Source organism: Cloeon dipterum, chromosome X (assembly GCF_949628265.1).
Source record: "Cloeon dipterum chromosome X, ieCloDipt1.1, whole genome shotgun sequence".
In the NCBI taxonomy this organism is placed as follows: Eukaryota; Metazoa; Arthropoda; class Insecta; order Ephemeroptera; family Baetidae; genus Cloeon; species Cloeon dipterum.
Genome location: NC_088790.1, coordinates 6,666,635 through 6,876,080, shown reverse-complemented (window position 1 = coordinate 6,876,080; position 209,446 = coordinate 6,666,635). Strand labels below are relative to the sequence as shown.

The following is a 209,446-nucleotide window of genomic DNA, read 5'->3' as shown; positions in this document are numbered from 1 at the left end:
GTTTGCAATCAATTTTTTAAAAGCTGTCTCCACCAGTGAAAATCTATTAAGTAACTCTTCAACGGAAAAGTCGATTTCTGCTTATTTGAACGTCGGCCTGGACAATGTACACACGGAGAGTACTCATTTTATAAATCTTGATTTTTAGGATTTTAGGTTGTGAATAACTTTAACTAATAAAAATTGCCAAATTACCTCTATTCCGCTCAGCTGTTATGGTTAGATAAAAAAGCTTTAAATCTCTTCTCTGGATAATCTAGTGATAATTTAGTTTCCATGCCCTCACTCAATGTATTTTGAAAAAAATCCGAAGGGTTGAAATGTGACACCTTCTATTTCATTGATTTTGGTTTGATACTTCAATTTTTGATGTTCAAAAATTGTATTAGTTACGTAATTTTTTTCAATCTAGAATTTTAAAAAATTATTTAATTTTTTGAATGGAATTACTCATATGTGTAGTGGATAAAATCTAGTCTACAGCTGCATGTCTTTAGTGCTATCCCTAGGAGGTGCTATCACAATTTTTAGACAGACGAGTTTTTTTAACCACAGATCAGCCCTTCCTTTGGACTATGAGCTCACCGGATCCCAGGTCCCAATAACACCGCTGAGCGGACAACATGGAATAAGTGGGTGGGTGTCCGCAGAGGAGCTTGAGTCCAATGTGGCCATCTTTGCGCCTCCCCGAAACGATGTATTTTAATTGAAATGCCAGACATTTTGCCATAGAGCCGTTGGAAAGGTGCAAAAAGCTGCAAGGGGCGAGTCGGCGCCGGTGCGCCTCCCAGCCTGTTGAACTATTTGAGCATTTAGACGAGTACTTAATACCATTTGCCATCTCTGGCATTGGGCAGCCAGTATTAGATTCCTGAACAGCTCAAAAAATATCTCCCATTGCTTTGACACTCCTGAGAATGCCTTAACAATGCGAGCCAACGGGCAGGTCATTAGCAAAAATATTGTATCAATACAAGTCAAATATTAATTAATAAATTCAGATCGTTGGCACTCGCGGGTTGCAATTTTTAGCGATTGGAATGAAATTCAGACCTCTTCTCAATTGTATTTTTCGGTGTGCATCAGATGCTTTTAAAACGGACATTAATTTGCAACAAACTTTAATTAACGCAATGATAATATACTAAACATTTATATACTTAAATTATTTTTAAAGGATCAAAAAGACCCCACAGAAAAGATTTGAGATGGCTGAACTTTAATTAAATTCGACATTCTTTTAAAATAATTTTTATAAATTTCGACTTGTTAGTCACGTGAACAAAACTGGATAAAATATTCATACCTTGAGCATATAACATGCAAATAGCTGGTTTTTATACTACGCATGCAAAAGGTTGATTGATTTTTCCATTTGGGAAATTAAATCGAAACATCTAAACTCTGGAGCGATTGATAAACCAGTTCGATAATATTCATGTTTTGACCGTTATGTCATATATTAGAGGATTCTAGACTCCTCGAAAAGTTTGGCACTGACCCATTAAATGCGCCTTTCTAAACCAGTCACGCTCCCCAAAAGAACCAGTTGTTTGACACCTTAGACTGGGTCAGACGGTTAATCAGCGTGAGTTGGGCACTTACTTGCTTTCTTTTACCATTTTGGGACAATGACCCACATCAACGTCCACGCGGCGCATCGGGTTGACCGATTCACTTGTCTGGCCAAACAATTGGTTGGTTCGAGCTCGTCTCGATTGCTATTTTTAATTTTAAAGCAAATGGTAAACACTTCCCCAGTGCGCAAATCTGCCTGACATACTTTCAGCTCCAGTCAGACGATTCTGATAATTTTTTGCCACTTTTTTAAATTGCAAATATACTCAACTTCGCAATACTGAAGCATGCGGACGTCGAGGAAAGATTTTCTGGAAATATCCGCAACCATATAGTTGACCCGATTTTTCGCAGTTTGGGACATTGACCCGGCTGTTTGCGTTACTTTTTACGCAGATAAATGCAGATTACAAGACGAAAAAGTGAAAGCGCACTTCATCAGTCGACTTAATTAATCTTGAAGACATGCGTTTGCAAGTCGAATTTTATTGGTTGGTAGGGCAGACATTTCTACCACTCGTGTCAGCTTTCGCGACATTTAAAGTTTATAATATAAACTTTCTAAATTGTTTTGTTGACGTCAGCATACATACATATTTCACCCGGTGAAGGTAGACGTAGACTTAATAAGCTTGCAAATTTCCCCCTTGTGAGATGTTTGCGACGAACTGGACATTTTATATACGGCGAATCAATTGCACGGTGAAGGATATATAAAAGACTTATGCTGAATGTAGAAAAATTGAAATTTCTTTCATCACATGTCATTCAACGACAGTATTATACTCTTCACGCATGTTATGTAACGTGGAATACTCTAATTGCGCTCCTATAACACTAAGTAACGCTATTATTCTGCTTGGTAGCAGCACGAATAGGAATTATTCACGACATTAAGCGAAGACCCAGCTCCATTTCAGCCAGAAGTAGAACTAGACTGCAATTCAATCAGCATTTCTCCTCGTAACCCCATTCCAACTTGATACCCATGATTGATCTTTGTCTATCAGCGAAATATCTGGAAAATTGCATCTGCGGTTTTGCAGACACGATTATTTGTAAATTTAGTACGCGCATAAAATATCATAATATTACCCTTGCATAACCGGAAATTTTGTTTCTCTTCGATAAATATTAACGCTCATTGCAAATACGGCCGACCTCAGCTTGATACAAGGTCGAGATCAAGTACTTCAAAATTTGCACGTCTCTTCAAGCTCGCACGTTGGTTGTTGTATAAGCTAACTTCCAACGTTAAAAGCGAAAAAGAGCACTTGGTAGGCATAATATTCAAAACATGGTTTGTTTTCTTAAAGCAAAAAAAGCTGTGTTGTTGCATAAATCAAACTGGCATTAAGCAGCCCTCGGTGTATCCGAAATGAAGAGAGGAATTTCTAACCATCGGAATACATTACAAAAAGCGACGGAGTTGTTGATTAAAGATTCAAAGGAGAGGCAACCGGCGCGGATAACTTGCGGAGAACTAAGAATTGTTTGCCAATTATAATTTGAAATTTTAACTCATCTCGAGTTGGTCCATCAAGCGAAATGAAAGTGACTTGCCCAATTCATTTCTGCAACAGCCTTCTGACTGGAAATCACAATTTACAAAAATCTAAATTATGTTTCGTTTCGCAAGGAATATTGGGCCTGTCGGTAAGCCCCGCGGCAGCAATTTTGTTGCCACGTGGAAAAGGTCTCGTGAACGCTGGCCCGAAGTTTCGCTAAATACACGTGATTGATTTGGAAAATTGCAAAACAATGTACCATTCTTGCTGATTAAAAAACAAATTGTAAACAGCAAATCGCACAGTTGCTGGACTCGGTTTTGTATGACACGCGTTTTTTCTCACGAGTTAGCCGCCGCGGCGGTGAGATGGTTATGTAAAAGGTAAATAGATACAGAGAACCTAGATTAATGCTAATATTTAATTATTATTTATTTTCAGAATCAGCTCAGCAACTGTACAGTTTACAGTTTTCCAAAAACAAGTGTCACACGGTCCAAAAGGGAGCAGAGGATTTTTTTCGTAACAAAAAATTCAGTAAGAGTGCTATTAATTCTGAAATCCCTTACGAAAGAGCATAAATAGCTGCTTCTCCTTTAGCAGCCTTAAATGTGTTAGACACTATAAAAAATAAAGGAATTGTTGATTTAATATTTAGGTTAATTCCTTGCATTAAGGCGTGTTCCCAATTCGAGATATGCAACCGTTGCGTTTTGAGAGTGAAACGGAACAGTATCACATAGGAGCATGGTTAAGAGTACACGTGGAAGAGAGGCTAAATGACAAGAAACGCCAGTAAGTAGCTCAAAGATAACACACGGAAATGCGGAAGACATTAATGCAGATTGCATACAAACGGTATAATAGACTACTTATCGAACATGTTTATTCTTATTCACATAATGAATTAGATTTGCAATTACAATAAGAACGTAAATGATGTTGAGCCATATTAACGGTGTGCTTACGCTCTTTACGTACGTATATCTCTTGACACATACGTTGTTTGCACGACCAAGACGTACATAAAGCTTAACGATGAAATCGCGATTTTTGCATATCTGAAAAATTGCAACGTGCACTTTATTTTCAATAACGTGACAATCATGTATTTCTTCACATGACTCAATAACCAATGGTTAGCTTTTGAAGAACATCTAGAATAAGATTTTAATAAATATTCTAATACTCTATGAAACTCAAACAGAGAAAATCCAGGTGTCGGTTCCATGATGCATGTTCATTCCACGGAGTATTCATAAATTTTTGAACTTGAAGGTGAAATCGACCTTGCTGGATTTCGAAGTCACGTGCTTCCCAAACGGATGCACTCCCAGCTGTCGCGAAAGCGCTTTAATTTGTATTGGCAGAAAGTTGAATGCGAAAGTGACACATCAGCTAGTCGATATTGCCTGCATTTAGCGCGGTAAATCAAGCCTGCGAGGTGCGCGAAAATACAGCTCACGTTTCCGAGTCGCGACAAACGTGATCGTGAATGCATCAAGGTGCACTGACGTCAAAAATTGGCATAGGCGATGCACGTTGCGCGCACCCTGCAAGTGGAAGTGGCTGTCGGCTTCCTGCATCTGCACCGGGAACGTGACAATTCGCGTCTTAATAACTAAAAATGCTTAGGCAAGTCTCAATATCACGCGAGACACGCTGAAGGTCAAGAAAACACAGCCGTCTGCATTGTTATTTTTCGCAGACGTTCGAAGCCAAAATTACCATATTGGAGTACTCTTGAATCAAGACTGTTATGTGAGACATAATTTTCATTTCGCATTTTATCCACGTCATGATGATAGAACGAGTAATTTTATTTGTAATTGGTTCAAAATTTGCTTGTAATTCGTCAGCACAAATTAAATGCTATGTCGATGTGTAGCGAGCTGTCTATTTTTCTGTTTAACTAAAGAAATGTCCAGGTCAGCAACTAGTTTCAGCTGCTGGTTGAGTAGGACTTATCTTTAGAAATTCGGAAAAATAAACAGCTCGCTACATACCGAGAAATTTGCATTTAATTTCTATTGACAATATTATATGACAACCTCATCTATTATACATCAACGGTGCACAACAGAGCGAAATTTTATGCAGAAAGCTTTAGTAATAAATTTTGTTTATATATAAAAAAAATGAAATCAACGCAGACCTTGTGGAGATATTCATCCAGACAGTTTTTGAAAATTCCGACACGAGCAGACTAAAAATATATCTTGTAGTCTTGTTACGCAAGTCGTCGCTGCCATGCAGCCACAAATATCCAGCGAGGAAGGACAAATAAGTCAAGAGCACCGCTGATGCACCTTCAAAAGAAAATTTAAATTGAAACGATTTATATTCAATGTATTTAAGTTACGCCATAGTGATGTGTATTTTCTTAAAGGTCAAATTTTATATCAATTTGATGGTTACCATAGCAAATTTATTCACTTCGTTAAAAACGGCTGAGCATGTGTACGCTGGAGCAGAAAAGATATAAAAATTCCTGAAAATGTCAATATTCATGAATGGTCAAAAAATACTGTCTCTAAATTGCCTAATCAAATCAAAAGTAATGAACAAGCTGCTCCAGCGCCGGCAAAGCTATTCGTCTTTCCTCTTTAATTTTCGTAAGCCAATCGATTTCGGTCATGATTGAGTACACGGACATGTTTAAGTAGCTCTTAAGTTTGCACCAAATTGGCTTTGTTATCTTAGCAATGAAAGCGGCGAACTTGCAGTATTAATCACTTGCATTATTTATCATACCAGAGTAATAACATCGACGAGACGCGAACATTCATTCACAGCGATTCGCGTTGCATTATTGAGCCGCTACTCAGCAAGCAGGTTTGCTGCCGGAAAGTCGCTTGTGCGTCAGAAGAGATTACGGAACACCGATTCCGACTTTCAAATCGTTAGCTAGGCGAAAATTTGACACTGAAAAGGTCGCATTATTTGGTCTTGGGATATTAATACATATACCATTATCCGGTTTTGTGTATTTTAGAGTGACAAGGTCATGATGAAGGCTTCAATATTCTTCAACATGTAACATGCTAAGTACATCAGCATAAAACAACAATGTGTCGGTCTTATTTGTTGACAAAAACGAGGACGTGACTACTATTTGCAATATGTTGAAAGAACAAAAAGATTTTAAACAACGTTGATTTAAATTCTCCCGACGGATATTAGCATTTGAGTTAGCGGGCTTCACGTGAGCAAAAACATGAAAGGCACCTTGATTTATTTGTCCTTTTCTCCACACGCATTTGAAATCGAAATTCATTCGAAGAGCCTCAACTCTCACTCACTGCATCAGAAATTGTAAGTTTAATGCTTTTCTGCTACATGTCCAATCAAAATGGCACTTTTGGTCTAACTGATAGCACTCATCAATTAAAGCACATCCGATTTGATGAATAAAGATAGTAAATGCAAATTTTGCTTTTTCTTGACGCGCACTCCACACAGACGGCAATGAAATGAAAATGCATGAAATGCTGATACGTCACGTTTCTGAGAACGAAAATTCAATGTCAGCGAAGAGCGGAGTGTGCGGTGTGGCCACTCTCTTCAACCTTCTTCTTGATGCGTGTGCCTGTAATATAATTCAGAATATATTTTTAAATTAAACTTTTTAGCCCCCAAGGCAAGATGCATTAATAAAAAAGAACAATTTATGGTGTGTAACGAAACACGGCTAGAACCTTAAGAAAAATACTTTTAGCAAAATGATGCCCACAAATCGGAAATTACGGAGTTTGATTTTCTTTAAAATACGTAAGTTTAGCTATGAGTTTGAAAACTTAATTTATATGACTCCACTCCCTGGTTTATAGAAACCATCTGATGAAAAGTAGTAAATTTTTCATGATATATAATATTCTCATAGTCAGAGGACAAACTATTGACGAAGTAGTTTAATACCCTCTCCAACATTTACAAAATATGCTATGCTTGAAAAGAAAATACTGAAGATATTCATCTATTCTTGAGAGGAACAGTCGTATCTGTACGTGATTTCGTAAACGACACACATATATATATCAAGCTCTGGTATGCAGCTCGTCATGTAGTCCCCACACTCATAGAGAATTACCTTAATCCTTTGACGCACTTCGCTACAATTGTTCCATATATATGTGGTTGTTTATTCTCATAATTTGTCAGTACATTCATGTTATCACAGGTCATCGAAACGAGAAAAGCTTTGTTACCATCTCTCGCTGGTCCAAGGTCACGGGAAGGAATTAAAATATGATGAGGTCAAAAAACCAGATATCCGAGGGCGAAAAATTATCATTATTTAAATAGTATCACTTTTTCACCACTTAATTTCAATATGATGACGCGTGGCAAACTAGTGATTTTTGACCAAAAAGCATTGCACGTGTCAAATCATCAAGAAGCCATTAAGTTATGTTCGTTTTCATCACATTACCTTGCAATATCCTGTCTTTATGAATATAATAACTTCCAATTTATTTATTTATCCAGCACTCTTTGAAACAATCGTTTACAGAGTCCGGTTTTGAATTATTCAAAATTTTGCTTGCCCAGCAGCAGCATGGTCCAACCGCATCGCCAAAATGAATTTATACATTTCCGAGTTGACAATTGACAATGCAAATCACATTCATGGAAATTCTGCAATTCACAATTCATAGCGTTTTTATTCCCATTTTAAAGAAGTCTGTATTTTCCCGTTTTTGACCATGTGCCTTATTCGAAATTCGGACGTCATCTGTTCAACTGATAAAATTCCATCTATACACATGAGATTCCCGTTAGTACATTTTTATATATTATAAATTTATTTCGATAGCTTTGGTTCAATTGAATTGATAAACTCCATTCTGCAGTGAATATACAATATATATCTTTATTGCCTTTTGGCGAGGTCATACCTCAGATATAATAGCACCTTCTATTAAACCTACAAATAATAATTTAAAATATGCCTGCACGCACAGTGATCTAGTAAAATGGAAAGCGGTCAATCCATGAAGGCTTGATGATAAAACTGTATTAATTCAATAAAAATTTCAACAGGGCATATTATTATTATTTAGTCTCACAGTTTGTCAATATGTTGATCTAAAAATTGGTAATATTTTCGTACCCGGTTTGTAGCGCTTCCATAGAAACAGTGGCCGCAAGCACAACTATCTGGAGCAAGCCAGCCTCCGTGCTGTTCATCTCGGTGTGCAAGAACCGCTTGCCACCTACTGGTGCCAGTTGAAAACGAAGCATTCGTCATCGCAGGAGGTGGGAATTCTCTTATTCCAAGCAGCTAACGCTAGCCGCTAAATTTCTGGGCTGTGAGTAAGGGCGAATTCAAATCTCACACAGCGTAAATCGGCTTAATTGGCCTTGATAAGCCAGCTGATGCTGATTGTGCCGGCCGAAGGAAATGTGAAACAGCACCCGTGCGTGGGTGTGTGCCAACCCTCGTTTCGCCCCGAGAAGTGCTAAAATACGCTTGCCTAACTTGCACCCCATTGCGGTAATGGGATGCAAATGCGGAATCCAATTATTTCAAATGACATTTCAATCTGAATTTCCGAGCTGAGGCGCGCTGGGTGCCGAGAGCAAGATTATTTTGCCTCTGCGGTTGTTGTCCAACACGCTTTGCCCTCTGCGTGTTGTGCGCTATGAATGAATGCTGTGGTGAACATGAGTGGGCTGCAACAATTTTATGATCGATTTGCTTTCATAATATATGCTCCAACGCATAATTAATGCAATTATACACATCTTGTCATAATGGATTGCAGTGCTAATAGGTCGTGAAAATCGTGAAATAATTGTTCTATAAAAGATTGAAGATGATGCAGAATCCGCAGGAAACGGCGTGGGTGGTTTTTGCTTCTGGATTATCGTTGATGAAGTTTTAACTCGACTGTTTTGACGCATTTTCCATGCAATATCCCATTCTCACAGTTCGCCAACCAGAACCTATTATGAACGGCTGGAGCAACTTTGCGAGATGGCTGTGGACAAAAGAAAGTTGTGCCTGCTTGCTCGCTGGCATCGCCGAAATTGTGTGCAAATTTCCAGTTCAGCCCAGTTCCGTTTGCAATTCATAATTCATCCAGGGAAACTTTTATCCGCGGCCTGTTATTATGCATTTCTAATTATCAATTGTGAAATTTCCCCAGCAGCACTAGCATATTGTCTTCCGCAATCAGCGGAGCACATATATAACTTGGCAGCCGACAGAGGATCAAATGGAACGTGTTTTAACGCCGCGGCGCCGGTTGCTCCATCGCAGCTTTTATTAGAATTTGCACGCGCGCGCGGCTCTCGCTTGTATCATTTCCTGTGCGAATATATTTCACTTCTCCCTTTTTATCTTTGTTCTCCCTTCTGCCGAGGAGAGGCACACGGATCGAAAAACTTGGACTTTTACTTTATTGCTGTTTTATACAAAAAGTTGGACCGGCAGCCTCCGCTCCTTTTGTGGGTGGAAACAGACGGAAGAAGATGAAATTGATATCTGCTGAGCACGCATACGTAGTAAACATTGCACTTATTTTTGCTGCCACAAAGCCCGTGCGAAATGTGCGACGCACTGCGGAGCCAGACATATCAAAACGCAATGACGCGCTAACTTTTCTCCCCGAGGAATACGATCCCGTTATAAAACAAACGCTGAAAAGTATAAAAATATTTTTTTGTTCATAATAATGCATAAACACGTCTTCTCTGTGGACTGTAAAATGGATTTGTTTCATCAAACTTTCCACACATTTACGCACCTCAACACCAAGAGTATATTAATGTTATTAAAAGCTTTTAAAAATGCTCAAATGGTGTGAAGAGGCAAGCGAAGCTGGTGAGTGCGGCCTACATGGAATTTTTGCAACAGAATTCAACGAGAACACTTATCTGACGAGAGAAACTCTCCGATTTCCTCACATATATTATATTCGAGGCAGTGCATACTGATTTTCTCTTCAAGGCAATAAAAAACTTACTGATGTGAGCTTAAATGATAACCTAAAAAATTAGAAATGATGATACTTAACTCCTTGTGTCTCGAGTCAGATTGGTAGTGGAAATTTTAAAATATTAAATATCGCACATCCTTGTATTGAGTTAAAGCTATTTAGACAAAATACAGCGACAGAACAGGATTTTCCTAACTAACCCTAGAAAACGATTGTCTGCCTTCAGTTGCTGAGCCCAAACCAAAAAGAGAACGAGTGATGAATTCTGAAAATGTTCCATACTCACCCTCCGCATGACTTTCTTAAAATAATTCAAGTCCAAGTTTACGCCCATAATAAGTTATAATTTCAAATATAAGTAGATGTAAACCAGAATTAATTAAATTCAGCTCTTTAAGAAATTCAACAAAGGCTGCAAGCGGCAGCTCATTCAAAGAGCCATTTTTGCATGTATGGTTTATGAACCCACATGTTTTTTTAATTACAACTTTACTATAACATCATCATAGTTAGTCTTATTACATATAAAATAGTCTACTCATAAAAGTATTTTTTTCTAAAAGAAGGTGTTAATGGGAATAGATAAAAGGCATCTTTGTAAAATGACTAAATATTATTATTTGCAGGAGCCTGCAAGTTGGCTAAGATAAACACGAACATTCTACGGGCAAAGGAGCAAGTAACAATTATTTACAAAGCAGTTGTTTTTGTAAGTAGCTAAATACAAACGTTCGTTAACTCCAAGCGTGAATCTTCTAATTAGACAATTCTTGCACTGTGTTTCGCGAATTCGGTTATCCTACTTGGTAAGGAATATTTTCGCGCGTTCTAATTTAGCAAACATGCCGGCGGTGCTGGTGTATGTGCAAGTACTACAATAATGTACATGCATTATGGCGGTGGGCATACAAGTATTTAGTCTGGCAATTCAGGCCGGCGTACAAAGAGCCTGTTTTGTGTAAACGCACCGCTTTTATTACAATCCAGCCAAATTGCGCGCGCGACTATAGGAAGCAGTCCGCAGAGCACGCGGCGGGAAAGAAAACCGGGGCACGAGAGAGCACGCCGGGCTGCTTTTAGGGATGGGTAAACTCCACAGCTCACCCTCGGGTGCTTTGCGTACGCAAGGTATGCGCTCAGGAGGAAATTCAGCACGCTGCCGACGACGACTCATGTGAGGATAAGGAAGTAGAACAAATGCAAATTTGCAAGGAGGCATAATGCTTGATTTCGGCTTTCACCGACGCAAAATTGATTTTGGCTTTTCGGATTTACCTCTGCCGAGTGTGGAAAAAGCGATGAAATATACGGACTATGCACGCGGTTGGCGTTGCACCGCGTACAATCAGCCGGTTCCCGCTTAGTCCATGCCTTGCATGAATAATGGAATTAATCTAGAACTCATATATAATTCACTTGGCTGACAAATCTTGCACAAAATAAAATTTTAAAATGCAAAATGCACCAGGGAAAATTGTATGTGACCTGAATGTTTCTAAACTTGAATCCTATTGTAACTATGTATTAAAGATATTCATTTATTTGTTTCTTCCTGATGCAAAAGCAGTTTTTTAGGTCTGAGGCATTGACAGTAAGAGGGCCTCACATAAATTTTCTATGAACAAATTTCGGAAGGGCTAAGCCACACATTAATGTGACTATGCCATGGACCTCCAACTGTGTCACGGAAGGAAACTCATTGAACAATTTTTCCTCCAATCAATTTATTCATGTTTATTGATTTGATTTTTAAAGTTTTTCCGCTCTAAGAGCTGGCTTTGAATAACTTTCAATGTAAATTTAGAAAAGTTTGTTTGAATTTAAAATAGTTAACAATTAACAAAACAAATACACAGCAATAATTAGAAAATAGATGAAATGAACTGATAACTGAATAACTCTACTAAAATTCATAAGCTTTCTTTTTAAGTCACGTTTTGATGTTGAGCGTGAATAACATGCTTGTAGGAATTAATAATTCATCCAGCCGACAAATCTTGAAGAGCATTAAACTTTTAGGGAACTAGAAAAATCCTCAGAGAAAGTTTCCAAAACATTTGCAAATGGTATACAAAATTAATATCACGGAAATAGCTTCAAAAATTATTGGCTGGTTTTCACGCGGATTAATATATCAACGACGATCGTGGTTGTAGGAAAATAAATTTTAGTTTGCCGAGTAGTGGCCTTTCTATAAAAGGTTACTAAATCACGTGTGAAGAGAGGACTTCAGTGGCAAGCTAAAAGCGCACTGTTTACCCTTATCCTCGGGTTTCTGATGTCAGCGAGAAAGATCTGACCTGCCGATCCCAGCGTGATTTATCCACTTTTATTTTTGGTGCGTCGAGCACTGAATTGGCCGCGGGCTGCACAAGTTTTGATAAGATAACGCTGATCACTTAACCCCTGCGCGCGATGGGCGCAAGTGTGTGTGTGTGTGCTCCGTCGGCAGCATTGTTTATCGATTGTGCTGAACCGGCAATTTATCAGGCCCCGCATCAATGGCGGAAAGATGAGAATGGGTAATAACGGCGCGATGAACGCACTCGTGGGACTCGCTCGCACCCCTGCAATTGATTCCATTACTTTGGGTCGCTCCGTCTGCCCCTCGGCTAACTAAATAAGCGACCGTCTGGTTGAATTGAATTTGCTAATTGCGTCGGTCAGCGCAACTTTTCAGCACGACTTATTGCGCAAAGTGTGTCCGTTTTTTGTAAACTTCTGCGTCAACCAGAGTCGGCTTTGTGGGTGGGCATGGCCAAACTTGTTCGTGCCCGAGCAGATTGAAACGTGCGCCCTAATGAGTGTGTTTGCGGCGCGCTTTTTTTGCGACCAAGGGGACGCAAGTGCTGATGACGATAAAACGCAAAATGAATTAATTCGCCAGCGTTTGCATGGAAAAGCAATAAAATTCAGTGCATGAGGCTCGCGCGTGCCCAACGCACAGCTGGATTCGGATTACCCCAAAGCGAGCAAACACAATGCTGAAATCAAAATTCGCTGCCGTCCAGCGAACAAGCTCGTTCCATTTACCCAATCGATGCAAGTGCGATTTTACTATAGAACAGACTGACTGAACGAGTGCTGGCCTGTAAATAAATTTGTACAGAGATCCAAAAGGCACGGTACGCACGCTTCGAATTTAATTTACTTTGCCGAAACATCAATGTATTCGATGGAAAATGCAAACTTTATTCAACGGCCGAGGTTCAGCAAACTCAATGCGTGATCAATAGCTTGCATTCCCTCAGATAGCGGAGCTGGGAAGTTGGTTTCGCCACACACCAGCAGCTACCGGTTGATGCGCTGCACTTGCGTAAGCATGACTAACAGAAATCACTTTGGTTCTACTCTATTTGAAATCAAATCAGCGGCTACCCCTATGAGTTTTTTTATATAGGCAGTATGTTATGGTTGTTCAACGTTTATTATTCAAAACCTGATACCAACATTAATTACAGTTGTTTGATGAATAGACAATTAAGGTTTTGAATGCAAATCATGCATGCTGATAAACGCAAATATAATTTATTGCAATCCAGAGGTAATGAGAAATTCAATACTCCATCGCCGTTTCCTCCCTCTGTTTGCACGGTGAGCTTGATTTCATTTTTCCAATCCTGCAATAATAATTATCTGGGTCGTGTTTCACAAGATTTGCATTCCCTCTTCACGGTTGAAGGCATTCACCCTAAGGAAAATTGCCGAGTCGGGTGAAATAAAGAATTCTGTGTGATATTCCGAGAACCAATCTACCTTTAATAATTATTTCAAACTACCTTCCATGCCATGCGAACTCCCTGAAGAAAAAAACACCTGGCATGTCCGTTACTTTCAGCGTCCTGAGGGAACAAACAGCGCCTGGTTCATGCTGGTAATGGAAAATGTAGTTTGCCAGGCAGCAATAGAAACGTCTGCAGCAGCAAACAACGACACTCTTCACTCGCGAGTTGCCGCATAACAAGCTGGCTTGAAAAGTGGCGTGTACGTACCCGTGGAGCGCGAAAGAATGACGTGTGTGGCCGGAATACGAAGGAAAGTCGTCGGCTCACCCGGTTAGTACGTACTTCCGCATTAACAACAACGTGGAAAGCCGTTCTCTCCACGGCCTCATTTTTATGTTAGCCGAGCGAGCGCCTATTCACTCGTCTATTATTGTGCGAGCGTCGGAGGGCACGACGCATATAATTGCGTGCCAGGCGCGGAGAGGAGAACCTGTTAAACGTACAGTCAAAGAAACCTGCTCGCCGCGAGTAAGTGCCCTTAATCCGACAGCATTATCTGCAGCGAAGAGAGGATAATAAAACGCACTTGATCCGGCCTCGTCCACCTTAATAAATTTTTAACCCTCCAGCTGCCATAACTCGGCACACGCGCACACACGCGAGAGAGCGAATTTCACGCTGAATAATTGAGACTTGCTATCGTCTGCTCGAGAGAAACTTTAATCTGGCCGGATTACATTGCATGTAGTTGAAATAAATTTATTTGGCCCGTTCGTTTGAGATATTATTACTTTTTATTTGCCTCCGCCTCCGCTCCCGCCTGACTAATCTGATTAGGGAGCTGAGTGATGATGCTATTTTTCGCCGCTAACACTCCTGCCGCGCCTCATTTGCATTTTACGCTGGACGCGCTAAATTAGCATGCGAGCTTTTTGCACACGTCGGTGTGAATAACATCGTGGTCGCAGGAGCGAGGAAATTTATTCATTTGCGGCGATTTCCACCTCGCGCCTGCTATATTTTTGGGCGGTAAAAGTTTTTTAATTTCAGCAATTGCCAGATTTTACACCGCGACACGTTTTTTTCACGCTGCTCTCGTTGAGTAAAGTTTTGAATTTTTATGCTGAATTCAGTTGGTGCGTCGTGGATGGGACGAATCAAATTTTACTGTTTTCTCAAACGCAACATAAAAATTCACATATTTTATCGGCTGAACTGAAAACAGTCATTAAGACGGTTTTATGTTCCGAGTGTTAGAAATTTTAAGTGTAAGCTCGGCTTGTGAAAGTTTTTTTTACAACAAACACAATGCTACTGTAAAATTTCCTTTCAAAAGAAAAGCATAAAAGAGCCAGTTCTATATTATAATATTTTGACAAAAGCACGATGAGCTGGAAACAGAGAAAAACTATTGGCATAGCGACGTGCATACACACCCTTGTAAATTCATGAAGTTGACTTTCCTCTTATTCCAGTTTGCCGGAGATAATATTTTATCACCTTCCCATCTGGCTGACGCTGATGAAATAGCCTGTGGGCACGCCGAGGGCCTCCGAAGAGTCAGCTACTAGACGGTTTGCGTATTTGCACAGCAATGCGATGAGGGTTATCTTGCCCCCACCCGCCCCCGCTCGCGACCTTTTCCATCTCCGTAGTGGATTCTGAGGCTTCGGTCCGCCTACGATGGAGGCCAATCTAATTACATGCGAGCCTAACAATGCTCCCGAGCGCAGCTCCGCTCATCTAGATGTGCGAGGGAATAATACACAACGGTATCGGCGCCTGAGGATTGTTTTCAAAACGCGTGCCTCTGCAGGTCCTTTGACGAAGAGGTTCGTCGAGTCGCAAAACGGTGTTTCAACGTTTAATTGAACCCGGACTAATTGTCTTCGCGCCTTGTAGAGAGAAAGTCGCACTCGAGAGAACTTGTCGATTTGGGCGAACATATTCATTTGCGAAGTTTGCTGCGTTCATTCTTACACAATAACAATCGACGCTTCGCAAAGAAGCCGCAAAATCTCCTTGGCGTGGAACGGTGAAGCTAATTTGGCGCTCAAAACGCCTGCTGTTTCAAAAAGCAGGCAACCAGCTCAACACGTAAACCGTTGGCGTTGCATAACATATTTGTAAGTGTTTTTTCGCATGTTTATGTTAAATATGTTAAACACGTATTGGCTTAGGAAAACAGTTTAAATCATGTTTATTTTATAAGCTGTAAACTATAAAAATAGTTTGCAGGAGGGCTGTGAAATTTAGGCGATTGATTGTGTTTTTTTTTCTTAGCTTTCGATCGTTGTGAATACATTCAAGTAGAGCATTTACCGTACAATTTCAAGCCATTGATAATATAATAATTACTCAAAGATGAAGTCCTCGTCATCAAACGCAAATTGACCGTGACGTTTTCTTAAATCTGACACCTGCTTAAAAACGGAAAAGTTGGATTTTTCGGTAAAAAAAATCTTTGTATATAACATTTAATCTGTGAAAATGAGGCCACAAGCAATTTAACAAAGTCAAGGTCAATTTATTTCCTCCAAAAACAGTTTTTGAACAAAACATCCGCTGTTTAGAACGTGTAATTACATTTTTTATTCTTAGAATTTTCCGAATTTTTACTAATAGCTAATCATCCTGAATCAATTTTCCGCGTAGAGTAGAGTCGTTCTCACTGTCAGTTAATTTAAAGATTAACCTGTGTGTGCATTTCATTAATTTTCTTTCGTATAATACTTCCTTAATATTTTCAGTAAAAATATTGAACGTGTACGACGGCAATTAAATTAAAAAAATTAGCAGAACAGTTTTATTAGAACTTAACTTAATTAAACTAAAACATGTGTCTCCATGGAGCTGGCGGATGGCATTACTCATGGAGAGCAATTACTTTTTCTCATAGCTTGGAAACACATTTCACAAAGTATGTATTATGCGACGGTCGCAGCGCATCGCCGCTTTGCAATTTGCGCGTGCCTCTGCACTCTGCTGCAGCGGCAGGCAGCTCCGAGCCAGGCGTGTTAATCCATCAATTTAGACGCGAATGAACTTTCAGTCGACGCGACAGCAGGAGCTGCGGAGGGAAAATGGATCCGTTGAGAGTGACACGGGCTCGTTGTGTTTTTGCCTGCTTTTATGTCTGCGAGTGCGTATGAGCGTACACAATGATGTGTGTGTGTGTGTGCACAGCAGGATGCTCTCCATATTTCACTCACTCACTCACTCACTGCATGCGCGCTCGCTCGCTTAGCTCGCGCGCTACAATGTTATTTTAGAGTATTGCATGCCATAGCCGTGCATGCTAGAGATGTTTGCATCCCCGACCGGGGCTCCGCTCGCCACTTGATGACGCCAAAACGCTCTTCAGACCCCTGATTTAACGCAAACAAACAAACGCGCCGCGCGCCCTTTTTATTGCAAGCTGTCTCTGCCAATCCATAAACTACTATAAATGTCTATAAACACGCTCCGTGCTCCCAGGCAAAGTGCTTCTGCAACTTTCCGCCAGCAAAACATTCTGAATAGCTTTCGTGATGTGCTGGAATTTCATAACCTACGTTGTACAGGCATTCCCATTTTTTACGCAAAAATATTTTTAATATCAGGAACATGCTTGTTGCGCTGAAAGTGGTCCACTACAATAAACGTCAATCGCGCCAAAAATGCATGATTCGCACGTAGACGTCCTTCTATCCATCTATTTCAAGCTCCCGTGCCCGCGCGTTTGTGCAATAGGGTTGGGTGTGTGCGCGTGTGTGTGTCAACAGCTACTTGATCATTCACGCCGCCACTCCTTCCCCATCAACTCCTGCTTTCCTCAATTTGCATCGGCCTGCTGGCAGCCCCTGTAAGCCGCGCGTTAATTCCCAGACGAGATTGTGGCTAACGAAAAAACGTACCCTTGCTGACAAGCTTGGAAATAGAGTCAGGAGAGGGTTTGAAATTCACCTCAATTTAATCCTAGGACAAAAAAAGCGTTAGTAAAACACGAAGAAAAAGTTATTCTGCTTTTTTTTATTCGATCATATTTCAGCTAAAATTGGGTGTTTTTTTTTAAAGCAGAGCTGGGAAATTGCAGCTTTTCCCCAGATATTTGAAAGCCACACAAACGCCAAAGCAAAGCATTAATTTTTAACGCCACTGTGTATGGGGCAAAACCCCCAGAAAAGTGCTCGAGAGGAGACAAATAAAAACATAAGGACGATTCCCGACGGAGGAGTGCCTGTATTGCATAAAATATCTCTTTCTCGCCGTGCACACTGAAACATGGGACAAAACAAGCAGCAGTTTCCCAGGAAAAAGGAGTGCTCTCTCGCCTCACTCCCACAAATTATTTGGCATCGCGCAACATTTCGGGGAACCATAAGAATTTATTAAAGGAGCGCGCGCGGCTGGCAACAATGGCGCTGAAAATTATATAGTGGGCTCATAATTAAAAATAACTCTCGACAGTGGCCCGGTGGCGGTGCAGTGCTCCACGAGCAGTCATCAGACTGAATAAAGTAGAATAAAGGGATTGCTATTTCCGCTTTAATGTAAATAAACAACAGCGGGGAGAGTCCCTGTGAAGCATTATTATTGCTTTGGCCTTTGTTTCCGAGAGATTTATCCTGCTTGCTCCTCAGAGCGCTTTTTTGACCCTCTTTTCGGCAGCCGTATCCAAGGTAAGGGTGAATGCAAAGAGCCCTTTCTCTTTTTTGCACTTTTAACATTCCTCCGACACAGTGTAATTTGCGTGCGCAAATATATTTACACGCAAGTCCATTACGCAAAAAGATTCACGAGCAAGCCAAATTTGATAAGCCTGCCGAAACAAAGAGAGGCCTTTATGGTTAAATTCCCAGCGACATGTATTGTTTTCTACGGGAGCTGCGGGAAGCAAGCTCGAAATTAATTATCTTGCTCGAGCGTGTGCCCTTCTGTTTTACGTCTATCCAAAACCAAGTGCGTCAACAGTTACGAGATGCTGATTTCCGCTCCCTTGGCATTGCCGCTGGAATGAAATCTCTCAAGTCAACAACCCGGTAAGCTTCAAAGTCGCCGAAATTAATTATAAATTCCATCAGTCGGTGACAACAACGTGACAGAGAAAGAACAGGCGGCTGTAGAGTGGCTCTTGGAGTTAAATATTTGCCAGCCCGTCAGGTGCCGCACATTGTTCCTTTGCCCTTTGGTGCGAGTACAGGGCTGTTGATCATTCAAGTGCGACACAACAGCTTACAAGCATTGCGAACGTGGCAATCCGTGTCGAACACCGACATTCTTATTAATATTCATAGTGTTCATGAAGATGTTTCTTAGCAAATTTAAGCAAAAAGATTTGTTACGTGGATATTTGATTAACTAATTTTATGCACATTAAAATTACTAAACTCCCGTTATAAAGAGAATCATATTTATTTTACTTTTATTTGCTGCCAGTTTGATTTGTTCGATTTGTTTGTCGTTGGAATTTCAAACATTTCATTTTTGACACAGTTTTTTAACAGTTTTACAAATTAAAAGGATTAAAAATGCCATAATTTTCCAGCTAATTGTTTGTTGCCGCATAATAACTTTTGCTATAAAATCAAAGTTAGAGTCGCGAATTTTGCGTAATTTCTTCACTCAATTAATCTTATTAATTTACTTAATGGCTTGTTTCCAAGAGCCAAAATGCACCGTTAAGCAATTTCCCGTGCTTCTAAAGCAGCATTTTTGGCATGAATTTTGAAAGTGTGTATGCCGTCAAATGTCATTAGGGATTTTCATCACTGCGATGGCTACAGTCTAATTTTATCGTTTTATGTATTATGTGTGTATATATTTTTCGAACAAAGAACAGTAAAAACATTTAATGTATCTTATTAAATCTGGGTTAAAATTTCTTCACTAAGATCATTCATCAAGATGCCAATCCGAAGCGTTGCATTTTTTTAGTCTGAGATGGACTTAATTTTCAGAGGCTTAATTTATTCTAAAAAATGCAAAATAGAGTGTGCTTCCCACCCCCCACCCCCCAAATTCAGCCTATTTAACTCTGAGAAGAAATGATAGAAAAAAATACTGACTCAGCACTCTACAACTCAATGTCACATTACATCTGAGACTAGCAGGAGGAAGGAGAAGACATCAAAGCGGGCATATCTATGCAGCCTGTCGGGCAGCCGCGAATGGCAAAAAGCCTAGCTAACTTCCGCCGCTGGGCCTTGCAAGCCACACGTGATCTTTTTAGTCCATCTTGCCTCGACGCTGGAGCCAACCACCCACCCACCTGCCTACCTGCCCGCCTGCTGCTCACGTTCGCGCTAATAACAAAAAGTTGTCGCCGCAGCTCCCCGGGAAGCGGAGCCGGCTTAACGGGGTGGAGCTTTTATCAGTTTAGGGAAATTAGGGCAGCTCTCTTCTCGTGCATTCATAAAATATTTAGCGTAAAAAGTATGTTTCGTTATCATCATCATTATTATGGGCGCAGCAGGCTGGCAAGCGGGCTAGGGGGACGGGGAGAAAACTCCATAAACCGGCGGGCCGTTCTAAAAAGCGTGCGCGTCAAAATCGTTCTCAAAGGTTAGCTGCCGGCGGTTTTAAATGCTCGCCGGTAATTTGGAATCACGGCCATAAAAAAGCGACCCCAGCGAAAAAAAGGCAAAAACGGTGCGCGCGCGTGTGTAACTTTTGCCCCCCAAATGCCGCGAACGGATCCGACAGACCGCAACAAACTGCTTTTTTCATTGGCCTCGGGTCTTAGAGCCCGAGTTGGCTTAGTGTCAGTCGAAAAATCGTTGCTCGCCTTCAACGTGCACCGCCCCGGCGCAGATCACAAAATAAACCAATTAAAGCACTGCCGCCCATGCCAGACAAAGTTTGCTCACTGGCTTTTAACAAAAGAGTTTATGTACACGTACATGATATGTATGTATAGGCGCATGCGAGCGGCTCAAAGCTTTTCTTGTTCTCAATGTGTAACTTTCCGTCAGTGCGGTTGCTTTCATCAATTAGTTTGGCATCAAACTTCAAGCCGCTACTTATCGAACGTCAACGAACGTTTGATCTTGTAATATACTAACGCGAAATTGGATTTTTGCACGATAATTAAGAGCCAGGATAAACTAACAGCTTGTATCAAGACTGATCGATCAAAGTTTCTTTGTTGATTATGTTTGAAGTTGCTAAAACCGACGACGACAGCGAAAAGATTTTTGCCTCTAAGTTGAGTAATTATCAAGAAAATTCATTACATGACCAAATTTGCTCAGCCCCAGACACTATAAGATGAGTTGAAAAGGAAATATTTCGTCACAAATGGATGCATTTCATAGCAGCATCATGTTGTGTTGCCAGCCGTGTGAAAATCGATTGCCTGCGTGTTTAGTTATTGTGTATGTTGAGTATAGTGTTAATTTCAGTTTATTCAATATCAGTATTTTATTTTGGCCATGTTTCGTATCTTTTATTGTTGGATCTCTTGGTAAACGATGTTTGCGTCAGAAACTAATTTAAATTTGCACCTTTCGTGAGTCTTTACGGCCCAAGGTGGCTCTTTATTACGCACATACATAGACTTCGCACTAAAAGGGCCAATGAATATGGGTTGCGCACTCGCAAAACCAGCAGCAATTAAGGTGAATTCTCGTAAATCAACCAAATTACGTGTGCAGGGGAGATAAAATTTTTCGCTCATGTGCCCCGCACGGACTATGAAGGTGCGTTCCGCTCGGGTACGCGTGTACTTTGCTGGCTCTATTGGGAGCAAGCATGCTGATATAGAGAGACCGGCAGCACACTATAATTGTTTGTATAATGAGGGATCGTAAAATAAAAGACCTCGTTCTCTTGTGTTAGAGCGCAGCCAACTATACAATAATGGCCAATCGCGTTTCAGTTTTCTTGCATGCGCTTTCAGCACTGTCAAGCCGTCGAATTTTCATCCTATTATTTGGCAGTGCCTGTGAGTGGAATTAGAAACTACATTACTTGCCTTTGAAACTAGAGGGTTTGAGTCGAAAATAATGGCTCAACTGTTCTCTTACCAAAAATTCCAAAAGCTCAAAAAGAAGTCTGCAAAGCTTTTATTTTTGAAAATAGAGAAATATTGTTCATTTCATTCAATTTATTGCTTAATTTACAATTGAATTTCATTTTCTCCAAAAAATGGTCGAATCTCAAAATACATAGTTTGATAGCGAATTTTATCTCATGCTAATTAATGACTCTTTCTAAGAGGAAATTACATATATATATATATATTTAAATTAAATAACTCTTCTGAGTTGAGCGTTCGTTCAGAGAACATGATTATCTTTACATTAAAAGACATGAAAACTTAATAAGAGGAAATTTACCTTTTGATGTTCGTAATGAATTAATCTAATGAGTGAGCTTCTATAGAATTTCAGCTCAAAATAGCATTTATCTAAACACGTCTTTTAGGAGTGCCTTCATTAGCGCTAACGAACTGCAGTAACGTGATAATTTGTATCCTATTTACTGCGCAGAGTTCGTTGAGAAGGAGTAAAGTTGCATTTGCAGCGCCAGTTGTACACGTCTGATAAGTAAGAAGCGTGCACATTACACAGATCTGTATTTGTTGGTATACACAGCAATTAACCGGCGGCAAAGGAGCTCACTTCAGCAGCGGCATGAACGAGATAGCGGATGTCGCAGTTTCGTCGTACTCACTATTAACTGGCCGCTCTCTTGTAAAGAAGAATGAACCTAGCCAGGGAATGCTAGTTGAAAAAACGAGCAGCGCTCGCCCTTTTCTGCTGCCGCGTTTGCGGCGGATGTGTCACTTGGCTAAGCCTTCTCTGCCTTTTGCTGCCGCCACCACCGCCGCTCGCCGGGTCAACACTTGGGCCTTCCCAGGATAATTTAGAACCAGGCAAAAAGAAGGAGGAAAAAGGCGCCCTAACTGCATTATGTCTTTGGAAAAGTTGAGCTGATGGGATAATTCAGTCTGCTCGCTCAGGGAAAATAAGAATTCTAAAACCGTATCTCACGCATAACACTTAAATTAAATCACCCCTGTTTTAGTTTCAAAGGCAAAGTTGAATTTTAACTCTCTAGCCACGATCAAGCCACTCTCATGCAAAAACCTTGAATCATTTAAGGGAAATGCGGTAGCTTAGTCAATAAGTTCCGCAGAAAATTAAACAGGCTACAAATATTTTTTGTTACTTGAACAATGGATGAAACCTGACTCGCGTTCATTTAATAAGACTGAGAAAGTCGCCTCTTCTGCTATCTTATTTTTTGGCTTTCGGCAATACCCCAATTAATTAAACCAGCAAAACTGTCCGTTATGCATCTTCATTCGAAAATATTTGGTATTTCTATATATTGCTCCATTTTCGTGTATTAGGGATTCTGTTAAGAGCAAAATAATATAAACTTTACAAAATTCCGAGGAAAAAAATAGAAGTTTTATTTCAACGCGAATTAGCGTTCCCCTCAATTAATTTTAAAGTTCGCAGCTGACAATCGTAAATATTGGGGCATGAATTTCGCTCTTATATTGTTCTTCATGATATGAGTTAACAGAATTTAAAATTAATTTGAATGCTTGATTGGTGCTCAAACAGCGCAAACCCGTTTTAAGTGATTAAATACTACACTCCTCAATTATTTTGAATCACGTTTAATTAATACCGTCAGAATTCGCGCGCTAATCTTGATTTTCCTGTTTCCTGATCAACATACCACCGATTCCCGTTTGTATCTGTTGATGTTTCAGTGTCAGGTGCGACTACCATGCCATGAATCAAATTAGCCGGCGTTTCTATCAAAAGGGCACGAAAGCGGCAGCGAATCAGTGGCAGCGAGCTAGCTAATTTTGCCGCGAATTAATTAATCAACCGGCAGCGGCATATTAATTCTGCTTGTCGTCGCGAGAGCGAAGGCGGCGCGGTTCGCCTGCCAATTTGCCCTGCAAAATATGCAAACGCGCGCGATTCATTATGAATCGGTGGCGCCTGAAATGGCGTTCTTGTTTGTTCATGAATTATTCCTGACTGCGTCGAAATAATTCGCACACTTAAACGGTGAGTTCCCGTTAGAGACGTTTGTTCTCGTTTGCTCGCAGCAGTGTTTCCGTGTGTGTGTGTGCGCGAGCGGAAAGTCGGAAAGTCGCTCGCACCTCGCGCTTCCCCCGCGTGCGGCCGGCACCATCCATCTCTGCTCATTAGCCCCGACTTACCCCCCGCAGTCCCAACATCCGGCTGCTGGCGCTAACATTGATACGCCCGCCGGGCTTAATGTACTTTTCGCTAATTTCAGCGAAACCAGATTGCGGTCGTGCCGCGTAAATCAATGCTGCGAAAGGAGGCGTCAAGCGGGGAAATTCTCCCCATTATTTTAAGAGCCAAATCTGGAGCAACTTGCTCAAGTCATTTCAAGTATGTTGATTTTGTCTGAGTTCGTGCTGAAATTAATTAAATTGCCATCAAACCAGCGTGTTTGCGAGATTCGATTAAAATTTAATTCCAATCATCTTCAGGATTTCTGAAGATAATGCAGTGCTTTTGCTTGCTCCTCTTGTACTGCTGCGACAAGTTAGATTGTGGCTTCGGGAGTGCATGAGAATGAGAAGCGACGTATGTAGGTGAGCTTTGATTCGTGAAACTTTTGTGTGCCGCGGATATCGATTGTAGAAGCACAACTTTCTGACTAACTTTAAATAGATTCACACCTTATATCGAAATCTAACAACCTATATTTCTCACTTAAAGCTCAGAGAAAATGGAGTTTTTATACTTTAAGTTAGATGCATATTGCAAATAAGTGTATTCTCAGATATTCAGATTCAGATTTACAATTTATATACTTTTATTTTACGAAGGCAAATTATTTACAAGGGCATACCATTAAAGGAAGTCAAAGATCGATATAGGAAAGCCATATAATTCCAAGAAATAATCAACTGATTCTTACGAAATGCACGGAGCAGCCCCTCCTTCAATTTTATGCAATTTGCAGTAGGGTGAAAACGTATTACAAAGTTTACAGGACGAAAGTCAGTTTTTGTTAATCAAATAAATTTTTGAATGTTTGGGTTTCAACATATATTCATTCGTTTTCTGGCCTTGTTATTTTATAATCAAGAAGTACATTTGTAAAGCAGAGCCCATGCTTGGAAATGAAAACAACTCGAAAAAACATTTAATCACCCCTAAAGCGTGCAACAAGTGATCATATTTTTCAGAACAGCTTCTTCGATTTTCATTTCATATTAAAGTTTACAAGTTCATTATTTCAACGAACCCCAATAACAATTGTTAATTTTACTAACAACGTTTATTTTTAGTCACACGAGCTGAACTGCAAATTATGCGCGTTGGGATTAGCTTTGAAGTATTATGACAGTTTGTTAATTCATTTGCTCTCCATTCTCTATTTCATGAAATTAACAGGTGTCTACAAAAATATGCATGAAATACGCGGCTGTTACATGGCAATAGTAATTAGTTCCCTCCTCAATATGCACGGGGGTGCTAAATGGTATAGTCTCCGGATTAGCAGATCATGGGTAAGCGGAACCAAGGCATTTCGAGTGCAGGAGTGCGGTGCTGCTGTTGGTGCTTCCCTCTGCGATAATAATTACTGTTTGTTTGCGTCCGGCCTTTGATGATTGTTGAGCGCAGAACAAATTGGCCCATCGCTCGCACACAAACTGTGCAACGCATTACGGGTAAATCGGAAAATAACCATCTGAAATTTGGCCTCGGGCTGTAATTAGCCTAAAACGCCGAGTGCCTGCTTCCGGCCACGTGAGCATCAGAGATTTGGCGCTGCATTTTCCAGCTTTGATGTTTTGTTGCGGCGGAAATTGTATCTTTCCGCAGTGTGCACTGCTGCAAACGAAATTTGGCTGAGCGGCCCTTGAAGCTCCCCCGTCTTTGCCACGAAAATATGGAGCTGATGCTCTTAAATAAAGTTGCCCGAAAAGCTGATCCATCAAAAGCACGCGCTCTGCTCCTCGCGCTGCGTGACTCTCGTTGACCTTGCACCTCATCTTCATTAATAGCGCATTACTGCCAAATTCACCCCGCTCCCCCGTCGAGCTCATCAAAATGCAATATGCACTCGGCAGTTCATCTTGATTATCAGCCGCCACTTTCGCGCCTGCCCGTGAAACCCCCAGCGCGCAAGAGAGAACATCATCGCGCGCCTTTTATCTGTCGTTTTTTTACAGCCTTCGCAACGGAGCTGTCACAAGTTGGAAATGGCTTCAGCTCTCGCTTACACTTTGTTGAGCGAAGAAAGAGGCCACTTTGGATCTAGTCTCTCCGTTATCAGCCGTTTCATACGAGAAAAGTGCGCACTTGGATTTCGGGTGCACAAAGAACAACAGTAGTAGCAAATAATTGTGTATGTGTGTTCTTTTGACAGATTTTTCAAACCTTGAGATTTATTCAATCGATAATTGTGAAGACAATTTATGGCAATCAGCCACAAAATCCTCTTTGACTGGGTACATGAAATAATTACTTCCATAAATGATGCCATATGTAAGAAGAATTATAAAATTAGAACTATTTCCTTTTACGCTATATTTTTTGCTCACTATAAAGAGTTACAGTTTTCTCTAATTCAAGCTACGTCTCATAAAGGATGGAATTTTGGGCGAACTCTTTTCAAAGAAAGGGTTGTTCCGCAGAGGTGATTTAAATTTCGTTTCTCGTTCTCTTTTTTATTTGTGTTCAGCAGCTGTGTGCGGTGCGGAGTAAGTCGTTTCCACGGCAGGTGAGGCACAATCCTCTGAAATAACTTGCAGTCTTAATTTTTTGCAGAATAACACAGCTGCTGTCTAGGAAGAGAACGCACGAGAGTATTTCTTTCTTAAAATTTTTTTAGTTTAAAAACAAAAGGAACAGAATTTTACACTTGATTTGGCCTTTTGCTTGAAATTTGGTGACGCCGGGCTCTTTTCTCGCCGAATTTACCGGTTACACGCACCCTCTCTGCGGAGCATTTATGATAATTTACACACCTCCGCGCGCGTACACAAAATTCGCTGACGCCGGCGTGCAGCGCGTGTCAGCAAATGGCCTCCATTCACACAGGCAATTGAACTCGGAGCATGATTTCGTGCTCAGCCAGCCGTTCGGTCCAGAGAGCCGCCGCACGAATTCTGATCCCCAGCCGGAGCTATAATTTAAATTATTACACCCTTGTCATTTTGCGAAATGAATATGTAGCACGCGTTGGATTTTGCGCTGTCAAGAGGTGGGTGCGCAGCGGCCCCGCGTGTGGTGCTGCATAAATGAATGATTGCGTATGATCACCAAGGACAAATTAACTTATATTAATTGGATTTTACCTATTAGCGTACTCACGTTGCAGATAATCTTTTATCACTTTGATGCACAATTTTATAGCGGCTCTGATTTAATTGAAAATCAACACATAGGTTGTTTAAATTCTCTTATGAAATCAATCAAGTATCCCACAGTTAAATTATTCTCGCCTATCTCAGTCTTGTTAATAATCGTTAATAATGAATATGTGAAGAGTATGAGAAGTATGGTTAAATTTTTAATTCATACGCTAGATTTTATGAACGTGAAAATCAAACAAACAGGGCACATATAGATCTAAAATTTCCGTAAATATTGACCGTAGAAGCGCTGACAAAGAGCTTTGTTGTTCTTACTCATATGCACCCGCATGTTTTGATCGCTCACGAATTTTATGGAAAGCGGAGCGTGCTTGAATAATGGAGGCTGGTATTATTCGACAAAACCAAGCAATTAGCGAGCTCTAGCACACGCTCTCCGCCAGGCACAAGCAGTCTGGATCATGTTTACAGAGCAGACGCGTTTACGCAATATGTGTGCAGAGAATAGTAATGCACCAAAGTTCCGATTGAATTACGCCAATTCATTTTGTCCTCCATTGTTTTATCCTTAGCGAGCGAGCGAGGAGCGAGATGATGCGTTTACGGGAATTTGATCGCAGTTGCCACGTGTGTGCGTGAAATCATCACGTTCTATGCTGCTGCCTTATTATTCGCAGCGTGTTCGTCTCATCTCGAGCACTCCATATATTAAAACATCAAACGGTGATAATTAATGCGCAGTCTGCGGAAACTAATAGCGACGCGTGTGCTCGATTTCAAGCTCGCCACTCGCTTTCCTCACTGCTCGCCTTTTTGCAACTATATGAGGGCAAGTCGCACCCTATGTTAACAACGCCTTGTCAGCTCCGAGCTCATCTTCTAGTCCAATTAGCTTTGCCAAATTATCCTGCTTCAGCGACTCCACTGCATCTAATCGTAATAAGCACACGCTGTCGTTATTGTTTATTTTAATGGAAGTCTGCTAACGATTTTATGCGCCTAAAACAAGAGTTTCGTTGAAGATACGACGCCTGCTACACCAACATGAACCGCACCAGATGTGAGATCAATGTTCCAGCCCACCTGTGTGGCATTAACGCCGGGCAGACAGGAATGTGTATGCCCTCACTTAACATAATATCGTAATAACAACAAAACACTCGTAATTTTAGCATAAACGGCGCTGTTTCATTCGCATCCTTGCCCTACGAAACTCCAAATTATTTAATTAGTGGAAACGATGAACCACAACCATATTTTACAAATTAAATTCAGTACCTTTTTTGAAGAAATAAATGACGAGTATTACAACGATGTGGATGCTGGGGTTCTCGTCGATGTTTCCTTCACTGAAAACGTGTTATATTGTTGTATACCTTGCCAGTGACATTCATATTTATCATGTTTTTAGGTGTGTAGAAGAGGAAAAATATTTTTGTAAGGCATGTATTGATCACACCAAATAAAACTATACTAAACCATTTTCGGCGTGTTTGAAAAGAAATTGATTCATATATACAAAAGGAGGTTCATTACTTTTTGCAACTGTTTATAAAAGCGAGAAATAAAGTTAAACCGTGCCACACATCATGTCTTTAATTTAGTTTAAGGGCAATGCAGATTTGGCTTTGGACAAAAAAGTCTCCGCCAATGTCAAACAAGTTTTGCTTTCAGTTTCTCGCCGCAAAAGGCCAGGCAAGCCATCCGCATTTTTTTGTAGATTACTCAGAATGGCTTAAGCTGGGTGTTAGAAAAAGCCGCCTGATGGATCAGTTTCCTCGCCATTGTCGTCTCGGAAAGTTTGTTGCAAACATTTTCAAGGCAGAATGTTGTGTGTTTGACTTTTTCTCGACTGGAGTTCATTTTGTCTGCTTGTGCTGCGGAGGGTTGATCATTTGGCACTCGGGAGGACCCTCACGTTGCGATGCTCCACAAAAAGTGAGATTCAGGGAGAATGAGTCAATTACCACAGAACAAATTACACCTAACGCGATGTCGTTAGATGTACATCACCGATTTGAAAGCTATCATGTTTGGAATCATGTTTAATGTGAATGCGGAGCAACATTTAGGACAGTTTCATATTCCAAAAGTAATAAAAGTGTCTTGGAAATTCTCTTTGAGTGTACTAATTGGTAAATACAAATTAATGTATGTCCAATTTAATTCAATCGTTTATGAAATGTTGTTTAAAGTTTTGTTTACAGAACTAGTATCAAAACGCAAAACTTGTGTCCATTAATACGGTAATATTAATTATCATCATTAGCTCAGTGCTCAGACCAACATTACGTTGTCATGTGGAATTAAACAACTCTGTTTTGAATGATTGGTTTTAGTTATAATTTACTCATTATCAGAAGTGCTGGTTTAGCATTGCAGAACATTTGTAAAGTTTGGCCAAGAGTCTTTCAGATCCTACAAAACTTGAGAGAAAAATAATTAAATATTTAGGCGGGATGCATTTTGCACATACACATACCCAGAAGAAAAGGTTTTATTCCACCCTGGAGCCCCAACACGCAAGAGGACTCATACGCAAAAGAGTTGGGAAAACGTGTAAAATTTTGCCCGAGGCAAAAATAAAAACGAAAAGTCGGCCACCGCCAGTGCAGCTTTGTTCGCGAGTGCGAGATTCACAACTCACTCGTGCAAAAGCCTGCGAGAATCAACTTTTGGTATGTAAACAGACAAGTCAAATTATTTTTCAGCCTGTCTTTTGATGTTGCGTGGGCCGCATTACATGCTCGCGCCGTCGAGTTTGCAAAGTCTCATCCCTTCTCGCTTACTCGACCGCCCGCCCGCGCAGCCTTTGCAGCATGCAAGCCTTTGGGCACTCGGCTCGCAGCCAGCCAAGGGACACTCAGCTGGCTTCCGAGTTGAGCCCGAGCTGCGAAACTTTCTTGCTGCATGTGCTCGACGTGAAACAATATTCACCGAGATAAGTGGTTCTCGAGCCACGAGACGTGACCAGCCGTGCGAGCGCTATTATGGATTAATGATCATATTTCGGACCAGCCTTGCTTTTGGCTAAACGCGAGGGCATTGCTTCAGCGTGGCAGGGGCCACGAGCACTCTCAAAGCTTCGAAAGAGTGATCAGAGTGGCGGAAATACTGGCATGACTGAATATCCTGCTCGACGGCGCTCGAACGATGAGTCGGAAAATTGGGCTTCTCCAACCACTTTTAACAGCCTCCACGCGCCATCTGCTTCAAATTTGCATGATAATGAGGCTCTTATCGCGAGGAATAAATCACCGCTTAGCAATATGTCGGTAGGTAAATAATTGCGTAACAGGTGAAAATTTCACCCCGCCGTTTTGGTTTCAGGTTTTACACCACTTACTTGTTAGTGTCAGTGCGATATAAACATTTACGAACCAATAGTAATCGATTTTTAACGTCGCATACTATTCAGATGTGTCTCGAGTGCAAAAAATAAATAAATGAATTGTGGGATTGTGCTTTGTAGATTGAGTGCTCAAAGACACAAACTTGAGCTTCATTATTTATCTGTTAAAAAATTTAATCTGTGCACTTAAAAATTATCATATCTCATATTTATCTGATATGTTTTTTGGTATGTAGGACATTTTAATATCCTCTTGTACCTTTATAATTTTTAAATATTATTTAGAGGTTAGAATAAACAAGATATAGTCGAGTTCAGTGTCGAAAAGGGTTAACACCAGTCTCTTTTTGTGCCCACCATTTTTTGCCTTGTCCCTAACAAAGCCTCGATAATAGTTGCGCTAATTGCAGCCTCGAACTGATCCTCCGCCAAAGGAAAAACAGTCTAAGCTGTCAGTCCCCTTGGGACACATCATCATCCCGCAGAATCACGTTCCGGGCGTTTATTGCGGCCGTTCCAAATCTGCCAGTGGAGCGGTAATGGATGGCGATCTTTTCATCACGCGCGAGTCAGCCCTGCAGAGCACACAGAATTAGGCTGCGACACGCCACTTCATCAAAAGCAAGTGCAGCTTCGGGAGCATGACACATTCGCCAAATCATCTCGCGGGACCGGTCCATTTGGCGCGCGCTCAAGACACGCAATTAAATAATTAATTATCCTGTTTGATCTCGGGCGCGATCAATTTTCGGCTGCCACCGCACACGAGCGCGGGCGGGCAGGCAGGCGAGTGAGTGAGAGGAGGGTGTCGGGGGTGTCGGTCGGTTGGTCCATTGCCGCCTGTCCATCTATCGGCCGGCGGAACGATCCATCAATTTAACGCGATAATCAGCGACAAATTCATGTGAAACGGCGGCAAGTGCGCCCAAGTTACGCAGCAGCGGCGTCGGCAATGGCCGTAATTTGAGCATCCATTATTCATTTCGAGTGCCCACGAGGATCGTTCGTCGTGTCGACAATGGAAGACCCTTTTCTTTTATCATTATTTTATCCTGGGTGCACAGCGGCTCAAATTTGCTCTGCAGTCTGGAATAAATTGAGCCGCCTTTGTTAGCTTTGCAAAACGCCGCGCGCGCGACCTGCTTTCTTTCGCTCTCTTGCGAAGATGAAAATCCCCAAATAATTGCTCTTGAAGCAGAGGAGTATAGTAAGTAACGTTGCGCACAGTATCTTCTTTCTCGCTTTCGTCGCGGGGACAACACGCGAAATAAGGCGATTTCGCGGCAACTGAGAGAACAGCACTGAACGAAAGAAGAAAGAAAGTTTTCGCCTCCGAATGTTTTGCAATTAAAACTTGCCGAGCAAACAAAATGTGCAGTTGACTGCTTTTGAAATTTAGCAGGACGCCCTTGGCAACTCTGCTGACGAAAGCTGAAGTGCTCTCAACTAAAAATCTTTCAGAAGTCGATTCTTCAGCCCAGCGTATAATATAATTAGAAAAGTTTTAAATTTGCGAAACTTTTTTTCTTTTTAGGTGTCTGCTAAAACCCAATAACCGGGACCGCTGATTTATTGCAATTATTTATCTTCATTTAAACGCCTTCAGGCAAGAAGAGGGGTTAGTAAAACCCTGCTGGAACGACCTGCCACCGACTTTGAAAGACTGTCGCATCAATATTCCCTGGCGGGCAGTTTGTGTGATGTAATGTTTAGTTTTGAAGTGCGTGTGATTGACAAATTTATTTCTGCGTGGCACGCATGACGGTAATTTTGTATTGCTCGTTTATGCAGCTCCCACATGTCAATTTTTCAAATAATGTGGTGGCCTTTCTGTTATTAATTCACGCATGAATATTAAACAGTAACAGCCTTCGCTAAAAATGGCATAGCATGGGGACCGGAGCACGGCACAGAAGATAATACACAAAACAATGCATGTTCTTGTTTGTATAACCTTTTTGTGCTAGGCTGCGGCGAATGTGTTGTGCAGAAAAAATTGACCGCGGATGATTTGGGCCGTGCGCATTTCCCCAGCAGAACTACCACACTTCATTGGCCTCGCCCTGCCTATTGGCAATTCGGTCCCGTCCGCCACACGCAAACAACAGCGAGTGGGAGGGTGATATGGGTGTCCTGTGTGATGTGATGAAAAATTCCTCCACGGCAGCTCCGTCACCGCGCCCGCACACACAACTCTGCACTCTGTGGAACAAGGGTGCGAGCGAGTGTGTGAAAGAAAAGTGCCGATTTTCGCCCAACCGAATTTCATCTCGAGAGACGATGCCATTTTGGAGTCGTTTTTATTTATCACGCACCGCTGCACACCGTAATCGTCTCCGCTTCCCAATTCGTTCCGTCTCCGTCGATATTGCATCGTTACCGCCGGAATTAGGTGCACATGTGGTGTCTCCAAGAATTTTGTACCGCTGGTTTTACACTTTGGGAGGTGAAACTGCGGATGAAGTAGTATGCCTGTTTGATCGATGGAGTTTGGCGAGGGATGGGAAGGATAGTGTTTCCAACTTTCCGAATAGGTTGTACATTGGTTAAAATAGTATTAAATTTTTGTCATTATTTTTATCATAAAGTATCGAGTTGATGGGATTATGTAATAAAAATATGAGATCAATTGTTTTGGATAGATTTAGAAATAGATTTATACAACATGGTTTTGTATCAACTGATGGGTAACAAATGCAATATGGCTATGATGGGATTGGGAGATAGCTGCCGACAAAAATATAAATTTTTCTTTTTAATGCCTGCCCATAAAGATGAAGTTTTTTATTAATATTTTTTTAAAGTAGTGTTGCACGGAAATTGAGAAGCAGGGATTTCGTCGTTTTTTTAAGCCATTCAAACGTTTTAAACGGGCGTGGTGCATTAAAATTCTCTGTGGTATGTTTTATTTGCACGTCAAGTGCTGCTGGTCAAGCCTGGGGAGTTGAAACAGCTACTGTCCAGAACTGAAACGTGCGAGAAAATATTATCACTCAAAATATTATTTTCTCTTTTGAAGCTCATTCTGATTTAAAAACACAACATAAAGTATAAAGCCATTTGTAATTGTAGTTTACTCTTCAAGCTATTCAGCAGTATGCTGATTTCCCAATTGGCCCTTTCATTTTAATTTCCAATTTGTATGAAACTTCCCTGCGGACGACCTAGCTGAATGTTTATGAACCAAAATGAATTTCTTCCCCGGTTTGTACGTGTGCGCAGTGCGATTAAAATTCAAGCCAACTTCGGTTTCAGCCTAGGGGTGCTAAGTAATCTAAAGTTACCTCAGGTGTGTAGTCGACACGCATGTAGGCTTGCGTTAGTGTCTTTAAAAACTTTCTGGGGTGTGCGTATGCTAATTCTTGCGTACTACGAGAGGCAGATAGATGCGAAATTTGACCGCCGCTCTTTCGCCTCAACTTAATTTATCACGACGGTGCCAAGAAAGGCGGTGCGCGCGCGGTGCCGCTTATTAAACATCGCCGCTGCCGAGCAAGTCGCTGGCACAGCCTGCCTTAATAAACATGCAAAGTGCAGTATATTCGAGCATTTAAAATATTCAAGCAGCCTCGGCGAGCACCTCGTATTATGAACTTTGTCGCTGAGCGAAATAGCGCCTTCGGGCTCTCGGCGCTGCATCGCCCACACGCCGGCCCCAGCTATGTACAGAATATAATGCGAATGTGCGAGCTTGTGCTGCTGCCGCCGAGTCGAGGCCGCCCCGAGCCAAATTTATGGACGGGGTGTGTATCATAGGCCCTTATTGGGATGTTGTATATGTGTGGGTGAAAAACGAGGCGGCAAAAACTGGGATGCAGTAAAGGGCAATCATGCACGGCGAAGATTGAGCCGGAATTTAGACATTGCCTTTATTCATGAGAAAATATATTGAGCTCCTTTAAAACTGCTAAAAAGAGCATATCATCCTTTGATTTGCTCCCTCGGCTTGTGCCTTTATAGCACAAAGGCTTCTTCTGTTGATTATTTGTTACTTATAATCGGTATTCTTCGTTGTCTGAACTGAATCTCAAATACGTGCTTAAATCAACTTCGACTCAAATTGAGTTCAAATGATAAAATCTAGTTGTTCTGGTATAATGTTGTTCCAGATGCCCTAGTTAATATTTTTGCACCGTAATCGATAGTTTGATTATTTAATAGCGGCATATGGGTATATCATAAGCTTTTATTATCATTATTAATTTAAACGAAACTAGGTGTTCTTGCACATTTATAATTTATTAAAATATTTCAAATTGATTATTCATGACTCGTGGTTTTGCATAATATAATATTGGAGTGAAACACACATGCTCATTTATTTTACAATATTAATGAATTCGTTTGTACAGCAGAGGTAGAGATGTTGGACGGATTGATTGGTACTGGTATTCTCAATCAAAATTTGAAACCTCACAAGTTCCTGACGATTACAGGTGGTCTTGCCAAGTCAGGAGAAACGGTTCCCACGTTCAAGTTGTTTGGCAAACGGTTGCGATCAGGCTGCAAATGAGGAAGCGTATATCAAATTTCATGATCACAAAATCAGAAGTACATTAAATTTATCTTCATCATGTAAAATATTGAAATCGACTCTCTTATATATAATATCAGTTAGCACCATTCTTTATCAACTTTGAATAATGTAAAAGGAAAATCTTCTAATGAAACTCACTTTTCTGACACGCTTCTGACAGCTGCACCTGCATCCGGCCTTTTTACTTCTGCGCTTGGGTGCCGAGTACGGAGAAAATATCAGATTCTCCAAGCTGGTTCCGAGCGACTCGTCATTCTCTTCGACGTCAGGCTGCTCCACGATGGTGCTGTTGACGCAGTACGAGATGATGGTGCGCCAGCTGCACGGCCTGGAGCAGCACTTGTCCACGACTCCCTCACTCGTCCGGCCCCTGAAGCCGACGCCGACGGTATCAGGCCCCTGGAGTCCTCCTCGGTCCCTGCACGCCAGTTCCAGGATGTCGGCCAGGTTGCGGCCGCACGAGTGGACGACGGAGTCGAGCCGGGCGGCGGGCAGGCCGGTGACGACGCAGCAGCAGCCCAACAGCAGCACCAGATTTGAATGCATCATGCGCGAGGGAGTAGGTGATAAGCGGTTCTGCCCCGAGACTGGCCCCCTCAGTGCTTTTTATGCACTCGGATCGGCCCCGCAGTCCAGCACGTAGTCAGGCGTGGCAGGTGCAGCGAGCGAGGTTTTGTTCGGGGTGACAAAAGGGAGAAAACTATTAGCGCCACTAAGTGGCTATCAATAGAGGGAAAATTAATAATTTTCGCGACAGTACCACACGGTTCAAGTGACAGGTGTCAAATGTCTCCTGCGCTCGAACGCTATCAATTATTCCCCTTTCGTTACACGGCAGGTGCTCACTTTCTGTCCTTTGTATTTGAAATGGGCGCAGCCGCTTCAAGTGACTATAGATTTGCTCGTCATTACGCATTTAGCGGATGCGCACAGTCGATTAATGAACTCTGCCGGTCGTTGGCCGTTGCGTAATATTTCGAGATAATACTTTCCGAGTGCGGTTGGATATAAGAATCGAGATTATCCAGCATCAGCACAATATGTCAATGCCGATGCGTGAAATGTTGGCTGCAGCAGCTTCTACTGCGAGCGCAATGAGGCCGCGACCCGCTTTGTAGACGTGCTGACCTCGCAGATCTGCTACTACACTATATACGTGATGTGTTTACACGCGCTTTTTTGCCTGGTTCCAGCAACTGACCTCAGACAACTTTGATACGACATTTCCATTTCAATTAGAATCCACTATACTCCAACTAATAGTGCAAAGAAAGGCATGATAGTCACGTCGAGTTGCATGACTTAACTTATCAGCTTTGAAAATAGTTATGTGATTATTATATACTCTTAGAAACAGTCACTCCCTTTTAAATTTTAACTTCGAATTGAAAATTAATCGGATTATTCGCACAAATTAATACAAGCCTCAAGAAGTGTAGGTAAGACATATATTTTACCAGAACGGCGGGAATCGGCCTCTTTCCCAAAAACACTTGCTTCCACACGACATGACGGGCCGACAGCGAGTTTTAACTTTTAGTTAGCCGTGAATTCACCGTGTTAAGACTATTAAATTTTAAACCAAGTAAGAAAAGAACAAAATGGAAAATAAGGACATATACTTGCATTTTTCTTCTTTTTTTTCCTCTGAAATTTATAAGGAATAAATCTCCAAAGATCCATGTTTAAAGTATAAAATCATTCAAAAATCAACCTCGAGAGTCAACAATTGAACGGAGCAGTTATTATACGTATTTCCAATTTTCTAAATGATCTTTGGTGTTTTATGGGATCAGGTCGAAGGTTAGCGCCACCAGGTGATAGCAACTACACATGTTTAACACCTTGCGCGTTTTCAATTTTAAAATGTTTATTAAAAAAACTGAGCAAGTTTCGTGTGAATTAACATATTAATGACGTTGCAAAGTCTGGTTGAAGAGAATTGTGAGCAAGTAAAAGAAAATGAACCTATATGAATTCAATGCGCTGGCTTTATTCAAATCACGCAGCTAGCTGGGTGAACTACATGACACAAAAGATTATATTCTCTCATGCACAGTGCATTAGCATGCGAAAAGAAAAGGCCATACATTACGCGAACATCCGCTTATTCTGTCTGGCCGAGAGTGATAAATCAAAGTTTGAAAGGGTCGTATAAAACGCCGCGCGGAGAAGGATGTTAAGTGCGAATTTATTGACACTTACACAAAAGGGAGACAATAATAAGTAAATCACGGCCGTGTTCTCCGTGTGTCAGCATCATTTTTCGTCCTTCGCAAGCAGATCTGGCCGAGGCGGCTGCGGCTGCTGCGCATACTCACCCTCTCGAATGCCCGGGCTACTTATACGCCGCTGTTTTACTCCTCTGGCCCTGCATTTTCACGCCCCGCGCGCGCTTAAAATGCACACGCGAGCCTGCAATAAATGCCCACTTTCGCAGTCGGCGAGAGGAAATCTTGACTTGACCCACATCCAACGTTTCCCTCGCAGCGTGAATTCAAGAGCTGCTGCTTTTTCAGCATGTGTGCATTTTCATTTTTCAATTCACCACCCTCCACCCTACTGCGTGCTGCTTCGCTGCGTCTCTTCCCTCAACTTGTTGATTTTAAGAAGAAACCACTTTACGACTCACCAAATGCTCTTTCATTTTAAGCAAAAATGCGCACTCAATTTCCTGGAAATTTTAAAAGGCATTGAACAAAGCATCTGCAAGCTCCATTTTTACATCTAGTTATAAATCTTTATTCCAAGAAATTTTAGACAATACCAAAGATTTAATTATGGACCTTAACATGAAGATTTCCACGTTACACTTTTTGGCAAAAAGTTTTTTTAATAAATGAAGTTAAGATTATTAACTTTGTCAGAAGTGCACAGAGGAAACCTAATATCTCGACAAAGACGAGTTTGCCGTCTCATCACCTTTGTCTTTGTGCCCAGAACTTGCTTGATGCGTGAAACGCATGAAACTTTGAATTCAAAAATCTCCGCTGGTCTTTTTGCCACGGGCAAGAGAATTTTTTGGAGAACATAATTTTTATGGCGCTTGCTTGTTATCCGTTATCCGCGTGATGACAGGCTGAACGTCACGAAAAATATCGAGAATGACAAAATGCGTGCGTCACCTGTGCGGGAGGGTAATAAAATTTGGCCTTTAAAGCTTCCCTTGCGGCATTATAAGCGTTGAAGGCTGACGTTTTCGCAGATTTCGAAGTCAGCTTTTACAGCCACAAACCTTGATTAAAATTTCAATGTCAGTGGAAGGACAAGATGGAGCAGGATATTACTGTCCTCCAACGAGGAAAATCGTACTAACGGCTTAGCGTAGCACCAACACAAAGGAAAATGAAAGATTTATTTCCAGAGAAACGGCTTTCGCGTAATATGAATTTATATATTTATTTTGAGCACACAAAGAGAACGAAGAAAGAGATTGCAATAGCTGCGTCTATGTGCGGTGATTTTATAGGAAATGATGTGTTGTTGTTGCTGCTGCTCGGGCGGAATATTCTTTTGAGGCACTCAATAAGGTGGAAACAGGCCGATAAGTAGAAGAAACGCGCGAAACAATCGATTGCCGAACGAATTTCTGGGGCGACGAGAGTCTGGTCGGAGCAATGGTCGATCAAAGCAAATCCAATTCACAATTCACGAGCCGCACTATATATTGGCTCTGAGCGAAACTTTGCAGACGCATAGCCACGTCGGCCAAAATGAATAAAATACTCACTTTCGCTCAAATGGCTGTCCAAATGGTGAACTCGTCTGGATGGAATTGGCCGAAATTGAAAATATTGCCAGCATGTCGAAAGATTAGAGCGGATTACCTCCCATGTCGCAAAAAATCCGGCTCAAACAAAATGAAACTCCCTGGCAGTGATGGGCTTAGAGCTTCAAAGCGTGCACGTCGATGTTTTACTGGTTAAAAATGAAAAAAAAATGTCAGAGTAGAAATCTGGATTCATTAACCAAATGACGCAGGGGAATATTCGGCTGAAAAAAAATCAATTCATATTGTGCGATGTAAGAAAGGTAAGCGAATATTTTACAAAGCTATTGTTTGTCGAGAATATTAAGAGGAAATATAAAACTCGTCGTAAATCTTTTTATTTAAATTGACATGTCTACTCTCATTCACAAAGTGGCAAAAAACTTAAGCATATATAATTTAGAAAAACTTCCCTGCCAGTTTTTCATGCACAAATCGATGGAAAACCTTTCAGAAACGAAAGAAAATTATTTCTTTTTTACACAGGGTGTCTGTTTATTTATGATTGGTGTAAACTTGGATTCCGCTTACGCCATTTCTGACAAACACTAAAATTTCCATAAATATGCAATTAATGTGGCGATTAACTCGTTCGTTAATTATTCCCAATTGACGAGGAAAGTTGTTGGCCTTGTGGTTAATGAAGAGTAATTTCCCACAACGGCAAATTCTACTTGATTTATATTGCTCACGCTTGCTGCGTTGTTGGCGAATTTATTTCCAACTTGGTTTGCCGCCGCCAGGCGCATTTGCCAACTTGGGATTGGGACCATAAAAAGAGGCGCTAGGCAGCATATCAACTTCGCGACTTCAGCATGGCAACTTTTTATTAACATAATATAAGAAAGAGATGCGGCAAGTTTGGCAAAACAAATTCTAGATGGTTTGGGCCGACGCCGCACGCAATTGAAGCGAAAAACTTTTTTCGCTGACAACAGCCGACTGGGTAGGTGATGCTGATGCGTCGTGTCTTCGCGCGACAACGCCCGCCAGCCCATATTTTGGGATCAAATTTTAAAGCGGCTTTTTCGCACCACGTCACCCGGAATCTGCGAATTTGCGTAAAAATGGGGATACTTTCGGCAGGGGGAGGCTCGCCATTTTTTGCTGGCCTCAGCGGGCAATATTTCAACTTTTGAACGAGAATCTCTGCAGCGCCACTGATTCCAGCGATTTATCTTTACTGCCATGCACTCCTTTGAGTAGGGTGGATAGGACTCGGCATCACCAACTCGGGTAAATCAAATTTTGGTCGTAAAAATCGCCAGGACTATCACATATATTTTTGTATGTTGGGTAGATTGCAATGAAGGATAACTTACTCTAGTAGAATTTAATGAATCTTTGGGGGGTAGGAGGTGGAAATTAAACCTTGCGGGATTTTCAACAAATTCTTCTGTTTATAAACGTCAGTCACTTGGCGACTTAGTCTAACAGTTTACAAGGACCTTTAAACAAAATTGATAAACGACTTTAGAATTGACAATTTTAAGAGATTCGTCTTGAAGAACAATTTAAAATTAGAAAAGAATTTACCCGATTGAGCCGGGTCCTTCACAATTAAACGCTCGGAACTCTTAAGATGCGACTTGTTGGCTCGTGTGTCCGGCGAAAACTAATTTAAATTAAAAATCTCTCTCTCTGTTGCATTAACGAATTTCTAACAATCATGAATAACAATACCCTAGGCTAAAAATGAAAAAGGAATGGGAGCTCGGCTCCGCAACCACTACAAATCTATGCCTCCGGTGCATTAACAGGAAATTTCGGTACCTTCAAATGTACATTGAATTAGGTTTATGTTGATATTCAGTGTAATGTTAATGAGATCTTCAATACAGATTGAGACAACCATTACATCACTCTAAATATCAAGGTAGCAGCATTCAAGTCTCCCTCCAAAAACATCTTTATATATATACATATCATTCGAAGGTATCAGCTGATAGTTTTCGATACGGTGGCTGGCCGCACCTGAAAAGGCAAATTTCGACCCTTCTGGCTGGCTATTTTCCTGTTGGCTGGCGCAGCTGGTTAGTTTTTAAAAACAAAGATCCGCAATGTTTAACAAAGGCGAAATCGATGTCCATTTCCAATTTTTACAACATTTTTAGCAATGACTGCCGTGGATGGCGAAAATGAGATAAAATTTCAGTATTTTATTCGTAAAGATCAAATTAGCAATGTTATGCACTGCTTTTTTAAAGATGTAAATTTTTAGTGTCTATATCTTGAGCAATAAAGTGGCATATACTGTATTAATTTTTTTAATGTTTAAATGTTTATCAAATAATAATATTGAGGATAAATCACGTCAGAGAAGGCTGCATGCGAGTCGAAAAAGAGCTTAACGATAAGAAGCCTTTGGTTCATAATACGATAACATTTAAAAATCCTCTGTTCACTAAAAACTTTATATCTCTAATGTGATTCAGCAACTCTTTGAATGCTTATTAATTCCGCCGACCACAACGCGCAATTTCTCTTTCAACTGAAAAATTGCCGATACAAAATCCGATAAAAATCATCGTTTGGCTTTATTTGGTTATCGATACAACAGCGGTGAATGATGATGCGCAACGCAGCGTTTATCTCACACATGAACCACCGATAATAGCCACATATATTTTTAATTTCCCATTCATTGCTGTATCTGTACATGGAACAAGAGGTCTTTATGGTTTTCATTGCATCACGATATATTACCCAAACAGTTGAAAAAACTTATTTAAATTAATTAATCGCTGAAATTAATTACTAAGCCTCAGACGTCGGATCATCAATAAGTGCACCTGTGAAACTCCGACGAAGCCAAACTATGCCGCGATCAAAAACAAACTTGCTGATAAAGGCACGCACTCTTGCCGGCCGGAACCACTCAAACGAGATTTATTTATTTCCGGCACCGTATTTTTAATGTGTTGCAGAATTGCGAGTGTCGCTCTCCGGGAGAAGCCGGGATGCGAAATATCGAGCAGCAGAAGGTCGGTTTCGTTTAAGCGAGGCAGAGCAGACGAAAGAGTGGTGGCTCGCGCGCGGCTCGGCGCAGGCCCCTCCGAGCGCCTGGCAGCTGCACCGCCAGCTCAACAGCAGTATCGGGCGCGTTGCCTAACAGTTTTCTAGTGTGGCCCGGTGCGACACGAGTGCGAGTGCTGCTGGTGCTGCTGGCAATGAAGGGGTCCTCGGCGGCGGAACACGTCAAAGCGTCATCATAGCGCGGCCGACCCAGCATGGTGGTGCGTCTTTTTCGCCTCTTCTTTTCCCAATCACCCGCTTTCCCGTTCGCGTGTATTTTGCGAGAACGGCTTTCTTGTTTGGTTTAATTAAAAACTCGGATGCTGCTGCAGGGGATCGTTGGTTTTGTGTTTCCTCGCGCGCTCGTGTATTATTAATAACTCCGACGAAATGCGACGAGCGAAGAGAACTTCTCTCACTCGCGTGCGTTCCGACTTTGGACAACAACACGAGAATGAACAAAAAACGGATGTGGTTTTTTATTAGAAAAGAAACAAGAAAGCAGCCAGATCGATCTAGAAAATCAATCGAAAATACAGTAAATTTCCCTGATTGGTGAAAAATAGAAAAACCTCCTGGGAATCGCAATCTCTAAAACCTTATAATTGGCACGCGTTGCGTCATCGTGAACTGAGTAAAAAATCTCTTGGCAAATCTTTCTTTAGAACTGATGCAATGAATGAATGGAGGGATGAGGAGTTATGTTCATTAATCCTGAATGAGGCTAAAGAAACGAACGTCTCTCAGCAAATATCGTGGGTTCGGCGATAAAATTCCGGGCTGGTAGCTTGAACTCATTGATTAAATGACAAAAAGAACGGTTCCCGACTGTCTCTTTCTCGCTCTCTTTCTCTCTCCGACGAGTTATATTACGCGGGCCACCCGCCTGTTGGCATGCGCTCACGCTGAACTCGATATTTTAATGAATTATGGCCTTTTTCAACGTGCGCTCCGGCGAACTTCATTCAAATTGCGCAAATTCAGCCTTTCGCCAAAGTTGGCGCACACAACTCGGTAAATAATTTGAAAGCGGGGCTGAAAAACTCAAATCAAACCCTTTGGAACGCTTGGCGTGCAATCAACATAAATCTTCAGCCCGCTGCGTGAGAACATTTTCATCTATGACAAGCGGAGCGATTGTAATTCGTCATTCCTCCGCCCGACTTTGGCTCTTGTCGCCGAACAAGGAGCGCTCAATATATTTGCCTATGCCGACATATCGCTTCAATGGGCTGCGTCTTGTTGACACTCGCAAATTTTCATTCAATAGACGCTCTTGCTCACCAAAAGTAACGGGAGCCGTTTGCAGAACAATAATAGATCCTGCATCCGGGACTGTGTGCACGGAAGCCAAGCGAACAGTCCGCCGAGCTTTGTGCACCAAAGGAAGCTCAATTGCCTCGCTACGCGAGGTGCATAATGTTGAAAGACGAGCGCAAACACACAAAAAGCCGGGTGCTCTGATTCTTGACATCAAAAAATGAATAAAAAATGTTTGTGATCATCCCATTCCCTATTTTTATGATATTTGAGCCGTGCGACGAGTGTGAAAAGTGTGTGCAATATGTGGAGTTTGAGCCGCACCTGATCTCTCATTTTTGTGTTTTAAATAAACTATAAGGCAAAAAAACTAATTGGCAAAAATTAAAAATTACTCAGCAGGAAAAGTAGAGTTGAACTCGTCGCGCGGCGCGATATCATAAAAAATAGAGGGACAAGGAATGGGATGGATAATCACAAATATAATTACTTCAAAATACCGTTATATATTGATAAATTTTACTCCTAGGCAATTGTATAGATTCAATAAAGCATAATCAATTTTGAAATCTTTTCGGTTTGTAGAGATAATACCAATAAAACGTTTTAATTTTAATAATTTTCAAGCCCAATGATTTTTCTACAGAATAGTCCACATTTTTAAACAAAGGATTTCATTTCAAAAAGAATAATTACTTTTGAAACATTTATTATTCTTTGTGAGAGGCGTTTTTCCTCATCGTTGAATTTAAGTGCCCTTAATAAGCTGCGAGATTAGAAGATATGGCGCAATGCACGTTTAATTAACCCGCGTGGCCTCAACGGTCCTCGTGGAAAAGAAGGTCCAGGAGGGACGATCTTTCTCTTTTCCTCCCGCGGTCGAGAGGGCGCAACAAACAAAAGTGGTCGTGGGGCTGCATGCTAAAAAGCAAGCCAGAGAGCGAAAACAACTCTCGACCCTTTCTTTATTCTGCTCTTTCCTTTTTCCATCCTTTTATTTGGTGCGCGCGGCTGGGCGAATGCAATTAAAATCCACGCGCTGGAATGCAGCAGAAGCTCGGGCAGAATTAGCATTTAGATCTCTTTAATTATACACACGTCACGCATTCCAAATTATAAATTCCTTTCTTTCTCGCCAGCGGTCCCTTGGTGATGAAATTAATTTACAATTGCCGGCTGGCACGACCAGAGTGCGAATCCCTACGCAGGCTCTTGACGCAAATCTGCCTAGTTTTCAACAACACCGGTAACGGCCGGCAGATAATTATTATTTATGCGGCCTTGTTCTCGCACTTCCATTTCCACTCCGTGTTGAGCAGATTTAATTTGAATAATGTGCACTATATTTCACGTCCCTCGGCACCAAAAAACATTTGATTTGTGTGTTTTCGCAGTTTTCTAAGCAAACTAGAAACGTTATAGAGCCTCTAATTTCCTGAAGAACCTTGCCCTGTCTTGAGGATATCTAATTTAGTGAAAAAATGTGCTAGAAGATGACAAATTTTGACATTAAAATTACTTCAGAATCAAAATTTGATCAGGCCTTTGAACAATTTGCTTTTTATTTACCACTCAGCGACTTAGTAAAAACTCAAATGGAAAGCAAACAAAATTCAACTAGCAACTGTGCTCTTGGCAGCTTCAAGCACTTTTCACCCAACCCAAATGCAATTTGCGGTGTAAATTTTCCTTCCTACGTGCATTTAAAAGCCACTGGAAGCTATGATGCATTTAATTTGGCTCAGCCAGCCGTTCATAAACCGATGCTAAAACCACCAGCCGTCAGCTAGCGCCGCATGTGAAAGAAACGGGTCATGGAGCTCTTTGAAAGCCTAATCGAATTCCTATAGCTAGCCGCAAGGCAAATTTACCCAGCCGACTTTGAGCAGCAGCGAGCAACAGCGACCTGGTACAAAAAATTGGTTGGCTAAAATATTTGGGAGTTTTTTGCCCGACGCAAAAACCCACCGGTGTAATTAATTTACCATCAAAGTTCAACCTAAACAAGAATGCTGCTAATTTATCTTGGTTCTCCAGTTTGCACGTGTTTTGCGAGAGCAGAGTGCAAATATTTACGGGCGAATGCGACACTACTTTCGAGGCAGAATTACATCATTGGTCGCCAGCACAAACAGGGTCTTGATATTAAATTTCAAAGCAAAAGCAAGCATGCGAACAAGAGAACGATGGAGGATGCTCTCTTCCAATCTGCGCGCTGCAACTGGGATTTTCTCTGCTAGCGTGAAGTGGCCGCGGTTTGGCTGTTGCTCTGCGGATTTAAGAACGCGTATTTCGCAGCGCATGAGCTGCACAACAAACACAAATTTAATAGTGGCTTCTTGCGACAACGTGAAGCTTTGATTAAAACAATTCGCTTTGTTCCATTGCCATTCGCATGTTTTGATTTGGCTGCACTATTCTAAGCAACTACAAAATGATATTGCATTAGACAAAAGCAAATCAGTTGAAAGTATGTTCATTGAATTAATATTTTATCAATTCCCACGAAGCTGACTACATCTTAAAAATTGAAAAATTAAATCAACATGCAGATAGGATATTCTAAAAAAATCATTTATGTCATTGTGTTCAATTTCTAATGGTTATCATCCACAGCCAAAAATGTAGATGATATATATTCCTATTGCATGGAAATCCAGTACGCATTTTTTGCAAACAAAAAGTGGTTATTTCAATTTTGCTATGGAAAACGCTGGAAAACAAAAGCAGTAGCAAATCATAACTGCCACTGTTTTGTTTTCATGCTGATTCATCGCGGAAATATTTTTACAAATTAAAATCACACCCACTCATATTGATCGCCACTTTCCTACACGCTGTTGGTTTGGTGCTTGATGCGCCATCCACTCTTTTCACCATCATTTGCCACATTTCCACAGCAAAACATTTGTTTTCGCAGCGTGTGCCACAATAATAAGCCCTTGGCAGTGAAGTTCGGAATCGAGCCGGTTGATTGAAATATTGTGCACAAGACAAAAGTTTTGCCTCGCTCCATCATGGTGTTAACATTGAAATTCAAATGTCTGTCCGCGGCACGAGCGCCGCCATCCATTGTGAGTTTGCATTTGTGCCTAATCCGCATACATAGCGCATTGCACACAAAACCAGAAAGCAGTCAGCGGCACAAATGCTGGGCATTTTTCTGTGAATGCATTGCACGCCAGGCGAAGAATCAGCTGAGCTTCTCATTACACTTTCAAATCGACAATGCGCGGATAATGTCGGCATTGCGACTGCCGCTGCAGCCAGCCGCGCTTTCTCAGCAAATGAGCCGTGCTTCCACGTGCATGCAGTTCAGGAGACGTCCTTCCAGCGCATTTGTGTCCACGTATTGGTCTGAAAAGACTGCAACTTCTTTTCTCCAATTGTTCACAAGTCCACTTAGCAAAGCAGCGTTGGGAGAATTTGTATCGACAGATTATATATTTCACATCCAGCAAAATTTTAGATCATGGCTTGGGAAACGATTTTTTATGCTCTGTTGACATGTATCGAAAAATTCCGACAAATTATTAATTCTGAACCTTTTGAATGGTTTTAATCGAGGTGTTTGAACGGAAATGAATAATACTTGAGAGGTATTGTTGAAATTGCCTCTTAAAATATTTATTTAAAGTGGGGCATTTAAGTGAAAAAAGATGATTGCGTAGAAAGAAGAGTACGTGGGTTTTACGGCTGTTGAAGTGAAATCCTCTGCTGATTTCAGTAGTGTTGATTTTTAATTTAACTGGCGAGGCCTTAGGGGTTGAAACATCTGCTGTCCAGTATGAAACGTGCACCAGACAATTTACGCTATATCCTGCTACTCTTATTCAAAATCCATAGGGCGAAGTTATTTTTACTCTTTAATTTTTTAATAAAAAGAGCGATCCCAACAAAAAGGTATCGCGGACATTTCTAATACAAAAATGGCCCTTAAATCATCAAGAGTGAAAAAAATTGCAGTAGACTTGGAATATTTTAATTGAGAACTACGCTCTTTATATTTATCTAACCCACGATATGATCGACACAGAAGTTTTGAATGGAATATAAGTCTGTCAAAAGAAATTTGGTGAATGATAGAAATGGAAATGAAAGCAGCTTTTCCTCTTCCTCTGTGAACTTTTATACCTCCCTGATCTTTTGCCCTCATCAATTTCGTTAACTGTAAACATAAAAGCAAAGATGTTCTCATAACAAAGATACGCATCGTGCAACACGCCTCCATTTTCTCGCATCAGATGCAAAAATTAAAGGTTATTGCCTGCAATCAAAAGCGAGAGCTGCGTGCTTGGAAATCCCTCGCTCGTCGTAAGCACTCACCCAGAATATGCGCCCATGTTGGCGCAATTCTTGTTTATCCGTCAAGATATTTCATTGATCGTAAATTGAAACACTCTTGCGGCGGCGGCGTCAGCCCGCGATTCTCGTTTCCAAGTACGCGCGGGCGGATTTGCATGCAGCTCAGCTGTGAAAGTAGCTCAAATCAAGAGCCGTTTGCTTTGATCGCGAAAGCATTGCTCGCTGCGCCTGATCAAAAGGTCTGATTATGAATTGGCTTTCATTCAAGACGAACAAACGCAATTTCTTCTACGCGCGGCAATCAGCAATACTGCGCGTATGTAAATGTGCGTATCCGACGCGAGTGAGCACGCACACACACGCGTGTTCGCTTGATTGGATTCGAGCTTTTCGTCTCAAAAAAAATCCCTGCTGACGCACGCAGTATTACGATTCGCAATCAGAATCGCTTCATTTCCAGCTGCCCCTTAAGTGATTACTTTCCGGCGGCAGAAAAGCTCCGGCTACATACAATGTAAGAGCCGAGTTTGTATTGGCACGCGCGTGTCTCGTCAAGGGATGTGTTGCCGGCGACGAGAAGTGCACCAGTGGATTTGAATCGCACGGCGCATATCGGAATTATGCATTCCGCCGGGAGCTTTGTCTGTCAAGATGCCAAAAAAGCAGGCTTTTTGAGTGAGAGAGGCAACTCTCTAGCTACTTCCCTCTTCACCATCCGCCGCGTTTGGAGCGCTGGTTAATATATATTCCATTTTCTATCTGCCGGTCCATTTTTCACTCGTTTTGCTCCTTTTTTGCTCGCGACCAAAGAGCGAGTGCAAAAAAAAGAGTAGAAAAATGCTCTCGTCACTTTGATTGGTGGCGAGCAGACTTGTTTGTAAGCGCGAGTGTGTCAACCGCAACCCGCTGCGTTGCACCGATTCCAAAAATGTGACAAATAAATCAATTGGGCGCGTGCAAAATGACCCGAGGCAGCGAAGCACGCCCTCGGTGTGTGTGCCACTCGGCGTGCTCCATAATTCATTTTGGGCCCGCCGGCTGCCCTGCTTCCCGCCCTGGGCGAGCCAAAATTTCGGGCTCGAACTGTGCGGTCTGTGGCTAGCGGAAACGGCCCCCCAGCCTCCACATCTAGCAAATAATACAGTTTCGCGCGCCTACAGGCCCGCAAAACGGCATCTTTCCCTCAGCTAACTGAGCAAGGTGCTCGGCCACAGCAACGGCACACATTCAATACAAACAAGCTGTAACACACTTTGTGTGTTTTAGAAGTTAGTTCACCTTAGTTAGCCACTTCAGTGCAAATTGAGAGATAGGGAATTTAACTAGGCTAGCTGTGTATAGTAAAAATGTTTTATGCTTTGTTTTCAGTCAACTTTGTACAAGTTAAATTTTTTCTCTTTTCGATTCAACAAATTACAGCGTTAAATATTACTTTTCGGACTTACATGATTGTATAGAATTAGTGTTCAACTTGAAATATTCGCACTTTTAATATTTGTTTTTGCACAAAAAAAGGAGTGTTAATAAGCATTTTCCGTTTGTTTTACGTATATAAAATCTAACACTTTTTTGTTTACTTAGTTATCAAAGTTTAACAAGTGGAAAAAGCCTCCCTGACTTACCAAAAGGAACATAAATATTAAAATTTTAATTGGCATTCAAAAATTACATTGAATGCCTCTGGTTAGTAAAAAAATTCTAAGCGTTTAGCCATTTATATTAAATATCAATCTCAGGAGAGACAAAAAATACATCTTGAAAGCTTTAAACCTAAAAAAATCAATTCAAATATTCTCAATAAAACACAGGTTTAGATTTTGTTCGTATTTACACTTATGAAACTTAATAATAGGCTGATTGACCTAAATTGGCCCTTAACATATATTAACCCACTTAGAAGTTCCTCCGTCCCATGCGTTTACAAAGTTGCTGTCAAAGAGGCTGTTAATTGTGAAACGTGCAAAGCATTCTGGCCGATGTTGAATATGGAGCATTTAGCTTCAACAAGAGCCGCTGATTTATGCTATTAATCTGATTATAAGTTCTTAACATCACCATTCTTTAGCTCCTTGGCGAAAATTGAGTAAATCCTGATAGTTCTCATGTTGGCCAATAAACTCTCGGAAGGAAATTTCCTCTCTGCCTTCGCGAGTCAAGTCTCTCTGAAAAATCGTTGTGTAGCAAAAACGAGCAAATTAACCTAGGAGAAGAGAATCCAGCCGTGCTGCGGCGTAAATTGCTTCCCACTCTCCAGTAAAAATCGGGAATTCAAGCAGCGCGAGTGCAAATTGAACCGTCAGACTAGGAGTGGGAACGAATGGAAGCCGGTCCGATTTAAATCACGGCCATCAATCCTATTCCGCTTCGAGCAGATCCAATCCTGCCCATTAATTTGCGATCGATCAAATCGAAAAATGGATGGGGCGTCCTCTCTTCGCCCTCTTTCCCTTTTCTTTGTTTTAATCAAGCGGAAGCACTGCAGGGTCGGCGGCTGGGCATCTCTTTTTTAATTTCTCCTCTGAGATTGAGAAGATCGCCTTTGAATCTATTCCCGCTCCGTGCAAAATTCATTCCATTAATATTGCCAAGAAACCCCGGGAGGTATGCGCTCCCTTTCCTTTCTTCCGAGCCCACTGAATAAATTGTCCAGCCTTCGAGGCAGTGGCAATCTCGCTTTTTTACGGCCATCCGCGTACGCAAAAACGGCTTTCTTTCTTTATTCTGTCTTTGTATCAGCATGTTGCAACTTTTTCGGGAATGAAAAGGCCGACAGGCCGTGCGCCCCCATGTTCGCAGCGAATGCGCTGCGTGGAATCTGACTCAAAAGCAACGACGAATTGCGTGTCAACCATTGTTGTCGGCTGGCAAGAAATGCGAGTCGCGGAAATTGTTGCTTTTCGACCACTGCGGGGCGGCAGTTTTACGCTCGGCGGAACAATTTTGAGTAGCATCGCGCGCTTTTTGGCGGTAAATTACGATAACGAGCCCGCGCGTCGGCGGCGGTGGCGGCGACGAGGACGCGAATTCATTATCCCCCTTTTTCTCCAAAACTCAACCGCTGCGTGGAATTTTATTTTCCCCTAAATGGGAACATCAGAGCCGAAAAGAGGGAAGGGCGTTCTCCTTCGCAAACTTTTTGCTCTAACACTGTTTGGCTTTCAATTAAACGAGGGGGCCATACGGAGCGTTCCGCACTAAGTAAGTTCTCCACAAGGCCGTCACTCTGTGCCAATTTTTCGGTACATAGTGGTGGATACTTGAATTTTTCACGGACCATTTCCTTTGAGTGGCAATAAACGTGAAAGTTGTGTCAATAACCGTTGGCAAATCGTGCCAATAACTGCATTCTCTGCAAGGCAAAAGTAAAGAGATTTAAAAGGTTTTTGAAGTATATGCTGAATACGCTCTTGAGAAACGCTTTCCTAGCTTGCAAGAAAATCTAGAACGTTCAGGTTATAAATTTATGATTCCATTGTAAATGAGAATCAGCAATATCGTACACACTGCAGCAAATAATATCTTGTGCATTGCTATCATGGTCACCCAGTGTTACGTTTGTTGCCAATATAATGTGCAATAGAAGCACACTGCCCAGTTCACTACTTGCAATTAGCACTGTGCAATACTGGTTCAACAATTTTCAATTTGCAAATGCATTTTAATCCCCCCCACCCCATATTAATTCAGATTCCTCTGCTGAAGTGAAAACGCTGTGAAAATGCCCGCAGTGTTAACTTAATAAATCAGACATATAATAGATTTTTACGAGCCTAATTTAGAGAGGCGCAGCCATATCTTGACCCTTCGAGGCTTCTTTTTACACAGCATCGCCTCGAGTGGCTTTTTAATTGGGGAGTGCCGGGCATCTGATCTTTACCCTTCATTGGGCCAGCGCTGCTGTTTTGCTTATTAAGCGCCATTCCGAGGCGAACCTCATTACACGCAATCTTTGCTGCAAATCAAATTAACTGCTCTCTTCTAAATTCACCCCATCCAGTGAAGTGTTGCTAAAAATTCTACAAGCATGAGGACAAATAAACCGCACGCGCATGAAAATTGTTCGCTCGCACCGTTGCGCATACAAACGCGTCACATTCAATAAAACTAAAGAGCGTAGAAAGGGTGTTTATATGGAACTCATTCGCTCCGTCAAAACTTGATGCAATTCATATTTGACTGGCTGGTGGAAAAGCTCTTTGGCTCAACTAGAAAGTTTGTAGCCTCTCCACACGAAGCAAGCATACCCACTTGGCTGAGCAATAATAACCACTCCATGAAACGACGTGAAAAGCTAGCGAGCAAGTGCATCGTCCTTTCATTCTCATCGGTCTTTCAAGGCAACTCAAAGTGCAGTTTGCTTATATCTTTTCACGGTAGACGGAACAAGTCAAAGCAAGCCGTATCCTAATCTGGCGCTTTTCCCGTCGGCCCATGAATTATCCTGCAAATAACTTTGTGCGGATCGGCTTTTGTTCTGATACAGTCAGCGAGCGAAATACGTCAGCCCCCCCCCCCCCAACCCCATTTGAGCAGCAGCAGTTTTCTTCCCGATTTTGTGCCCCTATTCGCCTGTTAACAGAGGCGATCCTCCGTGCCCTTAAATCCCCGTTATAGTTGTTTTATGCTAAACAGGACGCGCCACTGTGGAGGTGGTGTTAAACAAATATATTACCACCCGTCCTAGAACGGCGATCGCGCGCACTCTCGACGTTCTGCGAAGAGTCAATTTCGTCCCAACTGCATAATTCCAAAGGTTATTTTGCCTCCGAAGTGTATCTCTCTGCATTCGAATCCGCCTTTCGGCATTCTCTGCTCTTCTTGCAAGATTGAAATCTGGCGAGGAACACGTGTATGCCATTTTCCGCGCAATTTGGCAGCGCAGGGCAAAAGATATGGCGAAAAGGGCAAATTTTGGAGGCTAACAAAGATTTCCCAGGGCCATCCAGCAGCTCCTATACTATTAAGTTTGCTCAGCCGGCTAGTCGAGGCAAAACAAAACCTCAAGCTGTGTGCATTGGCTCGACAATTAGGCACTTTCTTCCGTCCGGCTTCTTTTTGAGTGAGCTCCCGGCAGCGTCACAAAGAGAAAAACGAGTGGCCCATTTGTTTCCAAAGAGAAAGAGAAAAATTGCTGCAACCACAGTAAAGGGATTAAAAAGGCTTCCTTTAAGGAGCGTAATCAGGTCGGCTGAAAAATTGCATGCACACGCTAGGAAAGAGCAGAAACCCAAAACATGTACTGCCAGCGTACGTCTTTTCCACATATTTCCTTGGCGGTATAAATCTCTAGAGAAATTACGGCACTCGCTAGACATTCATTTCGCTGCTCATTGCAGCTAGTGGTACAGATTGCACAGAATAGTCAGTCGGCTCTCTCTTTCGCGCGCTCGGCGGCAGACAATAAGCCGGCAATTTCTGCACGTGGCTGGCTGGCGGTGCTGCTTCAACTTCTGCGCGCGGTGATTACATTTGAGAGCAATTGTTAGTTTTAGCCAGGCGGGTCGAGGGTCCTTGTGAGCTGCTGAGAAATGGCTGGCGTGTTGTTGTGAGGCATGCACGCTGTGAGTCGTGACGCTTTCGAGAGTCAACGCCTGCCAGCCTGCCTGCCTGACTCTCCACCCTCACAAGAAGCTACCCGCCAATCTCTATCTCAGACGGCGTTGATTTATTCGCTCCTGCTCAGGGCGAAATTGCTTTCTTTTCCCACCGAGTGTTTATCAGAAAATGAGGCGCCGTGCTGTTATCTCTCGCCCTTTGTCGAGAGGCTGATGCAAAATCGTTAGTAGTTATTAAGCTGGGCGAGGCTACGTGCTTTGAAAGGCATTAAACATATACTGCGCCGCGTTCCTCGAAGAAGGTCCTCAGTTCGGCGAATGAGACTAGCTCAGGGATTCTGTTTTATGACAGCTTCGCTTTTCGCCTGTCCAAGTGCGGTCGAGTGGAAACGAGTAGTTTTGGAACTAGAGTAAACAAACTGACGTTTTGATCAAAGGCATAGCCGTCACGGGAATAAAGCCTAAAACACGCAGCGCAAACATCATTATTCGCTGAGTAGAATAGAAGTTTGTCAAGATTTATTATGGTGAAGCCCACGGAAGAAGTTTTTCTTCTTTAACTTTAAACTTTTTTCCACATTTTTCAGAAGTTTCTACGACATTTTCATACTAATACATGCACGAGCGTAAATTTCGTTGATCTTTCAAAGAACAACTGTTGGCGTTTAGCTGATAACTTTTCATGGTATTAAATATTAATTTGATAACAGCTATTAAAAGTTACTTGGTCGTTATGTGTCCCAGCTCCATCTCAATGGCTCTTAAATAATGGATTTTACAACCGGAATAAAAAGGGCTCGCTTTTTATCATCTTCAGGAACTTCCAGCATTCATCAGACGCTACAAACGACAAAATTGTGACAAAAAAGAGGACTCAAATCGAGTTTCAACAAATGAAACTTCGTTTGTGGAATGTAAAAAAATCATTAAATATGATCATTGCGAATAAGCAAGCCAATAAACCCACCAACTAATAATACTCTCAATGTGATGCAAAAATTGAATTTACGACCTTTTACTTCCATTTAAAATTGATAAAGATAAATGTTTATTGACTGCGTAGAGAGAAATAAGGGATAGATTCGTGGAAAATTGGCCATTAAAATTCACCCGTATTTTACGACTGTTGAAGATAAAGAATTCGGCATCGTAGCACAAATTATCAGTTTCTTTCCACATATAATCACTGTGAATTTACAGTGCGTGCAGCGAGAACGTCTTGAAAGCAATAATGATCTTCCTTCCAGGTAGATGATTTGTGGCAATGAGTGACAGTGTGGTTAAAACTCATTGCCAATTACTTCTAAGCGACACACAACACAAAACAAGTAATCCCTGCGAAGCTTGAGTGCTGCTCTGCGCGATGGTGGCGGCGGCGCCGGAATTGAAGCCGACACAAGTCGTTGCATTCGTCGCAATTAGCCAAAATGATGCGCTCGTTGCGGAGAGACCCGTCGAGAGAGAGAGAGAGAGAGAGAGAGAGAGAGCGTGCGTGCGTGCGTCGACTTAAATACTTTGCACTGTCGTGCGTGTACATATATTAATAGCAGTTGCCGACTGTGACAATGGGCACGATGGCGTAAAAGCTTCTCGAGAATTAATTCCGCCGCCGTCTTGGCCGCCGAATCGCACACAAATGGCGCGACCGCATAACTGGCACCGACCGTAAAAGCAACAATAATCACGAGACCACGTATCATTAACACATTCCCCAGTGCGCGCCGACCGACAAAATCTGCCGCCTTTCTGTTTGCGTGCCGGCTTTTATTCTAATTAAGGAGCAGCGGCACTCTGTGAGCAACGCTGAAATAAATACAAATTCTCCCCTGACGCTGCCATTTCAGTAATTGCGTACGCTGCGTTAGGGATGAAATCTCTGAACTAACTTCCCTCCGACCAGCGAGTTTCTACAATGATTTCAAAATTATGCTTCCAGTGTTTTTCCACTAAGTTACTTTTAAATTCACTCCCAAGCATGTTTACACAATACTTCTAGAAAAAGTTGTATTTATGATAGTTACTAACTGTTTTCATTTCGCCCTAGTAGCAGTTAATTAATTTCCCTTGTTTTTCATCTGTAATAGAGAGATCTCACTCTTGGTTTTCTTGCTGAGTAGCCTGAGTAGAAACTGTTTTAGCCGTCCCAGTCTGGATAAAGTTGATGTCACAACTGAACTAGAGGAAAAATTAAAGAATTTTCCGATTTTCTCCAAAACTTCCCTCGTCCTCTTTGTTTGGGAAATTGAGGTAGCCAAGGAAAACATCAAAGCTTTGTTAAAGGAAAACATACTCGAATTTGAGAAATCTGCGATACACCTACGACATAAATCTCGCAGAACGACAGATTTGTTTGCATGGCGCACTGGATGACGCAAAAAGCGCACCGAGTCTCCAGAGCATTTCTTTTTTTATTGTTTGCAAAAAGCGAAACTGGCAAGTTATGTTGTGCAAAGCGTCGGCGTTTATTGAGATAAGAGCGGAACGAATGCCGTACATACTGTCGCGCACACAAAACAATTCATTTCACGATTCGTTCAAACGGGCGTTTGCCCCGTGCACACAGCTATATGTCGCGTTTCAAAGAGCGAACATTACCTGTGGGCGGTCTGGTTGCGATGGATGGAATCGGTATGTACGTATACTTTCGGGCGCATTTTACATCAGCCACCACCGACAGGTGCGAGAGACTAATTTCGCCGACGAATATGCGCGCTCGTTCGCTTTCCTGAAGCGCGTTCATGAGGTGAACCGCGCTCGCTCGATTCGCTGCTGCGGTCAATAGTGCGAAAATGTGCACTCTAATTAAAGCGTGCGTCTCTCGTTTTTTCTCTCCCGCAGCGATTATTCATCATCCATACGTGACGATGATGGAGCCGCACGTCGTTTGCATGCGAGCCGTAAAAATGGTCAATTATTCAGGACATAAGTGAAACCACCATTCCGCTGGAAATGTCAAAAGCTAAAATACCCACTTTCGCGGGAAAATAAAGGTGAAATATTGAACCATTTATTCAACAGAGCTTGTGTCAGCCGATATTACTTCCACGTCGTGGGAAACACACTTCTGGTATTGCGCTAGAAGGAGAGGTTGATTTTTGTGTGAATGCATAAGATAAGCCCGAAATTCAATAACGGTCCCGTATATTGCAAATATATAAGCTTTCCCACTGACAAGCTGGAGCCGGGTCTGTTTACGAAAGCAGTTTTGTTTGATTCTTTTTTCCCCCTGGTGCTCCCAACAGCGAATTTGTTTCACAAAGGATCGCACTGGCCTTTCTATCAAAGCTGGATTTTATCGGCACCTCTTCCTGCAAACAAAGGCCCAATTGATACGAGTAGAAAGAGGGCTGGAAATGAAAATGTCCTCTCGCCATCTGGTGCCTGATGGCGTGTTTGCACTCGCAAACTGTGGCGATTGCTTTGTCTTGCACGCCCGCCAGCCGCCACAGCGTGTCAGCAGTCGGCCGTGGTGGCCGGCGAGCCAGACGTGGCAATTCCCTCGTGTGTGTATCTGGTCCAGCAGGCAAATGCAAATATCATGAGCCTACCTAGCTTGTTTCCAAGCCGCCATGTTGCTCCCCGTCCCCCTGCACGCGTCCATTGTCCACTTTAATGCAGCCAACTTTCCGCCTAGCTCTTCATTTGCCCCAATGTAAACATTTCTGAACCGGGGATGAAAAATGAAGAATTAATAAGCGTCGCCGACCGGTCGACCCTCGATTTTTTGCCGGAGCAGAAGGCTGATATTATACCAAATTCTGTCTCGCCCCAATATGCAGACGAGCAGCCTTTCTGATGCTGTACCCAGCACCTTGAGCATTTTTATCTACGACTTTCTTGCCGAACTTTACGCTGGCAGCAGGAAATTTAGTGCAGACTTCGCCACACAGCGAGTTCAGTACCTGCTTCGGAACGGCAAAATTTTGCGGCAGCCGCGTAGATCGAAAACTTTATCGGTTAGTTGCCAATCGCCTAGCTTTTCAGCAGCACACGCTTTCCTCAATTCTGTATTGTGCCTGTTTCGAATGGCTTCTCAAATTAGTTTCAATTAATTCGGGGTGCGTAAGATGAGGGTAGTACTTTCGGTTGACAGTTTACGCCCAGCTGGAGTGACGCGAGTTGGAATGTGTCTAGACCGACACAATAAGAGCCCCTGCAATTCTGAAGAACACTTTTTGCCGCATAGGCAGGACATGCGGGCAGCCCTAATTCTCAACGGCTCATTTCAATTCCAAGGCTCGCGTTGCTCGACTGACTTTCGATTGTGTCTGCCTCCAGCCAGCCATAATTTTGGTCCAACCAGCACGTGAACTGTAAATATACGAACATTAATTGCTGTTCCGCTGAGAGCGTATCGATCTGCCCCGTTGAAATAATAAAGAGAAACTTGCAATATCGCAGCGCCTGCAAAACGCTTTCCGCTTACAGTAGAATTATTTAGCTAGCGTAATTTAATTAAGCAGAGAAACGAAGCGTTGCTTTTGGGCCGAAAACCAAACCCGCCTTAAATGTTTAAACTATAATTCTAACGGGTACGCAGCATAATCTGGCAGTGATAATATTTAACCTCTGCATTCGCCCACGCTTAATTACGGCATTAAAGATTCAGAGTAAGTCGGAATGTTTCAATACCAGCAGGGGAGATTTGGTTGACCTGGAAAGCTCACTAATTACGCATACCTGGCGTGGGCCCAACTTGGTCCCACGTCTGCTTCACTGAGAGTTCGAAAGCACCAAACTTCACGCGCTGGCTGCATGTTTCGTGGTTGAAATTAATGTGTTCGGGTCAGAATTCCCACGCGGGGGGCCGTGGAGAACGCTGAAATGTTACACCGAGGGAAGGCATAGTGATGCTCGCAGGGTTCGCCTTGATACATATTCCACAACAACAAAGTGGTGTTTGTTTGCAAACGCCGGTATGCTATATTTTAGGCGTGCGTGCACATAGCTTGCACCACGCAAGCCGCAAAGCGCGCAAGTGAGATTATATTTACGAGTCACGGGTGTCGTAGCAAGGGGAGTATTACTCGCACTCAGCCTCCAAGATGTTTCCATTTGGCTCCTCTCAGGCGCATAATTTGACAACATTTCCAGGAAGGCGATGAAAACCCGATCGCTTCGGTTGAGAGCAGAAATGGAGGCACTTTCAATCCAGTTTCTGGAGAATTGTTTGTTCAAATAGCGCTAATGCAACGCACAAAGAGAGATCCAATATATTTCTGACGAGGAGTGGCTTCGATCAATCGTTAAGGGTCGCCTACTGGCTTTCTCTTGCAATAAAAGAGAAATAAAAAGAGTATATTAGTTTGGCTAATATTGTTAGTCTTGCGTTGAAATAAAATTGTGTAAGAGTATGTATTTAAGTTGAAGGTTTTTTGGTTAGGATGTTGTATCTTTCATACTTGTTGTTGACAAAATGTTATTGGTCGGAAGATAAAATAGGCATGGGGTCAACCAAATTCAACGAAATTTACACCAGAAATCAGTCTTTATTTAAACACGTACCCCCATGAACCCTTGAGCAGGTCAGAGGAGGAGAAGACGTGTCTAACGGTGGGTAGTTTTTGTAATTCTGATGGTTAGAACCCGAGATTTGAAGTTTAGAATATTTTTAAAACTCTAATAAGACGAAAAATTCGTTGTATTTCGAGTTTTAAAAGGTATTTCTCGTAAATAAAAAATAATGCCACAATGAAATTTTCACATATATGTTATAACAACAAATCAAGCACAAATTTGTTCAAAATTATCCCGTAAAACCCGTAAAATTAAATATACTGTCGAAAACTTTTATGACGGAATCTTCCAGTACATTCTGATTTCTGGTGTAAAATTGTTGAGTTTACTTGACCCTATAACAATTTTGTCCTCCGACCCGTGATATTTTGTCTGTTTATCATTCCCATTTTCCTTTCTATAAATAAAAAAAGAGAAAATTCATTTTATTTGACAACGAGGACATTTTTATAGTGATATGAGTACTGCAGCATTATTAGATTGTCAGAAAAAATCTCATTCATAATAAAAAAATATTCTCATTGGATGCTTATTGTAAACTTCACCATTGATTATCAGTCCCATTTCGATTGGTAGCTAATTTTGGTCGTTAAAATGTTTTGTGGAGCCGAGAGGAATTATTTAGAAGCGGTGTGAATATGGCAATACATGAATATGTATCAGTCATGAAATATTCACCTGCTCACAAACGAACATCATCAGCGTGCATGTACATATTATATGGATATGATGGGGTGAAGCAGCTGGCATGTAATGAAAATCGATATTAGGACATGAAAATACCACGCCTGTCTTATTGCTGGATGCAAATCTCGTCTGCTCAGCGTCGACCCACCAAAGGAACCCCTTTTTGAATGTTCGACTCGACGAGCCCTTTTTTACTATTACCAACAATCACAAGAGGTGGCGCGGATAAGAAAGTTCCGCAGAGCGACAGCCCTGCTCTGCGTGAGAAATGGGTTTGTTTTGTGCAGTCGAACGAGAAAGTCCAATAAATTTGGTCAGCCGAGAGAATTCGGTCTGGAAAGACTCTAACAAGCAAATAGGAGCAAAGCTCTTGGGGCTGATTTAAAGATTTTGTGATTCGCGCTCTGAGCAAGTTGGAGACGAGAAAAAGCAGGAAAGTTTTATGTTGGCCGATTCAAAGTGTGTATGTACGCTTATTGAAAGCAGCTGGCCTGTGCGCCTTTCCCGTATTTGCAGCTTCATCTGCAAAATGGAAATCCCTCTCCGTTTTGTGCTTTTCTCCGCACTGACACTTTCCGAGCAGCTCTTGGTATGGCAGGAAAAGCTCCATCTTATTCTGCTGTGCGTGCAACTGGGTTTTATTTCAAGTGAAAAGTGTCAAAAGGTACGAGGAATGAGGAAATTGCATTTCTCGCTCGAGGAGACCTCTCTTGTCGCATTAAAATTTCTATGAGTTACGTTTGGTTAACTCTCATCTAAATCAAGGTCATTGTCTCTCTCCTCACACCAGCTTATGGCGTTAGACAATGATAAATTTCTGTGGCACTTATTATCTAAATATGAATAATTTGTGGGGATGCTGAAAAATACACCAATGGAGCGTGGTAAAATATTATCGATCGCTTCCCCACAGAGTTTATCATTCGTGCGAAAGCGTCCTGGTTAGAATACAGTCGAATGAAATTGCGTTTATGAGCTTGACAGATTATAAAATGAAACAATACAGAATATCCGGCTTCTCGGCACCAGCACGTAAAACATGAACTGACGTTTTGTACTATGTGTAGAACATCTGCTAGAATATCTAGGTCCCGTTTATTTAATGCTTTATTATTTCGAAAGTAATATCCTTTAAATGCAACCTCCCGATTTGTCAAGAGTAATGTAACACCTGTGATACGCGACAATATTTTTTCTGGCTTTGTTACAGGTGGCTGCAGGTCGCTGATAAGATGCGGCCAACTTTGGCTCAAGAAGCGTACAGTCTGTTCTCACTCAGGGTTGGTCTTTTGCTCGCATTGCTGGACAGTACGAGCGGCGTGTCCACGTCATCATCATCATTCGCCGACTTCACCATTCCGCCGCAGAGCAACCAGACGGACGGCTCTGGACCCTACCTGGCACATCAGCAGCAAGAGAAGGAGCCAGAATGTGAGACTCGGTTTATTGATTTCCACGTTATTTCATTCATGGGCACAGAGAAACAAACATCGCACTGAGCTTGCTTATTTTCCGGCAAACACACACACCATGCACCCCATTGAAACTCGAGTCTGCGCCTTTCACGCAGAAACAAATTCGTTCCCTTAAATGAATTTTTCGCGGTAAGCTAGCAGCCAGTCTTTTTACATCACCAGCTCGTTTTTCACTTCTGAAAGAGGGTGACTCTGTTTTGATTAAAAGGTCCCTCTTGAGAGTTGTGGTATAAACAACCGCTCTCGACATTTTCGTCGTCATCTGTTTGCACACTTCAAATTCATCCGACGTGTGTTTACTAAAAACTTCATTTTGCGGTGGCTTGAATACAAGTGACAAAATGTTCTAACACTAAGCCAACAAGACCGCGCTGTCCAACATGAGAGACTACATTTTTAAATTTCATTTGTCAAAAAGTGACGCCGTCAGTCTGAAAGTATAACTCCGCTAAAGGAGATTCGGGAGCCACGTCCAATCCTATTCATATATGCGGTCCTGGCTGGAATTAAATTTTCCTTTTTCTCTGACATTCTCAGAGCGAGTTTTTTATTTAGCGAATTTCTCGCGGGGCTTTTAAATCGCGTTTTACTCTTCGCGTCGTGAATTTTTTAGAACGCCAGCAGCCCCGGAAAATGGGATAAACGAGAGTGAACTCCCTGTAGCCAACGGAGGAAAGCACGGGACTGCTTTATCTTTTAAAGCCACATGCAAAGACGCACCGCAACACAATGCTGTCGGCTAATGATGCAGATTGGCTGATAAATTTGCATTCAAACTGTCGGCTCAAAGCGCATTCTGCCTCAGTGCACGCCTCTGCGTTCTCTGATTCACGTTTGTGCAATTAGCATACAAATATATATGTTCGCCAGGCCTCGCACGACAACTGTTGGATTCGCCCTGAAGAGCTTCGACTGGCTGCAAAAACCAACCGTCAAACAGAATGCAAAATTGGTCCGCAAACGGTAATCCTGCCATTTCGAAATTGGCAGCGCGCGTACATGGTGCATTAAATTTTCAACAGAAAATCAATCGCCCTGATCAAATTGGTTGGGCGTGAAATAATGAAAAAGGTCGCTGCAGCCGGGCTGCTAGTTTAATCGCGAATGGCAGCGGATAAAAATTGCGCAATAATCTGCCTTTCGTGTTTCGCGTACACAATGGGGTTAATTTGTTGGACAACATAGTAACTAGCCAATCGCACAAAGGCAGGCTCGTTTTGAAAGTGGAGCGCACACAGTCGGCAATTGCTGCGCAAGTGAATGAGGGAGTTTTTTTTATATAGCTTCGTTGTTTTAATGAAAACGGCGAAGAGTAGATAAATGTACGGCTCCCCCTTTTGCACTTTTCCTAAATGCATGTGAAAAAAGCCATGGAAAAGTTTCTCTCGTTTCAACTCATTCAGCTAGTGTGTCAATAAAAAGTAATTAATTAATAAAGCCACTTGTTCCGATTAAAATTATTTTCTTTGTTGCATATAATTAACCTTAATGAGCTAATGCAAATTTTCCTCCATGATTAATATTCACTGCGATTCCAACACTCGAAAGTTGGCTGTAAACTTTTAAAAAATTCAAAGTGGTGAAATTTTGTTTTTGCAAGCAAATAAATGTTTGCTGTGGGAAAATATTCGTTTGGTATGTAATTCTGTTTAGATAAAATTTTAATGTCACTACGCTGAACTGTAAAGTGTTGTTGTGTGTTAAAATTTCCGCTTTAATCACCGACTGGTGTAATTGTTTTCCAAAGTTAATTAATTCCAAACCACAGTGATTGTAACACTGGATAGTTCGTAAATTTTTGTTTTGGGCCACACGAGCCGCTCGTTCTTTAAACCAGAGCTCTCGCATTAGCATGTGTGTCGGTATACGCTTGCCCACAAAACGTACGTCTTGACGATGTGCACTTGAGCATTAGCCTTTCAAAGCAAGCGGCAACCCCTGCTTACGCCCCAAACTCGGAGCAGGTGAGCCGCACAGCCAAGCAGCGGCAACGGCGTCGCACGCGTCTGCGTCTCATGTCGCATCCTTTCAAAGGCTCTCCTCTTTCCGCTCGCTACAATGGGTCACTGGGGTAAACTTGTGGAGCACGCCCGCCCTCTAGCTCACCACGTTTCCAGTCTGCTTGCGCGTCTCCCTTCCTTTCTAACTTTGATTAAGGGAAACTCAATAATGTAATTGCTACCTTTATCCTAATCGCTGCGTCCTCCCTGCTTTATAAATATTCAATGCGGGTCACGACTGGTGGCAGAAATTGATTAATTGCGCTGATGAAAGAGACAATAGCGTTATCCTTTGTGTCAATCGTTCTGCTCTCGCTGAAATGAAAATTTAACAATAAAATATCCAGACTCTCTCTAAAAATAAAAAAAGTCCTCGGTTATCTATTTGACAATTTATTTTTAAGCTTTCTTGATTATATAAGATCCTGTAAATTCATCTTCTTTGTTGGATGCGTGTTTCTTGGTAACTTACTCCAAAAGCCACTTTTAATTACCACTCGCTGCTATTCTGAGTGCTCGTTCTGTGGCAACACTTATTTACTCTTGACTGCCTTCTGAACGACTTATCAGGCATGCACACAGAACGCGTTTAATTCCGCGGCGCATGCACACGATTAGAAACATCCCACCCTCAAAGGAAGCAAACAAGATGCCTCTTGGCTCCTACTGTCGGCAAATATTGTAGATAGAGATTTCGGGATAAATCCCGGCTTTGAGCTTCCAAAAACTTTTACAAACTCAACACAAACAATGACAAAGAAATAATTGATTTCGATAATTTGATGAATCAGGGCTGTGAAATTGAGACAGTTGAAAAAATATCTGAACATCCATTCATCCTTACTAGGATTATTTTGCTTCAGTTGTGCCATGTCTATTGATAAACATTTTATTTTTAATTTTTAGCCCAACCTTTTTGTCTATTATAATCTCTGAAAGTTAGGGGCTAATGCTTAAAAGTAGAGCTAACCCTCCCCACCCCCCAAAGTCACGAAATTAGTAGTTTTAATTGTGCCTCTATAGTTCAATATTATTCAAGATTTGTTTATAAATATGGAGGAAATTGAGCTGCATAAAAATGGGCAAAATCAGATGATGTTTTCAAAAATAAAAATTCACGTCGCAAACTGTCTGGATATTGAGAAAGAAGTCGTCTTAAACCGTCGTTGTTCTAAAAAGAGTTAAAAACATCTAAATTTCGCAGCCTTAAAAGTTAACTACTAATATAGAGTTTCAAAAGGATGAGCTTTTGATTATTTTTGATGTGTAAGATAAGCTGCTTAGTTCGCATGCAAATATTTGAAAAGCTTGTGTTATTTTACTGCTCAAGATGAGTGGTGATAAATTCCACGAAATTTGGATGGTAGAGCTCATTCATTGTTTGTTTCTCTCTGTTTTTCCATGCCATTTGAGCTGACATCCCACGAGTGTTTGTCATGAGCCCCTCGAGGTGTAAAAAATCCAGTGCTCCAAATTTGGGTCAAACAAGCGCCGGGGCAAAGTTTCGGTGGCATGGCATAAAAATTAGCGCGGTCGCATTAATCCGAGCTTGCTGACCTGCACTCGGCCGGCTGACCCCGAATCCGCCGCGGTTCGCACTCTCAAAATACACAGCCGAGCGCACAAAGCACTTTTTCTCTTTCAAGTGCATGCCCACACAAGTTAATTACAACTAATGCCAACGCGCGTGCGAGTGGCCCTCGGGCAAAAAGCGGAGCGCATTCTCGTAAATTAAGCCGCACATTACGCCGACGGGGTTGCAACGCGCGCGCGAGAGCAGTGAATCACGCGCCGAGAAATGATCTATCTGTTTTCTTCTGTTGCAGCTGTTACCTGCTACACGTGTGTCAATGTGTCGGACAACTTGATATGTAATCGATTCGCGATTGATCGTCCATGTCCCTCGGGTATGTTTTACACAACCCCGCAGCCTCCCCGAAACTTTCCACTCTCATTTTAGCCGCGCGCGAGAGGAGAAAAAAGCGAAACAAACTTTGACGCCTACTTTGCCGCTCGAGCGCAAAAGCACCAGCAGATTAGCCTTGGTGCCTTGCTGCCTACGTGCACGCCGCACCTGAGGATTATTTGCAACTTCCTTCCCTGCCACGATAATTTTTTTTGATAAACGACTTTGTTTCGCCAGACTGGCTCAAGCTGAACAGGCTTCCGCTGAGGCTTTGCCAACTTATAGCTGCTAAAGCGAACTCGTCTTCCATGTTTTACCTTCACTGAGACAAGTCTGTTTAAGACGTAACTCGTTTCACAGCGCTTTTCTCAATCTAAAAAATTCATTTTGTTCCGAGTTCATTTGTCAGGGCTTAGACCTGGCCCGTTTTAAAATGCGATAAGGAATTATTAATATTCCGAGCACGATTTTTTGTTTGAATGGCATTTAAAAATTTGCATACTACTTGAAAAACAACAAGAAGTTCACCCGGAAATAATTACAACTCGTCCCCTGGTGCAGCGGCAAAGTAATCCAATTTTAGCAAGTCGGGGAAGAACAGGTCGCATTAGTTGGCAAGGGATGAAATTAGCACACCGGTCGCAGGCTGAGTGGGAGATTAGCCCGACGAATAAATGGCGAAGTAAGTATATCGGCTCTCAAAGTTGGCCACTACAGCAGGAAGACGGCGAGAGAGAGAGAGAGAGAGAGAGAGAGAGAGAGAGAGAGAGAGAGAGAGAGAGAGAGAGAGAGAGAGAGAGAGAGAGAGAGAGAGAGAGAGAGAGAGAGAGAGAGAGAGAGAGAGAGAGAGGTAAGTTTGCTTTCTTCAAGGCGAGCTGGCTGCCGCTTGTCGATAGGGCTTGCTGAGTTAACTTTATGATTCTGAGTCGGTGACAAGAGAGAGGCCATTTTCGGCACTACGCAGGATCAAGAAAAGGTCAGCCGATGTATGGCACTCGCAGTTTGTTTTCCGGCAAGGGGTGCGAACTTGGAGAGGGCCCCCGCACTTTTAATTAGAAACTCCTCTTAACATTGCCATCCCTCCTGCCGAAGGAAAAAAGTTGAGAAGCTGCAGCCAACGGAATGGCATCTGCCCTCCTGCTCGCTCACTTGTTAAGTAGTTTGCGGTGCACGCGCAGCTTCTGCATATAATCAAGCTCGCCTGGCTGTTATAAACTTTGCTGCTCACGTTGATAAACGCCACGTTTACGATTGTGCTCGCGCAGACTTGGCGCACATTCGAAGTTGCTAATTGGAAGAGAAGTTGCAAAACTCCAGGTGTTGGATCTCGAGAATGGAATCTTGATATTACATAATTGAAATTATTAAACCACACTGTCCCTCCGTAAAGAAGCCGAAAGTTTGGAAAGTTTCGTCATGAAGTCGACGTCTGAACATTCATGCCTAATGTGCTTTTTTCAGGTGAAGTGTTCTGCCATACCTTGCACATAATGGACTCCCACGGCGGCAGCGTAATAGTGCATAAAAAGTGCGCTGGACCCAAAGAATGCTCGCCTGCGACGGTCGGTTGCCTCGATATTGACTCGCAAAGAGTAAGTGTCCCTCCTGAGATTTCTCCTTCAGTTCACATTTTTTCCTGCTGTATGAAAAATGACCAACCAGCAGCAACAGCTTTGTTCCTATTCCCAAGAGTTGTGCGAATATAGTAACAACCGCGTATCTTAGAAATTTATTATTACCCCAGTGTCTGTATGTTGCATTATTTGCCATGCCGTTCGTGAGCAGGGTTTTTTACAGACGTGTGCAATTAGGGCAGAATCCAATATTTCGCTCTCACTTCGAGCTGCAAGGCTCTGCATAAAATTTTTGCCAGCGGAAAATGTATGGGACGGAGGTGGAAAGATTTAGCTCGCTGCGACAAGGGTTTTACTTTTCCCATTTAACTCGGTCCGCTCGTATATTTTTGCTAATTTGGCTCATTAACTGCTTGAGCTCGCTTGCAAATCTGTTAAGCAAACATTAAAATTCTGAGCCCAGTCGTGTGTTCTTTCGGCTTTCACATTAAACTCTTGAACACGCTCGGGCTGCCCTTTAAAATCTTTGAGAACAAATTATATTAATGATCGAATCGATAAAATGGGGCGTCTGCGTTTTACAGGAGAGATAATTAAAATAATAATGGCACCGGCGGCGGCAGTGGCTTCGTAGCGAGAAATATAATTCCGTTCATAAATTCATTGTCCGCTAAGCGTTTCCCAGCGGTGAGATAATTTCTGCCGCTGATTTATTCTGGAATGGCTTTTTATTATCGGGATGCTGCTAGTGCTCAGCGGCGGCGAATTAAAAAGGGCCATTTGCAGGAGCGCCACCGGCGTTATTATCAGTTAAACATCGGGTGGTGTAAGCGATCGCTTCTGCGAACAGGCTGGGAATTGGACGCAGATTACATTCTCCGAGCCAGATAAGGAGGAATAATAGCAATGGCGAACGCCGCATGAATAAAAATCGGCGAGTGACACGACAAAAGGAAGGGGCATTAAATAATCCGAATTCAATTTATTTTAATGGCGAATGATGCAGCTGAAACAGTAGTTTCGGCCTTTTTCTTTTTCGATTCGAGCCCACGGGCCAATTGTCGCAGCCAGAGATTTTGCGGGTGCTTAATCTTCCTTAAACTTTGAGCAAATTTATAACGTTTCAACGCAGCGGTCTTTCGTCGCATAAATCCCTTTTTATACTCTTGTGTGGGCGGAAACGCCGGCGGCGGGCGCACGACGGAATTCTCAAGCTAGCTTCTGCGTGGTTCCGTACCAGAGGCGTGCAATTTATTTTTCTGTTTTTGCATTCCTCGTCATTCCTCATTACTTTTGCCCGAATACCTATGAGGATGGATATGCGCTCACAAAAAGTTTCCCCCGAAACTATGACTCGTGTGTCACAACCGTTTCGTAAGTTTTGTTTTTCGATTGAAACTTTGCTCCAGATCAGTATTCATTTAGCTCCAATAAGTGTCTATTTTTCGGAAATTGTTATGGAAGTTCATAATACGGTTATACCCCTGACAGAGTCACAAAGTTCATCGCAAGTTGGTTAAATTACACTCATAGTTATGACTACTCCAGTGAAAGAATCTGAAGCTGCGATGAAAGCACACAGCATGCTCACCAGCAGTAAAAAATCGATTTGAGGGCAAAACTATCGCCCTTAACTTGTCAATTTCGTCAAGAACGTCAATACAAGACGGTGCAATTTGATCTGCCATTTCTCTGCCGTGCACTTTATCGGTCACCTTATATTGGCTGCTCGAAATTTCATCTCACGTCACGTAAAAGCCCTTATTTTTAGAGCAAAACGAGCGGTCTGTTATTTTTTTACCCGTTTCGGCCCCGTCGGCGATTGGACTTTTTGACTGCTAACAAGTGCTGCGTGCGTTTTCCAGCAGTCGGACCCATTCAGCTCCGCACTCACTCTCTCTGCCTCTCCGGATGATGGGTGTTGCTCACTCAGTATTGACAACACGCACCGACCGAGGGGTCAACGCGAACGACGTATGGCGAAAGCCACCGTTTTTTGATGGAGTCGTTTTGCGATTGCTCTCTGATTTGCGACTGACAACACCGGAAATTTGATTTCTCTCTTGTCCGCCCAAACCGGGAGTGCTCGCTCTTTGAAGCTGAGTAATAGTTTGCCGGACAAAAGGACCACCTGGTCTGTCACATTTCAAGAGCCGGCTCTGTTGATTGGCCCTTTTGAAAATTTTCTACTCTTTTGCTAGACTCAATCAGGTCATCCAAACAACACGCACAGCACGCTCCTCTTTCACCACAATGATTGGATTTATTAGGTTTGTTTGACCAAAAGGGATAAAATTGCATCAACAGCATGTGAACTGTTTTATTCATTAGGCTTTCCAATACTATACAGTTTCCATTTTACTAAAATCAATGCATTCATGCAGTTCACAATGTGTAGATTTTGCTTATTTTAATTAGGTTGCCTCACTATATCCTGCACTGTTATCCACCGAAGTAGCTCAAATTTCCAACAATAGAAATAATAAAAAGCGTATTGTTTTCTGGCCAGAGAACAATAGCTATGCACCTCTAGCTGCTATGAATTTGAGCTTCAGCGTACAGAGACAAGAGAAATATTGAAAATTTTGACAATTGGCAAACGTTTGATTTTCAATTAATTAATTACAGTGCCACAGCAAAATGGTGTCCGGCAATTCAAAATTGTGCATATAAAACAACATGAATTTTATATAGGTCAAGCGTTTGGGCCACTCCGCCTGTGCTGGAGCCGGAGCAGCGTCTGTTGTGTCAACATATACAAAAGCAATCGAGACAATGGAAACAAATTAAACCTGGAGCCGTCGGAAATTCAATTTGGCTCATCAAAATGCGCAGTAGCATCCAGCGTACACATTTCAACCGAGCGATCACTGGCGCCAGTGAAAAACTGCGTGGGCGAAAGGTGAATTTAATTTGGGGCGCGTGCGAACTGCGCTGTTTAATAATTCACGAGCAAATAACATCATTTGCCGAGTTCACTTGGCGTCCGTCGAATAATTGGTGCGAATAAAGAGAGCGAGCCAAGCAGGAGCGCGACTAATAACAACGCACAGAGAGCGCTTCGCCATAAATTTCCGCGAATTATTTTTGCGCTCAAACAAGTGGTTCGCCGCAGTGCGCGAGCCAAAATTCGTGGCGTGCCTATCAGCGTGCGAGAGAGGGCGGACCGACCCCTCGGCTTTATATTATCGGCCGACGGGTTGCTGCTTAATTAATAGCAAACTTGCATGCACTCGCTCGGGCCGAACGAACTGATCGAAGAGCGCGCGTGGCCGCCAGGCCCGATGCATCAGCCGGAACGCCGAGCGTGGCGCACACATAGGCAACTTGCCCTACAAAACAGTCGTGCGGGCAGTCTATGCACGATTCTGCAAGGGGATCGCTCGCTCTCTCGCTCGCTCGCACTCGGCCGCCTGGCCTGGCGAATCCGGGCGGCGATAATAAAGCTGTTGCTGCAGCTGCCGCTATGGTCTCGTATTACATAATTCATGCTTTGTGCACGAAACGTGACCAGAGAAGCTGATGTAATTTTTCATCCTTTCGTCTAGATGGCGGCTCCCAGAAAGCAAGAAGCAGTCTAGCTGCTCTTTACAAATCAATAATTCTATTTGAAGCTGCGTGTTGGGTTAAAATTCGTTGGAGCTTTTGGCTTGAGAGAGAGAGAGAGAGAGAGAGAGAGAGAGAGAGAGAGAGAGAGAGAGGCAGGAGTAGTTGTTCTTTTCAGCTTGTAAGCGCATTAGCTTTGGAAAGTATAAAAACTTTTGCGTTTCTTGTGTTTGCTCACATACGAGTCTCTAATATGGCTGTTGCAAGCTTTTCCTCGCCAGCCACAAAGTCTTGTGTAAACAAGACGTAATTCATTTGCTGATACGAAAAAGTTGTTAGGTATCTGCTTGCGGTCGCTACTTTTACGCCTGAAACTCCATAATAAAGTTTTTAAAACGCTACGTTAAACTCCTATTCTCTTTAAAAGTTATAAAAGCATTTTTTGTTACATTAAGAATTTAAAAGAGCTGAGCTACGGCCTACATTTGCCTTAATTGAACTGGCTCGTTCCGAAATAACCCAGAATCAAACGAATCGGCAAACATGCAAGCACAACCCTTCTCCAACCGGAGCATGTGGTTTACCACAGGCCTGAATTATTCAAATCCTTGCACGAAACTGCACTCCGCGAGAGCACAATATTGTGATACCCATTAAACATACATGTCGCAACATAAACCTTCCGCATCCACCTACGTGGCCCAAAATAAATCAAGCCGCAACAGGCATGATGCCGCTTTCCAAATCCGCTCATGTGTGTACATGCGGCGGATTTACCTAGAAACAAAGCCGACTTTTAATTTCCCCTCCGGCAACAACTGCACGGCAGACCCGCTAATTAATTGGCGGGTGAATCTACCCTTCTAAAAGAAAGGCGTCTGCTTATTTTAACAGCTTTTGCTTGGAACTGGAAATTAAAATATTTTTAATTCCAAGCATGGTGGATTTTTTGTACAGTATAGTTAGAGAAATCGAAAATTATTTCTGAATGTCATGCATACATTTAAATTTCTTAATGGGGTGGTTCTTCAGTAAATTTTCGTTTGTGGGGATGTTTAAAAATATTATTTCTGGTCGATGAATAACAACTCAAAATTAGTCCTGTAATTTTAGTTGACTAGTTTAAATTTCTGTGTTTATATTCTTCAATGTTTTTTAACTGTGCCTAAACAAAGTCTTAACAATATAGATACGCAATCAAAGCAAAAGGGTGAGGGATTAAAACAGGAAACTCTTATATTTAACGGTGAATTTATTATGTTTGTTTATAAGAAAACTTGAATATATGAGACCCTAAACCCCAATCATAATAATTAAAATAAATACCCCTAATTAAAGCGGTATTTTTCTCTTACAGCAAAATCCCCCTGCAAGATTTGAATGAAACGTTTGAATGAAAATCAAAATCCGATCTTGTATGGTGTGCAAGTGAAATAAACACGGAACTGATTGTCTCACCGCAAGTTTAGTTAGCTCCCGAAAATTTGCCCTCTATTCATCGCCGCCCCTATAGGCTCATGACTTTGTTCGGTGTGTTTGCAGATTTGCGTGTCGTGCTGTGACTCGATGTACTGCAACGAGGCCGTGCCGACGAACCACACAAACGCCGTGTACGCCGCCTCCGCCACCCCCCAGCCCCCATACCATACCAGCCCCAGCTCAGCGGCAACGGCGATCGCGTCGTCCGTGCACAATGGCGGTGCCACCCTCAGGACACTCGGTTGTTGTTTTGGACATGTTGGTTATCGTTCCTTTCGCGTTCTCTTGCTCGCCGTCTGCGTTTCCTTCAGAGTGGTGCTCTAAAATATGCTGGTAAAAAGTGTTCAGAACTCGGTCGACTGTGCGAGAGAGTCGGGTGCTTGCATTTTTATAGTTCCACACGCAAAAGCCGCGGTTTCTTCGCAAAACAACGCAAAAATCTATCGTGTAGTTGAGATTTTGAATGGTATTTTTGAGAAGAATAAATTAATTCGAAATGTGGTCACATCAGATGTTGTGCAAATATTCACTTGCAGAAAGGTTTCATTGCAGGAGAGCTTGACCGAATTGTTGAATACACAATTTTTGATGACATGTTCTTTTTACGTTCGGGACACTGCGAATTAATAAAAATGAATGACTAAGCGTTTTAGTAAGCAATAAATGGCTCCCGATCTACAGACTTTCAAGTTACAAGCACGTGAATATTTTAATGCACAACCAGCGTTATTTTGTAGAGAAATATGAGAGCCGATATTTAGCAAATTATACGATCACAGCAAAAATGCATCAGCACCCCCAAAAAATGTGTGAAGGATTGACCCATTTTAACCCCCATTTTATAACTGACTGTTGCAATTGATATAGTAAAAAAGTTAAGGGAAGTATCAAAAATCGAGTTACCTTTATGAAGAGAATAATAAAATATATTATTGTTTGCCAGAAAAATCCTAATGTCAATATGGTCTTCAACGCTACATGTCTATTTTTGAAGAGGTTTCGTTAACACGTAAAAATTGGTCCTCTACATTTGTATTCATAGTTTAAATTGAAAAGCTGCGAGAAGTCATTTACTGTGATTCAGGTTATGTGCAGTCGATGCTCAGCAATGAATCAAACAGTCAGCACTCTCAATTTTTTCATTCTCCAGCTTGCACTCATTGTACATAAATAAAAATGAACCATTCTATATCATATTATACGCTATAGGTCGTGTAATAAAAATTCAATGCTCATGACGCTGCTTGAAAAAAATACACTGATGACAGAATAAGCAACGTGCAGTTTTTTTGCTACGCTAATCACCACTAGCACGGCAGAGGTAACAGCGCAACGAGAGTTGCTCTTCATCACGCGTGGCAGTAATCCATCATAATTCAAGCCACAGAACAAAACATTTTGCTAAAATGCGGGGAAAAAGAGGAATCTCTGATTCAATTCATCTTATTTCCGCGTGCACGATGACGCAAAAAAAGAGAGACAGACGCGGATGTGCCATCAACGTAGCACGCAGGGCGCGGTGCAAAAATTGATTTCGCGCCGCGAGAGCATGGGTGGAGCACGGCGCCATAAAAGTCGCTTAGCTATGCATTGAATGTTCCTTTCGGGTAATAAAAAGGGCCGTTGAAATAAATTCGGGCAATTCATAAACAACCTTTCTGGTCTTTTCTGCGGGGGAAAAAATTGTTGCCCCCGTCTTGCTGTGTGTGCTCGTTCGAAAGTGGCTTCTCTGGAGAACGCGAACAGTCGGTTGTTGGGAATTATTGCGGCAAATATTGCTAGTGTTAATCGCGCAAAGTGCATCCACTACAGCAGAGCGAGTACCTGTCCTGTCTGTGTATGTATTCCCATCGTAAGCAAGTGAAGAGCCACGGCGAGAGCGGAGTAGTTTGAATATCGTTATGTTTTCCGCTTCCCGAGCGAATGTATGCCGACATGACAACTTTCTGTTATTTATTTAAGAGAGCGTCATGCTTGCACGTCGTGTTGGTTTATCATATGTTTTCTGCTGCAAACTTTTCTAATCAAAAGCATTCATACATGAAATCAAACAAACTTAAATTTGAGTGTACGCAAATAAAAGTATATAATTACTATGATTATCTGATGTTTAAGTTGAAGATTTTTAGCCAATAAATCAAAGCTTTCAATGCTTATCTTTCCAACATATATTTTCGAATTAGCAGTCAGCATACTCATGTCATTACGCCTTGAAGAGACTTGAGTACGACTCGTATCAACACTGCCGAGCATCTGGAGTGCCATCGCAGCTTTTTATGGAACTTCCGTGCCCTCAAATGAATAATGTTACGCGCTATCAATTTAACGACGGAGGCCTTTTTGCATCGTGTATTGATGTTCAATAGTGCGCATCAATATATTCCATTTTATGCTTTGTGCGTGTCATATTCTCAATATTTCATCATCCCTTACTCGTCACAACTCCCAGATACTTGACCCTCGGCAGCTGAAGACACCTTCCCTGTTAAGGGAAGAGCACGTGTAATCACTTCGAGCGGTCAAGTAATAGACTCTGATATTGACATGCGTGATAGCTATTTTTTGCACCTAGTCATGGCGATAAATCATCTCGTATGTCTCTTACAACAGAAAAATGGAAAATTATTTCGGACAAAAAGCCCGCATGGACACAAATTGCACCATTCATCATCACCGATCGAAACGAGCTCGCTGGTACAGTGCCTCGATCTCTTCTAAGTGATAAAGGAAAAAAATTCATGTGAGTCAAATGGGGGAAACGCGCCGTGTTTTTCTTTCTCGCCACACGCCGTTGGGGCTGCTATTATTTTCTCATTTTCTTCGTGTAGAGATAAAAAACGACGAGTTCGGCGGGCCAATGAGATAAACGGTTAGTGCGGACCATTTCCATTGCCACCAAAGCTTCTGAGAGCGTCTAATGGCACAAAAGGGAGTATTAAATTTTAATTATTCGTTTCAGATGTTTCCTTGTCTTTCGTCAGTATCGAGGCTCTGACGAAATATCAAGGTTCAATTATTTCAAATATCTGGTAGGATGAGCCTCAATAACAGAATAACCATTTTTAGCTCGGACGTCAGAACAACGCAAATTTTTCAGACGCACAGCGGAAAATCATCTAAAAGAGTGCGTCTTTTGCAAATATTCGCAAATAAAAAGCGGCACTGTAAAAAATAAAAAAATGAGAGGACCAAATTGGCCTTTGCAGAAAACGTTGTCGAGTGAATTTCTTTCCAGAGTGCGTCTAGCAGTGGCATACTTTTGGCTCGTCTTCTCTTCCACTCCCTCTCATTTGGGTGAATTTTGAAATAATTTCAGGCGAAAAACGCCGTCGTCTCTTGCCCAGAGCACTTTCCTCTTTTTCCACTCTCCATAGCGGAACACTTTTTTGCTTTTAAAAAAAGCCGCAGAAGGTTCTTTAACGCTTTTAATCGCAAATTGATTTCCAGCCGTGGCGTCTTCCCTCGTCTCGTCCTGCTGCCAGATTTCTACCCGTGCACAATCTGCGCTGCCTCAAATTAAAATTTGGGCGTGCAACACTCGCCAGGCCACCGCACCTTCCACTTTGCAAACCCTCGTCCCCGCCGCAGCACCAAATTTATTTAGATCCAATCTACCCCTAAAAAGCGTGTGAGCTCTTCCATAACGCCCTGCGCAAACACCGAACAGTTTTGCTCCACCGCCTGATTTTATGAGCCGGACGGAGAATAAAACTCACTCAGTGCAGAAAGTGCGCGTTCTGTTGGTCAATAAAAAAATACTAGAAGGGGCTTCAAAGCGGCAAGAAACGTTTTTGATAAGCGGATTCCGCAGTCAAGGGAGCGCATTCACTTTTCGTATCGTGCTTCATTCAAGTATGCAACCTGTGCGTCATTGATGTATCGCGGCACACCGCTTTTGCTCAAATAAAGCTACTTGTAATGTTGTTCAATTGTCGATGAACGCCGATTGCGAGCAACTTTGCTGCGACTCCTACGTTGCTTTCCCTTCCAGTAGCTTGCTTTTTCTTCTGATATTCAAATATAGAGCGCCCCTTATTCTAAACCTAACCTTTTTGCCTACAACCAGCAAAATGAAATGACGGCGGAGGAGATTGATTGTCGAGACGCTCAGAGCCTCGAAAAAAATAATTATCATTTGTTACCCCGTTTTCTGTGTGAAGTAAAAAATAGAAAGACTAAAGCTCTTCAGATTGTGTGTGTCTGCTCGGCTCTGCATTGAATTTGCTCTCTGAGGAAAAGGCGGGTGCGTGGAGTGGAAGGAAAAAGAGAGGCTGGTGAAAAATTCGATGCACATGTGCATGAGAGACGCCGCTTTTCCCACGGCACAAAAACAGCCTCAACAACAGCAGTTTTCCTGCTCGATACACAAAACTCGCTTTTTCAGCGCCGCAACTGGTGATCGGCTTTATTTTAAATGCGACTCGCACCTCTCTTGCGCCTTAGGAAAATCGATATGTTTACACAAGTAATTGCCTCAACCGTGCTTCAGGGCATTGATATGCCCATTTTACTATAAATATGCGCCAAAATTTATCGGGTCAAATAATGTATCCTATTATTGCAAACCTTAAGTTTAACCTAGTGCTTCATTATTAATTTATGTTGATTTCTGTACTCACATCAAATTTTATTTTTAGCGCGGCAAAGGGTTTAGCTTACTGATGAAGAGACGGACCAGAAAATAGAAGAAAAACACAAGTCATCATTCCAGGTGGCTCTTAAGTGCCTATCTCTTAATATTTATTTCTTATTAGCATATTATGTAAATATCAGTTTGATGTTGCATTTTCAACTCTTCAAGTTTAGTGTTTAATAAAATTTCCTGTACAATAAATTTGCATTAAGTATTAGTTTGAACTTTGAATTAAATAAATTTAATAATAGTATTTTTAATGACTTTGGTTTTGTTAGTAGAATGATCCAACAAAAGTAATTGTGGTGTCTGTGGCTCCAGAAACAGGAAGACTTCTTGATCTCCAAAATTGCCAGTTGTAAAACACTGCAATAAAGCCAACAAATCAAATTCTCTCAATTCGAATCTCAATTAAATAAAATGAATCAGTTCAAAGCCTAATTAATCGATAGTTTGATAGAAAAGGATTTGACTACTCACATATATCGCCTTCCTGCAGCAAAATTGAGACTCCATAGCAGCGGCCGATACACTGAGGTGACGAATTGAGGGCCAGCAATCTTGCTCCCTTAGCTTGACTCACCCACACATTAGCAAAATCTGTTAATGGCTGAAATTTAAGCGATGATTTCATCTACATGTAAAAGTTTGGTGCAATTTGGAGCTTACAATTGTGTATGTTGGCGCTGTTGGTCCATCAATGAAGATGAATCGTTGGATTGCGGCCTCAGTGTTTGGGGGCATGAAGGGCGGTAGTGGAAACAATTTTTTTAAAACTCTAGCTGCTTCAGAACGAGTCACTTTCCTGAAAATAAAAAATTGAGTCAAACAAAAAAAACATTATTTCTCAACAATACCATGTTAAATGAGCCTCTGGGTGAACATCAGTTAAGTTGTATTCAGGAATTTTTACAAAATCATCGATCATGTAGACTGTGGACTCCATGTGCTCAGCACTAATCCTCGGAGCTGATCTGTTGATTATTTTTTGATTCTCCGAATACAAATCTTTGATTTTATCTTTATTGACTAGAGCAGCATGGCCCTGTAACTCAAATTCTCAGATTAAAAACAAAAGTAGCACGATTAGTATGAGAGTCACACCTTGAGAACAAAAGGCACTCCACTGTGGAAGTAAGTGTCGGCGAAATTCTCTGGAGAGGTGGTGAATGTAAGAACACTTCGCACGTTCTCACACGGCCAACAGTCAGGTCCACGAAATCCATACAAAGGATTTCTAATTAAACAAGGCTCTTCGTGCCACTCTGCAAAAACAGGTGATTTTATAAATTTATTAGACGAAAAATCATAAGATGTAGTGACTCACCAGCTAGCTCAGGATAGGTGTGAAGAATAGGGAGGGTAATCTTTCTAAAGACTCTCATAAAAGGGTAGATGAAACTCTGGATGTGCCTTGACAGTGACTTTTGGGTTGGCGTGTGGCAGGAGACCATGGCGTACAAAGCCAAGCAAAGAAGCAGCAATTTGGAAAACCGGATTATCCACTTCCTAAGAGACTTCACAAGGGACACTCTTGGATTCATTTCTTTATTGACCTCGTCAAGAGATTCACTGAGGATTTTCTCAAATTGGTCTGCAGTCATTCCTTCCCCCTCTGCTCTTGTCCTTAAGTCGTCGATTGCTCTGGCGTACTCTTCAAGCGCTTCTTGTCTGGAGCTCATGTTTTATAATCTCTGAAAAAATGTACAAGCGATTGTTAATTTATGTGTGAAAATATTTCATAGTATGTATGTATGTATGTATGTATGTATGCAATATTAATATTATTATTAAAATTTATGGATTCAAATTTCAAATTACGGAATATAAAATTGTTGCTCACATTTGCCGATTTTTTCAAACGACACCAGCAATTTTCACTGCCAACAACATGATCGCACAATGCATTTTTAAGAAAACGAGTGAATCTTTTTTAGGTCTATATCAATTAGATTTATTAATGTAATATGTGTACTAAACACGAAAGAATTTGTATGTTTAGGATTAAGAATTAGACTGGAGCAGGACTGGAGTAACAAACAACCTGAAACATCCGTGAAATGTGCGCGTGAAGTCATGTTATTTGTTATTATTTACGTCATGAATCATGAGCCACGCCTCCTAATCGACCAATGAGAGTCGCAGGATTCGCAAGTTTGCAAATACAGAAGGCGCTCGAAGCGGCTGTTGCGCGGTCGAGCCAAGGCGTGAAAATTTCCCACTTTCCCGGTCGATAGAAAAACGTGGTTTACCAAACGCCGGCAACACAATTTTAGCATCAAAGATTATGAGGTGTTTTGTGTGAACAAAGTTTTCGTGGGTTAACTTTTTAACAAGCGTTTCTTAACGTGCTAAGATATTGGAGTTAACGATGCCGAGGACGAAAGCCTCGCCCAAAAAATGCGTTAAGTCGCAGGTCGCTAATAACACGCTGCTTTTAATATTGAAAGGTTTGATATTTATTTTTTGCTGTCCATTTTTTCTCATGCATTTATTGTGCCTTGTCTGTCACATTAGAGTTTACTTAACGCTCACGATGAATTGCAGGGGATGCATTGACGATTCCTGAAGGTTGTGATGGAAAGCCGAACATGGTCAAATTGCGACACCCCCAAACGTCGTCCCAGGCAATGTTTTTCTTCAGCGCGGACAACAAGATGGTCCAAGAAATACTCAGTTTTTCAGAAGACAAGCGGTATGAAAATGATAGAAAATTTATTATCATTAATAGGAATTTTGAATTATGAATCATTATTTATGTATCTAAAATTTAATAATCCATCAGCTCTTGGGTCATCGATGACCATATTCAATCAGATGGCAAAGTACATCTATCCACGCCTGTTGATCCACTTTTCCTGGTGCTACCATACTTGATGAAGGTGCAATTTTGTCGCATGTTGTGTATTTGATACTTTTAAATAATTTTTAAATCGACTTTCAAACAGAGTGCTGGACGCTTTGAGCCTCTAGATCAACTTTTGCAGGATGAAGATTTTCCAGAAACGAAAAGACTTCTTCAATGTATATCTCACAAACAGCTAAGACACATTTCTGACGTTAAAGGTGACTTTTATAATTTGAATCATTCAAAGCATTCTAATTTGTTTCAATCAGATGTCGGCGATGAAAGCTATTACAAATTCAATGAGGATAGAGCCATAAAATGGTTAATGAAAAAATCCAAAAAAGTGTGTGATGTTCTTAAAGAAAAAGGCATTCATGTTGGTCCTGGAGCAGTCTCTGCCAATTTCATCAGAGGCTCCAGATATGTAGACAATGATTCAGCTCCCGCCGAGACAGAATTCCTTCTCTATTCCTATGGGATCCTATCGGAGTACATTTCCGCAGACTTGTGCATCAAACTTCGGAGCGCACTCAATCTCCCTGAAGCGTCAAACAGTGGTGTGTATATTACAGATTTTCTCTTGTGAGGACAAACAAATAATTATATCAAAAATACAAATTAGATGCTGGGAACCCAAGAAAACGCAAATTGGACGGGGCTGATGGCGAGGCCAGTAAGAGGAATAAGCAAGATTCCTCTACTGAAGAAGCAAGCCAAATTAAGACCTCGGAAAATAAGCCTGAAAAGGTAAATTTGTCTTGCAATTTGCTAAATATATCAAGATAAATTATAAGATATTTTCTAGGTGGTGCAGAAAAAAGAAACCGCCAAAGACAAAGCTATGGCTCGCGCGGCAGCTGGAACAAAGAGCATCGCTTCCTTTTTCAAGAAGAAATAATTCACTCACTTGATATGTATACAACTATAGGATTTTTTATTTATATTGATAATTAAGGCAGATTTTCTATTGTTTTATAAGTTTCATTAAATTCATCAATATTTATCAAATTGAATTTTATTTGTCAAACCCTGATTTTAGGATGTTGGTTTTAATCAAAAGCTGTAGCTATTTAGAGATAGAACAGAAACGTGCAAATCTGATTCTTGTTCCACCACGATCTCAAATTAAGAGTGAATTAAGACTGGTCTTTCGTGAACGCAGCAACCCTTGGAATAGCAGTACACAATAATTCAGCCCGTAAGTTGTCAGTCTTATCTCCTTTTTCATATCAGCTTGATTTAACAGTTGCGATATTAGCATTATTAAGTAATGAAAATGTGAATTGAGAATTACTAAAAAATGTTTCTGTCCAGTCCTACTTCATGTTCATTCAGACAAACATATTGATGCTGCCGAGTGCAGTGATTTTGATTAATTACTTAATTAATAATAACTTTTGCACTTAATGGCTTAAGGAAATGAAATCAATTTCTGTGAGGAAAAATTTATTTGCAGGTAACAAAGAAACCATCCCACATTTTTTCTCTGGCAATTCGCAAAGCAATAGAAGACCGGATCACATCTAATAACATACTCGGATGTATCTCCAAAATTATTAAGGAATACAACCTGTGTTTGTAAATGCTAACCGGAAATTTGATTGGTCCTTTGCCAGAGGGATTTTTAATAATAAGAAATGTGTGGGGATTTATGAGACGAGGGCTGAAGCTGTGCTGGACTCGTATTTCCAGTTAGGGGGAACCATGCTCTTCGTCTTGTAATAACGAGCCAAACGGTGAATACGGGACTCAACCAGAATGAGTCTGAACTTGGAATCCTTGTCCTTTCTGTTCCTCTCCAAGTGCTTGCGGATGGCAACTGCCTTCTTGATAAGGTAGTACAAATCCTCCGGCAGCTGAGGGGCAAGGCTCATGGCCTTCATGATCCGCATGATCTTGTTTCCTGTGATGAAGCGCACCTGGGCAACACCATGCATGTCCCTAAGAATCACGCCTGAAAAGCACGAAAAGCCTGTGTAAAAACAGAAGCCCAAATAACTTAAAAATAATTTTTGTACCAATCTGGGATGGCGTCAAACCCTTCTTGCCGAGCTTCTTGATGTGTTCCTTCACCTCATCGGAGGTCAGTTTGAGCCAAGTGGGCACTCCTCTGCGGTACGGCAGAGCCGATTTGGAGATACCCTTACCAGGAGCATGCATACGACCCATGATTGACCACTTTAATTACGCTTTTCGTAGACAAATTGAAGAAAATTAGACACTGCAAGTCAAACTCGACCACGCGGCCCCGTGACGTTGTTTAAGGAGAGCATGGCGGCGCAACATCCAAGTACAGCCACCTTGCGGCCAAAATAGTTGGCGGCAAACTTTGAATGCTTGTGATGGCGCTTCTGTCGTCTCGTCTGTCGTGTCGGGCGTATGGCGGCGAGCGGATAGGAGCTGACAGGACTGTAGCTGTTCCGCTTTCGTCGAAATTTGACATCTTTTTGAATTGGTATGTCCTTGTGAATTGAAAAACTTGTAGAGGATTGGTTAATGCGCTAGTCCGTATGCCCTGCTGTCTCGTGTCGCTTTCTGCTTGATGTAGAATTTCAACCAGCCTGCGGAGTTGTCAACACACACTTTGGCACGTCGTCTCAAGTGACCTGCTGGCTGGGCTCTGTTTCTATTTTTTATTTAAAAAAAACCCTTCGAGTTCAATGAAGGCCGCGAAAAAGATTCGCGTCTGGTATTTTTAGCGCCTGCCGCATGCCTATATTTGAATAGCGTTGAATGTTATAATAATTTGTATTAAAATGGTTCAAAGTACGATTAATCATATTATGAACTGCTTCAATGATATACATAATACAATGCCTATACAGATTAATAAGAGCTCAAAATCCGCACGCACAAAGAAATTTTAAAAGCTGATAGCCGTGATGTTAGGAATGGTGAAAGGGGTACAGTCGTTTTTAAGAGGCTCTTACTAGTTCATTTAGCATGAACTTGCTCGAAAGCAATAATAATTATTACACACGGATGTTGGAAAATTGCGAAAATTGAAAATGTTGTATGGAGTTATCTGTGCTTCTTTATCGTCTGTACTTAAATATTTCAGCCTCAGTCTTAAGAGTATAATGTACTAAAAAAGATAAACCTTTTAAGGTCTAATAATCACACGCCTGAGTAATTGTCAAACTAAAAAACGAAGTAAGAAAATGTATCCCATTTACTGATGATAAAATAAAATACTCTTTCTGTTGTTTGTTTACTCATTTTGGTCATAAAAAGCACAAAAAGGCTGATGCGATCTAAATGTATCGGTATATTATCTCGGCTGCCCCTTCCTTTATTTCCTCACATTTTAGAAAAAGAGCGTTAACGAATACATTATTTAGATTAATAACGATAAATTGCAGTATCATCTATTCATCAGCTCAGTTCGTTGACCGAAGTTAAGTTATGGTAATTATTCTTGATTGGTCGCAGTTGTTGGTGCTGGTACTGTGCGTGTACGCGCAAAAATTTACAGGGCTTCAGCCTTCTTGGGCACCACGCCGCGTTGTACTTCTTCAAATCATTAGATCCTCTCTCTCTGCTTCATGTCAAAGTGTGATAACCTTGTTCCTTTGTCACTGTTACGTAAATTGTAAAACGCTCGCTGCGCAAACAACTAGGAGTTGCTGGTGCTCCAACTTGGATTGCATATTCGCTCACGCACGTTTGATAAAGGGTTCTGCAAATATTAGCTTCTAGAATTATGGTGTGCGCGTATCACTGTGTTTCTTCATTAGCATTCAATTAAATCAGTTGGCCGGGCTGCACTTTGTTTTTATTGGAGCTTTTTAGCACGTCGGAGCACTGATATTTTTTACGAGTTTAATCGGGTTTGCGGTCAGACCTCCAGCAGGCACGAGTCTGTAGTGCAGTCTAAAATTAACCTCAAACTACGCAAAAGGCATTCCAAACACCTGAAATAATACACTGATCGCGATTAATATCCACGTGACGTCAATACCTATTTTGAGAATTTCTTTTAAGCATGTTTTCAATTTGGCATTCCCTACGATTCGCAATAAAAGACTTTTTAATTAATAAGATCACGATTTTTAATGATGTCCTTTTGAGCGAGGTGCAGCTAAATTAATTTAAACTGTTCTCTTTAGGCGGTGCAGTGATTATTGAGCACCATGGTGGCCATCTGGAGGCTGCCGCTCAACGCAGCCATCGCTCAGAAGAAAGGTGCCACAGCCCTTGCAAATCGAGCCATCAGTGTTTCTGTTAGGAGGCTCGACAAGCCAGCATCCGCAGCTAAAGATGTCGCCAAGCAATCAGCATCTGTGCCCGGCATTCCTTATTCAAAGCTTACAATTGGCGTCCCCAAAGAAATTTGGCCCAAGGAAAGAAGGTTTGCAGACGCCACCGGCTTCTTTTCACTGATAAAAAAGTATGTCTGGAATTCAGGGTTGCCTTGACGCCGGCAGTGGCTGCTACCCTGATCAAGCAAGGATTCAATGTCCAGTTTGAAGCTGGAGCCGGAAGTGAAGCCAAGTTCCGTGATGCTGACTATGCCGCTGCTGGAGCGAAAATTGTGGACCGTAAATCGGCTTTTGACGCGGGTAATTTATTTTGCCCCTTTGATATTTGCCCGCTTATTTTCTCTCTACTTCAGACTTGGTACTTAAGGTTCGTCAGCCGCTGAAAGATGAGCTCTCCCTCATTCGCCCTGGCTCCAATTTGATTTCCTTTATGTATCCTGGTCAAAACCAAGATCTGGTCAAGCTACTGGCTGAAAAGAAAATCACGCTTTTTGGCATGGACTGCATTCCTCGCATCTCCAGAGCTCAGGTGTTTGATGCCCTCAGCTCCATGGCCAACATTTCTGGCTACCGCGCAGTGATCGAGGCTGCAAACAATTTTGGCCGCTTCTTTACCGGTCAAATTACCGCAGCTGGAAAAGTTCCTCCCGCTAAGATTCTCGTTGTTGGTGGCGGTGTCGCTGGTCTCGCCGCCATTGGTCAGGCTAAGTGTATGGGTGCCATCGTGAGGGCTTTTGACACCAGAGCAGCTGTGAAAGAACAAGTAAGGAGGTACAAAAATATCCTGTAACAAGTTCTAATGAAACCTTCAGGTTGAGTCCATGGGAGCGGAGTTTCTGACGATTAATATCAAAGAGTCTGGTGAAGGCGGTGGTGGCTACGCCAAAGAAATGTCTCCTGAATTCATCGCGGCAGAGCATGCTCTTTTCGCAAAGCAGGCTGCGGATGTGGATGTCATCATCACCACTGCCCTCATTCCTGGAAAGAAGGCGCCATTGCTCATCTTAAAGGTAATTTGTGTGTTCATAACGTCCTCCTAGTTTCTTAATTTTATTTATAGGAACATATCGATAAAATGCGTCCTGGAAGTGTTGTGGTTGACTTGGCAGCTGAATCAGGAGGCAACATCGAAACAACCAAGCCTGGAGAGGTCTACTCTTACAACGACGTGGTCCACGTTGGCCTCACTGACTTGCCCAGCAGGCTCCCGACACAAAGCTCAACCCTCTACGCGAACAATATTTCCAAGTTCCTCCTCTCCATGGGTAATAGAATGTGCATTGCCTTTTGAATTTCCTTGCTTAGATTTATTTCAGGTGAAAAGGGCCATTTCAATATCGACCTGGAGGATGAGGTTGTGCGCGGCAGCATCATTCTCAAGGATGGCACTGTCATGTGGCCACCCCCACCGCCCCCACCCCCCTCCCCTCAGCAGGTCGCGGCCTTGGCTACACCAAAACCTGCTGCACCTGCTGCCCCAGAACCACCCAGCCCCTTCACTGTGACACTGAAGGATTCACTTGTCTACACAACAGGTAAATATTTAAATTATGACAACCGTGTCAATTATTAACTATAAAAATACTCTGAATGATGTAAGGTCTTGGAAGTTTGATCGGTTTGGGCGCGATTTCGCCAAACCCTGCGTTCACGGCCATGACTAGCACTTTCGCCCTTGCCGGTCTCTGCGGCTACCATACTGTATGGGGAGTCACCCCTGCACTGCACTCTCCCTTGATGTCTGTGACAAACGCAATTTCTGGCACTACTGCTGTTGGTGGTCTGCTCCTGATGGGTGGAGGCCTCTACCCTCAGTCTTCAGTTCAAGCCCTGTCTGCTGCTGCTGCTTTTGTGAGCTGCATCAACATCTCTGGAGGATTTTTGGTGACCAAGAGAATGTTGGACATGTTCAAGAGGTGAGACCTAATTTTTATCTTCCTTTGATTGGGTTCTTAAAAGTCGTTTTTTCATTTGAACAGGCCTGATGATCCTCCAGAGTACAATTACCTGTACGGCATTCCTGCTGCTTTGTTCTTGGGTGGTTATGGCGCGGGAGCCTTGTCTGGCATTACTGAAATGCACCAGATGGCTTATCTGGGCTCCTCTCTCTGCTGCGTTGGTGCCCTTGCTGGGTTGAGCTCGCAAAAGACCTCACGCCTTGGAAACACTCTTGGAATGGTCAGCAAAATTATTTACCAGCATTTGAAACTTGAATATTATTTCAAATTGAATCCATGAAGTCATTTAACTTGTTTAAATGTAAAGACGTTCTTCCTCGCTATTTCAGATTGGTGTTTCTGGTGGCATTGCAGCTACTCTAGGTCAGCTGGCTCCCTCAAATGAAGTACTTGCCCAGATGGCAGCTGTGTCTGGAGTTGGTGGACTTCTTGGCGCTATCATTGCCAAACGCATCGAAATCACCGACTTGCCTCAGCTGGTTGCTGCCTTCCACTCTCTGGTTGGCCTAGCTGCTGTGCTCACCTGCTTTGCTACTTACATCCACGATTTCCCCACTTTTGCTGAAGATGCTGCAGCCAATGTCACTAAAACTGCTCTCTTCCTCGGAACATACATTGGAGGTGTCACTTTCAGGTAATGAGCTTGTACACTAATCATTTCCAGTAAATAAATATTCTCTACAAGATAAAATTTAAAACTGATATGCATGACACTACTTGCCATTTTTAAAGAAATGTTATTTCATTCACTTCCCAGTGGATCCCTGGTTGCTTACGGGAAACTGCAAGGCCTCCTGTCGTCTAGCCCACTTCTGCTTCCCGGCCGTCACGCCCTGAATATGGGTTTGTTGGCTGCTAACGGTGGCGCCATGGCCTACTACTTCATGGCCCCCTCGCTGACCGGCGGCCTCACCATGCTGGGAGCCACCGCTGGCCTTTCTGCAACCATGGGCGTCACACTCACCGCCGCCATTGGTGGTGCTGACATGCCGGTTGTGATCACCGTACTGAATTCTTACTCTGGATGGGCACTTTGCGCGGAAGGCTTCATGCTCAACAACAACTTGATGACCATTGTTGGCGCCCTGATTGGCTCTTCTGGTGCTATTCTGTCGTACATCATGTGCAAGGTACTAGTACTAAAGAGAGGATAATTCAGGGTAGAAACTTGTGGAAAACTCCTTCACTGATTGTGTCAGCCTTTTTTAACCAATTCCTTACAAAAATTATATGATATTAATCTCCTCATTTAAGAAAAAAGAAAAATTAGAAACAGTACAAAGACGGGGATTTTAATTTTACTATGATAGCTTACCATCCTTAGTCAGATTAGAGCAGAGAATAAGATCAATTTCATAGTTTATTAGTTCTTTGCTCTTGTCTAGCAAAATTGCAGTACATACTTGATCAACATTTTTAACCTATTGAAGTACTTATGGTATTGAATAAATGTAAATACAACCTAGTTTTTAAGCTTAGTTTAGATTTTTTGTCTGTGTCCTGACATTTATTGCCAATGTATCCAAAAAATTGTACAATCACACTATTTTTCTAGGCCATGAATCGCTCTTTGCCCAACGTCATTCTTGGCGGATACGGAACCTCTGCAACTGGTGGGGGTAAGCCCATGGAAATCACTGGAACGCACACGGAGGTGAATGTTGACAACTCTGTTGAGATGATTGCCAATGCCAAGACTATCGTCATCACTCCAGGCTATGGTCTCTGTGTTGCTAAAGCACAGTATCCTTTGGCTGAAATGGTGAAGATTTTGCGAGAGAAGGGCAAAAATGTCAAGTTCGCCATCCACCCTGTGGCAGGTAACTTTGCAACCGGTCAGAAAGCATTGCCCTTCATAAATTTTGTGCTATAGGTCGCATGCCTGGCCAGTTGAACGTTCTGCTGGCTGAGGCTGGAGTTCCCTACGACATTGTGCTTGAAATGGACGAAATCAACCCTGAAATCCCGGAAACGGACCTGGTGCTTGTCATCGGTGCCAATGATACCATCAACTCTGCTGCTGAAGATGATCCAAACTCGATTATTGCCGGCATGCCCGTCATTCGCGTTTGGAAGGCTGACCAGGTAATAAACTAGTCTTTGTCTTCTCAATTCCTTATCTTAACACTATGGCTGTTTTCTTACAGGTTATTGTCATGAAGAGGTCCCTTGGTGTCGGCTACGCAGCAGTTGATAACCCAGTGTTCTACAAACCAAACACCGCTATGCTGTTAGGAGATGCTAAGAAGACTTGCGATGCTCTCCTAACAAAAGTTAAGGAAGTTTACCCTGATTAAGAAGAACTTTTTTGAAATCATAAAATTTACTTTTTTGTTTAATATTTTTTAATTCAGTCATTGTGCCATTTTGACAACCACCTAATTTCTACTAGACTGGTGTGTAAATTTAAAATTTACTTAAAAAGTATTATAGTTGTGCTTCAAAGGCGTACAATTGATTGGGACTGATTTTTAACGGATTTCAAAATGGCAGGTTTTAATCGCATCTTTTGAACTTTTTAATTTTAGTCAGTTGATCAATCAATCAAACCGTGTGTCATACAATGCGCCATCTAAACCTAAGCAGAGCAGATATTTACAGAAAATCTATATTGGGTGGTCAAAGAGCCGATATATTCCATTTTAATGGTAGATTAGAAATGTATGCTGGTTGCAGCAAAAAACAAAGAAATAATTGTTGATTTAATCAATGTACTATGTGAACAGTACAAACAACAATCAGGTGCAATGGTGTTGTGCATTTTGTTTTGAGGGAAAATCTACCTACTTTGTAGAGCATTTTGGACCCAATTCCTCTATAAAAAATAAAGTGAAAATCGCTTTAAAATGTATATGTTTGCTTTATTAGTTGAGTTAATTATATTCTAGCTGTACATTTAATTCCAAGACACTGATTAAAATTCAGAGAGGAGCAGCTTTTTACTTGATATAAAAAATGAGTTAAAAATATCTCCTGTGGCCCATAGTAAACATAATTAACATGTAAAATACAAAACTTCTTTTACATTTAATTTTCCCTAATCAATTTTCATCAATCTTCAAACATAATCATTTTCATGGAAACAGTTAAAAAAAATATGATTTAAAAAATTTATCGAGATAATATAAAAACTTCACGTAAATTTAATTAATGAAAATAAAATAATATAAATTTATGACGTAGCTGTACACTCAGCGCGGTTTTGACCAAGGATGGGTTGCTGAACGTATTTCATATTTTTTGGTGATTTATTATGTGCTATCCTAATCTAAAAAATGTAATTTTTGTTAATTACCATTTCCATTATTTCCAAGCAAGCTGAAGTTTTAAAGTTTCGCGCCTACAATTATGTTGCATTGAAGCGTCATCTAGCTGTGGGCGTGTACGGTAGGCCCAGGGTAGGCCAGACTGGTCAGAGAGGCAGAGAGTCACCCAAAACATAATAGCTGACTCAAGAACTCAAAGTTGGTTTCTTGTTCCCTGGATTAAATCAGAAGTAGCCGTCTTAAGGTATGTAACTCTGTTTAGTGCAAACAAATAAAGCGGTTACAATGACAATCTGTGATATGTTGCAGAAGTATCTACATAAATCAAAATCATTTGAACAAGAAGAAAATATTATATATTATGTGACCCCGAGAACCCTTGCAATTAAAAAAGAAATCATATTTCAAAGGCTTCAGGCAGTGGAAGACTGAGCAAAAAGGTAAAAAGGTACGTTAACAAAATGAATTTCATTCATAGCAGCTGAAGTGAAGTCACCAGACATTATTTAAAGATCCCAGCTCATTTCAATTGCGTCGTTCGGAATTTATTTTTTGCATACTCCACGTTTTTCCTTTTACGTAGACGAGACAGTTCCATGTGAGGCAGACAGTGCGGCTTTCATTGGCGAGTAAAATGAAGAAAGAGGAATTTGACCAAATAGTTCGTGCCATCAACTCGCAAAAGGGATCAACATGCTGTCACACCATGATTGTTTTTTTGAAGAACTCTTTCCCAAACACCTCAGAACAGTCCCTCCGCAGCATCTATTCTCAAGAAGTTTGCAGAAATATGAAGTTTACGCACGGTCGGCACAAAGCAAAAGGGGCTGAATACTTGAAAAAGTACATGGAAGAGCGCTCCGTTGGGAAGTCAACTCTGCTGACCATGGCTGCCGATCTTCATTTCTCACCAGCTCTTTTGGCTAAAGTGATCCTTGATGCGATGGCGTGTGACAGCTCGGAAGGAACTTTGACCAAATGTGCCACCAATAAGATGTTGAGGGACACCAGTTTGATCGATGACCGTATTCTTGCTCAGGACGTACACCTCTGTGTGTTGAGCGATGATCACTATGGACCGCTGTCTGATTCTATCAGCCGCTCTTTAGGGCAGCAGTACGAGCACACGCTTGGTCTTCAGCTCATGGAAAAACAAATCCCCTTTTTAGCAGAAGACCGACTGAGAGAATTGGGATTAGACAAAACACCTGATATCAAACTAGAGGTACTCAGTCAGCACCAACAAGAAAACAACAACTGGAGACTCATCAATTATTTTCTTGTTAGGTCCCGGTAGCAGTAGATGGTTTTGTTATCCACTGGATAGAGAGCAAGGCTTTGTTTGGAAGTGAAGAATGGCACGACAGATTTGTGAAAAAGCAGCTGTCAGCTTATTGGAACCGATTCGGACCAGGGTTGGTCATCTACTGGTATGACTACGTTGACACGATCAAGTCAATGCACGAAAAGCATCTTATGGTTGCCAACTGTCTGCCTCCCAACATTGTGATGATGGACCCTCTTAAAAGACCATAGATGGTACAATCATATTATACAAAATTGCATCAATATCAACTGCCTACTCTATACTAAAAACCTTATTTAAACTCAATGCCTCTTATTTTGTTTCAGATGAGTGGAGGACTTGCTCCATCAAAAAGTACTGTGTACCTTTCAAATTTACCCTTTTCCTTAACTAACAACGACATCCACAAGATTTTTGAGAAGCATGGAAAAATTGCCAAAGTGACCGTCGTCAGAGACTCTGAGCATCGAAGTAAAGGCGTAGCATTTTTGTTATTTGTCAAGAAAGAGGATGCTGAGACTTGCGTCAAAGAAGAAAATGGCCGTCAACTTCTGGGACGAACGGTTAAGTGCAGTATCGCTCGTGATAATGGAAGAACAAAAGACTTTATCAAGAGAAAGTTGTACACAGACAAAAAGACGTGTTTTGAGTGCAAGGAAGAGGGCCACTTAAGCTACGAATGTCCAAAAAACTCCCTAGGAATTAGGGAACCGCCCAAGAAGAAAGCAAAGAAGAAAAAGAAACTTGGTGATGAATTAGCAACGGATGAAGAGAGCAAGGAATTCTTTGACCAAGAGGATAATTTTTATTTAGAAGGAAAGAGCGTGAATAGTTCTGTCTAATTACTCAATTCTCTGTTTTAAGGACTATCCCAACATATTAAAATGACCAAAAGGATGCAAAATAAAACACTCAAATCGTAGTTTTCTGTGTTTTTATGGCTAATGCTGTTTTAACCTTACAAATGGAAAATTTGAAGTAACACTCGAACTGTACAGAAGTAAAGATGATCAACAAAATTGCTTTCCTAGGTTGGAATAGAACAAGAAAGTCAGCAAGCGCTGCTGACACTTGTGTCACTGAATTAACTGTCCCCCAACCATCACTCACTTCACCGTGTACAGAATGAAGCCTGAATAACTGTCCTGTGGGTGCACATTCTTGCCGCATTTTGAACTGGTTGGTTTTGATAATCGACCTACAAAAAAACATCCGATTTGGCTTCTAGGTTTGATTTGCAATAAACAAAATTATAAAACAGTGATAAATCCGTTGAGCAGAAATAAGAATCAGCGCTGTAATGAAAGACGTGACACAAAATTCAGCACAACTCTACTCGCACTCAATGTCTTCATCAGGCAGTGCAGCAAAAATATTACGTTCGCTATAGTCCTGCAACAGATAAAAAATTCACACTTTAGAATACAGCTTCAACGATTGAATTTGTTAAATCAAGTAAAAAATTTGAAGGGGAGAGGTGTAATGTAAAAATGCTACAAAACATAACTTACAGGGGTTTTTTGTTCTTGAAATTTGGGCATTCGCGGCTCCTCAGGCTGCTTAGGATCGCGCTTAACATTCCTGTAATCAAAGTTAAGATATTTAATAGAAGAGGACATGCACATTTTATTTTCAACATACTTGTCGGCCGATTTCGATCGATCATCGCTCTGGCGATCATCAAGTCTGCGGCTGGGTCTTTCTTCACGACGATCGTCCTTACGATCATCATAGCGTTCTTCCTTTCTGCGAGGACCGTCTACTTTCCTTTCTTCGCCTGGTCGGGGGCCTGATCTCGGGGGCTGGTACTTTCCATCTGCCTCAGTTCTAGGCCGGTCATCCACTCGCCTTGGTCGGTCATCGTTCCTTTTATCGTCCTAAAGAGAAATAATTATACTATGTATGGGAATGACAATTTGTTAATCAACTTACAGTAGCCCTCTCAGACCGCCATGAAGGTTTAGCCGGCGCGCTCTCTTTGGTTAGAGGCGCCTCTTTCTCTTTTTCAGCTTCAGCCTCAGCCCTAATGAAAAACAAGTGATTAGTTTCCTAATCTTTGATCACAACAAGATAATAAAAAGTTAATGAAAATGTCCCTTTTCAGACACTCACTGATGAATTATCAAAAGTTTAAGGTCTGAATAGGTAATACTCTAGCACACGTTTAGTCCTAGCCACCCACTTACAAAGTAGCCCAGGGGACATATAGAGTGCATATTATTTAAGAAAATAATAATTATCAATGTTTGTTAGAATAGTTACGTTCAGACAGTGATTTAATGTTGTAAATGAAATATTAAGAGGATATGCAAATAAATCATGTGATTTCACTTACTTAGCAGCTCTGTCCCTGGCAATGCGTTCTTCAATTTCGAGTTCTCGAGCCAACGTGTCAACAGGTTTAGCTCCTCCAAAAATAGAACTTGAAGCTCCCGTGGGAGCAACTGGCGCTGGAGCTGGTACGGCTGTTTCCTCCTCAGATTGGCCAGCTTCTGGCAGCGGCTTTGTCCTGGGGGCCAGATTGAGTTTTGGTCTTTCACGCGGGCCTTCAGACTCTGAAATTCAACGTTGTGAAAATAATTTCTTTGCTTAAATATTGATAAATTCACCTCTGTCTTCTCGGCGCTCTTCAAATCGCCTCTCTCCGAATCCACCGGCTCTGTCCCTGCCTTCATAGCGGTCGTTTCCAAAGTCCCTGCGATTGCCACGGTCCCGATCAAAACCACCAGCCCTCTCTCTGTCGAATCCTCTGTCAAATCCTCCACGACTGCCACCGCGGTCCCCATAGCGATCACCTCCTCGATCACCATAGCGGTCGCCTCCCCTGTCACCATAGCGATCACCACCGCGGTCGCCTCCACGGTCACCACCACGGTCGCCACCGCGGTCGCCACCGCGGTCACCACCACGGTCACCTCCAAATCCGCCTCTGTCATAAGAACGCTCAGGGCCTGGACCACCACGGTCCCTTTCCCACGGTCCCGCCATCTTGTCTGTTCGACCGAAGTCTCTGTCACCACCTCTCCTGCCAAATCCACCTGAAATTTGTAAATTAACTCTTGTTAAAGGACATGACAAATGCTGCAATCAAACACATCAAAGTAAAATTTGGCAATGTAGCTTTCAGTTTGACCAGACCCTTTTCAAGAAAGAATCTGGTGTCTGAAGAAGCTTGTTGCTTTTAGCACATAAGATCCTAGTTAACAAATAGATAAACTAGGCATTGAATTATATTGTGCTTGGAACAAGTGCATGGTAAAATTGTAACGCTATTGGTAAGCAATTTAATGTTAAAGGAGGACTTAAACGTTTCATCATACCATCTCTGTCGCCTCCATATTCTCTGTCTCGGTTTGAGCCCTCCTCTCGTGGGCCAGACCGCCAGTCAGTCATTGGACGGTCTCCAAAGTCTCTGCCACGACCACCCATTCCTCCCCTGCGTCCGTCGTTTTCAGATACATCAATGCGGATTCTTCTATTTTTGATGTTCTGAGACATAATTTGTTAATATTTTACTTGTACGGTTATCAGGAATTTAGCTTACTGTATCTGCTATACAAAGGGCTGCTTTCAAATCAGACCTTTCTTCGAATTCGACGTATCCATAGCCTTTCAGCTTTCCGCTGTCGGTCCGGTCATCCTTAGGCAGCTTGATGTCAGCAACCTGTCCAGAAGGAGTTAAGAATTGTTACAAAGTCAGTCTTCCGCACAAACCTTCATATCCTTGAAGAGCGTCAAAATATCTTCTTCGTCTGCATCGTAGGGCAGATTGGACACATACGCGATGAAGGGCCCGTCTTTCGGAATACGGTCTTCATCGACCTCGGCTCCACGAGCTGCTCGAGGCGCAGTGGGCAGAACAAGTCTTTGTTTTGGACTCTCGTAGGCTGAAATTCCATTTGAGCAAATGCGTTAGGAAAACAAGTTTGCAGCATTTTAACAAAATTTTCTAAATCTTTAGTTTCGCAGGATATAACTGTAAATGTGTTTTCTTGTTTTGGTTTGTTGACTAGATATATAAGAGATTAAACAACATTTCAATTTGTAATGGTAGGTAATTCAACATCAAAAACAGCATTACATATTTATGTACGGTTGTGATTGACAACTTAAAGAAAAGCCGTGAGATGAGAGCGTTTGCTACGGAATGATACTTTAAACACCAATTATGGATTAAATATTTAAGAATGGAATAGAGGATGAAGCCGAGAGAATATTAGTGTATGCTTAGTTACTTACAGTCGTTTTCATCTTCAACCTCATCCGCCCATGAGGTTATTTTCCTGGGAGTCATGATGACAGTTTGCCCAGGCGCCGCCTGACCGTCCGGTGCGAGGAAGTCATTGAGGTTGATGGTTTTCCCCTTGGGTTTTTTCTGCTTTTTACCTGCAAGCCGAAATGATTGGTTGAGTGAAATGCCGCCAGCATAGTCGGCCGAAGTCTGAAAGCCGACACATGTGGTCGAAGGCATGGGGCCGCTGATTGAGCGCGCTCACAGGTGGCTGTCCGATCCAAGCCAGCTCAGCCTCGGACGCCGTACCTGTACATTTAACCTACTTTTCTGAGCAGGTTGCAAATTACCTGCCATACTAGCATGCAAAAATCGCGCTGCACGCAGCACGATTTGCGAAAATGTATCACGTGTCAAACACGGCTAGTACTTACCAGACGCCATATTGCGTGAAGGAATTAACTTTGTGAAATTTTTATCGATACTGCCTCGCTGACGATGTTTACGAAAGTTTAAATCGTTGTTGATATTTTCGATATTTTCATAAATATATCTTTGTTCTGTAATTTTAATGTTTTCCCTTCATGTAGCTCTTATTCAGAATAGATATAATTAAAAATAAAATTAATTATGTCTGCATCTCCAATATTAGTCAATCTCCGATAATTCACAAATTACTTTGGTGATAAAAATTGTTTCACCCATTCCCCATTTTCAAACAAAATCAAAACAACTGACTGCTGCCATAGCCGCCCACCTCTACAGCTTGGCGGCAAGGAAGAGGGTATTCAGGAAATTCAAGCTTCAAGCAGAGCCAAAGCTGATCAGTATAAAGAATGCGGTTGTAGAAATCTATTAAAAAATAAATCAAGATTAATAAAATAATAATAACTGCTTTTGATGATTTTTATTCGTCGTTAGTTGGCCCATGCTGACCTTCAACGCGAACATTTTCTGCTCAATTCTTCGGGATGAAGTCAGAGTATCAATTTTTTAAATGAACGAAGCTTTTTTGTATTTTTCATTTTGTCTATAATTATGTAGTTGAAATGATTTTCAATAATAAAATTAGAATCTAATTGCAACCACTGTTGCTAATGATTAAAAAATTTAACTCAAATAAAATCTCTTGAAGATCACAACAAACGGCCTAAACACTGAAGCCTCTAGAACATTTCATGACTCATCATATATTCTATTTTTTAAGCCAGAGAGTGCATACAATTTTTTTAAATTCTCACAATCGAATTTCCATAATTAAATTAAATATTGATATATCATAGTAATAATGTTTTAGTCTCATGATAATTATAAAAAATTCTAACGCAGCTACAATGGAAACCACTTTGTTATCGTAATAGGTTTTAATTGTTTACTGGATATGTAAATTTATATAGTGGTAATAATTTCGTAATTTTACCAAGAGAAAAGTTCGCAATCCCATAAAGAACGAAAAATATAACTTGCAGATTGAAAAAACGCTTCTTAATAAATGTTTTCTTTTAGTCCATAGATAGGGTTCAAAGTTTAAAACACTGTGCACGTGTGCCTATTTTTCAAAAGAAAATAACAATTTCATATCACTAATCAAAAATACCAAGAAGACAACGTGATGGTTTTCCTTATTGCATGCACGCATCAGTTACTATAAAACATTTTCCCGGCCAGCACGCAGAAGAGAGAAAGAGAGGGATGCTTGACACTGGACTCGCGCTCAAGATCATAGCATCATCATATCAATTTGACCTTAAATTGACTCTTGGTCACTTATTTTATCTTCAGTATACCATTTGAAGCGCAGCAACCAACATTTTACGATGCTGTTGAGTACGCAGTAACAGTGTTCTCTCTGTAAAAATGTTCCACTTCTTGAAGCTATTTTTTGTGTGCTTCGTGTCTTCACTCTCAGTTTCACGTGGACAGGAACCTGTCGAGAGGTGCGTTTCTATGTCACTAATTTCAAAATAACATAATTAATTAGCACATCCCAGCCTGTTCCTGTTTGTCGCACCGCAAGCACTCGCTGTGGAAAAAAATGAAACATTTCACTTGCTGATTTTCGACAATCCCAAAAATGACACCTTTAAAATCAGACTATTGCTGCCAACGAATGGCACTGAATTGGGCTCGGTAACAGTTCCATACGATCCAGGTTAATATACACAGCAGGAACGTCAGGGGAGCATGAATGTGCGATTTTAAAAATTATTTTACAGATATTGTGCAATACGAGGTGAATTTTCCGATCAAGGATATTGATACGCAACACGCCACACTAGAAGTTGTGTATGGAAAGAACAAGACCAAATCCTCCGACGTCCAACTCTACCACGAAAAAACAATGATGTTTATTGAGACCGAAAAGCCATTTTACAAGCCTGGCGAGCTTGTCCGATTTAGGGTTCTGCACTTAAAAAGAAACCTCCTTCCTACGGACACTCCAGTAAGAAATTTGCTGTTAAAACTGCGTTAAATCAAACTGTGTTCCAGTTACGAAAAGTGTGGATAGAAAATCCAAGTAACGTGAAAATTGCCCAATGGAAAAACGTGAAGATTAACAAAGGATTTGCGCAGCTAGAAATGCAACTTACTAAAGAGCCTGAAAAAGTGAGTTGGATGTAGAATTGCCGGCGCCATGACTGATAAAATGTTTTTTTTATCTAGGGCACATGGAAGATCAAAGTCCAAGCGCTCAATACATCAGATGCTGTAACCAAAAAATTTCAGATCAAGGAGTACGTTTTACCGAAATTTGAGGTGACTTTAGTTCCTCCAAGCTACATTTTGTCGAAAGCAAACAAAAGCTACACCTGGAAAGTTTGTGCGAAGTACGCAATACACAAAATCATGCGCCGAATAAATTAAATGACTCTTTGTTTATTTCATGAACATATAGATACAGTTTTGGAGGACCTGTGCAAGGAAATGCCACTGTGTCGTTTACTTTTGAGGAGCCGGTGTATTGGTGGACGAAAAAGACCAACACTGCAAACGAAATGACCGAGTTGATAAATTATGAAGTAGGCGCACATGACAAAAAATTTTAAATCAGCTAAAACATTATTTTCGAATTTAAGCTGAGAAAAGAGGATGGTTGCAATGATTTTACCCTTAGTAGCAAAATTATTGCGAAGCACTCAGATAAATATTTGAACGGCATCGTTGTCAACGCGACTGTTGAGGAGAGAGGCACGGGAGAAAAACAGATTACAAGTCACACATCTCGATTTCATACAGAGAACATGAAGTTTAGTTTTACAAATGCACCTAAATACTTCTACCCAGGTTTACCGTATTATGGACAGGTATATTGTTGAAACAGGAAATATTCCACGTTATTGTGACTTTTGTGCGCTAATTGCAGATTGACATTAAGTACCAAGATGGGTTGGAAGCAGCGAACGTTGAAGTTTCGATAGGAATTAAAAACGGAAGGGATTTCCGTGAAGCAGAAACGCTCTCTGCTATCTCTGATCAAAGTGGCACCGTTCATTTCACAGTGGTAACAACCAACTTTAGTGATGAATTGTACATTCATGTGAAGGTAAAAAGATGATATGAAATTTTGTAGCTTGATGATGCCTTAAATACGGGTGCATGTGCACTTTTTGCGACATTTTAGTGCCTGAAAAGTAACGTGGAATGCAATAGTATGGGAAATCACAAGGTTATTCCGTGGTTTTCTCCATCAAAATCATACATCACGATAAATGGTCAATCGGACGCAATCTGCAATGAAACGCTTGATTTGGAGATATTATACACGTTCTCTGAAAAGGAGCTGGGAGAAAAGTTACAACTCTTTTACTTGGTAAGCAATTAATTAATAGCGTATAAAGTTACCAAAAGGAAAAACATATGTGACATCTTTTCAAATCTGTAGGTTCAATCCAAAGGGGATATTATGAAACGTGGAAGTACAGTGATTGCGAAGAAAAACCATAACTTTAGGGTTAGGCATTGGCAAAATGTGTTTTTTGAGAGTCACCTTCAAAACAAATCATCCGTCGGGAAATGGAATCTGAAGCTCCGAGTGAGAGAAAGGTATTCACCAGAGATCAAAATCGTTATATTTTATCGCACGCTGGGAAGAGAAGTTGTCGCGTCCAGCAAAACGATAAAAATCAGCAGCTGCTTATTGAACAAGGTATTCATACAATTTTTCTCTTTTAAAAACTTTAATCCGATTTGAAAAAAAGGTGGAATCAAAATTTTCGGCGCGCACTGCGGAGCCTGGTCAACAAGTTACGCTCTCAGTGGCCACTAGCACAGCATCGCTATGCGCCTTGTCTGGAGTTGACAAGGCGGTCACGTTCTTGGAAAAAAATCGCGAATTTGACATTGAGGCAGTATTTGAACGTATAATGATAGCTAGTGCCAAACCAAAGGAGCACTCAGCGGAAGCCAATTATTATGTGGAAAAGTGCGAACTTGACTCTGAGAGTAATATACAAATTTATGGTAGAAAAAAACTGAGCAAAAAATATAAATTTAACTCTAGGTCCTCTAGGCTCAAATTCTGAGGAGGAGTCTACCGCGTTTAGAATCAAACGATCAATGTGGTGGCAGCCGAAAAAGCCATTTGGAAATGCACATAGAGCGTTTGCGGTAAAATATTTTAGAACTGTAACATTTTCTCACTCGTGCAAATTAAACATTAATTTCTTTTAGGATGGAGGAACACTAATGTTGAGCAATTTAGATAGCAATATCAAACCTTGCGAAAGCGGCGGTTTCAAGGAAAATTGTGACTCTTGCCCTAATGATCATCGCTACTTTTCAATAGTCTCACGCATGGATAGTATGCCGATCAAACAACGATCGCGAGCACGATCGCGGCCCAGAAATGATGTCTTGAGAGCTAGAAAAATTACGGACACTTCATCTGATTTTCAATCCAAGGAAGGTACGTGAGAATATTTGTGCATATTTGATATTTTGATAAAAAGACATATTAAACTGAGATTATCTGCAAAAGAGTCAAATTCCGCAACAAAACTACAAGATAACGTTGAATTGGTGGAGATGCGGACCGATTTTCGAGAATCATGGCTGTGGCAATTTGAGGAAATAAAGTAAGAAAGTTTGGCTCATGATGTTACTGTGTTAAGCTTATACTAATCATATTTATAATTGATAGCAACGGTAGTGCAAAGGAAATAAAGCTGCAGACGCCGCACACAATTACCGACTGGGTGCTGAACACCGTCTGCGTCTCGCAAAGCCAAGGCTTAGGGATTGCCGCTGAAACTTCTATTAGGGTCACGAAACCCTACTTTATCGACTTCTCATTGCCGTTTTCTGTCAAGAGAGGAGAAACTTTACCGCTGAAAGTTTCTATTTTCAACTACCTTAATCACGATATACCGGCAAGTGTTGACTGCTAATTTCGTCTGCATTGTTTTAACTACAGCCAAATTTCAGATCAAACTTTCGTTCGGCGAATTTACCGGCGGAGATTTAAATGGCGATGCTAGTTTTGATACGTGTTTACAGAGAAAGGACAAAATAGTCCACACGTTCGAACTAAATGCGAAACTGTTAGGCACGCACAATATATCCGTCATTTCTTCGATCAATTTTGACAACAGTTCATGCGGTCCTGATGTACTCACTGAAATGAGGTATTTTCTACAGTATAAAATAATTTTATTATTTGAATTTTTCTCCATATTCTAGAGATGGCGTGACTAAGAGCATCAAAATCAAACCAGAAGGCCTGCCAGTCGAAATAACTAAGTCCATGTTTCTTTGTCTTGATGGTATAATTTTTTTCTGTATTCACTTAATAATGAAAATTTAATATTTCCAAACCCTAGGAGGTGGTGAATCCGCACTAATGAGTTGGCACTTGGACGTGCCTGAAAATTCAGTTCCCGATTCAGCTAGAGGGGATGTTGCAGTGATCGGAGATTTGATGGGACCTAGTTTAGAGGTGAAATGGATTAAAATTAAAAAAAAAATATTTTTAAATTACCTTAATAACATGTCTAGAATTTAGACCATCTAGTTCGTCTTCCAACGGGTTGCGGGGAGCAAAACATGGTTTTATTCGCGCCTAATATTGTGGTGCTTAAATATTTGGAGGCGACCGACTCATTGACGCACACCATCAAAAGGAAAGCCAACGACAATTTGGTCAAAGGCTATCAAAGGGAGTTAACCTACAAGCATGACGATGGCTCCTATTCAGCCTTTGGCAAATCTGACAATTCTGGTTCAATGTGGCTCACTGCTTTTGTCGTCAAATCGTTTGCTCAGGCAAAGAAATTCATTTATGTGGACCAGAGCGAACTTCTGAAAAGCACCAAGTGGATCCTATCCCACCAGTTGGAGAATGGGTGCTTCAGACAAATTGGAACAGTTTTTCATAAGGAAATGAAGGTGAATTTATTGAAAAATTAGTCGGGGGTAATAAATGTTTTTGTCTGATAACCAGGGCGGCGTTGGGACCTCTGGCTCGATAGTAGCGTTCTCTGCCTACATCATGATCGCTTTGTTGGAGTCAAAAATCGAAATAAACAAGGGTGTTCTAGAAAATGGGCTGTTTTGTCTAAAGCAGGTGCAGGATTCAGATGATGTGTACACACAAGCACTTGTCGCCTACGCAATGCAACTATCTAAAGCGCAACTAAAGACCGAAAGGAGTGCTTTAGCTGCCCAAATTTCGTTAGAAAAACTGGTCCACTTGGCATCAACTGGCAACAATAGTGAAATATTTTGGCAAAACAAGGGTGCGATTTCAAAATTAATTTTTGGCAATATCTTTTGATATTTCTGTTCCGCATCGCCTGTAAGGTTCCGCACATCTAGCGCTTAGTGTCGAAATGACCGCGTACGCAATACTGACACTTGCAACCGCTGGAGGAGAAGAAAATTTGATGCTCGCATTTGGCGCAGTCAAGTGGATTTCCAAGCAGAGAAACAAGCAAGGCGGCTTTGTTTCAACGCAGGTAACAACCCCTTTCATATAGATATAAAGGGTTTTAAAAATGTCAATTTGTAGGATACAGTTGTTGCACTCGAAGCTTTGGCGAAATACGCGATGACTGTGCCATCAAAAAACGTTGAAATGAGCTTGCAAGTAGCCACTGACGATGGTGACATAATGGAATTCAACATTGATGCAGGGAACCGGCAAATCCTTCAACAAAATGATATACCTTACGTGCCCACAAATCTACACTGGAGTGCGACTGGGAAAGGATGCAGCCTTGTGCAAGTAAGCTACGCGTGAATCATCCTATTTAAATATAAAAAAGAAAGCTCAATTTTTTATCGCAGGCGCAGTTTTGTTTTTTCTATCTAATGAATAACAAAACTTCTAATCGCAATCCTTGAGCAGAATAAATATAAATGATTCATCTGATTAAAATGACGTGTTGCCGCAAGAAAAAATGTATTTTAACCGCATCTTGCCTTAATGATATTTTCAGAGCTCTCTGAGATATAATTTAAAAAGCTCAGCACAACTATTAGACGAAATATTTACTATGGAGAAGCAAGTGAAAAGCATTGTGCCAGGATCGTGCAGTGAATTGTACCTGGCATTCAACTTGACGTATAATCAACCTGAAGGGTCATCAAATATGGCTGTACTGGAGGTGGAAATGTTAAGCGGTTATGAACCTGAACGTTCGACCCTTGAAAATTTGAGAACGAAAATAGAGAGTAGGCTTACAAGTTATTTATTTCCATCGTTTATTTGTGTCGCTCATAAGTGAATTTCACATCGATAAAAGCTTTCATCATTATAATATAGTGTTCATATTTCCAAATGTATCAAGAGAAAAAATAATGAATAAATTATTTGTGGTCGGTTCTTTGCAGCGTTTAAGCGATGGGACTTTGAAGACGGCGTTTTGAATCTCTATTTCGACTCACTACACAGCTCATTGCCTATTGAAGTCGATTTCGTAATCATTCAAACAGTAACCGTAGCAAATGTGAAGGCTGCAAAAGTCAAGTTGTTTGATTACTACGAGAAGGAGTCATTTAATGAAAAGGTATTGTAATCGTTTCAAACACATTAAAATGTATTAATTAGAGTTTGATTTGATCAGGAATATGAAATCAATGAATTGATATGTAATGCAAATCAAGAAGAGGACGCGATTACTACAAAGCCTGGTAAATGCAATTAATTAGAATGAAAATGAATTAATATATAATATTTGAATCCGCAGTGTCTGATGAACCAATCTCTGTGTCCGGTAATGCATTAGGTGATAATTTCAAAGATTTTAAGAATATTTACGACGACTTGGATTTCCCAGAAGGCATTGAAGGTCCTGTTGAAGTCTTTGTTCCAGCGCCCAAGAACATGAAGCCTTAAACAGCGATGTGTGAAATATTTCAACGTTATCATTCAATAAAAAGTAACTTTAATTTGCTAACTTTTAAATTGTTTTTAATCTTAATTGTATTAAGCGCGATTATCTTCAGATGAGAAAAACATACCGAATTTTATTTTCTCAAATTGTTTTTCAAAACCTTATAAGGGCGGCTAAATAAAAATGTGCTTTCCCTTGAGAATTACTTGGATTTTTAGATCACAGTTTTAAATTTCACCATTTATATATTGCCATTTAATATCCAACATTATCACTGCACTTCCGAATTTCAAAAAATTTTACGATCCTTTCAGTGCCGCTTTAAATATTTCTTTTGGGCGTTTTTTAATCACGTGTGTGCTTTTTTATGATACGTATATTTTATTAATTTCGATACACATATTTATATCCATATTGATAACGTATTCATACTGTACGTTTAATACAGTTTAATAAAAATCGGACCATGATGATTTTTTTCAATTAACATACATATTTCCAGCTGTTTGATGACTGTTTACGACGATCACCTCAAGAATAAATATCTACAATAATTATATCTTCCTGAAACCTCGTTTGCTTGTATGCACTTGCATGCGAAATAAAAACGATACAATAAAAAATACATAATTACATAAATATGTATGCGAAAATATGGGCAAAGGTAAAATTTTGTAATTTTCCAACTGATTAATTTGTACATATTACATACATAATGATATATACCTTTTAAGACTGTAGTTTGAGCTTGATGCAGCAGCAGCAGCAGCAATAATACATACTAGCAAAAAATGCTGTGCATTACTGAAAGGTATTAATCCTGTTTCCTCTTTTACGCTAACAAAGGAACAAAAAAATGCAATGCATAGCGCGGCCGCGGTCTGAATGTGAATGATGAACTGCATGAATTAGCGCGCTCGCGCTGCGCTGTGGCGCTGGGCGCATGGAAGTTGTGTCAGTTTAGTCTATCTTGTTTCAATCTCACCAGCTACCAGCACCAGCTGTTTAGCGCGGTATAATGCAAGCATGAGCACGTCGTGTTGTTTGTTTGCGTTGTTGCAGTCTTAGCTGGATCTCATCTCTTCCTCTCTTGCCGTAGATGCAGCGCACACACACACATAAAAGTTAGCGTTTCCAGGGAGCTTGGGCCTTTTGTATGGATGAAAATATTATGCTTCCTTGTTCATCCAAAAGAGAGCTAAGATGCTGACCGAGTTAGAGACAGAGCAGTTGACTGGATTGCTCAGCTTGATGGGGGACGATGATCTCAAGTCACTGACAAAAACCGTGACAAACACGCTTATAATACCCAACGATGCAAAAGGTACCTTGCATAATATTTTTGTATCGCGTCTATTTGCATGTTTGAGATTCTCATGCTTTTTTTGTTTTTCCGCCGGAATGAAATCTTATGTATTTCTCTTATTTGTACCAGTCAAGCATCCAACGCATACTTGGAATTCATGTAATTTTTAGCGTGACAACTGATGAATGTTATTTATTTTTTAGATGCGGTGAGCACTATTTTGAAGTATTCGCCTTCAGTGGCGTCGGTCCTGGGCAGGAAAAAGATCACCAAGGAGTTAGTTTTCCGCTACCTGCACAAAATGAGGGTGAAGGGTGCGGAGCCATCAATGAATAAAAGCAGGATGATCGAGCTCATCAACAAACACTTTGAGAGCGACAAAAAGAGCAGATTGGGCAAGGTTGCTAAAAGCCAGACTGAAGTCAAAAGGAACAAGCCATTAGAAGTAACTCAAGTGAAACTAAAACGGAAGACAGCTGAGGACAGACAGGAAATTAATTTGGTACCAGCCATTACCAAAATTCCAAAGGTGAAGGAAGAAACCAGGCCAACTCCTGATGAACCACAGACTTCAACGAGTAGTGCCAATGAAGAAAATAGAGTGGTACTAACTGACCAGCCTGTATCTAAAGTAATTTTTACTGTCGAATATTTAATAAAAATTACGCTATTTAAATTTTTAAATTTTTTGTGATTTGAATAGATTAAGGAAAGTGAAGACATTGGTGAATATACTGATGCTGAAGAAATGATAACTGAACAGTCACAAGTTCAAATTGCTCAAAAAATCCCATCTGATGGCACCCTCCAACTGTTTTCTGAGACTTTCATCAAGTGGTTCTACGACCTCTTTAATAAGGGTGTAGCGGACAGTGGACAGAAGTTTGGTCCTGAGCATTTTTGGCCTGATAGCCAACTGATCATCAAAGTCGAGGGTCCCAATCTGAATGTTGTGGAGGTGAGTTGAATTCATCTTTAAAAAACCCCTCATCGTTGTGTCAAATTTTCAGGAAAGAAGCAGTGGAAATGAGTCTTCAGCCCTTTTGGCTCAAATGAGATCACACTTTGATGTCTTACTCAACCCAAACATCTCTGCAGATGGCGTTGTCGCTCAAACAGAGACGCATGGCCTGATCAAGATTGTTGTTTGCGGCACTGCTCACAGAAAGGATCTGTGTGTTGGGTTCTTTGAACAAAGCTTCCTCCTCATAAGAGATCCCACCATGCAGAACAACTGGAGGATCAAGAAGACTGAAATGCAAATGAAAACCACTATTGATGGTAAGTCTGGACAAGCTGATTTAAATGCTGCGTCGTTTTTGCCCATGATACTGCAGTAGGAAATTACTGCTCATCCTACAAACAAAGGCTGATTAGCAGTAAGTTGTTGCAAATTCAAATCTACCAGAATTTGTTAAGTTCAAAGATATCTAGTGCCTTTTCAAGAAATAAAATCGAAATGGCTTTGAATGTCATTTGATAATTTTATAAAATTCACAGTCATATGTGTGTAGTTGAAACTGAGTTGGTTAATGATGGTTAATATACTGACAGTTAAAATTTAAAAAAATTGTAGTAAGTTTTGCAGAGCAAAACTGACAGCAATCTTTCTCAAAAAAAAAATAACAAATAATCTCCAGAACCCTGATTACATGTGAACCTTGGTCAACCCTTTAAAATTGAATGTGTGAACTCAACACAGTGCTCACAGCTGTCATTTGCTGGAATGTAGTGAACAAATTAATATTATATTTTAAACGTCTTCTTCTGACCCTTAATTCTTGGTGGGATCCAATAAATTTTTATTTTTGTTCGAGAAGAGTAAGCCTTCTTCACAAATCATACCATTTTTAGATGATTCCAAATTTTTGCTTTTCTTTCACTCAATTTTAAGGGGTTACCAATAACCGTATGAATCATAGTTACTTTAAAATAAAATGAATTTGTATCAAACTGCTACTATACTCGCTATACTCAAAGTATTAGGTGTGAATGATAGCAGAGTATTTTGTTATAATTTTATTGCATGTCGTTTATATTTTGTAGAACAACCTCCTTTTGATTTCACTCATCATGAGCTCGCGTTCTCTTCTCGCTCCTTTCATGATAGCCCTGTTTTCGGCAGCCCTTCTTGCCAAGTATGGAATAACTTGATTCAAACTGCCAAAAGCCACTGATTTATAAACCAGGTAGTTTGCTTGAGCTGTAAATTTATTTTGTTACCAAACTTCTTTCAATAAATGGTTGGGAATAAATAGCACCCAAATATAAAATACTCTTTGAATTTTTTTGTCATTTACTCACCTAAAGGCAAAGATATGTTTTCAGCCATTCCGTAAATCTGAGCGAACCCTACATTGGGATGTTTCGATGTGCATTGTTGCCGCAAAAAATTGATGGCTGTTTTAATCACTGCTTCATTGTGAGTTGCAACAAAAATAAAATGAGCTCCACGCTGGCTCTGAAGAGCCGTTTTTAGCGCATTCATCATAACCCTGATTTACAGAATATCATTATGAGTGTTTATTAATAATAAATTAATTTACCGCTCATAATTTTTGCTTGTGTCGTCATAGCTGTTGCAAACCAGATGAGGTGCAACTTGTTTCTCTTTCTCCAAATATGCTCCTCTCACCAACTTTGCCCCATAGCAGACCCCAAACCGAGATGCGGCCAGTCTCTCAAACTCTAATGTTTCCAATGCTCCCTGAATTAAAAAGTTAGTTAAGCCGAGACAGCACGTGCACCTTGTATAAAACCTTTAAGTAACATTGCACTGTTGAACAGATGGCTGGCGTAATTCTGTTATAAATCTTCATCATGGCCAATGCTAAAGCGGAGCAAGCTGGGTTCACATAAGTCCATTCCATATCAACCATTATCCTGATCTTCGCCTCTTTTCCTTTGCTTCCTGCGAAAGTACAACATTGCGCTGAATAATTCCGACATTTGTTGTTTATTATACCAAGTAGTTTTAGTCGCTGACATGCAGATTGTAGCTCCTCTTGTAGTTCTTTGGGCAAGCCTTTCAAGGTGGTTAGACTTACCATATCTTCCATGCATTTTGACAATAAACTGATAATCTCCAATTTCTTTTCACCTGTCTTTTTTCAAGGCTTTGTAATTCTTTTCAGAGTTTTAAGAGTATATACTTACGCTGTCATTTAAAATATTGGTGAGTTGAATTAGTACTTCCATCGGCACCAAAGCGGTCATCTTCATTTGTAGACACGCTGGTGTCGTTGGGCCATTAAAACTTCCTATTGATGTCAAATCTGCGAGCTGCAAGTACTCAGTGAGGTTTTTGTCTAGCAGCCTTAATTAGTAATCGTAGATAAATATATTACTAAACATATTGATGTGACAGTTCAAATTCAATATACCCAGAGGCTGTTCCTTCACCAAGGTCAGATTCCAGTGCGGGAGCTACCATCAAATTTAGCCCCTGTATTTTCAATTTTTCAGCTGCCTTCACGACGGCTGGCCCTGTTTCGCCAGCAACAAATTGGCCATAGAAAGTCTTTTCCATCAGGCGAGTGAATATTATTTTCCCAAGGAAGATTTCGCCAGCTCTCATTAGCTGTTTTCATGCAAGAAATTATCCTTTGTCTATATAGGTAATGTTAAAAAAATGCACCTTCAGCGCATTGTCAACCAAAATATCCTTAGAGCATAGGGCCAGTATAGAACATGCCCTAATAAGCTCAAACGTCGACTTTGACTTGAACGCCTGCTGTGAGTTGTCAAAATTTGGAGCAACACCATTACTTGATGATAGACCCGCGTTCAAGCTGCAACTTTAAAGTTAAATCAGTAAATTAGTTAATATTCTTGTTCTTACCAAGCAGGAAGGAAAACTTGAACTTTGCAAATTTGATTGCATAATTTCAATTTTGACAGCATCCTAACACTTCACACTGCTATTTTTTTCGCCAGCGCAGGCGCTCCCACGTTTTCTGCTAAGTGTTCTGTGTCTAAACTTAGATTTTAGTGTAAACATAGCAACATTGGGTCACATGGACCCAATCCAAAACTTGAAAGGCACAATAAAGAAATAAAAAAGCTGCTTCTCTTTCAAATATCAGTATTTAATGTCATCTTCGGTTCCATGGTTGATTATTCCAGGGATCAGTCTCTTCAAAATTTTGCCTAGCAATGTGTGGGTTGAATTGGGAGTTGTATTTCTGTTTGATTTGGTTAGTCTCAGCTTTCTTTGGCTTTGGCTCTTCAGGCAGAGGTGTTCCATTGATTTTGGCCAACAAGGCAGCTGCTCTAGCTTTCTCAGCCTGCTCACGTGCCAGTCGCTCTGCCCGAAGCTTCTCAATAGAAACTGGTTGGGCCTTGGGACTGTCACTATCGTCATCTTTTGAATGCCGTCTTTTCTTCTTTTCCTTCTTTGACTTTTTGCTCTTTTTCTCCTTTTTCTTGAGACGCCGTTCTTTTTCCTCCTTGACATTCTTCTTCACCTTTTTGACACCGAGCTCAGCATGTATTGTATTTTTAATTACACTGGTGTCATTCTGTTTTCGGAACTCAATCTCTCTTTCCTTGAATTCTGGCTTCTTGATTCCAGAGAACGCAGCAAATATCCGCAGCGGGTCCTCTTCAATTTTCTTGCGCTTGCTGCTTCTGCTCTCATCCAGTTCACTTTCATCAAGTCTTGCAGGCCTCTTATCATACCAAGGTTTTATTCCAGTTGTCTCGACTGTATCTTGACCAAGATAAGTCAAGTATCCAACACTTTTCTCATATTTTTCACGCTCTTCTTTGGCCTCCTTTTCATGCTCTGCATTTGTACCTGAAACATAATAAACGTGTTAGTTTAAATAATTGTTTACTTTTTTAACTTTGGGTTGGATCTAACCTGAAGTTTTTGAGGGGCCACTTTCAAGCTCTTCAAAAAAGTTGACATGAGCAGGTTTAAAACTTGTTGCTGAAGCAGCTTCGTTAGTATCTTCTGACGTCTCTGGACGCCCATCATATCTCTCTCTGGCTCTACATCGAAGAACATCTGTCCGCGCCTCTTGCTCCTAATTTTCAGCATTTTGAATTGTAAAACGAGCTACCAGAAATATTCAGTTCTTTTAACTTACAGCTAGTAAGATTCGCCTTTGTTCTTCTTTCTTCTCTTCTGCTGCTTTAGCTTCGTCCTTTCTGACTCGAGCAATATTCTTCTTAGTCCGAACATGCCAGCTGTAAAAAAGATTCAATATTTATATTTAAAATGGTATATATATGCATTTTGGTAATCAAGCTAATAAATTATAGATTGAGATAAGCAATTGTAACCAAAACATGTTTGGCGACATTGAGAAATTTTAACAATATTTAGATAATTGTGCACGCATGTATATTGTACCTTTTGTGAGGTAAGATATTCATTTTATTCTGTTTTAAGATGTATCACTGGTGTATGTATGGTGTGATTCTGGACACTGGCCAATTAGATAATAATCTGCTGTTCCCAAATAAATTTTTTGTGTTGATAGGTCTTGGGCTGCGATGGGTTGCGATGAAGATCCGTGAAATTGTTCAGTCGCTAAAGCTCAGTGTCGCACCTCAGGTTTAGTTTGTTAATAACGTTAATAATCTGTATTTTTCAATGTGGCGTATCCAGATCGGAGATTGAAGGGCGAAGCGCTCTTTTCCTGGCTCTTGTGGCTCTCGCTCATTCCAGCTCTTTTGTTGTTATCATTTTCGACACCACGCCCCTCTTTGCAAAGCGACCAACACACATGCGTGTCGGATAGGCCACCATCTTGAAATTTCACCATTTCCATTTCGCCGCTTGTTTCACGATTCCCTGGAAGCGCGTGCAGAATGGCCACAAACAATTATTTTGGATTTACTCACGGTGGAACTCAATACGGGTAAGTAAAAATGCATTAGAATGAAATTTCAAGAGATAAACTTTACTTTAAAGTATAAATAATGTTCTACGAAAGCGAATTACACGGCACAACACCCGGCGAAAAATCACGTCTAGTCGATTCCACATTAACGTCCCATAAAAGCATTATTGATTTTCTTAACCTTCTGCCTTTTCCTACAGATATACACGTATTTATTCATCAGAACAAAATGAAGTAGATTGGTAAACTATTCGCAGTATTAGCTAGGACCGAATTTGAATAAACAAGTTAAATTTTCATGTCTTTTTCAAGCTCCTATATGTATATCATAAATTGAGTGGAAATTATATTACATTCTTCTGTATCTGGGTCTCGTGCATTGAGCTTGTTCTTAAAACCCTGAAATCGTTGCAATCGCATACTAAGCAATAACGCACTATTACAGCCAAATAATTGTTTGCCTTTCGTTCTGGTAGCGCGGAAATTGCGCATCGCTGAACAAACATCCATATTTTCACTGTCGAATTGATGCCCTTTTCTTGCAACAGGGAAATTCGCGTTTGGCTATTGAACTACGCGTAATTTTTCCGCTACCATGATGCTTTTATCCCTTTGATCGTCGCAATTCCATAATTAATTATCTAATCTAATAGAGCTGCTGATCTTCGCCATAATGTGTTAGCTTTCGCTTAAGGACAGACTTACTAGCTTTCGCTTATTTATCATGCTTGAAAACTGGTAAAATTTCGCGTAGTTTGCACTTAAGTTGTGTATAGTTTATAATTTTAAGCAGAACTATGGGAGATACGTATATCTAATATAATATTTGAGTAGGAACAGAAGATAAAATAGTTTTGCACATTATTTATGATGGCAACATGATCTTCTTATGGTTAATTCCCAGCAAGGAAGACAATGATGGAAAAGGAACTTTAAAAAATGGTCCTTCGTTTAACTCAAAGTTCCATTAATAAATAACAAATTTATTGAATATGTATATGTAATTGTTAATTATTGTTTAGATTTACATGCAAATATACAAACATTTTGAGTTCATTGAAATCGATTTCTCGATAAGTTTCTCTTTTGATTGGAAATTCCAGAACAACAGGTGCGGCTGCATATCAAGCAGCGGCTGCAGCGTCCCAGACAGGGTATGCGGTGACGCCAGCCTCAGGTGCTCCAACAACCTATCAGACCCAGAGGGCCGCCACCACTGGCTACGAAAGTGCCTACCAAGCAGCCACCACTCACACAGCTCCTGGCACCTATGGTAAATATAATAATTCAGCTGTAAAAATCCTGGATGGTTTACCTGCATAGTCGCCGGCGGCACAGCAGCGGCTGGGACTACCTATGATTATGGCTACGGCCGACCTGCTCAATCCACTGCCCCTGCTTACGATGGTTCCAAGACTTACTACCAGCAGCCAGCGGTTGCAGCCACCGCCTCTGGTACTTACTCAGGCACTGAAACTCATTACCAAGGTATAGTCCAGTTTCATCTGAATGCGTTAAAATGTATTCCAATGATGTTACTCCTAGCTCTTTGAACAAAATCATGAAATTACGAAAAGAGTTCCCTAAAACTTTAGACTGAGAAATTAAATCAAATAATGCTGCCTGTAATGCTAGAAAAGCTAGAATTTCAACGAGACTTGTACAATTACAGCTGCTGCAAAGCCAGCGTTTAGCACTCCTAGCAGCAGTTATAACGTGACCACTAGACAAGTGACTCCAACCACTACCCCGAAAGCCACAAACGCATACAGTAATGCGGGCTACAACAACCAGGGTGCTGGCAACTATGCTGCTGGCTACGCTCCCCCAGCACAGCCCAATAATGCCGGCTACGACACAGCGCTCTACAACGCAGCAACCATGTACGTCCAGCAGCAAACACAGGCTCAAGCCAAGCCTCCTACCGGCGTTGCGAACACTTGGCAGTACAAAAAAGGGAACCTGGGAGGGCAGGCTGGAAAGCTCAACAAACCGAAGCAGCCGCCTAAACCTCAGCAGCTGCACTACTGTGATGTTTGCAAGATCAGTTGTGCAGGACCTCAGGTACACTAAACATTTCTCAGCTTCTCAGCGTGGGTTTGTCATTTGATTTTGGCTCCACTTAAATTTTGCAGACATACAGGGAACATTTGGAGGGCCAGAAACACAAAAAGAAAGAAGCTGCGTTGAAAGCAGGCACAGGGACAGCTACCAGAGGCGGAAATGCTTTGAGATGCGAACTGTGTGACGTGACATGCACAGGTTCTGATGCTTATGCCGCTCACATTAGAGGAGTCAAGCACCAGAAAGTGGTTAAGCTGCACACTAAGCTGGGCAAACCTATTCCATCCAATGAGCCCTTGGTTATGGGGACCAAACCTGGCACTGCGACAGCCACTGCTAGCTCAGCTCTGAAACCTGCGGGCACAACGGGACAGGTGTCCAGTGGAGTAAAGAAACCGTCCACTGTTCCAAAGATCAACTTCACTGCTGCTGGAGGTTTGTTCATTTAGTTTTATTATGTATTCCTCTCTTTGAAGGTTAATATGATGATACAAACCGAGCTCTTTGATCGATTCAGTGATATAAACAGCTTGTTCCCTTATTTTCTTTACTGATTTTATTGTTTTCTCATTCAAGTGTTTCTTAAAACATTACCATTTGCTTTATAATATTCTAAATTTGCAGGCACTAAGGAAGAGGAAGAAGACACTAGCAAATCTGAGGACTCAAAAATTGAAGAGAAAGAAATTCAGCCTGTTGGACAAGATTATATTGAAGAAATTCGTAACGATGAAGGTAATGATGGTATTTTCATTTTTTCAGTTTGTTACACCAGCCTAATATCCATATTTACAGGAAAAGTTGTCAGTTTTAATTGCAAGCTCTGCGAGTGCCGTTTCAATGATCCAAACGCTAAAGAAATGCACATGAAAGGTCGTCGACACCGCTTGCAGTATAAGAAAAAGGTCAATCCTGACTTAGTCGTGGACATCAAACCGTCCCTTCGCCAGCGCAAACTTCAAGAAGAGAAAATGCGCAGGCAGCATTTGCGTGATGAATATTTCAGGCGCCGAGACGAAGAGAGGCTCATGGTCGAGGAGGAGGAGCGAATATTCTGGGAGGAGAGGAGGCGTTACGAGGAGGAAATGGAGTGGTTCTGGCGCCAGGGCAGGGACCACAGGGGTCCTCCGATGAGGCCGCCGTTCATTCCAGGCGGTCCCCCACCTCACATGATGGTAAGTTGTTGTGCTAGCGCAGCAAAGAAGAGAGACCAAATTAATTTATCATTCAGTTCTTCTCACCCCAGATGAGACGTCCAGACTCGAGTGACGATAGGCACATGACTGCCAAGCACCAGGAGATCTATCCCACTGAAGAAGAGTTGCAGGCCGTTCAGCGCATTGTATCACATACAGAGAAGGCGCTGAAGCAGGTGTCCGATCAGCTGGTCGATGCACAGGGACCTGCGGACGTCGCCGCTGCACCTGCTCCTGCTGCGGATGTTGTGAAGACCGAAATCAAATCTGAGAAGCCAGAAGACGCTACCGCGGTTAAGAAGGAAGACGGGCGGGATGGATCAATGTGTGTAGATTGATGTTAAGTGTTTCTTCAATATTTTACCTTTTCTTTGCATTCCAGGTTTTCTTTCCACCGCAGTAAGGAAGAGTGTGCCCAGAACACAAGGACTCTGAAGGGTGTGATGAGGGTAGGCGTTCTAGCCAAGGGGTTGCTGCTCAAAGGAGATACAAATGTTTGCCTAGTCGTGTTGTGTGCTGACAAACCCACTGTGAATTTACTGAATCAAGTCGCTGGAATGCTGCCGGTTCAACTGAAGGTATTATCTAGGGTTTTAACTTAGCAACAAATCATCCAATTTTGAATTGTTTGCTCCAGAGTGTCTGCTCTCCAGATGATGCTTACGAGGTGACAGCTCATCCGCAAGAGAGTTCTATTCACGTCCGCAACAATAAGAATGACCCAAAAATCACTGTGCAGATCATGCTTACTTCTCCAGTGGTTCGTGAGGCTGTGGGTGACAGTCCTGGAGCTGGTAATTGTTTCACAGAAATCATGCTCCCGATCATGGATACTTATGTATTACCTCCCAGAATCATAATAATCTACTTTGTCCTTTATAGTCTAAGTAAAAGTGCACTCTACATCCAGACCGGCTGCCAAAATGTCATGGGTTCCAAATTCTCTACCATGTAGGCAAGAGACTAACCAATAGCAATTCATTATGCCTCATGGTTTGAGACGAGGATGACATGGTTTGGCTGCTGACGGGGTGTAGTGTGAACACGCATATTTACTATGTTACTAACCGACCTGTCCGCTCCCTCGTTCAGAGCCTGTCGAGGCAGCGAGCCGGCCGGTAGGGAATCTCTTGGACAAGCAGCAATGCTTAGAAGCCCTTGCAGCGCTGAGGCATGCCAAGTGGTTCCAGGTTTGCACGGAATTATCTGTTTTATACATTTTTTACTCTCCTATGCGAAGACTATTCAAATACTTTGCAGCCTTGTGTCTGGCACTTAACTTTCAACACGGACAAATCATAGATTAGTGTAATTTTCTTTTTCTGCCAGATGGTTGAAATTTCAAAGTAATGCATGCTTCTCTTTCAATCCGAGCGGTGTGTCCATCAGAACTTTTCTTGTGAGTTGATGTCTTTGCTATGCTTTGCCAATCAAATTGACACCCATCAGCAACTCCTCTGACAAATCGTGCGTGAGTCAAGGAGGCCAAGTTGCACTGATGGCGTTCTAGTAGGCAGCCAAAAGAGAAGTTCTGATTTGTCCTCAGTTGGCCCCTGCGCCGAAAAGGGCTCTAAAGGAATCGAGGCAGGGGTCCACCGGTACTACTGACTGATCATGAGGCTTCAAAGTTTTTAACCTCTCTTGTTCAAATCAAAAGAAAGTGCAGGTTGTCCAAATTTAATAAAAGCTCACTCTGCAAAATGGCCTAGTTTTTGGGACGAATGAAACGCAACGTTACAAACAGTGTTGAATGATCCTCCGCAAAGACAATTCCGTGAAAATTGCCCAATAATTTTGTTTGCAGCTTCCTGAGGAAGTATCGTGAATGGTTTATGTAAATAAATTTTAAGCTGATGGAATGACAATGCCTTCCAAGCTGACTGCTCAGCGAACACTCACCTTTTGACACTTTTATTTGGCCATAGCCCTACAGGCAGAGCAAAGCATTGTAAATTCATCAATTCCTAATTAAGATCTGCATGCCACTGGACAGATTTGGTTTAGCAGCTTGAAGAGGACCACAAAGTAATGAGTCCACTTTTTCAGGCTAGGGCAACTGGTCTTCAGCATTGTGTGATGGTGATACGCGTTTTGAAGGATCTCTGCTCTCGAATTCCCACGTGGCATCCGTTCCCCTCTTGGGTGAGTGCTCTTGTAGCAAGCGACTCTGGCGGAATGATAAAATTATTATCAATATTTCTTCAATTTCAGGCTCTTGAGCTTCTATGTGAAAAGGTGTTAAGTAGTGCAGGACAACCTCAAAGTCCTGGTGATGCATTAAGGCGTGTGATGGAAGCAGTGGCGTCAGGTATCATCTTGCCAGGTGGGCCGGGGTTGTTGGACCCCTGTGAAAAGGAGCCAACCGACGCTGCAGGGTGTCTGACGATGCAGCAGAGAGAGGACATAACTGCCAGTGCTCAGGTGAGTTATCTAACGCACAATGCAACCAAAATATGAATATAAACCATTGCAGCAAGCTTTGCGGCTGCTGGCGTTCCGTCAAATCCACAAAGTCTTGGGCATGGAGCCTCTGCCACCTCCAAAGTTCCAGCGCGGCCGCTTCAACCGCAAACGCCGCAGGGACAACAGCAGTGGCGAGGGCAACGACTCCGAGGGAGAGAATGAGCCTTGTAAGATTGGTGGACTGGAGATTAAATGATTTCGTTAAAACTAAAATCGATTTAGGTGGTGACGGGAAAAAGGACAAAAAGGAAGAAGGCGAGGAGAAGATGGACACGGAGAAAGTGGTTCCTGAGGGGGCTGCTGCTTAAACTACTCATTGACTGTTTAGTATTTCAATGCTTAATTAGGAAACCTATGCTGTTAGAGTGCCGATCTATCGATTCCATCTTTAGGATTCAGTAGCAGTCGTAATTATTATTCACAGGTTTATAGGTACATAGGCACCCCTTGGAAGTACCCTGTTGTTTTACAGTCCGTGTTCCACCCAAACAACGTGGACGTTCCACGCGTCTTCTAAAGCCACGGTTTCCTGATTACATTATATTACCAAGTAATGAGTTATTCCTCATAATGTTTTGACTTGGACATAGGTTTAGTCTTCACTCTTTAATTAATGTGGAATTGTTAACACTTGCGAATAAAGTGTTTGAAATAAAAAAATAATACTACTTAGTGAATTGAATTATCTTGTTTTATTGTTCACCAAACAAAATTCTGTTTACCACCGCGTTGGGCACAAACCTCTGCGAAGGGAAAGTCCGATTTTCTTCATGACTGTCGTCTTGATAATCTTGATCACTCACAAAAGATTCTTGCTCTTCAATGGAGGGAGTTAAAACAAGTCCGAGAGCTGGGTAAATAAGGAAGGCTGTAAACGCCAACATGACACACACAAGGACAGGTAGCGCGACAGCCCAATACTTGTGCGGCAAAAAGTCCAGACCTGCTTGTTTGAGCCATGGTGCGGGAATCAAAACCCATATCAGGTAGAATATAAATGCACCCCTACAGCCTAGATACAGCACCAAGCCCTGGATTGCTCTGCTGGGTGTTGGTGCGGGTGTGTGCACCTGCTGTTCTTTGCGGCTACCAGTGCTCATATTTCTCCGTCTTTGGTGGTCCGAATGCTTTGATGGTCTCTTGGACGAGAATGAGGTGTTCAAAAAATGAGTTGGATGCCACCCTCAAATGCCTCACTTCAGGGGCTTCAAAGGAACTGAAATTTTTTATTTTTGTTTCATGATAAGGTACTTTGAGGAAAATTTAGCTTACACTTCAATTGTTGAATCGATTAGCTTCAGCGTTTTCTTTGTGCCTCCACGTTTAGGCTCTTCATCCACTCTGAGGACATCATAAACAATTTCAGCTTCACGCTTAGAAGCGAATGGGACAGTCAACACCCTACAGATAATAAGAAAATTCATAAAGGTAAGTAAACAAAATAAGGAAAAATTAATTCAACTCAAACTCACAGGGACGAAGTCATTGAACCAAAAGAAGTCAAAAATTCGGTCCAATCGATTGCAGAAGACGTGAAACTATTTATTAAATTATTTTTGTTGTGTATTTATTTGATTTGAGTGATTTATAAGACTCACCCTGCTAAACCTTACTTTAAACTTCTAGTAGATAGAATAATTTGCAAACCGAAAAGAGTGATATGTATTATTGTTTTATATTTATTTACATATCAAAAGAGCCAAAGAGTAACGAGAGCTCCAATGCCAAATTTTATAAATGGGTGTGTCGTGCAGCACAGAGCACGTGCGCAGGAGCACCGATGCAAGTGAAGGGGGTGTGTGTGTTGAGGGACGAGAAAAAAATAAAAATCGAAGTTGGAGAGCAAGCAAGGAAATTATAGAGCAGGATCAGGATTTAGTTGGATTATTTAATGCTTGATGTTGAGTATTAATCGAACGTCTAGTAACCCAAAGACCGTAAGGAAAATTATAAAATTTATTTGTAAACATATTCATACTTGTCTTGCATGTATCAACACATATGTATATATAAAGATTTGAAGAAGTGTTCTCATATTTACATACACACTCCGAATCTTGGGAAAAATGTGTAAATAAAGGAATTCTCTTTTTAAAAATATTAAGTACACTTTTACACTATAAACTCAGGAACTAAAACATAAATATTGTATTGGGTATTTTAGGTTATTTAAAATTAATTGGATATGGCTGCCAAGAGGATAATTCACTGGAGAAACGTTATCAAACCAGCCAGCGGAGGAGCTTCATACAAAGATGATTCGAAGAAAATAATTAGATTTGTCCGCATGGGCTGCGCAAACAGACCATTCTTCCATATCGTCGTTGCAGAGGTATATAAATTATTTAATTACATCACCAATACATACTCGATATTAATAATTAAAATTTTGCAGCAACGCACCGACCAGCACATGCCAGTAATTGAACAGGTCGGCTCGTATGATCCGTTGCCAAATGAAAGAAACCAAAAGCTAGTGGCATTCAATTTTGAAAGGATACAACACTGGCTTGCAAGAGGAGTTAACCTGACTGATCCTGTTGCTGAACTTTTAGGTAGTACGAAATCAATTAAATTCGGGAGTTAGAATTAAATGTACACCTTGAACCGTTTTTGAAAGGTCTTTCTGGATATTTGCCCATTCACCCAAGAACATACATGACTGCTTGGAGGAATAGGATCAAGGCGAAAGAAGAGAGCAAAGAGAAAAATTAGGTGCTTTAATTTTTACGCTAGCTATAATAGAGATATGACGTTAAATAAACTTGAAAATATTAAGCAGAATACTTATTTATTAATATCTTTGGTAAATTTGTAGCCCTTTTACTTTACATCTTAAAATGGGTTCAATAATTTCTTTAAAAGATAACCAACTTTTCATGGTTAAAGAAATGATTTATTAGAAATTTCGATTTTGTTGCAAGCTTTAATTTGGCACTGGTGGACCTAGTGTATAATTAGGATTCTAAAAGATCCACACAAGGCAGATGCTACGAATTGTCCATGCAATTAATTAAGGAATCGTATGATAAAACACTAACTTTTTAATGCCGTCGATTTATGTGTAATTAATTAAGTTTCATTATGGGTCAGATCACTGAAAAATACAGTGTAGCATGGGATGACAATTTTTATTTTTTTTATAACTCTGTACACAGAACCCCTGGCTTGTAATTTTAAAAATTTGATGAAGTTTCTAAGGTTTAGATGGAATTGAAACAGGTCATCAAAATATTATCACACTAAGGGGATATTTTCTACTAAAATTAATTAACGACAAAATTAGTGCATGTCGTACACACTTGTAAGACCAAGTTCAGGTTTGTCATAACCCAACTCCTCAGGGGTGTTAATGCCAAGCTCATCAAGTGTAGGGCGGATTTCCTGAAAAGAAAAATTATTTTTAAGAACTTGTAGGTACATACTGATTACAAGACAAACAATGTTTAGTACCTTGAGAACATATGGGTAAATTTCGTTGACCTTGCCACCACACTTTTCCTTGACAGCTTCCAAGTACCTCACGGCCAGGGCATAATCATTGACTCGTCGGCAAGCCTTCAGGGCAGCTGTGACGATCTTTGGCTCAGGTACCAAGTCCATGCCAGTCAGGTCATTCATGGCCTAAATGAAACAACATGTTATGTTCAGAATTGTCGTAGTTTGACGTTTAGATTACAGAAGTCTTCTAATTAAAATTATCTCTCACCTTCCTGATCTCCCAGCCATCAATGTCTGCCCTGTTGAAAAAGGCTTCGTAGCGAGCATCGAATTCGGCATCGGTCTCGGTCGAATGCTTGGACATACACCTAACAGAGCCGACTGAAACATTTTTTGAAGGGTAAGCGGCGATCAAGTAGAGAGTCAGAAAATATACGGGATTTAAATGAAGACTCTACTTCTCTTTAAAAAAGAAAATATTACTCACTTCCAGCACTGCGGAAAACGGCATCCCTGGCGACGGAATTTAACCTCCCGACTACTGTTCGCAGCATTTTGTCGAGCCGGATCAACTTGATTTTTCAGCTGGGGTAAAAGATGGCCGATCGAATTGGTTCTACCAAATGAAGATAACGAAAATCGGCATACGACTGTCGGCCATGTTTTTAAGAGTTTGTCCCCGCTAAAATTTAAATCTTAACGCGTGCTACAAAATTCTGTCTGTTTAAAATGGTAGAGGTGCGGATCCCGGTCTCGAATGACAAAATTAAAATTTTTTAACCGGAAAACCTACTACGTACGTCAAAATCAACTTATTTAAACTTTAAATTAGATTTATTTTTCTATAGCGAGCAATTATTGTCTCAACCTAGTATCAATTAAAAATTAAACAGTCTCGACTGGTCTCAAGTCTCAACCTACAACAGTTCTTAATTATTTTGGTTACCAAACAACTAAGATTGCCATTGTCATTGGCGGGCGATTGTCCCTATCGACAATGAAAAAGATTGCCCGGATTGCTTTTCCTGCTTTTCAAATTAAATAATAAATTTTGCAATTTTCGATATTCCTATGGAACGCATTTATTGACACCCTCTGGCTAAATCGTTCCCTATATGTTTCTCGTGTTTTTCATAGTTTTTTTACAACTTAATATTTTATAATGTAGCGTATTATTAGAATTTTGTGGTGACTCGCGCCCAATATCGTATAAAATGTGTAGAGTAGAATTTAAAAATATAATTATTTTTTCTAACCTCGGTACAGACTTTAATACACAAAATGTCATAGCTATAAATAGCCTCTCAAACAAAGAAGGGCTGAAGACTATTTTTTCTCAAGAGCTTTTCGATTTTTTTCGACTTTTCGGCCGGCGACTGGTGCATTTTGAATGAATACATGGCATCAGCTAATGAGCCAAAATTAGTAGCCGGCTGGTGTGGCGCAGAGTAGCTGGCTTAGAAATTTATGGTTTAAATGTAAAAAAACATATTTAATTGAAGGGAGGAAATTGAAAAAGTAATTTTTTAAGTTCTGGTATAAATAATAAAATAATATAATGGAAATAAAATAAAGCTCCTTTTCATACAACAAATGATTTGACCAAATTTTTCCAAATTTTGTTAAACTTCTTGTGTTGTTTGCTGACTTTTATCGCGGGAACCATCCTTAATATTACCTATTGAGAAAGAATTAATTGTAGTTCTTAAGCTCAAATACAAAATAGACCAAATAACACGAATAAGTTTACTTGCTAGCCAGGTCCGACCTGCGCCGGCCTGGCCGGGCGCAGCCGAGCGGCTGCTCTGCTCTTGGCGTTGGCGCTGTTGATTTCGATAACATAATGGAGAGACACTAGCGACACTAAAGTCCTCCGTCGTGGCGCTGACTAAAATTATTGCAAAGTTGCAAACACCAGACTTATTTTTCTATCCGTCACGGGAAGTACGAAGAACGAGAAGTCTCACTGCTCTTTGCTGAATTAGTCATCATAACAATGGCGGACTTACTGGCTGTCCCGTTGAAGAAGCCGTCAGACATTGACGTGATAAAGCCGTTGAGAAACTTGGTTGCATCCGTTTACAGCACGTCGGACAAACCCGTCGACTACACTGAAGAAATCAGCGAGTTCAGCAAGCTGCGTAACTCTGCCCTGTGGAAGGCGTTCGAGAAATATGAGTCGTCGCTCGAGCTCATCTACTGGTTATTTGAACTTTTTATTACCATTTTCAGTTCCTGCTTATTATTTGACAATTTTTCTCGACGCAAGGTCTATGATACTAATTTCTCTCTTAATGACACACACTGTTCATGCTAAACAAAATGTATCGTGTCAAAATTAAACACTGATAAGACTTTCCACACAATATTACAGCTGCAAATATCAGGAAAACGTTTTAAATTGATATTAGGAGATTTTGTGTAATATGTACGTTACGACGCATCATCAAAATAGACTGAATTTCTCTTTCCGTATCGCTTTAATTTTTTTGTTTTCACTCTAAATACTATATTGAGAATTATACATAATATTATGTTTTTCTTTCAATTGTCTCCATCTCACATCATAAAAGCCAAGTCAAGATATTTTTTGTTGTTTGGAGACACTAATTAATTTTCATTTTCATTCTCAGCTATTATGATCAGCTGTGTGCAATGGAGGCAAAGATTCCTGCCCACGAAGTTCAAATACCGTTCAAATGGAAGGATGCTTTTGATCGAGGCAGTCTGTTTGGAGGCCGGCTAAGCTTAAGTATGTTGAATTGTAGATTTAAATCGAACCTGAGCTCAGAACTTTCATTGCTGCGTGCCATCAACACCGCAACTAATTCTTTTTTTTAATTGCAGCTATTTCCTCATTAGCTTATGAAAAGGTTTGTGTTATGTTCAACATTGCTGCCCTGCAGAGCTGTGTGGCTGCAAACCAAACCATGGAAACTGACGAAGGTCGAAAGTTGGCGGCCAAACTCTTGCAACAGTCCGCTGGCATTTTTGGGCATCTGAAATCAAACGTTTTAACTTCGATCCATCAAGATCCTACCCCGGATTTGAAGCCAGAAACGCTAGGTGCTCTTTCTGCTTTGATGTTGGCCCAGGCGCAAGAAATCTTTGTTCAGAAAGCGATTCAAGGTCTTGTCTTCATGAAAGAAATCTTGTTTAAGTTATAAAGGTTGGGCTATTTTCGCAGATCGTATGAAGGATGCTGTGATTGCCAAGCTGAGCGCCCAGTGTGATGAGCTCTACTCCGAGGCCTACAAGCAGATGCAAAAGGAAAGCCTGCATCCCCTCTGGGAAAGAGGTGACTGTGACTGGCTGGCTGTGGTGGGTGGCAAGCAAGCTGCGTATCGCGGTGTAGCGCAGTTTTACCAAAGTCTTGTGTGCAACGCTGACAAAAAAGTAGGCGAGGAAATCTCGCGTCTGCAGGTGATTTTTCAACAAAACTGTTTTTGTATTAGAGATAGAGTTCACTGCTCTGATTACAGTACGCTCTGGAGCTTTTCAAAACAGCGCAGCAAACGATGGGCAAAGCCACCTACTTCCAGGACTACGTCAACAGAGCCCAGAAGGCTCTGACCGAGAGCAAAAAAGACAACGACTTCATATACCATGAGAAGGTGCCTAACGCCAAAGACTTGCCTGCTATCGGAAAAGCTCCTTTGGCCAAAGCGCTCCCTGTGACTGAGAAAATGAGCCAGTCGTCCAAAGGTGAGGGAACAGTTTAGTGCCTTCCTCAAGATGAGACCTGGAAATCTAAATCATGAATCTATTTATGAGACCAATTCACGACTATTTTAGTGGTTTACTGACTTTAAAGCAACTTATTGTGGAAAAATAACAAACAAGCCCTGTTAGTCTAGTAAAATTACTTAACTTATATTATATTATTTTGCTTTTAATTCTATATTCTTTGTTTTCATTCTGAATTTCATGATGTGTGTTTAAGATCCGCAAACTATTAACTGCAAGGATTATAATACTTAGGAATTTTAAATTACCTAGTTTGCAGCAAATTAATGTGAAAATTCAGTTACAAATCTTCTTCATATAAACATTTTTTTGTTTTTTCTTTGTGGGTCTCCTGTAACATTGAACTGCTTGTATCTTATAATCTTATTTGAGGTAGTTTGAGATTATAATTGCCATGGAACATGTAGATAATGTCATTATAATATTTTTCTTGTAGCAATAGCAAAAACCAGACATTGCAAATTCAGAAGGCATGATTATTTTCATGCAAAATGATCGTTTTTTTTATTTTTATTGTTTTTTTTAAATGTTATCTATTGAAAAGCAAGAAGAAACAAGTTTATATGTAAATATTTGGAGCAGGACACAAAAAGGACAATTGCTTTAATCGTGACTTTCTGTTACTTGTAGGTTTAATGTAATACCGGCTCAGATAAACGCATTACTCAGTTAGTTGATTTTGCAGACCTCTTTGAGAACCTTGTTCCTGTGCCGGTACTCCAGGCCATGGCGGCATACAGTGTTCGGAAGACAGAGTTGGTCAACACCGAGATAATGAAGCTGAGGGAGGCCACACAACTCCTAAACAGGTTAGTGCAACATTAATTCAAATTATTGTTAAATTAAAATTTATCTTTAGTATTTTGGCGTCCCTGAATTTGCCTGCCGCTCTAGAGGATTCGACCGGAGCGGAGATACCCCAGTCTGTCAAGGACAAGGCGGAAAGCGTCAAGTCAAGCGGAGGCCTTGGTGAGCTACAGAAGATGCTCCAAGAGCTTCCTGAACTGCTGCAAAGGAATCAAGAAATTTTGAATGAGGTTTGTGTTGGACTGTTAGCAGCAATAAAAAATAAAAAAATGTATTCTTCAGTGCAATCGTATGGTGAAAGAGGAAGAGGACTCCGACACTCAGCTGAGAAATCAGTTCAAGGAGAAGTGGACCAGAACTCCTTCTGCAAAATTAACCGACACATTCAAGGCAAACGTTGTCAAATACCAGTGAGAAATCAAGTTTGTATTTAAATTCCTTAACCTAATTTATTTAAATGCAGGACTATCATTACCAATGCCATTGAAGCTGACAAAAAAGTGCGGGGCAAATTCGAAAATCATTTGGAGGGTATTCAACTGTTGGATGGAGACCTAAGTGCCTTACAAGCTGCTCTGCCTTCCTGCGGTTCAAGTGGTGCGAGCAAGAGCTCGGCAGCTTGCCAGCTACGGCAACTGATGGAAACTGTAATATACCGCAGTCAGAGGTTTATTGAACTGACACTATGAAACTTTTCTTTCTCAGGTGGAGTCTATCAAAGCTGAGAGGGATGTGATTGAGAGTGAGCTGAACTCTCCAACCTCTGATATGCAGGACCAGTTTTTGTCGGCTTTGGCTCAGGATGGTGCAATCAATGAGGCCAATATTTCCGTTGAAGCTTTGGGGCACAACTATGGATCACTGAGCAAGCAAGTCAAGGACAGTTTAACTAGGCAGGAGTCGCTTGTGGCAGAGATCCAGGTCCGGCTCAATCTCAATCCTAAGGCTCTTCCTTAATTAATCTTTTATTTGCAGAGGGTGAATACTGACTTCTGCAAGGAAAAAAGTGGTGCTGGAGCTGCCGCTATGCAGAGGGAGGAAATGCTTAAGAAGCTAGCAGCTGCGCATGACGGTTTTATGGAGTTGCAAGTTAATTTGAAGGAAGGTTCCCGCTTCTACAATGACCTCACTAATGTAAACCTCAACAACTAAGCTAGTTTTAGGTTGTTAATAAATCGTCCTTATTTCAGCTGCTGGTGAACTTCCAAAACAAGGTGTCTGACTTCTGCTTTGCCAGAAAAACTGAAAAGGACGAGCTGCTAAAGGACCTCACCAGTGATTTAAGCAAGGTTTCGTCTGGAACCCCTAGCATTCCAGCCCACCATGCAGACAGCACTCCAGCTGCCCCAATGTCCGCTCCAGCGGCACAGGCCGCCCCTCCGTACCCTGTGCAACAGCAGGGCATGCCTTTACCCTATGGTCAGCCTGGTGTGAACCCTTACGCCTACGCACCAATGCCGACAGGCTACAATCCTTACGCTTACCCGCAAGCACCATACCCGCAACAGCAGCACGCACCTGCTTTCAACTATCCCTACCCGCCACCGCAGACTGGCTATCCACAGCAGGGCGGATTCCCAGCTTATCCACCCACAGGCTACCCTCCACAGCAGCCACCAAACCAACAACCCCCTTGGCAGTGAAGAACCAATGCGATAAGTCACAAAATAATTTTTGGTGCTTTTCATTTAACTACAAATATTACACAGTTTGTTTCTTCATAACTTTTTATATTATTAAATGTTAACGTTGGTTAAGTTTCAACTGCATGTAAATTGGTTTGCAACAGGTTAATAATATTATATTAATAACCTGTGACTGATTATTTCAGGGCTGGAGGCCCTTCTTGGAGACGCTGAAAGCTCAAAATTTAACAGTTAATTTACAGTTCGCCCAACAGCTCATTAGTGACTGAAATATTATGTATTAAAATCCAATTATATATCGTGATAATTTTGTTGTGCTAAAGTTACAACAGCGCCAAACATTATTTTGGCATTTATTTTAATTTAGCATTTTTAATCCTAATTTTTCGCCTCAGAAGCTGTATTAGTCTGTCCTAAAGAAATAAAATACCTAAATAATGTTTAAATTTTTGAAGCTCTTGCAGTTACGGCTAATAAAAATTGCAAATTACTTGCTGATATGAGCTTTTATTTATAATAAGATAACCTACTAAATTTTTATCTTTAATTAGGGTTGGAAGTCGTAAGCGCTAAGAATCAAGACTTTCATTATCAGAGATAGTCAAACTTACAATTAAATTAAACTAAAATTGGAATACTCGCAATTACGTGTGTAGGAAATTCCAAGCAACCCTTTTCATCAAAATAAATCATAAAACACCAACCATTTCCAGCTAGCGCGAAAATGTTTAGAAATGAATTTTTCTTCTATAGTGTTTCTATACAGCGCGAAAACTGAAGATGATTTGAATTTTTAAATGCAGTGAGTAGTTGATTGGTAGTCAATTTGCTCTAAAATTTAGGACCTTGCCACAGCAAAAATTCAAACATTCCACAGAATTTACAGCGCTTTACCACATTTTCTTGGCAGCTTTAGATTCCTCTTGTCAAGATCTATTCAACAGTATGATACTTTTCGGGGAACTCTTTTGTTTTGAAATAAAATCTGATTTCAAGTAGGGAGACATTCTTTACCATTTGAAATGCATGCTAACTTTGCAGCAACAATCTTAAAAATTTACAGCAAATCCTAAGGGATGCTTTGATTTTGGAAGTGTGAAATTTTTCTCAGTGAGAATTCACCTTTGGTCATGTCTTGCGGTTAATTGAATAGTGAATTTTTGTTATATCATTGCCCATGCAAGCAGGGTTCGCCAATTTTGCAATGCGCAAATATGCACCACTGGTTTTTTGCGTAAAAACCCGGCTGGAAAAACCCACCAGTTTAGGGGTTTTCCGCATTTTTCCGAATTTAGCCCGAAAGTAGTCAATTTTCGCTCCAAAAGAGTCCGGAATATCGGAAAATTACGTCGAGTATAAATTTGAGCCTCTTGGTGGAACCAGTGGCTCTAATACTGATTTTGGTGATATTAAAAATCCCTGTTTTTGGTCATCCATCATGAATTTTTTTACTTTCCACAAGAATGCATGTGTTATGGAAAATTGCAGAAAAACCCGCAAAAAGTTATTTGCAATAGTGGGTTTTCCTGAAAAATTCGTGTTTTTGCAAACCCTGCATGCAGGGTTAGTGAGGAGGAAATCCTCAGGAAATAATGCTCTAAATAATTTTCCTACCAGCACTCCATTATATTTTCCACTGACAGTAACCACTACAGCTTTAGCTAATTGTAAGCATTAATCGATTCCCATTATCACAATAATTCTTGTTTTTATTCGCACAGTAACTAAATGAATCGACTTGTTAGACAATGGCACCCCCTGTACAATAAATAATATTACCAATTATTTTGTCAATATGTGAACATCTCTTACAGCTATTCCTCCAGTGAATAAAGTTTGTCAGAAATGCCAGCTTATGATTTTATTTACATTAAACTAGACTAATATCGTAGGAAGATTTAAATAATTTATATAAATTCCATGCTCAATCACGCAGCATTTCAAGTGGTTTAAAATCTATAGAATTTCCATTGGAAATTTCACATTATAAGTAAAGTTAGGATTCGTCGCCACTTGAAGTATCTTGTGTATGCAACCGAGCAAATTTTGACACAGTGTCAAATTCCTCAATGCCTGGTCCTGTAGCGTGGTATTGTCTTTTAATCCCAGCAATATTCGAAGTTTCAGAAATTTTAACATGATCACAGTTAGCTGCCCCCGCATGAACATTTGAAAGAAGTGAATTTACATCAATATCCAACTTTTCAGATCTTAAGTCAACAGGCACTTCTGCCAGCTTGAAAGTAGGAGCATTATTTGACACCCTGGGCATATCTGAATGGGCATCAAGGCCAAAGTCCATCATTTCAAGAGCCAGTAAATCACTGGCTCCTACTTTGTGCACACAGATGGGTCCAACCACAGGTTCACATAGCGTTTCAGGCAAAAATGGCTCTGGAGAAGGAGAATCATAGGCTTGGAAACACTTTTTCATTGCAACTACATTTCTCGACTGCTTTGGGGAATTCGAAAGGTATTCAGTGCCAAAGAAGTCAACATCCTTAGGCCCATAATCTAAGTTGGAGTCGTCATCAGAGTTAGATTCTCCCCACAAATGAGAGTATTCGTAATCACTATCTCGGTCAACATGACAAAAGTCATCGTCAGAGCTGTTACAAGCAGTTTTCATGTTGCTCCGACTGCTTGGCGCTTCAGACTCTGGGTCAGACGTGTCCGAATATTCATCACTACTGCACGCGCGATTTCTCAATGGAGTCAATTTCGATTTTAACCACTCAACTCTTGAAATATTCGTCTCTCGAACCGTTGGGCGAGCAGGCAACGCGTCAAGGCCTTTCTCCGTATCCTCTTCAAACTTATCATCATCTGTGTCAATGTCAGACGCGATCTCCAAAACCTCAAAACGCTTTTGATCGTAATGCTTCTTTTTTGTTAATTTCTTTCGGCGCATTTTCCAGACATAATTTGGAGTGGGTATTGCCTGAAAAAACAGATATATTGAAAACAGAAAGTACAGCTCTAAGCGGTATGAACAGGGCTTACATAGACGTGGCTCGGTAGCAAGCTGTCCAAGTGTCTCGGCGGCACCCACTTGTGATGTTCACGGAACGAACTAAGATCATCCGGAGCAGTTCCGCGCTTCTCATACGCCTCTTGCTTGACAGGTTTCACCAGCTGCTGGTCCTTCAATTGGGCAGTGAATCGTCTTTGCTCTGGTTTCAAACAATCAGCGCTAATTTCAAACTTGACGGAGTCAGTTGAATCATCATCGCTCCATTCTCCTTCACTTGATTGACTAGATTCAGTTTCCACTTTATCACCACTGAAAAAATGTTATTATATATAAATGTTGAATTTTAATCACTAAACAGCAGCAAATTAATGAATTAATTAAGGCCTCAAATTGAGAAATTGCATTTAATGTTGACAAAAATCATTTAGCTCTTTACTTACCACAGTGATTTGCATTTCCGCAGCGTGATACCACCAGCATTTAATTCTTCCACAGATATGAAGTCGTCAAAGGAATGTCTCCTGGGTCGCAAAGATGTAAAACGGTCGCACATTTCTAAACGCTGCAAGCAACTGCAAACGTAAAACATAAAATATAATTTAATATACTTTATGTACAATTAGGGGATATGTACAAATCATCTGTAATGTTATTGATCTAAAGTTGCAACAATATGTAATTGCTGATTGATACATATGTATATATCCTAATAATACAAAAAGACAAATCTCATTCACGCACTAAACGATATTATCATAAATGTTATCATACACATACATACATAATATCTAAAATTAAAAAACATACAACACTGACAACGTGAGTATTCTACCATACTATCATGCTTGACAAGCTTGCCAAAATTATCTTCGATTAAGATTACATTACATACATTAGTATCAACGTGAATAACTGTTCGTCAATAAAATATTTTTTGAGCACTGTGATCAGGCCGGACGCCGGACTGTGCAATGCAATGCAATTCTCAGCACAAAACGCATCAGCAACCGATAGCAACAGTATAACAGTGCGAGAGCATGAGCATGCACTTGCACTGCTCAATGCACAGCAACAGCACAAAATTGAACGAGTGCTAACCTGAGCGCGCCAAGTAAAACCTTGACGATTATGGTTTCTCTGCATACCGCTACGATCGCCACTCTCCGTACCAGCTCCAAATTCCAGATGTCTGCGCTTGGTCACTGCGCAGTGGGCTACAACTGGCTACAACAGGACCACAACAACACAAAACATCGGGAACTTGACGGGCTGTGATAAAAATTGCGATTGATTGCGTTTTCGAATTTCGACTGTGGCATCTAAGTTCAACGAAAGATCTGCCATTAGTCTTGTTTTTTAACCTCTAACATTGGCTAGAAATTGAGTTCTGCTAAGTGCGAATCCGTCTCTTGGCCTATGTGATGTCTTATGGAGTTTCGCTTTGCCTGTTTCGCCTTGAGATCGGCGACGAGTATCCTCTTCTAGACCATCTCTCCTACTCAGGTCTTTTCTTCTGCTCAATTTTAGATTGCATCCTACTATAACTGCTTCTTAATTTGAACACAGAAAGTTCATGAATCATGTGATCATGTGACAATTAACGTCAATTTAAGAGATGCTTGCAAAGTAATCTAACCCTCAAATCAAGTTTGAAGTCAATATAATTTCTTTGCTAATGATTTCTTTTTCGATTCCAGCCCCCAAATACCAACATAGTAAAATGGCCAGTCGTGGTGCCTCTAAAGAAAAGCAGCTGAAAGGTGGAGACTCGAAGAAGCAAAAGGGTCAAAGAGAAATGAGGTCAATCCGGGTGGAGACTGTTCTGGGACCAGCAGCCTCATCCACGCCTTTGAAAAATTCACCTTGCAGTAGCAAAGAACAGACCCCTCAGCCTGCAGGTTTGATGATATTGACGCGCAATGATTACATGTACATTTTATACCCATCTTTTAGAATCAATTTGTGATGGCTCTTCAGTTGCTGAAACTGTTGCTTCATCAAGCAAGACAGGAGCCTCTGAACTTGTATCTTTTGTGTCTGGAAATCCATTTGTGGAAGTAACTAAGGGAATTTTGCATCTGTACAAAGAAAAGTAAAATTTGCAACTTATAGTTCAGCAAATTTTTATGCCAGTTATTTTCCTTGCAGTGAACTGACATCATTGGAGGGTGAAGCTCAGCGTTCTGAGCAGGTGTGTCTGCTGGCTGTTCCATCCTCTCTTAGCTGCCAAGATCTACTCGCATTCACTGCTGCATGTCACGAGGACATGAAGCACTTAAGAATTATCAAACCTGAGGACACATCAGCTTCTCTCAACCACTACATGGCTCTCATCGAGTTTAGATCCCAGGTTTGCTTTTATTACTCAGAGCAATAGTATTGTAGGAGTAGGTGTCAAACACTACAAGTAACCCAACTACTTTTTAACTTCACAAAATCAACATGGGGTCTTGAAATCTGGGGTTGGAACGTTCTTTTGCTATTTGGAGTTTATTTCAATAATATTTATAATTTTTGCTGTTTACTATTATGAAATTGGGCTAAACTTTATTGTCAGAATATATGTAAATTATTACATCAAATAATTATAAAAAAATTATTTTCCTTTTACTAAGTGACAAATAATAATTAAAATAAATAATTCAGTTGAAGTTGATTTGGAAAGGTTAAATCGCAATAGAATATCCTTGAATTTAAGATTCTGGAACTTGCTTGAGAAACATTTGGAAGTACCAAGTAGTGGGGAGAATCTCCACAGTATAATATTTACCTCTCATCGCCAGGTCGCTGCGGACGAGTTCTACCACACCTTCCATGGTGCTCCTTACAGTTCATTGTCTGATGACGAGCTGTGCAACGTGGCTTATGTGTCTGGAGTTGAGGTTGTTCGAGAGGGGAACTGCGTTGAGCCTCCACCAGGACACACAGAACTACCCACATGTCCTGTTTGTCTTGAGAGAATGGATGAATCAGTTGATGGGATCCTGACCATTTTGTGCAACCATTCTTTTCATTCCAACTGTCTCGCAAAGTGGGTCGATGCAACGTAAGCATATTTCTAATGCCTTATAACCTGACACTGATACCAAATCTTAAGCTAATGGGTTCCATTTAAAGTCCCTATATGGCTGCGTTTCATTGCACATACATCAATTGTCCGTCCCCTCAGATTTGGGAACTCCAAATGTGTTTTTCATCAATCATAAATGGCACTTGTCATTGTAAATTTTGGTCTTTACATTAAAATTCCCTCGTTGCAACCATTATAGTCTCACAATCAGTTTTGCCTTAAGACCCATTGGTTTTGCCTTTTCAAAAATTAGAAATTATCATGTAGTGCCTATTTGTTGTATTGATTTTTAATGTTATGATCTAGTTAACAACTTTTATGTTTCTTTAGCGCAAAATAACCCTCATTACTTAACTTTTAAGTTATGTTTGAAAATAAAATTACAACTTGCCCCTGAAATTTCAGATGCCCTGTTTGTCGCTACGTGCAGACCCCAGAAGCGGTGGACAACAAGTGTTTTGAGTGCCAATCAGCAGATTCGCTGTGGATTTGTCTAATATGTGGACATGTTGGCTGTGGGCGATATGTTCAGGGTCACGCTTCACAGTAAGCAAAACGATATTTGCGTTTAATTTTTTGAACTTTTTTTTCTTTTTTATGATAGAATTACTGTCTTCTAAATCAAAACTATACCATCACCTAGTTTTGCAAAAAATAGCATCACACAGTGCTTGATTTAATTCACTAAAAAGCCAAACCATTTCAATTATTTTCATTTTTTAAAATTTGCTGCTCAAGGTTAAATGCAATCTCAAAATAGAATTAGATTAATTTTTTACGCTTGACTATTTTCAGCGTTAAAATCGCGCACTATTTCATGAAAAGTGCAATAAGTTAATATTGAAACCAAGTATTATTCATTTAAAAGCAATAAACATACAATAGTAACCGCACACGACTTTTTCCTGGTTATTTGATTACTTATTTTTTGAGCTGATCCTTTGTCTCCACTATCATTTAATACTTGCACGCATTGCTCTTTGTCAGGCGCCCCGATTTTAACAGATTGTTCTCCTAATATAAGTGCACATAATTACATGGCTGTGTTTTACAGACACTTCTTGGAGACTCAGCATTGCTACTCAATGCAGTTGGGAAGCAACAGAGTGTGGGACTACGTAGGCGACAACTTTGTGCACCGCCTGCTTCAGAACAAAGAAGATGGGAAAATGGTCGCCGTCGGCGCTGACCAGCAAGGACGCTCGCCTGAAAAACCTGGGGTAAAATCGACTATTGTGTTTTTGTTTTGATTTTATTTTGCCATTTTTAGGGTGGAGATGAAAAGGCTGACTCGCTTCAGTTGGAGTTCACGTATTTGCTTACAAGCCAGCTAGAATCTCAACGACTCTACTTTGAAGATAGGCTAGTCAGGATGCAGCAGGAGGTCCACAATGACGTAAAATCATACAATATTGTTATTTGCACTTTGACAATGATTGTATTCTTAGAGAGAAGAACTTAAGGAGAAGGTTGATAAGCTCTCTGAGGATAATCGCACTCTAAGAAAGCAGGTGGATATTTTAAAGAAGGAAAAAACTGCTCAAGAGAAGAAGGTGATTGGATTCTTTAAGCAATAATTGTGGTATTTTAATGTTTGGTTTCGTGCTATAGATCCAAACGCTGAACACTAAATTGTCTAGTGCAAAAAGCGAATTGCAGCAGGAGGTTAGCATGAGCCAAAGCATGCAGCAAAATCAAAGTGCCTGGGAGCAGAAATTTGGGGACCTAGAGAAAAAGTTTAACAGCTACCAAAGTGAGAAAGAAAAGGTATGTCACTGTCTTTGTCAAAGTTAACAATCTATTTACATTGTCATTTTTACTAGGAACTGGCTGATGTACGGGAGCAGCTGCGAGATGTCATGTTTTTCTTTGAGGCCAAGAATCAGATTTCCCAGTCTGAACTGAAAGACGAAATCACTGAGGGACAAATTGTGATGCCGCCTACGCCTAGTACAAGTTCTTCTGCATCAAAAAACAGGAAAAAGAAACATCGCTAACAGACTTCTGGTTTCTAGTTCACATTTGTAATTTCATCATCTCTCTGTGAGTTAACTTTTTCAGTTCCTATACTTAGTACTCTTTGTTAAGACTCTGACATCAACTTCCAAGCTGAAGATCTAAGATAAAAAATATCAATCAGTGATCGCTTGAATCAAAGCTGTGTTAATGTAAGTTATAGGGGAATAAAATCGGTTATTGCATTATTAAACTCCTTAGGTTTCAATGCAACGATTTCCTGATCACCTAATGTTCGCAAAACATTAGGATTGCTAAGGATTGTGTTTTTGGAGGAAAATAGAAATTCCAGACTTTTTAGAATAGTTACACAAATGAAGATGAATGAAATCTAACAAACTTCCTTTGCTGTATTAATAGACGATCAGTTCCAGCTTTTCACGGTATACTCTCTAATTTTTACAAACGGCATTCAAATTTTTCCCCGCTCAGGCTGAACTTAGAGTAGAGGCCTTATAGCCTGGCCAATGGAATTGCTCTTTGAAGGACTTACTTGCAAATTGAGATTGTGTCTATAGTGTAAAATTATATCGATTCTCTCTTGTGCTCACTCTATTCTTTGAAATCAAAACAAGATCTTAAGCAACTGAATAGTCCATAAACTCTGATAACATAAAAAATGTCAAGAAACTAAAATATTGTTAACCTTAATCTTTAACACCTCATCTGTCTAAGTGCTAATCAAATATTGCTGATTTGATCAAATGGCTGCATGTTTTTGGTCTTTGATAAGAATTTCCTATCAATATCATACTATGTTCAATAGCCTCATTAATTGGTCCATAGATTTTTTACATTTAAACTTTTTGTAGCTAAAACGTTTATTGAAGATCACTTAGAGACTTAAATCGATTTGCATCAAGCAGTTTTGTGTTGAAGAGCGTGATTTTATAGATTCAAATGACTGAAATCTAAGCCCTAAACATATAGTCGTTGTTTGAGTAATTAAAACAAAGTTGTTAAGTTCCAATCAAATGCTATAGTAATGATTATTTGAATTTGGAATAATCTTATTTAGGGCCTAACAGGATATCCAGTGTTAGTTGCTATCCAATCAATGTAATTGGCGACTCTGGTGAAGGCAGCGGGATAGCCTGACTCGCAGCCAAGGGAGGAGCCGAAGGACACAATGCCGACCTCTGTGGGCTCGCCATCGCTTTCAGTGATGACAAGGGGTCCGCCAGAGTCTCCATTGCATGTGGAAACGATGCCTCCATTGGTTCCAACGCAGAGCTTGTTTGCGTTGATGACCAATGATCCGTAGTAGGTTTCACATTCTTCGTTGGTGATGACCGTCAGGTCGACAAATTTGAGGTCAGGGTTGATGGTTATGGATGCTGATGGTTAATTCAGGACCATAGCAATAAAGCATTAAGTTAAAATTAAATCAGATTTTTCATAGTAGGGAATATTCTCACCGTCAGAGGATTTTCCCCAGCCAGAAACACGTGCGGTCTGGCCAACCAAATCATCACTGGCGGTTGAGGCAGACGGGAGGCGGACAGGGGCAATGTCTACAGTAACATGTTAGTTAAAATGTCTTATTAGTCTTTCTGTGGGACTAACTGGGTCCAGTGAATCCTGCCGGCAATCTGATGACGGCGATATCATTGTTAATCACAAGTCCGTTGTAGTTTTCATGGAGAGTGGCGTTTTGAGTGCCGACGGTGACGCGGCCAGGTTCGTTCAGGTTTAAAAAATTGAGTGCTCCTCCAGTGACAGTCCAAAGATTTGCGCTGCATATTGTGCAATTAAGTTATAAGAGTTTCCAAGATTAAATACTCTCGAATGGTAGTTGAGTGGCATACCCTTTAACGCAGTGGCCAGCAGTGAGAACGTAATTTTCGTAAATCAGAGATCCACCGCAGAATCCAGAGCCTTCGATCTGAATTGCGACCTGGTATTTGAACTGCCCCTCAACAGCATTCTCGCCTCCAATAATGCGCCTATCGTATTGAGGAACACCTCGCTTGACATGCATAACGCGGTGCAGGGGCCTCAAGTTGGCCCATGAAGTGGCCTGCAAGAGTCGGTCGAAATATATTCAATTGATATTAGATCAGTTTCAAACGTATCAAATGATAATAAAACTTACCTGAGTGACTGCCGCAAAGCAAAGGACAACGATCAGGACCCTCATGGTTTTCTTGATCAAATTCGTAATTTATGCGGGAGCTGTTTCCTTTATATTCAGTCGCCTTATCACACACTTCATTTGTCTATCAAATCATCGCTCTTGATCCATGTTAGTGGCATGTTCTTATATTTATAGATAAGGATCCAACAATAACTGATTTTTTTGAGAAATTTGAATTGTACCTTTAGTAGATAGAGTTGTGAAACATGCTTTTCCTAATTATAAAGGCTGCTATTGTAATATAGCATCGTTTCAGAGTTATTAGCTGTCTTAAGTGGAAGTGAATTTTTATATTTTATTATGTTTATAGTAATTTTTACGCTTTAAATAATTTTGACTAGACTAGTTGATTTCAGTTTTAGAGAAACTAATGTTAGCAAATTGTTCAATGAACAGCAATTAAATTAAATTCATTAAATACCTGAATGAATTCTTGGGATATAACAATAATATTTATCAATAAATGTGTACAGAAATTAATATAGAAAAAATTTCGGACATGTGGCAAAGGGGCTCCTCTTGATATGAAGACAAGGTTAAAATAAAACTCGTAATTGTGGAGTACGCCTTAAAGAGGCAAAGAAGCTGCGCCGCAACACACTCCTTCAGTGCGGGTGGCATAAGTATTCACAAGAACGTCTGCTCTTGTGAACTGCGATGCAGGTACGGACAAGACAAGTGATTTCCTACAGCACATATTATGCAGTGGTACCGATGTAAGTGGCCCTAAACAATTCATTCTAACCTTTGAGGGCTTTTTACGAGATTTGCCATTATGCTAGCACACATTGGAATTTTTACGATCTTGGTGGTGATACGTGACTGAACCAAGTTCAAGCTTAATTGCCTTCTCGTTGAACTTAGAAGAATCTAGAACAAATATTTTTAAAATATCAGATGGATTCTTGTGGTGTCTACGGTTGGAATATTAAAAACAGATTTGACAGAGAAGAAAATAATAAAAAATGCTTCGTCAGTCAATTCAATTTTTGAAGAAAAACTGTCCAAACTGTCGTCGAGGTTCCTGGCAATCATCCTGCTCAAACAAGTATACCTCACGGTTCCTGCTGTGTGGATTGGCGCCGTGGAACTCTGGGTTGCTCTAATTTTGTTTAGGTGCCATTGCCCGACATGTCCTCATTTATAGACCCATCGCGTGTACAGTTATTACCTAAAAATAATATCAGATTAATTAATAAAAATATTATAATTATTGTAGATAAAGAGAGGATATAATACTTAGTAATTGAATTGAAAGAAATGAAAAGTTTAAATATTATTCGTCTCATTGATCAACAAATTTGAAAAAATCGGAAGGCTTCCATAAAATGAACTCAGGTCCTGACAATACCGTTAGAAAGAAAGAAATTTTATTACAAAGCATAAGTCCTTAAACTTGAGATTATATATCTCATGATGTTAAATTTAAGTCTGTATAATTTGTTTTTAATTACTATAAAAATATAAAGACTTAAAAATGATTGTGATAGTATAATTCATCCAATATTATGCAAGTGAATTTATTTATTTTTATTTATTTCCAATGGTACATAGCACAACATACAATATATCGTGAGAGGGACCAAATGCGCATGGCAGTGAAGCAGCTATAGGAGCGGAGCGAGATGTGTATGCACTCTTCAGCAGTCTCACGTCGGCTTTGTCGAACCCCATCAACTGCGGCAATCGCCCTGTGACGGCCGCACCTGACGGGCCACGGCTACGCCATGGCCACCAAGGCGGCCACTGAAACAACCCCACTCAAAACCAAAACTGTTGGCCAGGCAACTTTCATTCAACAGGTACCTAATTTTTCACCTAATTTGCTCTATATGGCATACAATATTCATTTTTCTTTAATTATATAAACCAACACATCACAATGTTAACCAATTCACAAGTAAAACGCTAAATTTCAATTATAAATTTTTCGCTCTCACTGTTTTAATATTTCTTCGATTGGAGGACATTCTGAAGAAATAAGCAGACAGTCAGACACTCATTAAAATTCAGTCGGTATTAAAAAAAATTAGCGAAAGGGGCTTCTGACTTGAATGTACAATTATTAATGCTGTCTTTTATGTGATTGCTTAGTCAGTTTTAGCGCGTCTCGTCAGGTGAAAAATTGCTCTTTTGAATGTGCTATGAATATTAATGTCAAACGCACGGCAGAAGAATTCTAATTTGTCACGTGCTGAGTAAGGCATGATTTTTTTCTGATTTTTTGGCCTGCATTGCCATTGAAGAAAGAGTTGGGAATGAATAATTAAGTTTCTCTTTTTATGTGAGTGCCAAAATGGTTAAATTTGGCATTTCGTAAAATTCATTTCACTCATTGGTGGAGATTTTCTGCCAAATCCTGCGAACAAATATTTTGGAGTAGGCGAAACCTTAGCAATTTTTTTCGTTTACGGCTGTGGTAGCCATGAAAAAAGGAATAGGGGCCTGTCTGTGCTCCGTTGACGCCAGTTGACGCTAAAACAAGCACTTGCTAGTCGCCGGGTGAAACTAGATACCCACGGCTCGTCTGTCAATTCAGCATAATTGTGCGAGCCTCCTCAGTTAAGTCACAAGACCTCACCGTTGAATCGATAATAGACCTCCTCCTAAGATTTCTCAATGAGTGGTGGTCTTTAAAAAGAATAAAGACTTCTTTTCTTATGGGAATAAATGAAATTGGTACAAACAAACGATGAAATTGCCGTCAGACTATCAGCTTATTTATTGTTTAATTTCTGATGATCATTACAGACCAGTTCTTTTCGAGTTTTTCATATAATTGAGGGTATTGGAACTATCAAAAGGTGCGAAAATTTACTAAGGATTGAAAGAAATTGGTGAAATTTGAGCAATGTCGAACTCTATGCGATTAATACTGTGGTAAGAATTTTATATTTCGGACTTCAAGTACTGCTAATGAGGCCTGTTGGACCGACACAGCCGCTGCAAAGTATACGACAGCGAGTTATTTTATTCCGGACCATAAAAGTTTCACAAATAAACTTTCCGTCCTAAGTGAAAATCTGCAAAGAGCTGCGCCATTCAATATTTCAAATTTAATACAATTACCTGCTGCTGAGTGTAAATTTCTTGCTTTTTTCTTTTTGTTAATATGCTTTGTTAAAATTTTGAAATAGCGGTGACCGCTCGAGGTTGCTTCTAGGTTGAGAAAAAATAAAACCACCTGTGATAATCGCGTATATTTAAACAAGCGGTGGACATAGAATTGTCACATTTGGTCTTTGGAGCAAGCCTCAACTGCCTCATGAATAGGTTGGTGGTATTTGTAAAGAAGCGCTTTGATTTTTTTTGAATTGTGTAATTTTAGATGTGACATAAATGTATTGTTGTATGATTACTCATGATTAGGACGTACTTGATGACGTCGAAACTGGTTGAGAATTAAAATGTCGAAATTGAAACAACGATGAAGCCTGGTTTTATTTTTTCTCAACATATTTTATTAAAGTAAAAAAACCCAGAGAAATAATTAATATTACAATCAAGTCAATAGAGCTACATCAAAATATAAAATTTAACGTCCAATTTTCTCACAGCACATTATAAAAATAAACTGTGCCGGTAAAAAAAACAACGGTTAGCGTGTTATATCTTTTCGTCCTCTCTATTAATAATGATATTTTTCGAATACAAAGTCGCTTATTTTATTGCTAAAAACTTTAGATTGCGTGTATTATTTGATACCTAAATCCCATGGAAGCCAGTATGCGCCTTTTGAACGGAAAGGAGCTACGTGACGGTCAAAAGAAAATTTCTTTCTGTCTGACTTTTCCTTTCGGTCCAGGGGTTGTAAGTGAATTATCGCAATTTGTCGCCGAGTGCCACTAAATCGATCGCAACTTGTGGAGCTTTGAGAGCTCGCGTGAGAGTTGTAAAGCACGGTTGGAAGCTGAGAGCTAGCAGAGAGGTTAGTTCGCTTTTCCTCTTTTCTCTCGGCACTGAGGGAGGAAAAGGAATATGCAGTTTCCACGTGAGAAAAAGAAACGAAGCCAGTAAAAAAGTTGTTTGAAGCACTCGCAATGGGCCGATTTGCATTCAAAGTAGACACGCCATCGTCTCAATTTTTATTGCAAAAAGATTCTCTCCATCTCCATCAATCAGCAAATCCGTTTTGATCGAATCATTATCCCTTGAAAGCTTCGTCGGCACGGCAAGACCGTTGAATATTCATCCCCAGAGAGTGCGAAATCGAGTCCACCGGGGAAGGCAGAAGGCGGCCGGGTGCCTTTGTTTCAATCCACTCCTCTTTGATCCTGCTGAATATGCAACAGGCGTGCACTGAAGACTGCTGAGCGAGGAAATAGGCAAAATACATATTTATTGCAGCGCAGCGATGCCGTGAGGCTGCAGACGACGTGAGCGAAAAGGCTGCCAAGTGCGGCCGGCGCGCACATGCCATCGCGCGACTCAATAATGCAATTCCTCGCATTCCCCGCCGCCCAGCACAGAACAGGACGAAATTAAAAAGAATCCCCTAGTGCCCAAGTATGATCGAGAGATGCCTTCCCGCGGCGCTGAGCAATCGTCATCAGGTGCGTGGGTCGTTCGGCTCGCCAGCACAGCCCAAGACCTGAATAAAGTGAGAAAATCGACAGGAGAAAATTAATGGCTCGCACTTCATCGCCTGTCTGATAGATAGGAAAACTTTTGCAATCATTGCAAAGCTTGATAGCTTTATGGCAGTTATAATTACAATTTTCAGACGAACAAGAGAGTTGAGATATGGTTAATTTTAAGTGTGTGGCAAATTCTAAATTTATCTCTATTTAAATGACGTGTGGATTGAGGATGTAGAAATCATTATAAAATATGAAAAGTGGGTTAATCCCTAATTTTAAATTAATCGAACTTTTATGAAGATTTTTACTATTTCTTTCACTGATTTTGGTCCCATTCTTCATGGAAAATCCCTCTAAAAGACGTGTGAGATTAATTTTAATATGTAAACATTTTCACCGATAAATTAAAATCTGTATCAAAGGTATAATTGCACCTCTTATTTTTTTAGAGTCCGGCTGCCTCTGAGGGATCTGCTAGCGACACAAAGCAGCTGATTGAACAGGTGCTTCTTGAGGTCAAGGGACATGGATTAATAACGCTCACTCGTCGTGTTTGCCTGTTTTGCAGGATGACGGCGCCGTTTTCAAGAGCAGCATTGCCTCGGCCAGCTTCAACTATATCAACTCCATCATCGGCAGTGGGGTGATCGGTCAGTCGAAAGCCCTCCGCTTTTGTTTTGATCTGACGCTAAACGCTCTTAATCATAGCGGCGATAACATATTTTCCCCTGGGACGCTCCCTCTTCTGAATTGAAAACGCGATCCCGTGCGTGGGTTGGGTTGAAAATGGATTTTGCGCTGCCCTATTCCTCCCATTTCACAGAATTAATCTTCCGCGCAGAACTATAGTCACGTGTTCAAATTTCTCAAAAGTGAGTGGGCGGACAGTCTGACGAGTAGGTTTCAACTGCCTACAGTCTGTCAGAGCGAAATGTCAATAAAATCGCAGAGTGCAAATATTTGTAAATTACTCTCTTCCCCTTAGAAGACATAAACATTTTCCATGTTGCGTAGATGGATGGTTAATTTTTCTTCGCCCAAGGGTAGATTTATGAATAAAATTATTTTGTATAATGAATTCCCCTTTCTGATACCATATTTAAGGCAGATTTATCTTAAAAAGGAAGAAATCCGCCCACAGTTATTTATTAGCAGATATTAATTTTCCTTCGCCTTTTAGGCCGTAATATTCACTTGAGCTACGCTAACGTTAATGTGGTGGGTGCAGGCAGAGCAAAATTGGACTATATAATGACTTAGCGGTTCTTATCGAGCTGATCAATATTTCGCAGGCATGGCTTACGCTTTGAAAGAAGCAGGATTTGGCTTCGGACTGATTCTACTATTGGTTGTGGCTGTCATCACCGACTATTCACTCGTGTTAATGGTGCGAAGCGGACACCTCTGCGGAGCTTTTTCCTACCAGGGCATCATGCACGCAGCTTTCGGCAGGCCCGGTTACATCCTCCTCTCTACTCTCCAGTTTTTTTACCCTTTTATTGGTAAGAAAGATCATTTTTCAAAGTTTTTATATTTATTTCAATTATTCTTATTTATTTTTTATTACTTTAGTTGTATTACTATCACAACGATTGAAATATTCTCAACATTGATTGGTGAAAAGGACGAATGTGTGTATTGATTACCGTGCAATTTTCAATTAGTTTTTCTCTAGGAAAATAAATCCTTTTCCTTTTTCCTTATTATCTGTTCCATAAACGAAACGTGTTTGAGGCAAGAATAAGTCTATGGTTATGCAACCTGTGCATCAGTCATGTAGAGGAGTTGCCTAACTTAATTTTCATATTCAGTCTCGCTCTTAATGAATATAAATTTAGCACTGACAAGCACCGAAGCTTTTCATTATTTTCTTCTGGAACATTATGTGAAATTAAGTTCTGGATAATTATTAGCCATGAAGCTAATGGTTAAGCATATCTATTTTTAAATTATATATAAATAAAAAACATGAGTTAAAGTAATTTTTACACTGTTTACAAATTTGTTTCAAAACATTCCTAATTTTTAAATATGTTGATACCTTAATAAATAATACAATCTTATCGATTTTTGTCCTTGTGGCTCTAGAATAAATCAGCTAGACACAGTTAAAAATTAAATTAATAAGGCAAGAAAATATGAAAATCCCAAAATGTCAATGTGATCTAGAGGACACAATTAATCTAATTGTTGGACTAGCAGTATACATCTCTATAGTCTTGGATTTTTAATAGATTTGATCGCTGATATTTTACTACATCCTTTTAAAAATGTTACAAAATCACTATACTTTGCTAAAAACCTTTACTGTCCCTTGGTAGCAATGGTCAGCTACAACATAGTGGTGGGCGACACCGTGACCAAAGTACTGATCCGCGTGTTTGACATGTCGCACAACTCGGCCCTGACGCACCGCGAGCTCGTGACGCTGGTGGCGACGCTGCTGATCACGCTGCCACTGTGCCTGCAGCGCGACGTGGCGCGTCTCTCGCGCGTCTCCTTCATGTCCCTCGTGTTCGTCGGCCTGATCCTGGCGGCGATCATCGCCAGGGCGCCGTACATGGAGCCGCTGGTCCCACCGGTTGCCGACGGCTGGCGCTTTGCTAAGGGGGACGTCGTGCAGGCCGTTGGCATCATGGCCTTCGCCTTCATGTGCCACCACAACACCTTCCTCATCTACCACTCGATGGAGGACGCGAGCCAGAGGCGCTGGGACACGGTCACGCACATTTCTGTCGGCGTCTCCGCACTCATTTCCTTTGCTTTCGGCGCCATCGGCTATGCCACTTTCACAGATTGGGCGCAAGGTAAGTGAAAATTGTCCCGGTTTTTTTAATAGGTTGAAATTTACTCTAAACTCTCTAAGTTTGCATTCATGGAACGTTAGCAAATAAAGATTTTTTTAAAATTTTGCTTTTCTTAACGGATTACGTTCGTACGAAAAATTGATTGCGCTGTGCAGTAAATTGATTTTATTTCGGGCTTTTACTGTCATTTCAATTCACTCAAAGAAAAATAAGTATTTTCTTAAAAACCCTCTTTATTATTTGATCAATTTTTTTTTTCATTTTTAGGGTTTGATATTTTTAGATTCAAAATTAGATTTGGCAATTCCATAATACATTTGTGCCCAGGAAGAATAAAAACAACCCTCAATCTACTAAAATGTATTTTTTTCGGGGAAAATTATTGATGCGAACTAATTTTGAGTCATAAAAATGAATGACGTAAATTGTTAATTAAAAACTCACCCAACTGCTGTGGGTCTCAATTATAGGCACGTCTTTAAAACCACAAATAAAAAAAAATCCAACCAATATATGTATATGGAAAGAAAAGAAAATTAAAGTGCGATCGATGGCAGTTACTGCATAATTGAATTTTCCGTGATTTTTTTTTAGCTCTCTACTGAATCTGGGATGAAATCATGCGTTTGACTCACTTTTGGATCAATTAATTGCCTCGAGTCCGCTCTGATGTGGAGGTAGAGCGACCTTGCACCTTAAACCTTAAATGTTCCGGGCTCACCCCTTGTTGCGTGTGCTGTCTCATTTTACGCGTTCGTGATGTTATCTGGTGCACGCATAGTTACAGTTGCCGATTGTGGCAAAGCAGGGGCGCCTATCTCACTACTTAGAGAATCAATCATTCCATTGTATGGCAAAATAATAATAATAATTCAAATGGCAAACATAATTTTGTTGTTTTTTGCCTTAATGGGTTATCTTTTAGCATAAAATAAATATAACATTCACAGTTAACCTGAGATTCATTTCGGCAGTGATGAGTTTTCACTTTTACTACACAATAAAGGTTTGGGGGCATAATATGCTTTTTGGGCTTTTGGGACACATCTCTCTCTGCATTAATAAATTTGCAGATAACGACCCTTATAATTTTAATCCTTTTTAATCTGATTCAAGGCGATCTTTTGGAAAATTACTGCTGGAGCGATGATCTCATGAACGGTGCCCGGGTATTGTTCAGCGCGACCATTCTGTTGACGTATCCGTTTGAGTGCTTTGTGGCTCGGGAGGTGTTGAAGAACACCGTCCTTTGCGGGCGACCTGACACAACAGCAATGCACGTCAGCATCTCCCTCTTGCTGGTTCTCGTCACTCTTCTCCTCTCCATGATCACCGACTGTCTAGGAATCGTGTTGGAATTAAATGTAACAATTTTACACTCCCGGCCGCGCGAGTAGAAAATAATATAATAATAATTTCTCTTGCGCAGGGCATCCTTGCCGCGGTCCCGCTTGCGTATTTGCTCCCGGCCATGTGCTACTGCAAATTGGAACAAGGATCCCTCTTTTCGAAGAAAAAGTTTCCCGCCCTCCTGACAGCATTATTTGGGGCCATCGTTGCGATCATGGGCACCACGATGCTTATCATCAACTTTGAGACAGCCAGCGAGTGCAGCCACGGAGTATCAATGTCTTACTGCCGCGACCTAGACAACACGACCATGGTTGAGCCAAAATAAAAGTATATAAATATTGTGAAACCCGATATTATATCTCTAAAATTAACTCCACCATTGTCAAAGAAGGAATCTCAACCGCATGACTGTGTGTTTATTTGTGTTTAATTCAAATAATGTCCTATGGCGTACAAATTATTTCTTAAATAGTTAATGGACAAGCGTAGACAAGAGCGTTTCTAGATTTTCTCAAATGTTATATTATGTTAGCACACTTTTGTTTAGATTTGTTATCTGACTAAATAAATAATGATTTATTTTGAGATGAGCCCTATTAAATATGTATTCTTTAATTTCGTAAACTGCTTTCTGAAAACCGTTATATGAAGATTGAGTTTTTCGTTAATAGTACAAAACTCATAAATGTAAATACAACGCGAGTCTCTTTTTGGGTTTTCAAAAATACTAGCTAGGTGATATTTAGATCTTAAAGACCAGAAAATATAAAATATTTTAAGTAGGATTTTTTGAATAAAAAACCCATAAATTTATTGCGACATTATAGTAATAGTGTAGTATACTCTCACAGTAGCTCGCATATTTATTCCTCTACTTCTCAATTCAGTTTTAACTGGTAAATTTTACCGGTTGAAGTTCATGTTCTGACATTATAAACCGGTTGTCCCGGGGAAAGTAATCGATTTTTCCTATTACCCCCTCTCTGGTTGCAGCCAATAGCGCCATTCCTCTTGACAGGTTTGCCAGCTAAAGGGCTTACGTAAAACTAGAACCAATTTTTTCTTTACTCGAAACACAATACTCATACTCTGATATTCCTCAACAGCACGCAACAGCTCACCCTCGTCTATTTAGCTCCACACCCCGTGCGTTGAAAGCCCTTTGATAAATTCGGAGGTGCTGAAACGCTGTCAGCGAAACCCTTGTGGTCCTAGATGCCAGATGTGACGTCAGCCGCGGGCCAGGAGCCCCTCCAGATCAGCTGGCATAGCAACAACTACGTCGCAAATTCCGTTCAGTCGTCGTCGATTTCGGGCCGAAACTTTGACTCTGCCAGCTCTGAGGACGCTGCCTGCGACAGCCCGGAGGCGGACAGCGACGGAGGCGGCTCCAGGGGTGGATGGGAGCGTGGGGGTGGCCTTTCCTCGAGCAGATCTGAGCCAAGGACGAGGTGAGTCTTTTCTCGGGACTGCAATTATATTGCGTGTTTGTTAGCCAATATTAGAGTGTAGCTCTGCGAATATTTGCTAGGCGTCGCTTTCAAAGACCAGACGTCCGATCGGACAGTTAGGACCAAAGAAAAGGTTTTTTTATAAACATCTAGTTTTTCAACAACATTTTGTTATGCTTTTAATATGTGTGAGCGTTCAGTCAACTTCTTGATCTGTTTCCTGTTTTGCGTGTTTGCAAACTTCGTGGGATTTCTTGGAATTATATAATAATTATAGCTGCACGTTGAAAATGACCTGAAATTGCGTGTAATTCATCATTACATATTAAGTCAGCTCTCTCTTTTTCCTTGGGCTAATTCCTCTAAGATTGTTACATTCAAATGTTGACAGCACAAAACAATTATTTTAGGCGTCCAAACAAAAATTTATATTTAGGCTCTTGCCAATTTTGGCGCATAGCCCGTTACTCATAAATTGCCTTGAAAAGAAAAAATCTGCGTGCTGCGTGCTCATTGTACAAATCGTACAAAATTGTTCACAGTTTGATATTTCGTTTTTCCAGCATGTCGGCCGAGTCAGGTACCAAGGGGCTTAAGGAAGGCCTCAAGGTGCGGCCACAGCCTGTCAGCGACAAGACCATTCTTGAAAGTGTCGCTGGTTTCATCAATGAGGTTGTGCCGCAGGTGGGACAAAAGGCTAAACAATCGTCAAAGAGATAACACAATCAGTCGTGTTGAAAGTCATTAAATTAATGCGTCGTTCCTTTTTTGCTCTTCAGGGCTACATGACGGGACAGCAGGTCGACAGCAAGGATGCCATCCTGTGGGCTCGTTTCGAGACCATGGACGCCAACGACCCGCAACTCTTGGGGGACGCTGGGGTCGGAGGGCCGCCTCTTCTGCTGGTGCTCGGCTACGCGGTGGGCGTGCAGATTTGGCTCGTGCCAGCCTCGGGAGAGGCCACTGAGGTGTTTTCCCGCAGGCAAGGCGTCGTCCAAATCCTCCGTCTCATACCGTCCCCGGAGCCCCGTCGCGCGCAAGAGGGTGATTTGGTTAAGAAGCGACCTCTCATCGCCCTGTTTGACAGTGCTAATTTGGCTATATGCTCCTTGAAGACTGGAGAGCAGGTTAGTCAAGAGAAAAATTAAATTCCATTCGATCTTGAGGAGCTTCTGTTTAGTTAACCACATGTGACATTGGGATTTTAATGCTTCACTGGGTAAAAGGAATAATACCTAACATGTGTATCAAGTGCCCTTGGTATTTTCACATTATTGATGCATACAGAATGCAATTTTAGCATCCCCACTTCCTTGCGACTTTTATAAGCAATTTTCTTCAATCCCCCACTCTTGACTGTCTGACTATTTACGTCAGTCAGTCAGTCCATGTGCTTGCATTCTCACTGGGTTGTCATGTTATTACTTGATGTCGCAATCAGCCTGTTGAACTTTTAATAATGTTTCGCAGCAATCAGTCCCTTTCATTGCGCACATGTTTTGCCTCCCTCCGTTCCGCATCAGTGCACACATCTTTTTCCAATTGCTGTTGGTGGCAGTGCTATTAATGATCCTTTCTTCTCACCAAAGTTGCCAATGATAGCATAAATTGTTAACCTAAGCTATTTGACCATTCATTCACAATGCTTCACCATGGCTTCATTGTGTGCCAGTTATTTAAATATGCCAGCAAAAATTATTTTAAATAGGTATAAGACGGAAACTAGGAAACTGGCTGGAGCTCTTAAGCTAAATTTTATTTTGTCATCAGAGCTGAGTTGACGATATTTTAAAATCTATGATAATGCATGCTTCTATCAAATACATCGAATTATAGTTTGATTTGCTTACTTCAATTTTGTTTTTAAATAACTATTTCATGAATGAAAACAACTAGTACACCCAGCGGGGTCCAGATGTTCGATAAAATTGGTTCCCACTGCGCATATCCAAGATGGCGTCTGAATGTGCGAAACAAAAAGCTCTCTTCGGATTCCCGTACAAGTGTCAAGAGTTTGTTTTTACGATCCAAAAGACACAATTAGCACAAGTAATGCAAATTATGTCACAATATTGACCAAAACTTGCTTATTTTCGCACATTTCCCCGTGACCATTTTTTCGCGCCATCCTCCACCAGACGCCATATCTGCACGTCGTACAAATCTGGCCCCCGCTGAGTATACTTACCATCAAATATTGAGGTCTTAGGAAATGAAAAGTCAATGTTTTAATGTTTATTTAATTAAATTATTTATGTTATAAGAAGCAGTTTCCTCTTGGATTTAAGTTTATCCATAGCTCAAATTTGTCAATTTGGATTGAAGCTCAAACTTGATAAACAAAAATGTTATCTACCACTCAATAACCTTGGTGATTTCCTTACATGTCAAAAGCGTATGATGTCTTTCATTGAATGTTATTATTATTATTATTGATTCTCACACTTTGTCATAATACATTAATGTTATCACAAGTCAAATACAAATTTAAATGTCTTGGAAACTAAAATGCAATTTCAGTGCTGGAATAAAATGAAATATTTTTGTTAACAGGTAAAAGTGATTCCAAACAGGAGTATCTGCGAAATTCTGGTGAACCGTGATTGCATTGCCATCATGACTCCAACTAAAATCGAGCTATTGGACACGGTTCGCCTGGAAAAGATGTTTGATATCAGTACCTGCTACGTGTCCCCCGGCCTCAATCCCAACCCCGTCGCTCTGGGAGCCCGCTGGCTCGCGTTTGCTGATAGCCGTCTTTCTCCATCAGTTCGTTCTTCTGGAGGTGCAGAGCTCGAAGGCGTTCCATCTTACACTGCATCTATGCTGCAAGCTGCTAAAACACTTGGGAAGGGTATCAGGTTTGTAGCATTTCTACAGAGGTGAAACAAATCCTCAATATTTACCTTAATCTTCACAGAGAGGTTGCCTCGAGCTTGACTGGCCAAAAGATGGTCCAGGCAGCGCCTGCGCTGGACGCAAGTACTCCTGGAGTAGTGACCGTGCTAGATACATCCAAAGGTGTTGACGATATGGAGCAAGCTGCAGTTGCCCACTTTGTTGCCCATGCAGCTCCCATCGTGCACATGACTTTCGATTCGTCAGGCAGTTTGCTGCTCACTGCTGACAAGAACGGCCATGACTTTCACATTTTCCAACTACACCCTCACCCATGTGCAAGCTCTCTCGGAGCTGTCCACCACCTTTATGTTCTTCACAGGTGCGCAGATTACAGAGCCATGAAGAAGTGCTCTTTAATTTACAGAAATTCTTGTTTGACCCCAGGGGCGACACAACAGCCAAGGTGCAAGATGTCTCTTTCTCCATTGACAGTCGGTTTTGCGCTGTCAGCACCTTGAGAGGAACTACTCATGTGTTCGCCATCAACCCGTATGGTGGGGCCCCCACCATGCGCACGCATGGGTGCAACGCCATGGTCAACCGCCTCAGCAGATTCCACCGCAGCGCCGGTCTGGACGACCCCCTCCCTTGCCCCAACCCACGACTTCCGCCATACCCCAAGCCTACTGTAAGAATCTTTCGCATTCTCAAGCTGCGTTCATGACTAAAATTAATTCGTTTTCAGGTTCTTTTCCCGCTGGTCCAGCTCCGCCAGCCTCTTGCCGCCTCGGCGATCAACCCTGCCATACAAAGCAGTCAAAGACCTGGCCAAGGTCGCACATCATCTGACGAAGGGCTGCCACTAAGGGTGGCCGCCACTTTTTCAGGACCAAGGGCCTGGCTAGCTGGCCCAGGAGTCATGCTGGGTCGAGATCGTGAGAAACGAAAGCCTGCCGTAGCGCTCTTTGTGGTTGCGTGCCATGGAAACTTGATTGAATATCATCTGGAGCCGAAACCAACGCCTGGTAAAGAGAAGCATGGAGATGAAGCTGGTATTGTGTTGGAGGTTTCTGCCAAAGCGCAATGGTCTTTGCAGCGTCCGCAGCAAAGTCCGAGTTACAAAATCGCCCTCGATCCTGAAAATCCTCTGATGCTTGGCCATAATTTGATTAAACCACTGCGGCAAAAGAAGGACAGCAACGACTATTGGCTTTCTCAGGTAACATTAAATAAATAGGACTTGCAAAGAGAAATGTAAATAAATTCTTGTTTGAATTTAAGCCATTTAATATCAAATCATGTAGTTATTAATGTAAGATGAAAGATGAATTGAGAAAAGTAAAACAGATGTGGCTGAGACAGCGGCCAGTGGCGCGTGGTGTAGCTAGCGTGTGCTCTGGGGGTTCTAAAACTAATTAATTTTTCTCTTTGATATTAAAATAGTTGCTCATTTTCATTTGAAAGAATTCTGCATTTCTGATCTGTTTATTTTGTAACTTGTATCTGACAGTGATTACTACTTTCCTTAACATTTTAAGACATCCTAAGAGTTGCAGCTTAACTTGGTAATTATCCTCTTCTTATTTTGCTTTCAGGTTGAAATTCACACTCATGCTGGCCCACACCGCCGTCTCTGGATGGGACCCCAATTTACCTTCAAGACTTACACAACCACGAAAACCGCCAACGGCATCATTGAGCGAGAAACGATGGACGTGGGCACGAGCAGTCGTCCTGCCAGATCCCATCCAGTCAACATGCCAAGCAGTGGTACTATTCCGGTGCTCATCGAGTCTGGCTCGTGCAGTACGATCATTTCTGTGCCAGATGATTCGCTCTTAATTACAAATTCGTTATTGCAGGTAGCTACGACCAGTCTCCAAGGCTGATGGAAATGTGCAGCCACCCTGAAGGCGATCTCTTTTCCGGTGTGTCTAGGCTGAGGGATGATTTGGCTGAAGCGATGATCGAAAGCCCTGCTGGTTTTGCAACGAAAGAACCAGGTGAGAATTTTGCTTCTTTTTGCCAGGGAGATGCCAAGCAGACCCGTAGATATGATTGAGTTCCTTGTAGAAAGGGCATTGTTGGCCCATTTGTGTGCTGAGAGAGTGGTGCTCAACGAAACCTCTCACTTTTTTATAGTTGAGTTGGATGGGCCAGACTTTTGACTTGAGTTTAGGTGACTCAGGAATATAAAAAACCTGTTCACATTTCCTTTGGACCCAATTCCAAGTAAATGAACGTTTGGAATTTTAAAAGTGTGTACTTGTCTTGAGTCAAAAGTCTGGTTACGTGTGTGGACTGCGAGAATGCAGTCAGAAAGAAATGGAAAGGCAGCAGCCCTGATTTCTTCTTTGAAGGACGCCCACGTGCTGGTCGCTGTCCGTCCGTCGACGAAGGGATGCCTCGGGTTCAGATCACAATCGCGGCTACTCTGCAGACGCCGGACACACCCCGTCTGCCAACCGCTATCTCTGAAGCCGCAGAGGATGAGCAATTCGTGGAGGCCCTTCCAGGACAAGAGACACCCCCTGTCGAGGAGCTTGAAGAGTTGCAAATCTCAGATGAGTCCTTTGAGGGTGTGGAGGAGCCTCCAGTGGAGGAACCTGTCCAATTGGAACTGCTCCCCGCAGAGCCTTTTGAGGAGGTACCTACCATTCTGGATGAGCCACCCACTGTCGAGGTCATCACTGAATTACCTGATGAAAATCAGGAGCCTCTTCGTGGGGTGCTCAGCAACAGCAACAAAACCAAGGGCAAGAAGGCAAAGAAGAAGAAGAAATAACGTAACGTGTTTGATAGCTTGTTAATGTGAGTCTGTGTAAGTTCTCACAGGACCAATTTGTTTGATTAGGGTGTGCACATTTGCCTTCTCTTACGTTTGTGCTGGCCATTTGCTAAACCTAAAATTAACTCGCTGATCGAACCTATCATCTAATCCTTTTGCAAAAGTCGATTTTGATTTAATAATTGCTTATTAACGGATATAAGTTTTTTATGTTAATTTTATTTACCATTTTCGGGTAACCTTGATATTTTTGCTGACCATATTTTTATGGCAAAGTAACGTTTAAGTGAATTATTGTATTGTGATTATGTGCTTATGTTTACCCGTTTTATTCCTTAATTTAATTAGTGTCACTTAATTTTGCTAGTGCACTCGTTTTTAATAAACCATGTATGTACAATAATCATTAATGGCCAGCACTAGAATGCTATTTTAATCTCTCTTCTATAAGTAAGTGAGAAAATTGCCAAAAAAAGTATTAAAATGTAAAAGAAATGACGGCAGCACTGCTGACCACCAGACTGTGAAAGATTTTTGAGAAAAACAGACACCCTCAAATTGACTGAATCAAATCTCCCTATTCGTTCAACAAACCTTTTGTTGATTACAAGACCCGTAAGATTCTGTAAACAATCATTGCTCCTTCATGAAGAAAAAATATGACAACCACTACACACACGTGGATAGTAATTTCAAACAAAATTTAGCAAGCTAGCTTGTTAAAGACATATCATTTCACGAGTTTTCACAAACTCTACCAAACTCGAGGCCCAAATTGATATGTAACGTATGAAAACCAAGATTATGAAGAAGCAATATTATCTGTTATCCTTTGATCTCGAGAATTTTGGGTGTTCCAAACTAAGCCCCATACGCTAAATGATTTTAATTTATTAATTTATTTGTTCACTGCCCGGTGCCTGTCGAATAAAAAAGCTTAGTTATTATATTTAAGTGTATTGTAACATAATTAACTTGAGACAAAAATAATGAGTTTCCCTATGTATTTCAACCAATTTGACACAAATTGTATCTCTAGAAACACCATGTTAACCACACAACCAGTGAGTATTGGCGCTAATTAAAGCATGGAAATGCAGACATGAACCATTGTAGCTATCCCATCAGCTTTTTTACGAACAAACACAAACTATATATATATATATATATATATATATACTTTACATATATATATATGCTCAAAACGTTGTGACTAATTTCGCTGGATTCCAGTTTGTGCAACTGTGTCTGCATTTCCACGCTTTGGTTGCTGCTCTGTTTTCAGAAACAGTAATTTAAGACTGACATAGTTCAACCAGTTATTGTATAGACACACAGCAACATCATTCGCCTATTAAATTGTTAATTGTTGCCTTGACAAGTCACGTGGAAAGCAATTTTGTCAGTGTGAGATTTTCAGCACTCCCATGTTGTGTCCATTAACGATTTTTTGCGTAAAATCAGGAATCGACTACTCAGCCAATGTGTGCGTGTATTAACCAGACATATATTTATTGACTCTCGCCAATGATTTATTTATTGTTCGCAAAATAAAGAGATGGTTATTTTAATTGCAAACCATATCGTGGCATCACTATTCTCTTGAATTCCTTCTATATTATATCTGCTTAGCATCTCCCAGACCCTGCTATTCGATTTTACGCGACAAAAACTTGTTTCCAAAAAATTAAGTATCGAAAATTCATTCTGTGGCTTAGTGAAAGTACCCTGGAATATATTGAACATTTCAGGCGACAGTAGTTTGGAGGATCTGAGCTCAAGCAGCTTCAGCTCGGCCAGTAACTGTGACCAGGGTCTTGTTTTCCCATCTGACGGAGATTCTATATGACACGTGCGTGCCGGAGTGGCTGCAATTCTCAGGACAAGACACAACTAGTTCTCGTTTATCTCGCATAGTGATGGATGGTGTGGACCAAAAGTGGAGCCGCAGTGATTGTGATACAACTATCTCCTAAGTAGCTTTTTACCATTATCATATGAGATCACCTCATACCTGCTAGCAAGTGGAAATTTCAGCAGTCTGTTCAATGCTCACTAAATTTTAACTAGTTGACCCTAATCAAAGGCAATAGAGATGAAAAAGCATGTTGAGTTTTGCGAGCATTGGGCAAATTTCAATCTTTCCCCACTCAGCATGTCATGACTGGCAGTTGCAATGCCCCAGGGAAAACGCCAGATTGATTGTACCTGGCCGCTTAAATTGGAAGCGTCACTGGGATTACTTGCTAACTGCCTGTCCAGACCTGATTCACGTAGATGTATTTGCAGGAGTACAAAAAGTGATGTTCGTGATTTCCAAAAATTGATCTCCAACGTAGATCTTTTACTCGTAAAAATTGTGAATAAGATTTTATAATGAGCTGGTTCTTGCCTAATTTCCACTAGGAAAATGTACTTTGATATATATAATGTTGACACGTTTGTAGTAGGTTCACTTAACCAACATACTGTTGTTGCAGCAATGGATTATCTTTTAGTAGATACACGTTTGCAGTTAGCAGAAATCGTTTTACTTTTGAAACAGCGTTCATCAATGAAGAGAACGCGACATGTATCTTTTAGTTTTTTAAGATAATGATTGAGAATGATATTTTCCAACACATATTTTGGCATTAAATCTTCATTTAATCATTTACCAGGTGTAAATTTGGAAACAATGAAATTATGGGAAGCAAACAAACATTTTGGAGACTTAAATTTGTGTATTTTAAGAATCAACTTTCTGCAAAAAGAGTTACAAATACAAGAACATTCATGCTGAAAAAATGGAATCAGATTTTGTTTTCCAGACGCTCCCATTAAAAAACATACATCATTGTGCACACCAGTGCCATCAACTGCAGGTACTCATCAGCTCCTCTCTCAAGCGCAGCCATGCAAATCTGTGGAATTTCCAAAAGTTAATTGCTATTTTTTTTAGTTCATTCCGGCGTCTTACAGCAATTTTTTCGCAAACAACTGCCTTCGACTCGTCATTCAAGTCGTCTTTGTCGAGAATGCGATCGTGCAGTTGCAGCATGATCTGTGAGGCTGAGTACGCCTCTAAGAGAATGTTGTTTACAAAGGCGTCCACCTTGTCGTAATTTTTCGTCGCCGTGACCTCCAAGAGCTTATGGATCCAGTTGCCCGGGACAACTCCCATTAATTCAACAACCTCTCCCTTTTCCACAGGCAGTCCCTTGTTTTTCAGTCGGGAGCAAGACTGCAAGCAGGTGATCGCCCTTCGAAGATCACCACCTGACGTGGTGATGACAGCTTCAATCGCACCGTCGCCAACTGCTACCCCTTCTTCTTTGGCGATCATTTCCAGACGCCCAATCAGTTGCTCCTTGCCTGCGGAGACAATGTTTAATTAATTTAGGAAGTCCTAAATCTTAGTTAAGGTTGTCAATACTCAAGGTTGACTGTTCCATATTACCACAGAAACAGTCATACTTGTTGCTTAAAAAACTCTTATCTTTATTCTTTCAACAAGTTTTGGCGTCACAGTAGCTTCCTATTTTGTGGAAAGACAAATCTGTATCCAACACTAGCAAGCAGCAGATGTTTAATTATGAAATAGGGTGCTCCTGTGACGCCGAAACTTGTCGGAAAAATAAAGAAGGAGGTAGTTTTGAAGTAACGAGGATGAAGTCAGTTTTTCTCAAAATATGGATGTCCTAAATATTTTAGCGTTAATTACTCAGAGGCTTGAAGCGGAATTTGGCACATCTGGAAGTGATGGGCTCGATGATCCTTGAGACATAGTTGCAGACAAGACAAAATCTTGTGCTTTTGGATTCTCTCTCCATTGTGCGACGAAGTGCAGATTGTGCTTGTTTGGTCATTGAGTCAGCTTCGTCCAGAATAACAATTTTGAATCCTGGGCATTTTTTGCCACTGAAATACGCACGTTAAATTTATGTTTTTTCGATTGTGATTAAACAAAGTGGCTTACTCTGGTCTTTCAGAACTGGCTGCCAACTGAGCAAATTGCTTGACCTTCTCCCTGATGACCTGGATGCCTCTTTCATCAGAGGCATTCAGCTCCAAAACCCTTGAGAAAAATACAAAATTGTAAGATATACATATATAAAATTCAAATCACGAGCTTGCCTCTCTTTATATAAACTACCAAATAATTGTCTTGCTGCTGCCATAATCGTACTTGTTTTGCCAGTACCGGGTGGGCCATAGAGTAAAAGGTTGGGAAGATCAGCACCCTTTGACAAAACTTGTTGCAACACAGACACAACCTCTGGCTGAGCGACAACTTCCTCCACGGTTTTTGGTCGACTGTGGAAAAAGTACAGAGAAATTGAGATAACACCATATACATAATACGTATTTCATTATAGATGTATGTATCATAATATGTATATAAACAATCTTACTATTTTTCTACCCAAGGCGCCTTGGACCTCCTCTCGTCAGCATCTGCTTTGGCTCTGCTTTTTCCAGAAGAGCCTGCATTAGATCCAAGCTTTCCAGTCTTTAAAAAGCCTTCCATATTCTAAATTTTGGCGGAATACGAGGTTAAGAGCGAAAATGAGATATTTATGTGTCCAAGTAATTTTTGTTAGTGATGATTAAAGTGACGTAAAAGTGCGGAACGGATTGTGAGCAAAATTGGCTAACAAACTCAATAATGTTTTTGTTGTGATTCTTTGGCGGCAAAGACCAGCCGAAACCAGCAAGGCTGGCCAAGCCGGTAATAGTTTTGGATAATATCAAAATAATACTGTTACCGGTTATTTTAAAAAATGGGATCCCGCAGAAAATGGTATAATGAGGAGATATTTACAAAAAATGCTACAAATTTGTTTATTTTGAACAAAAAGCTACATTGCTTGCAATCAGTTGCGACTTTTTTTGTAAAGTACAAAACAACAGCTGAAATTATAAAATTGAATTTTATTTAACCGGTTTCTTATCTTACCTCTAGCAAATCGAAACATGTAAAATCCAGCCAATCAAATCAACACACCAATCACCGAAATTGAAAGTGAATGGGGCGTGGTATTCACCTGACACTTTAGATAAGAATCTAAATTTCGATTCAAATTTCATAGTAACACAGGACTGTCGGTTGATGACTGTGTGGCACTTCCGTTTACTTTCAAATCCCAATAAGAATCATAAGAATACATACATAATTTCATTTTACTACTCGGCATCTGCACTTAAACAGTCAAGATGCTTTGTTGCTTGTCTCTGCAAAACGTTGGACTGGGCGTAATAGCCGGCTTCGCTCTGATGTTAATATCACATTTCGTGAAACGCAAGAGCAGACCGTCACTGAACGGAAATCATATTTTGGTACGTATCATACATTAAGTTGAACTCTTAAAGTGCATAATTTACACGAAGTTCAGCCGCATCCAATGAGACTGGGATTTTTTATTCTAAAAATAAAGTCTCTTCGCTGGCATTCTTATAATATACATGTGTGGAGGTCAGGAAAATTTTTAATTTTATTTTGAAATCATAAAAAAAATAATAATAACCAAACACCAATTTGGTGAATAAATATCAATAGTTAATACATTACATACTCAAGATTATGTTTTTATTCTCATAGATCACGGGAGGCTCGCTTGGAATAGGAAGAAGTTTTGCCATAGAAGCTGCAAAACGAGGTGCAAACATCACTCTAGTTGCCAGAAACATGAATAATCTACAAGCTGCTGCTACTGACGTACAAAAGGCTGTAAAAGGACCTGATCAAAAGGTTGCCTGTCTCTCAAGTATGATTTTAAGCTTGAAATAAATAATGTCTCCCAATAATTCACATTTTACGTTCTAGTGGATTTGAGTGGGAACTTTGAAGAGATACAGAAAAATATAAAATCTGCAGAGGAAGAAAACGGACCTATTTTCATGCTTGTGAATTGTGCTGGGACTTCTCTCTGTGGGAAACTTGAAGACCTGAAGGATGATGATATTAAGGTGTCGTCACCATACTTGACTTTACCCATAATTTAAATAATTATATCTCTTTTGATTAGTATGTCACAAACTTGAATGTGTTGGGCACAATTCTACCTACAAAAGCGGTGATCACTGGTATGAAGGAGAGAGGCGAAGGAAAAGTGATCGTTGTCGCCTCCCAAGCAGCTTTGATTGGAGTGTATGGCTTTTGCGGATACAGCGCAACTAAGTTTGCAGTCAGAGGATTTGCAGAGGCTCTCCGCATGGAGGTGATTTTGTTGCTCGGGTTTAGGAAAATCGAACTCTAACTCTGTTCGATAGGCGAAACCGTACGGCGTTACTGTCACTTTGGCTCTCCCTCCAGACACAGACACACCTGGTTTTGCCGAAGAACAGAAACATAAGCCTGAGGAATGCCGTCTAGTGTCTGAGGAGGCTGGATTTTCAACGCCTGAAGTTGTGGCTACTAAAATGCTTGATGATGCTTTGGTAAGTTTTCATGAGAAAATCACGACTAGCTTAATACAGTTTGTAATTTTAGGATGGAAAATTCTACAGCACTGTTGGTTTGGAATGTGCGCTAGCCTCGTATATTTGTGCTGGATTCACTCCACCATTCACTGCACTTGAGGCTTTCCTTCAGGTAACTTGCTCTGCTCAACATAAATGGCATTCAATGATAATTGAATTTTTACAGTTCTTCTCCATTGGGTTTCTCCGTCTCTTTGCTGTTTACATACTTGACAAAATGGATAGGATTGTTACCGACTGCAAAAACAAAAAAGAAAAGCTAAAGTGATTTTGCTGCATTTTTCACTTATACTGCCACCACGAATGTGTCCTTCATTCAGTCAGTTTTGTGGCAATGTCAATGCTGGTACATTTCCAAAAGCAGCAATACTTTAAATTCACAAAAAATAAATTCATAAATATAAGATAACAATACCTTAAAACACTCAACTACTTTCTGTTAGCTTTTTGATAATAATAAAACTAATTGAGGGATAACAAAACCATTATCTCATGATGTAAAAATCCTTATCCTCTTTGTCTATTATCCAATTATGTTTTGTTATCTTTTTTTTATTAATTTCACTAATCACTAGAATTGCATAATTCAGTCTCAGATTTCATTTCACTGCGTTACACTTAAGCCGTTAGTCAGAATTTGATGGCGAATAGTGAATTGAACAAAAAATGTTAAGTTTTGTTAAAATTTCTAACAGAAATTTAGTTTGTAGTCGATGATGTTACCACTTTTCGCTGCTCACTTCAAAGGGTGCAAGTAAAAACTAGTTCTTCACAAGTCAAGAGTCAAGTGCATTTAATAGAGACCTAAATATATAAATAATCCTTTCAAAAGTTTTGAAAGCACTGGTTTTTAATTTGAACTTTTTAATGTCATGACCGGTCGTGGCTCAAAAATTATTGGTCATTGTGTTCAGACGAGGAATTAAATATTGACGATGGAAATCGTTGAAGATGAATCTACAAAATGTATTTATCTGTCCATGAGCGTTGAGACTTGAGACATATGTTCTGCGATACAGCAATTAGCTCTCAAGACTATTTTTTGTTTCTGATAAATTTAATGTGATTTTCTCGGTATCTATCTATTTATTATTATCTTGTTGGAAAATGACGCGTGTATTGTCAAACAAACAATTCTAAAGCTATTAAAAATGCTGCGTTGCAAAAATCTAAATTTCAGTAGAGTTCAATAAAATATAAATACATTTTATAATAATTAACCCCATGGTTTAAATTAGCTAAAATACTACTTATTTAATTCTTAGTAGGAAAATGAACATAAAGATTTCACAAACATCCTCTATGATTTCGGAGTAGGTCCATAATGCTTTTTAAATGATTTATTATTAACAATTCTTGTACCGCCTTTAGCGCATTTTAAAGTGTCTGCACGTGAACTCTTGAGGGGGAGGGGAAGTAGCACAAAAATATCGATATATATTTTGCTGAATTATATCGATATTGTTCTTGTCCGGTTACTCCCATCCAGCCCCCATCTCCCGTTACCACTAACAAGAAGCCATAGGAGTGTTAGGAGAGAGAGCGAGAGAAAACAATCATGGCGAGTGATGAGGGTGAGTACACACTTTATAATTGATCCCGTTTTATCAAACATTTCTGACTGTGGTTATGCGCACGTACTTTCCAGTTTACAGGCTAGACTTTCAAACAATTTTGAGTTTCATTTTTAAACATAGAGTTTGTACGCACGAGAGTTTAATAACAGCCCCCGCCTCATCATAAAATCTGCCTAATCGAACAAAACCGCTTGAATCTCGAATAGCATCTGTAATTTATTCACTAAGACACCCAGCGATATTTGTGTAGTTTCACAAAAATTTATCACTTCCTGACGTATTGCTACATGATAAGACTAAAGACTTGGATTCCACGCCCTTGACAATTACACAGCTGAACGTGTGGCAATATTTCAAACGTCAGCTTTACAGCCTTTTTAACAAAGATAATTGAAATATTATGTTTAATGGAGGACACTCGAAGAAAATATCGCAATACAGTTATAAATTAATTATTGATATCAAAAAGGGCCAGTGCAGCAGAAACTTGTTTTCCTTAATCCTTTTCTGCATCATCTCCATCTGTGTCAATGCTCTTGTGGCACAACAAGTGCCTGACCTAGTTAACATAATTAAACATAATATATGTTCTGTTATCTATTCAAACGGGTTTTTTATTTACTCATGGGTGTGCAGAAGCCCTGTTGTAAATTAGAAAATCAAGAAGTTATCTTAATTTAAATATTTGCACAGACTGCTTACTTGTACAACACTGAAAACATCCTCGGCATACTCTTTTGAACCAATTAAATGGATTTTTATGTAAATAAGGTTTCTTTAGATTGAAATCTCTATATTTATCTCAATTTACAGCATTGCTAACAATAAGCATTTTTTCTTTGGTTCTAGGGATCACTTTTGAGCAGCTGAGTAATTGGAATGAGGATTTTACCTCACAGGCCATAAATAGGGTAGCCCAAAATGCTTGCACCCGGATTAACGTTCATGAGGCGAGCATCTCCAGGAAGCGGTTGCAAGAGGTTTTGCAACATGTTTTCGAGTACAAAGTGGATGCCGAAATCAAGCCGATGACCAACCAAAAGAATTCTGGCCGGTGCTGGCTTTATGCCACACTCAATGTAATTCGCATTACATTTGCCAAGGCCATGAACATTGAAGAATTTGAGTTCAGTCAAGGACATCTCTTCTTCTTCGATAAGGTAATTTTATCTTGAAAGATTTCAAAACTCTCTGGATTGTAAAAAATTTAATGAAGACAAGTAGTGTGAAGTACGTGAATTTGTGTATTAATGTTTCACAATAAAAGAGGAATTTTGGGGCTTCTTTAAGTGGCTTTACTGAATTGTTTGAGTCTAGGGTTACACGTCAGCACTAAAATCATGCTTTTCAATAAAAAAAAAATCATGATGATTTAATTCTTTTTAATAGATCGAAAGGTGCCATTTTGTGCTGCACACCATTGTGGAAACAGCAAGGCGGGGTGAGCCGGTCGATGGAAGATTGGTTTCCTTCTTGCTGCGCGACCCTACGTGCGATGGTGGCCAGTGGGACATGGTCGTCAACCTCATCTCTAAATACGGCCTGATGCCAAAGAAAAGCTTCCCCGAATCATTTTCGTGCGAGTCTAGCAACGGTCTTAACGGAATCCTCAAGTCCAAGCTCAGGGAATATGCCAAGGAGTTGAGAGCACTGGTTGAAGCGGGCGAAGACCCTCTGCCCGCGATCAAACGGCAAATGAAGTAATATACTAATTTTTTGAAAATTTCTTAAGAGGCTAATTTTTCATAATAATACTTGTTTATTCTGATGATTTGAAACGCAGGAAATTCTTTAAGCAAAAAAACGTCAGCTTTTATTGCTCTTCAATAGATTCAACTCCTGACCAAAGCCTTATTTCATGAGTACACAAAAATGTTTGAGAACATATTAATTATAATTCAATTTTCACGTCAATAAATAATTTTCAAGCAAGTTGTCATCAGTTCAAAGAATAAGTATAAAACACAACATTTCTCTCTACTTATGTCATGAGGGAGTAGTTATTTGACCATAAAGCGTTTGCAATGGAATGATTTTTAAAAAAATATTTTGATTTTCTATTGCGTCAGTGCCTTACAAATAAATAATTATTACTCATAAGAATTCATTCAATATATTTATACAAACGCAAAAGGATCAAAGAACTACTCCCTTCTGAATTTTTGTTTATGTTCTACTGATTTGTTAATTTTTCAAGCTTATGAAACATAGCTTTTAACTTATATGAAAATTTGAACAGTGAAAATATTTATGTTTGTTCATAAAATAGGCTTTTGGGCTGAAACCATAATAGAGCAATGTTGGTTTGGAGGAGATTTTGCGGCATTAAATGAAATCTCAAGATGTTGGCCATTACGCTATTCCTATAACGTTTGGGTCATTTCACAGATTCATTTACCGTACTGTGTCAATCTGCCTTGGTGTGCCTCCAAGCGAGTTTACCTGGCAGTACCTGGACAAGAACAAAAAGTACAACTCAATAGGACCAGTCACGCCTCAGCAGTTTTACGAGCAACATGTAAAACCAACTTTCAACCTGGAAGACAAGGTGAATTTAAGTGAATTATAGAATAACTTTGAAATAACAATTTATGTGCTGCTGCAGGTGTGCCTGGTTACGGATCCCCGTCCAACTAACCCCTATAACCACCTCTACACCGTTGACTGCCTGGGGAACATGGTTGGTGGCCGTCCCACAATTTACAACAACCAGCCTGTCCAGCTGCTAGCAAAGGTAGCTGCCGAATCGATTAAGAATAACGAAGCAGTTTGGTTCGGTTGTGATGTCGGCAGGAGATCCAATAGCAAACTTGGGCTGCTCGACGTGGAACTGTGAGTTATCAATATTGTTCAAGTCATTACCACTATTCTGATTAATTTTCTTCTGCAGGCATGACTGGAAAAGCCTTATAGGAGAGGAAGTGTTTTTGGTGCTTGACAAGGCTGATCGTCTTAATTATGGAGATTCCATGATGACCCATGCAATGGTGTTCACTGGTGTTACCACTGATGTAAGCGTCAAAAAAATCAATCCGGGGTGCGTTCTCATGCAATTTCAATTCCAGACCGATGGAACGCCAATTAAGTGGCGCGTCGAGAACTCCTGGGGCGAAGACACTGGCGAGAAAGGTTATTTGCTCATGACGCAACGCTGGTTTGATGAGTTCGCGTTTGAAGTGGTTGTGGACAAAAAGTTCGTCCCTCAAGATGTGATGGACATTTTCAAGCAGAAACCCATTGTATTGCCGGCCTGGGACCCAATGGGTACGTTGGCCGTTTAAATTTGAAATGCCAATAAAGCTACCAAGATTAAAACTTGGTAAGTGGATAGTAACCCTTTTTACATTTTATTTTCAAATAATTTTTCATGGTGATTAATCGTTTTTTCAATAATTTTGCTACCAATGTATGCCTTTTCTTGCTGCATTTTTTTAATTATATAAATTTATGTATTGACATGCAAGAAATAATATGATTAGTCGTGTAGTAGATAGTGGGCAGCTAAGGAATGAGGATATGGTTCCTAGTGTTAAATGTAAAGGTCAAATAATGTGCGCTGCTTGGGACCAGTATTTTCTCGCTATTGGTTTTTGGCTTCAGCTATATTATGCTTTGAATTTGAAATCAAAATCTTAATTTTTTGCCAGTTAAATCTGATTCATTTAATATTTATTTCAAACTCCTATCATCTAATTAATGAAAAGTGGCCCTCGGTTGGCGGCACTAATTCTTATCAGTAAATGATCTTATTTTTACTTGGTAGGCATACTAATGGCGCGCATTTTCTCAACTGGAAAACCAAATAAATGAAGAGTGTTAGATGGATAAAAAGACTATAATTAGCAGTTTCTGGCGCGTTAATTTAGTGGCAGCGGCTGGGGCGTCTGCTCAACATTTTGCCGGTGACTGGCATGGCTAGCGAAAATCTAAATAATGTCAGTTATTTTATCGGTTTATCTCTGGAGCATAAATTAATAGGATTATCCTTAATGGCGTGGAGGGCCTCACAAATCTATCAGAAATCATGAAAGATTCATAATCTAATCTCTTATCAATTTTTCTAGCTTTAAATTGGGACATCTCTAACGTCATTTCACGTTTATATTGTGATGCTAAATATTTAAAATAATGGTGCGTGCCATGAAAAATGCCTTTGATTAAGTCGTTAGCCTAAAGCTGGAGTCTTATTATTTTAATCACATTTTGAGAGATACATTTGATTGTCATGTTAAATGAGACGGTTCAGAATATAAAGGAAAGCCATGATTAAAACAGAGGTTGATTTAGCTGAAACTGGTGCGCTACTACAAAGCGTGGGGTTTGGACCAAACTTTCCAATACACGAGATAGCGTGCGCTAAGTAGCTTTGTTCAAAAACGCCGTTGAACAAATGAGATTGAGGGCCTGAAAACGAATATTTTGTAATTATTTTTTCCTGGCACTTGATTATTGCCCTACCTATCGCATATACTGCAACATCTTCACCACCATGGGTCTCCGTCTCTTCATAAATCGGTGCAAAGTGCATATAACGCGTCTCATCTCGGTCTTCCATCAAGGTTAGGTCTTTCCAAAGGTACTCATCTGAGTCGATGCTGCCGTTTTTGCGGTGCACGTTGTATCCTGGACCGTTCGCGTATGTCAGGGTCTCATAGATAGGCTTGTCAAGCTCATCGTGAGCAAAACCTAAGTGAGAGTTAATTGATTATTAAAGAAATGAGAGCAAAAGTGAAAAGTCTCACCAAGAATATCATTTCCTCTTTTTGGATAACCATTCATTGTGAGTGAATGCGAGTGATCAGCAGTTACGACTATGAGGGTGTCATCCCTGGAGGTCATTGCCAGAGCCGCAGATATGGCCTCTTCAAACCTTACCGCCTCAGACAGAGCAAGTTTCGCGAAGTTGTCGTGATGGGCATGGTCAATCCTTCCGCCCTCGACCTAATTTAATTTTTTTATCTCGCTGCCATTGTTAATATTAACCCCTCAATTACTATCAGCATGAATCCGTTCTCTCCCCTTTGGAGCATTTGAATGGCTTTGACCGTCATGTTCACGATTGATGGTGGCCCGTCTGCTCCGGTATCTCTCTCAAGATCATACGCCATGTGACCAAACCCGAACAATCCAAGGACTTTATCCTCCGTTGAAAGCTCCTCCATTTGACCTCTGTTGATGACAAATCGGTGACTGACTCCCTCCGCTTTGCGATCATTCTCCCAAATTTCAGTTAAGTTAAGGCCATCAGTCCTCTCGCAGGAATCATCATCGCCTATTGCGAATCCCAATTGCTGCTGACCACCTCCGAAAACAACCTATCAAACCAAATAGTCCAAAAAATGGACATTAATTATATAGTAACTCGTTGTCAGTTTCGTTGGACATACATTGATATCTTTGCCTGGCGATTCCTCAACAAGCTGCCTAGCGATGTCTTTCATGCACCCTTGGTATTCAGGTGGTATCTTGCCATCACACTCCCAGTTTCTTTCTGCGATGTGCGCGTACGCCGCTGATGGGGTTGCGTGGGTGATTCGGGTCGTTGTTACTAATCCAGTTCGCTTTCCAGCGTCTTGAGCCCACTTAAGCAAAGAGTCGACTTTGGCTGCTTCGTAAAGCTCAGGGTCACATTCCCCCGTGGGTAGAGTGGAGTCAATGCCGGCAGTGTAATACTTAGTTTTTACGCCACAAAACATAGCTGTCGCGGTTCCTGCCGAATCAGGAACTTGCTTGTCAGTGTTGTAAGTCTATCACGTGACGGAGTGATTAAAAATGAATAATAAGCAGTGAATTATAATCAATAAAAATTGTTATTACCTTCACCAATCCTATGTCAGGGAAAAGGTCAAATGCATGGTAGTTTTCCTCTCCTGTTTCACCGTTAAGTTGCCCTTTGTAAATTCTTGATGCAGTCACCGTTGTTAGGCCCATTCCATCACCAACAAAGAAAATTGCGTTTTTAGCTCGATTGAGGTTCATCGTCTTTTTCAATTGATCTTGAAGACGGCTTTTTCCCAATTCGTACCAGTAATTTTTATCTGAAAATTATAATTTATTTAACTGTTCATACAAAAAGGCTTTTAATATGAATGATGGTATACAAAATTTTCCCTCTGGTGTATCACAAATTTACCTTCTATCTGCACAACTTCAAGGTACTTGCACACTGCAGTCGCTTGCAGCAGCAGAACGCAAGCGGCGACAGTTTCCAAAGCCCTCATCTTGAAGAGCTGGACAGTAGTGTGCTCCAGATAACAACCCTATTATGATTCTTGCCACTGGTACGTTGCTTTAATTTATAGGTTTGTTGGTGGCGGGATTAGCACTTCACGATGCGGCTTTTATTATCTCAATATGAATAGAGGCAGGCGATATGCACTTGAACAGGCGTCTGATATAATGCGTTTAATCATCATAATTGATTAACGCTTATACGCTAATACCTTCATCTTTGTCCCTTTCAACAAAGCAGGAAAATGCCTCGTAAAATTATTACTTCTATATAGTTATTCCATATTTTGCTCATTTTTTGTCAATATAATAATAAAATGTGATAAATACGTCGATCGCTTAACTTACGAGACATTCACGTGTTCATAGCGACAAAGTACACAATGGGACTTCAGATTGTGAAAGCGCTGAAGTGAATTATTTGATTTGATAAAAATTTGACTGTTGTCTTTAATTATCTTTATATTGTCATGCATAATCAAATCATATAATTTTAAGTATCTAAAACCAAAAATAGTCTACTGGTCCCAAACATATCTTCCTTCACATCTTGCTAATTAATGCATAACCACTGTAATTTTGCTGTAACAAAATCAATTGATCACCATTGTAAATAAAATAAAACAAACATTTTATTTTAACGCTGCAAAAACCGCGAATCGCATGGTTTCTGTCTTTTCGCAGATTTGCCTCCATCAGGGATAAATTAATGCATCGTCGGCAAACAAGCCCATTTTTGTGTGTATTGACAACCATAGAACCATTAGCGTATAAATATGTGAGCCTCATAATATTCATATTTTTCTTTGGCTTCATATGGGCGAAATAAACCTCAAAATTAAATATTAAAAGGGACCATCAATAACTATTGTACGCAATAACCATGAAAATAGGTACCCGTAGAGTGGCGTCTCGAGACGTGACCAACATGACCCTATAGCGATTTTGGTTCGACGAAATTTATATAGTATCGGCCAAGGCTAAATTCGCAAAATTTGCGCAGCGCGTGTGATCAATCCGCTCACCTTCTACCTAATTAAACATAGCTCATTAGGTGCCAAAATTTTCGCTGTCGCGTGAAACTCAAAATCAGCACACATCCGTTCTGGCAGTTCAGCAGCATACTGATTGCTTCAAGAGCCATAATAACTGATCTAAGGCGGTCACCTTTGAGACTTTATCGTGTCCTCTAGGTCGCAGTTGACTATACGTGACCGCAACCATATAATATAATAATGTGATTAAATTTTTCTCTGCCACCGACTTCTCCATTTCGCCCCTTGTTCATTTGCTTTGACAACGGTCTCCATCTCCATTCAGTTTACCTGCTCTGTCGCAAGAATTTTCATTAATACTTCATACCGATTCCAAAACCCCATTAATTGTTTGAGGCTTAAAAAACAAACGTTGCTACATGAATTTGACAGTAATCGACATTTTTGGTTCACGTGTCACTTGTTACTCAAAGTACATGATGTACAATTTTAATATTATATTATTATGTTAGTCAAAATAATAATTTTTGCATTTAAAATCAACTTTATTTTGCAATGATTAGTTTCTCTTTTAGGTAAAACACGAATGAAATGGTCCATAATGACCATAATGCGACTTTCCTAAAAATTTATTTGCTAGTTTTTAGCTAACTTTATCATTGGTTTTTGCACGAAATTAATATGCGTGAGACATTATTCCCGTTGACTTTTCAAATACGCAAATTTCTTATCCAAGGTTTAAAATTCTGGATGCTCAAGATTGTTTTTGTTTTGAAAAATATCTTCTATGAACAAAGTTTATGACATACCATAAAATATAGCTTAATCGCCTGTCCTCAGTATTTTATACCTTTCACTTTTGTTATCAGCTTGAGCTATCTACCTGCTTTATAGCATTGTAGCAATATCACTTTCCTTGACCAGACTTCTACCCTTAGTCCTTGACTCTAATGAGGCGATTTACAACAAAAGCATTTGAGAAATGGGTTCGTGCACTTCTTTAACCATTGAATTTAGACACCTTCTTGGTTATCTTCAATCATATTCAATTGATACATATAATGTATTTATTCAGATCATCAACCATACATTTTTTTAAACAGTGAGGAGTAGTCATTTTTAACGACTGAACAAAAATATTTATCAATTAAGATTGCTTCATCTGAATCACATGTTGAAAAAATTAAAACAATGTTGCAAGAACTAATTTAAATATTAGCAAAGACGCGAATGAAAAAGACTCGAAGCCAAAGTGTGTAGATGATGAACTGCTTGGTTTGCACAAGTCTGCACTTGGACCAATTTGGCCGGCGCAGCTGATGGCGTGTGCGATATAATTCTGTTCATAGACGCCGTTGAAAAGATGTGAAAAGGGGCCTGTTAAAAAGATATGAGAAGTCACCTGATTAAAGATCAACATTTTTGCTTAGATAATCTAGCGGTGCAGTTGGTTCACGGAATGTTTTTGATAAACAATTGAAACTAACAAAAGCTTTTCAGAGATTATAGCTCTCAGTAATCAGTATAGCGATGGGGGTTGCAGCGAAATCTGTATGGGACCAAAGTTTACGGCAAGCTCGTGGCGATAAATATGCAAATCAATTGAAATAATGCTCCAGTCCAAGAAACGCGTGTTTTCCGTTGGCTAAAATTGGCTAAAATGGCTGGTTTAATTGTCTCACCATTTGCAAAGATTGCCACATCCTCTCCTCCATGAGATGCATATGCCGTGTAGATAGGAGCAAAGTGACTGTATCCATTATCATTTCGGTCGGTCAGTGTTGATGGGTCATTCCAAGGGTATTCTCCCTTTTCGATGGTCCCATTTTTCCTGTGCTTTAAAAATCCCGGCCCATTCGCATAAGTGAGTGTTTCGGTTGCATAAGCATTCTTATGTGTGTGTTTATTGAGTCCTATAACAGAGGAAATAAATTTAGTAGCATATATTTCAAAATTCTTAACGTGAAATAAAGAGTTTATACGCTTATTAAATAAGTTGTTTTTACAGACCTAAAATGTCATTTCCTCTATCAGGATAGCCATTGATTGTCATTGTGTGTGAATGATCAGCAGTCACAACTATAAGCGTGTCGTTGCTAGAAGTCATATTTAAGGCAGTTTGAACCGCTTTTTCAAAGCTTACTGCGTCGGCCAGAGCTAATTTTGCTAAATTTAAGTGGTGGGCATGATCTATCCTTCCTCCTTCCACCTTAATATAGGATGAGAAAAAAGAGTTCAAAAATTAAGATTTTTTTAATTGGATACTTACTAATAAAAAGAATCCCTTATCACCGTTTTGAAGTAAACTAATTGCCTTGGCCGTCATCTCAGCAATTGAAGGTTGGCCTGTTATAGTTTTATCTCTTTCCAAATCAAAGGACATGTGACTTGAATTAAACAGGCCTAATACTTTTGTTTCATTTGTAAGTTGGTCCATCTGAATTTTGTTCATCACAAACATGCTTTTCTTCTTTTCGGCGTTTGCTCTTTGCTCCCAATTTGAAATCAAACTTTGATTGTCAGATCTGCATTCATCAAACGGACACATGCCTCCACCAAAAATAACCTGAAATTATATTAAATTAATTCTCTGATTTGAAGATGTGCGATGAAAAATATATACGTTTAGATCCTTTCCTGGGGCATCCTCCACGAGTTGCCTAGCAATGTCTTTGACGCACGATCTATATTCCACAGGTATTTTAGTGTCACTCTCCCAACCTCTGTCAGGTACTTGTGCGTAAGCCGCTGCTGGGGTAGCATGAGTTATTTTTGTTGTAGTGACCAACCCTGCCGAGTTGAAAACGATTTATACTTCCATTTAATCTTTAAGAATTTGTAAAAATCACCAGTTCGCATGCCAGCCTTTTGGGCCCACGTTAAAATGCTTTCGACTTTAGCTGCTTCAAAACTTTTTTTGTCGCATGGATTTTTTGGCGCTGACTGGTCCACCCCAAGCATCCCTTGTTTCGTCTTCACGCCACAAAGTATGGCAGTTGCTGAGGCTGCCGAATCAGTTACTTGTTTATCTGTGGAATACGTCTTTTCCAAAACAATATTATTATTATTATTCAGGGAAAAATATCAGTTGAGAAATGTTTTCACCTTGATGAGACCAACGTCTGAAAATAATTCAAAACTGTGATAGCTTTCCTCGCCTTTGTTGCCGGCTAGTTGTCCTTTATAAATGCGAGATGCAGTAATGCTGGAGATTCCAAATCCATCGCCAATAAAGACAATGATATTTTTTGCTCTATTAGTGTTTTTCTTCTTTGCATTTTCTTGTTGTAAGCGATTTTTCGCGTCACTATACCAGGTCCGTTTATCTAGAAATTTTTAATTCGTTCTTAATTTCTATAATAAATCAAATTAGCTCACCCTCAACACGGATTGCTGATCTATCGTCAGGAAGTACCGCTCCGAGAACCAATGCAGGACCAAATAAAAATAATATGAAGCTCAGAATCTTCATTTTTAGGTTCACAATGAGTCGCGTCGTTCTCTCACCCAGAACTTAAGCGCCAACACTGATCATTTTCTACTGCCCCAATGGTCTTATTTATGCTTAGTTTTTTTTTACTTTATTATTGTTTTGCCCCGTTTAAAGCTGATAGCAGTGGTGGTGTTCTCTAAAATGTTGCTTCTTAAAAATGTATAATTTCTAACTCGTTGAAAGTAAGTTCGTTGGCTCAAATTAAGCAAACGCCAAGAAATTAAGAAAGCGAAAATAATAATTTTGATTTTAGCCTGCGTCTGGCTCTACTTCTGCGTGAGGTTAAGTAGCCAAGAATCCTGATGAAAAATTAAATATTTTCTCACGTTCTCCTATGAGATATAGCCATTTTATGTTTGAGTCCGTCAGATTATATTGTACCAGCCTGGCTTCTTTAAACACTCATATCCTGACTCTTGCATTGTGTTAATTTTTGTCCTATAACACCCTCTGTTTGTCTATATACCACATATTTTTGGGTTGCGCAGTTTTGCACATTGAAGGTTCTTTCATTAAGAATCAGAAAGGTTTTAATCAAATATGAAATATATTCATGCTTTTGATTTATCTTATTTTTACACAAAATTTTCAATGCGACGAATAATAGCATAAATTATAATTGATAAAAATATATTCATTTGAATAAGAGCACATTACAAAAAGTTTCTGGATACTCTAGTTTGTTGTTTAAGTCATAACAATGTGATCCTAACAAATATGTACAATTGCAAGCGACTTTGAACTTTGAACCAAAGCCTGAAGCTGCTCATTTTGTTGATTTGTGCATGCATCAACATTATAGAACAAAACTGGCCGGCGCAGCAAATTGCGTGGGCAATATAATTTTGCTCATAGATCCCGTTAAAAAGGTGCGAAATGGACCTATAAAAAGGTTAATTAAAGGAGGTTACGACTAAATAAATTTAAGTGGGGAAACAAAACTATATTCGCCGCTGCAAGGTACACGCTGCTCCTGTCTGTCGCGTTGTTCAGGTGGTCAGTTAGAGCCCTGGCCCATTTGCGCTGCCTACTCTTTATAATGCCGTTACGGTACTTGCACATTGTCATGATCAATAAAATCAATAAAGAATTTTATCTTTATTACGTGTCAGCTCTGTCCATTTTATTCGTTGACTGGGCGTAGTTTTGGTGATGCGCTTGGTCGATTAGACCACCCTCGACCTGTTATAAATTACTAATTAATTTTTTGTATCTTTCGCAATCTGATCTAAGTCTTGTCACGTGCCATTAGCAAAAATCCATTGGGGCCTTTCTGGAGCAGTCGCATCGCCGTGGTGGTCATATTGAGCAAAGATGGACTGCCTTCCGGCCCTTGGTCTCTCGCTGCGTCATATTCCATGTGGTTCGTCGCAAATAAACCTACATTTGCGAGGGAAAAACATTTAAATTTTACGACCGTCGAGGTCTTTTGCAATGCAAACCCATGACAGCGTCGTGCTCGCCGGGCGTGACCCTCGCCAGCTCTCCGTTGTTGCGAACGAACGTAGCGCGGACACCGGCGCTCTCTTTGTCGCGCACCCACTCGTCGGCCAAGTTTCGGCCGTCGGTGCGTTTGCAAACCTCTTCGTCAGGACCAGTGTAGTTCGTAACGCCCATTGGAGACAAACCGCCTCCGAAAATAACCTAAATCAATTTGTATCAAAATTACAAATAAAGGTGCAAAACATTCTTAATATTATGCTGTTCTCACTTAGAGCTATTTTTCAAATAAAAAAATCCCAATAGGGTTCATTTTGCATTATAATACTCTATAAATAGTAAATTCTATATGTTATGTTATAAATCTTCATTCATGTCCCCTTTCCCTGACGTCTCTTTTTAAGTTATATTTTGAATATCTAAAAATGTCCCTGACGTCAATATTGTGTTGTAACAATTTCAACAATACCAAACACGACAACACGGTTATTTTTGCTTGTCTAAGTCTGCATAATAAAATCTGTTGTTCGACAGTCTCTTGGTTGGTGACGATTTCTGTTTCCTATTTTGACATTTGATAGTAGAAAAACATATATTCTGAGTTTAAATTTAATTTCATTGCATAGAATAATTTCTAATAACAAGACGAACCCTTGCGCCTTGTTGGATAAGATTCCTGTTAGCGTTATTATTCTAAGAATTTGGCTTTTGGTCGACCTTATTGTTAGTGATTTGGTCTGAGTCTCTTTCCTCAAAGTTAAAATTTCACGCGCACCGTGAATGGCATCCATATTCTCTTGTTTGGTAAATGGCATCCCTTATGGCCTTATGGGGAACGAATTGAATTATTGTACGTTTGTTGTTGAATTGTTTGTTAAAGTGTCACTCATCTCTTCAACTCACTTGCATCACAAAAGTTAGTTCAAAGTGAGAATATAAAAAAATTAATGTGCTGTTAAAAATATTGTTTGCTAAAATTGGCAACAAGTATGTAAATCAAGAAATTTCATCTTGAATTGAAAAATGACTCAGGGAGTAAATTTTCCTCTGCCATCGACTTCTCCATTTCGCCCCTGTTCATTTGATTTGACGACGGTCTGCTCCATTTAGAGGTGAGATTTCAGTTTACCTGTTCTGTCGCAACAATTGTCAGTCATACCGATTCCAAAATCCTCATAATTGTTTGAGGTATAATTAAACGGTATTGTTACATGAATTTGATAGTAATCGACATTTTTTATTCATTATATAGTATCACTTTTCACTTACATTTAAAAAGTATGAGCGAAATTTTTGACTATGTATTAGTTACAGATACGCAAATTTCCGTTCCAAGAAAAATTCTAATCAAAGTTTTGTGTTTATGTACTATAATTATAGCTTAATCACCAGTCTCTAGAACTTATAACTTTCACTTTGTAATCAGCTTAAGCTACCTGCTTTATTGCTTTATTATAGCAATATCATCGTTTACCCGACTTCTCCCCATGGTCCTTGAGGTGATTTACACCAAAAGTATTTGAGAAATTGGTTCATGCATCATTTAATTCAGGCACTTTGGTCCTCTTCTATCATATTCAATTAATATATTTATTCAGATCATCTCAACAAACATGTTATTAAACAGTGAGGAATATATAGTCACTATTACGGTTGAACAAATTTTTGTCAATGAATGCGATTGTTTCTGAATTACATGTTGCAAAAATTAAAACAATTTAGCAAGAACTAATTTAAATATTAGCAAAGACGCGAATGAAAAAGACTTGAAGCCAAAGCGTGAAGGTGCTGCACTGCACAAGTCTGCACTTGGACCAATTTGGCCGGCGCAGCTGATGGCGTGTGCGATATAATTCTGCTCATAGACGCCGTTGAAAAGATGTGAAAAGGGGCCTGTTAAAAAAAGATATGAGAAGTCCAAGATCAAAATTTTTGCATATATAATCTAGTGGTGAATATGGCTCACGGAATTATTTTATAAACGATTGAAACTAACAAAAGCTTTTCAGAGATTATAAAGCTCTCAGTTACCAGTATTATAGCGATGGGGGTTGCAGCGAAATCTGTATGGGACCAAAGTTTACGGCAAGCTCGTGGCGTATAAATATGCAAATCAATTGAAATAATGCCCCAGTCCAAGAAACTCGTGTGTTTTGTTGGCTAAATTATCTACTGCTTTAATTCTCTCACCATTTGCAAAGATTGCCACATCCTCTCCTCCATGAGATTCATATGCCTTGTAGATAGGGGCAAAGTGACTGTATCTGCTATCATTTCTGTCGGTCATTTCTGATGGGTCATTCCAAGGATATTCTCCCTTTTTGATGGTCCCATTTTTCCTGTGCTTTAAAAATCCCGGCCCATTCGCATAAGTGAGTGTTTCGGTTGCATAAGCATTCTTATGTGTGTGTTTATTGAGTCCTATAACAGAGGAAATAAATTTAGTAGGATATAACTCAAAATTCTTAACATGAAATAAAGAGTTTATACGCTTATTTAACAAGTTGGTTTTACAAACCTAAAATGTCATTTCCTCTATCAGGATAGCCATTGATTGTCATTGTGTGTGAATGATCAGCAGTCACAACTATAAGCGTGTCGTTGCTAGAAGTCATATTTAAGGCAGTTTGAACCGCTTTTTCAAAGCTTACTGCGTCGGCCAGAGCTAATTTTGCTAAATTTAAGTGGTGGGCATGATCTATCCTTCCTCCTTCCACCTTAATATAGGATGAGAAAAAAGAGTTCAAAAATTAAGATTTTTTTAATTGGATACTTACTAATAAAAAGAATCCCTTATCACCGTTTTGAAGTAAACTAATTGCCTTGGCCGTCATCTCAGCAATTGAAGGTTGGCCTGTTACAGTTTTATCTCTTTCCAAATCAAAGGACATGTGACTTGAATCAAAGAGGCCTAATACTTTTGTTTCATTTGTAAGTTGGTCCATCTGAATTTTGTTCATTACAAACATGCTTTTCAACTTTTCGGCGTTTGCCCTTTGCTTCCAATTAGAAAGCAAATTTTCATTGTCAGATCTGCATGAAACAAACTGACACATGCCTCCACCAAAAATAACCTGAAATTATATGAAATTAATTATCTGATTTGAAGATGTCCGATGAAACATTTATTTATACGTTTAGGTCTTTTCCCGGGGCATCCTCCACAAGTTGCCTAGCAATGTCTTTGACGCACGACCTATATTCCTTAGGTATGCGAGTGTCACTCTCCCAACCTCTGTTCGGTACTTGTGCGTAAGCCGCTGCTGGGGTAGCATGAGTTATTCTTGTTGTAGTTACCAACCCTGCCGAGATGAAAACGATTTATACTCCTATGTAATCTTAAAGAGTTTTTAAAATCACCAGTTCGCATGCCAGCCTTTTGGGCCCATGTTAAAAGGCTCTCGACTTTGGCTGCTTCAAAACTTTTTTTGTCGCATGGATTTTTTGGCGCCGACTGGTCCACCCCAAGCATGCCTTGTTTCGTCTTCACGCCACAAAGTATGGCAGTTGCTGAGGCTGCCGAATCAGTTACTTGTTTATCTGTGGAATACGTCTTTTCCCAAACAATCATATTATTACAATTCAGTGAAAAATATAATTTGGGAAATAATATTTTCACCTTGATGAGACCAACGTTTGAAAATAAATCAAAACTGTGATAGCTTTCCTCGCCTTTGTTGCCGGCTAATTGTCCTTTATAAATGCGAGATGCAGTAATGCTGGAGATTCCAAATCCATCGCCAATAAAGACAATGATATTTTTTGCTCTATTAGTGTTTTTCTTCTTTGCATTTTCTTGTTGTAAGCGGTTTTTCGCGTCATTATACCAGGCCCGTTGATCTAGAATATTTTAAGTCGTTCTTAATTTCTATAATAAATCAAATTAGCTCACCCTCAACACGGATTGCTGATCTATCGTCAGGAAGTACCGCTCCGAGAACCAATGCAGGACCAAATAAAAATAATATGAAGCTCAGAATCTTCATTTTTAGGTCAACAATGAGTCGTGTCGTTCTCTCACCCAGAACTTAAGCGCCAACACTGATCATTTTCTACCTGCACCAATGGCCTTATTTATGCTTAGTTATTATATCCTTTGGTAATGTTTTGCCCCGTTCAAAGTTGATAGCAGTGGTGGTGTTCACTAAAATGTTGCTTCTTAAAAATATATAATGTCTAACTCTTTAAAAGTAAGTTCTTTGGGTCAAATAAGGCTAACGCCAAGGAATTAAGAAAGCGAAAATAATTATTTTGCTTATAGCCTGCATGTGGCTCTATACACTCTTTATGGATAAGTAGCTACGAATTATGATGAAAAATCTCTAATCCATCACGTTCTCATATCATTCAGCTACTTTATTGGTCTCTCAGATAATTTCATTGGCCTGGCTCCTTTAATAACTCATTCTCTATCTCTTACATTGTGTTCTAGAAATCACCCTCTGTTTGTATACCAAATATTTTTGGGTTGCGCAGTTTAGCACATGGAAGGTTTATCTATTTAACAATCAGTAATGGTTGTAATCAGTAAAATTTATTCATGCTTTTGAAATATCGTATTTTTCCACTAAAATTTCAATGCGACGAATGACAGCATAAAATATCAATGATAAAAAAATAAATTATCTTGAAAAAACACATTAGAAAAACAGAGTTTCTGGATCGTTTGTTGCTAAAGTCATAACAATGTGATTCGAACAAATATAAAAATCAACATAATTGCAATTGGAAGCGTTTTTGAACCAAAGCCTGTTGCTGCTGATTTTGTTGATTTGCACATATCAGCATTGGGACCAAACTGGCCGGCGCAGCTGATTGCGTGGGCAATATAATTCTGTTCATGGACTCCGTTAAAAAGATGCGAAAATGGACCTGTAAAAAGATGCAAATCAATATATTACAACTGATTACCACAGTTAGAAAATCTGTTCACCGATTGCGTAAACGGCGATGTCCTCGCCACCATGCGTTTCGGATTTGATTCCGATGGGGGAGAAATGCCGGTAGTGAATATCGCTGCGATTCGCCATCTGACTGGGATTCAGGTACACGCTGCTCGTGTCTGTTGCGTTGTTGAGGTGGTCATAAAGCCCTGGTCCATTTGCGTAGGTTAATGTCTCAAATAATTGCTTTTTCGTACTATTGTGAGCCATGCCTGCGAAATAAAAATATTTTAAAAACAAAAAAATAAAACGCTAAATGAGATCAGATACACACAAATATAAGAATTTGTGTAGGTAGGCAACGTGCGCAGCACCAATTTCAAGGTGCTGCCTGCTCTTTATGCCGCTACGTTACTGGCACATGATCAATAAAATCAATAAAGATTTTTATCTCCGTTTACTCTCCATTACTTGTCAGCTCTGACAATTAATCGTTGACATAGTGCGTTACCAAGAATATCGTTGCCACGTGCCGGATATCCATTCATAGTCATTGTGTGCGAGTGGTCGGCAGTGACAATGACCAGAGTGTCCTCTCTGGAGGTCATTTCCAAGACAGCCTGCACCGTCGCCTCCATGCCGACGGTCTCCATGAGCGCCAGCCGGGCGTAGTTTTGATGATGCGCTTGGTCGATTAGACCACCCTCGACCTGTTATAAATTACTAATTAATTTTTTGTATCTTTCGCAATCTGATCTAAGTCTTGTCACGTGCCATTAGCAAAAATCCATTGGGGCCTTTCTGGAGCAGTCGCATCGCCGTGGTGGTCATATTGAGCAAAGATGGACTGCCTTCCGGCCCTTGGTCTCTCGCTGCGTCATATTCCATGTGGTTCGTCGCAAATAAACCTACATTTGCGAGGGAAAAAACATTTAAATTTTACGACCGTCGAGGTCTTTTGCAATGCAAACCCATGACAGCGTCGTGCTCGCCGGGCGTGACCCTCGCCAGCTCTCCGTTGTTGCGAACGAACGTAGCGCGGACACCGGCGCTCTCTTTGTCGCGCACCCACTCGTCGGCCAAGTTTCGGCCGTCGGTGCGTTTGCAAACCTCTTCGTCAGGACCAGTGTAGTTCGTAACGCCCATTGGAGACAAACCACCTCCGAAAATAACCTAAATCAATTTGTATCAAAATTACAAATAGAGAAGCAACATTCTTAATATAAAATTATGCTGTTTTCATTTAAAGCTATTTTTCAAGATAAAATACCCACGAAGGTTTATTATACTTTAAAACGCGTTAAAAGGTGTCAAATACACTTAATATTTAATTCATATACATTTTAATCATTACCCTTTCCCTTATGCGTATTTCTAAAAGTTTTATTTAGAATTACAAAGAGTGTCCCTGACGTCAAGACTGTGTCACTCACTCTCTCTTCAACTCTCTTGCATCATAAAAGAGAGAATATAAATCATTAATGCGCCGTTAAAAACATAATTTGCTAAAACTCGCAATAAGTAAATCAAGAAATATCATCTTGAATTGAAAAAAACCTTAAATTTTTTAACTCATAGAAATGAACATTTTAAAATTACCCGTAAATTTCGTCCTGGCTCATCCTCAATAAGTTGCCTGGCGATATCCTTCACGCAGTTTTTCGCTCCAATAGGAATTTTTGCGTTGCACTCCCATTCCCTGTGAGGGCTGCGTGCATAGGTTGACGAGGGGGTCGCATGCGTCACCCTGGTCGTGGTGACGAAGCCTGTGAGTTTTCCGGACGCTTGCGCCCACTGCATGATGGAGTCGAGCGAGGCCTTCTTGACCTGCGCGGCGTCGCACTTTCCCTTCGGCACCCTGGCGTCCACCCCGACCACTCCCATGTTAGTCTTCACGCCGGTGAAAATCGCAGTGCCCGTTCCTGCCGAGTCAGGCACCTGCTTGTCCACGTTGTAAGTCTGCATTGAGTTGCTTGCAGTAGAAACGAGTATTCACAGATAATTTTGGAGTTTTATTACCTTGACTAGGCCCACATCAGGGAAAGTTTCCCAAACTAGAGAGCCTTTTTCTGCTCCTTCCATGCCTTGTTGCTGCCCCTTAAATATCCTGGCAGCTGTCACGGTAGCCAGGCCCATGCCATCCCCAACGAAAAGTATTACGTTTTTGGCGAGGTTTTTGTTCGGTTGCTTGGAAAGAACATGCTCCAGGTGCGAACGGCCTAAATTCATCCAGTAATCCTTTTCTGTAATGAAAAAGCGAAGACCGTTAAATACTTTACCGTCATTTAATATTATTATTTTAAAGTTTTGCTCCAGACAACTATCGCGTTTTTAAAATGTTTAATATGTGTTTGTTGAAGTTCGTAAAAGCCTATATATGCTTTTTTAGGTAGTTGTGATCGAGAGTAGAACATCCGTTATTAGTATATGAACCAATAATGAGTGCATCTCGAGAATAGCAAGAAGTAGAACAAAATCTCTCATTTTGAAACTGTGTTTCTGTCGTTACACTCTTGGGTCTGTTACTGACCTGAGAGGCGCCATGACCAGGCGCCCGTACTGAACAAGTCAAGAACCGTTTAATGTATAATTATTGAGCCGTGCAACAGTTTCCCACACCTTCTGTCAAAGTAAAAAGTTGCATTACAAGTTTATTTATTAACTTGTTTATACCTTGAATAGTCAGAGTCATATATAAAATCAAAATAATGCAAAGAAACGGCAAACAAGCACACTAAATATTGCGAATATGATTACTTTTACATTAAATAATGCTGACTGTGAGCCAGTTAAAAATATTGTCAGCAGTATGATGTGCTCGCGCTACCTATTTCATTTAAACATTTATGGCAGTATATAAAATTGCAGGGAATATAGCAGTATTTTAAAATAGAAGGCACTAAATTCTATAGTGGTTAATACAACGTATGAATTTTGCAACGTAAAAATTTTTTAAATGAATTTTTAGGAAAGCATTTTGCTATTTTGGATTTTTTCTTGAGTATAGAAGAAATACAGATATATGGTGAGGGACTACTTTTTATCCGCCGCTGATAATAAATTAACATAAGAATTTAGCGCAAATTTTTATTATGAATTCAAAATTGAAAAAATATATTCTATTTTATGAGCTCTGAAGGTCTTTTTTAATTCTAACTTCAAAATATAAATTATGTGTTGCAGATTTTTCGGTAAAAATTATCTTTCGTTTAATAACAGAAATTTGATTGATTCAGCTGCGTAAAATCCCATTTAATAAATATATCTGAATGGAATTAAACAAGGCTAAAAAATACTCCCTTCCCACTTTAGAATTTTCATTACATTAATTAAAAAGTAAGACACCCCTACCTTCAATAGTTGCTGCGGAGTAGGTAGCTAGAGCTAAGACTAGCGTAAGCAGGAGCGGTGGGCAACGCATCGTAGGTCCACTCAGTGAATGAATAATGTATTGGTTCAAGCGCGCACGGCCTTAGAAGCCTGCCAGTGGGGTATCTCCTTTGTGCTGGGCAATCAAGCGGCGGCGCGTGTTGTGCAACCGCAGCCAGCCAGTCAATCAGGATCGCCACGCTATTTTGAAAATTTAGGTGAAAGCCAAGTGCTCCAAGGAATACTAACGACCTATACTCCTGACAAAGGACCGCCGCAAGACTTTTCGTGCAGACTGGGCGAGGAATACGTTGAATGGAAAGAGTGACCCAATAATAAAAGGTGCACCAACCGCCGCGACAGCACCGATTTCACAGCTCTTAAAATAGTTATTTTCTTGCACTTTAATTACTGTAGAATGATCTGCAGTTTTTAAATTTTCGATCCTGTCCACTAAATTGAAAAAAATTGTCAAAATTTCATAAGAAACAAGAACAGAAACGCAAAAAGTTTGAATATTTAACGGAACAAATATTTATTTTATTTGTTTGAGAGGAATTGACAAAGGCAGGAGATCTGGAGAAACAATATTTTATGACGGTGGCTCAGGGATGTTCAAAAATCTATCTCTGGCCTTGTTCCACGCCTCTTGGCGTCGCTTGTCTTTCCGGTCCATCTCTGGGGGAAGAGGAATGGATTCCAAACCAAGACCAGTTTTGTCTGCTCGTTTGTCTACCAAAATCTGAAACAAAGCGATTGCATTTTGTAATAAGAGGATATCAATGCTACAACTACAAAACTTTTCTCTCTTTAAAGCACAATGATTTTTTCTTGAAAGAATGGCAGTTGAAAATGGAAAATAAAACTTACTGGTTCTGTGATTCCGGTTGTTCCATCCTTGCCAAGTGACTCCCCAGTTTTCCAGCCCATCTTTTCAAGCATCTTGAAACCCTTGTTGGTCTGGGGCACAGCCGCCTGCACAGACGCAGCCTCCGTCTTCTCTCCGTGATGCTGGGAGCCGACAGTGACCCTCCTGCGGTCTGCTCGATCCACGTAGCCTGGCGCCAGCGATGCTTCAGTCTCGCCCACCCCTGAAAGGGCGAACTTCCTCTTCAATCGCAGCAGCTCTCCCTTGTAGTCCTTGGATTTGTCAGCAGGAATGGCAGCGGTTGCGGCAGCTTCTGGCTGTTGCACCAAGCCTGGTTCGCAGTGGCCACACGTTTCTTGACCAGGGTGAATGTGGCACAGGAGGATGGTATTGGCCACTCGCAGGATACTGCCGTGCATAACCTGCAAAATTTAATTTTACAAATAACTTCTTAAAAATATGCTGCTGTCTAAATTTGATTGGACTAATACAAACTGTAAAGATAGGGCTATGTTAAAAAGATATATATTATTCCTTTCATGGCTATCATTTCCTCATCTGCTCGTATAAAAGTTTTCATCTTCAAGTTACTGAAAATTGTAAATGTATCTATTGTGATTCTCCGCTTACTAGTACAGTATGAATGTATCATTTGCTCGACTGTATCAAAAAACCTTTAACAATGTCCCAAGCTGCCTGTTATAAGAAACAAAAATTGCAATTAAGTCGTACACCAATAGTGTCCAATAAATAATATGTAACAAATAAAAATTTATCTTACTAGGAAATTTATTGGCACACTGATCACTCTTAAAATTTCATAAGCAATAAAAAAGAGCTGTAGGCTGATATCCTCAAAATAACTTGACTGGTAGCATAACATTAAAAATGACATTAAAATTCCAATTTTATCGGCAAAGGAATTACGGAAAACATTAGACCAGGGTAACATAATTTTTAAGATATTAAAAAGGTAAACAAAATATCAGACGGAATGAAAAATGGAAATACTTTCAAGAACGTAGTAAAAAAACTAAAGTATGATTTATATATATATATATATATATATATATATATATATATATATATATATATATATATATATATATATATATATATATATATATATATATATATATATATATATATATATATATATATATATATACGAGGACCTAGCTTTGCTTGGGCGGGGAAGTGATTCAAAAATAGCTGCTGCTTCCGTGAAAACGCCATTTCTTCAAAATAATTTTTGATTCTCATGAACCCGCGGTTCAAAGCGGCCGCGAGCGCAACTTCAAAAGATGTTGGCATAAGCAATCGAATATATATATATATATAAGAATAGATTCCTTAATTTTTCTTGTTGAGGGTTTTAATGATGCTGAAGTTAGCAACATTAACATTTTTTGACCTTAATAAGAACCAAAAACTCGGAAAAAAACCTTTCTTTAGGACGCATCCAACATTTTTGGCGATTTTTTAAATTTGTAGACGAGTCCTTACTTTAGTGGGTGCATCCACAAGTTGTGGATTCATTCACAGAAACGTTTTTGGATCTCTTTAAAGTGGTGGATTTGAGGAAAATTGTAATGTAGCAAATTTCAGTGAAAATTGTGGATTGTGGATATTGCTAACTCCAGCATCATTGGTGATTGTCTTGTTCTTCTAAATGATAACCTGGTATAGCTTAAAAATGTTCTGATAGCATTATTTTTGTTAACACTCAAAGCATTAGATGGCTAAATAGCGTCCAGAAATTTATAGTCTCTCACACAACAAAAATGTTAAGGTGTCATTGTAAAACAAGTCGTCGTATTTTCTGCCCTTCTTGATCATTAAATATGATAAAAAAACTAGCCTATAGAACAACAAAATAGCATCACGAGCAATGCAGTGTACAATTTATGATGAAAATAAAAAAATTACCTGCTTCGGAACATGGACTTTGAGTTTCTTCTTGTCCAACCAAGTGCCATTAGTGCTTCCAGAATCGGTGATCCAGTAGCCACAGTCGTCATAGGAAAAATTGCAATGTGATTTGCTGACATTCAAATCTGGCACAGTGATGCAGTGATGACTTCCCTAAAGAGGACAAAGATTTAATTGATTTTATTACGGGGGAGGTGAGCGACAAACCTCGCGACCAAGGGTGCCGCCTGTGCAGGTCACAATGAACAAGGATCCAAGCTTTAGTTTTGCTACGTCGGTCTTTTGAACGATTATCCTCATGCATGGATCAATTTCGTCAGCTGACGGCAGTTTGTGATGCGCTTGTTGTACTTCTACATAATGCATTATTATGAACATTAAGATTCTGTTGGAAGTGTAGTTTTGTTTTACTCACTTTCTTTGGTGGGTTTTTTCCTCTTGTAGTAGTCGTAAGACTCTACCTCCGAGTCAGAGGAACATTCACCCTCCTCTTCTTCAATTTTTTGCTCCTTCTTTCTCTTAGCATTCCGCTTTTTAACTTGAGTCAGCAGCTCCCGCTTTTTCTACGCACAATTTAATTAATTAATTAATGCACATTAGCATCAATCAAACTGTTAGTTTACTCGCTCCAATTCTTGTTCCCAGTGCTCCCGTCTTTCCTCCTCGGGGTCCTTCTCCTGCTGTTGGTGATAAACCGAAAACACGCCAGTGCTGTCATCGCAAGTGTAGTAAGTCTTGTTGACGCCGTCATAATAGAGCCCTGTGTTCTGAAATAGATTTTAGAGAGTAATGATGTTGTTCTGAAATTTCTAAGGAAGATTTGGCACCTGGTCATAATAATAACCAGTGCTGCTGTCATAATACAGGCCCAGACTCTCTTGGTAAACAAAACCAGTCTCTTGCACAGCACTCTCGGCGATTTCTTTCACTTGGTCAGCAATCGACATTCCCGGAACCCATGACTCATCAGTAGTTGTGCTTACGAGCTCAATTTTCTTTTTCTTCTTAGGCATTAGAACTCCTTTTCCATTGCTAGAGCTTCCTCCGGAATGTAACTAAATGACAATAATGCAATTTTAAGTTCAAAATAAAGCATTTTGTTACACAAATTCACGGTTTTGGTGGGAAAAAATAACAAACCTGTTGCAGTGCAGCTGTGGCAGTTTTGAACGACCTGATGGTTCGGTGCAGGTCGACGATGTACTCTTGCACCTGAGGCAATTCGCCAATCTGGTCCACAATATTCTCAGGTACCTCGAATTCGGCCAATTCAGGGTTCAGCCTGACCTCGGGCGCTTCCACCTTCATTTCGGGTGTCTTTGCACCGTCTCGGTCTCCCTCCAGCTCTGGCTCGTCCTTCGCAACCTGTCGAAGAAGGCATTCGGTTAGTTTTAGCCGCTCTGCCCGGAAAACCTGCTGTCTGTGCCATCTGGACAACTGCTGGTGCTGACGGAGACCCCGGCGGCGGAGATGAGGTCGAGGCCTCTTCTTCCTTCAATCCTTCCATCTATTCTCGAACGTAATTCTCTTCCTAGGAAGGCAGTTTCTTCTTAAATTTTAACAGCAATGTTTTAAATTATCAGTAGAAGACAAAAAACAGGGAAGAAACGACGTTTTTCTTTTCCAATTGAAGAAATGTGAAATAATATAACGTGTGTGACAACAATTTTCGAGGAGGCGTAGAATCAGAATCCTGACACAAAGTCACGTGGCTTTTTTGTTTAAATTCCAGCGCCAAATCCTCGTGCAAAGAGCGATGCCAATAACGAAAAAACATTTTGCGCTCTCAACGAATAATTCAGATTCAGAATCATGTACTTTGCTTTTGCATGAATAATTAATAACTTATTCATCAATTGCACTCATTGCACGTCACATTGATTACACACACCACCGCGTATTTGCAAATCACAAATTAGTCCTTGAGCGGCAGACTATATACATACCACGCCTGCACTTTTTGCGCCCACATCGCGATTTAATTGTGCCCTCATCCTTTACGCACGAATCTCAATTTGGATGATTTCATTGTTTATTTTTGTGACGCCTACAAAAAATTATTGCATCGCTCAGTGTCTCTTGCGTCCAACACTGCAATTTTCAGAGGAGAAGACAAGCTTTTCCACTTTTTCCTCGTCTTACCATTTCGCGATCACAATAGCTGCATGAGTCACACTTGATTCTTGCAAAATATCATCTTTCAAATGATTTATTTTTAAGTACATAGCATAAGTAAAGATTGCCTTCGCCGTTTTCGTAAGCACTTCTCGACTCATTAGATGCATAAAAATTAATTTATTTTCTTCACACCTGCATCCATCATTATATGCATTTATTTAATAACTTGAAAAGATTGGTACCGATAAAGTAAAAAGAACTGATTGTGAGGTTTTATGTAGAAAATATATTTTTTTGGTAATATCGCAATGAAGAAATTACTAAAATTTTGAATTGTATCTCCTGCACTGCTAAAAAAGTATATAATATATAAATACCGACTAGAATTTATGTTTTAATGGTCTTAAATCTAAAAAGAACTAGTCCCCAGGTATGAAAATACGTGGTGCAGAGATGGAATTGTCATCAAGAGTTATCTTTTGTGTCAATCAATTTCACGAACTTCATGTGAGCTGATAAGACTTTTCTAGACGTTATATTATTATTTAAATTTTATGGTGTTGCAATAGATTTTAAACCATGAACGGAATAAAATTCAAAATACGCAAAAAATGCAAATACAAATATATGCTCATACAGGGAAAAAGTTATTTTGTTGTTTCGCAATGTGGACCTTTGCTCCTTCTTGACGTGCAAAGAAGATCTTTGTACTCTGAATGAGCCATTGCAAATTGATATGAAGAGCATACAAATATAACAATAACAAAAACATAAAATAACTGATAAAGATTTTGGATGTTGATTAATAATAATTAAAGTTTGCTTGTTTTTCACTTTTCCTTTATTTAACATAAAAATAGTGTAACTTTTTTGCAGCATTCTTGGGTAAAATAAAAGCGTCAAATGACACGAAACCACGATGTCTCCCTCATATAAGTGTTTCATAAAATGAGTGGTCAAAATTCCTTATAAAACAAAGCATAACACAACACACAACCGCATGAATCAAAGGCCAATTTGTTTACATCTCTTTTTGCATTACCGCACACCCAAGAAATAAAAACATGAGTTTAATTGCCATTCAAAGTGGATGATGTCAGTGCGTCGTCGTTTTCCTCGAATTCTTTTCTCAACCGTGGTGGGAAGACAAAAAATCAAGTATTAAAATGCGCTGCGAGCTATTATACCCACCAGCAGCAGCGTGGCTTGTGCGAATACGAGCGCAAAGCGTATTATATCAAAACAGAGAGACAAAAGTGACGTCAACGAGTGGCCGCCTTGGTGGGGCGCTTCATCATTTTATATACGGTCTGGTTGCTGATGGCCCCACAGCTCAGTAAAGTAGAGGAAGAGCAGCTCGCACGATGAAAACGATTTTCCTGGTGCTCGCCCTGGCCCTTGTGGCCCAATCCAAGCCGGCTAGAAATCCTTATGGTGAGTTTATTGCTTTTTACCTTAAAAATACACCTTATTCTACGAAGAAACTATTATTTCTGTAATTAAGACAGTGTTTCAATATAATAATTTGAATTAAAATTAATATTATTTTACTAACACTGACAGTTGTAAATTTGAAGTCAAAAATTTAAAATCTTTTTGCCAGTATTAGTCAAAAAGAGATGAGAGACAAATGATCACACTTAAAATTTGATGCAGCTTAAAACACTTATTTTAGTGGTATTTTTTTCCAAGAGTTTGTATTTTTTAAATATTTGAATATGTTATTTGTATTACAAATTCTCAGAGAGAGGTTTCTTAATTTTTTTCGTACTTTGATATTATTTGAGCATTTTTTTATTCCTCGTTAGTCTGTGCTCTTTCATTGGCAGTGCAGTTTTTAAGCATGTTTGTATTAAGAACTAACTTTGTTGAAAGCTGCTTAAATGGCGTTATTACAGCAGTAGACCGATGACTAAATTATTATGCTTAAGGTTTTCCCTGTGCCCTTCTTCTGACACGTGAGGTCAGAAGTTTCTAGAAGCAATTGATATAAAGAAGTCATTGGGCGCTCATTTCTCACAGCGGTCGGTGTAGTTGGAAACAGTTATGATAATACTCCAAGCGAACGGACCATTTATCGTGTTCAGTTTGAACAAGGCATTTCGAAATGCCTCTTATTTCGTGCTTGACGTGTGGTTTAAAATTGACAATTCTTACTGACGCTCAATTTGCTATTCATAACATCATTGAGATGATCCTCGCACTGGGAGGGCTGATCCTTGATAATTAACATGGTCACATTATATTTTATGATGATTATAGCTGCTTGTTATGAGCAGACTAATATAGAATAATTGATGCTTCACATCCACAATAGAGTTCCAAGGTCAATAGTTTTCAATGTTTATTGTTGAGCATACAGAAGATGATGACCAAGTTAAATTTGCAGTCACATGCTTGTTTATTTTTATTCTTTTTGTTTGAGCATTTTGGCTTACATTTCTTTAGCATTGAACTACGGAAGCTGTCGAGGTTAATTCAACGGGCTGATAAAACTGCGGCAAAGAAAATAAAATAAATGTGCGTGTTTTGCGTTCCAGTTTTAAGATCCCTATTTTATAAATATGTATTTCTGGTCATTGTTTTCAAAAATAAAACTCGTCAGCAGTTGCATGCTTCTGCGGCGTGCCACGAACACAATACAGCCTTCTCCAATTTGACTCACTTATAGACACGTCACTCCGGAGTTATTGGTAAAGGTCGTAAAGGACAAACGCACCTGGAATTCATTAGCCGCAATGTTGGCCGGTTGGAGCGTCTCGAGAAGCTTCCAAGCGCTCGACACATATTCACTGTTAACCTTCTTCGTCTGCACTTTTCTGTTTCGACACTCGCCTAAAAGCCCAATTCACAAACAGATAATTTAGTAAAAATTGAAACACTTTTGGCGTATCTTTAACAGTTTTGTCCAATGATATTCTGAAACGTTTAATGACGATGATGTTATTAAGAGAATGATTCATTCCGGCAGTATGAGGAAGTGGGTGTCTGTCAAGAAAATTATATTTTTTACAACACACGGTTTCCTTTTAAAGTGATAATTAAAATTTTTGTAGGTCATTCTTTTCGTTCTCTGGTTGCGTTCAACACGTGATGGTGATGAACTATGTTTTAAAATCAAGTTAGTATGTTTTGGCGCAGCGGACCAGTTTCATGTTAGCGAGACGATGCGTCAGTATATAGGTCCCAACAAAAAAGGGGCACAGATCCACTTGCATGAGCACTGAAAACTCGTTATTCTGCTCCGGGTAGCACTAAATTAAGTAAAACAAACTAAAAATGTCGTTCACGCTTGTTAAATCTCAGCCAGTCGAAGGTCGTGTGGTCGAGACATTTGATATTATAAAAAAGCGAGCAGGAAAAGAAGCCAAAAGGCTTCTGGTTTTTTCAAAGCCGAGGAAAACGCGGCTTGATACGGGAATTAATTGCGCACACTCTTTCGCTGCGGGTACCAGGCTGGCTGATGTGGACAATTTTTGTGTCGGGGACGGATGTAGCGCGAGGGGAAGAGCTTATCTAACGTGGGCACCACTGTGGACTACATTCACAGCATGCATTGCGCGTTCCATCTCGCCGCACAAAACCTTCGTGTGTTTTTGGCTCCGATTTTTTGTTTTTAGTTCTCAACTCTTAGTGAATGTTTTTTCATTTTACTATTTTCGGTTAGTTTGTTTCGAATAGACTTTGGAAATTAGTACCCTTCACATGTTGCATTGACTATGGAAAATAAATAAAAATGATATACGTGCGACCTTGATGCAAAATTTGCATTCAAAGCTTCAGTATGCAGAGGTGATAATTTGCATTCTAAAGCCAAAATTAATTGGACGTGACTTCACAGGCGTAGCCTCGCCTCTTGGCATTAAATTGATCACGAACATGATATAATCATTGACGATACTTCGCCGAAGTGTTTGCGATTCAGCAGCAATTGTTTATAGTTGGCCACGCTTTACAAGCGAAAAACATCATTTAAAATAAAGATGGTTATCTTAACGTTTAATCATTTCATTGAAAATTATTTTTTCTGCGGTAGTTTAATTGTGGGTGAAATCTGATCTGGTTTGTCAGAAAGTCGACCATAAATGATCACCAATGTGTTTCGCTGTTGAAAAAATATAAGGAGGTTCTTTTTTTAACTATCAATCTGTTCAGTTGTGGAGTGTGGAACCGAAAAAAATGAAAATGTTTAATCTATTATAGTACGAGTATCTTTTTAATTGAGATGTTTAATCTATGTTTTAGATATCTTCAACCACCCATTCTTCCGCGTCCCTAGCTTCAGCGATGAGGTCAGCTCAGAAGATTCACAGTCCGAGTCTGCCCCCGACTACAGCGAGGTGCCCGCGGTGCCGTCACCTTTCCATCCTACTGCCGGAACTTACTCTCTAAACACGATGCTGGATGGTAAGTTGTGTTAAATTACTGGACAAGCTCACGGCGGGATCGTATAATAAACATATTACAGGCGTTTTTAATGTGATGGACTTCGCCGGCAGTATTTTGATCCTGATTTTTTTTAAAAAGGCAAATATACAATTATTTTCGTATTATTTCAGGTATTTTCAAGAGAATGAGGGACCAGTTTGATCGTCTCCCTACCCCCAACTTCCACTCCTTTGGTTTCCCAGCGGTTGATGGCCCCAATGGTCCTCCTTCCAAGTCAACCTCTACCTCGACGGTGAGCGCATTTAAAAATTAGTTTACCTTCAAATTGTGAAATCTTTGTTGGGAGGATGTTTTATCATTTGTGGAATGATTTTCATTTTCAGGTGGTCGGAGATCACGTTGTGACCGTGAACGAGACTGAGTATCACAATGAAGACGGCGGCCACAAGTCCGTTTTCCGTATCAAGGTGATCGATTTCAGCCCTAAGAAGGACGCCTCCAAGAAACAGCCCGTAGAGGCGGAGAGTTCATCCGTCGAGGAAATCGTTGAAGTCGACCTCCCTTCAGAAAAAGCACCTGAAAATGATGTGACAACCACCGAATCAGGCGAGTCATTGGAAAAGGAAATGGACAATGAGATTCCCAGCCAGGTTGGTCTCTAAACTTGTGTGAGGAGCTTTTGCACACTATATTCTCTCTCAAAACGTGCCTGCGCCGAGTATGGATTTATTAATCTCATCTAATCACTAAAAACTGAAAAAAAAATCCAAAAAGTGCACTCTTAGCATCCTTTTGTATGTTTTCTTACCGAGAATTAACCTAAAAGTTTTGCAATACTGTATAAATGATCACACCAATGTAAAGTTGGAAATTGTGTTTTGTGTACCATTTAGTAGCAATGCAACGTGGAGTATGGGTAAAGACTGTAGTTTATGGGACGATTTTATGGAAGCAGCAATTTAGATGACATGAAATATTTGTAACTTAAGAGCTGCAAACAATACTTCAATCGTATATACTCAAATTAGTAATATGTATAGTCGGGAGAGTTTGAATGACATGCGAGATATCAAATAAACTGCAACCAAATGAAACTGTTTAAATTAAATAAATAATAATTTGAAGATATCATTTAACGCATGAATTTTACTCTACTACCCATGCATGCTAATTCTTAAAAATCCCCACTTTTATATAGTCCTTTTATTTTATTTTTTAAAATTCTCCATAGCACAGATAAACATTTTCAGCAACATTTCTAGCACTTTCCATTTGCAACTAACTAGCTCTTAAACTTTGCACTGCCTCTTTGTGAATTAAAATAGCAACATATATCAGCATTTGTTATTTTTTTGGCTTTTGCGTGATGAGTGATGACACAAAATAACATCAAAATTTAAATAAAGACAAGGCATGAAGTTGTAAAATGGGCCTTGCAGAGTCAAGAGTCGCTTATGGACACTATTAAGAGGTGGAATGAGCACAAGCAGATTGCAAGAAGTGCAACAGACGAAGATGTGGAGCTCATCCCCGGAGCAGAGACCCCGATCGACCTGACTGGTGACCTCAAGGTCAATCAAATTCTGCAAGATCAGGCTAGGAAAGGAGGTCTTTTCATGCCAGACCCTGACGCTGAATTCATAGAAGTAGATGATGACGGAAAATTAGTCCCAATTAACTTGCAAGAAATTTAATTGCTTTTTGGCTCACGCTTGCTCAATCAGTACAAAAGGTAAATTATTATTATTATTATTTATGAAAGCAGGCCCAATAATTAATTGATATTCACCAGAGCTAGCATGACAAGTATTCTATATGAAAGATGTGCAATAGAGTCAAGGTGAAAACTGAAGTTAAATAATTTTAGTCCGTTCTTACTTTTGTGTATTTTATGAAAAATCTGAATAAATGTTTGTGATATTTTTCACCATGCATTTTACTTATCTGGAAAATGTTGAAAATGTGCTGTTACTGTAAAGTATAAAATACTGGCGGAATATTTTTCTCCTCAATATTTTAATCAAACAAATAATATATCACACAATTGTGGGCGTTGATCTATTTCGCCACTACTTATTCTAATTTGTGAGGTTAATTTTGAGTAAATTTATTATTCCACTGTCTTGCTATAATTATTATTTCAATTTTAATGAGATGGGTGACCCCTTGATAGCGAACAACTAGCAAAATCTCGCGAACAAATAACATTATAAATATTATAATACGGGACAGCATATCTGCTGTAAGAAACCGCTTTTGTCCTCGCACAGGGCGGGTATCTTAAAATGCATAAATATATGGTAAATGATTATTATTATGCCAAATCCATTCAGTCAGTTTAAATTCCCACTGCTACAATAATACAATGTTTTCAAAGGAATTGATGCGAATTCTCGAATATTCTTGAATTACTCTTAAGTTGTGATTTCTGTTAATGTCCTCGCATGGATATGAAAGTATAAAGATAAATCCCAGCGGGGAGTGGCTGTTAAGTTTTCAGCAATTTGGATGGAACTATATTATAAGATACGATAAAATTGGAAACAAAAATACTTTTAGGACCATCTATTGTGGAACTGTCGGAAAAATACAAATCCATTTAATCCAGCCCTACAAGTTCGGCTTCCTGCAATGCATCGAAGTTGAACAGGTTGCCTGATTACAGTAGTTACCTAAACTTGCAGTGCGCATGGGCGCACAAGTGAACTCAGGGTAAATTTTGACGCCATCAGGTGGCAGTCACAACAAGTTAATGCAGCGATGCGCCCGAGGCAGGCCATTTGGGGAGGAAAAGAAACACATCCTCTACACGCGCAGCTATTTTCGAGTGACAGGTAACTGTGACCCGCGGCAATCGTGCCCTAAGTTAAAATGGTAGGAAGGGGAGGAGTGTGGCATCAGGGTTTCGTCCTTAGGGAGGGTCTTTTGAAGGTGGTTGTGGCCTAAAAGTAATGTTACTCTAAATAAAAAAATCTGCTTGCAATATCTTTGATTTCCTGCTTAATTCGCATCGAATATATTTAAAATGTGTGTTGATATCAAGATAATAACATGACAATCGAGTCTGCTCCTAGTTAATTAAATTCTGAAAATTTTACTTTGGGCACGATTGCCGCGAGTCACAGTTGCCGTTCACTCGCTTCAACTGTGACAGAGAGACGAGTTTGCAACGCAGAACCCTCTGAGGGTGTTTTTTTAGCCCGTGCACATATTTAGGCTGTGTATCATAAGGAGGCGCGCTGCTTCACAATTAAAAAAGTCACTCGCAGGTCAAACTTTTCCTTTGCAGCCGACCGCTTTTGTGTGCTTGACAATAATAATGTATTGACTGGCGCAATGCTGCTGGGGATGCGTGAAAAATCCGAAAAATCAAGACGTGAACAGACAACCTCCATGCTCGGGGTTAACGCACTAGAGAAATTGTTTCTTTATTTGTATGAATAATATATCTAAAAATATCTGCAATGTACTTAATTCTAATTTAATTTATAACATTTAAGTCGCCAGTAAGAGAATACACTTGAATTGAAACTTTTAGAGATCTTGATTTAGAACAGATAATTATTACTAGATTCCAGAAATGATGTTGCATTACTCACTTACTCATTTGACCGTGGTTGATTCATTAATTTAACTATCATGCTATGGCAATTTTATGATATTATTAACATGAAGTATTAGTCAATGTGTCTCTTTCATGGATTCCTGTATATATGAAGGACGTTAAATTGGAAAATTCGGAAAATTCATTTAATTTTATTTTTGACAAGAAAAACACTTTTCTATTCATTTATCGTTGTTAATTTTTTTAATGTAAATGATATTAAATCATAGATTTTTAGGCTGAATTTAGGCTAGAATTATGATGCAGTATTTTCCTATAGTATGAATTTTATTAAAGTTGATGTTTTGTTGGCTGCGTGTGTGGACTGCGACTTGTGGAAATAGGACGACATCGGATATGAGTGGACTTGCTGTGGTGCTGTGTTAATGTGTAGTGGTGAGGCTCGGAGAATGGGACGGAATAAAGACTCGAGACGTGTCCGAGTGGGTTTGTCAGGGACTTCGGTGAAGCGTGGCGCAGCATCCGAAGTGTGGTATCGCTTAAGCCCATGCGTGCGATCGACAACATCTGGGACGGAAGCTATATCGTCTCGCTGCGATGGCGATCTTTACGTCTTACAGGCTCGTCGTCCAGATTGTCCTCAGGGTTGGTCCGGTCGTCCAGGCTGTTGCAGGAATTCTCTCTCTTTTGAATTGCGTCACGTCGGTATATATATGCTCGTCAAACAATGTGATTTGTCTGTTGTGTGAATTGTGTGTTGCAGAGAATGGTCATTGTTTGACGGAATTAGGGTATCCCTACACTTCCATTATATATTTTTACTCTCTGAAGTACTATCTTGATATAATTGTTTTCTATGCAAAATATGCCTAAAAAATCTTTGCATTAAAATAATAGCATATGCGACAATGTCTTTATTTTGCCAAAAATGGTTATTGCAATCTGCGAAAAAGATTGACCACACACATTGCACACTTAGTGCAATGGAAAATAATGGAATCACACGGCTCTCAATATAGCCATGCAGCAGCTGCGAGAAGCAAGCACACATAGCTCATCAGCCGCTGCAATGAGTCCGTGTCTATGATTAATTATTTTTCTGATTAAACTCGCAAAGATTTCGACCAGAATAACATTTTTGGAAAGAACGAAAAATTGTCTTTAATTAGGTGCTAATTTAGATCGAGAGCGTTGATTATGTCAAGAGGGCAGCGGCTGACCTTGACCTCTTGAGGGCTTTAAAATACATTAAGTCCAACCTACTCGTGAAATCGTACATAAACTGACCTAAATGGTGTCAATCTTTCTATTTGTTGCAAAATTACAAAGCCTAATAGCTCTACGTCTTTGTAACGTTTTTAGTACATTTAAAATTTATTTAAATTCAACCAACAACTGAGGGGGAAAATCGATGGTTGAATAAACTTCTAGGATGTTTGAGATGCGTGCAGTATTTTTCATGAGCTATTACATCAACAAAAACGACTAATTAAATACACATAAATTATAAAATTGTAGCAAAGTCTAGATCTTTGCTTTTTTCGACAAAACTCGTAATGAAATTTTGTATCGAGAATTATGATTTTTATCTTGTATAAAATAATCATTGCTTTAATTGAATGAGGGAGCAAAATAATGAAAAAAAAAATGAAATTTTATACCGACTTTGCTCTTCTTGTACAAGCCCGCGTCGATTCATTCAAGAGTGCTACGGATTTTATTTTGCACCACATCGATCTATTTTTTCGGTTCTAATTGGCGTAAACGCTTTGGACTTGAAAAAATATAGTTTAATTTTTAGTATAGAAATTAATTGGTCATGGACAATTTTCCGCTAAACTTATTATAAACCGAGATATTAATTAAAAACACCAATTTTACAATATTTAAAATGTTAAATCAACTGAAAATACGACGATTGTTTATCTTGTAAAAACATATTGCCTTCATTGATCTGGAAATTACCACTGTCAAAAGAAAATTTTTATCTAAATATTTCCATTTTTTATTTTTTATTTAAACTTTGAACGCAAGAATATAAGTTCCTTCTTGATATTTCTACGGTTCAGATGTTGCCATTCCACTGCATTTTACAAATATAAATTAATTTACGTGTACTCAATTATCGTTTCGTATGATTGCTAACTTTTTAAAATCGATTTTAATTTAGAATACTGGTGTACGTCACAAACTTTCCCGCGCTTGATATTCGATTTTTATGGATGAGAATCCAAGAGCGCGGTTCTTTCGTGTTTTTTCACGCACCCCCAGCATCGCGCCAGTCAATACATTATTGTCAAGCACACAAAAGCGGTCGGCTGCAAAGGAAAAGTTTGACCTGCGAGCGACTTTTTTAATTGTGAAGCAGCGCGCCCCTTTTGATGCACAGCCTAAATATGTGCACGTGCTAAACACCCTCGAACTCTCGTAGGGTGCTGCGTTGCAAGCTCGTCTCTTTGTCACAGTTGAAGCGAGTGAACGGCAACTGTGACTCGCGGCAATCGTGCCCAAAGTAAAATTTTCAGAATTTAATTTAACTAGGAGCAGACTCGATTGTCATGTTATTATCTTGATATCAACACACATTTTAAATATATTCGATGCGAATTAAGCAGGAAATCAAAGATATTGCAAGCAGATTTTTTTATTTAAAGTAACATTACTTTTAGGCCACAACCACCTTCAAAAGACCCTCCCTAAGGACGAAACCCTGATGCCACACTCCTCCCCTTCCTACCATTTTAACTTAGGGCACGATTGCCGCGGGTCACAGTTGCAGCATCCCTAGCTATTTTCGGGGATCAATTCAACATATAATCCTGATGATATCATTTTTTTTTCATAAATTCTACTCGTTATACCTTACAACTTATAAAACAGATTACTGCCATGCTCACACATCAAGTGGTTCCATTTTATCCAGAAACGCACTTGTAAAACCAAGTAACCAACCCTAAAAAGATATAGTAAATGCATCAGCTGAGTCTTTCACGTTATCAGCGCCTATATCTAGGGTGCCTCAGAAAGTTCAAACAGCAACTTTAAGTCCTTGCTCGTTCTACTGGTAATATATCATCGCCTACTGGTTTAATGCACATCATCTTCGACCCCGTGGAAGAAATCCCCTCTGCCACAAGCCAAATCTACATTTCGGTCACAGATCTCCAATTATTACAATCACTACTGCTGCAATGGTCCTTCAGCATCTATCTCTCTTTCATCACAAATCACAATCAGCCAGAACAACATCAACCACTGCCGCCGCCGCCACCAATATCTCCACAACAACAACCCCTAAAACAAAATCTCATATCTTTTATTGCCGATCGTTAAAATAGTCAGTCTACTTTAGCTACCTGGCTATTTTAACTGGAGTGAGTACCTTTTCACGAGACTGAAAATTATGGGTTTCAATTTTCATATTTTTTTCTTAATTTTGAACCCTCTATTTAATTTGCTTGCGACGCTAGTTGTACGTGGAGGTTAACTCTCGAAATAGATTCCAAAGTCTTTGAATCCTGTATTATAAATTATTTTTCACGCTATCTTAAATGAATGTAAGGGACTTAACGTTCGACACAAAAAACGAAGGTTTTTTGCTTTACAATTTGTCGCCAGGTAGGTTTTTCTTTCAATTGATGGATTTGGACATTCCTTCGAAATCTCCCACGCCGTGAAAAACTGCTGCGTGTATAATGGTAATTTTTTCCACAAAGGTGTTTTGAGCCATATATTGCTGGAAAGGTTGTTTTGTACTTGAAAATAGAAATGGAGGTGCTCATAAATTTTTCTTCCCCTCTTGCGCCCTCTTGTAAAGGCAGTTAATCCTTTTCTGTAAAAAGTTATTTGCTAGAGTATAGCATGTTGGACGCATCGGTTCCCGATAGATCACCGAGGTTAAACAACATTGAGAGCAGTCAGTAGATGGATGGCTGACCGCCAATTAACCCTCCCTCTCTGCCGGCAGCATAAACTCTAGGAAAACTCGCTACTTGCTGGTTAGCACCTTATTCCAGCACGACGAATTGGCATCACGTGACGGATGTTTAGCGTTTCAAAAGGTCCTCGGTGTGGATGCAAGTGGCAGTTCTGGTCCTCCAACAGGGATAAAAAGCAAAAAAAGTCTGCTTGATGTATGTGCACCGCGGCCTACTAAGACCTGAGCCATCGGTCTCTTAGTAGGTCGTGGTACACGTATGACAAGCAGCCCTTTTAATCGTAACAGTTGGTGTCAAGTGTGGAGTACGCCAAAACTTCTTTTAAGTTGTGCTCGCTTGTCGTTTAAGAGGAAAAAAAGAAAGGCCAATTTTATACATAACACTGTGTGGTTCTTGGGTTGCTGTCAGAGCGGCAGGCGGGCGGGCGCGCGCCGCGCCTTGGATCTGCAGGTGCGCGTTGAGGCCAAATAGATTCTCGACTTTCGTCAACAATTTGAAAAGATATTGGATGGTTTTTGCTGCCAGAAAAAGTGGTTCAAGCTAAATTTTTAATCCAGATACCTTATTTATTTTATATATCAAAATGCTTAAAAATTAATAATTTACATGGATTCAACTCTCAGCCTTGTTCATTCATGCCAGATATTATAGAGAGCGCTGCATGAAGTGCGGGTGAAAAGGCAAGAGAGAGGTTATTGTCCCAAGTGCATGGGTAATAAAAAATATTTCACCCTTACACAAACACAATGGAAAAATGGAGGGAGGGAAATAAAGCCAGCTAAAATTGTCTAGCGCAGCATGTCGGTGGCATAGTTTCGTAAAAATGTGAAGGAATTTTGGTGTTCTTTACCTCTCTTTAGGGTATTTTCTTTGTGCTCAATATAATGGCTTTTCAAGTCAATTCACTGTGAGAACAAAAAGCACGAAAGCTTTATTTATGAGAAAAAACGTGTTTTCTGATTCTTTCATATTGGACGCTTTTATAATAGACAATAGATCCGAAGGACAAGCAAGCTATAACGATTCCCACCCAGGAGGATGGGAAAGCGATTTGGAAAGTGTCCTCTTAGCTTGTAACCACTGCCAGATTTGGGATTGTAGGCTTCGGCTGGGCACTAGCACTGGGAAGGACGCGCCGTTTTGCGCTTGGGTCCTCGCGCGGCAGGCTGCAGCGCAGAGGTGTGCTGTGCAGCAGGGTAAGTGACTCTGCAGTCTTGTTACTATTTCAGTAGGCGTGAGTTGGCGTTCTGGGGCTGAGGACCAAGGACGCCAGTTCGTCTCGCAGACTTTCCAAAAGCAGGTATTAAACTTATTCAAACTAATGCGAACCACCCACAGGATGGTAGTATATATATATATATATATATATATATATATATATATATGCTGTTTGTGTTTTGGTACTTTTGATTTTTATATTTGATCTAAGCAAATATAAATAATCGGGATTAAGTTACTTAATAACTGCAGAATATTAAAACAATTGTATATTTAATTGACTTTAAAGTATTTCAACTTGAGGAAGATAATAATTTTCAAACTATATGAAAATAAAAATTTCGATTTTAATAAACAGGGCACCAGTTTGCACCTATGTCGAGTCGAGACAAATAAAGTTTAAACTAGAAAACATCAAAGACAAGTACAATTTATGAGCTCTGCAAAAGTTTTCATGTTTTTCTATTACGCTTTAATGAATGGATGCTTAATAAATAAGCAACTGCTGATTTGCAGTTTGCACTTGCAATAGGAAATGCTGTCCCACCTAAAACCATCCCCGGCTAACGTTCGTTCTCTTAAAATCGTCAATTCCGGGACAAGTTGCCGTCAGCGCTCAAAAATGTTGTGATCCACACTCGTTTAATTTCTTTCCATATTAAAGAGACAGTTGCGTATTTCATATTTAGCGTTCCTCAATCCTCAGTTCAGTTTATTTCTCAAAATTAAGTAATTAAATATTTAAAATTATTTATAAGCGTTGGAATTCATCATCAAATTCTAAGTTATGCTGGTACTCTCCACGAGTGCTTCGGATGTTCCTGTTTTTATTTTTCTGCTTGTATTTAGACATTTTTGCAGTAAACAGAAGAATTGATAGGTAATTAAGTTGAATTGAAGGAATCAATGAGAAATCAAGCTCAATACTTGTACAATGATAAATTAACACCATTGGCAGGGATAATAAAACACATTAGCTATAACAGCTGAAAGAAAATTATTTTTTCCTGGTGTAGATGAAATAAAGTGCCGTCAGAAATGGCCATGCTACACATTCTTTACTGTGTAGTTAGAATTAGTGGACGCATTCCCGTCCAAATCAATATTCTCGAGCGCATTGTTTTAGCCGCAATCCCATCATTCTTGACATTTTACGTGCCGAAATCAAGCGAAAAAATCATTCTCAAACCGTATAATTATTGAGAAATTTGGCAAATTTTGAAATGGAAGGGTTACTTAGTCACAATTTGATTTTTGCACCTTTTTTAAAGAATTATTCAAACTAACAATTTAAACAACTGCAAAAACGTAAACCTGAATCAATCCACTTTAACTACGTCACAATTATTTAATCTGAAATTTCAATTGATATAAATTGAGTGTTCTTGTGAGACACACTCTAAAATTGAACTTAATAAGTCACACTGATTTGATGAGTGATTGAATTCATTATTGTAGATATTCACTTCAACTTGGCATTTCTCCCTCTTCCCAATTTTTCCGTTTCGTGAAAACCACTGTTCTCCATGCAAATTTTACCGCAGCCGAATTTCATTAAAAAGACCTTATGCGCAGTGCCAGTCAAATACAAGGGAATTTCCCATTTTGGGAAATAAGCTTGGCTTGGCTTTGCTTTGGCCGCTTGTTGAAATTGGCTGCCTGTTCTGTGTTGCTTTGCTCTCTTGGCTGTTGCTCAATTCAATTCAATTGAGCCCCCTCCCCTGAGCGGGCGAGCAATTCATACCCATGGCGTTATGCATGTTAGTTTGCTTGGCCTCCACCACACCACACTCCCAGCAACCACCGCCTCAACTTTTTATTCCTTCAGCAGCCTGCGATCCTTCCACAAGTCTTCTCTCTTCGCTCCGCTGCTCCCTCGCCTGGCCCAATGTCTCTCATTTTCAGGTAGGTCATATCTTTTTGTAACTGGAATATTTCCTTTCCAGTGCCGCTATTCCCACTGCATCTCTTCTGCGGCTATAATAACTTACAACCCTAGTAACCGTTAAAAAAGGGAATAGATTTTTTTTTAATTTGAAAGTGCGTTCTCCTACTTGAAACTTTGAAAATTGATCATTTCGTTGGCCCTTAATGGTGAACCTTTTTTGCTATTTTGTAATTAAAAAAATTTTCGGGATAGATTATTGAGCAAAAACTGCTCGTAGGAATCAAATTATTGGTGATTACAGACAGTTGAAAGCCACCAAGCCAGTTCAAATTTCAAAGTCCGAACAAAGTTCACCTCACCTAACAATAAGTGGAGGAATACTCCTGCTAAACAATTTTTGATTTGAGCTGTATTAGGAAACAATAATACTGTTTTTTTAATTTTTCTGTCCTTATTTTGGATTTTATTATATTATTTCGATAATTTTTCTCTTAATATATAAAAATCCAGGAATGAACGTTGTACAATTTTATTTCGAGACCATTATTGGATGAAGTGCGCGTAAAGGGGCTGCAGGGTTCTCTTCACATCCTAGGTGCACTTAATTTAGCTGCGATACCCCATTATTGTTGAAATGTAACATCGCGGGAAATGGAAATATTTTAATAACTAAGCAATTCGCCGTGCGAAAAGCAATTTCTAACAGTTTGAAATTTATGCTTGGCCAAGAATTTGACCTAAATTCTTGCACGCGGTCTTAACTTCTTTGTTCATTAAAATACCTTTCTGACAACAGAACGTTAAATGTTGAATAATATGCAACGCTTACAAAATGATCAGTATATGCGTGAATTAAACTTAATTAAAAACTGCTCATAGGGCTGTTAACTTTAGACGGTTGACTATATTTTAAAGTTCTTCTAATCTTTGCGGGACTATCAAATGAACACGGTATAACGCGATCTCGAGCCATTTGAACCATACTTAATATCGTCAAAAACTGCCAAAACCATCTAAAGGCGTCTAAAACCATCTAAACTGGCTAAAAATCCAAAACAGATTTTCCTTTTTGCGCTTAGAAATTTTTCTCATGATTCTGTGTCAAAGCGGAATTTAGTCCAATAAATGTATTATATTTTTTCACTCAAAACGGGGTTTTCACATGCAAAAGCCCTTTGAAAAACAGTCAGAACTGTCCTCTTTTTGTTTCTAAAATTTTAGAAAATTCCATTTTCCTACAAGAATAGGTTTTAACATTTTGAAATCATTCAAATGTCTATTCGCCTCCTCGCACTGAGATATTTTATTGGAACGCCAGCTATTTTTCCCTAAATCCGCTAGAAAGGCTAGCAAGTCGCATTTTTAAGGCATTCTTAGAAGTTCTGTCGAAGCAATGCTAGACATTTGAGCATTCCAAACCACTTTTTGTCATCTCTGACATATAGTTGCCAGTAAAAGATCCCCGAAATGCTTAAATATCTCGCATTGCTTCGACAGGACTGCTAAGAATGCCTTAAAAAAGTCAGTCGCTCTTGACATATTTGGACAAAAATGCTAAATTTGCACAGTGGGCAAGTGTTGCGCGCAAAAATGTCTTATGTACTACATTACTCCAAAAACAAATACACGTTCTACAAATATTAAATTTTTTTAAAAACCCGTCTTAAAATAACAGTCCTAATGATTAATGAATAAAAAATATTTTAGCCACTTTTTGAAGACGAATTTCAAAGTTAAATTCTAAACCGAAATATTTCTAATCACAATCTCACGATCAAAATTTAAATTACAGTGAACTTACAGGCAGATACATGAAAACCATAACCTGCCCAGTAAACGATCAAAACCTACTGATAATTTACACAAGTTTAAATTTTGAAACAATTTTTCAAATCCACTTGTCAGACTTGCGTTCATTTTCAAAGAATACGCATTCGGCTCGCAACGAATTACAAATTATTCTGGCTCGTTTACACTCATTTTAAAAGAGTGTATCCGGCCCAGAGGACCGTTCGTGTAATATCTTGGTTAGTCAGGAATGTCAGAGGCAGAGAGATCGTCACCTTTTAATTTTTAAAATTTATTCACACACTAGGATAATGCACTGATTAGTAAAATTCTCTTATGAAAGCTAACAGGACGAGTGTGTATTTGGTAAATTCATTGAAATGCGTGTCTTTGAAGTAGCCTGCCGTATTAATAATGTGAAAATTTGTTTGTGTTTTCAGAAAAGCGTTTTGGACCATCCTCAAAAAAGAATACACATTTAAGGAGGGGTAAAAATTGCTCTGAAAAGATGTTCACTGGAGTGTCAAATTCGCATGCGAGGCCCTTGATGCGTAAATTAGGCAGCGTGCCTGGCCTACGCTAGCTAGCCGGCCGGCTAGACGAGGGTGCGCCGAGTATTGATTTGACAGCGACCCCGCCCCCAGACCAACCCCACCCAGAGCAATTTCCAACCCCATTTTGCCGTCTGAATAAAAATACACGCGAGTCTCTCGCTGAAGCCATCTCCGGCCAAGTGCTTGCAAAAAAGTCACTCGCTGTTGGACTGACCTCTCAAAAGTTGGCATGCTGGACGCACTTGATGCAGACACACTTTTCATATCCGACCACCCTCTCTAGGAGAAACTTTGCCAGTTGGTAAGCGAATAACTTGTAGGCGCGACCCTTGTTCGCGTCTATTTCTCTGATCTTTTTAACATATCGTTTTCATAATTTTCTATGCATGATCTTTTTGACTAAATATTTATTTATTTAAACTGTAAATTATTGGCGACCATTTAAAATAATTGTTTTTATTTACTCACAAGCAGAAATGTTTTATTTTAGATCTATTATTTGCGTATTTTTGTTTTTCTAATTTACTTGGAAGGTCGTTGACACTCCTATGAATATTCACATTGACGGCAAAGTGGCGTATAAAGAACGAAATGAACTAGGCACACACATTAATGCAGCTTCTGTTTATTTTCAAAGCAGCGTGCTCGTATATGTGTAGACACAAAACTCGCCTCGCTTTGTAGTGTGTTTTTGACCCTGTTTTCGGGTCGGACAGATATTAATGATTGCAGCATGATGGTGCATTCAACCTGTGGCAGCAGCCCTTGCTCCGCCGCCGTACATATAATACTGTGCGGCTTTGCATTATTTGCGCATTTCGATCACCACAGCACAAATCACTCGGTGAATTACACACCAATAAATATTCAAACGAGCACAGGTGCAATTCATTTCAAATTTATGCCGTTAGAAATTCTACAATCACACCCGACAGCGTGAAATATTTGCTAATCTGTATTCGAGTGTTGCAGCGCGCAAATTTACGAGTTGCTAAAAGATTCAACTTTGTTGGCGCGGCAAAAGTACAATTTTGGTAATTTGCATCAAGCAAATTTGCTGTGCTTTTGTGCGAACATGATTATTATCCGAAAATTGGCAGTCGGCCAGCAGCTCCAGCTCTAAAGTTTTGAAGCAAAAAACGGAAAACGCGGAGTTGCGAGATCGTTGAAAATTTGCCAGTGGGTCTTGTTAAAACGCTGCGTGAAAAGTAGAAAAGTTGATCAGATGTTTTGCAGCGAGCAACAAAAAGTAGCAAAAAGAGAGAGCTGACCCGCCCTTGAGGGACGCCGAACGCACCCCTTGAGCCACCCCGAGCTAGATTTCATGCAAAGACAAGGGGGAGGCCCATAGAGGGGAAAGTGTATATTATTTGAGCTTGTTCTCTATGCATGTGCCCTTTTTCATATCACTCCCTGCGTGCTTTTCGCTGATTCACACTTTTCGTGCAAATGGCAGTGAAATAATTACCTCTTTTGAGAAAGTCCTTGCAATTTCCTGACTTAAAAATTTAAAGACTCAACTTACATCATTGAATATTCTTAGTTGCCAAGGAGATTAATCGTTAATTCAGTTTTGATCAAAATTTCAAGCTAAATTTCCATTTTGCGATTGAACAATAATTATTAACATCTATACCCATACTCATCCTCAACATCTTGCTAGTTCGCTAGATTAAAAAATCACTTCGTGAAATATCTTGGGCAAGCAACGCGAGTCCAATTTCCCTCGAACAATCAGGCTGCCATAGCCTGCAGCAGGGATGGGTCGCACGCAGGAAGTGACTGTTCAACACGAATTTTCGACCACCTAACAGGCCAAGGCCTCATAAGTCATATATTTTGCTTTCGGAAAGAATGCGGGGTACTAAATCGCTATAAAGCAACATTATAGAAGGCCGGGGGCCCCCTGTTATTTCTTGCGCGCAGCTGGCAGCGACTTTTCTTGAAACGGACCAAAGCGGAGCCGCCAAAGCATTTCATCCCTCCATGACGCCAGAGCAGGGGCAGCGTCCTCCTCTTTTTCCTACCTGGCTCACAATGGAAGCTGTAATCAATGCATTCTTGACCTCTGAGTTAAACATAGACTTCACATTGTTCAATTCTCTAGGGTGCAGGATATTGGGTTATCTCATCTTTAACGTGGGCAAGCACTCACTTTTTGCCTTTTTACATAAAAATTTTAGTACTTATCTAAACAGCCTCAAGTTCAAATGGATTACTTAATTTATCTTTGTTTCAGGAATGAGCAGCAGGACAATCTCTAACACAGGAGCCACTCTCACATTTCAACATTCAAGCGTCAAGTGAGTTACCAAAAGTTGAATTGAAGGGCAAATAGCAACAGGATTGTTACAAATACACACGCTCTTTTAGGAGTGTCCGGTCATTTTGAATTACATTTTTGTTGACACGATTAGCTGAAACGAAAGGAATGCGACTTCATCTGCCATTCATAATGAATACTACTTCATGAAACAACCATGACATTAAATTTCGTAGATCTTCCATTTTTTACCAATTGCAAATTTAACTGGTAAACAAGCGAGCTCATTTAGCGAGCGCGGCGCGTTTATTCTCCGCGGGACGGGCAAAGCCATAAAAAACAAAACGCATCTGTCTGTCTCTCAACCATAAACATTTCATACACACACACACACACAAAGTGGGTTACTTGCAACTTTTTTGCACTAGCTCGTACATCGAGAACGTTCTGTCTGTGTGCGTATGTTGTGCACTACACTGTTCACTCGAGCGTTTTGTTGCCGCGCCTAATGCAAATAGGAAACGTGTCCTGGAGACATGTGTTTTCTGCTTCCTCGCACTCGAAAATGAGACATAAATTCCGAGTGAATTGCGTGCACACACAAACACACACACACGAGAGCAAATTTACTATTTAGCCTCTTGCTAATGACTAAACTTTGGTGCAACTCGGTGTTAATTGGATCTCGCTTTAGTTGTCCCCGCGGAATGATTAATGTTTCTTCTAGCTGGCAGGAATTGAAATGTTTCACTTATCTGCATACTTTGACGCGCAGAGTGGAGGGCGTCTCTGATATTAAATGTGCTGGGAGATAGAGAATAATTTCCATAAAAGACTCGCCAGCTAGCGTGGTGGAGAGCATAGAGCGGCGGCGATGCCATTTCCTTTTGTGCCTTGGGCTCATTACCCGGTGGCAGTGGCATTTATAGAGATGTTAGATGAAACAGTCAAACACTTCGTCCTCGCCCCTCATGCAAATAGTTTTGAGTGGAAGCGGCCTGTGATTGGCCTTAACGTTAACACTTTTATTTACTCCGACGCGCCTCTGCTTCGTTAAATTATGTGTAATCACCATCCCACAGATGTTTGCTGTTTTGTTAAATATTAATTCGTTATTCTCTGTCGACGCCGACTAATTTTCACAATGCGCCTTTCAGCAGGCGGAAGGGATAAAATTCAAAATGTTTGATATGCTTTGCGAGATAAGAATTGAAATCGTACAACGTGAGAATCATAAAACGCGCAAATGGCTTTTAATTTCATTCACGTGACTTTTCGTGTAATTATTTTTTATATATATCGGAGCATGTGTCGTGTGCACTCAAGCATTTTTGTACGCGTGTGTGTTTGCCCGGCTATCCGCATAGCACACAAAGTTCGTGGGTGCGTGTGAGGTAGCCATAAACTGGACGGTAAGCTGATATCAGACAGAGATATTTGGCCAGGCGCAAAATATACACTCATTTGTTTCTATAACAGTTGCCAGGACATATGGTATGCTACCCTCACATCGCTATTTCGCATAAAATTTTTATATTGGAAATATTTCTGATTGGACCTGGATCACAAACTATAGCAATGAACCGGCATTGCTTAAAACCTCATTGGTTCCCTTTTTCCGGTTAGTTTCTGCATCACAGTTGCGCCCCCAATTCATTGTAAAATTGTGAAAGCCTCGAATAGCTTATATTTTTGCTGGTAATTATTTTAATTAATTTTTTGAAGCGTATTTTGAATTGGCTATCCTAGCTTTTGAATGCAATAGTGCCACATGGTTAGTTGGTATTGTTTTTTAATTCCTTATTTCGGCAAAAAAATCTAATTGGCCAGAATGACAAAAATTAATCTACATAAAAATGTTTAAAAATATTGAAAGTCAATATTTAGCCTTTATTTTACTGGTGTATAGCAAAGCTGCTTAAGTTTACTTATTTTAATACTACCTTTAGATGTTTTTTATACAATTTCTTTAAAGAATAGCCACAAGCAGTTATAATATATTTTTATTTCGAAGTTTATGGCCTCCAAAATTATTTGTTTAGAGTTATAATAATATTGACGGTGACAGGGAGGTTTACCAGAAGCTCCTGTGATCCGCCGAGACACCACGGTGTCGTGCTGATAATAACTCGAGCGGAGACCCCAATCGTAAACTCGCTTACACATCACGCACATGTCGCATAAACTACTGCCAAACTAATTTGCATCAGCCGCTAAATGATTTCGTCAGGGCCAAAGCGTGCATACACAGCTCTTAGCGTGTCAAAAAGTTGACAATAAGAGACCTGTAAAACCCACAGATTACTCTTATTCATTATTTCACACACCATGTCTAACGTGTTGAAAAATGTTTCAGATTTGGGGTGAAAATTCATCATGTGAGCTAATGTTCTACATCTACCCTGTAGATCCGAATTTGTTTGATTATAAGCAACAAATTCGGTTCTAGAGAGGTTTGTGTGGGGCATACAAATCGCATTCAGCGCTCATATGAATTGATGAATACTTCACCGCCGGAAGCAGCCACGGGACACTGGACGAAACACGCAGGAAGTTCAATGGCCACTCATCATCGTCTGCTCGTGAAAGCCGCAAAATTGCGTGGAAAAGTATATAAATATGATTCCAAATGTCCATTGTAATCTTGAAGTAGAGACGTTATTTTGGTAATAGAATTAATAATGATTTTAATGAAAGTAAATCAATATTGTTTGAAGGAAAAAGCGACAACTCTTTTAGAAAAGCTGTATGGTTAATTTTAATGACACCAGATCGACCGTTGTTTTTTTACTCAATATTCTTTAGTGAACTCTCTATAGTCCTTCAAAGTGGTGAGTTACTTAATTAATTTGTAATGGGAGTGACAATAAATGCCGTTTGCCAGGAAGATTAAATATTAAAAAATGGACTTCCTTGAAAGCTTTTCATTTGTATATTATTTGACTTATGCATTTGTGTATTTGACTTAGATGAAAAATAAACAAGAATAATTTCAAAATGTATATTAGGAAAGAAACTGCAAGTTTTTGTTTTACACATAACAACCAAACTGAATTAATTTTATAAAATTCTTTTTAAATAGTTAATAGCTTTTATGAAACTCGCTCAAGGCGAAAATTTGAATTATGTTAAAGCTGAAACTTTTTAAGCTTCAATAGGGTATTTTGCAGTATTTATATTACTGGAAGCCTAAGTTAGAAAAGAGAGTGAGACATGCAAAGAAAATGAAATTTGAATCAGATTTTTTTTTTAATTTATTGGACAGAATCGCCGCACGACAATTCCAATTTTTGTTTCATATAACAGGCATAATTATAACAAAGGCTCCTTCCCATTTAGGCATATTAACAAGAATTGGAAGCCTAAATAGCTCTCATAGGAAAGGATAGAATTTGAGGCTTTGTTGAATTTTTGTTAGTGGATATTTCCTACCTCCACCGCAGGGAGATGATGCGAGTTGCAGCGGGCGTTTTCAACTATCAATGATACACAAAAATCACAATTCTCTGCAGCTAATATACTCTGTGGCTGTGATTTATGAATTTTGTTTTGGAGGTAATGTATTATTGATGAGGCCCACCGCCCACGGAGTATAGAAACGCAGCTGCTAAACAGTTTGAGCGACATTATTTTTTTTTTAATTTTTAGAATTCTTATTTAGCCTTCAATTCTTTGTTAAATGCCTGTGTAGGAGTAACCATTTTAAAATCAAATAGTAATTAAATTAACCCCGTTTTGATTTTTCATTTTTATTCTAATTTTCATAAATAAATAATAGTTCCAGAATTTTTAACTTATTTAGGCTTGACAAAATTTATTTTATTTTTTAGCAGGGGAGCAGGTTGAACAACCACCACTGCAGGGAATAAAATATATTTCATAATAGTGTAAACTCTAATCTTTTTATAAAACCCAATTTTACTGATAAATTTCTATTTATGCACTTACGAATAAAAATATTTAATAATGTACATAAAATGATTTTTAATTTTGAGAGGTAATACAATGGTCAAACTAGCTAAAAATTATATTGATTGAAAATTCATTTAGATTATGGGGGTGTTAGAAGTCAATGGAATAGCTTGCTGTACTTAAAATACTTAACTGCTACCTTCCGTCAACTCTCCAAACTTGTAATCCTACCCGTCTAGTACATAGATGGCAGTACCGTGCAGCTTTCGCTTTCAGTCAGCCATGCTGAGCCCGTTGGCCAATGGGAGAGCGAATTGCTGCAGCAGACATGAATCACTTGAGCGGAAAACTTTTGAATGCGCGCGTGAGTGACAGCCGAGCAGGCGGTCCTTTCATCTCGCGGCGAGGGCCCTTATTCTTTTTGCCGTAATCAAATGTAACGGTGACGTCACCCATTCGCTGCTCGTAATATAATTTATTATATTCCAGCTCGGCCAGACGAATTAGACGTTTGAAATCAGTTATGCGCCGAATATTTTTTTTGTAACTTTATGCAACAATAAATGTATAAATAAACAGTTCTGTTAGTTTTAGTTTATTTTGTAAATTATTATCATATTTGATTAAGTAGCATTAAATTTTATCAAGGAGCAATGGTGAACATCTTAATTGAATTAAGTTTATTTAAATGTTAAGCTCATTTATTTCGAGTTCAAAGAGGGCAATTAAAATGAACAGGGGAAATTACATTTTTTTCAGTAATTCACCTTTTTTAAATATGGAAATATATGTATATTTTAATTTTTTTGAATTACCTGCTGATTAAAAAATCATAATGTAAACAAAAAATTTAATTTCAGGAACAAGGCCGACTCTATATGTTCAACAATCAATGATATTGACGTTCTACTGGCCTTAGACTATAATGTGCTTCTATACAGAAGGTGGATTTCGCAAATCAAAGGTCAACCAGAATTGAATGAAATTGCAATTGGCCAATTTGCGCTTTGTGACTTGTCGCCACCCATCTTTGGTAAAAATATGTGTCGAAAGTAAAATAAATTAGCCTTTTCAGCCGCTCAAGCGCATTAATGTGGAGAGTGCTGACGATTCCTCTTTGATGTCTCAATTTGGAGGCATTGTCATTGTCCAAATTGTGATTTGTCATTGCCGCGCGGCATGCAGAGAATGAGTATCTCGCGTGAAAGAGCAGTAACGCACTATGCATGTACGCGGCGGCAGAAAAGTCCAAAAAAGAAATTCGGCCGCGTCACCCCGGCCTCAGCACAAATTGTTAGCGGGAAAAAATGACGAAAGCCCCTGCGTGCCGATTCAAACGAAAATAATTCCAATTCAGGTTCCACACCGACATTTTTCGAGCCGTAGATTAGCCGGCTATTCTCGTGTTTGAAGGGTTAAAATGAACAAGATTAATGGAGGCCGCGCCGCGACTGCCGGCACAAAGCCCCTTTGCTCTTGGCCGCGCGTCTTTCTATCGCGCGCTGTGTTTCCTGCTCATTCTGGCCGATTTCATGCTCCTCGTATTTCCCAGACCGAGGATTTGGTGTCACTGATGTGCCTACCGCGCTAATTATTAATGATCACGCGTGCACTGACGTTTTTGAAAGAAGCTCTCCGAATAGAATCGGCGTGAAACGCTCACATTTTTACGCGCGCGGCATTCAACAAGCGTTTTTGTAATTGGAGAGGAAAGATACTCTCACAAAGCGATAAGTCCAATTACTGACATCCAGTTTTTATTTTTACAACTGACAATATAAAACAAGGATGTTTAAAAGGATAATTTAATTGCTTATAGATGCCAATGGAGGCGAAAGCCTGGAAACTAATAATGTTTCCAGTGATGTTAAATGTTAAGCGATGCCGCACAGATATCATTCTTTTTTTTAATTTCCAGCTTGAACTAATAAGATTTTTTCGACTCTTAATGGTGGAATTATGAATCGATGCAACCCTGGAAATCTATTTTCAGTTACATAAGGGAAAAACAGAAGCTCAATGTTCCGTTACGGACCACAATCCATGATCGTTGAGTGTTCAACAGAGAAATAAAATTTAATATTAAAGCCTTCTCTCAAGAACACATTAATTGGGAGGATTCTACCTCGATATGTTCGGTGTT

At 40.2% G+C, this 209,446-nt stretch overlaps 32 protein-coding genes across 46 annotated transcripts; 15 read left to right on the top strand and 17 right to left on the bottom strand.

Moving 5' to 3' along the window:
* Nucleotides 1-34,721: 34,721 nt before the first annotated feature.
* Nucleotides 34,722-35,505, bottom strand: LOC135947109 (insulin-like growth factor II). The gene is made up of 2 exons (XM_065495693.1): nucleotides 35,095-35,505; nucleotides 34,722-34,922 (listed from the first exon to the last, which is right to left on the bottom strand). Exons 1-2 carry the CDS (start codon nucleotides 35,503-35,505, stop codon nucleotides 34,833-34,835), a joined length of 501 nt encoding a protein of 166 aa, XP_065351765.1. The 3' UTR covers nucleotides 34,722-34,832.
* Nucleotides 35,408-72,258, top strand: LOC135947108 (uncharacterized). 2 transcript variants are annotated; one of them, XM_065495692.1, is made up of 5 exons: nucleotides 35,408-35,515; nucleotides 60,275-60,495; nucleotides 64,366-64,446; nucleotides 65,907-66,037; nucleotides 71,108-72,258. In XM_065495692.1, exons 2-5 carry the CDS (start codon nucleotides 60,297-60,299, stop codon nucleotides 71,366-71,368), a joined length of 672 nt encoding a protein of 223 aa, XP_065351764.1. In that variant the 5' UTR covers nucleotides 35,408-35,515; nucleotides 60,275-60,296; the 3' UTR covers nucleotides 71,369-72,258. The 2 variants fall into 2 exon arrangements, with proteins under 2 accessions (XP_065351764.1, XP_065351763.1); XM_065495691.1 differs by lacking the exon at nucleotides 35,408-35,515 and adding an exon at nucleotides 41,812-41,961.
* Nucleotides 72,259-75,746: 3,488 nt separating this feature from the next.
* LOC135946416 (uncharacterized) lies at nucleotides 75,747-77,677 on the bottom strand. The gene is made up of 7 exons (XM_065494625.1): nucleotides 77,521-77,677; nucleotides 77,005-77,371; nucleotides 76,782-76,942; nucleotides 76,535-76,722; nucleotides 76,347-76,482; nucleotides 76,158-76,287; nucleotides 75,747-76,043 (listed from the first exon to the last, which is right to left on the bottom strand). Exons 2-7 carry the CDS (start codon nucleotides 77,357-77,359, stop codon nucleotides 75,952-75,954), a joined length of 1,062 nt encoding a protein of 353 aa, XP_065350697.1. The 5' UTR covers nucleotides 77,360-77,371; nucleotides 77,521-77,677; the 3' UTR covers nucleotides 75,747-75,951.
* A 145-nt stretch (nucleotides 77,678-77,822) lies between these two features.
* Nucleotides 77,823-79,527, top strand: LOC135946417 (ribonuclease H2 subunit B). Its single transcript, XM_065494626.1, has 8 exons — nucleotides 77,823-77,969; nucleotides 78,034-78,127; nucleotides 78,225-78,372; nucleotides 78,463-78,559; nucleotides 78,626-78,743; nucleotides 78,795-79,082; nucleotides 79,148-79,272; nucleotides 79,331-79,527. The coding sequence occupies exons 2-8, from the start codon at nucleotides 78,049-78,051 to the stop codon at nucleotides 79,421-79,423; spliced, it is 948 nt and encodes a 315-aa protein (XP_065350698.1). The 5' UTR covers nucleotides 77,823-77,969; nucleotides 78,034-78,048; the 3' UTR covers nucleotides 79,424-79,527.
* Nucleotides 79,528-79,954: 427 nt separating this feature from the next.
* RpS13 (ribosomal protein S13) lies at nucleotides 79,955-80,795 on the bottom strand. Its single transcript, XM_065495694.1, has 2 exons — nucleotides 80,544-80,795; nucleotides 79,955-80,479 (listed from the first exon to the last, which is right to left on the bottom strand). The coding sequence occupies exons 1-2, from the start codon at nucleotides 80,692-80,694 to the stop codon at nucleotides 80,175-80,177; spliced, it is 456 nt and encodes a 151-aa protein (XP_065351766.1). The 5' UTR covers nucleotides 80,695-80,795; the 3' UTR covers nucleotides 79,955-80,174.
* Nucleotides 80,796-80,842: 47 nt separating this feature from the next.
* On the top strand, nucleotides 80,843-87,596 carry LOC135947095 (NAD(P) transhydrogenase, mitochondrial-like). Its single transcript, XM_065495672.1, has 14 exons — nucleotides 80,843-80,980; nucleotides 82,635-82,876; nucleotides 82,933-83,087; nucleotides 83,141-83,550; nucleotides 83,600-83,797; nucleotides 83,848-84,052; nucleotides 84,104-84,322; nucleotides 84,388-84,703; nucleotides 84,767-84,965; nucleotides 85,075-85,379; nucleotides 85,503-85,875; nucleotides 86,301-86,565; nucleotides 86,619-86,830; nucleotides 86,893-87,596. The coding sequence occupies exons 2-14, from the start codon at nucleotides 82,659-82,661 to the stop codon at nucleotides 87,040-87,042; spliced, it is 3,225 nt and encodes a 1,074-aa protein (XP_065351744.1). The 5' UTR covers nucleotides 80,843-80,980; nucleotides 82,635-82,658; the 3' UTR covers nucleotides 87,043-87,596.
* A 506-nt stretch (nucleotides 87,597-88,102) lies between these two features.
* LOC135947107 (CDAN1-interacting nuclease 1) lies at nucleotides 88,103-89,782 on the top strand. Of its 2 annotated transcripts, none has more exons than XM_065495690.1 (5): nucleotides 88,103-88,255; nucleotides 88,321-88,451; nucleotides 88,595-89,236; nucleotides 89,299-89,550; nucleotides 89,644-89,782. In XM_065495690.1, exons 3-4 carry the CDS (start codon nucleotides 88,646-88,648, stop codon nucleotides 89,545-89,547), a joined length of 840 nt encoding a protein of 279 aa, XP_065351762.1. In that variant the 5' UTR covers nucleotides 88,103-88,255; nucleotides 88,321-88,451; nucleotides 88,595-88,645; the 3' UTR covers nucleotides 89,548-89,550; nucleotides 89,644-89,782. The 2 variants fall into 2 exon arrangements, with proteins under 2 accessions (XP_065351762.1, XP_065351760.1); XM_065495688.1 differs by having other exon boundaries at nucleotides 88,104-88,255; nucleotides 88,321-88,459.
* A 452-nt stretch (nucleotides 89,783-90,234) lies between these two features.
* LOC135947100 (eukaryotic translation initiation factor 4B-like) lies at nucleotides 90,235-94,117 on the bottom strand. 2 transcript variants are annotated; one of them, XM_065495679.1, is made up of 11 exons: nucleotides 93,983-94,117; nucleotides 93,557-93,703; nucleotides 93,032-93,204; nucleotides 92,862-92,981; nucleotides 92,638-92,806; nucleotides 91,927-92,355; nucleotides 91,653-91,872; nucleotides 91,250-91,340; nucleotides 90,959-91,194; nucleotides 90,829-90,898; nucleotides 90,235-90,709 (listed from the first exon to the last, which is right to left on the bottom strand). In XM_065495679.1, exons 1-11 carry the CDS (start codon nucleotides 93,990-93,992, stop codon nucleotides 90,650-90,652), a joined length of 1,725 nt encoding a protein of 574 aa, XP_065351751.1. In that variant the 5' UTR covers nucleotides 93,993-94,117; the 3' UTR covers nucleotides 90,235-90,649. The 2 variants fall into 2 exon arrangements, with proteins under 2 accessions (XP_065351751.1, XP_065351752.1); XM_065495680.1 differs by lacking the exon at nucleotides 93,983-94,117 and adding an exon at nucleotides 93,899-93,977.
* Nucleotides 94,118-95,315: 1,198 nt separating this feature from the next.
* On the top strand, nucleotides 95,316-101,945 carry LOC135947094 (pregnancy zone protein-like). Of its 3 annotated transcripts, none has more exons than XM_065495671.1 (27): nucleotides 95,316-95,485; nucleotides 95,540-95,700; nucleotides 95,765-95,991; nucleotides 96,039-96,155; nucleotides 96,213-96,376; nucleotides 96,445-96,568; nucleotides 96,626-96,853; nucleotides 96,913-97,092; nucleotides 97,171-97,359; nucleotides 97,432-97,695; nucleotides 97,748-97,991; nucleotides 98,050-98,156; nucleotides 98,220-98,454; nucleotides 98,527-98,623; nucleotides 98,689-98,917; nucleotides 98,973-99,172; nucleotides 99,228-99,310; nucleotides 99,368-99,483; nucleotides 99,543-99,932; nucleotides 99,988-100,282; nucleotides 100,347-100,501; nucleotides 100,555-100,770; nucleotides 100,985-101,219; nucleotides 101,379-101,554; nucleotides 101,612-101,678; nucleotides 101,735-101,773; nucleotides 101,828-101,945. In XM_065495671.1, the coding sequence occupies exons 1-27, from the start codon at nucleotides 95,406-95,408 to the stop codon at nucleotides 101,881-101,883; spliced, it is 4,674 nt and encodes a 1,557-aa protein (XP_065351743.1). In that variant the 5' UTR covers nucleotides 95,316-95,405; the 3' UTR covers nucleotides 101,884-101,945. The 3 variants fall into 3 exon arrangements, with proteins under 3 accessions (XP_065351743.1, XP_065351742.1, XP_065351741.1); XM_065495670.1 differs by having other exon boundaries at nucleotides 101,825-101,945; XM_065495669.1 differs by having other exon boundaries at nucleotides 101,735-101,945.
* A 932-nt stretch (nucleotides 101,946-102,877) lies between these two features.
* LOC135947104 (uncharacterized protein C3orf38 homolog) lies at nucleotides 102,878-105,462 on the top strand. The gene is made up of 4 exons (XM_065495685.1): nucleotides 102,878-103,205; nucleotides 103,391-103,818; nucleotides 103,891-104,145; nucleotides 104,198-105,462. The coding sequence occupies exons 1-4, from the start codon at nucleotides 103,085-103,087 to the stop codon at nucleotides 104,525-104,527; spliced, it is 1,134 nt and encodes a 377-aa protein (XP_065351757.1). The 5' UTR covers nucleotides 102,878-103,084; the 3' UTR covers nucleotides 104,528-105,462.
* On the bottom strand, nucleotides 105,221-107,229 carry LOC135947102 (proline dehydrogenase 1, mitochondrial-like). The gene is made up of 9 exons (XM_065495683.1): nucleotides 107,029-107,229; nucleotides 106,825-106,978; nucleotides 106,571-106,767; nucleotides 106,344-106,503; nucleotides 106,153-106,291; nucleotides 105,947-106,098; nucleotides 105,734-105,894; nucleotides 105,492-105,682; nucleotides 105,221-105,390 (listed from the first exon to the last, which is right to left on the bottom strand). The coding sequence occupies exons 1-9, from the start codon at nucleotides 107,088-107,090 to the stop codon at nucleotides 105,221-105,223; spliced, it is 1,386 nt and encodes a 461-aa protein (XP_065351755.1). The 5' UTR covers nucleotides 107,091-107,229.
* A 25-nt stretch (nucleotides 107,230-107,254) lies between these two features.
* Nucleotides 107,255-108,872, bottom strand: LOC135947105 (leukocyte receptor cluster member 1 homolog). Its single transcript, XM_065495686.1, has 4 exons — nucleotides 108,547-108,872; nucleotides 108,281-108,380; nucleotides 108,052-108,217; nucleotides 107,255-107,985 (listed from the first exon to the last, which is right to left on the bottom strand). The coding sequence occupies exons 1-4, from the start codon at nucleotides 108,567-108,569 to the stop codon at nucleotides 107,282-107,284; spliced, it is 993 nt and encodes a 330-aa protein (XP_065351758.1). The 5' UTR covers nucleotides 108,570-108,872; the 3' UTR covers nucleotides 107,255-107,281.
* A 26-nt stretch (nucleotides 108,873-108,898) lies between these two features.
* Nucleotides 108,899-115,444, top strand: Zn72D (Zinc-finger protein 72D). 4 transcript variants are annotated; one of them, XM_065495676.1, is made up of 15 exons: nucleotides 108,899-109,057; nucleotides 110,143-110,312; nucleotides 110,381-110,527; nucleotides 110,712-111,103; nucleotides 111,175-111,538; nucleotides 111,728-111,838; nucleotides 111,899-112,278; nucleotides 112,335-112,624; nucleotides 112,682-112,877; nucleotides 112,937-113,093; nucleotides 113,392-113,489; nucleotides 114,346-114,441; nucleotides 114,511-114,720; nucleotides 114,773-114,929; nucleotides 114,985-115,444. In XM_065495676.1, the coding sequence occupies exons 1-15, from the start codon at nucleotides 109,008-109,010 to the stop codon at nucleotides 115,068-115,070; spliced, it is 2,904 nt and encodes a 967-aa protein (XP_065351748.1). In that variant the 5' UTR covers nucleotides 108,899-109,007; the 3' UTR covers nucleotides 115,071-115,444. The 4 variants fall into 4 exon arrangements, with proteins under 4 accessions (XP_065351748.1, XP_065351746.1, XP_065351747.1 ...); XM_065495674.1 differs by having other exon boundaries at nucleotides 110,378-110,527; XM_065495675.1 differs by having other exon boundaries at nucleotides 110,363-110,527; nucleotides 112,350-112,624.
* Nucleotides 115,445-115,704: 260 nt separating this feature from the next.
* On the bottom strand, nucleotides 115,705-116,486 carry Tcs6 (Threonyl-carbamoyl synthesis 6). Of its 2 annotated transcripts, XM_065495698.1 has the most exons (4): nucleotides 116,361-116,486; nucleotides 116,235-116,300; nucleotides 116,035-116,163; nucleotides 115,705-115,978 (listed from the first exon to the last, which is right to left on the bottom strand). In XM_065495698.1, exons 2-4 carry the CDS (start codon nucleotides 116,246-116,248, stop codon nucleotides 115,849-115,851), a joined length of 273 nt encoding a protein of 90 aa, XP_065351770.1. In that variant the 5' UTR covers nucleotides 116,249-116,300; nucleotides 116,361-116,486; the 3' UTR covers nucleotides 115,705-115,848. The 2 variants fall into 2 exon arrangements, with proteins under 2 accessions (XP_065351770.1, XP_065351769.1); XM_065495697.1 differs by lacking the exons at nucleotides 116,235-116,300; nucleotides 116,361-116,486 and having other exon boundaries at nucleotides 116,035-116,186.
* A 65-nt stretch (nucleotides 116,487-116,551) lies between these two features.
* Nucleotides 116,552-117,544, top strand: mRpS16 (mitochondrial ribosomal protein S16). Its single transcript, XM_065495696.1, has 4 exons — nucleotides 116,552-116,699; nucleotides 116,927-117,094; nucleotides 117,158-117,317; nucleotides 117,383-117,544. The coding sequence occupies exons 2-4, from the start codon at nucleotides 116,948-116,950 to the stop codon at nucleotides 117,475-117,477; spliced, it is 402 nt and encodes a 133-aa protein (XP_065351768.1). The 5' UTR covers nucleotides 116,552-116,699; nucleotides 116,927-116,947; the 3' UTR covers nucleotides 117,478-117,544.
* Nucleotides 117,545-117,874: 330 nt separating this feature from the next.
* Nucleotides 117,875-118,851, bottom strand: LOC135947111 (cytochrome c oxidase subunit 5A, mitochondrial). Its single transcript, XM_065495695.1, has 4 exons — nucleotides 118,691-118,851; nucleotides 118,472-118,584; nucleotides 118,216-118,386; nucleotides 117,875-118,146 (listed from the first exon to the last, which is right to left on the bottom strand). Exons 1-4 carry the CDS (start codon nucleotides 118,755-118,757, stop codon nucleotides 118,045-118,047), a joined length of 453 nt encoding a protein of 150 aa, XP_065351767.1. The 5' UTR covers nucleotides 118,758-118,851; the 3' UTR covers nucleotides 117,875-118,044.
* Nucleotides 118,852-120,130: 1,279 nt separating this feature from the next.
* Nucleotides 120,131-124,901, top strand: ALiX (programmed cell death 6-interacting protein-like protein AliX). Its single transcript, XM_065495677.1, has 12 exons — nucleotides 120,131-120,405; nucleotides 120,837-120,955; nucleotides 121,051-121,332; nucleotides 121,391-121,626; nucleotides 121,686-121,908; nucleotides 122,636-122,759; nucleotides 122,810-122,987; nucleotides 123,040-123,167; nucleotides 123,221-123,404; nucleotides 123,463-123,678; nucleotides 123,733-123,891; nucleotides 123,948-124,901. The coding sequence occupies exons 1-12, from the start codon at nucleotides 120,200-120,202 to the stop codon at nucleotides 124,398-124,400; spliced, it is 2,508 nt and encodes an 835-aa protein (XP_065351749.1). The 5' UTR covers nucleotides 120,131-120,199; the 3' UTR covers nucleotides 124,401-124,901.
* A 499-nt stretch (nucleotides 124,902-125,400) lies between these two features.
* On the bottom strand, nucleotides 125,401-128,573 carry LOC135947103 (uncharacterized). Its single transcript, XM_065495684.1, has 4 exons — nucleotides 128,476-128,573; nucleotides 127,818-127,949; nucleotides 127,407-127,686; nucleotides 125,401-127,344 (listed from the first exon to the last, which is right to left on the bottom strand). Exons 2-4 carry the CDS (start codon nucleotides 127,928-127,930, stop codon nucleotides 126,400-126,402), a joined length of 1,338 nt encoding a protein of 445 aa, XP_065351756.1. The 5' UTR covers nucleotides 127,931-127,949; nucleotides 128,476-128,573; the 3' UTR covers nucleotides 125,401-126,399.
* Nucleotides 128,574-128,604: 31 nt separating this feature from the next.
* On the top strand, nucleotides 128,605-132,656 carry LOC135947099 (BRCA1-associated protein). The gene is made up of 11 exons (XM_065495678.1): nucleotides 128,605-128,880; nucleotides 129,075-129,275; nucleotides 129,331-129,469; nucleotides 129,526-129,727; nucleotides 130,161-130,423; nucleotides 130,853-130,993; nucleotides 131,502-131,667; nucleotides 131,718-131,843; nucleotides 131,896-132,000; nucleotides 132,059-132,214; nucleotides 132,271-132,656. Exons 1-11 carry the CDS (start codon nucleotides 128,799-128,801, stop codon nucleotides 132,442-132,444), a joined length of 1,755 nt encoding a protein of 584 aa, XP_065351750.1. The 5' UTR covers nucleotides 128,605-128,798; the 3' UTR covers nucleotides 132,445-132,656.
* Nucleotides 132,657-133,419: 763 nt separating this feature from the next.
* On the bottom strand, nucleotides 133,420-134,690 carry LOC135947106 (brachyurin-like). Its single transcript, XM_065495687.1, has 5 exons — nucleotides 134,559-134,690; nucleotides 134,272-134,483; nucleotides 134,030-134,199; nucleotides 133,882-133,977; nucleotides 133,420-133,800 (listed from the first exon to the last, which is right to left on the bottom strand). Exons 1-5 carry the CDS (start codon nucleotides 134,601-134,603, stop codon nucleotides 133,478-133,480), a joined length of 846 nt encoding a protein of 281 aa, XP_065351759.1. The 5' UTR covers nucleotides 134,604-134,690; the 3' UTR covers nucleotides 133,420-133,477.
* A 1,535-nt stretch (nucleotides 134,691-136,225) lies between these two features.
* On the top strand, nucleotides 136,226-143,941 carry LOC135947101 (putative sodium-coupled neutral amino acid transporter 11). The gene is made up of 7 exons (XM_065495682.1): nucleotides 136,226-136,402; nucleotides 139,630-139,683; nucleotides 139,749-139,830; nucleotides 140,473-140,682; nucleotides 141,502-141,987; nucleotides 143,104-143,351; nucleotides 143,417-143,941. The coding sequence occupies exons 1-7, from the start codon at nucleotides 136,328-136,330 to the stop codon at nucleotides 143,663-143,665; spliced, it is 1,404 nt and encodes a 467-aa protein (XP_065351754.1). The 5' UTR covers nucleotides 136,226-136,327; the 3' UTR covers nucleotides 143,666-143,941.
* A 435-nt stretch (nucleotides 143,942-144,376) lies between these two features.
* rudhira lies at nucleotides 144,377-153,212 on the top strand. 3 transcript variants are annotated; one of them, XM_065495849.1, is made up of 10 exons: nucleotides 144,377-144,791; nucleotides 145,355-145,475; nucleotides 145,571-145,918; nucleotides 147,345-147,652; nucleotides 147,712-148,011; nucleotides 148,077-148,320; nucleotides 148,378-148,851; nucleotides 149,228-149,438; nucleotides 149,495-149,635; nucleotides 149,993-152,001. In XM_065495849.1, the coding sequence occupies exons 1-10, from the start codon at nucleotides 144,556-144,558 to the stop codon at nucleotides 150,415-150,417; spliced, it is 2,808 nt and encodes a 935-aa protein (XP_065351921.1). In that variant the 5' UTR covers nucleotides 144,377-144,555; the 3' UTR covers nucleotides 150,418-152,001. The 3 variants fall into 3 exon arrangements, with proteins under 3 accessions (XP_065351921.1, XP_065351923.1, XP_065351922.1); XM_065495851.1 differs by lacking the exon at nucleotides 149,993-152,001 and adding an exon at nucleotides 152,172-153,212 and having other exon boundaries at nucleotides 144,379-144,791; XM_065495850.1 differs by lacking the exon at nucleotides 144,377-144,791 and adding an exon at nucleotides 144,830-144,924.
* Nucleotides 153,124-155,101, bottom strand: LOC135947190 (replication factor C subunit 4). The gene is made up of 6 exons (XM_065495854.1): nucleotides 154,815-155,101; nucleotides 154,537-154,716; nucleotides 154,379-154,477; nucleotides 154,124-154,320; nucleotides 153,380-153,774; nucleotides 153,124-153,323 (listed from the first exon to the last, which is right to left on the bottom strand). Exons 1-6 carry the CDS (start codon nucleotides 154,928-154,930, stop codon nucleotides 153,240-153,242), a joined length of 1,071 nt encoding a protein of 356 aa, XP_065351926.1. The 5' UTR covers nucleotides 154,931-155,101; the 3' UTR covers nucleotides 153,124-153,239.
* A 376-nt stretch (nucleotides 155,102-155,477) lies between these two features.
* Kdsr (3-ketodihydrosphingosine reductase) lies at nucleotides 155,478-158,102 on the top strand. The gene is made up of 7 exons (XM_065495855.1): nucleotides 155,478-155,739; nucleotides 156,002-156,167; nucleotides 156,227-156,369; nucleotides 156,429-156,620; nucleotides 156,673-156,840; nucleotides 156,893-156,994; nucleotides 157,049-158,102. Exons 1-7 carry the CDS (start codon nucleotides 155,617-155,619, stop codon nucleotides 157,148-157,150), a joined length of 996 nt encoding a protein of 331 aa, XP_065351927.1. The 5' UTR covers nucleotides 155,478-155,616; the 3' UTR covers nucleotides 157,151-158,102.
* Nucleotides 158,103-158,305: 203 nt separating this feature from the next.
* Nucleotides 158,306-161,793, top strand: LOC135947189 (bleomycin hydrolase). Its single transcript, XM_065495853.1, has 7 exons — nucleotides 158,306-158,456; nucleotides 159,309-159,619; nucleotides 159,849-160,159; nucleotides 160,848-161,007; nucleotides 161,065-161,291; nucleotides 161,350-161,470; nucleotides 161,525-161,793. Exons 1-7 carry the CDS (start codon nucleotides 158,441-158,443, stop codon nucleotides 161,738-161,740), a joined length of 1,362 nt encoding a protein of 453 aa, XP_065351925.1. The 5' UTR covers nucleotides 158,306-158,440; the 3' UTR covers nucleotides 161,741-161,793.
* Nucleotides 161,794-162,630: 837 nt separating this feature from the next.
* LOC135947186 (alkaline phosphatase 4-like) lies at nucleotides 162,631-164,786 on the bottom strand. The gene is made up of 7 exons (XM_065495848.1): nucleotides 164,593-164,786; nucleotides 164,277-164,497; nucleotides 163,847-164,206; nucleotides 163,454-163,774; nucleotides 163,202-163,400; nucleotides 162,918-163,145; nucleotides 162,631-162,863 (listed from the first exon to the last, which is right to left on the bottom strand). The coding sequence occupies exons 1-7, from the start codon at nucleotides 164,678-164,680 to the stop codon at nucleotides 162,688-162,690; spliced, it is 1,593 nt and encodes a 530-aa protein (XP_065351920.1). The 5' UTR covers nucleotides 164,681-164,786; the 3' UTR covers nucleotides 162,631-162,687.
* A 2,082-nt stretch (nucleotides 164,787-166,868) lies between these two features.
* On the bottom strand, nucleotides 166,869-168,491 carry LOC135945263 (alkaline phosphatase 4-like; the record flags this gene model as incomplete). The annotated part of the gene is made up of 5 exons (XM_065492833.1): nucleotides 166,869-167,062; nucleotides 167,368-167,598; nucleotides 167,696-167,894; nucleotides 167,955-168,251; nucleotides 168,309-168,491. Coding segments are annotated over 5 exons (1,104 nt in total), but the record flags the coding sequence as incomplete, so codon positions are not given.
* Nucleotides 168,492-170,279: 1,788 nt separating this feature from the next.
* On the bottom strand, nucleotides 170,280-172,107 carry LOC135945262 (alkaline phosphatase 4-like). The gene is made up of 4 exons (XM_065492832.1): nucleotides 172,093-172,107; nucleotides 170,621-170,822; nucleotides 170,425-170,558; nucleotides 170,280-170,360 (listed from the first exon to the last, which is right to left on the bottom strand). The coding sequence occupies exons 1-4, from the start codon at nucleotides 172,105-172,107 to the stop codon at nucleotides 170,280-170,282; spliced, it is 432 nt and encodes a 143-aa protein (XP_065348904.1).
* A 202-nt stretch (nucleotides 172,108-172,309) lies between these two features.
* LOC135945261 (alkaline phosphatase 4-like) lies at nucleotides 172,310-174,604 on the bottom strand. The gene is made up of 8 exons (XM_065492830.1): nucleotides 174,511-174,604; nucleotides 174,238-174,458; nucleotides 173,979-174,171; nucleotides 173,754-173,920; nucleotides 173,396-173,692; nucleotides 173,137-173,335; nucleotides 172,809-173,039; nucleotides 172,310-172,511 (listed from the first exon to the last, which is right to left on the bottom strand). Exons 1-8 carry the CDS (start codon nucleotides 174,602-174,604, stop codon nucleotides 172,327-172,329), a joined length of 1,587 nt encoding a protein of 528 aa, XP_065348902.1. The 3' UTR covers nucleotides 172,310-172,326.
* Nucleotides 174,605-175,133: 529 nt separating this feature from the next.
* Nucleotides 175,134-179,026, bottom strand: LOC135946622 (alkaline phosphatase 4-like). The gene is made up of 8 exons (XM_065494915.1): nucleotides 178,853-179,026; nucleotides 177,521-177,744; nucleotides 177,101-177,460; nucleotides 176,473-176,674; nucleotides 176,276-176,409; nucleotides 176,013-176,211; nucleotides 175,552-175,773; nucleotides 175,134-175,490 (listed from the first exon to the last, which is right to left on the bottom strand). Exons 1-8 carry the CDS (start codon nucleotides 178,920-178,922, stop codon nucleotides 175,297-175,299), a joined length of 1,605 nt encoding a protein of 534 aa, XP_065350987.1. The 5' UTR covers nucleotides 178,923-179,026; the 3' UTR covers nucleotides 175,134-175,296.
* A 354-nt stretch (nucleotides 179,027-179,380) lies between these two features.
* On the bottom strand, nucleotides 179,381-183,356 carry LOC135946248 (angiogenic factor with G patch and FHA domains 1). 3 transcript variants are annotated; one of them, XM_065494380.1, is made up of 10 exons: nucleotides 183,283-183,321; nucleotides 183,097-183,219; nucleotides 182,811-183,035; nucleotides 182,498-182,725; nucleotides 182,294-182,437; nucleotides 182,086-182,233; nucleotides 181,878-182,023; nucleotides 181,668-181,823; nucleotides 179,741-180,160; nucleotides 179,381-179,612 (listed from the first exon to the last, which is right to left on the bottom strand). In XM_065494380.1, exons 2-10 carry the CDS (start codon nucleotides 183,175-183,177, stop codon nucleotides 179,463-179,465), a joined length of 1,698 nt encoding a protein of 565 aa, XP_065350452.1. In that variant the 5' UTR covers nucleotides 183,178-183,219; nucleotides 183,283-183,321; the 3' UTR covers nucleotides 179,381-179,462. The 3 variants fall into 3 exon arrangements, with proteins under 3 accessions (XP_065350452.1, XP_065350453.1, XP_065350451.1); XM_065494381.1 differs by having other exon boundaries at nucleotides 181,878-182,020; nucleotides 183,097-183,356; XM_065494379.1 differs by having other exon boundaries at nucleotides 183,097-183,355.
* A 1,704-nt stretch (nucleotides 183,357-185,060) lies between these two features.
* Nucleotides 185,061-190,102, top strand: LOC135945827 (uncharacterized). Of its 2 annotated transcripts, XM_065493730.1 has the most exons (6): nucleotides 185,061-185,222; nucleotides 188,034-188,195; nucleotides 188,348-188,469; nucleotides 188,561-188,827; nucleotides 189,617-189,909; nucleotides 189,970-190,102. In XM_065493730.1, the coding sequence occupies exons 1-5, from the start codon at nucleotides 185,153-185,155 to the stop codon at nucleotides 189,869-189,871; spliced, it is 876 nt and encodes a 291-aa protein (XP_065349802.1). In that variant the 5' UTR covers nucleotides 185,061-185,152; the 3' UTR covers nucleotides 189,872-189,909; nucleotides 189,970-190,102. The 2 variants fall into 2 exon arrangements, with proteins under 2 accessions (XP_065349802.1, XP_065349801.1); XM_065493729.1 differs by having other exon boundaries at nucleotides 189,617-190,102.
* Nucleotides 190,103-209,446: the final 19,344 nt, after the last annotated feature.

Excerpts from the sequence above, each read along its gene's own strand:
- LOC135946622 (XM_065494915.1), bottom strand. The coding sequence starts at position 178,922 with ATGCGTTGCCCACCGCTCCTGCTTACGCTAGTCTTAGCTCTAGCTACC. Across the intron at positions 176,212-176,275 it reads CCAATGGATTTTTGCTAATG|GTCGAGGGTGGTCTAATCGA; the intron begins GCACGTGACAAG and ends AATTTATAACAG. Across the intron at positions 175,491-175,551 it reads CATCGCCGTTTACGCAATCG|GTCCATTTTCGCATCTTTTT; the intron begins GTGAACAGATTT and ends ATCTTTTTACAG.
- LOC135947189 (XM_065495853.1), top strand. Across the intron at positions 161,008-161,064 it reads CTTTCAACCTGGAAGACAAG|GTGTGCCTGGTTACGGATCC; the intron begins GTGAATTTAAGT and ends GTGCTGCTGCAG. Across the intron at positions 161,292-161,349 it reads GGGCTGCTCGACGTGGAACT|GCATGACTGGAAAAGCCTTA; the intron begins GTGAGTTATCAA and ends TTTCTTCTGCAG.
- LOC135947100 (XM_065495679.1), bottom strand. Across the intron at positions 91,873-91,926 it reads AGAGCGCCGAGAAGACAGAG|AGTCTGAAGGCCCGCGTGAA; the intron begins GTGAATTTATCA and ends GTTGAATTTCAG. Across the intron at positions 90,899-90,958 it reads CGATCGAAATCGGCCGACAA|GAATGTTAAGCGCGATCCTA; the intron begins GTATGTTGAAAA and ends CTTTGATTACAG.
- LOC135947190 (XM_065495854.1), bottom strand. The coding sequence starts at position 154,930 with ATGGAAGGCTTTTTAAAGACTGGAAAGCTTGGATCTAATGCAGGCTCT. Across the intron at positions 154,478-154,536 it reads GGTAGTTTATATAAAGAGAG|GGTTTTGGAGCTGAATGCCT; the intron begins GCAAGCTCGTGA and ends ATTTTTCTCAAG. Across the intron at positions 153,324-153,379 it reads TTGTTTGCGAAAAAATTGCT|ATTTGCATGGCTGCGCTTGA; the intron begins GTAAGACGCCGG and ends GAAATTCCACAG.
- LOC135947099 (XM_065495678.1), top strand. The coding sequence starts at position 128,799 with ATGTCTTATGGAGTTTCGCTTTGCCTGTTTCGCCTTGAGATCGGCGAC. Across the intron at positions 129,728-130,160 it reads TCATCGAGTTTAGATCCCAG|GTCGCTGCGGACGAGTTCTA; the intron begins GTTTGCTTTTAT and ends TCTCATCGCCAG. Across the intron at positions 132,215-132,270 it reads ACCAAAGTGAGAAAGAAAAG|GAACTGGCTGATGTACGGGA; the intron begins GTATGTCACTGT and ends CATTTTTACTAG.
- ALiX (XM_065495677.1), top strand. The coding sequence starts at position 120,200 with ATGGCGGACTTACTGGCTGTCCCGTTGAAGAAGCCGTCAGACATTGAC. Across the intron at positions 122,988-123,039 it reads ATCAAGAAATTTTGAATGAG|TGCAATCGTATGGTGAAAGA; the intron begins GTTTGTGTTGGA and ends TGTATTCTTCAG. Across the intron at positions 123,168-123,220 it reads GCAAACGTTGTCAAATACCA|GACTATCATTACCAATGCCA; the intron begins GTGAGAAATCAA and ends ATTTAAATGCAG.
- LOC135947105 (XM_065495686.1), bottom strand. The coding sequence starts at position 108,569 with ATGAATATCTTACCTCACAAAAG. Across the intron at positions 108,218-108,280 it reads AAAGGCGAATCTTACTAGCT|GAGCAAGAGGCGCGGACAGA; the intron begins GTAAGTTAAAAG and ends GCTGAAAATTAG. Across the intron at positions 107,986-108,051 it reads TGGCCCCTCAAAAACTTCAG|GTACAAATGCAGAGCATGAA; the intron begins GTTAGATCCAAC and ends ATTATGTTTCAG.
- LOC135945827 (XM_065493730.1), top strand. The coding sequence starts at position 185,153 with ATGAAAACGATTTTCCTGGTGCTCGCCCTGGCCCTTGTGGCCCAATCC. Across the intron at positions 185,223-188,033 it reads GCCGGCTAGAAATCCTTATG|ATATCTTCAACCACCCATTC; the intron begins GTGAGTTTATTG and ends TCTATGTTTTAG. Across the intron at positions 188,196-188,347 it reads TCTAAACACGATGCTGGATG|GTATTTTCAAGAGAATGAGG; the intron begins GTAAGTTGTGTT and ends GTATTATTTCAG.
- Zn72D (XM_065495673.1), top strand. The coding sequence starts at position 109,008 with ATGGCCACAAACAATTATTTTGGATTTACTCACGGTGGAACTCAATAC. Across the intron at positions 110,313-110,362 it reads CACAGCTCCTGGCACCTATG|TCGCCGGCGGCACAGCAGCG; the intron begins GTAAATATAATA and ends TTACCTGCATAG. Across the intron at positions 114,930-114,984 it reads CGAGGGAGAGAATGAGCCTT|GTGGTGACGGGAAAAAGGAC; the intron begins GTAAGATTGGTG and ends AAATCGATTTAG.
- LOC135947104 (XM_065495685.1), top strand. The coding sequence starts at position 103,085 with ATGCTGACCGAGTTAGAGACAGAGCAGTTGACTGGATTGCTCAGCTTG. Across the intron at positions 103,819-103,890 it reads CTGACCAGCCTGTATCTAAA|ATTAAGGAAAGTGAAGACAT; the intron begins GTAATTTTTACT and ends TGATTTGAATAG. Across the intron at positions 104,146-104,197 it reads CCAATCTGAATGTTGTGGAG|GAAAGAAGCAGTGGAAATGA; the intron begins GTGAGTTGAATT and ends TCAAATTTTCAG.
- LOC135947102 (XM_065495683.1), bottom strand. The coding sequence starts at position 107,090 with ATGCTGTCAAAATTGAAATTATGCAATCAAATTTGCAAAGTTCAAGTT. Across the intron at positions 106,504-106,570 it reads GGTGAAGGAACAGCCTCTGG|GCTGCTAGACAAAAACCTCA; the intron begins GTATATTGAATT and ends TTACTAATTAAG. Across the intron at positions 105,391-105,491 it reads AAACATATCTTTGCCTTTAG|CTCAAGCAAACTACCTGGTT; the intron begins GTGAGTAAATGA and ends ATAAATTTACAG.
- mRpS16 (XM_065495696.1), top strand. The coding sequence starts at position 116,948 with ATGGCTGCCAAGAGGATAATTCACTGGAGAAACGTTATCAAACCAGCC. Across the intron at positions 117,095-117,157 it reads TCCATATCGTCGTTGCAGAG|CAACGCACCGACCAGCACAT; the intron begins GTATATAAATTA and ends AAAATTTTGCAG. Across the intron at positions 117,318-117,382 it reads TCCTGTTGCTGAACTTTTAG|GTCTTTCTGGATATTTGCCC; the intron begins GTAGTACGAAAT and ends CGTTTTTGAAAG.
- LOC135946417 (XM_065494626.1), top strand. The coding sequence starts at position 78,049 with ATGCCGAGGACGAAAGCCTCGCCCAAAAAATGCGTTAAGTCGCAGGTC. Across the intron at positions 78,373-78,462 it reads AGTTTTTCAGAAGACAAGCG|CTCTTGGGTCATCGATGACC; the intron begins GTATGAAAATGA and ends ATAATCCATCAG. Across the intron at positions 79,083-79,147 it reads CCCTGAAGCGTCAAACAGTG|ATGCTGGGAACCCAAGAAAA; the intron begins GTGTGTATATTA and ends AATACAAATTAG.
- LOC135947095 (XM_065495672.1), top strand. The coding sequence starts at position 82,659 with ATGGTGGCCATCTGGAGGCTGCCGCTCAACGCAGCCATCGCTCAGAAG. Across the intron at positions 83,551-83,599 it reads GAGCAGCTGTGAAAGAACAA|GTTGAGTCCATGGGAGCGGA; the intron begins GTAAGGAGGTAC and ends TGAAACCTTCAG. Across the intron at positions 84,323-84,387 it reads TTCACTTGTCTACACAACAG|GTCTTGGAAGTTTGATCGGT; the intron begins GTAAATATTTAA and ends GAATGATGTAAG.
- LOC135947101 (XM_065495682.1), top strand. The coding sequence starts at position 136,328 with ATGGCCACCAAGGCGGCCACTGAAACAACCCCACTCAAAACCAAAACT. Across the intron at positions 139,831-140,472 it reads CATCGGCAGTGGGGTGATCG|GCATGGCTTACGCTTTGAAA; the intron begins GTCAGTCGAAAG and ends AATATTTCGCAG. Across the intron at positions 140,683-141,501 it reads GTTTTTTTACCCTTTTATTG|CAATGGTCAGCTACAACATA; the intron begins GTAAGAAAGATC and ends GTCCCTTGGTAG.
- LOC135947111 (XM_065495695.1), bottom strand. The coding sequence starts at position 118,757 with ATGCTGCGAACAGTAGTCGGGAGGTTAAATTCCGTCGCCAGGGATGCC. Across the intron at positions 118,585-118,690 it reads CGTTTTCCGCAGTGCTGGAA|TCGGCTCTGTTAGGTGTATG; the intron begins GTGAGTAATATT and ends AAAATGTTTCAG. Across the intron at positions 118,387-118,471 it reads ATGGCTGGGAGATCAGGAAG|GCCATGAATGACCTGACTGG; the intron begins GTGAGAGATAAT and ends TGTTTCATTTAG.
- LOC135946416 (XM_065494625.1), bottom strand. The coding sequence starts at position 77,359 with ATGAGCTCCAGACAAGAAGCGCTTGAAGAGTACGCCAGAGCAATCGAC. Across the intron at positions 76,943-77,004 it reads CACCTATCCTGAGCTAGCTG|AGTGGCACGAAGAGCCTTGT; the intron begins GTGAGTCACTAC and ends CTGTTTTTGCAG. Across the intron at positions 76,044-76,157 it reads GCTGCAGGAAGGCGATATAT|TGTTTTACAACTGGCAATTT; the intron begins GTGAGTAGTCAA and ends GCTTTATTGCAG.
- LOC135947108 (XM_065495692.1), top strand. The coding sequence starts at position 60,297 with ATGCGGCCAACTTTGGCTCAAGAAGCGTACAGTCTGTTCTCACTCAGG. Across the intron at positions 60,496-64,365 it reads GCAAGAGAAGGAGCCAGAAT|CTGTTACCTGCTACACGTGT; the intron begins GTGAGACTCGGT and ends CTTCTGTTGCAG. Across the intron at positions 64,447-65,906 it reads TGATCGTCCATGTCCCTCGG|GTGAAGTGTTCTGCCATACC; the intron begins GTATGTTTTACA and ends TGCTTTTTTCAG.
- Tcs6 (XM_065495697.1), bottom strand. The coding sequence starts at position 116,186 with ATGAATTTTCTTATTATCTGTAGGGTGTTGACTGTCCCATTCGCTTCT. Across the intron at positions 115,979-116,034 it reads ATCGATTCAACAATTGAAGT|TTCCTTTGAAGCCCCTGAAG; the intron begins GTAAGCTAAATT and ends AAAAAATTTCAG.
- Kdsr (XM_065495855.1), top strand. The coding sequence starts at position 155,617 with ATGCTTTGTTGCTTGTCTCTGCAAAACGTTGGACTGGGCGTAATAGCC. Across the intron at positions 155,740-156,001 it reads TGAACGGAAATCATATTTTG|ATCACGGGAGGCTCGCTTGG; the intron begins GTACGTATCATA and ends TTATTCTCATAG. Across the intron at positions 156,621-156,672 it reads CAGAGGCTCTCCGCATGGAG|GCGAAACCGTACGGCGTTAC; the intron begins GTGATTTTGTTG and ends TCTGTTCGATAG.
- LOC135946248 (XM_065494379.1), bottom strand. The coding sequence starts at position 183,177 with ATGGAAGGATTGAAGGAAGAAGAGGCCTCGACCTCATCTCCGCCGCCG. Across the intron at positions 182,726-182,810 it reads CCACAGCTGCACTGCAACAG|TTACATTCCGGAGGAAGCTC; the intron begins GTTTGTTATTTT and ends ATTGTCATTTAG. Across the intron at positions 180,161-181,667 it reads AAGTCCATGTTCCGAAGCAG|GTTATGCACGGCAGTATCCT; the intron begins GTAATTTTTTTA and ends TAAATTTTGCAG.
- LOC135945262 (XM_065492832.1), bottom strand. Across the intron at positions 170,559-170,620 it reads CGAGCACGACGCTGTCATGG|GTTTATTTGCGACGAACCAC; the intron begins GTTTGCATTGCA and ends TCGCAAATGTAG. Across the intron at positions 170,361-170,424 it reads CCAATGGATTTTTGCTAATG|GTCGAGGGTGGTCTAATCGA; the intron begins GCACGTGACAAG and ends AATTTATAACAG.
- RpS13 (XM_065495694.1), bottom strand. The coding sequence starts at position 80,694 with ATGGGTCGTATGCATGCTCCTGGTAAGGGTATCTCCAAATCGGCTCTG. Across the intron at positions 80,480-80,543 it reads TTTGACGCCATCCCAGATTG|GCGTGATTCTTAGGGACATG; the intron begins GTACAAAAATTA and ends CGTGCTTTTCAG.
- LOC135947103 (XM_065495684.1), bottom strand. The coding sequence starts at position 127,930 with ATGTGCGACCGTTTTACATCTTTGCGACCCAGGAGACATTCCTTTGAC. Across the intron at positions 127,687-127,817 it reads CGGAAATGCAAATCACTGTG|TGGTGATAAAGTGGAAACTG; the intron begins GTAAGTAAAGAG and ends ACATTTTTTCAG. Across the intron at positions 127,345-127,406 it reads TGCTACCGAGCCACGTCTAT|GCAATACCCACTCCAAATTA; the intron begins GTAAGCCCTGTT and ends CTGTTTTTTCAG.
- LOC135947107 (XM_065495690.1), top strand. The coding sequence starts at position 88,646 with ATGAAGAAAGAGGAATTTGACCAAATAGTTCGTGCCATCAACTCGCAA. Across the intron at positions 89,237-89,298 it reads CACCTGATATCAAACTAGAG|GTCCCGGTAGCAGTAGATGG; the intron begins GTACTCAGTCAG and ends TTTTCTTGTTAG.
- rudhira (XM_065495849.1), top strand. The coding sequence starts at position 144,556 with ATGCCAGATGTGACGTCAGCCGCGGGCCAGGAGCCCCTCCAGATCAGC. Across the intron at positions 148,852-149,227 it reads ACGACTATTGGCTTTCTCAG|GTTGAAATTCACACTCATGC; the intron begins GTAACATTAAAT and ends TTTTGCTTTCAG. Across the intron at positions 149,636-149,992 it reads TTTTGCAACGAAAGAACCAG|GACGCCCACGTGCTGGTCGC; the intron begins GTGAGAATTTTG and ends TCTTCTTTGAAG.
- LOC135947109 (XM_065495693.1), bottom strand. The coding sequence starts at position 35,505 with ATGATGCATTCAAATCTGGTGCTGCTGTTGGGCTGCTGCTGCGTCGTC. Across the intron at positions 34,923-35,094 it reads GTCAGAAGCGTGTCAGAAAA|CCTGATCGCAACCGTTTGCC; the intron begins GTGAGTTTCATT and ends CCTCATTTGCAG.
- LOC135947186 (XM_065495848.1), bottom strand. The coding sequence starts at position 164,680 with ATGAGGGCTTTGGAAACTGTCGCCGCTTGCGTTCTGCTGCTGCAAGCG. Across the intron at positions 164,498-164,592 it reads TGAAGTTGTGCAGATAGAAG|ATAAAAATTACTGGTACGAA; the intron begins GTAAATTTGTGA and ends TATAATTTTCAG. Across the intron at positions 163,401-163,453 it reads AGAACGGATTCATGCTGATA|GTCGAGGGCGGAAGGATTGA; the intron begins GTAATTGAGGGG and ends AAATTAAATTAG.
- LOC135947106 (XM_065495687.1), bottom strand. The coding sequence starts at position 134,603 with ATGAGGGTCCTGATCGTTGTCCTTTGCTTTGCGGCAGTCACTCAG. Across the intron at positions 133,978-134,029 it reads GGCAGGATTCACTGGACCCA|ACATTGCCCCTGTCCGCCTC; the intron begins GTTAGTCCCACA and ends ATGTTACTGTAG. Across the intron at positions 133,801-133,881 it reads CTGGGGAAAATCCTCTGACG|CATCCATAACCATCAACCCT; the intron begins GTGAGAATATTC and ends ATTAACCATCAG.
- LOC135947094 (XM_065495669.1), top strand. The coding sequence starts at position 95,406 with ATGTTCCACTTCTTGAAGCTATTTTTTGTGTGCTTCGTGTCTTCACTC. Across the intron at positions 96,156-96,212 it reads TTACTAAAGAGCCTGAAAAA|GGCACATGGAAGATCAAAGT; the intron begins GTGAGTTGGATG and ends TTTTTTATCTAG. Across the intron at positions 98,157-98,219 it reads ATGCACATAGAGCGTTTGCG|GATGGAGGAACACTAATGTT; the intron begins GTAAAATATTTT and ends AATTTCTTTTAG.
- LOC135945261 (XM_065492830.1), bottom strand. The coding sequence starts at position 174,604 with ATGAAGATTCTGAGCTTCATATTATTTTTATTTGGTCCTGCATTGGTT. Across the intron at positions 174,172-174,237 it reads CAAACGTTGGTCTCATCAAG|ACGTATTCCACAGATAAACA; the intron begins GTGAAAATATTA and ends GTTTGGGAAAAG. Across the intron at positions 172,512-172,808 it reads TGTGGCAATCTTTGCAAATG|GCCCCTTTTCACATCTTTTC; the intron begins GTGAGAGAATTA and ends TTTTTTTAACAG.